General features: G+C 42.2%; 2 protein-coding genes across 2 annotated transcripts; both read right to left on the bottom strand.

Annotated features, from left to right (window-relative positions):
- Nucleotides 1-51892: 51892 nt before the first annotated feature.
- Nucleotides 51893-241885, bottom strand: LOC120942505. The gene is made up of 25 exons (XM_040355531.1): nt 241733-241885; nt 238200-238298; nt 237886-238046; nt 235797-235921; nt 234378-234507; nt 234095-234243; nt 233830-234014; nt 230206-230316; nt 228970-229071; nt 136853-136928; nt 131677-131804; nt 131195-131376; nt 121630-121801; nt 105222-105392; nt 99329-99427; nt 99007-99167; nt 89249-89373; nt 83619-83748; nt 77365-77513; nt 73942-74129; nt 62355-62465; nt 56815-56916; nt 54705-54780; nt 53313-53440; nt 51893-52134 (listed from the first exon to the last, which is right to left on the bottom strand). Exons 1-25 carry the CDS (start codon nt 241751-241753, stop codon nt 51931-51933), a joined length of 3285 nt encoding a protein of 1094 aa, XP_040211465.1. The 5' UTR covers nt 241754-241885; the 3' UTR covers nt 51893-51930.
- Nucleotides 147151-205841, bottom strand: LOC120936620 (solute carrier family 2, facilitated glucose transporter member 11-like). Its single transcript, XM_040349107.1, has 6 exons — nt 204887-205841; nt 201627-201725; nt 163247-163407; nt 161317-161441; nt 151567-151696; nt 147151-147244 (listed from the first exon to the last, which is right to left on the bottom strand). Exons 1-6 carry the CDS (start codon nt 204908-204910, stop codon nt 147235-147237), a joined length of 549 nt encoding a protein of 182 aa, XP_040205041.1. The 5' UTR covers nt 204911-205841; the 3' UTR covers nt 147151-147234.
- Nucleotides 241886-247859: the final 5974 nt, after the last annotated feature.

The raw sequence follows: 247859 nt of genomic DNA, 5'->3' as shown, positions 1-247859 counted from the left end.
CAATGTAGCCGCAGGGAACAGGGTATAAAAACATTAGCGCTGCTGAAATCACGTAGTACCTCTGCAAAGTTCAACATTAATAAATACTTATCTTCTGTTGAAAATGGCAAACTATGTTTTCTGTTCTGGCGTATTACTTCCTGTAACTGCCATTATAAAATATTAACATGCTTATTATTTCCAGCAAAGAAGAATCTTGTTTTATAGCTTATTTAAAGATTGTGCTTTGCCATCATTAATTATGTTGTAGATTTGGATGCCAGGCAAACCGCTAAAGGCATGTTTAAAATACATATTTGTTTACCTGCCATTTGATGCTATAACGCTGTCTCCGATTCACATGCTTCTGTCACACTCTACAGTTGGGAAGATCTCTCTGCTATTTTTTTCTTCAGCTCTACCCCATCCTGGGTCATCTTCCTGCTAATTGGATAGACAGTGATGAAATGCCCAATGAGCAGGCTAGAAATGGAGAGATGACATAGGAGGCTGCAAAGCTGAACACGCATATAAGGATGTCACCTGACTTACTGCAGTGTGGCAAAGGTTTGTAAATCACAAGACTTGCTGAACAGAATTGCAAATTATTTGTCACATACTGTACATCTCCTATGTGTTGGGATGGACAAAATAACATGTAAGATAGATGAGGATTTTATTTTTAATGTTGACCTGTGGCTTTTAAAGCCCAGCCTACTACATTTTTTTTTTTTTTTTAAAGGGTGAGGGGAATTTTTAGAAATGCAACATTGTTTGGAATAGAAAAAAAGAGACACAGGCCCAGACTCTTGTACAATTGCGCAAAACTGGGTGGGCGTAACGTATCTGATTTACGTTACGCCGCCGCAGGTTTTACGGTCAAGTGCTTTTTTCTCAAAGAACTTGCCTGTAAAGTTGCCACGGCGTAGCGTAAATCACCCGGCGCAAGCCCGCCTAATTCAAATTAGCCGGGTAGGGGGCGTGGAGCATTTAAATTAAGCGCGTTCCCGCGCCGAACGTACTGCGCATGAGCCGTCTGTAAAATATCCCAGGGTGCATTGCTCCAAATGACGTCGCTTGGTTTCGACGTGAACGTAAATGGCGTCCAGCCCCATTCACGGACGACTTACGCAAACAACGTAAATTTTTTAATTTTGTCGTGGGAACGACGGCCATACTTAACATTGGTTGCGCCACCATATAGCAGGGGCAACTTTACGCCGGGACAAGCCTAACCTAAACGTCGTAACTTCACTGCGTCGGCCGCGTGTACGTTCGGGAATTCGCGTATCTAGCTAATTTGCATACTCGACGGGGAAAACGACAGAGTCGACACCTAGCGGCCAAAAAAAAAATTGCATTTAAGATCCGACGGCGTAAGAGCCTTACGCCTGTCGGATCTAATGGTTATCTATGCGTAACTGATTCTAAGAATCAGTCGCATAGATACGACGGCCCAGATTAGGACTTACAACGGCGTACATGGCGTTGCGTCATCGTAAGCCCTTTGAGAATCTGGGCCACAGGCTTTATTATCCCCCAGGTAGTGGGCTCCTAAATAGTCCATGTAGAAGTCCAAGCCCTGCTTATGAAATGTAAAAAGGAATGTGGCAAACACCATAGCCAAGGTGAATAAGGATCTCTGCCAAACACTGTATGTTACACATGTATGTCTCCTGTGGCTCTCTGTTCACATATTAATCAGCCCTGAGGAAGAGCACACTAATCCATTAAACGTGTCGGGTTATGTTTAGATCTTTATTAAAATAGTCTATGTGATTAAAGAGACATGCGCTTATTCCAATCTCCTTGTTTATCTTGGCTGTGGGCCTCCTTTTAATATCCACATTTCTTATTACCAACTGTTTATTGTTGTCTCTGTCCCTATTCGGGCAAAAGTCAAATTTCCTTTATATTTGATGGGTGTATGGTTAATCAGGTATGGAAGGAAAACCTCTCCAATGGGAACACAGACAGCAATAAAAAGATTTTTTCTAGTAGCATGGTGAAGAGTTAAAATCTTTGTAAAATGTTTAATAATGTTTGTGTCTCCACTTGGGAGGTTCCTCCACATTCCTGTGCAGGTGACTGGTGTCAGAACAAGAAGCAGGCAAAATGGGGGCACAGACAGCAATACCCCCTGTGATAGAAAAAAGGTAAGTGAAAAAAAAAATGTAAAATAATGTAAATACAAATAATAACAAAAAACCGCAAAAGCAATGCTGTTCCCTTGTGCTTGCACACAAATGCAAGCACACGCCTAGGTCCAGCATGCCTATGTAAACAGTGACACCATGGGCCATATTCACAGAAGAGATACGACGGCGTATCTCCTGATACGCCGTCGTATCTCTGAGAGTATCTATGCGGCTGATTCATAGAATCAGGTACACATAGATAGCCCTAAGATCCGACAGGTGTAATTGACTTACACCGTCGGATCTTAGGATGCAATACTTCGGCCGCCGCTGGGTGGAGTTCGCGTCGTTTTCCAGCGTCGAGTATGCAAATTAGCTTTTACGGCGATCCACGAAGGTACGCCCGTTCGTTACGTCGTCGCTAGTCGGTTTTTCCCATCGCAAAGTTAGGCCTGCTTTTTCATGGCTTAACTTTAGACGAGCCATGTTAAAGTATGGCCGTCGTTCCCGGGTCGAATTTCTAATTTTTTTTGCGGAAGACGTCCGGGAATACGAAAGTACGTTACGCACGTCGCCATTCAAAACATTACGACGGGCGATGTCATTTTGCGCAAAGCACGGTGGGAAATTTCAAAACGGAGCATGTGCAGTACATCGGAGCGGGGACGCGCCTAATTTAAATGGTCCCCGCCCCATTTGAATTAGGCGGGCTTGCGCCGGACGTCTTTATGTTACTCCGCTGCAAGTTTACACTCAAGTGCTTTGTGAATCAAGCACTTACGAGGAAAACTTGCGGCGGTGTAACTTAAAGACGATATGTTACGCCGCCGCAGTTCTCTATGAATCTGGCCCCATGTATGTGATGTATTGCTGCAAACATCATAGTGAGAGCAATAATTCTAGTGACGGGGGTCCACAGTACCAGGCATATGGACTACCATGCCTAGATTTTTTTTCTACATAACAGTTCAAGTGTGGTGCCTTGTATATGGACTATTATACATTGAACTCTTCCTGTGTGTGGTTTCCTACATGGCACAGGGACATGTCATATTGAAAGGGGTGGAGTGTTGGCAGGTGCAGTTAACTTGTCTGCCACTAAGTGGCTCTGTTACCAGATATAGTATGGTAAAGGGAAAGTTGTAATTAGGTGTTAGCTAGTCTATTAGAGAAAAACCCCATCTAGTGGTGTATTGGGTGAGGTTAGTGCCCATATAAATGACAGTTGTGGGTGGAGCACTTGATAGGCAGAGCATGGGAGTCAGATACCCCAGAACTGTGACAGTAGCGAATAATTATTCGCTAATGTCTTCCTGCATCTCCTCCCGGCCAATCAGGAAGTGGGTCCTGGGACCCATTGGCCAAGGAGTCTTAGGACTTCAAGCCAATCGGGTCTCAGGACTCGCTTCCTGTTCGACTGGGAGGAGAAGCAACAGCCCGACTCTTTCCTCGGCAAACTGCAGCAGGTGGAGGGGTGGAAGGGCAGCAACAGCCTCTTCCAGGTTCCAGGAGCCCTTCCCCCGAATCCTGCACCACCTCGTCATTGTTCTCGTAAGGTAAGGCCATGGATCGTTGCCTTCCCGTCGAAGGAGTAGTGCGAGTGAGGGGGCCAGGTTTGTTTCCCGCCCACCCCCCCAAAAAAAAATATTGAGCACCAGCTCTCACTGGGTTACATTAAACTTTTAATTGGGTGGCTGGGGGTGGGGAGGTGGGTGTGCAGTATTTAGAAAATGAAAAAGTATTTTTACAAATGAATACTTTTCTCTCACAGCACTGTAGTGTGTTAGGGCCTCTCAAAGAATATGTCATTGACATGCTTAGGTAAGCCACATGTTAGCATGCAAGGACTCAAGCTCAGCCTCTTTGTATTATAAAGCTGGTTGACAATCCTAGAACTTGGCGCTTATTCTTGGCTGTCATGGCCATTTTCGTTCTGCTCTGGAGTCTGTTAAGCCTGTTCTGAGGCTTCTGCGTCAAGTAATCCGGATATACAGTATAAGTGGAGAAGGCAGGGCATGTGTGGTGTTGAATTTATTGTGTAGTGCAGAATTTTGTGTTCATATCGGAACACAGATCAAGAAGTAATCCCTTTGTAGCTTCTTTGGTTTCAGCAGTTTAGAGTCTCACATGGATATGAAGCTGATAATCTAAAACACAGCCAAGAGTTACTAAAGCTAAGCATCCCAATAAGGTTTGGGATTTAACTGCTATTTATTTAAATATTTATTTATTTATTGGTTTAACTATTTATCTATGTATTTCGGTTTACCTTATTAGTAACTCATTTCTTTTTTTACTACTACATTAATTATACTTATTCAATTAACATTATTGCACTTACGATAAACGTAATTGCTGAAGTATAGATCTGTGTCCTGTTTGTCATGCCGCGTACACACGATCATTTTTCGGCATGAAAAAAACAACGGGGTAGATTCAGGTAGCTACGCTATAAGTTACGGCGGCGCAGCGTAGTGTATTTACTCTACGCCTCCGCAACTTACAGGAGCAAGTGCAGTATTCACAAAGCACTTGCTCCGTAAGTCATGGCGGCGTAGCGTTAATGGGGCCGGCGTAAGCGCGCGTAATTCAAATGGGGAAGGGTCGGCGTGTTTTATGGTAATATGTAATGACCTGACGTGATTGACGTGATTTACGAACGGCGCATGCGCCGTCCGTGTACATATCCCAGTGTGCATTGCTTCCAAGTACGGCGTAACGACGTACTGGTTTCGACATGAACGTAAATTTCGTCCAGCCCTATTCGCGAACGACTTACGCAAACAACGTAAATAATTCAAATTTCGAAGCGGGAACGACATCCATACTTAACTTTGGCTGCGCCTCCTAATAGCAAGAGCAGCCTTACGCCGAAAAAGCCTTAACGCAAACGGCGTAAAAAACGAACGCCGGGCGTACGTACGTTTGTGAATCGGCGTATCTAGGAAATTAGCATATTCTACGCCGACAACAACAGAAGCGCCCCTAGCGGCCAAAGTTATATTGCACACAATTCTACGCCGCCGCAATCAAGTTACGTCGGTGGAGGAAGCCTATTTTTTCAGCGAAACTGCCTTTGTGAATGGGTGTAACGCTACGCGGGTGCGGGATTCAAATTACGGCGGCGTATCTGGAGATACGCCGCCCCAAAAGGTATGTGAATCTACCCCAACGTTTTTAAAAAATGTCATTTAAAATGATGGTGTGTGAGCTTCACGTCATTTTTCAGGTTCTGAAAAACGTAATTTTTTTTTTTTTCGAACATACTGCATTTTTTAACAACGTTTTAAACAATGTCGTTTTTCGGGTTGTAAAAAATGATCGTGTGTGGGCTAAAACGACGTGAAAAACCTCCGCATGCTCAGAGGCAAGTTATGAGACGGGAGCGCTTGTTCTGGTGAAACTACCGTTCATAATGGAGTAAGCACATTCATCACGCTGTAACAGACAGAAAAGCGCGAATCGTCTTTTATTAACACGGAATCAGCTAAAGCAGCCCCATGGGTGGCGTCATCCGCATGGAACTTCCCCTTTATAGTGCCGACGTACGTGTTGTACATCACCGCGTTTTGCTAGAGAATTTTTTTAAAACGATTGTGTGTGGGCAACGTCGTTTTAATGATGAAGTTGGAAAAAACAACGTTTTTTCTACATGCCGAAAATCTTTGTTTTTTTCATGCCGAAAATCGATCGTGTGTACGCGGCATAACAGTTAAATAGCGCACCCGGAAACAACCAAATACCCAAATGTAAAATGTTGGCAACAATTTTGGCCCCTAATTTTATTTGCAAAGTAATCATTTCCAAACAACACACCAAAATATTAGTTTCAAATATCTCCTATCCTTAAACCATTGGAAGATGTGGAGGATATTGTATCAAAGGGCAATAAATAATTAAAGAAATTGGATAAATATAGTTGTAACGGCTACCCACTGGTAGTGAGGGGTATCGGCCGTTGGAGACGTCCTTTTTGCTGACAAGTTATGATATGCAGGTACCGCCGGTATATCCCATCGAACGCCCTTCCAAGAAACGAGACGGGCTACGTTTGAAGGGTCAAGCAGACTGACTTTATTTGGCATATTTCACCTGCTTATATCTGCTTACAACTGTTACAAGAACAATGACAGTTTCCGCCCCCCCCCTTCACCCAGTAGGGGGCTTCAACACAGACCCCCTGAAACAATGACATCTCCTTGAATTAATCACTTGACCAGTCTCTAGACGCTTCGGCACCGCAAACCACTTAACATTTTCTGGCCAGGCACATTCCTTTCTCAATAGAATTCAATTAACCTTTAAAACAATTATCACTCACACATAATCCCCATCAGCATACACCTCACAGGGGGGCTGTTACCTACACAAGAGAGAGTTCATTAGCTATGCGAAGGGAACATTAGCATTCAGCAATGAAAGAGACTTGTCCAATTAACCCTTTGAGCTCAGAATACAATGTGGTACATCCAATTGTGACAAGCCATGCAGTTCCTTGTAGTCCTCCCTGCATGAAGATTATAACTGTCCCGGCAGCATGCATATGTCCGTTACACTACTCCCCTTTTGTGGAACACTCCGGCAGACCCGGATTGATCTTTTTCGGATCAACTTGGGGATGTCCGGTCTGCTGTTAGGGTAAAAGTTCAGTTTGCCTGGACAGTCCGTCGGCCTTCCCATTGGCTTACCAGGTCGGTAGCTGATGGTGACGGTGAATAATAGAATTCAATTCTGGAACAGTCACTTGCTTTGCTCTCTCAATGGCTCCCAAAACCTGTTGCTGATGCTCTTGGGACAGATACGGCACCACCTGGATGCAAATCCCATTTAATCTTTTGACAATTTCCGCCTGTTTGTGCATTTCAATGTTCAAGCCACGGGACATCTCATAATACATGACATAGTGTCGTTGCATCTCTGATTTCTCACTGGCCAACTTGTCACATTCCCATTTTAGACTGTGATATTGTGCCGGATCTACAGTACATGTCGGGGAAGGTAGTCTTACCCGGTTCTCAGCAGCAAGCGGGTTGATTCCAGCAACGCGGGTGGTCACGGGACAAGCAGCAGCAGGTGTAGGTAAATAAGCTGAAGTCAGAGGGCCAATGTCGTTGCCCAGCACCACCTCGGCAGGTAGGTTGTTCATGATACCAACTGTGGTCTTTCCTGACCCGGCTCCCCAGTCTAAGTGCACCCGGGCGGTGGGTACGCGAAATACAGCACCCCCTGCGACCCGGACGGCAACTGTGCGAGTGGACACGTTCTCTGGCTTTACCAGATGTTTTTGAATCAGAGTGATAGTAGTCCCGGAATCTCTTAGGCCTTGTGCTACTTGTCCATTCACTCGTACCTCCTGACGGTGATGCTGACGGTTATCCGGAGAGGCCGCTTGTATTGGGTCTGCCTCATACCAAATTCCCAGACATTCCTCAGGGCCCCCCTCGGTCTCCAGGCAGTGGGCCGCAGAGGGACGTGATGGAGTGACCTCTGTGTTGGGTGTTGTGCGTCTCCAATTGTTATTTGTCGCTCTCAAAGGGCAATAACGAGCAATATGTCCCGTGTCGCTGCAGTGATGGCACGTCACCCTAGGCGAATCCCGGGGGTAGTTGCTAGGCCCCTGAGGACGTGGTGGGACTGGAGCCCGAAACTCTGGGTGTGGGGTGACGGTTGGAGTACGCGGTTCTACCTTCTGAGCCAGCCGCATAGTACCCTGGCTTACTTTCCTTGTCTCCGCGTACTCATCTGCTAGCCGAGCCGCCTCGTTTAAGTTAGCGGGACGGCGATCTCGTACCCAGTCTTGTATGTCTGCGGCCAGGTCTTGGAAGAAATGTTCCATTAGGAACAGCTGCAATACTTCCTCCCCGGTGTTGGCCTTGCACCCTTGGACCCAAAGGGATGCCACCCTTTGTAACTGGTTGGCCCATTCCATGTGGGAGTCCACAGCCATCTTCTTGGACTCCCGGAAGCGCCGGCGGTAGGCTTCTGGCGTTACGGCATATCAGGTTAGCAGCGCCTTTTTAACTTGCTGATATTGTAAAATATCCTCTGGAGCGAGAGCCCGAAAGGCTTCATTGGCTTTGCCCGACAATTTCCCCGACAAAATAGTGACCCATTGGTCTGGTGGTACCTGGTGTAGTGAGCACTGCCTCTCAAAGTCCGCCAAATATCCATCTATTTCCTCCTCACTTTCTACAAAAGCTTTAAATGCAATGAACGGTATTTTCTTTCCTGTAGCAGCAGGTGGGGGGGTAGGAACTGCAGGTGTAATGGGCTGTCTAGCTCTTACCAGTTCCAGTTCTTGTCCCCTCTTCGTTTGTATCTCTTCCCTTGCTTCCCGGAACAGCTGGTTGATTAGTTCCACGGACGTTTCTGGATACAAGGATAATCTCCGCTGTACAATCCCAGTAATTACATCTTCTTCGCTGACCGATGCAAGGGGCTCAGTTCCTTCCATGGATCCATCCATTTCGTCCAGCTCCAGCAGTTCAGCTATCAGCTCCCTCCGTGGTCTGTTGCTGGCGCTCCTACCACGACTCTCTAATAAATCTTTCAGTGTGGATCTTTTCAGCCTGGCGTACTGCGACTCCATTCAGAACTTGCTCTTTGGATAAAAGGACCATCCCACCGCTGCCAACCAATGTAACGGCTACCCACTGGTAGTGAGGGGTATCGGCCGTTGGAGACGTCCTTTTTGCTGACAAGTTATGATATGCAGGTACCGCCGGTATATCCCATCGAACGCCCTTCCAAGAAACGAGACGGGCTACGTTTGAAGGGTCAAGCAGACTGACTTTATTTGGCATATTTCACCTGCTTATATCTGCTTACAACTGTTACAAGAACAATGACAGTTTCCGCCCCCCCCTTCACCCAGTAGGGGGCTTCAACACAGACCCCCTGAAACAATGACATCTCCTTGAATTAATCACTTGACCAGTCTCTAGACGCTTCGGCACCGCAAACCACTTAACATTTTCTGGCCAGGCACATTCCTTTCTCAATAGAATTCAATTAACCTTTAAAACAATTATCACTCACACATAATCCCCATCAGCATACACCTCACAGGGGGGCTGTTACCTACACAAGAGAGAGTTCATTAGCTATGCGAAGGGAACATTAGCATTCAGCAATGAAAGAGACTTGTCCAATTAACCCTTTGAGCTCAGAATACAATGTGGTACATCCAATTGTGACAAGCCATGCAGTTCCTTGTAGTCCTCCCTGCATGAAGATTATAACTGTCCCGGCAGCATGCATATGTCCGTTACAATAGTTATATAATATAATAATGTTATAATAATGTTATATATGAAAATTGTGTTTCCTACAATGTTTGGTTACACAGTGCAAAAAAAGTCATGAATCCACAGCTACCCTAGGGTCACATCTATGCAGTTGCAGTTGATGCAGTTTAAAACACACGATTTTGATGTGTTTTTGCATGCAGTTTTCTTGCGTTTTGCATTTTTTTTCTCTTTAACAAACTGTGAATAGCTGGTTGTTAAGGAGTGGGCCAGGAAACCGGCCCTCATGTCTTTAACAACTGACAAAACAAGAGTTCCTGGCAATAAAAAAAAATTGGGGAAAAAAAACGTCGTGGGAATCCCTCCCCCCAATCCATACTAGGCCCTTTGGTTCTGGTATGGATTTTGAGGGGAACCCCACGCCAAAATTAGAAAAAAATGGTGTGCCCCCCAAAATCCATACCAGACCCTTATTTTAGCATGCAGCCTGGCAGGTCAGGAAAGGGAGGGGACGAGCAAGCGCCCCCTCCTCCTCCTGAACCATACTAGGCCACACGCCCACAACATGGGGTAGGGTGCTTTGTGGCAGGGGGCTCATCCCCCTCCAAAGCACCATGTTGATATTTTGTTTTCTTTCAGATTTTTTGTCGGATACTTCCACGGACAAATACGGGATAGCATGCTTTAAAATTGTCCGCCAACAAATGTGTGTTTAGGATACAAAGAAAGGAAATGGATAGTCACACTCCAATAACCAAAAAGGTTGTCTTTTATTCAAACGAACAGCAAGTACATCACTTCACAAGGTCACAGCAAAGGAACAGCCGACGCGTTTCGCACTGAACTAGTGCTTAATCATGGCCATGATTGGAGTGCGGCTATCCATTTCCTTTCTTCGTATCCTATGCATGGTCAGTGCATTGCCAGCACCCACGGTATCCTGAGTCAGTCTAATTCCACATAGTGACCCACCTGGAGCGGTGATCCTCTTTCTTCTCTATTTGTTTTGAACAAATGTGTGTTGTCGGATTATCCAAGCGTGTGTATACAAGTCTGTCGGACAAAACTCCAAAGTACAAACACACATGCTCTGAAGCAATGCTCACCATGCAGCTCAAAAAAAGTAATGATCTACTTTCAGAAGTAGCAAAATAAAGTTTTTAGGGCATTTAGTCCGCTAAATGGCCCTGGTTGTTGTATTGACAATCTCATTTTTCGTTTCAATATTTTTTTTAATGACTTTTACAAAGAGTAAAGAAATGCCAATAAAGGTTTCATAACACAACATTAGCAGAAGTTTTCTCTCTTTCTTTCTTCTTCTTCTTATCTTTCTATATCTATGTTCTACATTTTAATTTCTATGATACTTTTTCTTCTTTTATTGGGGGATAACCAGGGTGGGGAACAGGGTAATGAAAATAGAACACAGATATGGGACTATAGTAGATCTATATAAAAGTGTGATTAAAATGATGAGATAGTTGAAGTAGTTGAAGTAGAACTGAAAAACTGTTATGCCGTGTACACACGACCATTTTTCATGACGAGAAAAATGCAATTTTTTTAATTGGTTGTTAAAAACGGTCGTGTGTAGGCTCCAGAGCATTTTTCTCTACAAATTGTTTTCTCATCGTCGTTTTTCTCATCGTGAAAAACGGTCGTGTGTACGCCTTAAGGACGGGGATAAAAACGCGCATGCTCAGAAGCAAGTTATGAGAAGGGAGATTTGCATAATCAGCCCAAAGGGTGGCGCCATTCGAATGGAACTTCCCCTTTATAGTGCCGTCGTACGTGTTGTACGTCACCGCGCTTTGCTAGAGCATTTGTCACGATCGTGTGTATGCAAGGCAGGCCTGACAAGAATCACGTCAAGAAAAACCTTGACATGAAAAATGGTCGTGTGTACGCGGCTTTATTGTTAGTGAAAGAGTAACTAATGTTAAGGAAAAGAAGATGTTTTACTTAAAATAACAGAACTGTTGTATAGATTTGTCTTATGAATGGTGTATTAATATCTTTGTAAAAGAAAAACTAAAATAAAGAATTTATAAAAAAAAAGATAAAAAAATGTAATTGCCAATAAAACAATGTAAGGTAAGTATGAATAACTTAAAGCGGTGGTTCACCCTTAGAGGGCACTTTTTTCCCTTAGCTTCCTGCTCGTTTTTACTAGGGGAATCGGCTATTTGTATTAAAATATGAGCTGTACTTACCCGTTTACGAGATGCATCCTCTCCGTCGCTTCCGGGTATGGGCTGCGGGAATGGGCGTTCCTTCTTGATTGACAGTCTTCCGAGACGCTTCCGACGGTCGCATCCATCGCGTCACGATTTTCCGAAAGAAGCCGAACGTCGGTGCGCAGGCGCAGTATAGAGCCGCACCGACGTTCGGCTTCTTTCGGCTACGAGTGACGCGATGGATGTGACCGTCGGAAGCCTCTCGGAAGACTGTCAATCAAGAAGGAACGCCCGCTCCCGAAGACCCATACCCGGAAGCGACGGAAGAAGATGCATCTCGAAAACGGGTAAGTACGGATCATATTTTAATACAAATAGCCGATTCCCCTTGAACGAACGAGCAGGAATCTAAGGGGAAAAATTTTATAAATGGGTGAACTCCCGCTTTAAGAAAAAAAACTCTATAAGGCCCCTTTCACACTGGGGCGTTTTTCGAGCGTTATTCAAGCGTTTTTCGAGCGTTATTCGAGCGTTTTTCGAGCGTTATTACGTCGTTATTCGAGTGTTTTTTGAGCGAAGCCTCATCTGCAATCCCAATGTGCTGGTAAAGCACCACTAAGACCCTAACATTTTAGGGTGTTTTTGCAGTGCCTTGGTGTGAAAGGGTAAGGCGTTTTTACAGCGCTTTTCAATTCATTTCAATGGAGAGGGGCGTTTTTGGAGCGTTTTTTTCAGCGCCCAAAAGCTGCTCCAAAGATTCTGCTTGCAGGACTTTTCTTAACGCCCCGCCAGTTCAACGCCTCAGTATGAAAGGGTAAGGCGTTTTTAAAACGCTTTTAATTAATTTCAACGGAGAGGGGCATTTTTGGAGCGTTTTTTTCAGCGCTCAAATGCTGCTCCAAACATGCTGCTTGCAGGACTCAGGCCCCTTTCACATTGGACCGGGAGCCGCGGTGGCGGTATATCGCCGCTAAAAATAGCGGAGCTAAAATTACTGACAATGTACAACATGTGGCAGTCCTTAGGAAATGAGGATTACGTGTAATGTTCCTTATGCACTGTGCATATGACTCTGAATTATAACAAAGGTTATGTCTTAAAGCGGTCCTCCACCCTAAAGTGGAGTCCCGCTGATCGGAACCCTCCCCCCCTCCGGTGTCACATTTGACACCTTTCAGGGGGGAGGGGGGTGCAGACACCTGTCTAAAGACAGGTATTTGCACCCACTTCCGGCCACACGCTACGGGCGAAAGACGGGCATTCCGTCACATCCCGTCTGTCGCCCGTTGTGTGCTGGGAACACTCGGCTCCCAGCACACAGCGTGTGAGCCAATCGGCGGGCGCAGCGCGACTCGCGCATGCGCCGTAGGGAACCGGGCAGTGAAGCCGCAGCGCTTCACTTCCTGGTTCCCTCACCGTGGATGGAGGGGGGAGCAGCAGGGTGACGAGCGATCGGCTCATCCTCTGCTGCGATCACCGCTGGACTCCAGGACAGGTAAGTGTCCTTATATTAAAAGTCAGCAGCTGCAGTATTTGTAGCTGCTAGCTTTTAATATATTGTTTTAGTGGCACATCCGCTTTAAGAACTTTCCTAACCTCTATGAATGTAAATGAATGTCTGTATTTAATATTTTACAGCCTTCTGCATAGTATTAGAAAATAACCAGGAACCAGTGCACAAAGGAACAGCAGTCCATATGTTGAAGTACAGTGTTACTTTCACTAAATAAATCCAAAAGCAAAATCACATCTCAGTATATTAACATATCACTAAAACCTAGTAATTTAGGTTTGAAGGTTGTGAGATAGCAGCTATTAGACAGTGTTATGAGAACTGTGGTAATGCAAGAAGTAACACGGTTTATTAAACATACACCATTGTATTTTAAAACATAACTAATACCCTCTTCACCACGTGCTGCCCTCTGAGGTTGTTCCTCATGTAACTAAGCACCCCTTTATTACCAGCTGCTTCCAAAAGTCATTTTAGTCTGGACCTCCAAAATCCATGTGCTGCAAAGTGTATAAAGCAACCCCACCGATTTCCAAGCAATCCTCTCTGCCAATATCCCTGCAATACAACTCAATTTTGTTCCTCTGTATCTCCAAAGTGATCAGCTAGAAATACAAACTACGAGCAGTGACAGAAAGCAGATGCAATGAAATGGATATTAAAACTCAATTTATTATACTTACAAAAGGGATTAGCTCAAGCAGCATGCCTAAAACAAAATCCCCACCTGGGCTCTGTTTCTTCAGCTTTTTCCAGGGGAATCCTTTTATCCGAAGAGATATTCTGTTCTTCTTATAATCCGTTAAGCACTTCCCCGATACACACCCTTGATTAACCACTTGCAAATCATACTACTGCAAAATGTCTTTCAGGAATTTTCTTTAGCCATAGTGAAAATGACACACACTTTTGGGATCATAAAAAAAAAACTAAAAAGTTAGATCTTCTTTCAAATAAATAGCAAAATCTTGCACACTATCCTCTGTGCACTTTAGAAGGCAATTGCTCATGTACATTTTCCAAATTGACAACTTCCCCTCAAATCTATGTTGTTTAAAAACATTCACTCACTCATCTGCAAATAAATTTGCAAAGCTGGATAGATACTTGGTACCCATTACTAATCCTGTGTTTTACCTGTAGTAGAAATGATCAAATCAAAAGTAATTTACAGATAATGCAAATTTTAAAAATTGTTAAAAAACACCATATGTGAAACATATAAATCTATATCCCAAACACTTTGCTCCTACATGTAAAAAACATAATTTTTCTTCTAGAAAATTACTCAGGACCTTTTAGCAAAGACCCTAGAGAATAACATGGCAGTCATTGCAACATTTTATGTCACACAGTATTTGCGCAGCAATTTTTCGAACGTGTTTTTTAGTATCCGATGCATACTAGCTCATTATGCTTTTGTATTACAGGATTTTTTTGACAAGGATTTACAACCTCTTTAATATATTGTCAACTGATATAGTTGGCAACAAAGTAAGCATAGAAATGGATTACCAATGGTTATAACACAATTTAGCATTCATGGTGATTATTAATAAGGACTAGGCATAAAATGACACTTGGCGTCCATATTAGCATAAACAGTAACAAGGTCACCTAAAGTGCAGCAGTGGGTAGTAATAAAGCTTGAACACAGGAACTATATTGCCAAAGTACAGTAATGGTGATTATTCAAGGCCTAGACTGACTGGATGTCCACTGTCCATAGAAATGAAGGAAAGGGGAGAAGGATTGATTTACGAGAGGTGCAGTGCTTATATTTTTCTTCTGCAGGCTATCGTTGGGGCCCTTTAAGAAGCGCTGGTGCACTTAACATCGGTTTTAGTAAACCAGCATGCAATAAAGGTGCGGTATAGGTGCGGTACATGTGTGGTGATGATGCAGTAAAGGTGCGGTATATAACTAATGTCTTTCCTTCAGTAACTCAGTCCCTGCTAGCAGTGTGAACAATAGGCAGTGAGCTCTCTCACCAGTCCCTGTGATGCTGTTGTGAACACTCACTGTAGAAAGAGGATCCCCTTTGTCTCACCACAGATTGCATCTAGAGATTCAGTGGGAAGTAAAAAGTGAGAGAATGCTCTTTTTTTCTATGTGGCAATGGAGCAGATGGGATCGCTGCAATCTGTGCTTTGCTGCCTCTCTATTGGTCTGGCCTCCCAGCAGTCTGGAACAGATGGGCTCTTAAAGGGAAGTTCCAGCCTTTTTTAAGTTTATTAAAAGTCAGCAAAAAGTAATAAAGTGATTCAGCGCTGGAAAAAAATATAATATAAGACTAAACTAAAATAGATTGCAAGCCAGCACTGCAGATATAATCCAAAAAATATCTCAAAGTGAATAAATAAATAAATAGTGCAGCGCAAGTGAATATGCCTAAAAATTCAAATAATCAAAAATAGATACATAATAAAAAATAAATACATAAAGTCCATAGAGTGCAAAGTGATAAAGGTGCTCCAAAAAATATACAGTGGTGATATATAGTACAGAAATCTTCATCAGATCTGTGACCCATAGGACAGGATAATCCTCCACCAAGGCTAATGGATGGCCTCTCACCTCAGCGATTCGACCTGTGGCTAGGTCAAAAAGCAAATATCATATCCTCCACACAGTAAATGGCAAGCAGCTTTCAGGGTTCAACTCCAAAAACGTCCACCAGATGGAACCAGCAAGCAATAAACAAATAATCTCCCATAGATCATTCAATGGACCGAGAAAGAGTAAAACAAACACACTCTAAGTGTTCACTGCTTAAAAGGTTTAATAATCACAACAAAAGTTTAAAAACCACTCACATTGTAAAGCACTCTGGTCCGAGTGCAAAGATAGCAGCTTGTACCGCAGCTCAGAGGCCCGGATCAATGTGTACAGCGTGTGTAGGTCTCTGTGAGGCAAACGTGGATGACGTCGTCGTAGCTCCTCCCCCTCGTACGCGTTACATCCCAATGTAGGCGGGACTTCATCAGCATGGGGCCGCCCCATGCTGATGAAGTCCCGCCTACATTGGGATGTAACGCGTACGAGGGGGAGGAGCTACGACGACGTCATCCACGTTTGCCTCACAGAGACCTACACACGCTGTACACATTGATCCGGGCCTCTGAGCTGCGGTACAAGCTGCTATCTTTGCACTCGGACCAGAGTGCTTTACAATGTGAGTGGTTTTTAAACTTTTGTTGTGATTATTAAACCTTTTAAGCAGTGAACACTTAGAGTGTGTTTGTTTTACTCTTTCTCGGTCCATTGAATGATCTATGGGAGATTATTTGTTTATTGCTTGCTGGTTCCATCTGTTGGACGTTTTTGGAGTTGAACCCTGAAAGCTGCTTGCCATTTACTGTGTGGAGGATATGATATTTGCTTTTTGACCTAGCCACAGGTCGAATCGCTGAGGTGAGAGGCCATCCATTAGCCTTGGTGGAGGATTATCCTGTCCTATGGGTCACAGATCTGATGAAGATTTCTGCACTATATATCACCACTGTATATTTTTTGGAGCACCTTTATCACTTTGCACTCTATGGACTTTATGTATTTATTTTTTATTATGTATCTATTTTTGATTATTTGAATTTTTAGGCATATTCACTTGCGCTGCACTATTTATTTATTTATTAAAAGTCAGCAGCTACAAAAAGTGTAGCTGCTGGCTTTTAATAAACAGACACTTACCTGCTCCACGGCTCCAGCGACGTGCCGGCCGGGGCTCTGCTCTTCGCCCCCCCTCGCCGGCCGGCGTCTTCATTCCTAGTGTGGGCACCTGGCAGTGACAGCTTTCGGCTTCACGGTCGGGCACCCACTGCGCATGCGCGAGCGGCACTGCGCATGCGCGAGTGGTGCGGCGCAGTCCGATTGGACAGGCGCTCGCCTACAGGGAGGGGCTGCAATAAGGCGATTAAGCTAATCGCCTTAGCAGCCCCTCGGCGGAAGGAGGAAGTGGGACAGGAAGTCCCCTTCTCCTGAAGCCCCCACTCCCCCCCCAAAAAAATTACATGCCAAATGTGGCATGTAAGGGGGCGAGGAGTGGGTTAAGCGGAAGTTCCATTTTTAGGTGGAACTCCGCTTTAACAGTTCCCTTGGCACCAAGAGAAATAACCTAATAAGAAAGTCTCAGAAAAGCAGCTCCACTGTTTCTCTTTGCCTCAATGTCTCTTGGGAATTATAGTGCAAAAGGTCCATAGCTCCACAATAAGTCTTACTTCATTGACTTCAAATCCCATGATCCTCAGCATTATGCAAAGGAATCCTTTGATTTTTTTGGCTATAGTTCTCCCTCTGTTAACTGGAGGGGGTAGTGCAACACAACATTCAGAATAACAGCAGAAAGTGAAAGTAAACTGATTGTAAAGGAGAAAATGTCTCCTTCCATGCTTCTGTAGTCCAGCACCAGGCTTCAGGTGTATGAACTCACAGGCATAGAAGTTCCACTCAGGCAATCTCAGCAGGAGAGATAACTAATTTACTTGTAGCTCCCTCCTTGGTAGGTGCTACAGCGAGTGTATATCGTTTTTGATTTTTCTGCTTATCAGGGAGACAGCTAGGCAAATCTATGTGCTATCTGCTTAGCAGAGAGCTGTGATTGATTGATTGATAGTCTGCTCAGGGTGTTCTGGTTCTGCTCATGCTGTCTTGAAAGTTTCACACTGGTCTGGTAGATATAGGATGTACTGGACAGTGGGAGGAAAGCTTGCAGATGAGAGCATAGATGTCTATATAGCCTTGGCCAGTTAGAAGGGGAAGTGCCCAAATGCATGCTGAGTGACTATATTTATATCTGAAGAGCACATAAGCTCTGGGTCTTCCTCTACAGAGAGAGGTCTAGATGGGGAAGGGGCTGCGGCCTCTCCTCAGGCACAGGCTGCCATGCAGCCTCAGGTTGGCGCCCCGAGGGCCTGAAACACTGAAGCTGAAACCCATGATTCTCCTAAAAGCTGACTGAGGGAGGATGTCCACGGATCCTGTCCGGTATCACGGAGGAAGGTGACATGCGGCCAGGGCCTTGTGAGTACAGACCCCCTACAGGGATCCAAGAGACTGTTGTTGATAAAAATCACCCTCTTTGTGCTAGAAGTCAGCATACTGGGAGTAAGCTAAAGGGGGACACTGGCTAGTTTATTGAAGAAGCAAAGTCCACTAAATTCCACCTGCTAAAAATGAACTTGCTCTATTCTGTACAGCCTGCTGCATAGTTCTACTGACAGTCTTCTGCTACACAGTTCTATTGAGAAAGCTGCCCTTACTTGTGAATAATTAATTTGGAGTATCCTATTAAATCTCTTCTCCTATCCAAGTTCTCAAAAAATAAAAAATAAAAACACATCCCCTAGACCAGGGGTGTAAAACTCAATTTCATTGTGGACCACACCAGCATTATGATTGCCCTCAAATGACCGGTTGCATCTGTAAGATTAGATGTCCAGCGCATCCCTTCCCCTTACGTTAGATGTTTAGAGCCAATCCATCACCAGAAGTTGAGTCTCCCACTCTCCCTTACATCACAGTGCACCCCCCTTTCCTTATGCTGCTGCTGGGAAGAAGCTGGATGCATTGCTTAAAAGCAGAAAGGAGGACCAGAGGAGGACTGGAGCTCTCTTGCAGCTGCAGGAGAGGTGCGATGACCGGATTCGGCCCACGGGCCTTGTGTTTGACACCTGTGCCCTAGACCAGTGTTTCCCAACTCCAGTCCTCAAGGCACACCAACAGGTCATGTTTTCAGGCTTTCCATTATTTTGCACAGGTGATTTGATCAGTTTCACTGCCTTAGTAATTACCACAGCCGTTTCATCTGAGGGAAATCCTGAAAACATGACCTGTTGGTGCGCCTTGAGGACTGGAGTTGGGAAACACTGCCCTAGACTAATTATTAAAAACAACGAGCGGAAGAGCGTGTGCACCTGCCTGTGTCAAAAATACCCTGTTACTAGCTGTGGATTATTCAGAGGGATACCTGGGCACAAATTTTCACGCAACTCCTCCAGAGGTAGCGCTACATACCAATGGAGTCAACACTACAATTTCTACATAACTTTACATTTTTTTCAAGAGGTAGAAATGGGAAGGAGGGGACTTTTAAGGTGCCAGAAACAAAGAGCTATATCATGTATAATAAAAAATTTTTTTTTTTTATTTAATACATCAGATTAAAAAATACCTCCAATTTTAAAATTGCATATTTGTGGAAGTATAACTATTGTACATAAACATCATTCTCGACATGTTTCGCCAGACTGTATAGCCTTCAGGACATTTGTAGTTATCTGTACAGCGTCTTTACTGCAATGTAAAAAAAAAAATTTAAGACAAGAATACAATAGTGACAAATAAGGACAGATGTCATCAATTAAACAACTTTATATAAGAGAAGGCTCTTATCCCAAAAGAAGAGATTTGCTCTTGGGTTAGCATGCAAACATAGCTGATCAATGGGCCACCATTTTAAAGGATATCAGCAGGTCATAGAAGGACCATAGTGCCCATACAATAGGGTTGCCACCTGTCCAGGATTTACCCATACAGTCCGGATTTTGAATCATGTGTCCGGGTTTCAGGTAGACTGAAACCCGGACACATTATTCAGATTGGGCTGTGGCTCCCCAGGTAACCAAGATTGTCACACACAAATCTGTTGCCGCTCGGGAGCTGTGGGCGGACGTCTGGGGGGCAGGGCAATGATGTCAGCAAGTGCAATTTGGCCACACCCATTATTCACTATGCTATGCGAACCACAATATTACTTTTGGCACCCAAAGGTGTACCAGGCTGCTAAAATGTTGGGGTTTGCCTTGAATAAAACGTGGCAATCTTACCATACAAAGTTCTGTGAAATATTGAAAAATATGCTGTAACCTATACATATCTATAGCTGTCCCTTTATTAAAGAGAAAGAAAAAAAAACACTGGGTGAGCCACACTTCTAAATACTGTTTAATAATTATAGGCATTACCTAATGTATAGGAAATCAATTTCCCAAATTTTGGAAAGCTGCAATTTCGTTTTTCAACCACTGGAGGGAGCCCAAAGGAAAGGCTAAAAATATAGCAAGAAAATGGATCTGTATTGAACCTTCAGTGCTTCATAATGAGGGACTGAGTTAGAAAGTGAATGCAGCCACAAGAAACTCTTACCTCGCTAGTAATCAAAGTAAGGAAAGAACAGAGACATCCAAGGTTCAGGTGCACAATAGCATAAACTTCCACAGATCACATACACAACAGAAAGCTCACTCCGACCATAGTGGGATACCACCGATAATATCCCTAATTGGCCAGTAACATTTTATTCACATAAAGAAATTGCAAATCTATGATCTGAACGACCTTATATTAAGTGGTCAATTGCTGAACATCATGCCTTCTTGTTCAGTACTATTTCAAGATGGAGAAATTGGTAGACGGGAATTGGGACATCTGAGGAATTGGGAACCTTTATTGATAAAATTGGGGTCAATGACTTCAATCTCAAATTCACTATGACCAAAAGAGCATCAGCTTTTTGGACATACAAATATATATCAATCAAGATGGGATCAAGATGGGAGTCTGGTCTGGGTTCCACTCTATAGAGAAAACCATCTACGAGAAAAACAATTCTACATGCAACCGGCTCGCACCCCAATGCATTGATATCCAGTATTCCATACAGTCAATATCTCTGTTTGAGGAGGAACCGTTCCAAACAAGAAGATTTTGAAACAGGAAGCTAGGGCATTGCAGTTAGGGAATGAGGATATAGTAATACCACTTTGAAAAAGGCTTTTTTTTTTAATTACGCCCCCAAATTATTATTTTTTATAGGCCATGATGACATATGGGCTAGACTATACATTATCCTGGTTGGCTAATACCATCCATGATGATGGTCCAAATCTAATTAGTGAAACTTGATATAATTATGACCATCTACCTGCTTGCAATATGATCTACCGTATTTGCCGGTGTATAAGGCGACCGGGCGTATAAGACCCCCTAATTTTACAGTTTTTTAAAGATTTTTTTGCCTGTACTCACCGTATAAGACGACCCCCCTTCTAAAGCTTCCGACGCTTCATATTTCTTCCTTCTGGAGCCATATTCTTCTTCATTCTTGCTGGAGCTGGAGCTGGAGCCAATCACGGCGAGCAATGTATTCTATTAATGAATACAAAGCCTGCTTGGATTGGCAGAGGCTGTAACATCATCAGCCCACGCTCTGACTCTCAAAGCCAATCCAAGCAGGCTACTCTATGTAGCCTGCTCGGATTGGCAGAGGTTGTTACTCCAATCCGAGCAGGCTCTGTGTTCATTTGAATACATTGCTCACCAGGATTGGCTAAGCGGTATATACTGTATGTAGCCGAAGCTACATACAGTATTACTGCATATCTAGCAGGCATCCGAGCAGCTGACCCAGCGTATAAGACGACCCCTGCTTTTTGGCCAGTTTTCTTTAAGTGTAAAAGGTAGTCTTATACGCCAGCAAATACAGTAATATTATGTTTTGGTTTTGTTACATATAATCTTTTGATCTATAGATTGCACAGATCTCCTGATTATTTCTTATAGCTATGCAAGCTGTCAGGCTACACTGGATGGGTGGTCATACAGATGCCCAGGGCGTCGTGTTGGAGGGGTTATCTTTTGGTCCTACCGGGCTGTACCATTTTTGAATGTCAATCTATTCCCGTCTACCAATTTCTCCATCTTGAAATAGTCCTGAACAAGAAGGCATGATGTTCAGACATTGGCCCCTTAATATAAGGTAGGTTGGATCATAGCTTTTGAATTTCTTTGTTTATGTGAATAAAACGTTACTGGCCCTTTTGGGATATTATCTGTGGTATCCTACTATGGTCGGAGTCAGCTTTCTGTTGTGTATGTAATCTGTGGAAGTTTATGCTATTGTGCACCTGAACCTTGGATTACTTTGGTCTTTCCTTGCTTTGATTACTAGCGAGGTAAGAGTTTCCTGTGGCTGCATTCACTTTCTAACTCAGTCCCTCATTATGAACCACTTAAAGTGGTTGTAAACCCTTACAGACCACTTTAACCTACAGGTAAGCCTAGATTAAGGCTTACCTGTAGGTGCAACAAATATCTCCTAAACCTACACGGTTTAGGAGATATTTGCAATTGAAAGGCACCGATGTCTACGGCGCATTCGCCGTAGACAATAGCACGCAGGAGCACTGAGCGTGCCGTTACTAACGGTGATTAAGCCGTTAGTGGCGGCAACCGCGTGCATGCGCGGGAGTGGCAGGAGTGACGTCATCGCGGCTCCGGCCAGTAACAGCGCCGGAGCCGCGATATGCAGAAGTGAATCGTGGAGGAGGGGGCTTCAATCTCAGGTAAGTACTTCATAATGAGCTAATATGTTATGCATACTAGCTCATTATGCCTTTGCCTTGCAGGGCGTTTAAAAAAAAAAGAGGGTTTACTTTATCTTGAAGGTTCAATACAGATCGCTTTTCTTGCTATATTTTCAACCTTTCCTTCGGGTTCCCTCCAGTGGTTGAAAAACGAAATTGCAACTTCCCAACATTTTGCAAATTGGTTTCCTATACATTAGGTAATGCCCATAAGCGTGCGCACAGGGTGTGCCAGGTGTGCCTGAGCACACCCTAATCACCCTGTGCTGCACAGATTACCCCTGCTGTTTGGCTGCAAAGAAAGGGACTAGGGAATCTCTGTTCTCAGTCCCTTTCTCTGTCCCAAAGGTGAGACATCCTGATATTTTACCAAAGCTCCCCAAAAGTAAACAACAAATACAAATAATACATTATTGTAAAGAAATATTGTAACATTTAAAAAAAATGATTGCAAAAAAGTTATAATAAAAATATAAATAAAAATAAACTACTAACTAACTACTAACACCAATCTACGCACTACTGACACTGTCCACTGCTCTACTGATACCAACCTCTGCCCTACTGCTATATATATATATATATATATATATATATATATATATATATATGCATGGGGTGCACACCCTAATGCAATAGGCTGTGCACACCTATGGTAATGCCCATTATTATTAAACAGTGTTTAGTCGTGTGGCTTACCCAGTGGGTTTATTATTTCTCTTTAATAAAAGGACAGCTATATATATGTATATGTTACAGCATAAATTTCGATATTTCACAGATCTTTGTATGGGCACTATGGTCCTTCTATGACCTGCTAATATCCTTTGAAATGGCGGCCCATTGACCCTTGATATGTTTGCATGCTAACCCAAGAGCAAATCTCTTTTGGGTTAAGAGCTTTTCAGCTGATTCCGCGCCTTCTCTTATATAAAGATATTTAATTGATGACATCTGTCTTTATTTGTCACTATTGTATTCTTGTCTTATATTTTCTTTCATACATTGCAGCAAAGACGCTGTACAGATAACTACAAAGCTCCTGAAGAAGCTATACAGTCCAGCGAAACATGTTGAGAATGATGTTTATGTACAGTAGTTTTTTATACAAATATGCATTTTTAAAATTGGAGTTTTGTATTTTTTAATTCTGAGATATTAAATTTTTATTATTTATTATTATTATTATTATTATTATTATTATTATATATGATATATCTCTTTGATTTGGGCACCTTAAAAGTCCCCTCCTTCCCATTTCTACCTCTTTCTAACAATTTGGGATTTGGTGCCTAGCTCTACCTATCCTTGGCTGATTCAAATATATTGTTTAAATCTGTATTGATAGCATGAATTTTGCTTAAAGTAGAACTATATGCAAAACCTTTTTCTCATTTTGGATAGAGCACAGGAGGGTTTATGACACCTGTCAGATTCTTTTTCATCATCTGTGTCCCATTGTGGAGATTTGGCTTCACTTCATGTCCTATAGTCAAACGGGAAGTGGGAGGAAATCCCTGCAAAATATGGGAATCCATTGGGGCCCCCTAGGTCACTTGAACTAGTGTCCCCATTGGAAGAATTCCCCTCTATTACTTTTCTGAGGACAACCCAAAATGTGGGATTTTATTTTACTTTCACTATCAAGGCGAATAGTAATCAGGATAAATAGAGAGGGCAAATCCTCCTAACGAGGACACAGACAGCAATAATAACTTAATAGGTGTTCGAAAGGAGCTGCGGTGGCTCAACGCGATTGGCACTGCGCTGACAAGCCATTCACCTCTGCAGCTAGGGGTTCGGATCCCGGTCTCGGCTACATGTGAATTGAGTTTGGTGGTCTCAGCCCAGCTCCCGGTGGGTGTGCTATGCGAGGTAAGCCTGCGCTTAGTACGCCCACCCCCCCTCCCACAAAAACCACCACACTTACACGCACTCGAAATTGGGTTAACATGCACGCACTTTGACCATGCGGTCTCTAAAAAGAGAGGCGAAGGACTAACGGGGCTGGTTGAGCGGGCTAGATCCTCTCACTCCCTTATAGGGAGTCCCTCTGCCCCATTGGGCTTCAAAGCGGAGCAGGTAGGGCGGGCTGTGTGGGAGGACCCCCTCACACACCCACCATTGCCACCCGGGGCATGGAGAAAGGTGGCAGATTGCCTCTGGGGGAGGCCTGCCTACTCCCAACTCCTGCAGTCCGGCTCCTCTCTCGAGTACACGCACAAAATACACTTTAAAAAAAAAAAAATAGGTGTTCTAATCCATCTCCACTCTGTCCAAAATTAAAAAAGTTTTGCCTTTAGTTATACTTTAAAAGTATTGTACAAACACCTTAGGAAGTTGCACATACAGTATGTTCAAGCCTGGTTTCCACTTGATATCTATAATTTATCCAATTTGTATTGTTTAGTGTAGGAAGGCAATGGAAATAATAATGTGGAAAACTGCTAATACAGTATATTTAAAAGTTAATAGTAAGTTAACCTTTCAGATACACAGAAAGGTTAAAGAACAACAAGAACAACAAACATCATATTAAGTTAATATTTTCTGCTGATCTGGGCAGAAGGTATTTGCCAGTCTAATTTCCATCACAGATCCCCAAAAAACAAAAAATTGAATTAGTATCTCTATATCTGTACTCTAAACCAGCAGTTGTGTTTTTTTTTTTTTTTTTTTTTTACTGTTCCCTGATGGATGATGATGGTGTTGGAGGAAACTTTACAATGCCCAGACCATACAAAAATAAGAACATGCAAAAAATTTAATTTTAAAGCTATAGGCCAAAGGTTGGACTATATACAGTACATTAGTGAATGTATGGACCATCCTTGGGACCAGTTTCTACTCTAAAAATGTATGGTGTTCGTGCGTAGGCATTTTCTTTTTAAAGAAGGATGGGGAAAGAAGGGGGGGGGGCTGTTTGGATGGTTCTGGCATCATCTTATTGTTTAGTAGAAAACAGCTGTCAGGCAAGGTTTTCTAGTCTACTTGATTGTTTGTCCCCCATGAACAGTTATTCATGTGTAACAACCCTCTGACACCCCTCGGGCCTTGAGGCGGAATAGTATCCCCAGGAGCAGGGCGGGCTAGAATTACACCCCAGGGCTGAGTCCATGGCTAAAATGGGGGCACCCAGAAAGGTTATTGGGCACCAGTTGCTTTTGTCTGTTAAAAGTTTAATTGCAGAATGGTTAAGGAGGTGAGGGTTAGCGGGCACAGATACCGTAGCAGATCAAAACCTTTAAGCCGACCTGTCAACACTGTAAACAGGTTTCCAAATTTCATTGAGTCCTCCAAGTGAGTCACCGGGTCCTTCTGAGAGATCAGCCTTCTTCCTGGCTCTCTCCAGCAAGGGTCCTCCCCCTTGGCACAGATTCCTCCAGACCAGGCAGGCCAGCTTCAGGACCACTTCAGCACATGTTCGGCCCCAAACCAGGCTACTGGACATAACAAGAGAGCTCCATCCAGCAGCAACTCCCTACACCTCAACACAGGAAAAGAGAGTGAACACATGGTCTGTCCCAGATATTTATATCCTCCCCCAGCATGCACCAGAGTAATTTTTTGTACTGGATTGTCTGAAAGAAATATAAATATTCATAACTTTGTTTTTGTTTGTGAAATCTCAGTGAGAAATCACAAGCCAATTTAAGCTTCCAGAAAAACCAGGTGAAAAGCAATAAAATCAGTTTTAGCTAACTATAGCACAGCCAAAAACTAAATTGACATAGTAGCCCCTGTTTAAGACAAAGAGGCCACACATGGCTGCAATACACTTTCCCATATACATTAGATAATTTCCTAATGCATCCAAAAATTTACAGATCAGGAGCTTTAATTATCTGTTGGAATATTTAGCCCCAGGTTTATAAGACTCATATAAATGTAATTTGTTTTAAACATGTTACATTATGCACTGTCATCAGGCAGTCCTCTGCATAACTAATGTATGTGAGTGATGGAAAAAGTTTGACAAACATTATAAGTCATAATTATGGGTGTACCTTGCAGATAACTGTTTATGGTGTGTCACATCTATATCAACCATAAACATCTATGAGACATTACTAAGTTGTTAAAGCAGAACTTAAGTCAATTTTTTTTTTTTAAGATGTTTAATTTATGCCCTACATATATGCCCTTTCTTATTCTCATAACACAAGCATCCTTGAAATCACAGGTTACTTGTACCCATAGATGGCTCCGGGCACTAACCAAAGGTGGGGGCGTTGCAACTTTATTCGATGGACACCCTTTTTTGAAAGACAAAATGGAAATAATATATAGTGTACTGTGTGGGAAGCACCTTATTTAAAAAAATGTATGGGGGACAATGAAAGCATAAGTATGGTTGATCATATTTGGTGGGGGCTGTAGATAGAGTTTTCAGCAATACGTATGATCCTGATTAACTAATGGAGCTGAGTATTTTCACTTTCATATTTAATTTGAACTTATCTTGAGGAATAAGGTGAAACAAAGTAAAAATTTTAATTTGCAATGGATACCCACTCATGTGCAAGAATTGTTTAAAAAAAAAAAAAAAAAGGATTTTTGCTCACACATGGCTTGATGATTGAAATCAGCATAACTACAACTTATTCACTAAGCTAAGTGCACCAAGTTTAATGCATGAGGCAAAGCTGTGCTGACTTCAATCCCCCAATTGAGTGTAAAATCCTGTTTTTTTTATTTTCAGTGCAGATGATTGCATGGTCTTTACAAAGTAAATTTTCACTTTGTTTCATATCATTCTCTTTGATACGTGTAAATTCACTTTACTTTGAAAATATGGTCTACTTCTTTAGTAAATCAGCCGAACCATAACTAATGGCTTCCTGTCCTGATAGATTTTTCTAGCCTATTCTAAGTCAGCATGGAAAATTGGGACCATTTATTTTTTCATTTTTTTTTGTAATTAAAGCTTGGGCATTAAAGGCTGATATAAGAGTTGACTGGATGGAGGGCCCAGGTTAAGGTTAGTCTAGACTGGGTTTCTCCCAAGGAAGTACAAATGGCGTGACATCTGAATAGTTCCACCCTGTCTGTGGAAGGAATTATAGGAAGCCCATGCTAAGGAGCCTCTGTCTGCCCATGTACTGCCTGAGCGGGCAAGGAAAAAGTTAATATACCCTGTAATCTTGTTACCTTACAATAGGGTTTCTCAACTCCAGTCCTCAAGGCGCCCCAACAGGTCATGTTTTCAGGCTTTCCATTATTTTGCATAGGTGATTTGATCAGTTTCACTGCCTTGTAATTACCACAGCTGTTTCATCTGAGGGAAATCCTGAAAACATGACCTGTTGGGGCGCCTTGAGGACTGGAGTTGAGAAACACTGCCTTACAATGTCATCTTATGTCTTTCTCAGGGCATCTGCAGGTATTATTAACCACTTCCCGCCCGGCCTATAGCCAATTTACGTCCGGGAAGTGGTTATGAAATCCTGACAGGACGTTCGAGAACGTCCTGCAGGATTTCATGCCGCGCGTGCCCGTTGGGGCGCGCATCGCGGCGATCGGTGATGCGGGGTGTCAGTCTGACACCCTGCATCTCAGATCTCGGTAAAGAGCCTCCGGCGGAGACTCTTTACCACGTGATCAGCCGTGTCCAATCACGGCTGATCACGATGTAAACAGGAAGAGCCGTCGATGGCTCTTCCTCACTCGCGTCTGACAGACGCGAGTAGAGGAGAGCCGATCGGCGGCTCTCCTGACAGGGGGGGTTCGCGCTGATTGTTTATCAGCGCAGCCCCCCCTCGGATCGCCACACAGGACCACCAGGGATGCCCACCCTGGACCACCAGGGTGAAAAAAAAAAAAAAAAAGCCTGCAAAAAAAAAAAGCCCGCAAAAAAAAAGCCCGGAAAAAAAAAAGCATTAAAAAAAAGATGCCAATCAGTGCCCACAAATGGGCACTGACTGGCAACCTGGCAAAATCAGTGCTGCCCCACAGTGTCCATCAGTGCCACCCCAGTGTCCATCAGTGCCACCCCACAGTGTCCATCAGTGCCACCCCACAGTGCCCATCCATGCCCAGTGCCCACCTATCAGTGCCCATCTGTGCCACCCATAGGTATCCATCAGTGCCACCCATAAGTGTGCCCATCAGTGCTGCCTATGTGTGCCCATCAGTGCCGCCTATGAGTGCCCATCAGTGTCGCATACCAGCGCCGCCAATCAGTGCCACCTCATCTGTGCCCGTCAGTACTACCTCATCGATGTCCATCAGTGCCATCTCATCGGTGCCCATTAGTGCCGCCATATCAGTGCCCGTAATTGAAAGAGAAAGCTTATTAAAAAAAAAATTAACAGAAAAAAATAAAAATGGAATTTTTTTTCCAAATTTTTAGTCTTTTTTTAGTTGTTGCGCAACAAAAAAAAATGCAGAGGTGATCAAATACCACCAAAAGAAAGCTCTATTTGTGGGGAAAAAAGGACGCCAATTTTGTTTGGGTACAGTGTAGCATGACCGCACAATTGCCATTCAAAGTGCGACAGTGCTGAAAGCTGAAAATTGGCTTGGGCGGGAAGCTGCGTAAGTGCCCTGTATGGAAGTGGTTAAGCTACTTACTGCTTTTGCATGTACTGTGACAGAATCTTGGGAAAGAAAGGGAAAAGGATGGTGGATGGGAGATAGTTGTTGCCAAATATGTGGATTGGGACAGTAGTGGGCTTCAGTTAAGCCTGGTGAAGAATATTTGTCATTTGTAAAATATTTGTAAAATTCCTGTGTTGGACCTTGCGTTTGGGCTGTGGTAGAGATTGGGTGGGTCTGCAGATTGGCCCCCATGGTCCACAAGTCCGCCTGCTAGAATTATTGACTTATTTTAGAAGGACTGATAAGCCTCGCAGGAAGAGGCTGTGCTATGGGACTTTGAAAAACCATATATATAGTGACCTGGCAGACTGCTGTCTGAGAGCACTTGGAGAGTTCGCCAATCAATCTGTAAGGCTGCATTCACACCTGAGAGTTTTCAGTTTTTGTAAAACGCCAGAAAAAAACACCCGAAAAATGCCCAACAAGCAGCATCCCATTAATTTGAATGGCACCTGTTCATATCTGAGCATTTTGTCACCTGAAACAAAACGCCTGAAGCTAGAAAAAGTACACAAGCTTCCTTTTAGACAGATTACAGGCATTTTTCTGCTTTTTACATTGATGACCTTTTGACTTGTACAAAATTGCGGCAAAAAAAACGCTGCAAAAATCACAGTAAAAACTTTCTGAAATAAGCAGAACTTTCTTTTAGTCTTTAACTGCTAAAGTGAAGCATTCTTTTCTGTTAACTGGATACATGAAAATAAATGTAAGACTAATGTAAATGTAATCCCTCAAAGAGACCGTATTGTACAGTGTCTTTTTGCCACATAGCTAACATTTGAGCACAACCTCTGTCACAAATTACACACATCTGTTTTAACTGTCATATATCAAATAATGACAACATTTGTAAAACAAAACTGTTTTAATTATTACTGCTTTGTACACTTTTCTCACTTTAAATAATATATTTCAAATCACAGTTTCATTTAATAACAATTGTATACATATAAAACAGTTTAGTGCTTGTCTAAAAATACACTTGTTTTAATAGTATTTTTGTTTTTGTCTTCTGTCATCTGTTTGGTCCTCTGTAGTAATGGCAGATGGCTTTTCATACCTATCTCTCTAGGGCAGGGGTGTCAAACTCAATTTCATTGCGGGCTGCATCAGCAGTATGTTTGCCCTCAAAGTGTTGGTTGTATTAGGGGCGTGCTATGTACAGAGTGCAGAGTTCAGGAGTGCGTGACATACAGAGTGAAAAGTTCAGGATTGCGCTACATACAGGGTGCAATGTTCAAGAGTGCGTGACGTACAGAGTGCAGAGTTCAGGATTGCGCTACATACAGAGTGCAATGTTCAGGAATGCATTTTGTACAGAGTGCAGGGTTCAGGAATGTGCTATATACAGAATGCAGGGTTTAGGGGTAGACTTCGTGCAGCATTCAGGGGTGAATTGTATACAGAGTGCAGGGTTTAGGGGTGTGCTACGTACAGAGTGCAGAGTTCAGGGGTGCGCTGCATACAGAGTGCAGGGTTTGGAGGTGCACTAAGTACATTATGTAACATCTGATTTCCACCCCTCCTCCTGTGCCTCTGCACACATCTTCCTCCATACCTCCACAGCTCTCATCTTGTGTATACAGTGACAGTGGATGCAGGAAGCGGTGGGTGAGTGTCGGGGCTGGTGCTAGATGAAAAGTTGTGAGGGCCACATGACATGGCCCAGTGGGCCGATGTTCCATCAGAATCGGCGACACCTCAGATTAGGAAATGGAAGTGACGTTCCGTCAGCTGCGCATGCATTCCACCTCTACCAGGTTTTCCAATCTGACAGAACACCTGCACTCAGAAGAAGGCAGCGGACATCTTTCTACACCCAGCTACGTATTGAATTTAACATTAATTTTAGCAATAAAGTGAGCGAATGTAAATACATAGAGTATAATGATATCTGTGATGCTGTTTGCATGTTTAATTTCTAAAGCTTAAAGCAGGGCTCGACAAAATCCGGGTACCCAGTCGCAATTGCGACAAGAAATTGTGACCTGGCGCCCTGGGAAGCTTAGGCCATCTTGTGGTGGCCATTGGCATTACAAGTAAAACAGCAGTTCTAATGTGTTTTTCACTATTTTCACTGCCATATCCTTCCCTCTAATTAGAAAGATAATGTTACGCCGAGTAAATTGATACCCAACATGTCACGCTTCAAAATTGCGTCCGCTCGTGGAAAGGTGACAAACTTTTACCCTTTAAAATCTCCATAGGCGACGTTTAAAAAATTCTACAGGTTGCATGTTTTGAGTTATAGAGGAGGTCTAGGCTAGAATTATTGCTCTCGCTCTACCAATTGCGGCGATACCTCACATGTGTGGTTTGAATACCGTTTACATATACGGGCTCTACTCACGTATGCGTTCGCTTCTGCACGCGAGCGTTTTCTGGCTCCTAACTTTTTTAGCTGGCTCCTGGATTTCAAGAAAATTTATCAAACCCTGGCTTAAAGGTTTAGCGCTTAACAGTGCGGGGTGTACCAACACGGCCACCTTTCTACTGCTGGCGGCCAGCTTCTTTCAAAATGTAACATCAAACAGCATCACAGATGTCAATATACTATATTTATTTATAAAGGCTCACTTTATTGCTAAAATTAATGTTAAATTCAAGACGTAGCTCGGTGTAGTAAGATGTCAGCTGCCGCCTTATTCTGACTGCAGGTGTTCTGACAGATGAGCAAACCTGGACACATGCGCAGCTGACAGAACGTCACTTCCGTTATCTAATCTGACGGGTCACCGATTCTGACGAAACACTGGATTCGGCCCACAGAACCTGTGTTTACCATATGTGCTCTATGGTTATTTGTGAATACAATGTATATAACTGTTTACACAGCAGTTCTTTCTAGCACACATTTTCATTTTAATATAAAATGCTGTGAGGATAGTAATGCCACTGATCTTGTGGATGATGTGTGGGATTCAACATATGGTATATTCCATACGTTCAATTTGGTAGTTAAAGGGACAGACAAAAATACAAAATGTATTCATAACTTATTTTTGTGCGATTTTACCCTTGGCACTTGGACAAGCTTAGTGCTACACCTGAAGTTTAGTTAAAGTAGAAACAGCAGCAAAACTTTTTTTTTCCATTTTTGCTAATGTAAGGGAGGATTATAACCCCTCTTTGTTTTTTGTTTTTTTGCCATCTGTGTCCCTTTGGTGAGATTTCCTGTAACTTCCTGTCCTATAACCAAAACAGGGAGTGAGAGTGAATCCCTCTGAAGTAAGGAAAAGGGAAAATTTATTATCAATACTTACCGTAATTTTCCTTTCCTGATTGACTCCATGGCAGCCTACGTGTGGGTTAATCCCGCCTCCTCTCCAATGCTATAGGACCCCATACCCATAAAAGTCAGCTCACCTATCAGTACTGTGTTCCGTAACTAGCCGACTCTTGGACCCCTTATTAACCTTTAGGGTGGGAACTCCGTCTGCCATGGAGTCAATCAGGAAAGGAAAATTACGGTAAGTATTGATAATAAATTTTCCCTTTTCCTGACTGACTCCATGGCAGCCTACGTGTGGGAAATAACTAGCCAAACCACACGGGTGGGTATGATGAACAGAAAAAAATTCAATTTGATCCGTCAACCAACAGGATTTACAAATACAAAATCACAGAAGATAGCGAAGCAGGCTCACTACAAAAGTGACATAAGGTCTTAATGGAGGCCATAGGGCCGTTTCACAGATAACATCTGGAGCAATGTGCTGGACTGCTGCCCATTAAACCACCATACTCCTGGTGGAAAGTGCCTTCACTGGCTCCGGAGGAGCCAAGCCCTCGACTCTACAAGCTTGTTGGATGGACTGAACGATTCAGGCCGCAATCATTCTTGACAGAGGCTCAGCCTCCCTAAATACCTAATTCATGCCCATTTCCTTAGAGCTTATGAGAATGAAAAAACAGACTTAAAGCGCACCCAAACCGGACAGGGGTGCAGAACTGACCCTCGAGGAAAAAAGAATCCAGCCTGAGAGGATGAGGCACCTGATCCCAAAAGCTGAGCTAGCTCAGGAGGGAAAATAAAATCAAAGCTTGTGCGGCCAATAAGGAGCTACTACCATCACTTAGATCGCTTCCGCATGAGGTCTTTTTAGGAACGTGAGGATGACATCCATACCGGAGGCCTTAACTGTACGGCCCTGAGTGAAATCCCTCTTAAGCTTGAAGTTGCCAGTGAAGAGAATAGATCCACTTCGGAATTGACTTCCCAGGAACAGGATCCACTTGAATGTCTGCACATGAATAGACCACTTGTTGGTGTTTAACCGAATACGCGTCAGGAAGTCCGCTTGGACAATCTGGGCTCCGGGGATGCAAGCCGCTGAAATGCTGGACAGGTTCTTCTGGTCCCAAGACAGAATGGGCTTGACCTCCCCCCGAGTGCTCCCTCAAACTCTTCATATAGGAGATCGCCGTGGTGTCGACTATTCTTAATGAAACTGACTCCCCCTTATGGAGACGGGAGAAGGACTGAAGGGCACCCTATGCTGCCTGAGGCTCCAGAACGATCTAGCCCGGGATGAGAAGAAGCATAGCCAATTTGTCTTGGAGCAGGATCCATTCTGCAGAGGGCTCTCAAACCGGAACTGCTGGCATCAGTCGTGACCATGACCCATGAGATGGGGCAATTACGCCGGTTTAGAACTGAAGCCACCAGAAGAGGTTGTCCCTCATCCTCGATACGTGAAATAGGTTGACTGTTGCCCCTTGGTTTCCGTTGCTGTCGACAACCTAGCTGAAAAGAAGGGCGTACGTCTGCAGGGACCACTTGACCATAGGGATCGTGGAGCCCATTGGGCCGATAATCTTTGATACCATGAGGTCTTCAGCCATGAAGAGAAATTTAATTCTCCTCTGGAAAAAACGAGATCTTCCCCACTGGGAGTGGGATGGTGCCTTCCACTATAGAAAAAACAAAGCTGGGCTCCAAAGTACAGCGGGCGCTGGACTAGTTCTAGGTGGCTCTTTCACTGATCTAGGAGCCATCCACAGCTGGCCAAGGTGGAGACTACCTTCTCCCTGTGAACCAGCAGCTACCCTTTGTCTTGGGACAGCAACAAGAGGTTGAAGTAGTGAAAGGACGTACGTTCTGATGAGAGCCACTATGGCCAGATTAATTCTAGAGAAGACTTGGGTGGGGTTGACAGCCCAAAAGGAAGGAAGATGAAATGTAGATGTTATCGTCCAACTTGCAACCGGAGGTATTTGAGAAACTCCTTCGCCACCAGAACATGGAGGTAAGTATTTTAAGTCGATTAAGAATAGCCAGACGGAGTCTACATTTGACCCTTCATACTACTGTACATATACTTGTTTAGGTAAGCTAAGACTGTCACTGGTCGCCATAAACCTTTTCTCTTGTGCTACGAGAGAGGGGGGGGGTATACCCCCTGGGAATTTCCGTCCCTTGGGACATGTACCGCTGCTCCCTGCGACTTCAACGATTTAAGTCCACACAGATGTGCCAGAAGTTCCAGCCAGGCCTTTAAGGGTGAGCTTCTCCCGAGCGTTCAGAACCTTCCATACTAGAAACTCTTCCGATCAAACAGACGCCTAACCTTGGGGAAGACGTAAGTATAAGGCCCACTAGCCGTGACCGAGGCTTGAGTATGGAGACATATGTTCTCTTTCCAGGTTTCCAAAGCCTTAGCCATAGCTGTTAGCGCCAGGTCAGGTCAACAGCCATCCCATAGATTTTCTTGGGTCTAGGCTTATTCTTCTCTCCAGCCCGTCCTGAAGGACGCAGGATCTTCTAAAAGAATGGTAACCCATTTAGCCAACCGTATTAATGCTGCAACTATGGGGGGAGTGTTCCCAGAGACTTCACTTCTGTCATGAAGGGGTATACTCTGGAATTTTTTTTTTTTTTTTGATGAAGCAGTTTTCATGTCCACCATAGTCCACTCCGATGATATCCTTTAACTCCGTAAGAATCTTAAAGAACCTCTTCGCTTAGCCGGGGGTGGAAGGGTCTCCTTAACCATCCTGACTAGTGGGGGAGCCAAAGAGCCATCAAGGCCGCTGACACTTTACATCACCTTCCAGCTCGCTGACCGAAGAATCCGGAGAAGCAGCGTAGGGCTGTAAGGATCCAAATGCTTTGGGCCGCATCAGCCAAGGAGACATGTAGAATGGTGGACTGGCTCCGTGTGTGGGATGTATCCCATTTCTTTAGGGATTGATCTACCACATATTTCACCAGAGACTTTTCATACTTCATAGTTTCCAGTCTCTATTTCCCTCAACCGCCTGGGCATCACATTGGTCACATAATGACTTGCCCTCCGGGACTCGTGTCCCATATCCCCAGCAGGCTCTGCGTTCAGAGCGGCTGTCACGGCAGTGGGTAAGGTGAATGGAGGAGGAATGGAGCGTCTCCTCTATTTGGAGGAGGAATGCAACGTCTCCTCTAGTTGGAGGAGGAATGCAACGTCTCCTCTAGTTGGAGGAGGAATGCAACGTCTCCTCTAGTTGGAGGAGGAATGCAACGTCTCCTCTAGTTGGAGGAGGAATGCAACGTCTCCTCTAGTTGGAGGAGGAATGCCACGTCTCCTCTAGTTGGAGGAGGAATGCCACGTCTCCTTCCAGTTGCAGGAGGAATGCCACGTCTCCTTCCAGTTGCAGGAGGAATGCCACGTCTCCTTCCAGTTGCAGGAGGAATGCCGCGTCTCCTTCCAGTTGCAGGAGGAATGCCGCGTCTCCTTCCAGTTGCAGGAGGAATGCCGCGTCTCCTTCCAGTTGCAGGAGGAATGCTGCGTCTCCTTCCAGTTGCAGGAGGAATGCTGCGTCTCCTTCCAGTTGCAGGAGGAATGCGACTTCTCCTCTCGTCGGAGGAGGAATGCGACTTCTCCTCTCGTCGGAGGAGGAATGCGACTTCTCCTCTCGTCGGAGGAGGAATGCGACGTCTCCTCTCGTCGGAGGAGGAATGCGACGTCTCCTCTAGTTGCAGGAGGAATGCGACGTCTCCTCTAGTTGCAGGAGGAATGCGACTTCTCCAGTTGCAGGAGGAATGCGACTTCTCCAGTTGCAGGAGGAATGCGACTTCTCCAGTTGCAGGAGGAATGCGACTTCTCCAGCCGCAGGAGGAATGCGACTTCTCCAGCCGCAGGAGGAATGCCACTTCTCCAGCCGCAGGAGGAATGCGACTTCTCCAGCCGCAGGAGGAATGCGACTTCTCCAGCCGCAGGAGGAATGCGACTTCTCCAGCTGCAGGAGGAATGCGACTTCACCTCCAGTTGCAGGAGGAATGTGACTTCTCCTCTTCTGTCTAGACGGCGAATCTCATCTAGATCTAGACAATAAATGGAGAAAGTTGTGGTCTGGCAAGGTCTCGGACATCCTGGACCACAAATTGCTGGTCCGATCTTTTGAAAGAGCTGCAAAAGAAAGATTGGGGGGTGAGGACACCAAACGCAATCTCAAACCCTTGAGAATGCAACCTCAGCCCCCTCCCCTTGCCTGCACCTACCCAGTGCGCAAGGGCCGGCTGCAAAAAGGCAGTGACCTGTCCATAACCTCTGGACAGGACGTCAGCAAAAAATACATACAGTCTGCGGATGACCCATAAATGCTACCCAGACCAGGGAAGCCAACCAGAAGAAAAAAAAACATCTATTTATTATTATTTTTTGTTTTTATATTATCAAAAATATACATATTTTTTTTATTTATTTTTTTACATATAGTGCATCCTGGTGCAGACTCAGCTTGGGGGAAGCCACCGCTCACTGTCTGAGGAAAATTCCCGCACTGACAGGAGGCAGACCTTTGAATCCCCGGCCTGGTGACGTCACCGCCCCCTCCACCTCGCGCCTGCGCCGTGAAGACAGCCTAACGGCACCTGCGCGGTCGCCGTACCACCTGCCACTGCGTGAACACAAGAGCCAGGCCTCACTATCACAGAGGCCCCGCACATGCGCAGAGCGGTGGCAGCGTCCGTGACTCGGAAGTACCGTGGCACCCTGGAACGCAAATGCATTCCATGCGCCGTGAGGGGACACAGAGGTACCGGAGAGTACCAGAAAATAAAGGGAAACAAACAAACAAATAGACACAGAGGCGACTGCCATGGAGGAAGTGAAAAAGGTTCAGACCTTGCCAGCCGTTGATGCGTCCACCTTCAGGCATACCGGGACAACCTCCATTCCATCACTGGGGTATATATTTTTGGAAGTGCAGTTGTTCACCTTTTTCCTTTCAAGCTTTGTTTCCATGCATTGCCTGCACCCAGGCTTCTGAGAGGACACTGATTGCTTAGTACACTCAGCTGAATCGGCAGATCCCTTCTTCTCTATGGAGTGTATACTGCCAAAGAAATGCACAGGCTCACTCGTAGCTCAGCCCTGAGCTGTACCGCATGGATGATATGCCAAAAATTCAGGAAATATTCCAAACGGACGCCAGCAGGAACAAACGTGATGTAGGTCCATGAGGAGGACAAAAAAGGAACACAGTACTGATAGGTGAACAAAAAGAATGTAAGATGATGAAACTCTCTAAGGAGTGTCAACAAATTAAAACAGCGCTATCAAATAACTGTGCATATTTGACTATATAAAATACATTACTACAACCCATATGTAATGATATACAGTGATAATAAACAAAATATATCCAGTTTAAGAAATAAACACTAAACTGTGACTGTAATAATAAACACCCGTGATTGACTTAAACGTGAAGTGAACGCACTGATAGTGCAAGAGACAGTCTTTAAAAATAATTTAGAACGTGGCCAAACAAAGCAAAGTTCATGTGTATAAGGATCCTGCGATCTTCAAAATTTTTTCAAAAACTTCCACCACACCCGACAGTGCTCAGTGACTCCTCCCCCATCAAATGGACACTCACCGGATAGGTATGCCTCACACTCTCGTGTTTTGGCACAAAAAACCTTATCAGATGTAGTTGTTCCCGTCAATAAAGATGTAATCCAAATATGACATCCAATCAGTTCCACATATATGTCAGAGAGAGACAAAAGAAGTGCAAATAGTGTGATACCATCAAAGGTTTAATAGCACACCAAAATAAAACTTCAAACAGTGCACTCACAAACAAAATCTTGTAAAACAGCAGAATATCACATCAAGAAACTCCTTCAAACGTCAAAATGGTGAGAAGCAGTCACGGGAGACCCACGATCAGCGAGAAAAAGTGAAACCAATTCTCCTACTCACGGTGCCATGGACTTCTGTCAGATGCAGCTGCACATCCACTTAAATAAAAAACTTCAAACGCACTCTGCATCCAAAAACGCAGCACTCACTAGTAAAATTAGACTGTATGGCAATACCCCGACATGTTTCGTTATAAAAACTTATTCATGGGACTAACCACACAGTCATAAATGGTTACCTTATATCTGATGTAGTCAGATCAATCAGCCTATCAGTCCTGGGCGTTTTCCCACTTCCTCCAAAACTGTGGGCGGAAGTAAACGATAATCCCAAACTACTGTGGGCTGACAGCATCATCCACCACCACTGGCTGGTGTATGAATCAATCAGCCAGTGCGATAGGCGTGGCGCCAGTCCCCAGATTCCAATAGGTGAGAGAGTATGTTAATCACATCCCCCAACAGCAGCAGTCTGAGCCAATCACGTGCTGCACAGCGCATCCCGCTCCGCCTACAACGATGGGCGGGCCTAGAGCGCTTATGCAGCCAAAGCTAGGAGGAAGTCAGCGCCTCCTCCATTGGCTGGCTGTCTTACCCAGCAGCCACAGCGGTAAGCCGACCTGATAGGTCGAGCAGACGCTGCTCATGATAGGCTCGCCGCGGGGAATGGCTTCTAACAACACAACAGGGGCAAATCAGCTGTTGTATAGGCAGACGTGGGCGGCGGAAATGAGAGGAAAAAAAAAAAGAAAAAAGCCGATTTCCGGGTGTCCCCGTGACCACGAATCACATCTACAGCACAATCATTACACTGTGTTTATATTGAATAGCCATACAACAGTTCCTAATTAAGTCATCAGCTGATATATATCAATCATGCGCTGGAGTATATCAACAAATACATATAAAAACATTTGTCACTGGATGAAGGCAATAGTCAGTTAAAATAAATTAATAACATTTTGCATTAGTACATATTAGTATCAAACGCTAATTGCAAATTCATATAAATGATTAAATATATATAATTAAAATATATCTAAAATATGTAAGAAATGCATTAAAAATGAAACTCGATAAAATCAATCTAAAACTGGAACTAAATACAAGTGGTGAATTAGTGATCGCTGAGCTGATCGCAAATGGTCACCGATAACACCACCACTGGAGAAGGGATTAATTAATAGCAAAATATCAGATAAATGAATAAAATAGTACATATACTGAAAAGATGCCAGAAAGGGTAATACTAAACCCACGGAGGGAAAGGTGTGGGTATGATAAATGTCTAAGAATTATTGATGAAGCAATTCAAGTCTACCTCTATATTCAACCCCCGCGGAAAAAGACATTTTAGCAAGAATATCCAGTGAGTTTCGCGCTGTGAAAGGTCACGGACTCTGTGTGACCCCCTCCAAGATGGGTAAACCACATCTATGCCACAAAATTGAGCAAGCGTGGGGTCCTGGTTATGTACCTTTTTAAAATGCATGGAAACGCTATGTTCCTCAAAGCCTTTTTTAATATTTGCTAGGTGTTCTGATATGCGGATTCTTAGAAGTCTTTTAGTCCTCCCAACATATAATAACCCGCATGGGCACCATAGCAAATATACAACATATGACGAGTTGCATGTACTGAATTCTTTAATGTCAAACATTGTGCCATCGGAGCTGGTAACTTTGTTAATTCCTTTGTTGTGTTCTTTCACCGTGCGGCAGCAAATACACCTTCTGCAAGGAAAGAATCCTTTCAGATCTATTTTCAATTGGCGATCAGGTGGATCCAATATTTTGCGGACCACTCTATCGCCAAAATTGGGCGCACGTCTATATATAAAACGTGGCTGCTGAGGAATCACTCCACCCAGATGTCTATCTCTGCTGAGGATGTGCCAGTGTTTCTTATATATGGTTTCAATTTCCTTATATTGGATGTGGAAGCCCGTCAGGAAGCTCCACTGGTGTTCATTTGTGGATAGTTCTTCTATTTTCTTCTTAAAACAGTCTTCTCTCGGCTTCTCTGCGATCTCTTGAATCATTGACACCAGGTTGATCTCATCATATCCCTTTTGGGCAAATCTCTTCTTCAGTACATTCGCCTGCTCAAAATAATCTGAGTCATCAGTGCAGTTTCGGCGCACTCGGAGAAATTGCCCTTTAGGGATATTCTTTATCCAAGCAGGGTGGTGTCCACTTCTGATCGATAGATAACTGTTTCGATCAGTGCTTTTAAAGTACACCTTTGTTTTCAACCTGTCATTACATCTTTCTATAGTTACATCCAAGAAGTTAACTGAACACGCACTGATCACATATTCCAGTTTAATGTTGTTCACATTGTTGTTCAATACTTCAAGGAAAACTTTGAGATCTGTTTCCGATCCCTGCCAGATCAAAAAGATGTCGTCAATGTATCTCCGATAGAAGATAAGTTGAGATCTTTGATCTCTGAAGATACTTTTGTCCTCCCACTCCGCCATAAACAGGTTGGCGAGGCTAGGGGCATATTTAGCTCCCATAGCCACGCCAACCTGTTGTGAAAAAAAGAAACCATCGAACCAAAAATAATTATGCGACATACAGAAATCGAGGGCTTGACCCAAAAATCTTTTTTGTGTAAACGGGATCTCCTCCCTCTTACTCAATGCCCAATTGAGTGCCAGAGCAGCGTCCTCATGCTGTATTATAGTATATAGTGAGGCGACATCCGCCGTCACAAGGAAGGTTTCAGTACCTGGATTTATTCTTATATCCTCCAGGGATATGAGCAGATCAGCTGTATCCTTTAAGTATGCTTTGGTTTCCCGCACACTTGGCTGGAGGAATTTGTCCAAGTATTCACCTAACCTTGCCGTGACGGACCCAATGCCGTTCACTATTGGACGGGCCGGTGGCATGGTTGCATGTTTGTGTATCTTCGGTAAGGTGTAGATAACCGGAACTCTACACACAGAAGGAGCCAAATATGCTTTCTCTTTAATATTCAGGGCATTGATCTGGAAACCCCATTGTATTAAGGAATCCAGTTGTGTTTTGTATGCTTCTGTAGGGTCAGAATTCAACCTCTTATAGGTGGTTCGATCTTCCAACAGTGTGGACAATTGCTGATGATAATGGTCTTTGTCCATCACTACTACTCCGCCCCCCTTATCAGCAGGGCGGATAATGATGTTCTTTTTGTCTTCCAGTAGCTTGATACCTTCCCTGATATACTCAGGATTGATATCTTTTTTCTGTGGCAGATCTTCTATATCTTTTAGCACAAGCTGTTTAAAGACTTCAATGTAGTGATTGTTGGAATTTTGGGGGTTGAAGAGCGATTTATTCTTCAACCCACTGTCTATGTTCCTATTGGCTGTAGTGCTCCTCATTGATGCTTCGACTGGGTGGCTCAGAAAATATTTTTTCAAATTTAATGTTCTGATAAATTTGTGGGTATCAATATAGATGTTAAACTTATTCATGGCCTTTCTAGGGGCACATTTTAGGCCTGTATCTAATACGTTGAGTTCTTTTGCACTCAAAGTAACCCGACTTAAATTGTAGATACCAGCTCCTATGTTCTCCTTGCTCTTTTTTTCGGATTGCTTGCGTCTTCCAGCCCTGCACCCCCTTCTTCTCTTTGCAGGTATTCCCCAGCTCTGTTCATCAGATAAGGTGGACCAGTCTTCTCCCCCCCTCTGTTCATTGGTTGTAAATTCCTCTTCGGAGTCCCCCCTCTTCCCCCCCTCCCTCTCTGTCCTAAAAAAGAAGCAGACTGGGGTTGGTGATGATATTGATCAGATGGAGGGTATTGATACCATTGATGGTAATCCTGCTGGGGATAGTAGTGGGATTGATCTGGAACACCATAATGTTGTTGTGGCCGAGGGGACTGGTAATAGCCACTATACTGACCATTCTCCCTATTATGGCGTGGTGGTCCGGGTGATTCATAATATGATTCGGGATGCCCACCCTTAGCACCTTGCGGTAAGTTATTACGTGGGTGGTTTCCTCCCGTATGGTCAGCTTTTTTCAAAGGACCCTTAGGTTTTCCTGAATCCTTCTTTAGAGCAGCAACACTCGTTTTAGACTGCTGTTGTTCTGTTGTGTCATTCACTGGATCTCCTTCAGAGCCTGTATTACTCTGCCATGCGTAGATTTTGCTGTTTTTAAAATCCTCAGAATCTCGGTTGTACTTTTTTACTTTCCTTTTCTGAGTGTCCCTATCTACCTTCTCCAGTTTCTTTTTCATACTATTGTTGAACTCTTTGATCATTTCTGATTCCTTGATTGGCTCTAATTGTTTTTGTATGATTTTAATTTTTTCATTAATTAGACTTAGTTTAATTTGTTTCCTCTTCAGAACCAGAACCTGTAGTTCTTTCCCGACTTTATTAAAAAAATTAAGCCATTCATCCATATACTTTACATCAGTAAGACCGTCTTGAGGGGTGACTTCCCACCTCAGACTCCTAAAAATTAGACCCTCTTTGTTGTAGTGTTCGAATGTGAAGACATCCCACCAGGCCTTTACCTGTTTCTCTAACAGGTTATCTAATGCCTTCAGGATGCTGGGATAATCTTCCTCACAGTCTGTCATTTCTTGACTGGAGGAAAAAATAGAGTCAGCACTTATTTGTCTGTTGGACAAAGAGTCGATAGCGTCCATGGCTGCACACGGTTAAAAAATAAAGATGATAGTAACAATGGGTGATCTATAGAATGCACCCTAAAAAGTCGCCCACCGTTGCGCCTATGGAGGAGTGGATGATGCCTAGCTGCTGTTTAGAAGATAATAAGTGAACAAAAAGAATGTAAGATGATGAAACTCTCTAAGGAGTGTCAACAAATTAAAACAGCGCTATCAAATAACTGTGCATATTTGACTATATAAAATACATTACTACAACCCATATGTAATGATATACAGTGATAATAAACAAAATATATCCAGTTTAAGAAATAAACACTAAACTGTGACTGTAATAATAAACACCCGTGATTGACTTAAACGTGAAGTGAACGCACTGATAGTGCAAGAGACAGTCTTTAAAAATAATTTAGAACGTGGCCAAACAAAGCAAAGTTCATGTGTATAAGGATCCTGCGATCTTCAAAATTTTTTCAAAAACTTCCACCACACCCGACAGTGCTCAGTGACTCCTCCCCCATCAAATGGACACTCACCGGATAGGTATGCCTCACACCAGGGCCGGACTGGGAATAAAATCCAGCCCTGGAAAAATGTCATACCAGCCCCATAGTTTTAAACTTTTTCGGCCACTAGCGGGGGTTAAAAGTGCCCCACTGCCCCCCGAAAAGCACTGCAAAAAAGTTAGTAAAGCACCGCTAAAAATTGCATCGCTTTACTGCCGACGCCCCCAACGCCTCAATGTGAAAGCAGCCTAAGGTAAGGGGGGGGGGGGTTACTGATATAAGGGGGAAATCTTTATATCAGTGTCCCTTTACATTATTGTATTAACTCCCCCTTACATCAATGACCCCCCCCCCTTAGGCTGGCCTTGCAGCGCTGTCACTGACCTCCTTTTAGGTGCACCTTGCAGGGATCAGTCAGGCGGCTCCAGCTTGGTGGCTCTGGTTTTCCTATAGTCTCCTTTCCACAGTCCACTCACCTCTGACTTCTCCCATGACCCCCATCCCAGCGACACTCCCACTCTTGACGCCTCTCCAAACTCCCTCAGAGACTGCAGACTTCACATGATACAGGAGATGGTCAGAGCCTGCAGACATGATATAAGAGATGGTCGGAGACTGCAGACATGATACAAGAGATGGTCAGAGACTGCAGACATGATACAAGAGATGGTCAGAGACTGCAGACATGATACAGGAGATGGTCAGAGACTGCAGACATGATACAAGAGATGGTCAGAGGCTGCAGACATGATACAGGAGATGGTCAGAGACTGCAGACATGATACAGGAGATGGTCAGAGATTGCAGACATAATACAGGAGATGGTCAGAGACTGCAGACATGATACAAGAGATGGTCAGAGACTGCAGACATGATACAGGAGATGGTCAGAGACTGCAGACATGATACAGGAGATGGTCAGAGACTGCAGACATGATACAGGAGATGGTCAGAGACTGCAGACATAGTACAGGAGATGGTCAGAGACTGCAGACATAGTACAGGAGATGGTCAGAGACTGCAGACATGATACAAGAGATGGTCAGAGACTGCAGACATGATACAAGAGACAAATGCAGAGAGAACAGGCAAAAAAATATATATATAAATGCACATTTTTTTACCTGAAAAATGTTTTTATTTATTATTATAATAAATACATTCACATTTTATTATTATTTACAGTATATTATTTTATTATAATACATAAGTTAACTCCATGAGAGAGGGGCTACAATGGCGAGAAAGAGAGAGAGAGAGAAAGGGGCTGCAGTGGTGAGACAGAGAGAAAGGGGCTGCAATAGTGAGAGAGAGAGGGGGGCTGCAATAGAGAGAGAGAGAGAGGGGCTGCAATAGAGAGAGAGAGAGGGGCTGCAATAGAGAGAGAGAGAGGGGGGCTGCAATAGAGAAATAGAGAGACGCTGCAATAGAGAGAGGGGCTGCAATAGAGAGAGAGGGGGGCTGCAATAGAGAGAGAGAGAGAGAGAGAGAGAGGGGGGGGGCTGCAATAGAGAGAGAGAGGGGGGCTGCAAAAGAGAGAGAGAGGGGCTGCAAAAGAGAGAGAGAGAGAGAGAGGGGGGCTGCAATAGAGAGAGGCTGCAATGGTGAGCGAGAGAGAAAGGGACTGCAATGATGAGATATATTGGGGCTGCAGTGGTGAGAGAGAGAGAAAGGGGCTGCAATAGTGAGAGAGAGAGGGGCTGCAATAGTGAGAGAGGAGCTGCAATAGAAAGAGAGAGGGGCTGCAATGGTTGGAGGGAGAGAGGAGCTGCAATAGAGAGAGAGACAAAGAGGCTGCAATGGTGGGAGAGAGAGAGGGGCTGCAATGGTGGGAGATAGGAGCTGCAATAGAGAGAGAGAGAGAGAGAGAGAGAGAGAGACAAAGAGGCTGCAATGGTGGGAGAGAGAGATGGGCTGCAATGGTGGGAGATAGGAGCTGCAATAGAGAGAGAGAGAGAGAGAGGCTGCAATGGTGTGAGAGAGAAAGGGGCTGCAATGATGAGAGATAGAGGGGCTGCAGTGGTGAGAGAGGGGCTGCAGTGGTGAGACAGAGAAAGGGGCTGCAATAGTGTGAGAGAGAGAGAGAGAGAGACTGCAATAGTGAGAGACAGGAGCTGCAGTAGAAAGAGAGGGGGCTGCAATAGTGAGAGAGAAGTGCTGCTATAGTGTGTGAGAGAGAGGGGGCTTTAATGGTGGGAGAGAGGGGGGATGCATTGGTAGGCGAGAGAGAGAGGGGGCTGCAATGGTGGGAGGGAGAGAGGGGGGCTGCAATGATGAGAGGGGGCCTGCAATGGTGGGAGAGAGAGGGGGCTGCAATGGTGGGGGGGAGAGAGAGGGGCTGCAATGGTGGGGGGGAGAGAGAGGGGGCTGCAATGGTGGGGGAGAGAGAGAGGGGGGGCTGCGATGGTGGGGGAGAGAGAGAGGGGGGGCTGCAATGGTGGGGGAGAGAGAGAGGGGGGGCTGCAATGGTGGGGGGAGAGAGAGAGGGGGGCTGCAATGGTGGTGGGAGAGAGAGAGGGGGGGCTGCAATGGTCGGGGGAGAGAGAGCGGGAGCTGCAATGGTGGGAGGGAGAGAGAGAGGGGGCTGCAATGGTGGGAGAGAGAGAGGGGACTGCAATGGTGGGAGAGAGAGGGGGGACTGCAATGGTGGGAGGGAGAGAGGGGGGCTGCAATGGTGGGAGAGAGAGAGAGGGGACTGCAATGGTGGGAGGGAGAGAGGGGGGCTGCAATGGTGGGAGGGAGAGAGGGGGGCTGCAATTGTGGGAGGGAGAGAGGGGGGCTGCAATGATGAGAGGGGGCCTGCAATGGTGGGAGAGAGAGGGGGGCTGCAATGGTGGGGGGAGAGATAGAGAGAGAGAGAGAGAGAGAGAGGGGGGGGCTGCAATGGTGGGGGGAGAGAGAGGGGGGCTGCAATGGTGGGGGAGAGAGGGGAGCTGCAATGGTGGGGGAGAGAGGGGGCTGCAATGGTGGGGGAGAGAGGGGGCTGCAATAGTGGGGAGAGAGGGGGCTGCAGTGGTGGGGGGAGAGAGAGGGGGCTGCAATGGTGGGGGAGAGAGAGAAAGGGGGCCTGAAATGGTGGGAGAGGGGGGCTGCAATGGTGGGAGAGAGAGAGAGGGGACTGCAATGGTGGGAGGGAGAGAGGGGGGCTGCAATGGTGGGAGGGAGAGAGGGGGGCTGCAATGGTGGGAGGGAGAGAGGGGGGGCTGCAATGGTGGGAGGGAGAGAGGGGGGCTGCAATGGTGAGAGGGGGCCTGCAATGGTGGGAGAGAGAGAGAGGGGACTGCAATGGTGGGAGGGAGAGAGGGGGGCTGCAATGGTGGGAGGGAGAGAGGGGGGCTGCAATGGTGGGAGGGAGAGAGGGGGGCTGCAATGGTGGGAGGGAGAGAGGGGGGCTGCAATGGTGAGAGGGGGCCTGCAATGGTGGGAGAGAGAGGGAGGGGGTGCTGCAATGGTGGGGAGAGAGAGAGAGGGGGGGCTGCAATGGTGGTGAGAGAGGGGGGGCTGCAATGGTCGGGGGAGAGAGGGAGGGGGTGCTGCAATGGTGGGGAGAGAGAGGGGGGGCTGCAATGGTGGTGAGAGAGAGAGGGGGGGCTGCAATGGTCGGGGGGGAGAGAGAGGGGGTGCTGCAATGGTGGTGAGAGAGAGAGAGAGGGGGGGGCTGCAATGGTCGGGGGAGAGAGGGAGGGGGTGCTGCAATGGTGGGAGAGAGAGAGGGCTGCAATGGTGGGAGAGAGAGGGGGGGCTGCAATGGTGGGAGGGAGAGAGGGGAGCTGCAATGGTGAGAGGGGGCTGCAATGGTGAGAGGGGGCCTGCAATGGTGGGAGAGAGAGGGGGCTGCAATGGTGGGGAGAGAGAGGGAGGGGGGGCTGCAATGGTGGTGAGAGAGGGGGGGGCTGCAATGGTGGTGAGAGAGGGGGGCTGCAATGGTGGTGAGAGAGGGAGGGGGTGCTGCAATGGTGGGGAGAGAGCGAGAGGGGGGCTGCAATGGTGGTGAGAGAGAGAGGGGGGGCTGCAATGGTCGGGGGAGAGAGGGAGGGGGTGCTGCAATGGTGGGGAGAGAGAGAGAGAGGGGGGCTACAATGGTGGTGAGAGAGAGGGGGGGCTGCAATGGTCGGGGAGAGAGGGAGGGGGTGCTGCAATGGTGGGGAGAGAGAGAGAGGGGGGGCTGCAATGGTGGTGGGGGAGAGAGGGGGGCTGCAATGGTCGGGGGAGAGAGGGGGGCTGCAATGGTTGGGGGAGAGAGGGGGGCTGCAATGGTGGGGGGAGAGAGAGAGGGGGGGCTGCAATGGTCGGGGGGGCTGCAATGGTGGGGAGAGAGAGAGAGGGGGGGCTGCAATTGTGGGGAGAGAGAGAGAGAGGGGGGCTGCAATGGTGGGGGGAGAGAGAGAGATTATACAGTCCAGATTACAATTTGCAGGGGCAGCAAAGGTGACAGAGAAAGGGTGGTGCACCATGCAACCCCCCCCCCCCTCTCTGCACCTACCTTTTCTGCAAATTGTAAACTGTATAATCTCTCGCTCTCTCACACCACCATTGCACGGTGCACTCCCCCCCCCCTCCTCTCTCCTCTCTCTGAGATTATTATACAGACAGTTTACAATTTCCAGGGGCAGCAAAGGTAGGTGACAGAGAGAGGAGGGGGGGGCCCGGGGGGGTGCACCGTTATATGGTGAGAGAGAGTAGACTAGAGACAGTCAGTATACAGGATTTGAAATGTTCTTTACCTCCAAGGGTGGACGGGCGTTCACTTCTTCTCCTCTGCCTTCACATGTGACTCTGCACTGGGCGGTGCTGGCGCCGCACGGGACGATGGAGCAAGATCTGACGTTCGGTTCTCCTGCTCGGCTCCTCCCCTCCCTCGTGACACGTGACATGATCGCACCAGTCAGCGCGGGAAGGAAAGTGCAGCGGCGAGCATGGCGGCCGCAACCCGCCGGCGGCCGGCCCGCCGCTGCTTTTTATACCATACATGATGTGAGGAATTAACATGACAGTGACACTGGAGAGGGCACAGGGCAGGCATATAATTGAAAAGTGCGGCCGCGGCCGCAATGGCGGCCACCGCCGTGGCCCACAGGCAGCTGAACTGAAAATGTTTTGATTGACAGCAGGCGGCCTACCGGGAATTTTCCCGGTCTCCCGGTTGGCCAGTCCGGCCCTGCCTCACACTCTCGTGTTTTGGCACAAAAAACCTTATCAGATGTAGTTGTTCCCGTCAATAAAGATGTAATCCAAATATGACATCCAATCAGTTCCACATATATGTCAGAGAGAGACAAAAGAAGTGCAAATAGTGTGATACCATCAAAGGTTTAATAGCACACCAAAATAAAACTTCAAACAGTGCACTCACAAACAAAATCTTGTAAAACAGCAGAATATCACATCAAGAAACTCCTTCAAACGTCAAAATGGTGAGAAGCGGTCACGGCGGACCCCCGATCAGCGAGAAAAAGTGAAACCAATTATCCTACTCACGGTGCCATGGACTTCTGTCAGATGCAGCTGCACATCCACTTAAATAAAAAACTTCAAACGCACTCTGCATCCAAAAACGCAGCACTCACTAGTAAAATTAGACTGTATGGCAATACCCCGACATGTTTCGTTATAAAAACTTATTCATGGGACTAACCACACAGTCATAAATGGTTACCTTATATCTGATGTAGTCAGATCAATCAGCCTATCAGTCCTGGGCGTTTTCCCACTTCCTCCAAAACTGTGGGCGGAAGTAAACGATAATCCCAAACTACTGTGGGCTGACAGCATCATCCACCACCACTGGCTGGTGTATGAATCAATCAGCCAGTGCGATAGGCGTGGCGCCAGTCCCCAGATTCCAATAGGTGAGAGAGTATGTTAATCACATCCCCCAACAGCAGCAGTCTGAGCCAATCACGTGCTGCACAGCGCATCCCGCTCCGCCTACAACGATGGGCGGGCCTAGAGCGCTTATGCAGCCAAAGCTAGGAGGAAGTCAGCGCCTCCTCCATTGGCTGGCTGTCTTACCCAGCAGCCACAGCGGTAAGCCGACCTGATAGGTCGAGCAGACGCTGCTCATGATAGGCTCGCCGCGGGGAATGGCTTCTAACAACACAACAGGGGCAAATCAGCTGTTGTATAGGCAGACGTGGGCGGCGGAAATGAGAGGAAAAAAAAAAGAAAAAAGCCGATTTCCGGGTGTCCCCGTGACCACGAATCACATCTACAGCACAATCATTACACTGTGTTTATATTGAATAGCCATACAACAGTTCCTAATTAAGTCATCAGCTGATATATATCAATCATGCGCTGGAGTATATCAACAAATACATATAAAAACATTTGTCACTGGATGAAGGCAATAGTCAGTTAAAATAAATTAATAACATTTTGCATTAGTACATATTAGTATCAAACGCTAATTGCAAATTCATATAAATGATTAAATATATATAATTAAAATATATCTAAAATATGTAAGAAATGCATTAAAAATGAAACTCGATAAAAAAAGTACTGATAGGTGAGCTGACTTTTATGGGTATGGGGTCCTATAGCATTGGAGAGGAGGCGGGATTAACCCACACGTAGGCTGCCATGGAGTCAGTCAGGAAATCCCTTGTTTTCACCAGGGCCTTCATTGGAAGATGTCCTCTCCATTCCTATTCCGGTGACAGCTCAATTTTTTTTTCACTTTTGGTGATAAAGGTATATGGGACTTAGGCCTCGTACACACGACCGAGAAACTCGACGGGCGAAACACATCGTTTTCCTCATCGAGTTCCTTGTGAAGCCGTCGAGAAACTCGACAAGCCAATTTTCTCCATTCCCATCAAGGAAATAGAGAACATGCTCTCTTTTTGGCTCGTCGAGTTTCTTGACAGTTTCCTCAACAAAAATGTACACACGACCGGTTTCCTCTGCAAAAAAATATCTCCCAGCAAGTTTCTTGCTGGTTTTTGCCGAGAAACTTGGTCGTGTGTACGAGGCCTTAATAGTTAGTGTGAGTCTCTCTAATGCCGCGTACACATGATCGTAAACTCCGACAAGAAAACTGTGGATTTTTTTCCGATGGAATTTTGCCTCAAACTTGTGTTGCATACACATGGTCACACAAATGTTGCCTGAAATTCTGACCGTCAAGAACGCAGTGACGTACAACACTACAACTAGCTGAGAAAAATGAAGTTCAATGGGGCCTACACACGGTCAGAATTTCCGACCAAAAGCTCACATCGAACTTTTCTTGTCGGAAATTCCGACCGTGTGTACGCGGCATAACAAAGGCTCAGACAGCAATAAAAACCTGTCTAGGTGTTCTGTCTAGGTTAGGTGTTCTAACCTCCCTCATTTATCCAAGAAGTAAGAAAAAAAGTTTTGCCTTTAGCTATACTTTATACACAACCTTTGCCTCTTTTTCAGGATGCGTCTGATTATTAGACTGTATATAGTCCTGCATGAAATGCACAAAAAAAATATAATGCTTTCTCCGAGATCACACTTTGGATAAATTATGTATTAGGCTTCCAGTCATAATCAAAATTAAGACGTGATCAGACTGAACACAAACCCAGCTGTTTTGGCTTGAGGTTTGTCACTTAATAAAGACAATAATTTTTTTTTTTTTAAAGGAGTTTTATAGTGATGTTATATTTCATCATATGCTTGATTTCTTAAACCCAGGTTTTTTTCACTTTTTTTTTTTTTTTAAAGAACATTAGCACAGTTATCTGTAATGTTATGTTACAATTTGTGCAAAACTTTTACATTTCAACACACATATCCTTGTTTTTTTTAAAGCCAATCCAGAGGATAGACAAGATCAACAGGTGGGCCCTAAAAAACTACAAATAAAACAGATTTTTAAAATTTGAAAGTGACTCCAAAAAAACAGCAAAATGCGGTTTACAAAATCTGGTCAAGCAGTAAAGCCATCTCACTGTCTGGATTTGTAAATAAGCACAATGGCTATAGTTAGAATATTACTACTTACTTCAATTTTGTTTTGCTTTGTAAGAAAGTAGGTGAAATATACTGTGGTGTACCCATGGTGGCATTATAACAGTTCAATGCATTTGTGTTGTCTAAAGCCTCGTACACACGACCGAGGAACTCGATGGGCGAAACACATCTGTTTCCTCGTCGAGTTCCTTGTTAGGCTGTCGAGGAACTCGACAAGCCAAGTTTCTCCATTCCCGTCAAGGAAATAGAGAACATGTTCTCTTTTTGGCTCGTCGAGTTTCTCGACAGTTTCCTCGACAAAAATGTACACACGACCGATTTCCTCGGCAAAAACATATCTCCCAGCAAGTTTCTTGTTGTTTTTTGCCGAGAAACTCGGTCGTGTGTACGAGGCCTTACATTTATGTTATAATTTTTTTAGGATGTAACAAAAATCGTCTTAGATCTGCTAAAATTGAATATACAGTTTGATACAACAAACATGCATCTTATGTCCTCTCCAGATGTCAAGCACATATAATAACACGGTAGAATATTAAACATTCTCAAGTTCTTTAACCTGTACCATGCCTATATCTTCTGCCTGTCCTAAGCTCTGGCTCTTTGCTCTATATTTTCCTTACATATACTTCAGTGTTGCTTCTGCTATGTGTTTAGCACCCATCTTGCTGAATTTTTTTTTGGTCACAGTCTGGTACATTGGACAATCTCGAGACTTGTGCTTGCCTTGTCCTCTTTGTGTTGCCTTCTGAAATTCAGCTTGTTAAACTCCTGTGAAATTTCAATAATTGTTTTTCCTTTGGTTTCAGGAATGACAAAGAATATTAGAGTTCCAAAAAGAAAGATAACGACTATGAAGAGGATGAAGCAGAAATGTTGGAGACTCTCCTGAAAAACATAAATTAAGGTCCAAATGGGCATGACAAAGCAAATACTGTGAGTTCTCCACCCAGTTCATGTGTTAGTATTGTAAGGGATGTTTAGAAAACTAGGAGGGAAAGGAAGGTTAGAACATAAAAAAGAATAGAAAAAAAGTGGAAACCAAAAAAAGACGAGAAACGGGAGGTAAATAAATTAGATCCAAAAATTGTGTTAGGATGGCTGCACGCAGATAGACATTTCATTGACAATGACAGGTTAGCAGAAATCTTCCTGCCTTTGCTTATGCTGAGCACCAACCAGACTTGTTGTGAATGTTCTGCTGGCTTTAACAAAAAAACATATGTGGTGCACGTGAAAGGAAAGCACGTTCCCTTTTAGTCCAAAGAGAAGGGAAAGATTGCTGATTGCTCATATAGAGATTCTGCAGTGTGTCATAGAACTTCTATGTATGATCAGGGCTTTCAGGATTCAAAAGTAGGCATCTTTCCATTTTTAGAGCGGTTGTTAAGGCAAGACTTAATGCATTTCCTGCATTAAGATAAAAAAATGTCCCAGTATTATTATTATGCCTTCTCACCCCCAAATACTTGATCCAGAGCATTGTCCCTATCTGCAGTGGCTTTCTCTTCTCTCTCCCTGTATTCAGTGGACAGAGGCAGCAGCAGGAGTCAGTAACTCCTGCTGATGTCAATCAAATCCTGTTGAAAGTAATCAGGGCAGGAAACACACAGCCCCTATGGACACACAGCGTGGCTTTTGGAGCGAGCCCATAAGTGCACCCCCATAGAAAAAGGCGCACCTGGTGGTGCACAGACAGGAATAGGAGCCGAGGGCACCGGTGGGAAACCCCTGAAGAGGAGGTTCAGGGCCACTCTGTGCAATACCATCACAGGTTAGTATAACGTTTATAATTAAAAAATAAAATTACAGCCACTTTAGCCTATACATGGGTCAACTGTAAAAACTGACACTCAAACATAATAAATGATTTATTTAGCAAGTCCTCTCCGGCCATGTATTGACACCCTGTTCATCTTAAAATCCAAGGAAAATGCTGATTTGTCATTAATGACCACCCTATCAGAAACCTAAAGTAAGAGATTCTATGATGCATATATAAAAGTGCAACGAATGTAACTACTTTTTCAAAAGGAAACTCAAACTAACTCAGCATCGACACTTACCACAATATATGGGAAAATCATCCCTAGGATGTAGAGCCCAACCCAACTAAAAACTCCTGAGACAACAAAGGCCGGAACCCGGGGAGCCGGTCCGAAGATTTCTACACAGGTAGATATGGTAGCTCCAGCTGTGAATGAAAATCGAATTGTAAAAAACATGTATTATACACAATTTATCTCTATGTCCTGTCTATTCTTTGTCTCCTCCTGTAGACATCTGCCTTCAAGCTAAGCAAAAGGTGGCAAGACTAGCTTAGGTGGAAAGGTTTAAAAGGGAAGTCAGCCTGGCATTTATTGACTCAGCACATGATGGGAAGCTAAGACACTATTCAAGTACCACCACCAAAATTGCGTACATAATTTGTCAGAATTGAGGGTCCTCTGGGGCCCCATACATCCTACAGTAATATGGTAACAAATAAAAGCTTAGATTATAGTTGAAGCAACACATATTTCTCTAGAGAATTTGGATTCCGTTATACAGAAGTCTGAAATAGTGAACTAAGGCCAGGTGAATTGACAAATATTTCCAGTTGCAAAATGAACAATATAACAGTGTTGCAACTCATGGTTTAGTTTAGCACACTCCTCCACTTCTCCCTTCCTTGCCCATGCTAACCACATATTTGACAGCATAAGAGCACGGCGGAAGCATTTTCCAGTCAGGGGCAGGCTTTGTAATTACAAAATGTAGATAGAATAGGGGGGCTGAGGTACACCATGAGTTGGTGTTCGTTCTGGTAAATGGCCAGCAGCTCTCAGTGCTGATTTGTTGGGCAACTGGACAGAAGTCAAGCATAGTGCTATGCATTTATCAAGGTACATGTGTTTGATAAATGTTTAATGTTCACAGAGTAATTTTAGGTTGAACTTCCACTTAAAGGGGTTGTAAAGGTTTGTTTTTTATCTAGGTTTCTTTAGGCTAGTGCATTGTTGGTTAACTTACCTTTTTCTTCGATTTCCCTTCTAAATGTTTTTTTTCCTTATCTGAATTTCTCACTTCCTGTTTCTCCTCAGTAAGCTTGCCCCCATCATCCGAGCCGTTCTGGCTGGGGGTTATTCAGCCAGAACAGCTTACTGAGGAGGAACAGGAATTGAGAAATTCAGACAAAGAAAACAAAGAAAAATTTTTTTAGAAGGGAAATCAAAGGAAACCAACAATGCACTAGCTTAAAGGAACCTTTTTAAAAAATAAAAAACAAACCTTTACAACCCCTTTAATAATTACACTACCAACATTTAGGTTAAAAATATTACAAAAATGTTATAGCAGTCGCAAAATTAAAAATAAATCAGCTCATCCAAACTGCATTAGCTTATGTACGTTACATTGAAGATTTAGATGAAAAAACATTTTGATAAAAAATGATAAAGAATGTAGTGTGCACTAACCTGGTCCAGCTCCATAGAGGAAAATAAATGTAAAGGTTAGTCCAACACTGCAGTATGGCATCCAAAAATATGCTTTCTAAAAGTCACAGTGGAAATATAGAAATATAGAGTGAGGTACAGTGAGACACAGGCTTGAATGGAACAAATCGTTTTTTCTTTCACATATTTTCTTTTGGTGCTAAATGAGAATAAAGAAGATTCTTTTAAAATGTCTTTTTAGTCAAATACATATCAAATATTGCATATAAATGTTCAACCAACTAAAGCCCAACTCTGGGCCCAACTCCTTGCAGTGGGGCCTATTCTAGGAGGTTGAAGAAGATTCTGTGTTACTAACCTGACACCCCACCCCAGCAGGCTTTGGAGTTCTCTCCCCCCCCCCCCCCCCCAAGGCTTGGTCTAGTACAGGACTCTTAACTCTGTTTTGTACAATGTGGGGGTGAGTATGTTACCATTAGTGAAAGCCTGCTGGGGGGGGGGGGGGGGGGCACTTCAGAGATTTTATTTGTGTTATACTTGGGGTTGGGCTTTAAATTCTCACACCTAAACGTCCATGTACCTTTTTTGGGCCATAGAAAACATATGAGACAAACAATGCTTTCTTTTGGTAATAATGTCTTGCATAAATAATGTTATCACTTATCTTCTGGTGTGCCATCTGGGTGAGGACAACTTATTGAGTGCTCACTTAGGGGTGACTTTGTGGGTAAGCACCTTATCTATCTCATCCATCCCATGCTCCACTCATTTAGACCCTTTTATGTTTTCTTCCCCTTCCTCCCCCCCCCCTTTTTTTTCTTCTTCTTCTTTTATCTTTTCTTGGTCTTCTTCATTTTCTTCTCCTTCCTTGTGTTTCCTTGAATTTTTCCGCTATACTGATATACTTATTTGATACTGCAAACCATCTTTTACAAAGTACTCTGTGCCATTTCGCATTTCAACTTTTGTATACCTGGATGTACTTTTGTTTATTATACTATTGTTTATAACGTTGTTAAAGATATTTAATAAAAACTGAGATGGGAAAAAAATAAGCATGGTAAAGAAATAAAAAAACATAATGGCAACTTATATTCTTTTAAGAAAATTTAAATATGATTAACCAAAACCTCTTTATTTTGCTTTAAAATAATTAATCAGAATACAACAGAGTATTGCTGTTGCCAGCTAACAAATTCTCTTCAATGTCACTCTATCAGGGAAAATATGGCATCCTGCAGGATCATTCATAGTTGTTGGGAAAATCTAATACAGTAGATTGGTTGGATAAATGCCCTAATATTAGTTACTTAAAGCAGGGTTCCGGTCATAATTATTATTATAATTTTTTTGGCCAGTCAAATTGAAATACACTTAACATAACATTAAATATACTAATATATCGCCAAACGATCTGTGAATATATTTAACACTTGCCTTGTTTGCTGCTCGTTATTCTGTGGCCGTTGCCATTCTATGTGTGGGCATCCGAAGCCCAGAACATTTTTTTCTTTGTGGCGTGCGCAGTAGAGCGCTGCTCGTGTCGCAGGTTGTTAATGCCATTGTCATGACAACGGGGGGCGTTGAAGGAACGTCCCGCCCCTGTTATGCGTACATAGATAACAGAGGCACAGAGGAGCGCACAGTCTCCTGGGAAATTATGACACTCCTTTCCCAGGAGTCTGCGCGGCTTAGGGTGGAGCTCCACTTTAATGATAGTCTTAAAAAATATTTTTTGGCTTTCGGCTATTATGGAGGTCATGGAATTTAGGAAAGATCTTTTTTTGAGGGGAAGTAAATTATATGTAAAAAAAAAAAAAAATGTCACACACTGATCGAAATTCGACTAGTTCCTGCAGAACCAGGGGGAATGTTGATTGGTGTATGGCCAGCTTAAGTCTACCTTTGCTTTAACTGTGGCAATTACGAAATATCCAAGACACAAATCATAATAATTTTACTAGCTCAGAAAAGTGGGAATAAATGGATTCCTCTGCAAAACAACCTGTTAATAAAATAAATAAAATGCGCATTAATTAGCATGAAGTCACAATGAGAATAAACATTCCTCAAAATCTACATATAAAAAGAAAGATTTAACTTTTTTTTCTTTCCTCCCTGATACTCTTACCTGCATAGAGAGAGTCACTGTTAGGAGTGCCAAGGTCAAAGCCATAAGGCTATAGCCTCCAAGTATTAAAATTTTCCTTCCAAAGCGATCAATAAGTAGGCTCTGGGGAATAAAGTTATTAAATAGGAATTATTACACATTACACATGACACAATGAATTTGCTATGCATTTTTAAACTATACATAAATAGCAAGCCCCACTTCCGAGCTATAGCGATACCATTTTGTGGCAGCTAGTCCTGAAATGACTTCCTTAAAACAGAAAAGGTCTGACATCCCTGAGTTAGATAAGGAGGACTGTTCTGAGATTTGGAACTTTCCCTTCTCCCATTTAGTATCTGCACCGTGCTTATATCACCCCTGATAAGCATCACAACATCAACCCCCTTACTTTCCCAGCCTGTTGGCACTTCACACATCAGAAAGGTGACTTTTTTCCATATTTTCTGGACTTGCACTGCTATAGCTGTGTACTGGAAAAGTTGTTTTTCTGGCCAGGCACGATCTTAGGCTCATCCGATGGTAAGAATGAAAAAGGTGCACCATAGCATAATTCTGTATAAAAAATGGCATTTATTAAAAACGTAAGCGTACTTACAAACATCGATTTAAAAACGCTCCTAAAGTTTGCCGGCCGGCACTTTCGTTTGTATGCTGTTTTTAAATCGATGTTTGTAAGTACGCTTACATTTTTAATAAATGCCAATTTTTTATACGGAATAATGCTATGGTGCACCTTCTTTTTCATTCTTACCATCGGATGAGTCTGAGATCGTGCCTGGCGTTTTCCTTGGGACCTGTCTCCCCCTGTATCTCCTGTGAGTCCACAAAGGGCGCGGCTGGGCTATAGCCGACTGCATAGAAAGCTTGCCCTCTGGTAAGCGGCCTTACATTTTTGGTGAAGGGATCACTCTAGTATTACAATACCTGTCACTTTGGGCGGTGTGAGCTTCCAGGACCCTGTATTTGCATGAATGTTATCATTGGAGACATATACTGATTATTGCATTCTATGGACTTGATTTACACCATACCCTGAATGTAATTTTACCTGTTTAGAATCTCTTTGGCGCGGCTTTGTTTTGTATGTATGTTTTTGCTCTGTGTATCGCACGCCAGCTGCTGCCTGTTTTTAGTGTAACTTTCTCTACTAATTTTTGAGCCTATTAGCGCAGTTTTTTGTTTTTCTAATGCTCATTGTATTGTAAATTGCATTTAAGTAATTTTAGTATGTAACCAGATTTAGGACTCATGTATACAAACATCAAAATCATAGAAGTAAAAAAAAACTCTGCGCTATGAGTGAAAAGTGAAATTGAATTAAAGCTGCTCCCCTCAAAGTGCTTAACAAGCAAGCTTTGAGCTATGGGGGGTGTATAATGATAAGGGGGCACTAATGATAAATATGTGTACCAATAAGGTGCTAGCGCTCAATATTTCATGATCATAAATAAGCAGTGTGAACAATTGATTAGAAATGCATAATTTCATAATCATAAATAAACAATGAAAACAAAAAACAAAGTGCAATGTGCATCAATAAACAGCCAGCAGATATATGAAAAAAAACGTCCATGAAAACATCAGAATCACAATCAAATCAAATTTGCTTTTGCATTCACATTGACCCCAATTTACTAGGAGTACAGAGTTGTCTTAGTAAATGAGATTAAACAAAGTGAAAATTCTCCTTGTAAAAAAAATAGAAAAACAGGATTTTTCTTTGCACGTGATTGAATGAATAAAGTCAGCACAACGTCACCTTATTCAGTATGCTAAGTAAAAATTGTCTGTGCAAAAAGAACATTTCCTTATGAGAATGAGATGAAGTTTTGTTAACTTCAATCATAAGCAACTAAAAATCTTATCTTTTCTTTTTTTTACTTTCTTTCACATGATTGTGTATTATTTTCAAAGGGAAAATTCAGGTTTCAGTTTGTTTCATCTTATTCACTAAAACTGACCAGTGTGTTTTCTTTCAGCCAGCAGTTCAACAAAAGTTTTCCAACATGTCCCTTTAACAGAAGCCGATCAAACGATTGACTTCTGTCGAACGGGGACAGCCAAACATTGATCAACATTCGGCCAGTCACTGCAGGATGGGCTGAATTATTGATATATTGAAAGTACACAGAGATTCTTGCATGCATGCATACTCACATCCCAATGCCCCAGGAGTACCTAGACCCAGGCTGCTTTTGACATATCTTAACCAGCTCCTGTACTCCAGGCCAACGACCTGTGCCCTTCGACCACTGTGGTGGACTCATTGCCCATTTGTGAGGAGCTGGAGATGGGCTGTGATGGGTGCAAACTCTCAGCCACAGGAACTGGTTGATATTGCATAATAGAGAATTAGTGTCCCTTCAAGGGTTGCCAACATTCAGGTAACTGTTCCTGTACATTAACAAAGAGTTTTCATTTTAAGTGAAAAACTCCAAAACAAAAATGTAATATTGCAGCTTACCAATCCTTAAATGTGGATGTGAATGTGTATTTTCACCTGCTGATCAGACCAGTAACACACTGCCTGTATTGGGGTGTCTCCACTCTGTATGGAAGAGCAAAATAGACACCCTTGGACAGCAGTATTGTCAATCTGGGGCCAGGGCATTGTTAGATGGACTAGCAGATATACCTACTGTAGACTTGTTTAAGAAATTATTGCTAACAGCTAACAATTCTTAAGCAGTTGCAGGAATTTTTTTTTTCTTTTAGGATAAAAACTTTAACCACTTCAGCTCCAGAAGGTTTTACCCCCTTCATGACCACTGCCAGGCCATTTTTTGCTGTTCATCACCTGCGCTACTTTAACTGATAGTTGTGTGGTCAGGCAACACTGTACACAAACAAAATGTATATAATTTTCTTCACACAAATATAGCTGTCTTTGGTGGCATTTAATTACCACTGTGTTTTTTTTTATTTTTATTATTATGTACTAGCTAAATACCCGGCGTTGCCCGGTCTTCCTATCTTAACCTTTTGGGGAGGAAAATCATAGTAATATAAATATACCCATCTTTTATATAAGAGTGTAGGTAAGGGTTAATTTAACTGTCATATATTTTTATTTGGCATATAAGTAATATGTGTACCAGGTATTATTGAAATATCTCCAGGCGTACAGAAGTTATGTGGGAACATACATTTCCCATTGATTTGCATGGGACTTTAAACAAAAACCCCGACCCTCACAAATGGGGGTAGTTAAGGGATAAATTAACTATCGTATAGTTAAAGTGGACATATAAGTAACATGTGACCAAGTGTTATCGAAATATCTACAGCCGTTTGGAAGTTATGAAGTAACATGTATTTCCCATAGAGTTGAATGGGACTTTAAAGGAAAACCCCGACCATGGCAAATGGGGGTGGGTAAGGGTTAAACCACCTATCCTATGTTTGTTGCTGACATATAAGTAACATCTGTGCCAAGTTTCATGTTAATATCTTTAGCCGTTTGGACGTGATGCTGGAACATGAAGTAACATGTATTTCCCATAGAGTTGAATGGGACTTTAAAGAAAAACCCCGACCATGGCAAATGGGGGTGGGTAAGGGTTAAACCACCTATCCTATGTTTGTTGCTGACATATAAGTAACATGTGTGCCAAGTTTCATGTTAATATCTTTAGCCGTTTGGACGTGATGCTGGAACATACATACACACACACGTTGAGTTTTATATATATAGATTGTAAACAAATACAAAGACACATTTTTCTTACTTTCTACTATAAAACATATCCAATTAAAAAAACAAAAGAAAATTTCTTTATAAATTATGGGCAAAATGTATTCTGCTACATGTCTTTGGTAAAAAAAAAATCCCAATAATTGTATATTGAATGGTTTGCACGAAAGCTGACCAGAACCACCTCTGGAGGAAGTCTATTCCACATTTTCACAGCTCTTACTGTGAAGAAACCTTTCCATATTTGGAGATTGTGGGGCAGATCCACATACATCTGCGTGGGCGCAGCGTATGTGAGATATGCTACGCCGCTGTAACTTGCTTTTCTTTTCTTTGAATCCTGAAAGAATTTGCGCCGTAAGTTACGGTGGTGTAGTGTATCTCTCGCGGCGTAAGGGCGCGGAATTCAAATTGGGCGGGTAGGGGGCGTGTTTCATTTAAATGAAGCGCGTCCCCGCGCCGAACGAACTGCGCATGCCCCGTCCATCAAAACTGATTGTTTTTGACCTGAACGTAAATGATGTCCTGCCCCATTCACAGATGACTTACGCAAACGATGTAAAATTTTCAAAATTATACGCGGGAACGACAGCCATACTTAACATTGAGTATGCCAGCAGCTAGCAGCTTTGACTATACGCCGCTCGTACGTTCGTGGATCGTCGGAAATAGGTAATTTGCATACTCGACGCGGATTACGCCGGGAACGCCACCTAGCGGACGTCGAAAAATATCATCTAAGATCCGAAGGCGTACGAAGACGTACGCCTGTCGGATCTAACCCAGATGCCGTCGTATCTTGTTTTGAGGATTCAAAACAAAGATACGACGCGGGAATTTTGAAATTACGCCGGCGTATCAATAGATACGCCGGCGTACTTTCTTTGTGGATCTACCCCTGTATCTCTTTTCCTCTAGACGTAAAGAGTGACCCGTGTCCTCTGTGTTGACCGTAAAGTGAATAACTCAACACAAAGTTCACTATATGGACCCCTTATATATTTCTACATGTTGATCATATAACCCCTTTATCTCCTCTTCTCGAGTAAATCAATTCAGTTTCTCTAATCTTTCCTCATAGCTGAGCTCCTCTATGCCTCTTATCAGTTTGGTTGCTCTTCTCTGCACTTTCTCCAGTTCCCCAATATCCTTTTTGAGAACTGGTGCCCAAAACTGAACTGCATATTCCAAATGAGGTCTTACTAATGATTTGAACATGGGGCAGATCAAAGGGTTAAATGTGTACCTAACAATGTGTAATGTATTTATTATGTGCTGCTTTTTACTAAAGATCTCTTTGTTTCTTATCCCTGCACCCTAAATCCAGAAGCAGGCACTGGGGTACATCACTGTGTCTGCAGGGACCACCCGTCTGAAGTACATTGCAGGCGGGTGGTCTGCAAGTGTATACATAAATTAATACAAGCTGACCATTGTAAGCAACCCTGTCAGTGTTAAATGGTTTGTCTGAACCTTATAACGTTTGCCTTTAAGGGCTCTTTTACATCAGCTGCAGTAGAATGCATTTTTAAAAGGAGTACAAATGCACACACAAGAAAAAAATAACATGTTTCAATGAGGGGAGTTTAGTCCATTATGTTGCTTTCATGTGACTTTTAAAAGAGAACAGCATACTGCATTTTTTTTTTTACATGGAAACGCACATGAACAAACTGCAAATGAATGTAACTGCACTCGCGTCACAAAAGCACCTCAAAGCATTACAAATGAATGGAAACGTGCATGCGGAACTGCACACTGAACACAGGGATTGGGGTGTACAGTAAATGAGCCCTAAAGGTTTTTCTTTATGATTGAGTCTACAGATGAGCAAAAAACTTACACAGATCATGGCTGAGACAAACTCAAAGCTACCAACTCCCAAAGAGACATAAGCAATCCGGTCTTCAGGAAAACCAGCGTTAAGAAATACATCATATGAGTAGAAATAAATCTGTTGGATAGATGGATAATGAGTATAAGTAATAATGAGTATAAATAATAAGTAATAACATATTACAGGCTTTGTTAAGCAGTATCAATTTATAGATTCTCCAAAAACACCTGTATTATTTTCTTTCTACATGAGATTAAAGTAAATTTGCCTTTATGTCCATGATTTTACAGGTGATAGTAAAATGTAAAAAACTACGTTGCCATAACGTTAGGGCTTGTTATCACCAGATTCCTTGTCTGTAATAATGTACAGGGGGTCCCCGACTTACGAACGCCCGACTTACGAACAACTCCTACTTACGAACGGGACGTATCTGCCATTCTGTGCATGCATGGCCATTTTCGGCCATTTTCGACAGCGGGCACATTGGACGGAACATCGGAAAACAACGTATATCCCGTTCTGCGCATGCATGGCCATTAGACGGAACATCGGAAAACATCGGAAAATTACGTAATTGCCGTTCTGCGCATGCGGTTTCCGACTTATGAACATTTTCGACTTAAGAACAAACCTAAAGTCCCTAACAATGTTGTATGTTCCAGTGATAACTGTCTAAGAGGGAAATCATTAGAAAGGTACAGAATGTTTTTTTTTTATAAACATCATTTAAAAGTCACATATTGTTAAAACCAACGCAAACAAATTCATACGGTCATTGTACAAACGTTTCTGCTCTACATGTTTCGCCAAAACTGTCGCTTCTTCAGGTGATGTATAAGGCTTTGTATACAACATTACTATAAGTGAATAAGAAAACATTATAAGTTTATAATATAGATAGAGACCTTAAAACTTCAATATACATATACATGCATATACATACAAAATATAATTTTATATATATATTTTATATATATATATATATATATATGATCTGATAAAGAGGATCTCACCCCAGGTGCGAACATGTGTCATAGAGAAAATAGGCTTGTGGGTTCCTATCAGTTCTTCGGAGTCATGTCCGCATCTGGGATGAGATCCTCTTCGTCAGATTACCTATATATATGACTATATTTTGTTTGTATATGTATATATATATGTAAATTGAAGTTTTGTGATTTATAGATCATTAAGGTCTCTATCTATAGTATGAACTTATGTTTTCTTATTCACTTATAGTGATGTTGTATACATAGTCTTATAAGACTCCTGAAGAAGCCACAGTTCTGGTGAAACATGTAGAGCGGAAACGTGTGTACAACTGTATGAATTTGTTCGTGTTGGTTTTAACAATATATGACTTTTAAACCACGTTTATATAAAATAAAATAAAATTTTATATATTTTTTTTTGTTTCAAATCTGATCAATACGCAGCTAAAAACTCAGATTCTGTACCTTAATAATGATTTCTTTCTAAATTCTGAGAGGTGGTGCATTTAGAAAAAAACTTGTATTCTTGGTAAACTTATTTACAATATGTCTGAGGCCTTGTACTCACGACCGGATCTGTGCGCTGGAAACTGTCTGCCCGACAGTTTCCGGCGTACAAGGCTGATTTGTGTTTTGTTCCGCTGGCGTGTACACACCAGCGGACCAAATTCCCGTCGTACCGGAACGCGTGCACGTAAACTACGTACGACGTCACTATAAAGGGGAAGACCAAAGTTAATGGCGCCGCCCTCTGTTCCTCTTTTGCTAGTTACGTGTTTGCTCGTGTTAGTGAAGGTTTGGTTAGAGCTGATTCGCGCTTCTCGGTCTCCAGGCTTTGACAGCGTGTATTCACGGGTTCAGTGCGTGTGCTTGCGGTAACGTAGTTGTCATTCGGCTATAGGCAAGCAGGTTGTTTCTGCTTTAGCAGTTGCATCCTGTGCGCTCGTATCTGTTTGTCGCGCGTTTGTCGCAGGTAGTGCTGGATTTGCGAGTGCTTTCTGTTTCAGTGTGTTCTTGACTGACCAGCCGGCCGGTTTGAAGCCATGATGGAGCAGCAGCGTCAATTTTCGCGAGTTGGTGCTGTTTATGGGATGGCTGCTGGATATGTTCATTTGTCCAGTACTTTGGCCAGAAACAGGGGGCGGAGGCGTTTCTGGACCAAGAATTGGTTGCGCCAGCGTGACCAGTTCTCACATATGCCTCTGCTTAGGGAACTCCAGGAGAATAATCCTAATGACTTTAGGAATTTTCTCCGCATGACGGACCCCGTATTCAACCGTCTGCTGGATCTTCTGTCCCCCTATATCACGAGGCAGGACACTGTGATGCGCCAAGCCATCACGGCCGAGCAGAGGCTTATTGCCACGTTGCGGTACCTGGCGACTGGGAGGAGCCTGCAGGACCTCAAGTTCTCGACAGGCATCTCTCCGCAGGCGCTTGGGGTCATCATACCGGACACGTGTGCTGCCATCATCAAAGTTATGCATGAGGAGTATATTAAGGTAAGTTTCCTGGCTCTAATAATGTGGCCAACTAACTTTATTTTTATTTTCCCAGATATGCTGTGTGTTTAACTAACGTTAGCTTTTCTCCCTATGCATGTTGATATCAGCTTTACATGTTTTATTCTTGGCCTACCTGCATATTTGTCCCTTACCCAATATTAACCTGTCCAGCATGCTATCCTAGGGACAAACCCACCTTGCCATTTTTTCAAACAGGACTTTTTGGGGTTTTTCCCCCCCCCCCCCCCCCCCCCCCCCCCCCCCCCTTCAAACTTTTATTGTCCCCATCAGAGGGCTGTGGAGTCTCTTAATGAAGTGGCCCTATATATTTCATTTTCCAAATTCTCCATGCACATTTTTCTAATGCAATTTTAATACTGTGAACTGTCACAAGGATGCTTGTAGGATGTATTTGTTACAAAGTACTAAATCTCTAATTTTGTTTGTCCCCACAGCTACCCTCCACACCACAGGAATGGCAGTCTGTGGCTTCCCAATTTGCCCAGCGGTGTGATTTTCCAAACTGCGGTGGAGCAATAGATGGGAAACACGTCCGCATTGTGCCCCCACCCCGCTCGGGGTCCTACTATTATAATTACAAGGGTTATCATAGTATTGTGTTGATGGCGGTGGTGTCGGCACAGTATGAGTTTCTATATGTGGACGTGGGGAAGAATGGCCGGATGTCTGATGGGGGAGTGTTCGCACGGACTGATTTCTATGATCGTCTCCAAGCTGGTGGTCTGGCATTGCCACCAGATGAAGATAATGTGGAAGGACTTCCGTTTGTGTTCCTAGCGGACGAGGCTTTCGGGCTTGGTCCTCACCTCATGCGGCCTTTTCCCCAGAGGACCCTCACCTCAGAGAGGAGTGTGTTTAATTTTCGGTTGGCCAGGGCTCGGAGGGTAGTCGAGAATGCCTTTGGGATACTCACCAACCGGTTCCGCCTGTTCAGGACATCGATACATCTGGCGGAATATAAATTGGACACCGTTGTATTTGCCTGCTGCATTTTGCACAACTTTTTACGCAGGCACTCCCAGACGTACCTACCCGACATCGGTTCTGAGGCAAGACTACCCTCAGATCCCCTTCCCGGGCTGGACACTGGTCGCGCTGGCTTGGCCCCCCAATCAGCTCGTGAGGTACGCGACAAATATGTTGAGTACTTCATGGGTCGGGGGGCCATTGCTATGCCAGATCATATTTCTTTCTAATTCGGCCCCCAAAGAAAGGAATATTCTAAAAAATAATAAATAATTAGACCATTGGACTTTATACAGTTGTTTGTCATTAATGCTTTTTCTCTTTTTCTGTCTTCCTGGTTCTCTAACTAACTTCTTCAATTGTAATGCATAATTGATTTCTCCACTTTTAGTAACTAACCACATTTTGCACAGTATTCACTCATCTACAAACAGGGTATTGAGTCTAGAAATAAGAAGCAACTCCATTTGTAAATGTTGAGGTCAATTTTTTTTTATTTTTGCTTGTTCATGACCCCAAAAAAATTTTTTGATTTTTTTCATTACTCCCTGCTTTTGTACTTAGGAGTCTTCAAAATTTTTTAAAAAATTTTTTTTTTTTTCAGGTAATTCAACCAAAAATATTATGCAGATTATACATTTATTAACAAGTTCACTTTTTTTTTCCTCAAATATAGTTAGATTTATTGTTTACATATATATATATATATATAGATTATATTTGGTGGGGTGTTTACCGCCTTAAATTTATTTTTGGCCATATTTTTTAGGCACAAAAAACAATAATTTTGTAACCATTTTTCTTGTTTTTGGTGTGTTTTTCTAAAACAAAATTTTTGGGTGAGAATTTGGAGTCAAATCTCTACTTCACTAAATTCAGTGATTAGAGAGATTTATAATTCTATATATATATTGAAAATAATTTTTGGCGTTGTTTATTCTTTATGGTCTAAACTTTATAGTATCCCAAAATGTTCAACATGGTCAAAAAGTAACAAAATCAAATTCAAAAAATATAAAAACTCACAACAGCAGTCAGTCATGGTGTGCTTTCACACTGGAACACGCCAAAATTGGAAGATACACACATTCAGTGCAAACTCGCCAAATGTCATTGGTTCAACAGACAAATGGCCACATGTGCTATCTGACATCATGGGTGATCAATGTCTGTGTTTTGTGGGAGCAAACCCTTCCTCTCAACTACTTGAGGATGGAGGAGGGGGTTGGACCCACAAAGCACAGACATTAGATATTCTGTGATGGCAGATAGCACATGTTGGCACACTGTGTGTGTATCTTCAAATTTTGGCGTATTCATTATTCAAACTGTTAAAATGTTTGTGGGGGCGGGGGATGGGCGGGGGGTGTTTCAGTCTTTGACACGGCCCATCATGTCAATAATGTTCTTAAAATTTGCTTCGATTACCATCATTCTTTGCCGCATATTGTCCATTTCCGTGCTGCATTCCAAAAGGACATTTGTTACATTCTGTTCCATGAGAAACATCCTTTCACGCATATTGTGCATTTCAGTGCTGCACTCCATTACCTGCTGAATAATTATAGCAGCACTTGCACGTGAAAATCTTGGCACACCATCCTCCTCCCCTAAACCAACAAAAAAAAAATGGCATTTACAATATTATTTTTCAATGAGGCCTATCTACATATGTTTTTTGGAATCAAGCTAGGGTGACACTGACCTGATGGGCTTCTCCTTTCCACCTCTTCGACATCTTCTATCACTCCTCCTTCTTCCACCACCTCCCCATCATCTTCAATCACTCCTCCTTCTTCCACCACTTCCCCATCATCTTGGACTCCTCCTTCATCCATCAATCCACCTTCTTTCAATTCGCCAAATTGTTCTTCCGCCACTTGCCCTTCATCTGCTATGACTTCTAAGTCCAAAATTACTTCTTCCTCCTCTCTTCCTTCCTCCTTTCTTCCTTCCTCCTCTCCTTCCACATCCTCCTCTCCTTCCACATCCTCCTCTCCTTCCACATCCTCCTCTCCTTCCACATCCTCTTCTCCTTCCACATCCTCCTCCTCCTCCACATGTTGAGATGGCAGATTTTGGCCTTGTCTGGCCCTCTCTGCCTCCTCCAAATGCTGGCGACTTCTTTCCCCTGAAATAAACCAAAAAAAATGTAGACTCATCAGCACACAGATATTGGAGAGCATAAATCGCACACATTGCTTAGAAGATGCTTTCATTTAGTTACTTTTATCTTTCACCAAACCTACATTTTGCAATTACTTCTATATGGCAAGCTCTGATCCTGCCCCTTTTTAGCAAAGTGACACACATGGATGTCCCCCCTAAACTGTATTTCTGGGATACCCTACCAAAACCCATTTTTGATTTGGGGAGACACAGGTGCTCTGCATTGCAGATGTGAAAACATCTGCTTTATTACCACTGTTTTTAGAATGAATCCTGTTTGCCTTTCCCATTCTCCTTTTTTTTTATAGAACTAGCTTTTACACAATGTTTACAAACAAAGTTTTTGGCCAGTGAGCCATGTCCAGGTGTGTTGTTCCTGGAATAACCGAGCCTTTCTGATAAACTATGTGATGTTACGTTGTTTACTAAGAACACTGTTTGTAAATATGTAGTTATTTATGTTCTAAAAAATAAATAACAACATGTCTTTAAAATTACAAGCAGGCCAAGGAGGCAGATGGTGAAATATACATGGCAACACATTATTGCAGACAATCACCACCCCCCCCCCCCCCAAACCCAATATATATTTACTTACTTTTACGCAGAATTTTAAGTATTTTCTTCATCTGATGTGGCTCCCTCAATTTTAAGTCTGACCATCGTTTCCTCAGCTGTTCCTTGGACCTGGTGATCCCAAACATCCTCTGCATTCTCCTCGCCACCTTGTCCATAATATGTGCCTTTCGGCGGTTAGGGGTCTTGTATGGCCCTAATTCACCATCATAGTCCTTTTTTCGCATGATGTAAACTAACTCCACCATTTCCTGGAACCGCATATTAGTGGCTTTATATCTTCTTTTCCTTGATCGGGACGTCCCTGCCTCTGTCCCTTCACTTGTGGCATGAGAGCATCGTGCCCGCTCGTGTGACATCGCCATCTTTCCTTTCCCACAGAGATTATGGGCGTGGAAAAGATGAATTCTTACGCCATGGGCGGAGAAGAGGGCGGCGTTTAATACATACGCGGAGTGTAGAGAATGCAAACAACGTGTTTACGTCCGTTACGCGGAGAATCTTCGAGCGCATCCAGAACATACACAGTTAACGCCATATTTCCTAAAATCATTGATTAGGGGCCTCGCAAAGGTGACGAGGGCGGGGTTTCATAAATACGCGGAGTGTTAAAAAGGTTTACGCCGTGATTACGCATCTTACGCGGTAATTAGGCGAGCGTGAGAAACGAGGAGCGAGAGACAGGAAGGTAAGGAATTTAAAAATGTGATCAGCAGAGGCCTTGAAAATGTAGACACATGGGATGGGGGTTTGGGCTGTTGGTTGCACCCTTTTTAAGCTATTCTGTCTATGGGGTACCACAATGTTATTTTGGTATCCAAATGCTTTTGGACACCTCACAAAATAGAGATGTGAACAATGCTGTACCTCATTGACAAGTTTTTGAATGGTGTATTCAGATCAGGCAAAGTATTGTTCAAGTGTTGGTTGTACAGAGGTCATTAGGAAGTGTCTTTTATGTCATCCATTGTCAGGGGTATGAGATTTACACATGAAAGAGTGCCTAGATGAAAACTGTCATTTGTAAGCATTGTTTAATTTAATATATTTAAAATATTTACTGCAATGTGAACAATGGCTCTGCATCTAGCAAATCAATGTTTGGTACAAGCAATGCGGCCGAGCTGCCAATCATTGTTTAAACAAGAGAGACTGTGTTTGGAATTAGATATAGGTAATAAATTTGAAGACACATATTAGATCAAGGTCAACGCTGATCCTTTGGAATATTTATTTTTCTGTGGTTTATGTTTTTGTAATCTAGACTCAAAAAGAAATATAATTTTTCAAAAATTGCAATGGACCTCCTACAAAGCAAGGAATCTATAGAGGCCTTACTTCAAAAATACCAGGACACGCCCATCCTGTGGAATTCAAAACACTCGTTATATTGCAATAAAGAGGTACGAGCGGCAGCACTAGAAGAGCTAGCAAATTATATGCAAACTTGGGTGCCAGGATGCACTGCCAACATGGTGAAGGATAAACTTGCCAACCTCAGAAGCACATACAGGAGAGCATACAAAGCTAATAAAATCAAAAAATCGGGAGCAGCAGCAAGACAAGCAAAGGAACCCAAACTGTGGTATTATAAACAGATGGCTTTTTTGCGGGACGAAATGGAAGGCAGGAAAACGATGTCCAGTCTTTCTTCCAACCTTTCCTCCATGCTACCTTCCAGCGGACATTCCCCAGATGACCACAGCCCTGCAGAGTCGGAGGAAGAGGGCCTGGCTGACAGAGATGCAGATCTGCCACCCTTCGATGAGGAGGTATAGTAGTTTCCTCTATATTTATGGCCTAAATAATTCTTGGTGGATTAATGATTAGATATTGAAAAAAAAAAACCAAGCTGGAAAAAAACAAACAAAAAGGTGTACAGACAAATAGGTGTCAGGGATGACAACTGCAGGGGTCAGAAGTAGAGTGTATTCAAGTAATAATGAACAGAAAATACTGAACGAAAAACATGAAAATGAGTGTGGTTTTATTTAGCGAAATTGTAAAAAAATTCCTTTTTTTTACACACAGGAAGAAGAGATCAGCCAGGAGGTGGCAGATCCTCAGGTGTCTGTCAGCCAGGAGGAGGCCGGGGTCAGTGGCAGCCAGGAGGAGGCCGGGGTCAGTGGCAGCCAGGAGGAGGCCGGGGTCAGTGGCAGCCAGGAGGAGGCCGGGGTCAGTGGCAGCCAGGAGGAGGCTGGGCCCAGTGGCCTGCAGCAGGTCCACCCGGCCAGGAGAACCACCACCAGCCAGTCTTCTCCCCCCCAGGTGAGGCCATCAGGCCGAAGGAGGCAGTTGAGGCCTGTGGAGGAGGCAAGCCTCCGCATGATCCAGGAGGCAAGCGCCATCATGAGGGCCCCCCTCAACCCCACAGAGGCCTTCAGTGCCTCATTGGCCCATGATTTAAATGAAGGGGAGGAGGACCAGAGAAGACTGGCAAAGGCCCTGATGAACCAGGTACTTTGGTGGATGCAGAGGGGCCTGCTGACCCCAGACACTGGGCTATGTGACCCGGCCCGGCTTGCGGAACACCATCCTCCTGCTGCCACATCAACCCCACCTGCAAGACCCCGTGTTCGATCCGCTGGAAGGCTGCCTGGAGGGAAGGCTGGAAAGAGGAGGAAACGTTGATTTTCTGCCTTCCATTTCCTTCCACATAAAGGACATCTTGTTTGTACTACCACAGTTTGGGTTCCTTTGTTTGTGTGCTGCTGCTTAATATTTTTGTGTTTGGCTCCTGAGGCTTGGAAGTTTATCCTTCACCATGTTGGAAATGCAAGTTTGCATATAGTTTGCTATCTATTCTAGTGCTGCCGTTCTTTTTATTTTTTGTGATGACATTTGCCAGAATAAAAGGCCTTTTGCTTTCATTTGAAAACATGTCTATTGTTTGATATACTGTGGGGATTATTAGGCAGCAAACCTTTAATAAATATACAATGGGTAATTTACAAAGGACACACTCCTTGGGGGGGGGGGGGGGACATTTGGTGTGCCAACATGGTTTAATATTCTCTAATGAAACACCAAAAAAAAAAAAAAAAAATTAAAAATACATGTAAAAAAAAAATAGTTTAAATGGTGACATAACTAGAAACAAAAAAAGAAATTAAAAAAATGCACATTCCTTTACAAAAATGAATACTCTAAATTATGGAGGACCACCAACCAAAACACACGTCTGGCATAGAAAACATTATTAAAGGATTACATCACAAGCAAGAAATGTGACATTTCAGTATGGGACAACTCTATTGAAATTGCATCAGCAAGAGAACGGGGTTATTCTAGCAAGAGAAGAATTAATCAAACGAGGCTTTAAAATGTGGTTTAGTGCGCCTTTTTAAGACATTGTTCTCTTGCTAGAATAAAAGGTTTCTAATGACGAATGTGCCATATCCCAAAGAAACGCGAGTTTTACCTGAACGAGCGCTCCCGTCTCCTCATTTGGACTGAGCATGCGCGGGGTTTTTGTACGCTGCTTTTGTGTACAGACGACCGAACATGTCTGACGGACACGATTCCAGCAGACTGTTTTAAAGCAAGACCAGGAAACAGTTGTTCGTTGGAAAACGGTCTGGCCGACGATTGTTTGCTGGAATTCTGTACGTTACTGCCTACACACGAACGAACATGTCCGCTGAAACTGGTCCGCGGACCAGTTTCAGCAGACATGTTTGGTCGTGAGTACGAGGCCTAAGAGGGAATTCCATTCACTTTGTAAAGAGAAAGTGAAAGTATATCTCCCTTATTGATGATAAATGAAATAAAAATAACCGACAATCTAAACCGAAAATAAAGATTTGGCTTTAGACGAGGCTGCAATAAAACAAAACTTTAGCGAAAACATTTCATTTTAGGTTTGGGTAGCATTGGGAGGTTTAAACTCCAAGTCAGGTTTTCATTGATGTCTGTGTTCTCCTTTAAATAGATATACCCTCACTTCATATGAGGTCAAGAACAGGAAGTGAGCAGAATTTTTGCAGCTTTTTTGGTAGAGCTGGGAAAAGTTAGAATCTCTGTCCACTGGGTCAATCTGTGGTCCAGGGATGCAATGTCATCCCTGGCCAGCAGTTGGCGCCAGAGGGGTTCTGGCAGAGTAAGTTTCTCCAGCAGCCAATAAGAGGAGTTTTTCCCTCGCAGGGCGTGCTGGAGAGGAGTATATCTGTGGCAGGTGTCATGTGTTCTAAAATCTTTGCGGGTCCCCGTTCCAGGTGCGGCATCCACCTTCAGGGTGCGCGCATCTATGGACCCCGCCGGCGCGGCCCACCTGGCCATAGTTGCAGACCACTTGGAATCTCATCCAGAGGTACAGGGGGACCCCAGTCAATTTTGTCTGGGTTCCCGATTCTATTGAAAGGATCCCAGGCTGGGTGCCGTTCGATTGGGGAGTCGGTTTGAGGGGGACCCGGAGGCAGGTCGTCCAACAGAGCCTGAACAAACCAATTGGGGATCCGGTGACCAGATTACTGACAGGTATGTTTGCTGTCATCTGGTGACCAACGCAGAAATCTACTGGGAGGATTCGCTCCATCTATCTATCTGGCTCAGTTATTGTAATTGGCCTGTGGCAGAGGCCTGAGCCGGGTTTGTGAGAGAGGCCTGTTCCTCCCAGAAATCCTAAGTGACATCTCGGCTGTCAGGCCTGTAAAAAAGGGTCTGTCCGGGGGCACTTTGCCCACTCAGTTGGAGTGGCGACGAGTTACAAATCGGTACTATGCAGAGCATTACTGACTGCTCCATTTAATATCCAGGCCTGATACTGCAAGGTTCTTCCTCTCTCTCTATTCATCAACTTTGCCCTTCCCAATTGATGTTGATGTTGACCGTGTTGGCCTGGAAAATAAGGCATTGGAGAAAAACCTTTATTCACTGTCTGGACCTTCGCTCACTGTTTGTCTCTACAATTACACCCCTGGACAACGCCAGGGTAACTTAATAGGCCGATCCCAAATCAAATAGCGGCTCCTTCGGGGTAGCGCTACACAGGGTATAAAAGATAAGTGTAGCAATAAGTTGCTAAATGTTGTACCTTCATTAAATGTAACCATATTGCTACACTTAGAGGCTCCTCTCTTCTTTTTTATACTCAGTTGTGACATGACGCTACTCTTATATCAAGACATCACTTGTATATCAAGGCAAAATTGATTAAAACATTTTGCTTGTCTTGCAAAATGCTCTCAAACCAAGTTACTCTCAAACCAAGGTTTTACTGTAAATGGTACAGATATTGCTGGGAGATTGTTCTCCACTCTATCCAAAACTTTAAAAAAGTTTTGGTAGGATTTCCAATGTATTAGTTAAAATATATTTCTTCTACTGAAATTGTAATCCCAAGGTATCATATCAATACTCAACTGCACTGGCTCCACTAAGTTGCAAGCTAAGAATCATGCCAATCATAGCACACAGTTGCCAGCGATGAGATGGGTCACGTAACAGCTCCAGGACACCCATCCTTCCACCTTTCCCTTTGGTAGTTTTTTCCTTTAACATTTCTTCAATGGCTGCTTGATGATCTCTGTCTCCCCACAGCTGTTTAAGTGCTAATTAAACAAGAAAAAAATAAGACATACAGTATGTTGGGGACTAAACAGATTAAACGCTAATATACCGAATAAATTAGTCTAATAAAACAAAATGGGAATTTGCTACCTCCAAATGACCAGTGGTGCTAATTGGAGAGGTCCGAGAAGAGCCATATGAGGGGCAAAAAAGCCAGAAATTCCAATAGGTAAGACTCTCTAAAAGTACAGAATGTTTCAGATGTGTATCAGTCCAACCAATACAATATTCAGTGGTTACCACTGGTAACAAGGCCTTTGAATTAATTAATTAACGGTATCTTATGTAAAAGTATTTCCTTCAAGCTGACCTATTTGGGAACTGAATGTGGTAAGCAATGCTATGACCTTCCCCTACCTGTTCCCTATCACTACACAATTGATGTAAAAGGGAAGAGGAACATATTGGAGTTGATGTAGCAAGTCATATAGGCTGTCCACTTTGCAAGAGAATTTATAATTTGCAAGAAATTAATCCATTTGCTTAGTAAACGTGATGAAAATACATTTTGCAAAGAATACTCAGTCATGGGAAAGGAAAAAAATAATTTGGATGTATGATGGAAGTCAGCAGGGATTCACCTCACTCACTAGGCTAGGCTAATGATAAATTCCCTTGCAAAGCATAGAGGATGCAGAGCAGCAGAAGACCAATGCTATATGCTTATCCTTTCCTATACAGTAACCCTAAAGGCTCATGCACACTACAGCTTCTAAACTTGAGTTTAGGAGCTGATGGTGTTTTTTGCCAAAGCTCCTGAACTCAACTCCATAAAAGCCTATTTGTCCATGTACACATAGGCCCAGATTCACAATGCACTTACGCCGACATATAACAAGTTACGCCGACGTAAGTGCAAATGTGCGCCGTCGTATCTGTGCGCCACACCCACAAACAGATACAGTGATGAAAATAAGTATTTGAACACCCTGCTATTTTGCAAGTTCTCCCACTTGGAAATCATGGAGGGGTCTGAAATTGTTATCGTAGGTGCATGTCCACTGTGAGAGACATAATCAAAAAAAAAAATCCAGAAATCACAATGTATGATTTTTTTAACTATTTATTTGTATGATACAGCTGCAAATAAGTATTTGAACACCTGAGAAAATCAATGTTAATATTTGGTACAGTAGCCTTTGTTTGCAATTACGAGGTCAAACGTTTCTTGTAGTTTTTCACCAGGTTTGCACACACTGAAGGAGGGATTTTGGCCCACTCCTCCACACAGATCTTCTCTAGATCAGTCAGGTTTCTGGGCTGTCGCTGAGAAACACGGAGTTTGAGCTCCCTCCAAAGATTCTCTATTGGGTTTAGGTCTGGAGACTGGCTAGTCCATGCCAGAACCTTGATATGCTTCTTACAGAGCCACTCGTTGGTTATCCTGGCTGTGTGCTTCGGGTCATTGTCATGTTGGAAGACCCAGCCTCGACCCATCTTCAAAGTAGGGATGGTGTTCTTGGGATGGTACTCATCATTCTTCTTCCTCCAAACACGGTTAGTGGAATTATGACCAAAAAGTTATATTTTGGTCTCATCTGACCACATGACTTTCTCCCATGACTCCTCTGGATCATCCAAATGGTCATTGGCAAACTTAAGACGGGCCTTGACATGTGCTGGTTTAAGCAGGGGAACCTTCCGTGCCATGCATGATTTCAAACCATGACGTCTTAGTGTATTACCAACAGTAACCTTGGAAACGGTGGTCCCAGCTCTTTTCAGGTCATTGACCAGCTCCTCCCGTGTAGTCCTGGGCTGATTTCTCACCTTTCTTAGGATCATTGAGACCCCACGAGGTGAGATTTTGCATGGAGCCCCAGTCCGAGGGAGATTGACAGTCATGTTCAGCTTCTTCCATTTTCTAATGATTGCTCCAACAGTGGACCTTTTTTCACCAAGCTGCTTGGCAATTTCCCCGTAGCCCTTTCCAGCCTTGTGGAGGTGTACAATTTTGTCTCTAGTGTCTTTGGACAGCTCTTTGGTCTTGGCCATGTTAGTAGTTGGATTCTTACTGATTGTATGGGTGTCTTTATGCAGCTAATGACCTCAAACAGGTGCATCTAATTTAGGATAATAAATGGAGTGGAGGTGGACATTTTAAAGGCAGACTAACAGGTCTTTGAGGGTCAGAATTCTAGCTGATAGACAGGTGTTCAAATACTTATTTGCAGCTGTATCATAGAAATAAATAGTTAAAAAATCATAAATTGTGATTTCTGGATTTTTTTTTTGATTATGTCTCTCACAGTGGACATGCACCTACGATGACAATTTCAGACCCCTCCATGATTTCCAAGTGGGAGAACTTGCAAAATAGCAGGGTGTTCAAATACTAATTTTCCTCACTGTATGCGCCTAAAACCAGGCTACACCCCGCCGACGTATCTTGCTTACGCCGGCGTAGGGTGGGCATACATTTAGGCTGGGAGCATGGTGCCGCTCCCATTGATTAGCCATTCAAATATGCAAATGAGGGAAATACGGCGATTCACGAACCTGCGTGCGCCCGACGCAGGCTACGCGAGGTGCGCGTAAGTTGTACCCCATAAAGGAGGTGCAACCCAGCAGTAGACATGTAAAGGTCTGCACCAGGGAACACAAGCCGGCGTATTGGACGTTGGACGTGTGTCTGGCTGGGCGTAGGTTACGTTCACGCCGTACGCAGTGATCCTCTGTAGTTTAGGCAGTTTTTCCGACGTGGTTGTGAGCAGGCGCAGGGGGATGCGTCCATGTCACGGCGCATGCGCAGTTCGTGATATGAATCTGTCTGGCGCTCGGCCCATCATTTGCATGGGGTCACGCCTCATTTGCATGGGGTCACGCCCACTTGCCACTACGCCGGCCTGCGCCCTCGAAACCTACGCCACGCTGACGCAGCGTTGGGAGCAATAGCTTGCTGAATGCATTGCTTGCCTCTCTGCGCTGCGTTGGTGTAGCGTACATTGGTTACTCTACGTCGTTGTAATGTGCGCCTGCTCTCTGTGAATATGGGCCATAGTTTTTTTACAAGAGTTTAGAAGCTGCTGCGGTTAAGGGAGGTTCGATCTCCCTCAACCTCCCGCATTCAGGAAAATAACGTTTTGACTGCTGGCTGCATTACACGGTAAAATTATGGCGCGATTTTATTGTGTTTTGCTGTAACATAGACACACTTTGTGCTTGTTTTCCTATAGTTCTACCATTGAACTAGTACCTAAAGCTGGATGTTATTACCTTTCTGACAGGCTTCCTTGTCATCCTTCTCAAATAGTAGGTAGATTGGGGATTCTGGAAAGAAGGGCAGGGTAACCAGCTGAACAAAGGATATAATGCCACTCAACAGCAGAACCTGAGGCCACAGGAATTCTGTCCCAAATATCTCTCTGCATGAAATATAGTAAAATGTGGATTTAAAATGTATTATTAACAGAAGTGTACTATACATAAAAATTACATACAAATGCTACTTTTCAGAACATCTGTATTTGTAAAGATAGACCCTTGCAGCAGGCCTGGCTATAAGTTGCTCAGACACTGAGCACAAGTATATGGAGGGAGCGTATTACTTAGCCCACACTCTGGAAGATGGTACACAGTACAGGTTTATTTTAACGTTTTGTATTCGTAAAGATTTACATTGAAAAATAAATAACACAATAGGTAATGCAACTGGGTAGACTACCATTTATGATATTTTCACCTTCCAGTCTTTCTTATGTGGTCTCTCCACAACCTCTTATATATGTATTGGTTTTATTCAGCTTCTTTTTTTAAAACCTCATAATAAATAATTTTGAGGCATAAACAGGCAGTTTTTTAAAGCTGAAGGAAAGAAAAATGACTGTGTTTCCTATTCCAACTGACTGCTGTAACCAGTAGGCGGCGGTACCTGGTCACGTTTTAACCTGACGTCCTCTCCGACGTTGAGGAGCTAGCAGCACCCGGCGACCTGTACGTCTACCACGGAGGTGGGTGCAGACATAGCCGAACAAAGTGAAATCGCTACGAGCGGTGACATACCTGCAGCCCCAGTCTTTTCAAAGTAAGAGGCCACTTGGCTCCTTTTTTCTTATGCTTTTAAAAATAAAACAGTATTACGCTATTGGCTTTTCTCCGGTCTCTTATATATCCTACTTGGGACGCTGAGAACGAGGTTCACAAAAGCAATTTTCCTGTCAGCATGTGTGCAGGCACAATCCTGCTAAAGCCTTATCTGACTCTCTTTTTCATTAAAGAAGTCAGGTATTTCTGGTAAGCGCATCCAAATGTTTGAGCACTTTTTTGGTGAAAGAGGATTTTAATGTTTGGTGGCGGAAAGATATCACCTAAGCAAGAATGCAGTTGATAAGAAGATTACAATATCAGATTCACTGTAATGCACAATTGGGACTATTTATCTACTTGCTGACCAGCCGCCGTCATTTTACGGGGGCAGATCGGCTCCCCTGCAAAAGAGCCCGTAGCTATACGTCGGCTCGCGCAGGCCACTAGGGGCGCCGCCGGGCACACGCGATCGCTCGTTACAGAGCGGGGACCGGGAGCTGTGTGTGTAAACACATCCTTTAAGGGAGAGAAATGCTGATCTTCTGTTCATACAATGTATGAACGGAAGATCAGTCATTTCCCCTAGTGAGGCAACCCCCCCATACAGTTAGAACACACCCAGGGAACATACTTAACCCCTTCCTCGCCCCCTAGTGTTAACCCCTTCACTGCCAGTGGCATTTTTATAGTAATCAATGAATTTTTATAGCACTGATCGCTATAAAAATGCAAATGGTCCCAAAAATGTGTCAAAAGTGTCCGAAGTGTCCGCCATAATGTCGCAGTACCGAAAAAAAATCGCTGATCGCCTCCCATTACTAGTAAAAAAAAATATTAATAAAAATGCCATAAAAATACCCCCTATTTTTATAAACGCTCTAACTTTTGCGCAAACCAATCAATAAACGCTTATTGCGTTTTTTTTTTTAACGAAAAATATGTAGAAGAATACGTATCAGCCTAAACTGAGGAAAAAAAACGTTTTTTTTATATATTTTTGGGGGATATTTATTATAGCAAAAAGTTAAAAATATACATTTTTTTCAAAATGTAGCTCTATTTTTGTTTATAGCGCAAAAACTAAAAACCGCAGAGGTGATCAAATACCACCAAATGAAAGCTCTATTTGTGGGGAAAAAAGGACGCCAATTTTGTTTGGGAGCCACGTCGCACGACCGCGCAATTGTCAGTTAAAGCGACGCAGTGCCGAATCGCAAAAAGTGCTCTGGTCTTTGACCAGCAATATGGTCTGGGGGTTAAGTGGTTAAGAAGAGACACTAATTAAGCACTGTATTTGTGTTGATGCACTGTTGTCATCTATTTTTGTCTATATACAATCTAATATTGTTGATGTTTTCAATTATATATAATTTGTACAACCATAGGGGGTAGTTGTGAGATATCATCCTATAGTTGAGCGCCCTCTATATACACTTTCACATATTGCAAATAACATTTTGTCACTGAGGAGCAGCTTTAAAATGTATTTTATTTATCTATACTAATTAATTATTTGACGCTGAATATTTTTTCACATATTCTGTAACCAGCACAACAATTTTATCTGGAACCTTTTTTTGATACTGGCAATGCAGAAACTTTTATTTAATGTGACTATAATTAATACATAGAAGGGGATATATTTAAACAACTAAGGTACAATAGGATACAATAAAAAAAAGGGAAAAAAAACATACTCAGCATTTCAACCCCAGCACCCCTTGGCAGAAGGGAGGTTACCAGTCCTTTTAGGCGAGTTCCCTCGTTAGGCTTTTACCTGGTTGCATAAGGAGGTTGGCCTTTGTGCTTCCCCCTTCTCCTTCCATCATTTCAAACTTCCCCTACGTGTGTCCTGATGAAGCGAACCAGCGAAACGCTTTGACCCACAGGGGCTCTTTCATCTGATATGGTGTAACAATTCACTTCTATAGTTTTTTGCCTATGTAGCCTATATTTTACACATATGTAAACACATGTTTTTAGCTTCATGTTTTTGCTCTTGGCAAATAATTTTTGTTGTATCATACAAATAAAGTTGATACTTTTTATATATTTCACGTGGTCCAAATTGCCTTTGAAGTCCGATTCTTCAATGCTCTCCCTTTTCTTCACATTCCCCTTTAACTTACATGTGCGTGTTACACCTTATTTAAAAATCAATATAAAATAAGGTGTAGCATGCACATGTAAGTTAAAGGGGAATGTGAAGAAAAGGGAATCAGACTTTAAAGGCAATTTGGACCACGTGAAATATATAAAAAGTATCAACTTTATTTGCATGATACAATAAAAATGATTTGCCAAGAGCAAAAACATGAAGCTAAAAACATGTGTTTACATATGTGTAAAATATAGGCTACATAGGCAAAAAACGATAGAAGTGAATTGTTACACCATATCAGATAAAGGAGCCCCTGTGGGTCAACGCGTTTCGCTGGTTCGCTTCATCAGGACACACGTAGGGGAAGTTTGAAATGATGGAAGGAGAAGGGGGAAGCACAAAGGCCAACCTCCTTATGCAACCAGGTAAAAGCCTAATGAGGGAACTCGCCTAAAGGGACTGGTAACCTCCCCTCTGCCAATGGGTGCTGGGGTTGAAATGCTGAGTATGTTTTTTTTTTCTTTTTTTATTGTATCCTATTGTACCTTAGTTATTTAAATATATCCCCTTCTGTGTATTAATTATAGTCACATGTTTCTATTACTCTAGCCTCTTGCTTACATTAATATACGTGGGGACCAGAACCTCTGGATTGTAGTTTTGCCCCGGTGCCCACCCAGGGAGATACTTTTCTATGTGTGTGTGTTTTGACCCAGACAAGGTGAATACAAACCCAGCTGATTATACTGCCTATGAGTTTTGAGTGAGTGAGTGAGAAACTTATATAGCGCAACGCCTGCGAACTGAATCACCTCTGGGCGCTTAGTATCCTTTCCCTAACTGAACTTTTGCCCTCAGAAAAGATGGGTTTTGATTCTTTTTCTGAAGGCCAGGTAATTCACCTCCGAGCGGATGCTGGTTGGTAGAGCGTTCCATAGTCTAGGTCCTTGGACTGCAAATCTTTGTTCTCCTTTGGACTTGTATCTGGCTTTGGGTATCTGGAGTAGATTTCGATTGGTGGATCGCAGAATGCGATTGGGGTTGTGAGCTTTTAGTTTTTCACATTGATATTGGGGGGCATTTCCTTGGACACACTTATGCATCAGACAGAGTGCCTTGAAAGTGATTCTGTCTTTTACTGGCCACCATTAAAGGGATCTCAGTGAAGGTGAGATTGATTCCCATGTTTTTTTCCCAGTCACAAGTCGAGCGGCTGTATTTTGAACGACTTGCAGACGAGTGATTTGGGTACTTTGGGAGTCCGAGATAAAGGGCATTTGCATAGTCAAGTCTGGAGTTGATAATTGTTCCCACCACGACTGCTATGTCTTCTTTCGGGATAAAGGGAATGAGTCTGCGTACTAGGCGCAGCAGATGGTGCGATCCGCTGACTACTGACCCTATTTGTGCATCCATTGTCATGTGGGTGTCAAAAATGACTCCGAGACTTTTGACTTTGGTGCTAGGGGTGATGGTTTGTCCCAGAATGGGCGGCGGTGTCCATATTCTTGCGGGACATCGCTTTCGGTTGGCAGTTTTATAGCTTATACTTTACATATGTGATGAGAAGATGTATGGAAGACCTGTTTTCCTCAAACTACCCCTACGTGTGTCCTGATGAAGTGATCCAGCGAAACGCATTGAAACACAGGGGCTCACTCATCTGATATGGTGTAACGATTCACTTCTATAGTGTTTTGCCTATGTAGCCTATATTTTACACGTATGTAAACACATGTTAATAGCTTCATGTTTTTGCTTTTATTGTATTGTACAAATAAAGGCCCAGATTCTCAAAGGACTTACGACGGCGCAGCGCCATGTACGCCGCCGTAAGTCCTAATCTGGCCCGTCGTATCTATGCGACTGATTCTTGGAATCAGTTACGCATAGATATCCATTAGATCCGACAGACGTAAGTCTCTTACGCCGTCGGATCTAAACTGGAATAATTTTTTTGCCAGCTAGGTGGCGCTTCCGTCGATTTCCGCGTTGAGTATGCAAATTAGCTAGATACGCGAATTCCCGGATGGTACGCGCGGTCGACGCAGTAAATTTATGACGTTTACGTTAGGCTTTTCCCGGCGTAAAGTTGCCCCTGCTATATGAGGTGCAGCCAATGTTAAGTATGTCTGTCATTCCTGCGTCGAAATTTTAAAAAGTTACGTCGTTTGCGTAAGTCGTCCGTGAATGGGGCTGGACGTCATTTACGTTCACGTAAAAACCAATGACGTCCTTGCGACGTCATTTGGAGCAATGCACACTGGGATATTTTACGGACGGCGCATGCGCAGTTCGTTCGGCGCAGGGACGCGCTTCATTTAAATGTTACACGCCACCCCTACCCGCCGAATTTGAATTCTGCCGGGTGATTTACGCTACGCCGCCGCAACTTTACAGGCAAGTGCTTTGTGAATAAAGCACTTGCCTGAAAAACTTGCGGCGGCGTAACGTAAATCGGATACGTTACGCTGCCGCAGAGATACACCCAGTGGACAAGAATCTGGGCCAAAGTTTATACTTTTTATATATTTCATGTGGTCCAAATTGCCTTTAAAGTCCTATTATTCAATGCTCTACTTTTCTTATTATCCTCAAATATTATGGATGTGGCAATGATATGAGTGATTGATTTCAATACTTTTAAACGAGAATATGATGTTGTGTATCTGCTAAGGTACTAAGGGATTTTTTACATATACGGTATTTGACTACAGAAAAATGCATATAATATATTGAATTAAGGCACTTGTCTCAAAACTTCACATTCCTGATTTTTTTACAATGTATGTTTTAGCTACATTATTAGATAAACTTAAAGTGGTTGAAAAGCAGTTTTTTTATCTTAATGCATTCTATGCATTAAGATAAAAATCCTTCTGTGTGCAGCATTCCCAGCCCCCCTAATACTTACCTGAGCCCCATCTCTAACCAGCAATGTCCACTAGTACCTCGTCCGTCCGAGACTCTCCCCCCTAATTGGTTGAGGCACAGCAGCGACACCATGGTCTCCTGCTGCTGTCAATCAAACTCAGTGAGCCAATCGGGAGAGAAAGACTGGGGCCGAACCGCAGCTCCATGTCTGAATGAATACACAGGGCTGCAGCTGGGCTTGGGTACCACCATAGCAAGCTGCTTGCTGTGTGGGGCAATCAACAGGAGGGAGAGGCCAGGAGCACAGAAGAGGGACCCGAGAAACGGATGCTATGGATGATATGAGCTGCCATATGCAAAACCATTACACAGAGCAGGTAAGTATAATATGTTTGTTATTTTAATAGAGAAAAAAAAACAAGACTTTACAATCACTTTAACTATACCAGTCACTATAATAAAGCATTACCTGATTCCAACAATCTGGCCACACAATTTTCCCAAAGTTACGAACATGGGCCCAGAGGCATTGATGAAACCACGCAGTTTCCGGGGGGCAGTCTCTCCCGCGTACTGAGCATGAATATTAATTCCCAGACCTAAGTGGGACATACAAGAGACTGCAAGTGAAATTTTAGCAGACATTATTGCTATGTAAGAAATTCTAAAGTTAATTTAAAGGATCACTAAAGGAATTTTTTTTTAGCTAAATAGCTTCCTTTACCTTACTGCAGTACTGGTTTCATGTCCTTATTGTTCGTTTTTGCTTTGAAGTTGCTGTAATTCTGCTCTGATCTCCACACTTCCTGCTTGTCTGGCTCCTTATGAAAAATCTCATGGCAGCTTTTCACTGTGGTCCAAGCTGTGTGTCTAAAACTCCTCAGATTCATTTTAAAAACAAAACACTGCCCTGGATTTGTTTGTTTTTGTTCTGTGGGTCTCTTTACTTCACAGAAACATGAAACCAGTTTAAAAACGAAAGTGAAACTAGAGGCACATTATATGATTGAATTTAATCTATTTTTAATCATTTTTAAAAGGATTCAGTTAACTTTTATGCCTCTATACCCTGTAAACAGTCATTTCAGCAAAAAAATGTTTTCCTTTAGTGACCCTTTAAGACATTCTCAGAAGACACAGGACAGGTTCATCTTATGTTATATTATTTTCAAATACTACAAAAGTGGAAGATCAGTTCTACTGATGAAGGCCAATGAGTGACCGACACGCATTGAGGAATTATTACCATTGGTAAAGTGGATTGATCATGGTGGACACTATGGGCTAGATTTTTAGATCCGCGTAACCTATCTCATTTACGATCCGCCGGCGCAAGTTTTTGAGGCAAGTGCTTTATTCAAAAAGCACTTGCCTCTAAAGATGCGCCGGCGGATCGTAAATCCCCCGGCGGAATTCAAATTCAGCGTCTAGGGGGTGTGTAACATTTAAATCAGGTGCGTCCCCCCGCCGAACGAACTGTGCATGCGCCGTCCGCTAAATTTCCCAGCGTGCATTGCTCCAAATGACGTCGCTAGGACGTCATCGGTTTCGACGTGAACGTAAATTACGTCCATCCGTATTCGCGAACGACTTACGCAAACGACATAAAAAATTCAAAATTCAACCTGGGAAACGACGGCCATACTTAACAAAGGATACGCCGCATATAGCAGGGGTAACTATACTCTGGAAAAAGCCGAATGCAAACGACGTAAAAAAAATGCGCCGGGCGGTCGTTCGTTTCTGAATCGGCGGAAATCCTCATTTGCATATTCGTCGCATAAAAAAAACGAAACGCCACCTAGCGGCCGGCCTGGAATTGCAGCCTAAGATCCGACGGTGTAAGTCACTGACACCTGTCGGATCTTAGGGAGATCTATGCGGAACCTGATTCTATGAATCAGGCGCATAGATACGACGGCGTATCAGGAGATACGGATTTGTAGAAAAAGACATGATGTCTTGAACTGGGAGAAATTGGACTTTATAGGCACAACCCGATAAAATTATTAATATTTTAATCAGAAAAATACAAAAATACAAAATACATAGCAATTGCACTTGATACAAAAGGAAAAAACAAATAATCATAACAGAACCCAAATCCTATCACTCTCTGAACAGACCGCTTGATAGCCACAGGGCTGGATGTAATTGATACACTGAAAGCGCTGGGTGGCGTTATAGTTTCAAAGGATGATATTGGATGAGTTCTTGGGTATTAAAAAAGATTCAGCTGGACATGTTTCGCGACTTCGTCGCTTCTTCGGGAGCTTCGATAGACGGTGCTCAATTAGTTTGAAGAGAGGAAAAAAGTTGCCAAAATGCGTCCAAGTGCACACGTGGTCAAACAGACCCACCACTTGGGTGGAGTCTGATACTAATGGCCTCAGACACAATCACCATACACCATAGAGCAATGTTGTAACTAGTTTGGGGTATTTTGGTATTCTTGTAGAGGATATATCGCAGCCTAGACGGACAAAAAACGGCTCAAAAAAGGGCATACGCGTGGAAGAAAAGAAGTGTCCATCACATGTTCCCCCATTATATGAAAGGCAAGGACAGCCACAATCTTAATTAGTTTCTATCAGTTAAAGACTGGAATTGTTGGTGTGAATTTCTTCTCAAAAAAAGCCACTAGATGGCGCTGCAAGGGCATCCAGCCCAGTAGTAAACTGCAGAAGTTTGCACTGGATAGATCCTATATGGGTGAAGGCGAGATGTCCAAAAAACGGACGGCCGCGCTGGAACTCCGTCCTCTCAACGTCCCACAGGAGATACGCCGTCGTATCTCTATCTGAATCCGGGCCTATGAGTTTTATACTCATCCTTGAGGTGAGCAGGCATTTTAGCAGGTGGTGGTGTGCTTTGAATATTGGATCCATTTAAATACACAAGAGTGACAGCTTTGGAAACCTACATATGAACAGTTATTTTATTTTTCATAAATTGTTTTATGGAATGTATAATTATTTGTTTATATAAGACCTATAGATACGCAGCGTTGCAATATTTTCACAATATTAACATTTCAGGACCAGCGGACCACTGTTTGGGACTTTGTTAAAGCGGTAGTTCACCCGCAAATTTTTTTTTAAGATTAGATTCATGCTCATTTTGTCTAGCGGAATCGGCTATTTTTTTTTAAAAACGAAGCAGTACTTACCGTTTTAGAGAGCGATCTTCTCCGCCGCTTCCGGGTATGGTCTTCGGGTCTGGGCGTTCCTTCTTGATTGACAGGCTTCCAACAGGCTTCCGACGGTCGCATCTATCGCGTCACAATTTTCCGAACGTAGCCGAACGTCGTTGCGCAGGCCCTGTATAGAGCCGCACCGATGTTCGGCTTCTTTCGGCTACTCGTGACGCGATAGATGCGACCGTCGGAAGCCTGTCGGAAGCCTGTCAATCAAGAAGGAACGCCCAGACCCGAAGACCATACCCGGAAGCGGCGGAGAAGATCGCTCTCTAAAACGGTAAGTACTGCTTCGTTTTTAAAAAAACTAGCCGATTCCCCTAGACAAAATGAGCATGAATCTAATCTTAAATTTTTTTTTGCGGGTGAACCTCCACTTTAAATCATCCCCTAGAAAAACTGTGGGAGTGGACAATTTTAAAAATGTTATTACTGTCCGGAGATAGACTTTAAATACCTTTGACCTTCTCCTATGTTTTAAAGCTATTTTTAGGTAACCTGTAAAGGTAACCTCAGAAATCACCTTTTATTGGTCTGACCAGGGCTGCCGTTAGAAATCATGGGGCCCCAAACAGCCTACCTGACAGGGCCAGGGCCAGGGCCTGAGCCTGACCATGCCTCCACCTAACCTGCAGCCAGTGTGCATAGTAGAGAAATTTGGGTGTGGAAAAATTGTGTTAAAAGTGAGAGGGGTTTATAATAAAACTTACAAAATAAAAAATACACAGAACAGGGGTCAAAATGTTATGACATACAGAGTGCAGGTGCCCAGAGTATGTTACATACAGGTAATGTATCGGGTGTATATAATGTACAAAATGCATGTGTCAGGAGTATGTAATGTACAAAGGGTCATAACCAACTTATGCATGGGTCATAAGTTGGTAATATATGTAGTTCAGAAGTGGGTAAAAAATAGAGTGCAGGGGTCATTCATTCCTCCCTCCCTCTCTCCCTCCCTCAAACTTAATGGATCCAAACTTCTAATTCTCCATGCAAACCGAAAGAAAAACTCGAAGGCCTTGTACACACGGTCGGTCCAAACCAATGAGAATGGTCCGACGGACCGTTTTCATCGGTTCACCGCTGAAGTGGCCTGATGGTCTGATGTGTGTACACACCATCAGTTCAAAAACCGATCGGGTCAGAACGCGGCAACATAAAACACACGACGTGCTGAAAAAAACTAAGTTCAATGCTTCCAAGCATGCGTCGACTTGATTCTGAGCATGCGCAGGTTCTGAACCAATGCTTACTAACCATCGGTTTGGACTGATCGGGAAGCGGTCCATCGGTTCGGTTTTGAAGCATGTTTTAAAATTTTGGACCGAAGCAAAACAGACCGATGGGCTATACACACGGTCGTTTTGGACCGATGAAACTGAACCTCGGTCCATTCTCATCGGTTTTGTCCGACCGTGTGTACGGGGCCTCAGACAACAAGCACACCACCCACCATCCTTAGACAAACCATTACCCCAAGGACCAAAGTCAAAAGCCTCGGAATCATCTTTGACTTAGACAGGACGATCGACACACAAATAGGACCAGTAGTCAGCGGATCTCACTACCTTCTCCGCCTGCTGTGTAGACTCATCCCCTTCATCCAGGAAGGGAACACAGCAGTAGTAGTTGGAACAATCATCAATTCCCGACTCGACTACGCAAACGCCCTCTACCTCAGACTTCCTAAATACCAAATTTCATGTCTACAAGTCGACCAGAACACAGCAGCCAGACTGGTAACGGGGAATTAATCACCCCGTCCCTGAGGACCCTCCATTGGCTAGCCGTGAAGTATCGGTTACATTCAAGACCCTTTGCCTCACTCACAAATGCATATATGGAAAGGCTCCGCAATACCTATGCGAGAAAATAAAACACTACACCCCTAGTCACGCCCTTCGGTCAACTAACCAAAACCTCCTCCACATCCCGAAGACCCGATTCAAATCAAAAGGAGAACGAAGTTTTGCAGGCCAAGGACCACGGCTATGGAACGCTCTACCCACGGACATCCACATGGAAGAAAACCACCTGGCCTTCAGGAAAAAACTTAAGACCTACCTCTTCTAAAGACACAGGCCGACACTGGCTGCAAAAAGCGCCTTGAGGTGATTTATTTCGCATTTGTAGCGCTATACAAGTTACTCACTCATTATACCTTGGTGGCCAAATGCCACCCATTCCACTTAACAAAGCCTCCCAAAATGTCTTACAGTACACGCAGTTACAGCACGGTAGTGCAGGTTTTTATGGGTTAAATCCAGTGGGGAGGAAGCAATATAACGCTTCTTCACCGCCTGTCAAAGACCTTCTGAAAAGCACTTTGCTGTGGATCGCTCATCAGAGGGTGAAACAAATGTGTAATAATTTCAAAGGTTCTGGGCACTTCAGGCTTTTTTTTAGATGAGCAGCCAGGGGGTGGTAAATATGGTGTCTGAGATGCAGTGTTCCCCAGTTGCCCACCAGAACTGTTACAATACAACCAGACAGGGCTGTATACATACACTCTTTAGAGGGCACCAAAAGAGCCAAGTCTGCAGCAATTTAAAAAAATACAACCCAATGTTTAGGTGGGGGCAAGAAGCAGAAAGTGGACCATTTAATGACTTTCAAATGCAGGTGCAGCAATCTACCCCAATGCAGTTCCTATTAAATTATAGCCTCAGCCTGTTGGGACAGATTGATATAAAAGAGGCAGAAACGTTATTTTAATTACTGCATAGCGGGATGCCCAGAAGTTCCGAGATCTTTTTTGCCTCCCGGCCCTCTGCTGAATTAACAGGGCTGGGCGTAGTACTGGAGGGTTGGAGACTTAAGAATTAAGAACTCTATTTAATCAGAACATTTGGTTATTATATCTTTACTCCGTTACAGCATGTGACGTGTTTTATACAGACCTGAACAAAAGCCACAAAGGAAACGACCAACCAAAACCATTTCAAAGTAACCAGTTACTTGGCTAAGGCCTACAAGCAGAGCACTGGCAATGGGCAGTATTGAATTGACCAGCTGACACTTCTTCCTGTAAAACACATTGTCGTGGGTTATGATGCAAATAATAATAATACATTTAATATTTACTGGCAGAAATATAAAAAAAATCCAGTAGGCCTCAAAATTGAAGTGAACCATTGCAAATAAAAATCTTACAGAAAAAAAAAAAAAAAAAACACCTTAACATATGTTTTCTTAGTGTCCAAGACATTAAAGCGGATCTCCACTCTAAAGTGGAGTCCCGCTGATCGGCACCCTCCCCCCCTCCGGTGTCACATTTGACACCTTTCAGGGGGGAGGGGGGTGCAGATACCTGTCTACAGACAGGTATCTGCACCCACTTCCGGCCCTACGATACGGGCAAAGGACGGGTTTTTTCCTTACCTTCCGTCCGTCCCCCGTTGTATGCTGGGAACACTCGGCTCCCAGCACACAGCGGGAGCCAATCGGCGGGCGCAGCGTGACTCGCGCATGCGCCGTAGGGAACCGGGCAGTGAAGCCGGAGCACTTCACTTCCTGGTTCCCTCACCGTGGATGGAGGGGGGAGCAGCAGGGTGACGAGCGATCGGCTCGTCATCTGCTGCGATCACCGCTGGACTCCAGGACAGGTAAGTGTCCTTATATTAAAAGTCAGCAGCTGCAGTATTTGTAGCTGCTGGCTTTTAATATATTTTTTTAGTGGCACATCCGCTTTAACAATTGGATTAGCTATCTATAACGTTTACAAGCTTGGGTTGAAAGTTTAGAACAATTATAGTAGCTTTCTCACCAAACAAGAAGTTTGAACTGGTTTCAAGTGAAGAGATATGCCCATTGTGGGGTATTTTTTAGTAGACACTGATGTTGACTCTAGCTGTCCTAAAAACAATGGATGATGTTGACCAAGAAGAGTCCCTAAGGCCCCATACTCACGAGCAAACATGTCTGCTGAAACTGGCCCGCAGGCCAGTTTCAGCAGACATGTTTGGTCGTGTGTGGGCGCGAGCGGGCCGAATTCCAGCAAACATTTGCCCGCCGGGCCTTTTCCCAGCAGACAAATATTCCTGGACTTGTTTTAAAACAGTCCGCTGGAATTCAGCCCGCTCGGACATGTACGGTCGTCAGTACAGACCTACCGTACATGTCCAGGCGCCCGCCGTCCCTCGCATGCGTCGAATGACTTCGACGCATGCGTGGAAGCATTTTAAAGGCGGGCCGCGCACGTCGCCGCGTCATTGTCGCGGCGACACCGCGTCATCGACGCGGCGACACCGCGGACACGCCCCGCGTATTGTTTACGCGCGGACTTCTGTACGATGGTGTGTACAACCATCGTACTGAAGCCCTCTGGCAGACATGTATGGTGAAAACGGTCCGACGGACCGCTTTCACCATACATGTTTGTCCGTGTGTACCCGGCCTAAGAATAATTTGTTTACACAGCTGGTCTATTATGTATGATTATTTCAGAAAAAAGGTGCTGAAAGCGGTACCATTATTTGCAAGGAAATTTGGCGTTTTATACTGTAGGCCTGTAATTCTAAGGCCCCGTACACACGAGAGGATCGATCCGCTGAAATTTATCCGCGGACCGGTTTCAGCGGATAGATCCCCTGGTGTGTACAACCCAGCGGATATTTATCCGCGGATTTTTTTCCCCGGGGATGAATTTCCAGCGGATCAAAATTTCTTAGCATGCTAAGAAATCTATCCGCTGGAATCCAGTCCAGCGGATTGATCCGCTGGTCTGTACAGACACAGCGGATCAATCAGTCCGATTACATCCCTCGCATGCGTCGTAATGATTCGACGCATGCGTGGAATTCCTTATATTACAGCGTCGCGCACGTCGCCGCGTCATCATCGCGGCGACGGCGCGACACGTCACCGCGGAGGGAATTCCGCTGGGATTTTGATCTCATGGTTAGTACAACCATGAGATCAAAATCCGCCAGAGGATCAATCCTCTCGTGTGTACTAGGCCTTAGGAATAACTTACTTACATTTTTTTATGACGAATTTCCACACAAATCGCTATCGAACAATTCTGCAAGTGATTATAATTTATTATCGCTGTTTTTTAGCTGCTCTAAAACCATTTTTGACATAAAGGGACACTTTTGGACAATCTACAGTTTGCAGGCAGAAAGAACAGTTTTTATTATATAAAAGTACATGTAGGACACTGGGCAGACCACTAGGGATAAGGGGGGGTGTGTATTTTGTACATACAGTACTGTAATCTATAAGATTACAGTATACTGTATGTAAGGTGTTTGTTTACCTTTTTGAATTTGGAGCCGTTCTCCGCTCCCGTGTGTCGTAACATCACAGGGAACGGAGATCGGCGGCACACAGAGGCACTGTGTGAATTGAGCGAGGTCCCGCTCGCTCACACATCGCGGTGGCATTGCTGGATCCAGGGACAAGGTAAGTAAACCAAGCCTGTGGCTGCAGCGAGGCGAGCCCGAGTCTGATTCGGGGTTACCGATCGTAGTCAAAAATCTCACCCCGAGTCAGACCCGGGAACACCGCCAGGGGGGTTAAGAGGCAGTCTAAAGTCCGATCTTCACAAACCAAGTCATGTATAAATATGACTTGCATTATAAATACACATGATATTAAAAGTAAGAATATATGTTGATACGGAATAAATGAAAAATAATGTTTAGATTATCAATGACATCTTAGGTCAGAGGGAAAAATATGACTATAGCATCTGTTGATTTAGAGACTTTGTTAGAAGAAAGAAATATATAAATATATATATGAATATGAGTTTAACCACTTAAGGACCCGCTCATGTACATATACGTCGGTACTTTAAAGATGGATATCTCTGTAACTGCAGCAGCTGCTGCCACAACCGAGATATCCATCTTTTGTTTGAGCGGTCCTGTAAACGATAACGGTGGTCTCCGCGGTGGATTCGCCACGAGATTACTGTTATCGGCGGCGGGAGAGGGGCCCCCCCTCTCGCCGCTCTCCCGCGCCCTCTGCCGCTTACCGGAGCCGTCCGCAGCGGCGGAGGCGATCGGGTCCTTTCCTCTCCTCGGCTGGGATACGAGTGAGGGCAAGATGGCCCCCACCCGTCCCCATAGCATAGCAGGGTGGAAGTGACGTCAAAACGTCACTTCCGCCCATGCTTCTTAAAGCAATATTTTCTAGTTGTCATTTTTTCAAATGACAACATTTTTTTTTTTTTTTTTGCATTTAAGTCTAAATATGGGATCTGAGGTCTTTGTGACCCCAGATCTCATATTTAAGAGGACCTGTCATGCTTTTTTCTATTACAAGAGATGTTTACATTCCTTGTAATAGGAATAAAAGTGACCAATTTTTTTTTGGGTAAAAATTAATAAAGTAAATAAAAATAAATAAGAAAACAACATTTTTTTTTAAATCGCCCCGTCCCGACGAGCCCGCGCGCAGAAGTAAACACATACGTGAGTAGCGCCCGCATATGAAAACGGTGTTCAAACCACACAAGTGAGAGCGAGAGCAATAATTCTAGCCCTAGACCTCCTCTGTAACTCAAAAGATGCAACCTATAGAATTTTTTAAACGTCGCATATGGAGATTTTTAAGGTTAAATGTTTGACGCCATTCCACGAGCAGGAGCAATGTTGAAGCATTACATGTTGGGTATCATTTTACTTGGCGTAACAGTATCTTTCACAATATAAAAAAAATTGGGCTAACTTTACTGTTGTCTTATTTTTTAATAAAAAAAATGTGCGCTTGTAAGACCGCTGTGCAAATACAGTGTAACAAAAAGTATTGCAATGACCACCATTTAATTCTCTAGGGTGTTAGAATATATATATATATATATATATATATATATATATATATATATATATATATATATATATATATATATATATTGTTTGGGGGTTTTAAGTAATTTTCTAGCACACAAAAAAATATTTTAATCTTGTAAACACCAAATCTGAAAAACAGCCAAGGTCCTTAAGTGGTTAAATAGAAGTATTTTATAGAAGCTAACCAACATTATGAAAGACATCAAATTGTGATTATAAAAGGATATGAATTAACCTGTACTTAGAGTAACACATATTCATCGAACCCATATCAAAATGATTCATGTATCCACATTAATAATTATGTGTAATATAATAATATATATAATTTTGTGTAGATTGAGAGATATAATCTGTGCATGTTTAGAAAAATTTTTTTTCAAAGATATACATTTATACAGGAATATAGAAGCATGTTATGTAGGAATCAAAAGTATACTAATTGTATTTTATGTAATATAAAGTTACCAGAATGTTCAATATACGTATATATATATACGTATATATATAACTCAAAAGGTGAGACACCTGGTGGTTGAAAGTAATATTACTTGAGGATCTCAAAGTCCAGAGAACAGTTAATCATTAAGGGTCAGCCAATAGAAACCAGACACTTCTTCACAGTAACTCCCAGATGTGCAACAAACCTATGAGATAAGGACACATACCGGTTGGGCAGAACTTAGTATAACTTTATAATCTTATTGTCCGGAGGGGTACATAAATGGAGGAAAACTAGATGAGAAGGATCAAGGACTGAAGATCACTCAAGAAAAAGGATCCATGGAGGGATGACTCAGGACTGACTCCGACGGGGAGGGGCACACTAGCACCATGCATGAGGACATATTCTTATCCCATGAAGATCCATAGAAAGCCACTGCAGTCATTTAACTCTGGTCACTTGCAAGTAGGAAATAGCCATTTTGGAATGGGTAATTATGTAATTTTTGATCTCATCTTGAATCTTTTGTTGTTCTCTAAAATATTGAAGTATTGATGTTGTTCTCTAAAATATTGAAGTATTGAATATCTTGCATTATTACATATCTTCTCATTAATCAATAACTGGTAGATTTTTCTCTAAAGAGTACATTTTTCATTATATTTTCCTTTTTACATAGTTCCAATGTTATTGACAAAACAAACGTCCAATGTATTTCACATTGTTAACCACTTACTTACCTGCAGTATAGTAACGGTTGAGCGTGTGAAATAGACATTCTGTTTCATTGTCATTTACACAAAGTTATTGAAACCACATTGAGAATTTATCATGGCACAAATGTCAAGCGTACTGCATGCCCATTTTTGGGGTATTTTTATTGATTTTCAAGTCGTTCATGTAACGCAATTGGTATTTTAATTTCATGTAAATATTCATATTTTTGTCAACCAATAAATGTAGCTATTTTGTATGATCATATGTCTCAGTGAATAAGTTTCATATTATAGACTATGTCATATAGATTGACTTGTATTCAAAAATATCTTCATTAAAAAAGAATTCAAAACAAATACTGTGCGGGTAAAAATGATCTTAAAAAAGCACAACATGGGCAATATAAAACAACCACAGATTCACATCAATGGCTAAAACATGTTTCAAACATTAACTGCCAAATGTCGGAATGGAAAAGGGTTAGAACAACTATCACGTTCTTATTGTCTGTGCACCTGTTGGGTAGATTTCCTATTTTAGTGGCAGTGACAGCAGAACAATTCTATTACTACTACTACTGAAATTATTACTCTCTACCACTATACTTGTTTAAATGTTTAAATTCTGTACATACCCCTATGCCCTGTTATATTGCTTTTGGCGCCGCTCAAAATACAGGTGAAAGCATATCCATGTGCCCCAGAGCATGGGGTGCAGGCGTATCCTAATCTATCCAGAGGGCTAGTAAATGTAAAGAGGAAAGAATCGCCACTATCCATGACCAGCCCAGGTGAGCAAATGATAAGAAGCAGCCTCAGTCTACATGTCTCCACCACACACTCTGCTTAGACTAAGGCCGGCCACAGAGTTCGAAACTTGGCTGGTTCTGCCACATTCAGTTGTGATTGTCGCTAGCAGCTGTTATAGCTACAACAATACAGGCATACCCCACTTTTAAGTACACAATGGGACCAGAGCATGTATGTAAAACGAAAATGTACTTAAAGTGAAACTATACCTTTTTTCACTTCCAGGGTATAGTGGGGGGTCATGGGCTGTAGTGGGGGTGTTAGGAGCTGTAGTTGATGTCTCAGGGGCTGTAGTGGGGGTGTCAGGGGCACACTTGAACAGGGCGTGCTATGCTCTCAGAGCTTCATCTCCTTCTACTGCGGCTGCAAAATGTCTGTACAGTACTTGTAAGGCACTTTACATACACTTGCGGGTATGTCCTTACTCGCGAGTGTATGTAAAGTGAGTGTACTTAAAGCGGGGTATGCCTGTATTCACTGTCTTCCCCTGACGGGGACGGCTTCCCCCGCCCCCCTGCTGGGATCAGACCATTGCTTGGCAGGAGGGATTCCCCTGTCAGCACTGTCTGTCTTGATGGGGAAGTCATGTTAATTTCTTTCCTGCAACCCATGGCTGGAGGAAAGAAATTTTCACCATCTATGGGCTGCTTAAGCCCTGGTGGGCGGGACGAAATGCATCAGGGTGTGGTGTGGTGGAGCCATGTAGGCTGATTCTTATCGTTTATTTACCTGGGCTGGCCAGGAGTAGCAGCAATTCTTTCCTCTGTATGTACCTCTGTTGGAGAGATTTTGGTCACTTCCTTGAACCTTCTATGGCCTGCCTAAGCTCTGGTGGGGGAGGCGAAATGCATCCCGCTGAACCGGTCGAGATTCAAACCATGTGTGGGCAGGCTGAATGTACCAATTTGACTTGGGTACAACCACCCTGCCAAATTCAGATGCATTTATCCGTAGGGGCTACTATAACGGCTAGCAATGATCACTGTCTTCTCCTGAATGGGGCGGCTTCCCCTGCCCCCTGCCGGGAGCAGACAATTGTTTGGCAGGACGGATTCCCCTGTCAGCACTGTCTGTGTTGATTGGATAATCGTGTGAATTTCTTTCCTGCAACCCAAGAATTTGCACAATCTATGGGCTGCCTAAGCCCCGTGGTCGAGGTAAAATGCATCAGGGTGTGGTGGAGCCATGTAGGCTGAGGCTGCTTCTTATCGTTTATTTACCTGGGCTGGTCAGAAGCAGCGGCGATCCTTTCCTCTGTATGTACCCCTGTTGGAGAGATTTTGCTCACTTCCTTGGTGTCTTGGTGACCACACAGGAAGAGGGGGAAAATGTCTCCAGCGACTACAGAAACACCAATATAAGCCAGATAGAGAATCTAACCATCCTCACTTTGTCCAATACTAAAAAATGCATTTAAAAAAGGGTAATTTTCTAATTGTTGTTGAAACAGTATTAAAGTGGTTGTAAACTCCCCCCAGGAAGTTACACCTACAGGTAAGCCTAGATTAAGGCTTACCTGTAGGTGTTTGTAACATCTCCTAAACCTATATGGTTTAGGAGATATTTTCGAAAAGGTGTACAAGGTTGTCTACGGCACATGCACACTGTAGACAACGGCGCAGCCACAGTGAGAAACCCATTCATAAAAATGACAATGCCATATTTGCAGACTCCCGTTCGGGCATGCGCGGAGTGACATCTTTGCCGCTCCGGCCAATCACAGCGCTGGAGCTGTGATACCCGGAAGTAACCTTCGGCCCCGTACAGACGACCGAACATGTCTGCTGAAACTGGTCCGCGGACCAGTTTCAGCAGACATGTTCGGTCGTGTGTAGGCACGAGCGGGCAGGATTCCAGCAAACATTTGCCCGTCGGGCCTTTTCCCAGCGGGCAAATATTTCTGGACTTGTTTTAAAACAGCCTGCTGAAATCCTGCCCGCTCGGACATGTTCGGGCGTCTGTACAGACCTACCGTACATGTCCGAGCGCCCGCCATCCCTCGCATGCGTCGAATGACTTCGACGCATGCGTGGAAGCATTTAACTGGCAGGGCCGCCCCACATATTGTTTACGCGCGGATTTCTGTATGATGGTGAGTACAGCCACCATACAGAAATCCCCGGGCATACATGTACGGTGAAAACGGTCCGGCGGACCGGTTTCATCGTACATGTATGCTCGTCTGTACGCGGCCTTCCGGGTATCTGTGGAGAGATGTCTGCGGCCGGAGGGGGACACGAGGACGGCTTCGGGGGCTTCGATCTAAGGTAAGTAATGCATAATGAGCTAGTATGCTAGTCATACTAGCTCATTATGGCTTTGTCTTAGAGATGATTTATTTTTATTTAGGATTTACAACCGTTTTAAACCTAAAATCAAACATTTATTTTATTGTTACAAGTTCTTAGATTGCTGCATTTGTTTTCTTTTTAAAGGCTTTTTTCTTCTATATCCATCTGGTGATCCGGCCAGTAAGTCTTTTGCTTTGCAACAGAAAAGCTCTCTTGCAGTTATAGGGATGAGCCAGAGCATTTAACACTGACAGGGGTGCTTACAATAATCAGCTTCAATTTATATATGTAAAACCTTTATCCCTAAAGGACAAAAAAAAAAAAACAGTTTGTTGTAACTGATTATAAAGCAGGGTTTGACAAATTTGCTTGGAATCTAGGAGCCAGCTAAAAAAGTTAGGAGCCAGAAAACGCACCCCGTCCCGACGAGCTTGCGCGCAGAAGCAAACACATACGCCCGCATATGTAAACGGTGTTCAAACGACACATGTGAGGTATCACCGCGATTGGTAGAGCGAGAGCAAGAATTCTAGCCCTAGACCTCCTCTGTAACTCAAAACATGCAACCTGTAGATTTTTTTAAACGTCGCCTATGAAGATTTTAAAGGGTAAAAGTTTGTCGGCATTCCACGAGCGGACGCAATTTTGAAGCGGGACATGTTGGGTGTGAATTTACTCGGCGTAACATTATCTTTCATAATATTAAAAAAATGGGGATAACTTTACTGTTGTCTTATTTTTTAATTAAAAAAAGTGTAATTTTTTCACAAAAAAGTGCGCTTGTAAGACCGCTGCGCAAATACGGCGTGACAGAAAGTATTGCAACAATCGCCATTTTATTCTTTAGAGTGTAAGGATAAAAAATATATATAATGTTTGGGGGTTCTAATTAGAGGGAAGAAGATGGCAGTGAAAAATAGTGAAAAATTACATTAGAATTGCTGTTTAACTTGTAATGCTTGTAATGGCGCCAGCTCACATCTGGTGGTGATAACTTGTAATACCAACGGCTCACCACCAGATGGCGTCAGCTCACAGTATTAGCTGGAATTTGGGTTCAATTTGTTAGTGTATTTAAATCTGCTAGTACAACTAACACTCCCCTCCCCCAGACTGATAATGCTGCAGTCCAAATCTACCCACTGTACTACTTTATCCAGAGTGATGTCCGTATAATACAAGAGGTGTGTTCCTGGCTAGATCCCTGGGTTAAGCAGATGGATAAAAGCCTAAAAAAGAAAACCAATGCAGACACCAAATCTAATGATTGATAAACAGAAATTTATAACATTTTTGGTTTAAAGAATTTGGGCTTTTTAGTATACTTTAGGGTCTGTGTCAGCGTGATTTAGACTTGTGTTGATTGCATCAGTTGACATGAGTTTGAGACACTTCTGATATTATTCTGAATTCTTTGACAGATACATTTGACCTACACTTGGCCACTTACAGATCTCCATTTGACCTGCTTTTGCATTTATTTAGACTTGTGTGGGTAATGCAAAACCTGTTTGAAGCGAACACAAGCTGTGGGCACAGACCCTTGGTGAGTCCCTTCTAGCTAAAACAGTGCATTTTTCTTCTTCTAATACTTACTTTCCAAACCTTCCGGTCAGGTATGCAGATGCAGTTGAACCTATGAGACCCCCAATACTGAATATGGATACCACCCAAGACCAAATGAATGTAAGTGTCCCATCACTGATCTCAGTCTTGAATCTTCTCGACCATGTGTCATTGATGTATTGCTTGATGAACTGGAGACATTGAAAATATATAATGTTAGAAGTATGTTGCTCTTAGAACGACTGGATGTAAATCATGTAAGTGTCTTAAAATTCATTTTTAAATTCAGGTAAATACCAGTATAAAGTATCTAAAATTTGTTTTAATCTGTAGTGGTTGGCATCATACTTACTGGCGATGGAGAATTCAGCACAGACATGTGGTAGCCATACTGAAATGTACTTCCAATTCCTAGAACAAACACCATCAGGAACAGGCCCTTGTAGTGTACCTGTCATAGTAAAAAGACTGAAATGATGACTCTAAACTGGTATACTTTAGCACAGTTTAATTGATCCATATAAACATTTTGTTGACTAAAAATTAAATGAATGGTCAATTTTCCCCAAACTAATATTTTAGTGTTCAATAGATTTCATTGTGTTAATGAGGTTGTAAACTTTTGTAACCCGCCCCCCACCCCCCAAAAAAAACTGTGAGACAAAGGCATAATGAGCTAGTATGGAACAAAGCCCTTCACCGGTGCCCAGCACACCGCTGAGATGGCTGACATCTTCCCCAGAGTTTCTTCCGGGTTCGTGGGCTCTGGCGCTGTGAGTGGCCGGAGCCTCGATGAAGTCACTCCTGCGCATACACGCAGGAGACCAGCCAGTACGGGCGCGGGCAGCCACTCCTTCAGAGTGCATGCGCCTGTGATTTCACTGCCTGCATTTACAGTAAATATCTCCTAAACAGTGCATGTATTATAAGCTTACCTATAGGTAAAAGGCAGTACCGTATTTGCCAGCGTATAAGACGACTGGGCGTATAAGACGACCCCCTAATTTTCCAGCCAAAATGTTGGTTTTGGGATATACTCGCCGTATAAGACTACCCCCCTTCCTACTAGTCATGCCTCGCCTCACGGTGCCACCATTACATGCCAGACTGTGCCCCATTACATGCCAGACTGTGCCCCATTACATGCCAGACTGTGCCCCATTACATGCCAGACTATGCCCCTCTACATGCCAGACTGTGCCCCATTACATGCCAGACTGTGCCCCATTACATGCCAGACTGTGCCCCATTACATGCCAGACTGTGCCCTTACCTTATCCTAAGACATGCAGAATTGCGGCCGTACGTTTTTTCAAAAGCCGCGCCTCCTACATCTTCTGTTCCGTGATAGGCGGAACACTCAGCTTCCCAGGAGGCACTGTGTTCAGTGTTCGCCTATCACGGAGGCCCTCTCGTCCGAGGGCGAGAGGGCCTCCGTGATAGGCGGACACTAAACACAGGACGAGAGGGCCTCTGTGATAGGCGGACACTGAACACAGTGCCTCCTGGGAAGCTGAGTGTTTCGCCTATCACGGAACAGAAGACCTAGGAAGCGCGGCTTTTGAAAAAATATGACACTGCACTGCGATTCTGCATGTCTTAGGATAAGGTAAGGATGTTAGGATACCGGCGTATAAGACGACCCCCGACTTTTAAGAAGATTTTAAGGGGTTAGAAAGTCGTCTTATACGCCGGAAAATACGGTAGTAGAGTTTACATTCTCTTTAAGTTAACCAGTAGTTCTATAGTTATTAAATAACCAGAATGTTCTTTTCTGTGTGGCTTTAAGGCCTGGTTCACACCTATGCATTTTTTTTAGTGCGTTTTCAGTTATGCAGAAACACACTACAGTCCATGTTACATGATTTCCTATGGGTCACGTTCATATATGTGTATTTTATGGAAAAGGGCCATGGACAAGCAGGTTGTGTTTTTGGTTCCATGGACTTCAATAGATCAAAAATGTGTTTTGAAATAAGCAAAATGCACCAGGAATATGCATCAACTGCAACCTGCATAGGTGTAAACCAGGCCTCAAACCTCATCAGTACCTGGCAGGATGAAAGCCACGAGAAAACATTTGGGATTTCAGAGCCAGGAAAGGAGGTGACGACGCTTTACTGACCATTAGACATGTGCAATTTTTTAAGTTACGAATACGTTTTCCGTCATATTTCGTTATTTTAGTTGATTAGTTAACATACGAATGAACGAACGGTTTAGAGCAATTAATAACGAATAACGGTATTTTCAAAATAACGAATATGGAAAACGAAGATACGAAAGAAGAAAGAAACGAAAACATAGAACCAACGAAAATACTGAACCCAAAAAAAAAACAATTACGAAAAACAAAATGAACGAAAATGCAAACTTACTAATATTCGAAGAACGAAAAGAAAACAACCGAAATGCCGAACAAAGAATAAAAAACGAAAATCAAAACTAACGAAAAATAAATTACGAATCTTCGAAAAACGGAAATGAAAACAACGAAAATACGAAATAATGTAAATTAGCTTTCGTTAGTACTGAAATATTTCTGGACATTGACCAATAGCCACTGAGCGCTGTCCCTTTCCTCTGAAGAGGTTTGTTCCTTCCCCCAATTAGCTTCTTTCTCATTACCTCCTGGCTCCTTGTGTCTTTTTCTGTGTGAGGCCCCATACACACGAGAGGATTTATCCGCAGATACAGTCCAGCGGACCGTATCCGCGGATAAATCCTCTCGAGGATTTCAGAAGATTTCTATGCGATGGCGTGTACACACCATCGCATTGAAATCCGCGCTGAAATCCTCTGCCGATGACGTGTCGCGCCGTCGCCGCTATTATGACGCGGCGACGGGCGCGACGCTGTCATATAAGGAATTCCACGCATGCGTCAAATCATTACGACGCGTGCGGGGAATCCCTTTGGACGAATGGATCCGGTAAGTCTGTACAGACGAGCGGATCCATCCGTTGGAATGGATTCCAGCAGATGGATTTGTTGAGCATGTCAGCAAATATCCATCTGCTGGAAATCCATCCCAGGGGAGATTTATCCGCGGATAAATATCCGACGGAGTGTACACACCATAGAATCTATCCGCAGAAACCCATTTGATGGGATTTATCTGCGGATAGATTCTATGGTGTGTATGGGGCCTTAGACTGCAGTGCATCTAATTTCTAGATTTGTATTTGCAATATCTGACATATTTTAGTTTTCTTCTACGTCAGACTTCATTCTAGACAGGGTGTGTGTGCTAACTAAGACAGTCAAGTCAATCACAATAAAGTCCGAATTACAAAATTACGACGAGTAGTGTGTCGAATAAACGTAAAATGTATTCTAACAGAATTACGAATGCAATAAAATCTACAAAAGCACGTTTTTACAATCAAAGGAAATTAGACACGAAAATACGAATGATCATAAAGCAACGAAGATATATTTCTTACGAAAATACGAACGCGGCATGATGGAAAATATAATGTAAATACGAATAGCAAAACAACGAAAATTAAACCAACGTAAAAACGAAGGAACGAATAAAATCATTTTAAAAATACGAATGCGGCAGAATACAAAATATAACGAAAATACTAATCTCGATTCAACGAAAAATAAACTAACAGAAAAAAACGGAAACGGAAAAAAAAGTGTTACGAAAATACTAAAGAGTACGAATACAATAACTAACGTCTTACGAAATTACGACTCGTTACGAATCACGATAAACGAACAGAAACGAAACAGAAATAAACGAAAATTTTTGCAGTGCACATGTCTACTGACCATATTTCTACATTGGTTCTGAAAGACAATCCATGGCTGCCCAAGAACAGATGTTTCTCTTCAATTCTGTGGATCTTTTTTTTATCTTCCCTCTATGTGATTGTGCTACACCTTGATTGTACCTATTGGAGAGTGGTGTATTGAGGTTTTTAGCCCTATATGGGTAACTGAGTGAGCGAGTGTGAGGCAACTACCTTTGGTGAGTTCATTACTGATGGGGAGAGGTACTTATGACACTCACGTTGTTGTGTGAAGACTTCATCACTCTTTGAAGGATCACTTACACTACTCTAGCTTCTTTTGTACTGTTTATGTGACTGTTCCATGGATTTTCCATTCCATACACCTTATGACCTTTTTTTGGTATTTTATTCAATTATTTTACATTGAGCGCTGCTGCCGACTTTGACGTTTTCAATTGATTATGCATATAATTTATTTTATGTCACAAGCAGTGGCTGTTATGTTGTTCTATTTATTTTTTTAGGTTTTTGTATTTTTTCACGTGTTCTTTGGCGCAATGAGGTATAAGTGTTTTTTGCACATATAAAAACTTGTTTTGTTGTTCACAGGTAAAAGTTAACGCTGCCCCAAGCGGGAAGCTGACAGTTACTGTATTTATTAGCGTATAACACTCACTTTTTTACCCCGAAAATAGAGGGTAAACTTTGCCTGCATGTTATACGCAGGGGGCTGTGGAATTTTTTTTCCCCTGAAACTTCCCTCTTGAAGTTAGGGTGCGTGTTATACGCCGATAAATACGGTAATTGCATTGCGTTGCTTTTCCCAGGTCTTTTTTTGGTAGGTTTTTCCTGGGTCCGACACCCCAGTCCTGTGTGCTAAACAAGGGATACCCAGATCCTGGGGAGCGGTTTGGAGGGCTTAGGCCCTGTACACACGAGAGGATATCCGTTGGAAACGGTCCGCCGGACCGTTTCCAGCGGACATTTCTGCTCCCGATTTTGATCTGATGGCTGTACACACCATCAGATCAAAATCCCTGCGGAAAACATACGCGGTGACGTGGCCGAGCGGTCGCAGCGACGATGACGCGGCGACGTGCGCGACCCTGGAAGGTAAATACTTCCACGCATGCGTCGAATCACTTCGACGCATGCGAGGGATGAGGATCGCTTGGACTTATCCGGTGAGTCTGTACAGACGACCGGATCAGTCCAACGGATAGGTTTCCAGCGGATAGATTTCATGGCATGCTAAGAAATTTTTATCCGCTTGAAAACCGTCGGCTGGAGAAATCTCCGCTGAAAAATGTCCGCTAGGCCGTACACACGACCAGATTTGTCTGCTGGAACTGATCCGCGGATAAATCCCAACGGACAGATCCGGTCGTGTGTACGAGGCCTCAGGGGTTTCTTGCTGCTGTTCTGCCAGAGTTTGGAAATCTGAGTTCCCACTGCCCAGGAAAATTGCTGGGGCTTGTAGTCCCCCTTGAACACAGCAACTTGGCCAAGAGTGGACTCTTTGCTACGCAGGTACACTAGGGCAGTCATGTTGAACTGTGATCTATGAATGTCATCATGTTAAGTTAAGTAAAGCTTTTGAAACGTTGCTTTTACCAGGTCTGAAGTTACTAAAGGGGTGTAATGCAAGTAAATGGCACATATAGTCTACAGCTTGGGTCACTAGACACATTGGGGTATGAAAATAGTGGTATAATTCCGCATACACACGATCGGACATTCCAACAACAAAACCATGGATTTTTTTCCAACAGATGTTGGCTCAAACTTGTCTTGCATACACACGGTCACACAAATGTTGTCGGAAATTCTGAACATCAAGAACGCGGTCACATACAACACTACGACGAGCTGAGAAAAATGACATTCAATGATTTCGAGCATGCGCCAAATTGATTCCGAGCATGCGTAGGATTTTTTGTGCATCGGAATTGGCTACAGACGATCGGAATTTCTGACAAGAACTTGACAACAAGCTCACATCGAACATTTGTTGTCGGAAACTCCGACCGTGTGTATGCGGCATTCGAGTTCATACAGTGTGAAGATAAAGTGACTGCCAGGTAATGTTGATGTTTCCATGCATGGCATGTACCTTTGTGCTCACTTTACAGTGTTGTTCAAAAAAGCATAACAATCGCAAATTTTTCATTACTAAATTTAATAGTAAATTTTTTGGTATTTAAAAAAAAAAGTTTTTTTTTATCTGCAAATACAAATGTACAAATACTTTTTAGCTAGTATAAAGGGAAGTTTCTATGAGGGGTGTATTAAGGAAAGCAGGAAAAGGAGCATGTTTCATGCGATGATAAAGAAATAAATCACAAATTAAAATACAGAGGAATAAAAGCTTTCAGTTGGCAGAAAAATTTGGATTTCTCACCCATATTATATCTATATTTGTAAATTGTTCTAGTGCATATTTTTATAATGATGAGAATATGGATTTAATGATATTTCATATGAAAAGAAAGAACTCACCAGCTCTGAAGATAAGGACATCATGGAATCTGTGCTTCTAGGAATTTTTCTTCTATGAGAAAGCCGGCAGTTTATTTCCCCCTTGTTACAGCCCAAATTTTCTATCAACCAATGGCAAAGAGATAAAAGGTCCTGCTTGTTACCTGAATAAATCGCAGTGTTAAAGACACTCTAAAGACAAATATTTATGCAGCTAATGACCACAATGAGGGTGGAGATACAGAGAAAGGCTTGTTGTAAGACAAAATATTAACGGCGCTTACATAGACAACGTCACAAGATCAGTGAACCTGAAAGTTTGCAGAGTAAGTACAGTGATGCAGAAACGCAAATCCACTATGCTTAAGTGGGAGGCAACTGTATTTATTACTTGCAAGGTGTGGGGTAAAGCACTGTTTATTCATACTAGGACAGCCTTTTCTCAACCCTTTTAATCCAGAGGTACCCTTGAAATAACTTCCAGGTGTTGGGGAGACTCCCACAAACAATATTTATAAGATCACTAAGTTATAGATATAATAAATAGATGAATAAAGAGTGAGGTATACTGTCACACTAACCTGTGCCTAGTTCCAACTCCAGGTCTTTACTTCAGAGCAAGGCCACTGGTGTTCAGCCATTCAGACACCACACACCATCCTAAAGGCAGCATGCTTGTGGGGGTTTACTGTCCGCCGGAATATCCTTGCCGACCACTTCAAGTTGTATGCCCCCAGGAGTGCTTGGCCTGCGCCAGGTGATAAACAATGAACACCACCCCTGAATCTGAGCTCACCAATGCCCAAGGGACGCGTTCATGTGAAGAATCAAATATTAAGGCAGTCCCTTGACGGAGTTACATAGTAGGTGAGGTTGAAAAAAGACACGTTCATCAAGTCCAACCTATGTGTGTGATTATATGTCAGTATTACATTGTATATCCCTGTATGTTGTGGTCGTTCAGGGGCTTATCTAATAGTTTTTTTATACTATCATCACTCCCCGCTGAAACCACCGCCTGTGGAAGGGATTTCCAAATCCTTGTCGCTCTTACAGTAAAGACTCTATGCAGTTTAAGGTTAAACCTCCTTTCTTCTAATTTTAATGAGTGGCCACGTGTCATATTAAACTCCCTTACATGGAACCGTTTTATCCCTGATATGGGGCCACCACCAGTATAGTATTTGTAAATTTAAATCATATCCCCTCTCAAGCGTCTCTTCTCCAGCGAGTATAAGTTCAGTGCTCGCAGTCTTTCTTCATAACTAATATCCTCCAGACCCTTTATTAGCTTTGTTGCTCTTCTCTGTACTCGCTCCATTTCCAGTACATCCTTCCTGAGGACTGGTGCCCAGATCCGGACAGCATACTCTAGGTATGGCCAGACCAGAGTCTTGTAGAGCGGGAGAATTATTGTTTTATCTCTGGAGTCAATCTCCTTTTTAATGCATGCCAATATTCTGTTTGCTTTGTTAGCATCAGCTTGGTATTGCAAGCCATTGCTGAGCCTATCATTTACTAGGACCCCCAGGTTCTTTTCCATCCTTGATTCCCCCAGAGGTTCTCCCCCCCTTTAGGTAGATTGCATTCATATTTTTGCTACCCAAATGCATTAATTTAAATTTTTACACATTAAACCTCATTTGCCATGTAGTTGCCCACCCCATTAATTTGTTCAGATTTTCTTTCAAGGTTTCCACATCCTTCCTTAAGATGTTCTGTCCCATGTCGCTACACACTTGTACTGGTGTATGTATTGCAGAGCCATTGCCGGCTCCACTAGTAAAGCGTACCTCTATTACCTGACTCTGAGGCACAGAATGGAGTCCTGCCGAGCACATAGCAGGCCCCATGCATGTTGATTAACTCTCTCCTTCCCATGCCTAGCTTATCACGCTAATCGGCTCCCAGTGACCAGAGAAGCACCGACCCCCTCACTACCAAAGGACCTCTTACCTAACTAGATACCATGCCAATGACTGGTTGCTTGCATCTTTGTATTCCTGTGTCCATAGTATCTCGGGCTCTTAGTGACTTCTGCACTCCAATATTTCCAGGGATTCCGGCACCCCTGTACACCATATGACCCTATTGAATCCAAATGGCCCTCTTTTCTGAGTACATGCAATCCCCTGCTCAGCTACTGCCTGTTTGGGAGAGTCGAAGGGCCACAACCTGGGACGTATCCAGCAGTAAAGCCAATCACCTTTGCAGGATGCTCTGCTGAATACCAACTGCCTCCTTAGACTCTGTAGCTTGGCCCTTCTCAGGGCTCTCACCTCCACTGAATGTGCAGGCCGGTTCCTTCCATGTCCCTGGAGATTCATTTGTCTTCAATTTTTGTCTCCACGTGTTTCCCGTGTCTTATCTGGTTTCCAGGTTGTCATCTGCCACTCCATGGCTCAAGCTCCAGTGTCCCTTGGTGACCCTCTGATGTTCTTCTAAACCTTGCACCTCAATGCAGTCCCTATTACTACCATCAAAGCGCTGGTCAGCACTGTTCCTAGCAAATACAGATCCCTGTCAATGACAGTGTGTGCAAACCATCATTAATGAATCTATTCAACCTGTGGATCTCAAGAAGGATCTCGTCCAAAAGCACAAGGCCCAGGAAGCCAATTAGATTCAGGTCATTCGTCACCTTTGTGCCCTTTCCATTCAGCTAGAACAACTTTCAGCTTCTCTTCCAATGGCTCCTGAACTTATGGGGCTCATCACAACTTTCTCAGCAAAGTCTGTTATGTCCGCAAAGTCAATATCAGTCTGTTATATCAGTAGCTTCCATGTAAAAAAAAACATTTCCAGCAAAATTCCCAAAAAAAAAGGCATGGGGGTCCCCCCAGGTCCATACCAGACACTTTGGGTCTAGTGTGGATTCGGAGGGGATACCCCACGCCAATTGTTTTTTTTTAATGGCGTGGGGTCCCCCCAAAATCCACATCAGACCCTTATCCGAGCAAGCCGTTCGGTAGGTCAGGAAAGGGAGGAGACGAGCAAGCGCTCCCCCCAACCATACCAGGCCATATTCCCTCAAAATATACCCTGGCCAGTGGTTGTTGGGTCCCCAGATCCTGCCTCCCCTATGTGAATGGGTATCGGGTACCCCTACTCATTCACCCACAAAATTGTGGAATGTTAAAAAAATGCAAGAGCCGGTTTTTGACAAGTCCTTTATTAAATAAGAAGCCTTGAGCCATCTTCTCCCAGTTAGCCGTGATTTCATTTGTGCTTTCTTCTCCCACGGATCTGTCTTCTTCCTCGCCGCCTCTTTCTTCTTCCTTGCTGCAGGTTACCGGCTAGAAAATAAAAAAAGCCGGTCTTGTCCTGAAGCTGTCTTCCTTCGTTGTGATGTCCCCGCTGTCTGGCACCTATTATATAGCAATGTGGCATGGCCATCCAATGATGTCGCCCAGGGGAGCCCCTCCCTTGTGATGTCACATGACGTCATGCTACACTGTACCCAAATTTTTTTTTAGCATTTTGTTCACACAAATAGAGCTTTATTTGTGGGTTATTTAATCACCACTGGGTTTTTTATTTTTTACAATATAAGTAAAAAAAGAATGAAAATTAGGAAAAAAATACTTTTTTTTAGTTTCTATTATAGAATTTTGCAAATAAGTAATTTTTGTTCATAAATTTGGGCCAAAATGTATACAGCTACATATCTTTGGTAAAAAATAACCCAGATTAGTGGATATTATTTTCAATAAAAACTATAAAAAAAAAAAAAAGACCTGATCAGGGATGGGCTGTGTCAGAACGACACGCCCCATCCCCAATCGCTGCTCTGCCATCCCCTGGGCGGCGTGCACAAGGACAATGTGACCAGCTGTGATTGTACACATGGTAAAGAGAAATTTTTATTGGCTCTTTCCACTGATCGGGAATGGGCTGTGTCCCGAGGGATGCGCCTCATCCCCGATCGCCACGCTGCATGCCCCTGGTGAAGCGAGAGAGCGGCGGGAAGTGGAAGACGTCACATATGACGGCCGTCCCCGGGGGGAAGAGATGTTCCTGCCAGTGTCATTTTATTATGGCCCGGTATGGAAGTGGTTAACTTCTTCAATGGTCCCTGGAAAAAGAACACAAAGACAGTTATTGCACACAATTGCCATATCAATTGTCATTTTAAATCCCCCAAGCCTTTTCCAAATATTAACCTTACTAGGGAAGATATGCCATATTTTCCTATACTAAGCAGGCAGTATTTGCAAACTTCACCATAATACTCAGGAAAAATGGTAATGCAATTTGTGTCCAACTACATACAAGCCAGAATGGGAGATTAGCACAGGGGGCAAATATTGGAATGTGCATCCAGTCTTGTTGCTGGCTGTGTTTAGGGTGTGGGCTGTCATTTATTATCTCTTCTTCATAACTGCATGATTCCTCCTGGCTGTTATCTTTGGCATCAGGCCTGTGTGCTATTCTGTCCCTGTCCTGGGTGGGGGTTTTCATCTCAGATACCTGTATTTCTGTTTTCCTTTTCCACGCTAGCAATGTTAGGAGCTCTACAAAATCTCTGTATGTGTCCACACATATATTGCATTTAAACATTTGAATTCTTTCTGCATTTTTGAACCTCTACCTACTACTGATACATCTGCTTTTGATCCGTACTACCTACCACTGAACTCTCGACGATAGTCTTGGAGGATGTTGGAAACATTTTGGTATGACCTAGCAATTCTCAGAGCCATTTTAGTAGGATAATTTACATAACACCATTGGCCCAGATTCAAGAAGCACTTGCGCCCGCGCAACCATAGGTTGCGCGGCGCAAGTGCTTACTTGCTCCGGTGTAACGAGTGCTCCTGATTCAGGAACCTCGTTACACCGAATGCAGCCTAGGATCTGACAGACATAAGCCTCCTTATGCCTTCACATCCCAGGCTGCATTCTTGCGTTGGCCGCTAGGGGGCGCGGCCATTGTGATCGGCGTATAGTATGCAAATTGCATACTACCACCGATTCACAAAAGTTGCACGGGTCCTGCGCACGCAAGGTACGGAGTTTCCGTACGGCGACTTTAGCGCAAGGTTGCTCCTGCTATAGCAGGGGCAACCTATGCTAAAGTAAAGCTGCGCTTCCCGCTCGTGAAATTTGAATTTCACGTTGTTTACGTAAGTGATTCGTGAATGGCGCTGGACGCCATTCACGTTCACTTAGAAGCAAATGACGTCCTTGCGATGTCATTTGCCGCAATGCACGTCGGGAAAGTTTCCCGACGGAGCATGCGCTGTTCGCTCGGCGCGGGAGCGCGCCTAATTTAAATGATTCCCGCCCACGGCGGGATCATTTACATTAGGCAGCCTTACGCCCGGCTGTTTAGCATATCGCCCGCGCAATTTACGGAGCAACTGCTCCGTGAATCGCGGGCAAAATGCAATATTTGCGTGGGCGCAGAGAAAAATATTTGCTCTTTGCCCACGCAAATATTGCTCGGATCTACCTGAATCTGGGCCATTGAGTATATGAAACCTGCATCATCCTCCAATAAGTCAGGACAGTTGAACACTCTCTTATACAAAGCAAGAATCTGGCACAAAGTAAGTCTATCTTGGATTGTAATCAAACTGTTAGTCTGTTTTGAACTTTCCTCCTGAACATTCCTCTAATTGACTGTGCAGATATTAGCCAATTGACATGTTCTTTTGTGCTCATTGAGCGATTAATATACATTGCTCTTTAGTAAGAAGCTGGGAGTTTGTATTTTCTAATTTTCTTTCTAAAGACATAACAAACTCTTCCATCTCAGACAGCTCTATTCGCAATGACTCTAAAGGTTTGCTCTTTATTTCACAGTCCATGCTGCATCTCTGAAGCTGTTCTTGTAGTTCACTCTCTGTTTCTGTTTCAGGATTTACTATTACTGATCTTTAGGCAGCTGTGTATATGGTCCCATAGACAACAATCCATTTATATTCAGATAAAAAAAAATTGCGTTTTTTATTCCCATGTTCAAGAGGCCTTAACAAAATGTTAACAATGATTAATTAATTAATTAGACTCCCTACTTCATTATTGACCAATAAATAAATAAATATAATTCTGTATATGCAATCTGAGGTTACTTTAGCCTGCTGGATATCTACAGTATATAATTTTTTCATGCTGTTGTATTTTTGTAAGATTATTCTTTGTTACAACATCCTTAATATTTATGATGAACAATGAACTCATTATAGTCTATTATGAAGGGAATGCTCTAAAAAGTCTAAACTGTAACATTAACTTTTGCAAGGAATTTACTGAAACTGATTAGTAAAAAAAGAAAAAGAAAAACAAATATTTTTTTTTAATCTGTGCTATACAAAAATAACTTTTATTTTTAGAGGAAGTACTTATATGTACAGTAAACTAGACTAGGGATGAGTGTGTCTGCCTGGATTCAATTTATTTTCTTTGGTTGCTTTCGGATTTAAAAATATTACATATATTATTGATGCCTTGCTGGATCTTGTGGCAAGATCACACAGTGGTAGCAGGTAGGTTGCAGATATAGCAGTAGTATCATAGGAGATATAATTTATATTTTGTGTACAGATTTAGCATTAGAGTGGCAGCAGCATTAGATGATAAAATATCAAAAAGAAATACAGATATTTTTTAAATGAATTGCTGATATGATGAACCCCATGTATAATGACAATTATTGATAAACCTATTTAGTGGCATTAGAGACATATGGTTAAAATTATGTTGTTACTAAGACCATATTCATTTCATGAATGCTGATAGTCTGGTGTGTTTTGTTAGTGATGTTGTCATCGCCCTCAGAGAACACACTAAAGATAGAGGACCTGTATTGCAAAACTGGCTAGTTTGAGATATGGCACACCCTGCATATCCAATGATCAGTTGATCAGTTTACTCAACAGGGACCATGGGACAGTCCAAAAAGTAGTCCCCATTTTGTTCACCCCCTGCCCACCGTCCTGGTCTGCATCCACCACCTGTACCCATTTTGGAGTGAGGTTATACAGCCTGCAGTGGTCAGATCTGCTGCTTATGGTGCTGCTGATTTTGATGGTACTGAGGGAAGGGTAACAATGAACTTAAGGAAGAAGAAGGACAAATATATACACACATCGATCGGCCATAACTTTCTGACCACTGACAGGTTAGGTGAATAACATTGATTACCTTGCTATAATGCATTTGAAAGTTGGTGGGATATATTTATTAGGCAGCAATTAAACCTGTTATCTATGCAGTTGATGTGTTAAAAGCACAAAAAAATTGTCATTGCAGTTTGTTGTGCATGTGGCTGTGTAACCACAGACCGGTCAGGGTGCCCATACTGACCCATGCCCACAGCCAAAAGTGCCTACAATGGGCACGTAAGCATCAGAACTGGAACACAGAGCAACGGAAGAAGGTGGCCTGGTCTGACGAATCACATTTTCTTTTACATTATGTGGATGGCTGGGTGTGTGTGTGTCACTTACCGGGGGAAGAGATGGCACCAGGATTCAGTATGGGAAAATGGTAAGCCAGCAGGGGAGTGTGATGCTTTGGGCAATGTTCTGCTAGGAAACCTTAGTGCTGCCATTCATGTGGATATTACTTTGACCTGTACCACCTGCCTAAACATTGTTGGTGACCAAGTTCACCCGTTCATGAAAACAGTATCCTGATGGCAGTGGCCTGTTTCAGCATGATATTGCTCCCTGCCACACTGCAAAAATGGTTCTATGGTTTGATGGTTGTTGTTGACTTTGTTTCCAAATTTTCCAGCTCTCAGCCCAATTAAGCATCTGTGAGATGTGCTAGAAAAACAAGACTGATCCATGGAAGACCCATCTCGCAACTTATAGAACTTAAAGCGGGGGTTCACCCTTAGAGGGCACTTTTCCCCCTTAGATTCCTGCTCGTTATTACTAGGGGAATCGGCTATTTATTTAAAAATAGGTGCAGTACTTACCCGTTTACGAGACGCATCCTCTCCGTCGCTTCCGGGTATGGGCTTCGGGAATGGGCGTTCCTTCTTGATTGACAGGTTTCCGAGAGGCTTCCGACGGTCGCATCCATCGCGTCACGATTTTCCGAAAGAAGCCGAACGTCGGTGCGCAGGCGCAGTATAGAGCCGCACCGACGTTCGGCTTCTTTCGGCTACGAGTGACGCGATGGATGCGACCGTCGGAAGCCTCTCGGAAGAATGTCAATCAAGAAGGAACGCCCGCTCCCGAAGACCATACCCGGAAGCGACGGAAGAAGATGCAGCTCGAAAACGGGTAAGTACTGCACCTATTTTAATACAAATAGCCGATTCCCCTAGACCGAACGAGCAGGAATCTAGGGGAAGAAAAAAAAAAATTTTAGAAATGGGTGAACTCCCGCTTTAAAGGAACTGCTACTGCTGGCTATGTGCCAGATACCACAGCATAACTTCATAGGTATAGTGGCATTCATGCTTTGATGAGTCAAGGTTGTTTTGGCAGCAAGAGGAGATGTTTGGGGGGCACTAGGGGACCTACTAAATTTTAGGTGGGTGGTCAGAAAGTAATGGCTGATATATATATATTCCAATCAACATGTTGTATGATAAGAAAACTGTTCACTTGACCCAGAGTATACAGAAAAATGGGAAGAGAATATAAAAATGGTACGGTGCACTTTTTTTTCTACTGTAACATTTAGATATGTAACGTTTATGTATGTATGTATGGTAAACAGTATATATAGTATGCACAAGTGAAGTTGATACAGTCCTCTAAACAACATATTTGGAATAAACATAATTTCTACTACAAAGGCTATGACACAAAATGCAATTTTACTAAAACATAATTTGGGGGAATATTGTGAGGTGATATACCTTTGTTGGAAGATGTTTTCCCTGTATATTTATTGCTGTAAATATTTTATAGAGATCTTATTGTATGTGATGTAACTGGAGGAAAGGTACTCAAAACAGAGCAGCAATTGTAATCAGTAACCAACTTGATTTTTCTTCATCAATGTGACTCAGCAAAACCAATAATAAAGTTCATCTACCTGCTATAACAAAACTGTCTTGTGTGACAGTTCTGGGCAATACTAATCCTCTAGCCGTAGATGAACTCTGACTCTTAGCATGATTCATTTACTATACATCCATAAATTATTAGTTCACCCCAAACTCCACTATTTTCCTTTTTTTCCTCTATGTGCAGTAGAGCCATTCAGAAGGAAATCCAGCATGTTGAAATACATATAAGTTCAATGCAGGTTTTCTCCACAAGAGCCTTTAAGCAGACAACATGTGGGACCCATTTTGTAGTAGGGCCCTTTTACACCAGCGGACCGTATGTCCGTTTTCATCCATTTGTTTACGGATGAAAAAAGTACATACACGTATCCCTATGGGATAGTGGTTGTCAGTGGATGAACCTCCGCTAACACCTGATCTCATCGGTCCCCACTATGCTCCGATTCTGCAAATCCTATTTTTCCATCCGTCTGCAGAGCGGATCGGGTGAACACGGACAGACAGACAGTCCGTGTTCATCCGATCCCCCCATAGGGGAGAGCGGAGATCTGACAGGGCAGTCCCTGCACAGTGTGCAGGGACCGCCCTGTCATCTGCCGTCTCAGCGGGGATCAACGGAGCGATCCCCGCTGAGCAAGCGCATATATAAGGAAAAGATTCTCACGGGATCCGATAGTGTGAAAGGGCCCATACATGACATGTCTGTCTAGGGTACAGTTGTCTCTTTGACTCTGGTGCCTACAAGCACGCACTTAGCATGCCTATTGGGCATTCTGGCTCTAAAATCATAGTTTTATAGTTGGTAAGATTAAATAAAGACCATCCATCTAGTCCAACCTGTGTAGTTAAAGCAGAACTCTGGGAAAAAACTTTTTCCCATGCCATTGTTGCTGATCTCTTACCTTCACTGACTATGCCATCCATGTTCTTCTGAGCTCTGTTGTTCTTCTGTAATAGCCTTGTGAGTTTGAAGAAAAATTGTTACTGCCCAGTGATATCCGGTTTGTAAGTTCGCTGGATGCTATTCCTCCTGTACTCCCAGCCAGCGGTCTTGTCACTGCCTACTTGTAGTTCTTCACAGTGAGCAGGGACTTGTACTTCCGTCCCCGCATGCTGTAGTGGGCGGAGGGGTCTGTACCGCCCCCCGATCTGTACCGCCCGCCCATGGAAGTGGTTTCCCCACTCCTCCTCTGCTCCCACCTGCCCGCCTGTCATCTCTCACTGGGAGAGGCATTGGACCAGTGTGCTGTCAATCACAATGCCAGCCCTGGAGGTGGGACGTTACGGTGATCAGAGTTTAATATACTAGATACAACATCTGTCACAGCCCGGGATCTCCGCTCTATCACCCAACCAGTGTCTTGTATTAATCCCTGCTCTGCATATATGGGCATAGATAGGACCGCACTTATGGGCACAGATGAGACCGCACATATGGGCATAGATAGGACCACACTTATGGGCACAGATGAGACCGCACCTATGGGCACAGATGAGACCGCACATATAGGCACAGATGAGACCGCACATATAGGCACAGATGAGACCGCACACATGGGCCCTGATGAGTCCGCAAATATGGGCTCTGATGAGTCCACACATATGGGCACAGATGAGACCGCACATAAAGGCACAAATGAGACCTCACATATGGGCACTAGGGATGAGCTTTGTGTTCGAATCGAACTCATGTTCGACTCGAACATCGTATGTTCGCTCGTTCGTCGAATTACGAACGCTATGGGTCGTTTGCGCCAAATTCGAGTGGCGCGTCACGGCCCATAATTCACTGCAGCAGTGCATTGCTGTCTGATGATTGGCCAAGCATGCACTATGACCTGCATGCTTTGGCCAATCACAGTGTGCAAAAAACGAAACGGGGTGGCTTTGGCCAATTATGTCTCAGAGGGTTTAGTACACGCCCCACACTATATGAGGCCGCCTCCGTGGCGGCCTTGTCTAGGGTGTTTCGGTGGTTAAAGACAGACAGAGAGAAAGAGACAGTGTCATTTATTTTGAGTTAGATAGAGCAGGCAGGCGAGTCAGTTACAGTGTGTAGAGGATATATATGCATCCCAGGTGTTGTATATATATTTATACACTGTATTGAGTTTAGCTAGATCCGTTCCTGTATGCTTTTCCTAATATACTGATAGGCAGGCAGGTGATTGTGCTAGCTGCAGTATTTTCACTTGGTGTACGGTGTCCTCTGCACAGTGTGCACCTAAAGCTACGTGAATACAATTGCTGGTGTTCTCATATTAATACCACAGGCAGAGATCAGCAAGTATTTTCACTTGGTGAAACAAAAAACAAATAAAATCAAGCGCTCACTAAAATGAAATGAAGGGGATGAGAATATACGTTTAAGAAATGGAATAATGAAATGGTGAAACTCATGAAAAAAGCTGAAGGATTAAGAAGTAATAAAAAAAAGGGGGAGAGGATTTTTGGAATGGGGCAATGGTCCAATTCAGCTATCCATGAGAATGTTAGTAAAAATGAAGAATTAAAACATTATTAAAACATTATTAAAAAAATAAATAATACATTTAAAAAAGGTTTTAGAGTTTTTTGTGATAAAAGTTCAGTCCATTGAGGAATTCATGGAACAGTAGCACAAATGTTAATAGATTAGGTATATACTCTCTTGCTTGGAGGGCTGCCAGCTGTCAAGAAGAAGCAATTCTGGAAAAACAATAAGAAAAACAAAAAGCGGCGCCCTCTAAGCGTAGTATGAAGTTTAATAAGGCGGACAAACGACAACGAATCATATGAGGGGTTACTCACAAAGATAGACGGAATACAGGTATTTAAATACTGGTGTCATCTGAGGCTGACGTCTGGAAAGCGTAGACTCTGCTGAAAAGGTCTTTATTGCAGGCTTCAGGCAGCGTAATGGTAGATCCACACAATAATGGCCGTGGGGGGTGTCTCTGGGGGTCCCCGGATGATATCACAGCGCTGGTACTGGGGGAGACAGAGACGCCACATTCGGCGCGGTGGAACGCAGCCGTGGAGCGCAAACAGTCGTGCGTCACTTCCGGGTACAGTCTCAGGGTGATGCGCGCGTTCGAGACATGCGTGTCTCTTCGTCAGGCTCTATGGGGGCCATCTTTGGTGAGGGACAGAAGAACAGCTCTGACGGAGCTGATTGGTTGATGTTACCATACCCGGAAATCAACTTAACATAGCGGGGAATCGAAAAGCAGGCAATCGAAAAGCAATAAGGAGATTAATTATAGGAAATCTCACAAAGGACTAATATAAAAGGGCATGAACATACAAAATTTATGATGTTATAACATACACTATGTGTTATTCTTAATGTGTTGTAACATCATAAATTTTGTATGTTCATGCCCTTTTATATTAGTCCTTTGTGAGATTTCCTATAATTAATCTCCTTATTGCTTTTCGATTGCCTGCTTTTCGATTCCCCGCTATGTTAAGTTGATTTCCGGGTATGGTAACATCAACCAATCAGCTCTGTCAGAGCTGTTCTTCTGTCCCTCACCAAAGATGGCCCACATAGAGCCTGACGAAGAGACACGCATGTCTCGAACGCGCGCATCACCCTGAGACTGTACCCAGAAGTGACGCACGACTGTTTGCGCTCCACGGCTGCGTTCCACCGCGCCGAATGTGGCGTCTCTGTCTCCCCCAGTACCAGCGCTGTGATATCATCCGGGGACCCCCAGAGACACCCCCCACGGCCATTATTGTGTGGATCTACCATCACGCTGCCTGAAGCCTGCAATAAAGACCTTTTCAGCAGAGTCTACGCTTTCCAGACGTCAGCCTCAGATGACACCAGTATTTAAATACCTGTATTCCGTCTATCTTTGTGAGTAACCCCTCATATGATTCGTTGTCGTTTGTCCGCCTTATTAAACTTCATACTACGCTTAGAGGGCGCCGCTTTTTGTTTTTCTTATTATTTTCACTTGGTGTAGTGTCTCAGCTGCAGTGTGCACCTAAAGCCACGTGAATAAAATTGCTGGTGTTCTCATATTAATACCACAGGCAGTGATCAGAAAGTTTTTCACAGGCCATTAGTATGTCTGAAAGGACAACAAGGAGAGGCAGAGAGTCACAAGCCGATAAGGGCAAGCAGGCTCTGCGTCTAGAGGCAACAGTGCTGGTCATGGACACGGTGCATCCCCATCAGCTGCCAAAGCCGCCTCTTCCCTCTGCTCAATGGCATCAGTCACTCCTTCCCTAGCCCCATCATGTCCTGAGGAGTCCCCCGAACTGTTTGATCACAGTGTTGGGTACATGCTGCAGGAGGATGTGCAGCGTTTTGAAGGCTCCGATGATGGTACCCAGCTAGAGAAAGGCAGTAATGTGAGCCCAGAGAGAGGGGGTGGCCAAGAAGGACAGCAATCTGGCAGTCATGTTCCCCCAGCCGCAGCATACTGCCAGGTTTGCTACAGTGATGAGGAGTGAGGGGATGATGAGGTCACTGACTCCATGAGGGTGCCTGATAAGAGAGAGGAGGAGGAGAAGGCACATCTCCAATGAGGCAGGATGCCCTCCAGGGGCCAGCTTAAGGGCAGCACACCGACTGCATCACACCGCAGAGCTCTGCATGTGCAGGGCGCTGCTGTCTCTCCGCATTAATCCAAAAGTTCTTTGGTGTGGGCATTTTTTGAAACGAGTGCATCAGATCGCACTGCTCAGATCGCACTGCTGCTATTTGCAACATATGTCGCAAGCATATCTCGCGTGGCCAAAACATCTCCCGATTGGGCACCACATGCTTGACCAGACATATGTCGACCTGCCATGCAGTTCATTGGCAGGCGTGCCTCAAAGACCAACACCAAAAAACAAAGCGGATCTCTCCTTGCTCCTCATCAGCTGGGATCTCCAACCCCAGTATACCTTCAGTCCTCTCTGAAGCCTGAACTGATAGGACTGAAGGTGTAGAATTAGGTGTGTCACAGCCAAGTACTTGCGGGCAATCTATTATCGGTACACCGGCTCTCTACCGGCATGTGGAAGGCAATGTCCATACCTCGCTGGATAGGGCGGTCTGTGGTAAGGTGCATATTACCTCTGACTCATGGTCCAGCAGGCGTGGACAGGGACGTTACCTATCTTTCACGGCGCATTGGGTGACTCTGCTGGCCGCTGGGAAGGATGCAGGACAAGGTACAGTAGTGTTGGAGGTTGTTCCGCCACCACGCCTCCAAAATGCTACTTTTTTTTTCTTTTTCTTTCCACTTCAGATTCCGCTCACACTTGACGGCGAGACTTGCTCACGGTTAGACCGCCCTTAACGTCTCTCTAGTGGCTTCGCATCATGCGTGGATTTTTTTTTTTTCCCCTTTTTTTAACAGTTGCAAATTTGTCATTTTTGAACCTTTAGTTATACTTTTTACGTTTAACAAGTCTAACTACTTACTTAATACGCTGACTTGACTAGCCCCTTTTTTTTTTTTTTCCCCCCTTCTTTCTTCCTTCCCCCTTTTTTCCCCCACCCCCCCGCCCCGGATCTGTGTGCCTTGCAATCTTCTTTTTGTTTTCTCACCTATCCACTTCTGTCATTCCTTGAACAAATTTTTCCGAAAATTTAAAAACTTTCCATTTTTCCCACACCTCTTTATATCTATCCACTCCTCCTGTCTCTCCACAGGCCAGGTACTCCATCTCTTCTATTTATTCCACCCTTTCTATCAATTCTTTAATTGATGGCCTTTTTGGGTGTAGCCAGTTTTTTGGGATCAGGGCCTTTGCTGCATTTAGCAGCACTGGAACCAAAGTTATTGCGTATTGTTTTTTTTGCTTTTTCAGTTCCATGAAATAGACAGGTCAGCGGGCTACACGGGATCCTCTCCCCTGTTATTTTTTCGATATATTCCAGGACTTCTTTCCAATATTCCTGTATTCTCGGGCAGTCCCACCATATGTGCATAGTTGTTCCTTTTTGCTTACAATTCCTCCAACAGAGCTCTGAGTTTTTTTGGATGGATTTTATTCATTCTTGATGGGGTCAGGTGCCATCGAACCATACACTTATAATTTGCTTCTATGGAAGTTATATCTGAGGCATAATTATAAACTGCACCTATCATTTGTGATTTGTCAATCCTTTTACCCAAATCGCTTTCCCATTTTTCTAGACAGGGCAGTGTTTCCTGGGTCTCGAGCTCCGTTAATATTCCATATGCTTTTGATATACCATGTGTCAGTGGCCCATCTATATTGCATATTTTTTCTATTGGGTTTAATGTTTTTTCTTCCCGAATCGGTTGTGGTAGTGTGCTCACAAAGTGATTTAACTGTAAATACTCCCATTCACTCATCCGTTGATCCCCTTCTCCCACTATTATATCCTGTCTTGCTTTTATTTTTCCCCGTGTGACAATATCTTTTAATTTTTTCTCACCCAATTGCTTTCCGAAACGTGTTCCATTGCCTGGTGGGAAGAAATTTGTGCCTGCTAATGGGATTAATGGAGAGTTATACTCCCATTTTTCCCGTCTAAATAAAGTGTCCCATATTTTAAAAACATTCTTTGTTATACTATGTGTGTTTGTGCCAAATTTCCTCATCTTTGGTGGTATCCAAATGTTTCTGTTTAATTGTGCATTACTTATTTTATCTTCCAAACGTGCCCATTTTTTTTGGTATGTGTGTTTGTCCATTCTACTAACCTGGCTAAATTAACGGCAAAATAATATCTTTTTATGTCGGGGAGCCCCAACCCGCCTCCTTTTTTTTTCAAGCTCAGCTGTGTATAGCTTATTCTGGCCTTTTTACCTGCCCATATATATTTCAAGATTATTGTTTTAATTACCTTAAAGAAGCTTTGCGGTATCTTTATTGGGAGCATTTGAAGTTTATATGTTATCTTCGGTAGTATCATCATTTTAAACGCATTTATCTTACCTATCCAGGAGATGTGTTTTCTTGCGAGATTTTTCAAGTCTTGGTTAATGTCATTAATTAAGGGGACAAAGTTGGCTATGTAGAGTTTTTCAACTGTTGGTGTGATCTTTATTCCTAAATATGTAATAGCTTGTATTTCATAAGGCCGTCTTGGTTTTTTATTTTTTCTATGTAATTTTTTATTTTTTTTTCCCTTGATATTCTGGCTAGATATTTCCCTGGTTTGTTCCCCCATTTATACCTCTCTTTTCTGACATTTTTGAATATATTCCTTGTTTCTACCTTCATCAAGTCTCTGAGCTGGGCCCTCTTTATCACTATTTCTTGATATACCTCGTTTTCTCCTCGCTCTTTATGCGTTTGTTCCAGTTCAAATAATTCAGATGTTAATTTTTTCATGTTTAATTTTCTTGTCTTTTTTTTCCCTGCTCCAATTGAGATTAATTTCCCTCTAATGTATGCCTTATGGGCCTCCCAAACAGTTGCCACCCTTACTTCAGGTGTATTATTAAGAGTGAAATATTGTTTCAAATCGATTTTTACTGTATTGTTTACCTCTGTGTCCTCTATGAGTTCTTTGTTTAAATTCCACGTTCCTTTTCTTTGCTCTATCTCTTTGAATCTTATTTTCACTATTACCGGAGCGTGATCTGAGATTGTGGTTACCCCTATTGATGTTTTAACTACATCTTCCAACGACTCATGGTCTACCATTATATAATCCAATCTTGAATATGTTCCATGCACAGAAGAGTAATATGTATAGTCCTTTTTGTTTGGATATGTAATCCTCCAAGGATCTATTAAACAGTGACTGTGCATTTTTTTTCCTAATATTCTTAGCTGTTTAATATTTCGTCTCTGTGCTCCGGACATATTATCCAGGTGATAGTCCATTGAAAGATTGAGGTCTCCTGCTAAAATTACTTGACCTTGCTTGAAATCCATTAAAACGTTCAAGAGCCCCCTCAGATATTTATGAGGTTGTCTGTTTGGACAGTATATGTTTGCGAGCGTATATTTTTTCCCTTGGAGTACCCCTCTCAGAAACAAATAACGTCCATCTGGGTCAACTTTCCTATCTTCTACTGTAAAAGTGATGTTCTTCCCTATTCCTATAGCAACCCCCTTAGATCTCTTCTTTGGAGAGTCCCCGTAGTACCAAGTGGGGACTGCCCGAGAATACAGTCTAACATTAGAGTCCAAAGTTATATGTGTCTCTTGCAGAAAAACTATTTCAGCGGAGTACCTTTCAACCTCTCTTAATACCATATGCCTTTTTTCCGGGCAACTGAGACCTCTTACATTGTATGTTATAAAATTTATATTTGTCATTTCTTTCTCTTTTTTTTTTTATCTTTCTCTGATAAGTATATTTTTTTCCGTTGCAAGACACACAGATCTAAGTCCCCTTTCCCCCCCCTCCTAATCTTCCCCTCCCCCCTCTCCCCCCTCCTCCCTTCTCCTCCCTCCCACCCTCCCCTCCAATCGTACTTTGCCCCATTGGTCTTCATGTAGGGCTTTCTCCCCCCCTCCCCTTCTTTCTCCTGGTCGATCCTTGACCCTATGGTTGATTAGAGCTTTTTTCCCCCCTTTGGCGCTATTGGCGCTCTTTTGCTCCTCTGGCTAAGGTGGAGTTCTATTTTAGCCCGGTCTCTTATCCCCCAATAATGGGGGACTGGTGTAAGAGCGCTCTCCGGGTCCCCCCTCTCCCCTATCCCTTGCTGATTGCTTACTGTATTGACCCCTCCCATCCCCGTCCCCCCCCCCCCCCCCCCCCCCCCCCCCTCAAAAAAAAAAAAAAAAAAAAAGATTTATCGAGCGGCCCAGATCATCAATGATTTTTTGGTATTGGGATGCCCAAACCATTGCAAAATTCTGGTATTTCCTCAATAAACCTCAGTCTTGCCGAACTCCCGTTTTTCCTCCCTATTAAACACGCTGGGAATCCCCAATTATACTGAATATTGTTTTCCTGCAGGATCCCCAACAGTGGTTTTAAGCTTCTTCTTCTTTTTAACGTCTCTTGGGACAGATCTTGGTAGATTTGAATATTATGTTGATCGTATTCTAATGGCGACTTCCCTCTCAGATTTCTCCAAAGTTGATTTTTCTCCTCCCAGCTTTCAAATCGAACAATAATGTCTCTTGGATATTCCTGTGGTCTTTCTCTGGCTCGCCTTATCCTGTGCGCTCGTTCTATTCTTAAAGGGGCAGTTGTTTCTCTTTCTAATATTGGATTACAAATTTTCCTTATTATTTCTGGCAAGTCCTCAGCCTGTGTTGTTTCTGGAACTCCACGTATTCTAATATTCTTCCTTCTATCTCTATTTTCCTGATCTTCTAATTTGTACGCCTGTTCTCGTTGATTCATTTTTAGTGCTTTTATTTCCTCTTCTAGTTTTTTAACTGAGGTTACATTATAATCGACTTTTTTTTCCACTTCTTCAACTCTTTCCAATATGTGCCCCATATTTCTCTCCATTCTTTCCATTTGCGATTTGAGTGATCTTTCTAAGGCGGCGAACATTCCTTCCATTTCCATTTTTGTTGGTAGAAGTGTCATATCCTGCGTTTCCTCCTTATTGCCCAGATCTAGTTCAATTTCTCCATCCTGGTCAGTTCTAGTCTCTGCAAATGTTTCTGAGAGTGTTTCTAAATCTGCCGGTGTATTAGTAGCCCCCTTTTTCTTGTCCTTCTTCTTATCTTTTTCTGCTTGGCCACCTCTACCAGTTAGTAGTTTTTCAACGGGCTGGCTATCTCCATTTGCCCCATGTGTCACAAATTTACACATCGGGCCTGGGCTTTGGCTTAACCTGGGGACCTTTGGGGTTGCCCCACCTTTCGCTACCTTTCCCCTTGTAGTCATCTTTCGCCCCTCTTGGTCTTATTTTCCCGTGCTTCTTAACGTGCCCAGGCTGTGATTACTAAAAATGTACAACCTTTTTATAGTAATTCCGCTTTAAGCCTGCGGGGGCTTGTCTATCTCTATTTGCTTCCTTTCTCTCTCTCTTTTTTTCCCCTTTCCCTCCTTCCCTCTCTCCTCTCCTCCATACACCCAAAAGAAACAAGGGGGGAGAGAAAAGGACAAGCAAAAGAGAACTCCAAGTGGCCTTTCCTTGTGTAAAGTTACCGACCGGCTGGGGAAATTCTGGGAATAATGACCCAACAAAGTCCCGCCGGGTCTGCAACTCAAATGAGCCACCTACCGGCAAAGCACTTTTGCAGTTTAGTTGAGCTGTATCTTTTTACCAAGGCTTATCAGGGTATTCTCCTTATCTGAGTACTATTCACTGCCAGAGCCTGGGTACATCTCCTACGAGGGGGTATGACTGTGAGCCGTATGGCTTTTCTTCCCGCTGGCAGGCTTTCGGGCTTGTTCTCACCAAACCTTGAATACCGCACTCATACACTTCCAATGTGCGATTCAGCTGATAAAGTTGCCCATAGCATCCATGTGCAAATATTCACTGCTGCCTGTTTATGTACAGCCTGTTTGTAGCTCTCTTTATGGCTTTTGTCAAGTTTCTCTTTGATTTTACTCTTTAGGCACTTTTATTCAGCATGCTCTCCTTTTATTGCAGTTTTCTTATGACCCAGGTAAAAGTTGCTGTGATATTTCTGTCCTTACCATTATGTTGGAAATATTTGGGGAAATTAGATGCTGATCCCTTTTATCCTATACCAAAGCATAATTTAAACCAAGAAAAGCATCACAAGTCTTCCCGTCGGATTCCACGAATGTTCACCATATACCAAAATAAAAAAAAAAAAAATGCGAGAAAAAAAAAAAAAAAAAAGTCTCACTGTGTCTTAATTAATTAATTGTCCTAATAGAGAAAGAACGAAGGCAAGAGAGGGGGCCGCCAATAATCAAAACAATATAGTTATGCAAACTGGGAGCACACTGGGAGCACATATCCCTTATGTCACTTATTACTTGTATTCTTTTCAGTCCCATAAGGGTTGTTAACTCCTATATTACAAATGTCCCATTGATATTTTTCTATTAGTTCTTGAAAAAGCGTTTTACTCACCACTCTGTTGAATGCAATGTGCTCACCTCTTTGTTAGCTTTCAGGAGACACAATAGACACAGTTGAAACTGCTACAATTCATCTCTGATCTTACCCTCCTGTTGGTAGTACTCGTGGGGCCAGTAACAGACAAAAATCTTCTCATTCATTAGTTAACCTAAGCTGCTTAGGCTACAAAGCTGTGAGGTGCCGAATCTCCCTCTCATCAGCCTCTGCTCCCCATATGGGGACGGTGCTGGCACCCTCGCGCCACGGTCCGGCGTAACACAGCGCAGCTGCCTCCGCTCTCCGCAGAACGAGGGGGGCTACAGAGCAACAGACTAGTCTGCTATCTCGGGGGGCACGAGCCCCAACTCGCCTCGCTGCAGCCCCTCCCGCTCTGTACTCCAAGCGCCGTCCTCGCCACGCTGCACGCCACCTCCGCTGCTCCGCTGGGAGCGCCGCACGCGCTGTAGGTAATGGGGATCTCATACGGACTTGACCTGGAAGAGGAGGGTGAGGTTTCAGAACGGGAACAGCATCTCCAGGCCGGGGGGGGGGATCAAGCGGGGGGAGTAAGAGGCCGTTCACTTCGCCTCACATCTCCGTGGGTCAGCGCAGGGTTGGAGAGCAAGGGCTCCCGTCTAGCTGCTCCTCCACTCCGACCGCGCCATTCCAAGACTCCTCCCTCACTGACCGGCAAAAGCCTCCAAAATGCTACTGCTGGTGATTGTGACATACCTCTCTCCTCCACCCCCTCCTCTTCTTCCTCTGTGACCTCTTCCTGTGCTGATTTGTCCTCTGAACCAGCGGTGCTCCGTAGGCATTCAAGGGGCTAAGCAGGTACACAGGCAAAAAGATGCCATGCAGTGCTTGAGCTGGTGTGCTTGGGGGACAGGAGCTACACTGGGGCAGAGGTTCTGTCAGCTCTGCAGGGGCAGGCTCAGAGGTGGTTGACGCCACGCCAGCTTAAGCCAGGAATGGTGGTTTGCGACAATGGCACCAACCTCCTCTCCGCCCTCCGACAGGGACAACTGACCCATGTGCCCTGTTTTGCTCATGTCCTTAACTTGGTGGTGCAGCGGTTCTTGGGCAGGTACCCAGACTTACAGGATGTCCTGAAGCAGGCCAGGAAACTCTGTGTGCATTTCCAACGGTCATATAATCCCAGTGCTAGGCTGGCTGACGTCCAAAAGGAATACAACCTGACCAAGAACTGCCTAATCTGTGACATGCCCACCAGGAGGAACTCTACGTTGGCCATGCTGCAAAGGCTGCACACTCAGCAGAGAGCCATCAATGAGTATCTGTGCCAATATGGCACCAGGACAGGGTCAGGGGAGCCTGTTTTTTTTCCCCCACGCCAGTGGGCCATGATCAGGGATGCATGCACTGTCCTGTCATCATTTGAGGAGGCCACGAGGATGGTGAGAAGTGACAGTGCATGCATCAGTAAAACTGTCCCTCTTGTCCACCTGTTGGAGCACATGCTGCATGGAATAATAGACAGGGCACTTGAGGCAGAACAGAGGGAGGAAGAGGAGGACTTCCTTACCTCTCAAGGCCCCCTTTATCCAGACAGTGTTCCTGCTTGCCCACCTATCACACAGGAAGAGGACGAGGAGGAGGAGGAATGTGTCAGCATAGAGGTGGAGCCTAGCACTCAGCATCAGCAACAGTCTTTTCCTCCTCAATGATCATGCTGATAGCTTGTAAGAACATTTTTGGTTCTGGGCACTGCCACCAGTGGCTAAGGCCCAATTTTTCTGCCCCTGTTTAACAAGGGCGTGTAATTACAATTTTTGATGCAATACTTTGCAGCAGGGCACATTCCTGCGCTCCAACTAGCCCATCTGTGAGGGGTTGCAGTGTTGTGGCACCAACACCAGTGCCTAAGGCCCAATTTTTCTGCCCCTGTTTAACAGGGGCGTGTAATTAAAATTTTTGATGCAATACTTTGCAGCAGGGCTCATTAGTGCGCTCCAACTAGAGTATCTGTGAGGGGTTGCTGTGTTGTGGAACCAGTGCCTAAGGCCCAATTGTTCTGCCCCTGTTCAAACAGGGTTGAACAGGGGCATGTAATTACAATTCTTGATCTAATATTTCACAGCAGGGCCCATTCCTGCGCCCACCAAGAGTAACTGTGAGGGCTTACAGTGTTGTGGCACCAGCACCACCACCAACAAAGGCCCAATTGTTCTGCCCCTGTTCAACAGGGGCATGTAATTACAATTCTTGATCTAATATGTCACACCAGGGCCCATTCCTGCGCCCACCAAGTGTAACTGTGAGGGCTTACAGTTTTGTGGCACCAGCACCACCACCACCACCAACAAAGGCCCAATTTTTCTGCCCCTGTTCAACCAGGGCATGTAATTACAATTCTTGATCTAATATTTCAAAGCAGGGCCCATTCTTGCGCCCAGCAAGAGTAACTGTGAGGACTTACAGTGTTGTGGCACCAGCACCAAAGGCCCAATTTTTCTACCACTGTTCAACAATGGCATGTAATTACAATTCTTGATATAATAGTTCACAGCAGGGCGTTCCAGTGCCCACCAAGACTAACTGTGAGGGCTTACAGTGTTGTGGCAACACCAACACCTAGGGCCAAAATTTCTGCAGAGTATATACGGCAGGCCCCAACTTTCAAACATCCAACTTACAAACGACTCCTACTTGCAAACGGAAGGAGACAACAGGAAGTGAGAGGAAATGTACCCCATGGAAGGGAAATTCTGTAAAGCCCTGTACACACGATCTGTTTGTCTGATGAAAACGGACTGATGGACTGTTTTCATCGGACAAACCGATCGTGTGTGGGCCCCATCGGTTTGTTTTTCATTGGTGAAAAAAAATAGAACATGTTTTAAATTTTTCCTATGGATAAAAAAAAACGATAGAAAAAAACGATCGTCTGTGTGGAAGTCCATCGGTCAAAAATCCAAGCATGCTCAGAATCAAGTCGACGCATGCTCGAAAGCATTGAACTTCATTTTTCTCAGCACGTCGTAGTGTTTTACCTCACCTCGTTTGGACACGGTCGGATTTTTGACCGATGGTGTGTAGGCAAAACTGATGAAAGTCAGCTTCATCGGATATCCGACGAAAAAATACATCCGATTAGATTCCATCAGATATCCGATCGTGTGTACAGGGCTTTAGAGGTGTCTCCTGTTCACTGATGCTTTGTCCTTGTTTCACAATTTTTTTTTTTTTTTTAAAACATTTTTTATTGGGACAGAAAGTGAGGTGAAATCTTCTGAACAGATGCACACAGACAGCAAAACAAATGTTACAGGGGTGATAACCCTTCTCCATGTTTTCCAAAAAGCTTAAAAATAGATTTTTTGGCTGGAGCTACACTTTAAAAATGTACCAGTTCAAAATTACAAACAGATTCTACTTAACAACAAACCGACAGTAACTGTCTTGTTTGCACGGAATGTATACTGCTGTTCAAAGTATATAGGGCCAAAGGGGCTGGTAATGACCTGGGGGGAGGGGGGGGGGAACCCATGCTATTTTTGTCAATGATTTTCGTCCATATTGCAGGGACCAGACATTACATTAAAGCCACAACCAGCTTTAAATTACTTTTTTCCTATAGAAATGTCATTTTGTGCAGGGACTGTTCTAAACGCGGAAAACACAGGCATACTATAGACACCCAGCAGGTACAACATTTTTTTTTTACTTTAAGCATCATTAAAATCACTGCACCCAAATAAACGGGCGTTTTTAAAACTTTTTTTTCATTGATACATGTTCCCTGGGGCAAGACCTGGGTCCCCAAACCCGTTTTAGGTCAAAAACTTGCATATTAGCCTTTAAAATTAGCACTTTTGATTTTGAACGTTCGAGTCACATAGACTTCAATGGGGTTCTAAAGTTCGCGCAAACGTTCGTTCCGTTCGAAGGTTCTGATGCGAACCGAACTGGGGGGTGTTCGGCTCATCCCTAATGGGCACAGATGAGATCGCACATATGGGAACATATGAGACTGCACATATGGGCACAGATGAGACCGCATCTATGGACACAGATGAGACTGCACCTATGGGCACAGATGGGCTAGGGATGTTCTCACATACACCATACAAGCACTGATTGCGGTTAAAAAGATCTCAAAGCTGCAGCAGGAGGAGGAATATTTCTAATACTAAATTACAGCAGAGTACAGTGTGTATAATATGTAACTATGGGATGTGTCTACAGTTCAGTAATGATTACATAAAGCAAGTAGGGGAAATATGTTTATGCCCTGTTGTGGCTGGAGGGGGAGAGCACAGACATGCTTTGCATTTATAAGACTGTGTAACCTATCTATCCTGCTGTGTGATACTGAGTAGTGTGGCTCGCTGGCTGCAGAATGAGGGGCGTGATTTTTGTTGAAGTGGGCTTGTTCACATATACATGTACAGGCCTATGTACCCTCCCACATTCAGTGCAATTCTCGAAGCATGATGGGAAATGTAGTTAGAGAGAGAGAATAGAGGATATGATGTCATCACTGTTCTAACAGCTCCTCCTTGGCAGAATACACGATGCATCTTTTGAACTACAGAGAGGACTTCCTGAAAATTCAATTAGACTTTTCTCTTCACTGGTAAGGAATTTTACAAATGTATTAACTGTTTAGTGTTTTGTGTAGGGGGGTGTACTAATAGGGGCATTTTTGCCGATCCCAGAGTTCTGCTTTAAATTCAAATTAATTCAGAAATGGTGATGGGGAAAAAATATAACTGACAGTCTGATTATTAACAATGATGAACCTTACATCTATAGCAATAATACAGAGAGGTCAGCCATTTTCAAAGGAATTGGGGAACCCCTTTTTTAGTCCGCCTAGGTCCAAATAAAACATCTTTATACCTGAATGGACAAGAGTTAGTCATCTCAGCTAGTGTGGACAGCTTCCAGTAGTGGGAAAATTCTAATTTTGCATGTGGCTGGGCTTTCTTTGTGTAGAAACAGAATCATCATGTAGTATGTTCTTGTTACTGGTAAATCAGGCATTGAAAAGGCATACACCAGCTCTTACCAAAAATCTGAATCTCCAGAGATATATTAATGGGCTCCTCCTGTTAGCCTCTGTCTAAAAATGCTATGTTGCCCAACCATCACCACTGTTGTTTTTTTGAGTCACGTACTCACTCACTCAGCTCAGGTATGTAGCTCAGAACTCTGACTTCATTGTTGCAAGCCTATCCTTGATCAGTGACACAACACAAACACAAAATTCAGGCTGGTTTTATCTCATGTGTTGGAGCACTTGTCAGAAGTTATCATGCAGATAACAGAAGAATGGAGCAGGAGAACGCCACGGAACCTAATGCTTTGAAGAGAGATAAGAAAACACTACAGATAGATGTGCCCAGCTCAAATTTCATGAATCGGGTTTACATCCACTTTAAGGGCTCATCGAATTCTGGTGAGTGCACATTTTGGGTGCGAGCACTTAAAAGCATGAAGCAGTTTGGAGAAGGTGTTTTGTAGTTCACGGTTGGTATAGATATGATTTGGTTCATTGGCACTGGAGATTACATTTTTTTTTGGTTTTTTTTTATTACTCGCAGTATTTATTGATGAAGGAAAACACTGATCTGAGTATAAAACAGAAAGTAGAAAATATATAATTATATATATATAATATGTTGTATTATTTTGTATTTTTTTGCTTATATAATAAAAAACTGACACCAAAAGAAAGCTCTAAATGTCAGACAAAAATAAAATAAAACGTCATTAGCGTACAGTGTAGCATGACCGCGCAATCACCAGTGAAGCACTGTTCTGCACAGTGCTGAATAGCAAAAAATGGCCTGGTCATGAAGGGGGTAAACCCTTCCAGAGCTCAAGTTGTAAATACATTCTATTCATTAAGGAAAAAAACCTTCTGCACGAACAGCTCTTATTTTCTCTTTGAATCTTTACTTTATGAGGAAAAAAAAATCTATCAATACAATCATTTTTAGGATATTATACTTTTTTGCAAGTTTGTTGTTTATAGAAGTCAACAAGGTCACATATACATCAGTAAAATGTAGTCTAGTAAATATTAGGACATTATCACATTATGTGGACAGTTCACATTGGCTCACAAACTGGTGGAACGCTCTATTAATTTGTGTGTTTTTTGGCCTCTGAAGTTCAGTCTGTTGAATTCCAAATTGATTTGCTGGGAAGTTTTTCCCTTTGTCTCAGGAAGGACAAAGAAGAGGAAGGTTCCAGCGGTCACAATAGTGAAAAGGAAGATGAGAAAACAGAAATTGCCCAGAGCATCCTGGAAAATAGGGAACAGATTAAAAACAAAGTGGGATATGGTATCATGTGCTCAACCACTTACTGTATAGCCTAAAAGACATACATTTGTACACAGGATAAATTGTACATACAGTATAAAAGTAGTATAGTCGACTGCTCCAGTCATCTAAACATTTTTCAAAACTTGGTTTAAAATTTGATATGAGGAGCATTGGAGTTGTCTTAATTATTCCTTGCATTGCAATATTTGTTTTCATTACACTACATAAACGTGAAAAGGCCATTATTCGGAGGCATTGCTGCCATGTTATATACTTACCTGTATGTAGGGAAAGGCCATCCCAATTAAATAGAAATTAATCCAGTTCAAACAGAAAATGATCACAAACAGTGCAGCTCGAGTGAAGTGATTACTCATTTCAATAACTATTACCATCGTCAGCGTTCCTGTGAAGACAGTACTATGTTATGTGGTGACAGATTATTGGACCAACTGATCACCAGGTTACCATAACACATATTACTAAACTGGTTCTAAAAGCAAAAAGTTTTCTATTTTACCTTAAAGTATATGTAAACCCTCACCAATTAAAAGCAAAACATTTGTGTATAGATAGAAAAAACATTATACAAGTTTTTCCTAATTTTTAAGTGATCACATTCCCTCTGTTCTCAGATGCATAGGAGCTGGAGGGAGAAGCAAAATCAGCACACTGAACTCCTCAGTAAAAGGCAGGGGGGAGGGGGGTTCAGCATAAGTCTAATCATTGGAGGAGAGCACACTGAGTTTCCAGCACAGCTAGAGAACTGATCACGTTGTGCTTTCAAGCTTAGTGTGGTCAGTTTGTAATAGGGACTGACAAGAACACCAGGGATTAAAAAAAAGAAAGAAAGCAACACAAGGAGAATGGGATACGTTCTCATACAAGTACATGGTACAGCAGGCACATATCAGGAATATGAAATGTTGGGTTTACATACTCTTTACATACTCTTTAAGGGGGAGGGGGGAGGGGGCACTGCTATGTAAAAGGCTTTTATAGTTTAATGCAGAGAATGTACTTACCAGAGTCCATTCTTGATCCAGCGCTGTCTTGTCTGCAGCAGCTCTTCTCACCTTTCCCTGCTCTCACAGCTTGGCTTAGATCAGTGGGAGTCATTGGCTATTGCTGTGAGTCAAATCCTGTGACAGAGAGCAGGGGTGGAGCCAAGCTGTACTTTATGGCCCGGATTCACGTAGAGTGGCGTATATTTGTGCGGGCGTAGCGCATCTCATATGCGCTACGCCGACATAACACAGAGAGGCAAGAACAGAATTCACAAAGCACCTGCCCCCTTTGTTGCGCCGGTGTAACGTAAATTGGCCGGCGTAAGCCCGCCTAATTCAAAGTAGGAAGGTAGTGGGCGTGAACTATTAAAACGAAGCGTGACCCCATGTAAATGAAGGGCTGAACGAACGGCGCATGCGCGCAAATGCTCAAAATTAGCATTAGATGGCTCAATGCCTACGACGTGAACGTAACCTACGCCCAGCCCCATTCACGTACGACTTACGTAAACAACGTAAAATACGACGGCTGTTCCCTTGTCCATACCCTAACATGACTTACACCTGCTTTATGTGGAATAACTTTACGCCGGACGTACAACTTAAACCGTAAACGGTGTAGATTACAGCGACGGGCGCAAGTACGTTCGTGAATCGGCTTATCTCGGTCATTTGCATATTCGACGCGTAAATCAATGGAAGCGCCCCTTGCGGCCAGCGTAAATATGCGCCCAGGCTCAGACGGCGTAGGAAACTTACGTCGGTCGGATGAAGCCACAATTCAGGCGTATCTAGCTTTAAGAATCAGGTGCATAGATACGACGGCGCATCTGTGCACTTACGTGGCGTATATAAAGATACGTTGGCGTAAGTGCTTTAAGAATCCGGGCCTATGTGTTTATAGATGCACACAGCCCAGTTTGGGATTGAGACCGCACATCTGCCCCAATAGCAAGTGGATTGCTATGGGGCAGACAGGGCTGGCAGGGGATCTCAGAAGAGGAGGTTCGGGGGCACTCTGTGCAAAACCATTGCACGAATCAATGGTTTCGGACAGAGTGGCCATGAACCTCCTCTAATAACGTCTTGTAAGTATGACACTATTTAAAAAAAAATGTAACCTTCACAATCACTTTAATATCAATTATGGAACAAACCACTTCTAGATGATTGCCACTCACACCCACTACCAACTCACTTGCTCACTTGCTTTTCTTGCTACTAGGGATGGGCTGAACACCCCCCAGTTCGTTCTGCACCAGAACATCTTGAACAGGCAAAAAGTTCTACCGAACATGTAAACTCTATTAAAGTCTATAGAACACGAACATGAAAAATCATAAATCATGAAAAGTCCTAATTCTAAAGGCTTATATGCAAGTTATTGCTATAAAAAGTGTATCGGGACCTAGGTACTGCCCTAGGGGGTATGTATCAATGCATTTTTTTTCAAAACCAATTGTTTTTAAAGGAGCAGTGATTTTACTGATGCTAAAAGTGAAACAATAAAAATTAAATATTTCTTTAACCACTTAACGCCCGCCGCACGACTATTTACGTCCACAGAATGGCACGTACAGGCAGATGGGCGTATATATACGTTCCTGCCTTCTAGCGGGTCGGGGGTCCGATCGGGACCCCCTCCGCTGCGTGCGGCGGGCGGCTTACCTCCGGGAGCGATCCGTCTCGAGGGGACGGCCTTTCCGTTTCTGTCCGCCCCCTCGTGATCGCTTCCAGCCAACCCTGTGAGCCGCCGCCGTGTCACTTCCTCTGCCTGTAAAATGTAAACATAGGCAGAGAAAGTGATGCAGCTCTCATCTCGGCGGTATTTTCAAACCGCCGAGATGAGAGAGGAGTCACAGTAAGTCGCACCTAACACTACACTGACACCAGTACACATAGGCACATTTAACCCCTTCCGATCACCCCCCTGTCACACTGTCACTGAATGCAGTGATCATATATGTACTGATCACTGCATTTAGTGTCAGTGTGACAGCCAGTTAGTGTTAGGTCCAGGGTAGCCCCGTACCCCCCCTAATAAAGTTTTAACCCCTTGATCACCGCCCTAGTTAACCCTTTCACTCCCTATTGCCAGTGTCACTAAGCGATCATTTTTCTGATCGCTGTATTAGTGTCACTGTTGCCGCTAGGAAGCTAATTTTTTTTATTGCGATTTTTCAGACCTGTGGCTGAATACATTTTGGCCTAAATGTTTGACTAAAATTTTGTTTATTCAATTTTTCTTATAACAAAAAGTAAAAAATATAGATTTTTTTTTCAAAAATGTCGCTCTATTTTTGTTTATAGCGCAAAAAATAAAAATCGCAGAGGCAATCAAATACCACCAAAAGAAAGTTCTATTTGTGGAAAGAAAAGGACGCAAATTTTGTTTGGGAGCCATGTCGCACGACCACGCAATTGTCTGTTAAAGCGACGTAGTGCCGAATTGTAAAAACGCCTCTGGGCATTTAGCAGCATATTGGTCCGGGGCTTAAGTGGTTAAATATCATACCTGGGGGGTCTCCTTAGGCCCCATACACACCATAGAATCTATCCGCAGATAAATCCCATCGAATGGGTTTCAGCGGATAGATTCTATGGTGTGTACACTCCGGCGGATATTTATCCGCGGATATTTCCGAATTCCAGCAGATAAATATTTGTCGACATGCACAGAATATCTATCCGCTGGAATCGGATCCCACGGATGGATCCGCTGGTCTGTACAGACTCACCGGATCCATCCGTCCAAAGGGATTCCCCGCACGCGTCGTAATGATTCAACGCATGCGTGGAATTCCTTATATGACAGCGTCGCGCACGTCGCCGCGTCATAATCGCGGAGACGGCGCGACACGTCATCGCCAGAGGATTTCCGCGCGGATTTTAATGTGATGGTGAGTACACTCCATCGCATAGAAATCTGCGGAAATCTTTGAGAGGATTTATCCGCGGAAACGGTCCGCTGGACCGTATCCGCGGATAAATCCTCCCGTGTGTATGGGGCCTAAGTCTGGCTGTAATTGGCACATTTGTACAATATATAGAACATGCCGCAGCAATAATGACATTTCGAAAGGAAAAAAATGTGATTTAAAATTGCTTGCGGCTGTAATGTTTTGCCGGCTCCCAGCAATACAGATAAAAAAAACAAACAAAAAAAAAACAGCATGGTCTGGTATGGATTTTGAGAGGAACCCCATGCCAAAATAAAAGCCCCAAAATCCATACCAGACCCTTATTCGAGCATGTAGCCTGGCAGATCAGGAAAAAGTAGGGGGACGAACGAGCGCCCGCCCTCTCCTAAACCATACCAGGCCACATGCCCTCAACATGGGGGATGGGGGTGGGTGCTGTGGGGCAGGGGGGCTCTCACATGACATCAGAAGGGGGCAGGGTCGCCTAGTTATGTCACCGGGTGGCCCTGCCCTTGCCTATATAAGAACTGTCAAAACGAAGAGACATCAGTCGATAGGAGGCGAAGCGTTTTCAATTTTTTGGGTCAGTTAGATGGCATTATTGACAGTGGATTTACATCGCGGGACACTTTTTAATTTTATTTTATAAAGGATTTGTCATTTTGACATTTTATGGGGGAATGGGTAGGGGTACAATGTACCTGATACCCATTCACATAGAGGTAGTGAGATCTGGGGGCCCCCTTGGTAAAGGGGGCTTTCAGATTCCGACAAACCCTTACCCACAGACCCCAACAATCACAGCCCAGGGTTGTCGGGAAGAGGCCCTTGTCCCCATCAACATGGGGACAAGGTGCTTTGTGGGGCACCCCAAAGCACGCTCCCCATGTTTAGAGATAGCAGCCTAGTGTGGTTCAGGAGGGGGGGCACTCTCTCGCCCCCCTTTTCCTAGCCTGCCAGGCTGCATGCTCATATAAGGGTCTAGTATGGATTTTGGGGGGGAGACGTGCCATTTTTAAGGAGAATGCACAAGTATCAAGCCTAGGCCCCAAGACCATGAAATAAAAAAAAAGTGCTACTACCCTGGAATGTGAGAAAATCCTCCATCCTCTATCTTCAAATGTATTAATATTCCATAAAAGACACTTGTGGTACAGCAGATGTTAATGCTTTTCAGCCATGGCGGGCTTGTTCACATGGCTGAAATGTGTTAACATCTACTGTATCACAAGTGTCTTTTACGGAATATGAATAAATTTGAAGATATTTAAGAGCACGTATATTAGTTTTCTACTAATAGCCCTTTAGACCCCCAGGACCACAATCCAAATATCACTCCAGGCTTGTTCTGTCAGTTGTACTGACATGAATTCCAGCAAAAACTGGGGAACCATTTCCAGACCTGTTAGTCGAGTAAACATGCCAAATGTCCTGTCACCTCCTTAGATTCTACAAACAAGCATGTCACTATCAAGAAGCTGCACCCATTATGTAGTTATAATTAAGATAAACCATACATACAATACCTGGACCAACACCAAAGAAAAAGATGAACAAGAAAATGAACAATGCGCTGCAATATGGCATCCAGTAAGTCCAATCCTGGAAGTATATAAATAAAAAGTTGTATAAATGAGTTACCCTTTGTAATTTCCTGTAAATTCGAATGAAGGGGAGATATCTTGCCTAGTGAAATTTACATCTCTTTACCTGAAAGGACAGGGTGACTGTAAGAAGGGCTAACATGGTTGCCATGAAGCCATAGCTTCCCAGCAAAATTGTTTTTCTTCCACAATGCTCTATCAGTACACTCTAATAGGAAAAGAGAGATGATCACGTCAAGTAAAAAAGACACATCAAGTATAACTGGCCAGATTATGGTGAACAAAACTGAGTGTAGATTATCCATGTATTGCAATGTGATTATAAATAAAAATAGGCTGGACTGGGTACACTTGTTACAATGTGAATAAAGCATCTAATTTCTATCTCCAATTTTTGACGATCTGCCCTAGTTGATATCACAGATCTGTGATAATTTATTCTTAAAAAGGCCTGCATTAAAATTTGCTCATGGAAATGGTTATAAATCTGCCTGTAAATCAGTTTTTCTTCTTTATCCTCACAGGTTTAGACACTGGTTTAATATATATTTTTTTTGTCTATTTGATTTTAGTAGAGTAAAGTGGAATATTGCTCATGAATATTTTATATTCTTCACCAAATATTGCCAGCGGGTGGCAGGCTCTGTGTAAACCCTGTTTTCTCTGTAGGCTCTTTCTTACAGCAGTTGTGCTCTAAAAAGCTGAAAGCGTCCATGGGGAGGGTGCAGGAGAAGGTGGGGTGTCACAGCACCCTACTCTCTCCAAGGTTTGTGAAAATCATGCTAGGTTTTCTTGCAAAAAAAAGCCAGAATGCTTTGTAAACTGAATATGCATCTGAAATAAATAATTTTTATATGAATATTTAAAATAATATGAATATGAACATATAAAAAAACAATTACATAAACATCCGTTTATTAAATTAAGTACAAAAATGATCTGTGCATGGATTTAAAAGAAAAGAAAAACTAATGGAAAAACTGGAACATTTCTGTGGGTTTATAGCATCTTTGCTATATAAACCCATCTTTTCGTACACTCAAAAAAGAAAAAATGGATGGAAATAAATCTACTGTAACTAAATGTGATTACAATCATGATAATGAGAGCCAATTAGACAAAGATTCATGGCAACACCAAAAAATATGGTCAAAAACTCAGAAGGAGTTAAAAAAAGTTCTGTGCACTTATATAATCTACCGTGTACTCAATATAACTATCACTTTGGATCATTCTGGAGAAGCATTGCACTTTAGAATGATATTTCTTGTAACTATTCACATGGGTCACTTGATTTTACCATCTACATTAGGCGTGTGCAGGGGGGTGTGCCAGGTATGCCTGCGCACACTCTAATCAGTATGTGCCTTGCACATCCCCCCTACTTTCCTCCTCTCCTCTCCCCTAGGCTAATGTTTCAGGATGGGGAGCAGGGGAAGGGGCTAGTAAATAGTTCCTTTTCTAAATAAACACAGTGTATACACTTACTCACTGTGTCCATTCATAACTAAAGCATAGTAAACTGTGTTTGCTATGCTTCAGTTTGTGAATGAACAGGAAGCCACTCAGCACATAGCACTTCCCAGCTGAGGCTGCTGAGAAAGGCATATGTGTTTGAGCTTTTGGGTGCACACCCTAATGCAATAGGCTGCACACACCTATGCCATTAACAGTATGCATTTAATGTGCATAGTCTTAGTGTAAATCTTACACAGGTATGTTACACAGTGGCTCTAAGATATCACTCTTATATATACTAAGTTACTACAAAATATAAAGGGAAAGGCACAGATGGAATACATTTTTTGGGAGGTGACATTTATTTGTTTTGTGATTTTTTTTTTCACAATAAAGTTTATTGTATAAGTAAAGAAAAGGAAATGAATTACAGAGTATGGTGGGCATTGAAAATACCCAATATGCAAACATTTAACAAGAAATACAATTTATTTTGTTTGTTAGCAATATTTTTTTTATTTTAATAAAATAAATAAAGTGCATCCGTTTGTTTGGATCAAAAATCAGAATGGGTCACAATAGGTAACAAATTGCATATTGTTGGCATCAGTGTGTCATACACATACAATTTAGAGGGGAAAAAAACGATATAGTGGGAAGACATCAGATGTCCTTGACCACGGACTAGGTGTTAAAGCAATAAATCCCCTCCTGTAAGAAAAGAAATGGCTGCACATCCAGGAATTTCCGATTGCCTTTTTTTTGTCCAAAGTGATAACACCAACACGAGGTCACGTAGACGCGTTTCACACAAACATCTTGTGCTTAATCATGGGTAATGATTAGGCATAAGATGTTTGTGTGAAAAGCGTTTACGTGACCTCGTGTTGGTGTCTTTGGTCTTATCACTTTGAACAATAAAAGACAATCGGAATGTGCAGCCATTTTGTTTTCTTACAAGTTTCCCACTGAGGTGGAAGTTTCCTACGAGACATTCCACCTCAGGTTATCATCATACACCTGGAGCAGTGGCTCTTTTTCTTTGTATAATAAATCCCCTCCTGCAACCAAAGAGGACAGATGCACTAAAAGGCATCTTTAGGTAACAGAAACCAACATATGGGACATTAGAAAGAGGATGATCTATAATCCAAACATCATAAAAAATGAAGTGCATGATAAGCAGAGGGAAATGGAAAGAGAAAAAGCAGAATAACAAGATAAATGAGAACAAATGGAAAGAAGATATTGACGACCGTTCCTCCCATTGCGGGACAGAGTCTGAACCTTTATTTTTTTAATAAAACTACTCACACATAACATGACGGCCAGCAGTTCAAAGCTTCCCATTCCCAGGGAAATATAGGGGATCTTTTCCTCAGGCAGCCCAGCACTGAGAAATATACTTCTTGCATAAAAAAGAATCTGAAAAGTGTCGAAATTAATTAGAACATTGCATCCATAATAAAACAAGATTGTTGTTATGTTAATCAGTGTGGGAGACACAAGAGCATTAAATGTACAAGGTGGTACACATATGAAATCTCCTGGAAACTCAACATCAATGTACAGAAGCTGAAGAACATAAGCATTTCACTTTGGTCACCATGCCAGGTTCACTGATGTTTTCAATCGTTGCAATACTTTAGCACCTCTTATCTGTATACTATATAGGATAATACAGTTACATGGTCTGGTGTTGTAACACTACAACAGGGGTGTCCAAATTGCAGCCAAAGTCTGCATGTTGCCCAAGGGGGCTATGAATGCAGCCCAACACAAAATCGTAAACTTACTTTAAAATGTTGATTTCTCTTTTCGTCCATGGACGGACACAGCCTCCTTAAATCTTGACTTGTGGGTTAAGTTCCGTCTATTAGGAGAGGACTAGGCAGACATGTTAGATATTTAAATACATGTAACTTTAACAGAGTTGAACAGCCACGCCCAGGGGGCGATCCCTCCGGTCATAACCCCTCACCCAGCAGCCAGCAGCTCAGTTTTTTTCTGCCTAGTAGAGGAGTAGGACCTGGTTTCCTTTGGGCCCAGAGTCCTGAAGAAATTTTTTTTTTATTTTTTTTTATTTTTGTGATTCTTCTATCAACTGTCGGCTGGGTGACAGGCTGGATATTATAGATCCTTGTAGTCCCCCCAGTCCAGCCATCGAGCGTGAGCAGACCTTAGCTACACGCTGGGTCGGCCGCGACATACCCCGTGGCTCCAGGGATGGCCGGTGAGCATATGCTCCGGGGTCCACATATGACTGGGCTGCTGCTGTCTCACTCACAGTGGACCGGGCTGACAGCTACTCCGTACCACTCGGTTGTAGGCCTGTCAGGGACGCACCAGCAGGTCCTCGCAAGGACGGGTAAGTACAGTTCCTCCTGCCTTGGCAGGATGGAACAGCTGGGCATTCCCGGGGTTAAGGGGTTCTCCTGTCCTCCCTTTCCCTGCTCTCTGTCACCCGTTCCCATCCTGCCCGGAGGGTTCGCTACGACCGGGGTGTACCTGTGGGGGGATCTTGGGTCCCAGTTGGGGACTGTGGGGTGTCGGGGCCTGTTTTCTGTGGGGGGTGGTCTGTCTCCTGGGAAGTCTCTGCCACGGCCTTCTTGTCCTCATCGTGGTGCTGAGGCGCCATTTTTGCAGCGCCAACGCCATTTTTAGTGTGCCTGCTTTCCTCTATTGAATTTTCCATTGGCGCCCATTTTGCCGTGGCCGCGCTGTGATGGTCGGCATTGCGTGCGCCCATTTTCTTGTGGTACTTTTCTCGGAGGTGTCTGGTGGCCATTTTGGAGTGTGTTTTGTCCTCTAGCACTGGCTTCCTGAATGGCGCGTAGCACAATCACCTCACAGTTTTCCTCAGACACAAGCTGTGTACAGACGGAAGGCGGGAGTGGCGCTGAGTGGTGGGTCAGTGGGTGATTATGGATTATTATGTCAGATGATTATGTCAGTGGGTGATTATGGAGTCAGTATCTGGCCTTTCTTCCCAAAACATGCCAGAGGCAGCAACCGGTGCCCCTGCACCTGCGGTTCCCATGGATACTTTGTCGGCAGTCCTGGAGTCCTTTGTTGCCAGGGTGGAAGCGGCGTGCAGGCGTAAGGGGGTAAAAAGCGCCCCTCCCCCTGCCATCTTCTGGGGAATGCTCTCACTCAGACTAGGGCCTGGCTGCGGCTCAGGGCCCCGGGTTCTGGTATGTCAGAGGATGCGGACCAGGACCTTCCTGGTGAGGAGGATCCTTCGTCCGGGTCAGCGCAAGACAGGGCACTTGTGAGTGCACTTATCAATGCTGTAAGGGACTCTCTCAAGCTGGGAGATGCAGCTGAGTCGTCCACGAAGGTGTCAGTCTTCTTTGGGTTGCACAAATCTAACCGCTCTGTTAAGGTTTTTCCTTATGTGTCTTTCTTTGATAAGTTCATAGATAAGGAATGGGAATGGCCACAGAAGTCCTTTGTGGTCCTTCAGCGCATGGCGGTCCGTTATCCTTTTGAGGAGAGCCTTTTGAAAACATGGGCGTCTCATCCGGTCCTGGACCCCCCAGTCTCTCGGCTAAATAAGGTAACCACTCTCCCGGTAGAGGAGACCCCTGCCTTTAAGGACCCTACTGATAGGAGGTCCGAAGCGGTGAGCCGTTCCATGTTCACGATGCTGGGGTCAGCGTTGTGGCTTATCTTGGCTGCGACTTTGGTGTCTCAGACACTTACTGAATGGACATCAGCTCCCTCCAGAGTGCATAAGGCTGGCTGACCAGTTGGTACAGGGCCTTGTGTATGTCTGTGATGCCACTCGGGCCCCCTTGATCTCCAGAACCTCTGTTTCTGCGGTGGTATTACGCCATCTGATTTGGCTGCAAATGCTGGTCCGCTGACCAAGCTTCCAAGAAAGCTTTGGCTAATTTGCCCTTCAAAGATGGGAGGCTTTTTGGTACCTCGCTGGACAACATTATTAAGGATGTCACTGGAGGTAAGAGCACTCTTCTCCCTCAGTCCACTAAGGGGAAGGAGCAGCGCTGTAAGCCGGGGCCTTCCTTTCCCACGCAGAAGCAGTATTTTCATCAGTCAGGGCCCACGGCAGATCCCCACAAGCTGACAAAGGGCATGAAGTTTTGCCCCCGCCCGACTCATGGGTGGGGGGACCAGTGGTTCTGCGAGGTGATCACTTGGGGGTACAAGATCGGGTTTCTTTCCTGTTCACCAAACAGATTCTTTCCCTCAAACCTTCCTCTTCTTCCGGCTCGTCAGACTGCCTTATTAGGGGCAGTACAAGACTTGCTGAGGTGCGAGGTAATTTTACCTGTGCCACTGAACGAAAGGTTTCAGGGATTCTATTCGAATCTGTTTGTGGTTCCAAAGAAGGACGGAGTCCGTCCAATCTTGGACCTCAAGGCCCTCAATGCCTTTGTGAGGATTCGAAAGTTCCACATGGAATCGATTCGCTCCGTAGTTGCTGCGCTCCAACCGGGGGATTTTCTGATGTCCTTGGACATCAAGGATGCATACTTACATGTCCCAATCTGCGCCAAGCACCAGAGATTTCTGCGCTTTGCGATCGGCGAAGACTACTATCAATTTGTGGCTCCTCCCTTTGGCCTAGCGTCAGCACCAAGGAGTTTTCACCAATTCAGTCTTTGCTGAGACAGCGAGGAATTGCTATCGTGGGCTACTTAGACGATCTCCTTCTGATAGCTGCTTCTGGCTCAGAATTAGAGGACGATGTGTCTATAGCCAGTCAGACCCTCCGGGAATTTGGTTGGGTGTTCATTCAGAAGTCGGTCCTGGTACCGACTCAGCGTCTGGAGTACCTATGATTGATTCTGGACTCCTCGGCGGCAAGAGTCTTCCTTCCTTTGGAAAAATTGCAGACTCTCCAGACGGCGGTGAAATTGTTGACGTCCCGCAAATGGTCGTCTCTCCGTTTTTGCATGCGAGTCCTGGGCCTCATGGTAGCCTCCTTTGAGGCAGTACCGTATGCCCAATTCCACACTCGAGTCTTGCAGACGGAGATCCTGTCCAAATGAAATAAATCTTCATTGTCTCTGGATTGTCAGATTCAGGTAAGTCACCTGGTCAGGGCCTCTCTGAGTTGGTGTCTGAGATCCCAGTCCGGGAAGTTGTTCCTCCCATTCCATTGGACTGTGATCACGACGGACACCAGCCTGACCGGTTGGTCATCCGTTCACACTTTCTACAAATTATACAAGGTTGATGTGAATGCATCTTCGGATGTTTCCTTCGGCCGTAAGGTTTTGCAGGCGGCTGTTTGAGGTTGCACCCACCCCTCGTTTTTTTGACACTGCTTAGGGACGTCCCAAAAGTCAAGATTTAAGGAGGCTGTGTCCGTCCATGGAAGAAAAGAGAAAATAGGATTTTTTGTACTCACCGTAAAATCCTTTTCTCTGTTGTCCATGGACGGACACAGCACCCACCCCTCCTTTTAAAGTTTGTACTGCTTTTTGACGAACTGAGATGCTGACTGCAGGGTGAGGGGTTATGACCGGAGGGACCGCTCCCTGGGTGGGGCTGTTCAACTCTGTTAAAGTTACATGAACATCTGCCTAGTCCTCTCCCAATAGACGGAACATAACCCACAATTCAAGATTTAAGGAGGCTGTGTCCGTCCATGGACGACAGAGAAAAGGATTTTACGGTGAGTACAAAAAAATCCTATTTTTTTGGGGAGAATTTTTTTGTAAAAATGCGTTCACACTTAGCAAACACATGCAGCTGAGCACTGGTTCCCACGGCTGCGTTTTGACATGCAATTTGACATTTCAAATCAACGGCATTTGCTGGCAATGGCACCGTCCTAATCGGTGCACCGCTGCATCTGCGGCGCTGCACCGATTTTAAAAAGTCGTTTCTGTACTACTTTTTGCAATTTTGGCCCACAATTTACATTGACATCTGTGCCGAAACCTCTCAGATGTCTCTGTAATTGCCGCCAAAATCGAGACTGCCAGCGTGAGTGAAATCGTGCGAGTTCAGCTGAACTCACAAGGCTTCACTCCAGCAGCCCAGTGTGAACCTGGGCTAAAGAAAAATTGACAGAATCTCTTTAACTACTTGCTTACTGGGCATATATACCCCCTTCCTGCCCAGGTGAAATTTCAGCTTTCAGCACTGTCACGCTGTGTGACGTGGCTCCCAAACAAAATTGACGTCCTTTTTTTCCCACAAATGGTGCTTTCTTTTGGTGGTATTTGATCACCTCTGCGGTTTTTATTTTTTGTGCTATAAATAAAAATAGAGCGACAATTTTGAAAAAAAACAACATTTTTTACTTTTTGCTATAATAAATATCCAATAAAAGAAAAAATAATAATAATTTTTTCTCAGTTTAGTCCGATACGTATTCTACATATTTTTGGTAAAAATAAAAAATCGCAATAAGAGTATAGTGATTGGTTTGCGCAAACGTTATAACGTCTACAAAATAGGGAAAAGAATGACATTTTTTTTTTTTTATTATTATTATTTTTTTTACTAGTAATGGCGGCGATCTGCGATTTTTGTCAGGACTGCGATATTGCAACGGACACATCGGACACTTTTGACACATTTTTGGGACCATTCACATTTATACAGCGAACAATGATATAAATATGCACTGATTACTGTATAAATGTGACTGGCAGGGAAGGGGTTAACACTAGGGGGCGAGGAAGGGGTTAATGTATTCCCTAATTAGTGATTCTTACTGTGGGGGGAGGGAAGTGACTGGGGGAGGTGACCGATGGTTGTCCCTATGTACAAGGGACACACCATCAGTCTCCTCTTCCTGACAGGACGTGGAGCTCTGTGTTTACACACAGAGCTCCACGTCCCTGTCTCTGTGACCGCCGATCGCGCATCAGCACCTGACTGAAGCTGTGGGCATGCGTGCGCGCCCCCCAGTGGCCTGGAGGCCGTATATAGACGGCCTCCAGGCAATTAAGAGCCACAATGTGGCCGGGCGGGAAGAGGTTAATGGACTTCTATAAGTTTTATCTTCCCAAAGAAAAATATCCCACACTTCCCAATCACGTCTTATTCATGTCATCAGTTTTAGGCAGCACCTATATTTGTGAGCAACAATTTTTTAGGATTTTAGGATTTGCACAAAAGGGCAAAATTAGAACCAAAATATCTGATGAGTACCGTGAGAATTCCTTGAGAATTTTTACTACATCCATCGAACCAGATATTGATGTGCTAGTTTATCAAAAACAGTGTCAAATATCCCACTAGTTTTATGTTGCTCTCTTACTTTTATAATAAAAAATTTAAAAAAAATAGAATGTCACTATCAAGTGGTACATTATCTATATCAGTGATCTGACCAAATTTTTCTGCTCATCAGCTATGCTTATTATTAGTATATTTTATGTGTGGCCCAAGACAATTCCTCTTCCAAATTAGCAAAGGTTGGACACCCCTGTAAGTATGTCAAAAATGCGCTCTACCTAATGAATGGTTCTTTTGAAAATCAATATATCTTAACACCTTGCCAATCAGCCGCCGTCATTATACGCCGACAGGTTGGCTCCCCTGTGCGAATCTCTGTAGCTGTACAGCAGCCACTGTGTGTGTCCGGCGACCACAATTGCTCCATAGAGAGGCAGAAGGGGGATCTGTCAATGCAAACAGACAGATACCCGTTCTGTCAGGGAAGTAGAGAGAGATCTGCTGTTAGTGATCAGGAACCGCAATCTTTCTCTCTACTCCCTGTCAGTACACTCCCCCCCCCACAGTTAGAAACACCTCCCTAGGGAACACTTAAACTATTGATCGCTCCCTAGTATTAACCCCCTTCCCTGCCAGTGACATTTCTACAGTAATCAGTGGTCATTCTTACCTCTGATCGCTGTATAAATGTCAATAGTCCCGAAAAAAATTCAAAGGTGTCCGATCTGTCCATCGCAAAGTGGCAGTCCTGCTAAAAATCACTGATCACTGCCATTACTATATAAAAAAAATTATAATAAAAATGTCATAAATATATCTCCTATTTTGTAGACGCTACTTTGCGCAAACCAATCAATATACACTTATTGTGATTTTTTTTTTACCAAAAATATGTAGAAGAATACATAGTGGCCTAAAATGATATTTATTAGAAAAATCAGAAATCTCGATGTGGAACTCCGACGGAGAAAAAAACACGCATGCTCAGAATCAAGTCGACGCATGCTCGGAAGCATTGAACTTAATATTTCTCAGCTCGTCGTAGTATTTTATGTCACCGTATTTTGGACGGTCGGAATTTGGTCTGACAGTTTGTATGCAAGAATTCCAACGAAAAATTCCATCGGATTTTATCCCATCGGAAATTCCGATTGTGTGTACAAGGCATTAGGCTCCTTTTAAATTAGAGTGTCTCCATAGTCCATAGTCACAATTTCAAGATTTTTTCCAAATTTTGGTGCGACTTTGATTTGACTTTACATTCTGTGGACCAAAGTCACATCAAAAGTCGAACCATGTGACTAACTACAACTAGCATAAGAGGTTTGTAAAAGTCAATCTCAATTATGAGAATCGCTTGAACACAATGACATCTTGAGCCTTAGATAAAAAAAATATTTGTTAAATTATTTTTGAAACTTAGTTCTATTATGTGTTATCATAGGAAACGATTCCCATTTATTTAGTGCATGTATCTGCTTAACATTTAAAGTAATCACTCAACTGCATTGATGCCCGACAACTGAACGGTAATTGTGATGGTGACCACAGTATAGAGCTGCCAGCGCATAGATGGCTCCTTTATAACTTCTAGCACAGTCATATTCTTGGTGTTCTTTCGCATCTCCCCCTCTGCCAGTATGTTGTCTAGTTCTAATTGGTAGTCTCCATGTCCCCATATCCTATGCATAGCTAAGAAAAAGAAGATTGACAAAAAATGAGTAACATATTTTTATAATTTTGGTCTCTGTTTCCACATCCTGTGCATAACTGAGAAAATAAAGGCAGAAAACCAATGAGTAACACATTTTTATAAAAATCAATGGCAGGCTGATTTACTAGCCTTTCGTTATATCTATTCTCCCAGCCTTTACTGACTAATAGGTAGATTCAGGTACGTTCGCGTAACTTTGCGGAATTTAAGCTACGCCGCTGTAAGTTAGCGAGGCAAGTACATGATTCACAATGTACTTGCCTGCTAAGTTACGTCGGCGTAGCCTGAATCGGCGGGCGTAAGGGCGCCTAATTCAAATGTGTTTGAAGGGGGCGTGTTTTATGCTAATGGCGCTTGACCTCACGTTTTTTATGCTTTTTGGCGAGAGGGTGTGTTCCTTTCCTCCAATCAGCTCTCGCACAGTGTATACGAGCTGTAACTGCAGCTCGCCACCCCCTGTTCTGTACTTCTCACAGATACAGAAGGATTTTATCACAATTGTGCACTTTGGAAGCGGTGTAGACAATAAAGACTGTAGATAAATATGTAAAACTTATGTAGGAGGATTTGCTTCATCTGTGTATCATCTGAGGCTGTTCATCTCACTGGGTACATGTCGAGAGCTGTACTTGAGCCCCCCTATATTCCGCAAGTTTATAACCCCTGCTCTAGGGAGATGAAGGAATGGGGTTTACATGAATTCATCATTGCTACAGTACTATATTTTTTTTTCTTTGATGTTGCAGATCATATAACTATTGTATGTCCACAAATGTCCAGTAGAAGTAGAGGTTCATATTTCCAGGGAAGAATTGGATTTCAGGTTTCATCTATCTCTGTATGAATCAGAACTTCTAGTGACAACGTGAAGAGGGAAACCACAAGGGAATGGTGTTTTCTTCATCTCAGGGATTATTAGAACTGTGTGGATCTACCCACAAAAAAAGTTGCAGTGGGATTTATAGATATAAACACTGCTTCCTATAGCTTTGAATGCAAAGCTTGCACCACAAGGAAGTGGCTTGTATACAATTTAAAGTTTAATTTCTATTTTGGATTTTGTTGCCATTGACAGATGGGAGAGACAAAGGGGGTTATTTACTAAAGGTAAAGTGCAAAGTTCACTTGAAATTGCACTGAAAGGGCACTTGGAAGTGCAGTCGCTGTAGATCCGAGGGAGACACGCAAGGAAAATAAAAAACAGCATTTTAGCTTGCACATGATTTGATGATAGAATCAGCAGAGCTTCCCCTCATTTCAGATCTACCCCTCAGATTTACAGCGACTGCACGTCCAAGTGCACTTTCAGTGCAATTTCAAGTGCACTTTGCAAAGTGGATTTGCCTTTTCGTAAATAAACCCCAGTGTGTGGTCAGGATGCACTGGACTGTTCAAAATGATAAAGATTATGATTGCAGACCTCTATATGTTCCTGTGTAATATCACAATTTATTTTCTTTTAGATAAATATATAAGTTTTAAAGATCTGTTTTAACAATGCACTGCCATTCACACATTTCAATAATTCTTGTGCTAATCAAAACAAATACTTTATGTTTGGAATAAGATGGCAAAAAGGCATATGCAGCAGTTCTTTACTTAGAATTCTCACTACTTTTCATTTTCATTGCTCAACATGTAATATTGTTGACTTTTTTCAACTTTTTTCTACTTACTATAATTTTGTCTTTGCAATTGTTGATATGTTGCAATTTCTAACAGATTCTTATCATGCTATAGATTTTATCTTGCAGTTGGTTCGTTTTATTAGTGGACTTTACCTCTCTTACAGCCCTCCGGGTCTTTCTTCACTAACAACAGGTGTGCAGGGGTCTCTGGATAAAAACGCATAACTATCAACTGCAGGAGATCAGTGAAACCACACATTGACATCATCAGGGGCCACAGTAGCTCTGTTCCCAGAACCTCACTAGAGAATATGAGGATTTTATAGGTGAAAAGAAAATAGACATTTATGACCTTCAGACTGTTTTCAATAGCATAGGCAATGGCATACTCTCTTGATAAATATCAAATAAGTAATCTTTCTTTAACTTCCAGGATCAGTGTGACAGCAAAGTCAAGTTTGTATATTTCTGCAATATAAAGTAAATAAAAGCTAACCAACCTAAAAAGGGAACTTTGAGATGCAGCCTATGGAAGCCAATATTAAAAAAAAGGCTGTCATATTGCTAATGCCACAAACACAGTAAATAGTATTACAGGTGTATACAAATTAATTCTCCAAACCAAGTTAGCCAAACGCTTAAAGAAAATCTGTTACTACAGAAACAGAGAGTCTGCCCTTGCTGATCTCTCCAGAAGTGCTGGATGCCTGGTTGTCAATCTGGCCCTCTTGATTCAATATTTTTACCTGGAAGAACTATGGAGATAGACTTTTGTGGCTTCTCTATTTTTCCTGATTTGCATATTGGTGCCAGGTCATTGATTTAGAAAGTAGCAAATGGATCAGCATGGCAGCCAGGGAACTAATATTTAAGAAAGAGATCAACAATGTCAGTCCCCCTTTTTCTTTATTTACAGATTTACGTTCCTGCATTGGAAGTCCAAATTTCTGCCTTCCTCAAGCTATCACACAAAGCCAACATCTAGTACTTACCACTACTCCACAGATCAGAACAGTTTTTCTCAACCAGGGTTCCTCAAAATGTTGCCAATGGTCCCAGATTTATCATTTACCTGATAGTAGCATGGGATTAGTAGAGCATTTCACCCCTGATATCAATGATCTTTTTTTAACTTTATGCATGGAGATATTCTTCCCACTGACCACCTCTGCAAGGGACTTTTATCCCAATGACCACCACTGTAAGGGGCATTGTTCCCACTGACTACCATTGTAAGGGGAATTTTTCCCACTGACAACCATTGTAAAGGGCATTCTTTTCACTGATCACCAATTATATTATAGGCCTATTCTCCTACTGACCACCAATGAAATGAAATTTCTCTACAGACCATCATTGTAAGGTACCCTTTTTCTACCCACCACCAATGTAAAGGGACCTTTCCAATCTGACCCCCAATGCAAGGGGTCCATATACACCTCCCCCAATCTGAGGGGAAACTTTTACACCGACCACAAATATGACAGGACACACCTACACTGACCACAAATGTACAGGGGCACTTCTACACTCATAACTAATGTAAGGTAGCACTTTTTCAATTGACTTCCATGTAGAGGGGTCCTTCTACCCGGGGGTTGGCAACCTGTGATTTGCAATCTACCCATTGACCACAGGCAGGTGACGGGTAGATCGCGAACACTTCCCAGTTTTGCTGACCCAGTCGTTTCCCCAGAGCTGCAGAGTGGCACAGGCACATGCTTACTCAATCCTAGGCTGAAGAGGCAGCCCCCGCCCCTTGCATCCGTGTGGCTGCAGGTCGAGGAAAGCTGCCGGAATAGCTTGGGTGTGTTTGAGCTCTTATCTGAACATGCAACTCCATGTGCATTACCACCATAAACTGTATGAAATAACTAACGCACCACCACCTTACAAAGAAAGCATGTGATCTCTACAACACATGACTTTCCTTTGTGGAAGTTATTTAATCCGATACACAAAACTTCAATTCTTTATAGTATGCTCATTTACTACCCATGATATTGAAGCTATGACAGTGCAGCTACATGTTTGATGATGTTTTCCCTCCATTTTACTTCTTGGTTGTGTTTAAAACCATACGCTAAGACTAACGCAAACCTTATGAAACCATGCTTTTTCTGTATAACACATATCTGATAACAATGATGTTACTGTGTATACCTGTTTAAGCAGTCTTTCAATAAAATTTATTAAATACCAAATAACAAATGGATACTTACAAACATCAAAGATCAACATGTTTATGACTCACAAGCTTCTGCCTTGGGCAGTAGGTCTCAACACAAAATCCTCAGATGGAAGAGCTGGGTCATGCCTCCTTCCTAGCTCTGAGGAAGGGAGCATGACCACTGAAACGTGTTAGCTCTTCTATCTGAGGATTTCTTCAATCTCCCCATCCTTTTTCTTTTTCTGATCACTTTACCTAGACATCTTTTTCTCTTAAAATACTATAAGTCAAACTCTCAGCTTCCCCTTTCTTTTTTCATTCTTTTCCTGATTATTGAATTTAAATAAATTGGCCTAAAGTATCAATACCACTCATGTATACTAAGCAATGTGTACACAAGTTAACATTTTCAACTATACCTATGCATGAAGCGAATCACATCCATATTTCTTTATAAATATTTTACTTTGTGGTGGTTGTGATCCTTTGATCTAAAGCTTACCTGAGCCCAACAACTTGTCCAAACAGCTTCCCTGTAGTTACAAAGATGGGGCATGTGGTATTGGTGAATCCCCGAAGATTCCTTGGAGCAGTTTCTCCAAGATACTGTCCATAAATGTTAATGCCCAAACCTGACAACACAGAAATTCGGTTTACATCTGATAATAAACACATCTCTCTCAGTCAGGAAAAAAAACCTTAGAAAGGATTAACTGTGCATAAAGCTAAAGTTTTGTTTGCGCAAGGTGTAAGTAATTAGTGAAGTAATCTGTGTAGAAAGATGAAATTGTTACATTTACTTCTCAATTGGTAATGATCATACTAAATATTTAGCATGAATGGTAATTAGCAGAGATGATCGAATCAGGAAAATCACCAATTTCACCAATTTGTATTCTTTGGATCATGCCTATGTAGCTCTTTCTGTGTGACAGTCGTCCAATACAGAGATCCAAGCCAAGTTGCATAGTTCTGGGTGGATTTAACAAACCACTAGGTGTATATTCAAAAGAAGCCAAAGACAAAAATACAAGGACAATTGTTTACAATTACTTTGGAAATATACATTTACATAATTAGCTATATTTTGACCCATTTATAAAGAACAGTGGTTTCCACTTTCCCACATGGCAGGACATCGCTGCAAATAATCCACACAATGCCACCATTTTTATTTATTTATTTAATCTTTACTTTATTGATGAATTTCTCACATTACAATACAAAATCCAAATACTTATTAAAATATTACATACATCCTCTTTTTATATACCATCCCCTATCTACTCCCCCCCCCCCCCACCGATCTGTTGTTTTCTTGTCTTATATTCCAATCCTTTTGTTTCTATCATAGCTAGTGAATACTTCTCTGACAGTTTAAAAACATCCTTTCTACCCATCCCTGTTCCCTGCTGCAAAGGTACTCCATTTTACTGAAGTGATCTACTCTCTGTAACCATTCTTTTATGGTTGGTTTCTCTACGTGTAACCATTTTTTTTTAATCAATCCCTTTGCAGCATTGAGCAGGGGTGGGATTAGAGTTTCCTTATATTGTTTTTTTTGTCATGTTCGTCCCATGGAAAAGAACATTGCAAGAGTTTGGATTAATCTTTTCACCAGTTATTGCCTCTATATATTCTAATACTGATTTCCAATAATCTTTTATTTTGGGACACTCCCACCATATATGTATTGTTGTTTCCTTTTGTTTACATCCTTTCCAACACTGCAGGGACTTATTTGGTTAAAATGTATTAATTCTCTCCGGAGTCAGATGCCATCATAACAAATATTTATAGTTTGCTTCTATCGTGGTAATGTCCAAAGCACAATTATGTACTGCTTCAATCATTTGTTTTTCCTCTAAGTTTATTTCTAGATCTTGTTCCCATTTAACTATATAAGGGAGTGCCCCAGTTCTTTCTAATTCTGTTAATATGTCATATATTCGAGATATTCCACGATATATAGGCGTGCTAATATTACAGAGCTTTTCAATTGAATTCAATGTTTTCTCATCTTTAAGTGGTTGAGGAGTTGTGCTGACTAATGCCGCGTACACACGATCGGTTTGTCTGATGAAAACCGTCTGATGGACCGTTTTCATCAGACAAACCGATCGTGTGTGGGCCCCATCGTTTTTTTTATCCATCGGTTAACAAACTTTAAAATTATCTGATGGTTAGAAAACTGATAGAAAAAAACGATCGTCTGTGGGCATGTCCATCGGTTAAAAATCCATGCATACTCAGAATCAAGTCGACGCATGCTTGGAAGCATTGCATTTTATTTTTCTCAGCAAGTCGTTGTGTTTTACGTCACCGCGTTCTGACACAATCGTTTTTTAGCCGATGGTGTGTAGGCACGACTGATGAAAGCCAGCTTCATCGGATATCTGATGAAAAAAATCCATCAGTCCGTTTTCATCGGATGAACCGATCGGGTGTACAGGGCATAGGTGTTTAAGATGTAGATACTCCCAATCACTAAACTGACGCCACCCGTGTATTCTTAGTAGCTCTTCTCTTGTCCTTACTTTACCTTGTATCACTATATCCTTTAGTTGTGCATTTCCCATTTGTGTTCCCAACCGTGTCCCATTTCCTGGGAGGAAAAAACTTGTGCCTGTTAATGGAATTAATGGAGAATTATACTCCCATTTTTCTTTTCGGTGTAGTGAATCCCATACCTTAAAGACCGTTTTAGGTAATTCATGTGTATCAGTGCTAAGTGTTCTAAATTTCAGTGGTATCCAAATATTTTTTTGTAACAGTGACATGTTAAGTGCTGCCAACCCTCCCTTCTTTTTTTCTTAGGTAGAAGCAAGTAATTTACATTAGCGTTTTTATTCTGCCATATATATTTCAAAATTATAGTTTTTATTACTCTAAAGAAGCATTGAGGTATCTCTATTGGAAGCATTTGAAATTTATAAAATATTTTTGGTAAAATCACAATTTTTATCATATTTATTCTTCCTATCCAGAAGATGGGTCTCCTTGATAGGTTTTTTATATCTGATTTAACTTCAGTAATTAGAGGAATATAGTTGGCATGGTACAGTTTTTCTAGAGTCCTTTTTAATTTAATTCCCAAGTATGTCAGGGCTTCTGTCTCCCAGGAAAATGTGAATTCCTGTTGTAATGCTATAGCCTCTTTCTTCTCTATTCCTAAATTTTATATTACTGTTTTTGTTGGATTTATTTAAAAATTTGTAAGTTCATCGTATTGTTTCAGTTCTCTTATTACATTAGGTAATGATATCCTTGGCCTGATTATATATAAAAGTATGTCGTCCGCATATGCTGCCACCTTATGTTCTTCTCCTCCCACTCTGACTCCTCCTATATCGGATTTTTCCTTATTTTTTCCAGCAATGGCTCTAATGCAATTACATACAGTGGTGTGAGCGGGCATCCTTGTCTTGTTCCATTGAACATCTCAAAGGCGGACGACATACTTCCATTAACCTTAACCCTTGCCGTGGGGTGTCTATATAGATTATTGATCCATCTCATGAATCTTGGGCTTAGGCCATTGCTTCGTAATGTGTCCATCATAAATCCCCAATCTACTCGGTCAAATGCTTTCTCAGCATCTATTGACACGAGCAAGACTGGGGATTTCTTGTTTTGACCCATACTCATTAATAACATTGTTCTTATACTGTTATCCCTGCCCTCTCTTCCTGGGAACACAGCTTGCTTGATCTACCTTTATCAACTCTGACATCAGGTTTTTTAATCTAGCTGCTAAGATTTTTGCATATAGTTTTATATCTGCATTTAGTAGCGCAATAGCGTGGTAGTTTGTACAAATAGATCGATCTTTACCTACTTTTGGAATTATTGTAATATCTGCCAATAGAGATTCCCTTCTTATTTCTTCCTCTTCCCCTATTTTATTTAAATAATTACATAAAACTGGTACTAATTGTTCCTTAAATCTTTTATAATATTTTATCGTGAAACCGTCCGGGCCTGGACTTTTCCCCCCTGGTATTTCTTTTAGTGCATTAATAATTTCTTCTTGTGTAATTGTTTTCTCTAGGATCTCTGTGCTTTCTAGTGTTATCTTAGGTAAATTTACTTCTAGTAAATATTTTTGTATTTTGTTTTTCCTATCTTCCCCTCTTGCCATGTTTCTTTGGGCCAAATTCTCAAAAAACCTGCCTAACTTAACTTTCAGCAGTAAAGTTACACAGGCGTTAAATTTCTACCTAAGTGCCCGATCCACAAAGCACTTACCTAGAAATTACATGCCGTGTAACCTAAGTACCTCCGTCGCAAGGCGGTCGTCTGATCGAGGGGGGGATTCCTATTTAAATGAGGCGCGCTCCCGCGCCGGAAGTTTGGCGCATGCGTGTGACGTCATTTTTCCCGACGTGCATCGCGCGAACGTACTTTACGCTGGGCTTTGTGGATCGCGACGGGACAATAAAGTTGCGTCGGGTAAAAAAAAAATACGCACCGGAAAAAAAATTTGAAATTAAAAAAAAAACGCGGCGATCGAAAAAAAGGTTTGTTTTTACAAGGTCTAAACAGTTTAGGCCTTGTAAAAGCATCCCTAATTTTACGCATGCAAAACGTAACTTACGCAGAAAACACAAAGCTAAAAAGCTTTGTGGATCTGCCTAAGTACTCATTTGCATACGCAAAGCGGCATTTCGACTCGAAATGCCCCCAGCGGCGGATGCGGTACTGCATCCTAAGATCCGACAGTGTAAGTCTCTTACAGATGTCGGATCTTATGCCTATCTTTGGAAAAATCCTTCAGAGGATCGTTTCCAAAGATAGCCACAAGGATACGCAGGCTGAACAGCAGTTCCGCCTGCGTATCTCCTTTGAAGATTTGGCCCCTTATTTCTAAATGCATATAATGAACTATAGTACCTTTTGAAAATCTCTGCAATATCAGTTGTTTTATATTTAATTTCTCCTTTTTAATTTTATCTTTTCTATATAATTTAACATATTTTTTTCCCTTGAGTATTTCCTGGGCTTATTTTCCCATCTATCTTACTTTTGCGATATTACTTAAAACTTTTCTAGTATCCTGTTCCATCAGATCCCTTAATTGTCCCGTTTTAATAACTACCCTCTGATGTGTTTCCCTATCTGAGTGTGTTTTATGTATTTGTTCCAAATCGTATAGTTCACTTATTACTCTTTTCATCATTGCTTCCCTTGCTTTATTTTCCCTGCTCTTATTGAAATTAATTTACCCCTAATATACGCCTTATGGGATTTCAAAATTGTGGCCATCGTTACATCAGGTGTGTCATTAAAGGGGTTGTAAAAGTAATTTTTTTTCCCCTAAATAGCTTCCTTTACCTTAGTGCAGTCCTCCTTCACTTACCTCATCCTTTGATTTTGCTTTTAAATGTCTTTATTTCTTCTGAGAAATTCTCACTTTCTGTTCTTCTGTGTGTAACTCCACACAGTGATGCAAGGCTTTCTCCCTGGTGTGGAGTGTCGTGCTTGACCCCTCCCTTGGACTACAGGAGAGTCAGGATGCTCTCTACGTTGCAGATGGAGAAAAGAGGCTGTGTGTTAGTGGGCGTCCTGACTCTCTTGTAGTCCAAGGGAAGGGCGCAAGCACGACACTCCACACCAGGGAGAAAGCCTTGCATTACTGTGTGGAGTTACAGACAGAAGAACAGGAAGTGAGGATTTCTCAGAAGAAATAAGGACATTTAAAAGCAAAATCGAAGGATGCGGTAAGTGAAAGAGGACTGCACTAGGGTAAAGTAAGCTATTTAGGAAAAAAAATTGTACCTTTACAACCCCTTTAATGCTAAAAAATTGTTCAATTTCAGTAGTTATGTTTTTACCTACTTCTACATCGTCTATAAGATCATCGTTTAACCTCCATGTCCCTTTTCTTTGTTCCTTATCCTTGAATCTAATTTTTACTGTTACCGGGGCATGGTCCGAGATTGTTGTTATCTCGATTGTAGCCTCAACTACATACTCTAAAGCACAATGATCCACTAAGATATAATCCAGTCTTGAAAATGTGTCGTGCACCGATGAATGAAATGTGTAATCCTTTTTACTTGGATGTGTTACTCTCCCTATACATCAACCATCTGCTGGATGTGCATTGTTTTTGATCAGTTTCAATTGTTTATTTTCTCTAATCGGTGCACCAGATGTACTATCAAGACCGTGGTCCATTGAACAGTTGAAATCTCCTGCCAACACTAAATGTCTAAAATCCACCAAGGTGTCCAGGATCTCCTTTAAGTATTTGTTAGGGCATTTATTAGGGCAGTACACGTTTTCTAACGTATATTGTATTCTTTTAAGGACCCTTTCAGAAACAAAAAAACTACCCTCTGGATCTGCTTTCCTATCTTCCAAGATAAAACTTATATTTTTCCCCATACCTATGGCTACTCCTTTTGACCTTTTATTTGGTGAATCTCCATAATACCAAGTTGGGATAGCCCGTGAATATAATTTTGTATTTGAACTAAGAGATATATGTGTCTCCTATAAGAAAATGATCTCTGCCGAGTACTTTTTTAGCTCTCTTAGCACCATGTGTCTTTTTTCGGGGGTATTCAGTCCTCTTACATTGTATGTCATAAACTTAACATCAATCATTGGTTTTCTTTTCTTTTCTTTTCCGCTTACTAACTCCAACTAATTGAATAATCTTATAGGATGTACTGACCTTATTCTTCCTATTTCTTGTACCAGCAGATAGATTTTTATACAAGGATACATAGATCTTACGTCCCTCCCCTCCCCCCTCCCATTCCCCCCTTTCAATGGTGGTATTTTGACCTCATGGTCTGGAGCAATTTATTTCCCCCCTTAGGGACCCCCTTGTCCCTTTTCTCTCTCAGGCCTGAGGTGGAGTTCTGTATGGTGCGTCCGGACTCTTCTCCCTTACTACTAGGGAGGTGTTTCCAGAACCTGCCAAGAGTCCAAGTCTCCAATTCCCCATTTTTATGTCCTTCATCTTTTCAGACCATCTCCCACCACCCTCCAAAAACCTCCTTCCTCCCTCCCCTCCCCTCACCCCCCGTCCATCCTGCCAGTCTTCTGAGTATCGGAGAGAAAAAAAAAGGAAGAGAGAGAGAAAAAAAAGAGGAGAAAAAAAGGGGAAAGTTCCAGTCTATACTTTTGGAACATCTTTCTCATTCTTCTTATTTATTCTCTTTCGGTGATTTCTTCTTGTCTTGACCCTGTCGCCGGACAATTCTCTGGTGTTGTTATCTCCAGCTTTTGGCAGAATTCAGGCATCTCTTCTATGAATCTTAATCTGGCGGTCCAACCGTTTTTCCTACCTATCAGGCAGGCGGGGAAGCCCCAATTATATTGAGCTCCGTGTTCCTGTAAAGTAGCCATCAACGCCTTTAAAGTTTTCCTTCTGTTTAAGGTTTCCTGTGACAGATCTTGGAAGATTTGAATGTTGTTTCCTTCAAACTCTATTGGCGGCTTCCCCCTCAGGTTTCTCAACAGCAGATTTTTTTCCTCCCAGTTTTCAAATCGCACTATTAAAGTCTCTCGATTTCTCTCTATGTGCTCTCTCAATTTTTATTGGGTTTGTTATTTCTTTATCCATCACTGGGTTAAAAATCTTCCTTATTATTTCTGTAAGGTCTTCATGCTGGGGGGAATCTGGAACACCACAGATTCTTAAATTCTTTCTTCGATCTCCGTTTTCTTGGTCCTCTAATTTATATGCCTGTTCCTGTCTTTTTATAGTTATAATTTTAACTTCTAGTTTTTTTTAATCTAGCTATGTTGAAATTCATTTTTTCCACTTCTTCCACCAGTTCAAGCATATGGCCCAAATTTCTATGGACTTTCTCCATTTCCGCCTTTAGCGATTTTTCCAGGGGCGCAAACATAAATTCCATTTCAGTTTTAGTTGATAATAGATCTTTATTTTGATGTTCCTCTTCTCTCCTTTGTTCATATTCTGCCTCCAACTCTTGTCCTATTCTTGAGTCTGATATTATGTCAGTCTAAATAATGGTTTTATTCTCACCCTTTTTCTTTCTTCTTCTCCTTCTCCTTCCCCTCCATCTGACTACTTTTAATCATTTGCTGTTTTTCCACTAGTTGCTTATCTCCATTTCCTGAATGGGTAACGTATTTATTCATTGGGCCTGGGCTTAGACAAGGTGATTTTGGGGTTACTCCTCCTCTTGCCGCCCTGCCCCTCGTATTTTACCCCTGCTGCATTTCTTCCTCTAACTTTTAATTTGTGAACCGCTGTTTCACAATTAGGTTTAGGGATGTTACCAACTTCTTATATGCTTTGGTGGTGTAGTGAGTATGTCTATTTAATTTTTCCTGCGTGGTTGTATGTGAGTGGAATCCCTTCAAAAACGTAATATAAGTTCTACCGCCAAGTCTATTCACACTTTTACTGTTGTAGCACACTATGCAGGTATTTCATATAATTTTAGAGTTGTTAGCAAATACGGTAGATCCCAGCATACATTCAGATCAAAGAATCTCTCCTGTGATACAGTACTTTAAATACTTTGTATTTCAGTAGCACATTTGTCTCTTTATCATATATACATATAGGGCCAGATTCACGTACCTGGGCGTATCTTTAGTTGGGCGTAGCGTATCTTATTTACGCTACGCCGCTGCAACTTAGACAGGCAAGTGCAGTATTAACAAAGCACTTGCTCTGTAAGTTGCGGCGACGTAGCGTAAATGGGCCGGCGTAAGCCCGCGTAATTCAAAGTAGGCTGGTAGGGGGCATGTTGTATGGAAATGAATCGTGACCCCACGTAAATGACGCGCCTAACGAACGGCGCATGCGCGCGCATGCTCAGTATCACGTCGAATTTACTCCATAATATACGCCGGCTCAATGCCTGTGATGTGAACGTAACCTACGCACAGCCCCATTCACGTACGACTTACGTAAACGACGTAAAAAGATACGCTTGTTCCGACGTCCATACTTTGCATTACCTACGCCTCATATAGCAGGGGTAACTTTACGCCGGACGTAAGCCTTATGTAAACAGTGTAGCGGGCGCAAGTACGTTCGTGAATCGGCGTATCTAGCTCATTTACATATTGAACGTGTAAATCTATGAAAGCGCCCCTAGCGGCCAGCGTAAATATGCACTCTAGATACGATGGCGTACTTAGACTTACGTTGGTCGGCTGAAGCCATATTTCAGGCGTATCTTGTTCCCAGAATACCACGCATAGATATGACGGCGCAACTTTTAAATTACGTGGCGTATCAATAGATACGCCAGCGTAACTCGTTCGTGAATCTGGCCCCTACCTTTTCAAGTACTCACCACCTCCACACTCTCCAATGTCTTATTTCAAGTGTCTTTTCCAATTATATTGTGTTGCGGTATCTTCTGTTGTCCCACTTCCCACTTCTGCCTGATGTTTTCTGTAGCTGAGAGTCAGGGGGCCCAACGGCCAGGCAGACGTGGGGGTTCTCCGGGGTTTCCTATTATCTCTCCTTCCACCAGGCGCCGATTGTCTCACACCCGCTCGGCTCTCCTTGATACCTCCCCGTATGTCGGTGGATCCTCCTCTGATTGGTCAGTGGTCAGTAGCTGACAAACTGCCCGGCGCCCTGATTGGATGTTAGTCCGCAGGGGGGCAGAGGGGGAAAGAGGTACGCCACCCTCGTTACAGCAGCGACACCCTCCGCTTACCCACCTCGATCCCCTCAGAGACCCAGCGGAGGCTCTGGAAAGACGCCACCTCTATCTGGGTCCTGACACTGCCCGCTCTCCCTCTTTCAGTGCGGGAAAGAGAAGCTCACGCTCCGAGCCATCCTTAGGTATGTTAGGGGCGAGGGTTCACAAAGAGGGGATCGGGCGGATGGTCAGACAGGCGAGTCGGGTCAGGCGGTCTCTGATCATTTCCCTGAGCGGGGTAGGAGACCAGGTGTTCCTGCTCACGCTACATGCTCCGGAAGGAACCCAGCGCCATTACGAGACTCCTCCTTCCACAATGCCACCTTTTATTGTCTTTTTTTATTTTTTATTGTGGTATGAAGCTTCCCAAACCCTGCAATGTATTCTTTACATAACACTGTGGATAACACTTGTCAATAGTACTGTCATATAACCTTAAACAGGTCATATGACAGGTATCCTCCTCCCAGAGCATCTGTTTTTTTTACCCTTTTTTATTAGAATAAATGGGGCTTTGCTGCTAACTATACTGAGTTCATACCACTGTATTATAAATGGCCCCATAAGTGTAAATGCTGTAGAGGTGTATACGGATATACCTATAGCTATGCCATAAAGCAACCTGCCAACCACAATCATTTCATAGGATCCCACCATCTTGCTGAACCCAAGACATAGCGATGCTGTTATTCCCATCAAGCCACTTATCACGTGACATGTTCTTCTGAAAAGAAAGGGAAAAAAAAAACATTCATTAGTGGTCAATATATGGCAAAATAAAGGTGTTTCTTGTTCAAATCTGAAGGTCAAATTCGTTTAGATAACAGTTTGAGGGGCCAAATGAGACCTTCTGAGGGCCACATTTTCCTTATTCCTAAAATACTGCAAAACCCAGGGGATCAGCATGTACATTTATAAAATAACAGAAACAGCTTCAAATATTTAGTAATTTAATCTGTGTATTAGATTAGTGCAGTTTACAATAAAATGGAGAGGGCAAACTATCCAGTAAACCTGTTACTTTACCCTGGATAGGCATAGTGCATTCTTGCTGCTATTGTTCATTCTTCTATTGCACCTTTCCTGTGAAAACACCCAAATTCTAGACACAGGTAGCAGTTGTTGCATTTACTTTAAAGTGGAACTAAAGGCAAATCTTTATTTTCATTTTTGACAGAGTAATGGAGGGATATAACCCTGTCAACTTTTTTTTGCCATCCCATTATCCCATTGTGGAGGTTTCTCTTCACTTTTTTGTCCCATAGCCAAAACAAGAAATGAGGACAAATCCTTGGTTGTTACCAGGGTAACAAAAACTCGTATCCCCATTGGAAGATTTCCCCTCTATTCCTGTTCTGGGGACAACCCAAAATTGTGAATTTTCTTTTTTGTTTACTTTCCCTTTCGATGATAATGGCAAACAAGACTGATGCCTTGTACACACGATCGGAATTTGGACTTTTTTCCATCGGAGTTTAGAAATAGAACATGTTTTATTTTTTTCCGATGGAAATAAATCCTATTGGAAATTCTGATCGTCTGTGTTGAACTCCGACGGAGAAAAAAACATGCATGCTCAGAATCAAGTCGATGCATGCTCTGAAGCATTGAAGCTAACTTTTCTCGACTCGTCGTAGTCTTTTACGTTATCGCGTTTTGGACAGTCGGAATTTGGTCTGACAGTTTGTATGCTAGACAGCTTGAACAGAATTCTGACGGAAAATTCCATCAGATTTTATCCCATTGGAAATTCCGATCATGTGTACATGGCATAAGAGAGAGGCTTAATCTCCCAAATGGGCACAGACCACAGTAAAAAAAAACTGACAGGTAATCTAATCTCTCCCCTTGCCATCCAAGACTAAAAATAAATGTTTTGCCTTAATTATACTCTAAACTTAAACCTGAACTTGAAGCAGGTGAAAAATAAATACAAATAAATGCAACTATATTGTAATTAAAAATCAAATGTTATGTATTCCTAAATCTAGCTATGATAAATACCTGATTATATGTTGATATCAAGTCTCTGAAATCCCCTGTTCAGCAACACTCAGACTGAGGACAGAGGGGCAACATTAGGAACCAGTTGGATCATGCTGCAGTGTATGTGTGTTAACAGGAGGCTGAAGTAGAGTAGATAAAGGGGATGACCTCAGAAGCATCCTGCCACCCTCTCTTTGCTCAATGAGAAGGAAATTTGTGTATTTAAAATGTGTGTATTGAACTGTGTAATAAACTGCTTATGAAGGTGATAAAAAAACATGCATCCTAACACCCTTTAATACACTTGTGTTGAGGCACGCCAGCAATTATTATAATACATAAACCTAAAATCTCTAGAACACTGTGTTTTTGTAATTTTTGTAATTTATAATTACTGTTTCTTCTTATTCCCACTGTTATAGTGAGCATTGCATTGAAAATCTAAACAGACTGCAGCAAATCACTACCTTATCTGGAAGAAGATCCTTATCTGGAAGAATATCCCATCACCATGTATGACAGCACATCCATGAAAATACTCACTTTCCAAACCTTCGTGTCATGTACCCAGATGATAGAGATCCCAGAAGGCCTCCAAGACTGAGCACTGAAGCTGTTGTAGACCAGAGCAGAGTAAGTGTTTCTGTAGGGACAGGAGATCCATACCTTCCTATCCAGGTCTGGTTGATAAAGCTTCTGACAAACTGCAGAGGATATGAATTGAGGTGTTGTGGAAATACACTGGCCAGAGAAAAAAGATCAACCAATGACTTTATTATTCTAACTACCATGTTTCCTGGAAAATAAGACCTACCCCGAAAATAAGACCTAGCATTATTTTCCAGGAGGGCTGCAATATAAGCCCTACCCTGAAAATAAGCCCTAGTTTAAAATGCTTGTAAAATCCTATAATCCACTCAGTAGTATATAATGTACAATGTGTGTGTGCTCAGCTGACCTCCCGCTGCTCTCCTCCTCTTCTCTTAGCTGTTAGCGGGGGGATCTCGCCCCGCTCTGCAGTGCTTGGAGTGGGGAAGTGAGCTCCAGCAGGTCAAGAAAGCTCAGAACGTTGCTATAATGAAGGTATTTGGCACAAGTATATTACAGAAACAGACACATAGGGCCAGATTCACGTAGATCTGCGGCAGCGTAACGTATCGCATTTACATTACACCGCCGCAAGTTTTACGGGCAAGTGCTTGATTCACAAAGCACTTGCCTGTAAACTTGCGACGGCGTAGCGTAAATCCATCTGGCACAAGCCCGCCTAATTCAAATGGGGCGTGTATCATTTAAATTAGGCGCGTTCCCGCGCCGAACGAACTGCGCATGCTCCGTTTTGAAATTTCCCGCCGTGCTTTGCGCGAAATGACGTCGCACCAACGTAATTTTTTGAACGGCGACGTGTGTTACGTCCTTTCCTATTCCTGGATGACTTACGCAAAAAAATAATAATTTTAAATTCGACGCGGGAACGACGGCCATACTTTAACATGGCAAGTCTAAATATAAGCCATGAAATAGCAGCTTTAACTTTACGCAGGGAAAAGCCAACTAGCGACGACGTAAGAGAATGCGACGAACGCGCGTACCTTTGTGGATCGCCGTAAACAGCTAATTGGCATACCCGACGCGGAAAACTACGCAAACTCCACCCAGCGGACGCCGAAGTATTACACCTACGATCCGAAGGCGTACGAAGCCATACGCCTGTCGGATCGAAGCCAGAAGCCATCGTATCTTGGTTTGAGGATTCAAACTAAAGATACGACGTGGCAAATTTGAAAGTACGCCGGAGTATCAGCAGATACTCCGGTGTACTTCTTCTGTGAATCTGGCCCATTGTACGTTATATACTACTGTAATAGGGTGGATTACAGCATTTTACAAGCATTTTAACTCGATTAACACTAGGGATTCCTGACAGGCAGGGAGGGAAAGGGGGAGAGAAGACAGCACATTACATAGTAAGACCTACCCCAAAAATAAGCCCTACTGTGGTTGCCAAAATTAATATAAGACCCAGGCTTATTTTTGGGGAAACACGGTAGTTTAATGTTTTGATACAAAGGGACCTACATAGAAATAAATGTATTATATTAATGAGGTATAACCCTACAGGTCAATCAACCTAAAGCTAGTTACAGACATTAGATTGAAGTTTATTAACCTCCCTGGCGGTATGATTATTTCAGATTTTAGGTGCGGAAAGCGGTACCATTATTTCAAAGGAAATTTGGCGTTTTATACTGTAGGCCTGTAATTCTTTGGAATAACTCACTTAAATCTGACCAAACAAGAGTCTAGTAGGCATCCCAGGTATGAAATTTTTTAAAAAACAAAATTATAAATTGTAATATAATAAATAATTATAAATTGTAATATAATAAATAATTATAAATAATTATAACAAATAATAATATAATTATAATAAAAATTATTCAATAATGTAATCAAATCAAAATCACTGAAATTTGCTCAGTTGCAGAATTGTCGCTGTCATTACTTTTATTTTTTTCTGACGAATTTCCCCACAAATCACTATCGCTCAATTCTGCAAGTGATTAAAATTTATTATCGCTGTTTTCTAGCTGCTCTAAAACCATTTTTGACATAAAAGGGACAGTTTTTGGTTGCTTTGGACAATCTACAGTTTGCAGGCAGAAAGAACAGTTTTTATTATACAAAACATGTAGGACACTGGGAAGACCACTAGGGACAAGGAGGGTGTGTATTTTTTACATACAGTACTGTAATCTATAAGATTACATTATACTGTATGTAATGTGTTTGTTTAGTTTTTTGAATTTGGCGCCGTTCTCCGCCCCTGTGCGCCGTAACGTCGCAGGTAACGGAGATTGGCAGCACACAGGCACTGTGAATCGAGCGAGGAGGACACCGCTCGCTCACACAGCGCGGCAGCGTCGCAGGATCCAGGGACAAGGTAAGTAAAGGCGAGGTGAGCCCGAGTCTGACTCGGGGTTACCGATTGCAGCACAAAAATTTAACCCCGAGTCAGACTCGGGAATACCGCCCAGAGGGTTAAAGGCAAAGAGCTAGAACTAAATGTTCTCAACATGTTGAATGACTACAAACTACTTCTTCTTAAAGGGCAGAGTTGCTAGTTAGGCTTATTGATCTTTAGATTGCATAATTAAATGTACTATAGATATTGTATTTAGAATTTGCAACCAACTAAATTGATGTGGATAACTCATCAAAATGAATAGCTGATCGAGGTGATAAGATTGAACCCTTACTCCTGTATAGAATGTGACTTTCTATCTGTCAAGTAGAATGTCTATTGCTATTATAGTTATTTCCTAGCTGTTTGACTGCGTCCTGGGATGGAAACCCTTATTGTTGGTTTTTGAATTGGGAAATGCTTTCTTTTATTTATTTTGCTTTTTTTTTCATATTCTACCGATGAGCACATACAGTTGCGTTTACAAAATCTTTTTGTGACTGTTTGGATTGCATCCCACTTGTCTACCCCCTGTACTAGCTAGAGAGCTCTTCTAGTCCTGTTATGTTGAGAGTTGCTATGGGGGTTGCTGATTAGACACCTTCATGTGTGGCAATAATGTGTACCTATGCATTTATTAGGGCCATTGTAGCTTTCCCTTGATGGATGTGTGTCCCTAGCTTCACTGGTTATGTGCTACTTTGACCTTTTCTGTGCTGAGCATATCACTTGTACCAGTGGCAGCTGGTGATGTTTGACCCCTCCCACTTCTCATAAGCCCCATCCCTTATAGAATCCACCCACTCCGTCCCCTGTATTCCACTTGTTTTTATCCATAGTGTCAGGAGTATACAGTTCAGCATCACAGGACAGAGTATACAGCCCCATCATCACAGGAAAGAGTATACAGCTCCACAGGACAGAGTATATAGCTTAGCCTCAAAGATCAGGGTATATAGCTCAGCCTCACAGATCAGGGTATATAGCTCAGCCTCACAGATCAGGGTATATAGCTCAACATCACAGATCAGGGTATATAGCTCAACATTATAGATCAGGGTAAATAGCTCAACATCACAGATCAGGAGTATACAGCCCCAGCAACACAGGAAAGCGTATACAGCTCAGCATCACAGAACAGAGAATTTATCTCAGCCTCACAGATCAGGATATAGAGCTCAGCCTCACAGACCAGGGTATATAGCTCAGCCTTACAGATCAGAATATATAGCTCAGCCTAACAGATCAGGAGTATACAGCCCCAGCATCACAGGAAAGAGTATACAGCTCAGCATCACAGAACAGAGTATTTAGCATAGCCTCACAGATCAGGGTATAGAGCTAAGCCTCACAGATCAGGGTATAGAGCTCAGCCTCACAGATCTGGGTATAGAGCTCAGCCTCACAGATCAGGGTATATAGCTTAGCCTCACAGATCAGGGTATATAGCTCAGAATTACAGATCACGGTATATAGTTCAACATCACAGATCAGGGTATATAGCTCAGCATTACAGATTAGGGCATATAGCTTAACCTCATAGATCAGGGTATACAGCTCAGCCTCACAGATCAGGGTATATAGCTCAGCCTCACAGATCAGAGTATATAGCTCAGCCTCACAGATTAGGGTATATAGCTCAGAATTACAGATCAGGGTATATAGCTCAACATCACAGATCAGGGTATAAAGCTCAGCCTCACAGATTAGGTTATATAGCTAAGCATTACAGATCAGGGTATATAGCTCAGTATTACAGATCAGGGTATATAGCTCAGTATTACAGATCAGGGTATATAGCTTAACATCACAGCTCAGAATATATAGCGCAACATCACAGATAAGGGTATATAGCTTAACATCATAGATTAGGGTATACAGCTCAGCCTCACAGATCAGGATATATAGTTCAGCCTCATACATCAGAGTATATAGCTCAGCCTCACAAATTAGAGTATATAGCTCAGCATTACAGATCAGGGTATATAGCTCAGCATTACAGATCAGAGTATATAGCTTAGCTTCACATATCAGGATATATAGAGCAACATCACAGATCAGGGTATATAGCTCATCATTACAGGTCACGGTATATAGCTCAGCATTTGAGATCAGGTCATATATGAGGATGATGATAATCATCATCATCCCCATCATTGTATAATACACCCATCATCGCTATCCTCATCATTGTAAAATAAACCCATTAACAGCCCATTGTATAATACACATGGCATCATTGCTATCCTCATCCAGTGACCACTGCCAAGACATCTGCCCTGGCCTGGCCCAGTCTGCACTCATGGAGTGGGGAGACCTCATCAAGCAGAGAAGCGCAGGGAAATGACTGAGGGAAGTGTGCGTGGAGTCAGCTAGGACTTGGAGGAGAGGGAGACTGAGCCTGAAGACCGTGGCACTGTTAGCTTAACCTACCGTTACTGCGCTGCTCAGCTCAGGCCGGCTTCCACCACACATTGGTCGTTCTCAGAGTCCACTCCACAGCACAGTGAGGCAGCTGGGAAACCGGAAGTGACGATGTGGTTCCGCAAAAAGCATCGCCCCGTCATCCTCCGTTCCCCGCCAGTAAAGAAAAAGTCAGGAGCCAGAGACAAATCATTGTAGAGTGGGAGGGCGCATCGCTTGCTCCCCAAACACTGCCTAAACATGGGCAAATAAGCTTCCCAATTGCAATCAGCTGATTGCAAGATGGGAAAGCTTCCCATAGACTGCTGTGTGTCGGGCACCTGGACACTCTTAAAGTGACCACTTTAAGAGTGTTACCCCCTATTGACAGGCCACCATTGGTTTATACTCTGTGGAAAGCTTTTTATAAATAAAGATTATATATAAAAAAACTAGAAAATGCATTTCCTGAGGAAAATGCGAGTGGGAATGCTGAATTGCTGAGCCCGCACCAAAGCCATTCACCATAACCACTACAGTATCTTTAGGACATACAAGCAGTGTTCCTTCAGTACTTATAAAGCCTAATATCACACAGCTCCTTTCTCTATCTGCAATATAGAGAGTGTCCTGACTTGCCTGGTCGCCCCTCCCCCCTCAAGAGGCTTTCTCCACATGAGGTGGGGGAGGAGGACTGCACTGAGGTAAGGAAAGCTGTTTAGGGAATCAAAATACCATTAGAAACGCTTTCATCCACACACAAAATCAGTTATCGAAGCCTTCAAACAAAACGTAATAAATCCACAACCGTACATGCGATCGATACAGCGACTTCCCCGTTTGAAAGACACGGCCCTTGTGAACGCATCGATATGAAATTTATGTTGATAAACTTAAAAATGTGGCCATGTCAGCGATTTAGAAAAGAGCGTCTTTGTGTGTTTTGCAGAAACATTTTTTAGACTTTTTAACATGACGGTCAATGGGAGGGAGATTGAGGCACTTGTCCTTTAGAAGCTCCTGGAACTAAAAGTCAAATGCCTATAGCAAAACTGATCACATTGCCCGAAACCAGACAAGCATAGCTACGTTTTGATATATAAATTGTGTATGACAAGTAGATCTTGTGGGCGTGAGAGCAATTTGTTCCCCCTTTTTTAAAGATAATTTTTTTGGTGGATGATCTGCACTCTAAAGGTCACATGACACACTCTAAAGCTGCTCCATAGAAACACATTATAACCGATTACATTTTCTGAAAAATTCACCAAACGTAAATTGCGTTTTCACAAAAACCGTAAAAGATATCAATCTAAAAAGTCATGTTTGGATAGCTGAATATTTTGTGACCGCTTTAAAGTTTGTTTGGTGTCTGTAAGTGAAAGTATGAAGGAGCTGAAACTTTTGGCAGAACGTGTGTTTTGAAGCAGGAAAAAGGATGTTCTCATTGACTTCAATGTTAAAAAAAAGTGTCTAAAAGCTTAATATTTTAAAAAGTATAAATAGTACAAAAAAACTTGAAGAAGTCCCATCGTTAGCTGAACGAGATGAACATTTTAAAAGTTGAATGGTCTCAATAGCTGAAAGTATGCAGGAGTTACGCAGAGCCAAAAAACGTACGGAATAAAATTAAAATTAAAACTAGACAATGCATTTCCTGAGGAAAATGCGAGTGGGAATGCTGAATTGCTGAGCCCGCACCAAAGCCATTCACCATAACCACTACAGTATATTTAGGACATACAAGCAGTGTTCCTTCAGTACTTATAAAGCCTAATATCACACAGCTCCTTTCTCTATCTGCAATATAGAGAGTGTCCTGACTTGCCTGGTCGCCCCTCCCCCCTCCCCCCTCAAGAGGCTTTCTCCACATGAGGTGGGGGAGGAGGACTGCACTGAGGTAAGGAAAGCTATTTAGGGAATCAAAATACCATTAGAAACGCTTTCATCCACACGCAAAATCAGTTATCGTAGCCTTCAAACAAAACGTAATAAATCCACAACCGTACATGCGATCGATACAGCGACTACACCATTTGAAACACAAGGCTTTTGTGAACGCATCGATATGAAATTTATGTTGATAAACTTAAAAATGTGACCATGTCAGCGATTTAGAAAAGAGCGTCTTTGTGTGTTTTGCAGGAATTTTTTTTAGACTTTTTAACATGACGGTCAATGGGAGGGCGTTTGAGGCACTTGTCCTTTAGAAGCTCCTGGAACTAAAAGTCAAATGCCTATCGCAAAACTGATCACATTGCCTGAAACCAGACAAGCATACCTACGTTTTGATATATAAATTGTGTATGACAAGTAGATCTTGTGGGCGTGAGAGCAATTTGTTCGCCCTTTTTTTAAAGATAATTTTTGTTTTCAAAGATCTCCACTCTAAAGGTCACATGACACACTCTAAACCTGCTCCATAGGATTACATTATAACCGATAAAAAAATCACTAAACGTAAATTGCGTTTTCACAAAAACCGTATAAGATATCAATCTAAAAAGTCATGTTTGGATAGCTGAATATTTTGTGACCGCTTTAAAGTTTGTTTGGTGTCTGTAAGTGAAAGTATGAAGGAGCTGAAACTTTTGGCAGAACGTGTGTTTTGAAGCAGGAAAAAGGATGTTCTCATTGACTTCAATGTTAAAAAAAAGTGTCTAAAAGCTTAATATTTTAAAAAGTATAAATAGTACAAAAAAACTTGAAGAAGTCCCATCGTTAGCTGAACGAGATGAACATTTTAAAAGTTGAATGGTCTCAATAGCTGAAATTATGCAGAAGTTACGCAGAGCCAAAAAACGTACGGAATAATAAAATTAAAATTAAGAACTAGAAAATGCATTCCCTGAGGAAAATGCGAGTGGGAATGCTGAATTGCTGAGCCCGCACCAAAGCCATTCACCATAACCACTACACTATCTTTAGGACACACAGCTCCTTTCTCTATCTGCAAAGTAGAGAGTATCCTGACTTCCTGGTCGCCCCTCCCCCCTCAAGAGGTTTCTCCTCCCCCCAGGTCAGTGAGGAGGAATATTGCACTGAGGTAGAAAGCTATTTATGGAAAGAAATTCCATTACAAACGCCTTTTAATTCACAGACCAATACATTAATTACGCCTCCAAACAAAACGTAATAAATCCACAACCGTACATGCGATCGATACAGCGACTTCACCGTTTGAAAGACACGGCCCTTGTGAACGCATCGATATGAAATTTATGTTGATAAACTTAAAATTGTGGCCATGCCAGCGATTTAGAAAAGAGCGTCTTTGTGTGTTTGCAGGATTTTTTTTTAGACTTTTTAACATGACGGTCAATGGGAGGGCGTTTGAGGCACTTGTCCTTTAGAAGCTCCTGGAACTAAAAGTCAAATGCCTATCGCAAAACTGATCACATTGCCTGAAACCAGACAAGCATACCTACGTTTTGATATATAAATTGTGTATGACAAGTAGATCTTGTGGGCGTGAGAGCAATTTGTTCGCCCTTTTTTTAAAGATAATTTTTGTTTTCAAAGATCTCCACTCTAAAGGTCACATGACACACTCTAAACCTGCTCCATAGGATTACATTATAACCGATAAAAAAATCACTAAACGTAAATTGCGTTTTCACAAAAACCGTATAAGATATCAATCTAAAAAGTCATGTTTGGATAGCTGAATATTTTGTGACCGCTTTAAAGTTTGTTTGGTGTCTGTAAGTGAAAGTATGAAGGAGCTGAAACTTTTGGCAGAACGTGTGTTTTGAAGCGGTAAAAAGCATGTTCTCATTGACTTCAATGTTAAAAAAAAGTGTCTAAAAGCTTAATATTTTAAAAAGTATAAATAGTACAAAAAAACTTGAAGAAGTCCCATCGTTAGCTGAACGAGACGAACATTTTAATAGTTGAATGGTCTCAATAGCTCAAAGTATGCAGAAGTTACGCAGAGCCAAAAAACGTACGGAATAATAAAATTAAAATTAAAATTAAGAAGAAGAACTAGAAAATGCATTCCCTGAGGAAAATGCGATGCGTGGGAATGCTGAATTGCTGAGCCCGCACCAAAGCCATTCACCATAACCACTACACTATCTTTAGGACACACAGCTCCTTTCTCTATCTGCAAAGTAGAGAGTATGCTGACTTCCTGGTCGCCCCTCCCCCCTCAAGAGGTTTCCCCTCCCCCCAGGTCAGTGAGGAGGAATATTGCACTGAGGTAGAAAGCTATTTATGGAAAGAAATTCCATTACAAACGCCTTTTAATTCACAGACCAATACATTAATTACGCCTCCAAACAAAACGTAATAAATCCACAACCGTACATGCGATCGATACAGCGACTTCACCGTTTGAAAGACACGGCCCTTGTGAACGCATCGATATAAAATTTATGTTGATAAACTTAAAATTGTGGCCATGCCAGCGATTTAGAAAAGAGCGTCTTTGTGTGTTTTGCAGGAAAATTTTTAAAATTTTTAACATGGACGGTCAATGAGAGTGGTTTTGTCGCTCTTGTCCTTTAGAAGCTCCTGGAACTAAAACTAAAATACGTATCACAAAACTGATCACATTGCCTGAAACCAGACAAGCATACCTACGTTTTGATATATAAATTGTGTATGACAAGTAGATCTTGTGGGCGTGAGAGCAATTTGTTCGCCCTTTTTTTAAAGATAATTTTTGTTTTCAAAGATCTCCACTGTAAAGGTCACATGACACACTCTAAATCCCTTCCATAGGGTTACATTATAACCGATTCCATTTTCTGAAAAAATCGCTAAACGTAAATTGCGTTTTCACAAAAACCGTAAAAGATATCAATCTGAAAAGTCATGTTTGGATAGCTGAATATTTTGTGACCGCTTTAAAGTTTGTTTGGTGTCTGTAAGTGAAAGTATGAAGGAGCTGAAACTTTTGGCAGAACGTGTGTTTTGAAGCAGGAAAAAGGATGTTCTCATTGACTTCAATGTTAAAAAAAAGTGTCTAAAAGCTTAATATTTTAAAAAGTATAAATAGTACAAAAAAACTTGAAGAAGTCCCATCGTTAGCTGAATGAGACGAACATTTTAAAAGTTAAATGGTCTCAATAGCTGAAAGTATGCAGAAGTTACGCAGAGCCAAAAAACGTACGGAATAAAATTAAGAAGAAGAATAATAAAAAACGAATATCAATACTGGGAATGCTTATTAAAGCATTCCCACTAATAATAAAAAACGAATATCAATACTGGGAATGCTTATTAAAGCATTCCCACTAACTAGAAAATGCATTCCCTGAGGAAAATGCGAGTGGGAATGCTGAATTGCTGAGCCCGCGCCAAAGCCATTCACCATAACCACTACACTATCTTTAGGACACACAGCTCCTTTCTCTATCTGCAAATTAGAGAGTATGCTGACTTCCTGGTCGCCCCTCCCCCCTCAAGAGGTTTCCCCTCCCCCCAGGTCAGTGAGGAGGAATATTGCACTGAGGTAAGGAAAGCTATTTATGGAAAGAAATTCCATTACAAACGCCTTTTAATTCACAGACCAATACATGAATTACGCCTTCAAACAAAACGTAATAAATCCACAACCGTACATGCGATCGATACAGCGACTTCACCGTTTGAAAGACACGGCCCTTGTGAACGCATCGATATGAAATTTATGTTGATAAACTTAAAAATGTGGCCATGTCAGCGATTTAGAAAAGAGCGTGTTTGTGTGTTTTGCAGGAACATTTTTTAGACTTTTTAACATGACTCTTGTCCTTTAGAAGCTCCTGGAACTAAAACTAAAATATGTATCACAAAACTGATCACATTGCCTGAAACCAGACAAGCATACCTACGTTTTGATATATAAATTGTGTATGACAAGTAGATCTTGTGGGCGTGAGAGCAATTTGTTCCCCCTTTTTTTAAAGATAATATTTTTTGTGGATGATCTGCACTCTAAAGGTCACATGACACACTCTAAACCTGCTCCATAGGATTACATTATAACCGATAAAATATCACTAAACGTAAATTGCGTTTTCACAAAAACCGTAAAAGATATCAATCTAAAAAGTCATGTTTGGATAGCTGAATATTTTGTGACCGCTTTAAAGTTTGTTTGGTGTCTGTAAGTGAAAGTATGAAGGAGCTGAAACTTTTGGCAGAACGTGTGTTTTGAAGCGGTAAAAAGCATGTTCTCATTGACTTCAATGTTAAAAAAAAGTGTCTAAAAGCTTAATATTTTAAAAAGTATAAATAGTACAAAAAAACTTGAAGAAGTCCCATCGTTAGCTGAACGAGACGAACATTTTAATAGTTGAATGGTCTCAATAGCTCAAAGTATGCAGAAGTTACGCAGAGCCAAAAAACGTACGGAATAATAAAATTAAAATTAAAATTAAGAAGAAGAAGAACTAGAAAATGCATTCCCTGAGGAAAATGCGAGTGGGAATGCTGAATTGCTGAGCCCGCACCAAAGCCATTCACCATAACCACTACACTATCTTTAGGACACACAGCTCCTTTCTCTATCTGCAAAGTAGAGAGTATGCTGACTTCCTGGTCGCCCCTCCCCCCTCAAGAGGTTTCCCCTCCCCCCAGGTCAGTGAGGAGGAATATTGCACTGAGGTAGAAAGCTATTTATGGAAAGAAATTCCATTACAAACGCCTTTTAATTCACAGACCAATACATTAATTACGCCTCCAAACAAAACGTAATAAATCCACAACCGTACATGCGATCGATACAGCGACTTCACCGTTTGAAAGACACGGCCCTTGTGAACGCATCGATATGAAATTTATGTTGATAAACTTAAAATTGTGGCCATGCCAGCGATTTAGAAAAGAGCGTCTTTGTGTGTTTTGCAGGAAAATTTTTAAAATTTTTAACATGGACGGTCAATGAGAGTGGTTTTGTCACTCTTGTCCTTTAGAAGCTCCTGGAACTAAAACTAAAATACGTATCACAAAACTGATCACATTGCCTGAAACCAGACAAGCATACCTACGTTTTGATATATAAATTGTGTATGACAAGTAGATCTTGTGGGCGTGAGAGCAATTTGTTCGCCCTTTTTTTAAAGATAATTTTTGTTTTCAAAGATCTCCACTGTAAAGGTCACATGACACACTCTAAATCCCTTCCATAGGGTTACATTATAACCGATTCCATTTTCTGAAAAAATCGCTAAACGTAAATTGCGTTTTCACAAAAACCGTAAAAGATATCAATCTGAAAAGTCATGTTTGGATAGCTGAATATTTTGTGACCGCTTTAAAGTTTGTTTGGTGTCTGTAAGTGAAAGTATGAAGGAGCTGAAACTTTTGGCAGAATGTGTGTTTTGAAGCAGGAAAAAGGATGTTCTCATTGACTTCAATGTTAAAAAAAAGTGTCTAAAAGCTTAATATTTTAAAAAGTATAAATAGTACAAAAAAACTTGAAGAAGTCCCATCGTTAGCTGAATGAGACGAACATTTTAAAAGTTAAATGGTCTCAATAGCTGAAAGTATGCAGAAGTTACGCAGAGCCAAAAAACGTACGGAATAAAATTAAAATTAAAACTAGAAAATGCATTCCCTGAGGAAAATGCGAGTGGGAATGCTGAATTGCTGAGCCCGCACCAAAGCCATTCACCATAACCACTACACTATCTTTAGGACACACAGCTCCTTTCTCTATCTGCAAAGTAGAGAGTATCCTGACTTCCTGGTCGCCCCTCCCCCCTCAAGAGGTTTCCCCTCCCCCAGGTCAGTGAGGAGGAATATTGCACTGAGGTAGAAAGCTATTTATGGAAAGAAATTCCATTACAAACGCCTTTTAATTCACAGACCAATACATTAATTATGCCTCCAAACAAAACGTAATAAATCCACAACCGTACATGCGATCGATACAGCGACTTCACCGTTTGAAAGACACGGCCCTTGTGAACGCATCGATATGAAATTTATGTTGATAAACTTAAAATTGTGGCCATGCCAGCGATTTAGAAAAGAGCGTCTGTGTGTTTTGCAGGAAAATTTTAAATTTTTTTAACATGGACGGTCAATGAGAGTGGTTTTGTCGCTCTTGTCCTTTAGAAGCTCCTGGAACTAAAACTAAAATACGTATCACAAAACTGATCACATTGCCTGAAACCAGACAAGCATACCTACGTTTTGATATATAAATTGTGTATGACAAGTAGATCTTGTGGGCGTGAGAGCAATTTGTTCGCCCTTTTTTTAAAGATAATTTTTGTTTTCAAAGATCTCCACTCTAAAGGTCACATGACACACTCTAAATCCCTTCCATAGGGTTACATTATAACCGATTCCATTTTCTGAAAAAATCGCTAAACGTAAATTGCGTTTTCACAAAAACCGTAAAAGATATCAATCTGAAAAGTCATGTTTGGATAGCTGAATATTTTGTGACCGCTTTAAAGTTTGTTTGGTGTCTGTAAGTGAAAGTATGAAGGAGCTGAAACTTTTGGCAGAACGTGTGTTTTGAAGCAGGAAAAAGGATGTTCTCATTGACTTCAATGTTAAAAAAAAGTGTCTAAAAGCTTAATATTTTAAAAAGTATAAATAGTACAAAAAAACTTGAAGAAGTCCCATCGTTAGCTGAATGAGACGAACATTTTAAAAGTTAAATGGTCTCAATAGCTGAAAGTATGCAGAAGTTACGCAGAGCCAAAAAACGTACGGAATAAAATTAAGAAGAAGAATAATAAAAAACGAATATCAATACTGGGAATGCTTATTAAAGCATTCCCACTAATTAAGAATAATAAAAAACGAATATCAATACTGGGAATGCTTATTAAAGCATTCCCACTAATAACTAGAAAATGCATTCCCTGAGGAAAATGCGAGTGGGAATGCTGAATTGCTGAGCCTGCACCAAAGCCATTCACCATAACCACTACACTATCTTTAGGACACACAGCTCCTTTCTCTATCTGCAAAGTAGAGAGTATGCTGACTTCCTGGTCGCCCCTCCCCCCTCAAGAGGTTTCCCCTCCCCCCAGGTCAGTGAGGAGGAATATTGCACTGAGGTAAGGAAAGCTATTTATGGAAAGAAATTCCATTACAAACGCCTTTTAATTCACAGACCAATACATTAATTACGCCTCCAAACAAAACGTAATAAATCCACAACCATACATGCGATCGATACAGCGACTTCACCGTTTGAAAGACACGGCCCTTGTGAACGCATCGATATGAAATTTATGTTGATAAACTTAAAATTGTGGCCATGCCAGCGATTTAGAAAAGAGCGTCTTTGTGTGTTTTGCAGGAAAATTTTAAAATTTTTTAACATGGACGGTCAATGAGAGTGGTTTTGTCGCTCTTGTCCTTTAGAAGCTCCTGGAACTAAAACTAAAATACGTATCACAAAACTGATCACATTGCCTGAAACCAGACAAGCATACCTACGTTTTGATATATAAATTGTGTATGACAAGTAGATCTTGTGGGCGTGAGAGCAATTTGTTCGCCCTTTTTTTAAAGATAATTTTTGTTTTCAAAGATCTCCACTCTAAAGGTCACATGACACACTCTAAATCCCTTCCATAGGGTTACATTATAACCGATTCCATTTTCTGAAAAAATCGCTAAACGTAAATTGCGTTTTCACAAAAACCGTAAAAGATATCAATCTGAAAAGTCATGTTTGGATAGCTGAATATTTTGTGACCGCTTTAAAGTTTGTTTGGTGTCTGTAAGTGAAAGTATGAAGGAGCTGAAACTTTTGGCAGAACGTGTGTTTTGAAGCAGGAAAAAGGATGTTCTCATTGACTTCAATGTTAAAAAAAAGTGTCTAAAAGCTTAATATTTTAAAAAGTATAAATAGTACAAAAAAACTTGAAGAAGTCCCATCGTTAGCTGAATGAGACGAACATTTTAAAAGTTAAATGGTCTCAATAGCTGAAAGTATGCAGAAGTTACGCAGAGCCAAAAAACGTACGGAATAAAATTAAAATTAAGAAGAAGAACTAGAAAATGCATTCCCTGAGGAAAATGCGAGTGGGAATGCTGAATTGCTGAGCCTGCACCAAAGCCATTCACCATAACCACTACACTATCTTTAGGACACACAGCTCCTTTCTCTATCTGCAAAGTAGAGAGTATGCTGACTTCCTGGTCGCCCCTCCCCCCTCAAGAGGTTTCCCCTCCCCCCAGGTCAGTGAGGAGGAATATTGCACTGAGGTAAGGAAAGCTATTTATGGAAAGAAATTCCATTACAAACGCCTTTTAATTCACAGACCAATACATTAATTACGCCTCCAAACAAAACGTAATAAATCCACAACCGTACATGCGATCGATACAGCGACTTCACCGTTTGAAAGACACGGCCCTTGTGAACGCATCGATATGAAATTTATGTTGATAAACTTAAAATTGTGGCCATGCCAGCGATTTAGAAAAGAGCGTCTTTGTGTGTTTTGCAGGAAAATTTTAAATTTTTTTAACATGGACGGTCAATGAGAGTGGTTTTGTCGCTCTTGTCCTTTAGAAGCTCCTGGAACTAAAACTAAAATACGTATCACAAAACTGATCACATTGCCTGAAACCAGACAAGCATACCTACGTTTTGATATATAAATTGTGTATGACAAGTAGATCTTGTGGGCGTGAGAGCAATTTGTTCGCCCTTTTTTTAAAGATAATTTTTGTTTTCAAAGATCTCCACTCTAAAGGTCACATGACACACTCTAAATCCCTTCCATAGGGTTACATTATAACCGATTCCATTTTCTGAAAAAATCGCTAAACGTAAATTGCGTTTTCACAAAAACCGTAAAAGATATCAATCTGAAAAGTCATGTTTGGATAGCTGAATATTTTGTGACCGCTTTAAAGTTTGTTTGGTGTCTGTAAGTGAAAGTATGAAGGAGCTGAAACTTTTGGCAGAACGTGTGTTTTGAAGCAGGAAAAAGGATGTTCTCATTGACTTCAATGTTAAAAAAAAGTGTCTAAAAGCTTAATATTTTAAAAAGTATAAATAGTACAAAAAAACTTGAAGAAGTCCCATCGTTAGCTGAATGAGACGAACATTTTAAAAGTTAAATGGTCTCAATAGCTGAAAGTATGCAGAAGTTACGCAGAGCCAAAAAACGTACGGAATAAAATTAAAATTAAGAAGAAGAACTAGAAAATGCATTCCCTGAGGAAAATGCGAGTGGGAATGCTGAATTGCTGAGCCCGCACCAAAGCCATTCACCATAACCACTACACTATCTTTAGGACACACAGCTCCTTTCTCTATCTGCAAAGTAGAGAATATGCTGACTTCCTGGTCGCCCCTCCCCCCTCAAGAGGTTTCCCCTCCCCCCAGGTCAGTGAGGAGGAATATTGCACTGAGGTAAGGAAAGCTATTTATGGAAAGACATTCCATTACAAACGCCTTTTAATTCACAGACCAATACATTAATTATGCCTCCAAACAAAACGTAATAAATCCACAACCGTACATGCGATCGATACAGCGACTTCACCGTTTGAAAGACACGGCCCTTGTGAACGCATCGATATGAAATTTATGTTGATAAACTTAAAATTGTGGCCATGCCAGCGATTTAGAAAAGAGCGTCTTTGTGTGTTTTGCAGGAAAATTTTAAAATTTTTTAACATGGACGGTCAATGAGAGTGGTTTTGTCGCTCTTGTCCTTTAGAAGCTCCTGGAACTAAAACTAAAATACGTATCACAAAACTGATCACATTGCCTGAAACCAGACAAGCATACCTACGTTTTGATATATAAATTGTGTATGACAAGTAGATCTTGTGGGCGTGAGAGCAATTTGTTCGCCCTTTTTTTAAAGATAATTTTTGTTTTCAAAGATCTCCACTCTAAAGGTCACATGACACACTCTAAATCCCTTCCATAGGGTTACATTATAACCGATTCCATTTTCTGAAAAAATCGCTAAACGTAAATTGCGTTTTCACAAAAACCGTAAAAGATATCAATCTGAAAAGTCATGTTTGGATAGCTGAATATTTTGTGACCGCTTTAAAGTTTGTTTGGTGTCTGTAAGTGAAAGTATGAAGGAGCTGAAACTTTTGGCAGAACGTGTGTTTTGAAGCAGGAAAAAGGATGTTCTCATTGACTTCAATGTTAAAAAAAAGTGTCTAAAAGCTTAATATTTTAAAAAGTATAAATAGTACAAAAAAACTTGAAGAAGTCCCATCGTTAGCTGAATGAGACGAACATTTTAAAAGTTAAATGGTCTCAATAGCTGAAAGTATGCAGAAGTTACGCAGAGCCAAAAAACGTACGGAATAAAATTAAAATTAAGAAGAAGAACTAGAAAATGCATTCCCTGAGGAAAATGCGAGTGGGAATGCTGAATTGCTGAGCCCGCACCAAAGTCATTCACCATAACCACTACACTATCTTTAGGACACACAGCTCCTTTCTCTATCTGCAAAGTAGAGAGTATGCTGACTTCCTGGTCGCCCCTCCCCCCTCAAGAGGTTTCCCCTCCCCCCAGGTCAGTGAGGAGGAATATTGCACTGAGGTAGAAAGCTATTTATGGAAAGAAATTCCATTACAAACGCCTTTTAATTCACAGACCAATACATTAATTACGCCTCCAAACAAAACGTAATAAATCCACAACCGTACATGCGATCGATACAGCGACTTCACCGTTTGAAAGACACGGCCCTTGTGAACGCATCGATATGAAATTTATGTTGATAAACTTAAAATTGTGGCCATGCCAGCGATTTAGAAAAGAGCGTCTTTGTGTGTTTTGCAGGAAAATTTTTAAAATTTTTTAACATGGACGGTCAATGAGAGTGGTTTTGTCGCTCTTGTCCTTTAGAAGCTCCTGGAACTAAAACTAAAATACGTATCACAAAACTGATCACATTGCCTGAAACCAGACAAGCATACCTACGTTTTGATATATAAATTGTGTATGACAAGTAGATCTTGTGGGCGTGAGAGCAATTTGTTCGCCCTTTTTTTAAAGATAATTTTTGTTTTCAAAGATCTCCACTGTAAAGGTCACATGACACACTCTAAATCCCTTCCATAGGGTTACATTATAACCGATTCCATTTTCTGAAAAAATCGCTAAACGTAAATTGCGTTTTCACAAAAACCGTAAAAGATATCAATCTGAAAAGTCATGTTTGGATAGCTGAATATTTTGTGACCGCTTTAAAGTTTGTTTGGTGTCTGTAAGTGAAAGTATGAAGGAGCTGAAACTTTTGGCAGAACGTGTGTTTTGAAGCAGGAAAAAGGATGTTCTCATTGACTTCAATGTTAAAAAAAAGTGTCTAAAAGCTTAATATTTTAAAAAGTATAAATAGTACAAAAAAACTTGAAGAAGTCCCATCGTTAGCTGAACAAGATGAACATTTTAAAAGTTGAATGGTCTCAATAGCTGAAAGTATGCAGAAGTTACGCAGAGCCAAAAAACGTACGGAATAAAATTAAAATTAAGAAGAAGAACTAGAAAATGCATTCCCTGAGGAAAATGCGAGTGGGAATGCTGAATTGCTGAGCCCGCACCAAAGCCATTCACCATAACCACTACACTATCTTTAGGACACACAGCTCCTTTCTCTATCTGCAAAGTAGAGAGTATGCTGACTTCCTGGTCGCCCCTCCCCCCTCAAGAGGTTTCCCCTCCCCCCAGGTCAGTGAGGAGAAATATTGCACTGAGGTAAGGAAAGCTATTTATGGAAAGAATTACCATTACAAACGCCTTTTAATTCACAGACCAATACATTAATTCCGCCTCCAAACAAAACGTAATAAATCCACAACCGTACATGCGATCGATACAGCGACTTCACCGTTTGAAAGACACGGCCCTTGTGAACGCATCGATATGAAATTTATGTTGATAAACTTAAAATTGTGGCCATGCCAGCGATTTAGAAAAGAGCGTCTTTGTGTGTTTTGCAGGAAAATTTTAAATTTTTTTAACATGGACGGTCAATGAGAGTGGTTTTGTCGCTCTTGTCCTTTAGAAGCTCCTGGAACTAAAACTAAAATACGTATCACAAAACTGATCACATTGCCTGAAACCAGACAAGCATACCTACGTTTTGATATATAAATTGTGTATGACAAGTAGATCTTGTGGGCGTGAGAGCAATTTGTTCGCCCTTTTTTTAAAGATAATTTTTGTTTTCAAAGATCTCCACTCTAAAGGTCACATGACACACTCTAAATCCCTTCCATAGGGTTACATTATAACCGATTCCATTTTCTGAAAAAATCGCTAAACGTAAATTGCGTTTTCACAAAAACCGTAAAAGATATCAATCTGAAAAGTCATGTTTGGATAGCTGAATATTTTGTGACCGCTTTAAAGTTTGTTTGGTGTCTGTAAGTGAAAGTATGAAGGAGCTGAAACTTTTGGCAGAACGTGTGTTTTGAAGCAGGAAAAAGGATGTTCTCATTGACTTCAATGTTAAAAAAAAGTGTCTAAAAGCTTAATATTTTAAAAAGTATAAATAGTACAAAAAAACTTGAAGAAGTCCCATCGTTAGCTGAACGAGATGAACATTTTAAAAGTTGAATGGTCTCAATAGCTGAAAGTATGCAGAAGTTACGCAGAGCCAAAAAACGTACGGAATAATAAAATTAAAATTAAAATTAAAACTAGAAAATGCATTCCCTGAGGAAAATGCGAGTGGGAATGCTGAATTGCTGAGCCCGCACCAAAGCCATTCACCATAACCACTACACTATCTTTAGGACACACAGCTCCTTTCTCTATCTGCAAAGTAGAGAGTATCCTGACTTCCTGGTCGCCCCTCCCCCCTCAAGAGGTTTCCCCTCCCCCCAGGTCAGTGAGGAGGAATATTGCCCTGAGGTAAGGAAAGCTATTTATGGAAAGAAATTCCATTACAAACGCCTTTTAATTCACAGACCAATACATTAATTACGCCTCCAAACAAAACGTAATAAATCCACAACCGTACATGCGATCGATACAGCGACTTCACCGTTTGAAAGACACGGCCCTTGTGAACGCATCGATATGAAATTTATGTTGATAAACTTAAAATTGTGGCCATGCCAGCGATTTAGAAAAGAGCGTCTTTGTGTGTTTTGCAGGAAAATTTTTAAAATTTTTAACATGGACGGTCAATGAGAGTGGTTTTGTCACTCTTGTCCTTTAGAAGCTCCTGGAACTAAAACTAAAATACGTATCACAAAACTGATCACATTGCCTGAAACCAGACAAGCATACCTACGTTTTGATATATAAATTGTGTATGACAAGTAGATCTTGTGGGCGTGAGAGCAATTTGTTCGCCCTTTTTTTAAAGATAATTTTTGTTTTCAAAGATCTCCACTCTAAAGGTCACATGACACACTCTAAACCTGCTCCATAGGATTACATTATAACCGATAAAAAAATCACTAAACGTAAATTGCGTTTTCACAAAAACCGTATAAGATATCAATCTAAAAAGTCATGTTTGGATAGCTGAATATTTTGTGACCGCTTTAAAGTTTGTTTGGTGTCTGTAAGTGAAAGTATGAAGGAGCTGAAACTTTTGGCAGAACGTGTGTTTTGAAGCAGGAAAAAGGATGTTCTCATTGACTTCAATGTTAAAAAAAAGTGTCTAAAAGCTTAATATTTTAAAAAGTATAAATAGTACAAAAAAACTTGAAGAAGTCCCATCGTTAGCTGAATGAGACGAACATTTTAAAAGTTAAATGGTCTCAATAGCTGAAAGTATGCAGAAGTTACGCAGAGCCAAAAAACGTACGGAATAAAATTAAGAAGAAGAATAATAAAAAACGAATATCAATACTGGGAATGCTTATTAAAGCATTCCCACTAATAATAAAAAACGAATATCAATACTGGGAATGCTTATTAAAGCATTCCCACTAATTAAAATTAAGAAGAAGAATAATAAAAAACGAATATCAATACTGGGAATGCTTATTAAAGCATTCCCACTAATAATAAAAAACGAATATCAATACTGGGAATGCTTATTAAAGCATTCCCACTAATAATAAAAAACGAATATCAATACTGGGAATGCTTATTAAAGCATTCCCACTAATAATAAAAAACGAATATCAATACTGGGAATGCTTATTAAAGCATTCCCACTAATAAAAAAACGAATATCAATACTGGGAATGCTTATTAAAGCATTCCCACTAATAATAAAAAACGAATATCAATACTGGGAATGCTTATTAAAGCATTCCCACTAATAATGAAAAACGAATATCAATACTGGGAATGCTTATTAAAGCATTCCCACTAATAATAAAAAACGAATATCAATACTGGGAATGCTTATTAAAGCATTCCCACTAACTAGACAATGCATTTCCTGAGGAAAATGCGAGTGGGAATGCTGAATTGCTGAGCCCGCACAAAAGCCATTCACCATAACCACTACAGTATCTTTAGGACATACAAGCAGTGTTCCTTCAGTACTTATAAAGCCTAATATCACACAGCTCCTTTCTCTATCTGCAATATAGAGAGTGTCCTGACTTGCCTGGTCGCCCCTCCCCTCAAGAGGCTTTCTCCACATGAGGTGGGGGAGGAGGACTGCACTGAGGTAAGGAAAGCTGTTTGGGGAATCAAAATACCACTAGAAAATGCATTTCCTGAGGAAAATGCGAGTGGGAATGCTGAATTGCTGAGCCCGCACCAAAGCCATTCACCATAACCACTACACTATCTTTAGGACACACAGCTCCTTTCTCTATCTGCAAAGTAGAGAGCATCCTGACTTCCTGGTCGCCCCTCCCCCCTCAAGAGGTTTCCCCCCCTCCCCCAGGTCAGTGAGGAGGAATATTGCCCTGAGGTAAGGAAAGCTATTTATGGAAAGAAATACCATTACAAACGCCTTTTATTCACAGACCAAATACATGAATTACGCCTTCAAACAAAAGTTAATAAATCCACAACCGTATATGCGATCGATACAGCGACTTCACCGTTTGAAAGACACGGCCCTTGTGAACGCATCGATATGAAATTTATGTTGATAAACTTAAAAATGTGGCCATGTCAGCGATTTAGAAAAGAGCGTCGTTGTGTGTTTTGCAGAAACATTTTTTAGACTTTTTAACATGAGAGTCTATGAGAGAAGATTTCAGGCTGTTGTCCTTTAGAAGCTCCAGGAACTAAAACTAAAATACGTATCACAAAACTGATCACATTGCCTGAAACCAGACAAGCATACCTACGTTTTGATATATAAATTGTGTATGACAAGTAGATCTTGTGGGCGTGAGAGCAATTTGTTCCCCCTTTTTTTAAAGATAATATTTTTTGTGGATGATCTCCACTCTAAAGGTCACATGACACACTCTAAACCTGCTCCATAGGATTACATTATAACCGATAAAAAAATCACTAAACGTAAATTGCGTTTTCACAAAAACCGTAAAAGATATCAATCTAGAAAGTCATGTTTGGATAGCTGAATATTTTGTGACCGCTTTAAAGTTTGTTTGGTGTCTGTAAGTGAAAGTATGAAGGAGCTGAAACTTTTGGCAGAACGTGTGTTTTGAAGCAGGAAAAAGGATGTTCTCATTGACTTCAATGTTAAAAAAAGTGTCTAAAAGCTTAATATTTTAAAAAGTATAAATAGTACAAAAAAACTTGAAGAAGTCCCATCGTTAGCTGAACGAGGCGAACATTTTAAAAGTTGAATGGTCTCAATAGCTGAAAGTATGCAGAAGTTACGCAGAGCCAAAAAACGTACGGAATAAAGGATAAAATTAAAATTAAGAATAATAAAAAACGAATATCAATACTGGGAATGCTTATGAAAGCATTCCCACTAACTAGACAATGCATTTCCTGAGGAAAATGCGAGTGGGAATGCTGAATAGCTGAATTGCTGAGCCCTTTCACCATAACCACTACAGTATCTTTAGGACATACAAGCAGTGTTCCTTCAGTACTTATAAAGCCTAATATCACACAGCTCCTTTCTCTATCTGCAATATAGAGAGTGTCCTGACTTGCCTGGTCGCCCCTCCCCCCTCAAGAGGCTTTCTCCACATGAGGTGGGGGAGGAGGACTGCACTGAGGTAAGGAAAGCTATTTAGGGAATCAAAATACCATTAGAAACGCTTTCATCCACACACAAAATCAGTTATCGAAGCCTTCAAACAAAACGTAATAAATCCACAACCGTACATGCGATCGATACAGCGACTTCACCGTTTGAAAGACACGGCCCTTGTGAACGCATCGATATGAAATTTATGTTGATAAACTTAAAAATGTGGGCATGTCAGCGATTTAGAAAAGAGCGTCTTTGTGTGTTTTGCAGAAACATTTTAAAGTCTTTTTAACATGAGTGTCAATGAGAGTTTATTTGTCCCTCTTGTCCTTTAGAAGCTCCTGGATCTAAAAATAAAATACGTATCACAAAACTGATAACATTGCCTGAAACCAGACAACCATACCTATGTTTTGATATATAAATTGTGTATGACAAGTAGATCTTGTGGGCGTGAGAGCAATTTGTTCCCCCTTTTTTTAAAGATAACTTTTTTTTCAATCATCTCCACTCTAAAGGTCACATGACACACTCTAAATCCCTTCCATAGGGTTACATTATAACCGATTCCATTTTCTGAAAAAATCGCTAAACATAAATTGCGTTTTCACAAAAACCGTAAAAGATATCAATCTGAAAAGTCATAGCCGGATACCTGAATATTTTGTGACCGCTTTAAAGTTTGTTTGGTGTCTGTAAGTGAAAGTATGAAGGAGCTGAAACTTTTGGCAGGGCATGTGATTTCAAAGGGAAAAAGGATGTTCTCATTGACTTCAATGTTAAAAAAAAGTGTCTAAAAGCTTAATATTTTAAAAAGTATAAATAGTACAAAAAAACTTGAAGAAGTCCCATCGTTAGCTGAACGAGACGAACATTTTAATAGTTGAATGGTCTCAATAGCTGAAAGTATGCCGAAGTTACGCAGAGCCAAAAAACGTACGGAATAATAATAATAAAAAACGAATATCAATACTGGGAATGCTTATTAAGCATTCCCACTAATTAAAATTAAGAAGAATAATAAAAAACGAATATCAATACTGGGAATGCTTATTAAAGCATTCCCACTAATAATAGCTGGACTCCTCCCTTTTTTAAATACTACTCCTATAGCACACATATCTGTGTAATCTGTGGAAATCCAAAGCACCGCTCTTACCAATGGGAAACAATGAATTAGATTGACATTCAGGCAACTCTGGTAGATGCTGAAAGGGTTAAAATGGCAAAAAAAAAAGAAAAAACTAAAACACAAATGTACTACATTGCAGCTTACAATCCTTAAATCTAGTGGCTTCTTTTATTATTTTTTTAGGCTTTTTTCCTTTATTTTCACCTAGTGATTCGGCTAGTAACACACTTCTTGTCTTTTGATGTCTCTAGTCTAGAGGAGCAAATGTCACTACTTTGGACAGCAGCATTTTCATGCTGGGAAGAGGGTAGTCTTAAATGAACTAGCAGATTTAGATGGACTTGACAAACAAATTAAAGTTGAACTCCTGCTATTGCATTTTAAAAAGTTGTTTTTTTCTTTTAGTTTTCCTCTAACTGCCACATTTGCTGGACAGCTTGGCCAATTAAAACAAATTAAAAAATATCAGACTTGCTGGCCTGATCATTGGGTGAAAATAAATGAAAAAAGGTTAAACTAATGCAGTCACCACAATAAAAGAATTGGTAAGATACAATATATATAAAAAATGATGTTTCTGGGTTTAATACTGCGTGAAGTCTACAAATAAACATTGAGCCAATGAACCAACCTGCAATTTTGTTTGATTAAAATATAAGGGTTTGATCATATTATAAGGATTTCATATTGTTCTACCACCCTTTCTAACAACTTTATGCTACAAGTAAGCCTATATTAAGGATTACCTGTAGCTACCCAGGATATCTCTGCACGGTTTAGGAGATATACCTCTGTGTCTGGATGTGCTGAAGTCATCGGCACAGGCGCACTGGAGCAAACTGAAGCAATGGCACCTATGTGCCGTTGCTCCAGTCTTTGTGCTGTTATCGGCGGCTCCCGTGGGCATGCGCGGGAGTGACGTCATCGCGGCTCCGGCCAATCACAGCGCCGGAGATGTGATACCTGGAAGTAACTCCGGGATGACATGTCAGCAGCCGGAGGGGGAGACATGGACTGCTGCGGGGGCTTCGATCTGAGGTAAGTAATACATAATGAGCTAGTATGCTATGCATGCTAGCTCTTTATGCCTTTGTCTTGCAGTTTTTTTTTGGGGGGGGGGGGGTTTTGGACGAGGGTTTACATAGGGGCAGATCCACAAAGATCTGCCCCGGCGCATCGTATATGAGATACGCTACGCCGCCGTACCTTACCTGCCTTTATTTTGAATCCAGGAAGATTTCACGTCGTAAGTTACGGCGGCGTAGTGTATCTCAAGCGGCGTAACGGCGCGGAATTCAAATGCGGCGAGTAGGGGGCGTGTTTCATTTAAATGAAGCGCGTCCCCACGCCGAACGAACTGCGCATGCTCCGTTCCTAAATTTCCCGCCGTGCATTGCGCTAAATTACGTCGCAAGGACGTCATTGTTTTGATGTGGACGTAAATTACGTCCATCCCGATTCATGGACGACTTATGCAACCGAAAAAAAATAATCAAATTAAACGCGGGAACGATGGCCATACTTAACATAGCAGGTGTAACTATAGTCAACCAAATAGCAGCTTTAAATATACGCCGGAAAAAGCCGAACGGAAACGACGTAAAAGAATGCGGGCGCTCGTACGTTCGTGGATCGTCAGAAATAGCTAATTTGCATACTCAACGCGGAAAACGTCGGGAACGCCACCCAGCGGACGCCGAAGAATTGCATCTTAGATCCGAAGGCGTACGAAGATGTAAGCCTGTCGGATCTAACCCAGATGCCATCGTATCTTGTTTTGAGGATTCAAAACAGAGATACGACGCAGGAAATTTGAAAGTACGCCGGCGTATCAGTAGATACGCTGGCGTACTCGCTTTGTGAATCTGCCCCTTAATCTTTAATCAAATGACCATAATGTCATGTCTACCCAATGTGGGACTTTAGCTCCAGATTTTATTACTCACCAATTTCAAGCTAAAAGCAAACCAAACAGTGAGCTACTAATGCTATCTTGCTACACTTCAGCTATAAAGTTCATTCAATTTACTTTAATTGAAACTGTATGTAATTCAGCATGGGTAGGTCTAATGCAACTCAATAATTGTACATTCTAATAAAGTGTATCCATTTAATGAACGGTGGAAATGAAGAAAGGGAGTGGTAAATAAATTCCGTGTAGCTCTTCAAATGTTTTCAAGGATTAAATATACATATTACAAATATGCAATTTAAGTAACAAGACTCTATTTACAAAGATTTCTTGTTGAATGCATTCAATGGAATGGTAGGTAGACGGTTGATCTGTGTAATCTGAGTTGAGTTGTACTGTACCAATAGGACAGTGGTTCATGCTAAGTAATTGCACATTATAAATACAAAGAACAATATTATAATAACTTTAATGTACACATTAAGGGGTGGTTGAAAAGAGATATTGTTGTTAAGAGATTATAAGGGTGTATTTTTATATATATATATATATATATATATATATATATATATATACGTATATATATATATATTGTAAGATTGGGGTGAAAAGACTTCAGCGGTAGGTGTGTTTTTAGTGAGTACGCCAGTCCAGAACTGAATAAGGGCCTGGTAGCCCACTTTTATTTAAAAGCACAAAAAGTTAAGCTCTCTCCTAGCTTACTCCTGATCAGTGCCTTGCTGCTCTATCACCAATGACATCTGCCTCCTGCAGACATACATGCTCTGGCTGCACCCATGCAGCGTCTAATGCTGCGTACACACGACAGTTTCTCATGATGTGAAAAATGTTTTATGTCATTAAAAACGATCGTGTATGGGTTCCAGAGCATTTTTCGCGACGTGAAAAATGTGCATTAAAAATGGTCGTGTTTACGCGGCATAACTCCTCTCAGAGGGATGGGAATCCACCTGACTCCCAGGCACAGACTTCCTGTCTGTGGGGTGGGGCCCCGAGCCATAGTCAGGTCCCAACTAAATAGCCCAACACACAGCTGTGCAATGAGCGTGTCTTTCTCTACAAAATATGGCGTAAACCAGCAATCTTTAAGGTAGCACAGGGTCCCACCGCCACAATATATATAATATATATATTTAGAATATATACTATTAAGGGAATTGCCTCATTAGTTCAAAAAGGATAGGGGTGTGTACCATCATCCTATAATAATTGAAGAGGTAAGACGGAAATGTACCAGGGACTACTCCTAAAAGGACCCTAATCGCCAGTGGTGGTAGGACTGTTGCGGTACCCAGAAACAAACGCTTAATTATAAAAAAAAATACCGTTTATTACAAAAAATATAATTACAAAAGTACAAAATTAGAAAGTCACAACAGTGACTAGACACACAAAATGAAAACCATTTACAAACTCCTCTACTATAGAAATGATAGGAGAATTCCATTTGTGTCACAGTATCACAGTATCATCCGTATTCACTTCATATCCATAATATCCTTAAGAAACATTGGGATTTATTAAGAGAGAATTCTCAGAATATTAGTGAATTTCAAGCTCCCCCTTATCTCTTATATAGAAAAGGAAGAACACTAAGGGGCTGATTTACTATGAACAATGCGCTGCGCTGGTTCAAGCCTTAATTGGTGCGCCGGATAAATCATTAATTGAGCATGTGAACTGGCGCAGCAGACGGGCGCAATGCAATAACAAATGTGGCAACGGTAGAAGCCGCGGAACACCATTTAGAAGTCTATGGGAGAAATCAAAAGTGTTCATTTTAACCACATAATGACCCGCCCATAGACAAAAGATGTCTACAGGGCGGTTCGTTAACTCTGGGAGGACGTCCATGCAATACTGTACAATACCCCTGCCAATACTCTGCAATACCCCTGCCAATTCTCTGCAATACCCCTGCAAATACTCTGCAATACCCCTGCCAGTACTCTGCAATACCCCTGCCAGTACTCTGCAATACCCCGGGCCTATACTCTGCAATATCCCAGCCAATACTCTGCAATACCCCGTGCAATACTCTGCAATACCCCGGGCAATACTCTGCAATACCCCGGGCAATACTCTGCAATACCCCGGCCAATACTCTGCAATACCCCAACCAATACTCTGCAATACCCCAACCAATACTCTGAAATACCCGACCAATACTCTGAAATACCCGACCAATACTCTGAAATACCCGACCAATACTCTGAAATACCCGACCAATACTCTGAAATACCCGGCCAATACTCTGAAATACCCAGCCAATACTCTGCAATAGCCGGCCAATACTCTGCAATACCTGGCCAATACTCTGCAATACCCGGCCAATACTCTGCAATCCCCGGAAAATACTCTGCAATACCTGGAAAATACTCTGGAAAAAAAATGCGTTTTAACTACTTCCCCCCCACCGGCCGTCATATGACGTTCTTGACTTTATGAACAAAATTGGAGTATAGCCTCATATAAGAAGTGAGTAATTGTATTAAAAACGTACCATCATCCAAGTTAATGTGGAAAAGAGGAAGGGTAGGGGCAAAATAATAGTTGCTGAAGCTAGACTTGAGGACATGCCCACCCAAATGTTTGTGGACTATCTCGGTACTGATAAAGAACAATAGAAGTTGTTGAATTAAAAAGATTTATTACAGATAAAAAATGCAAAACAATCATACAGATCAAAGATTGGGCGAAGTCTCTACTAGTTTTGCGGGTGTACTGCTTCTTCAGGAGAGCCAATCTATAAAATACATAACAGTGTAAAATAATAAAATACAATTCAGCCAAAATAGATAATAGATAGACAGAAGTATTGGTAGCTTACCCGATGAGTAGTAAAAACAAGTGCGGAGGCGGGCCGCCCAAATGGTTCCCCCCACGGCAGACATGGGGGATAATGCGCCATTCTCTGAGTGAAGGATATATAATTGATTGAAGAAACCCATATATATGGAACTAGGGTCAGGTAAGAAAGGGGTGGTGGAGAGGAAGGGGAGGGAGAAAAGGGGGAGGTGGAAGGGAAAGGAAGGAAGGGAAGATGAGGGGGAAGGGGGGTATGATTAGCGGTAAAAACTTACCACAGCAGTGAAATCTGTGGATGCATTGGGGGCTAAGGAAAAATAAGAAAATAATTCCTAATGTAGTGCAGGCAGGTAGACAAGGTGGAATACAAGACGCTGGTTGGTGCAGACGCCTACGGGGTCATAAGGAGTGCGGTGTCCGGTGTCACTGGTAATAACCAGTGTGATGTCAGCCATGGAGGTATCCATATTGGTGACAGAGAAGGCAGGGTAATGCATGGACTAAAATTGATAAAGGCATCCATAAAAGTCCCCAAGGCACTGCAAACCATGTCAGTGCCGTCACTGCCTCACTCATCACCAGGATGAGATCCACACTGCTCATCCATGGGCAGCAGCCCTCTAAATGAGCTCCCCAACCAGGAGACGTCCAAACGCTGCCAGGATAGCGGCGTCCAACGTCACCGGTTCAGCTTCCCCGCACAACATGCCCATTTGGGTGGGCATGTCCTCAAGTCTAGCTTCAGCAACTATTCTTTTGCCCCTACCCTTCCTCTTTTCCACGTCCTTAATTTGGTGCAGGGATATCTGAATGATGCCTGCAGCTACAGGCATCATTCAGATATCATCTTTTTCAGCCGGCGATTCTCTACACCATAAGAACAATCATGGCGGCTGTTCTGCCTCTTGATCGTTCTTACGGGAGGCGAAAGGGGACGTCCCCCCCTCCCGTAGCCCTCCGGTGCTTCTTCCGACTCACCGCTACGATCGAAGCCAGGATCGTTTTATTTTTTATTTTTTCAGGCTAGAGGTGAGATGTGGGGTCTTATTGATCCCATATCTCACTGTAAAGAGGACCTGTCATGCTATATTCCTATTACAAGGGATGTTTACATTCCTTGTAATAGGAATAAAAGTGATCAAAACATTTATTTTTGGGGAAAAACATGTCAAACTAAAATAAATAAAGTAAAATAAACAATACATATTTTTTTTTTAAAGCGCCCCTGTTCCCGTGTGCTCGTATACAGAAGCGAACGCACACGTAAGTCCCGCCCACATATGAAAACGGTGTTCAAACCACACATGTGAGGTATCGCTGCGAACGTTAGAGTGAGAGCAATAATTTTGGCCCTAGACCTCTTCTCCAACTAAAAATATGTAACCAGTAAAAATATTTAAAGCGTCACCTATGGGGATTTTTAAGTAGCGAAGTTTGGCACCATTCGACAAGCGTGTGTAATTTTGAAGGGTGACATGTTGGGTATCTATTTACTCGGCGTAACTTCATCTCGCTGTGTAAAAGTCTCACACATGTGGTATCGCCATACTCGGGAGGAATAGCAGAATGTGTTTTGGGGTATAATTTGTGGAATGCATATGCTGTGTGTGAGAAATAACCTGCTAATATGACAATTTTGTTAAAAAAAAATCTTGATTTTGCAAAGAATTGTGGGAAAAAGTGACAACTTAAAAAAACTCACCATGTCTATTTCTAAATATCTTGGAATGTCTTATTTCCAAAAAGGGGTAATTTGGGGGGTATTTGTACTTTTCTGGCATGTTAGGGTCTCAAGAAATGAGATAGGACGTCAGTACTTCAGGTGTGATCAATTTTCTGATATTGGCACCATAGCTTGTGGGCTCTATAACTTTCACAAAGACCAAATAATATGCACCAATTTGTACTTATTTTTACCAAAGATATGTAGCAGTATAAATTTTGGCAAAAATGTATGAAGAAAAATTACAAATTTGCTAAATTTTATAACAGAACGAAGAAAAATTCAATTTTTTACAGAATTTTCAGTATTCTTTCTTTTATAGCGCAAAAAATAAAAAAAACCAACGGTGATTAAATACCACCAAAAGAAAGCTCCATTTGTGGGGAAAAAAGCACAACAATTTCATTTGGGTACAGTGTTGTATGACTGAGTAATTGTCATTCAAAATGTGAGAGCACCGAAAGCTGAAAATTGGTCTGGTTATTAAGGGGGTTCAAGTGCCCAGTGGTCAAGTGGTTAAAGGGTAATATGCAAGTTTTTGTCATAAAAAGTGTTTGGGGACCTGGGTCCTGTCCCAGGGGACATGTATCAATTCAATTTTTTTTTAAAACTTAAGTTTTTTCGGGAGCAGTGAATTTAATAATGCTTAAAGTGAAACAATAAAAGTGAAATATTCCTTTAAATTTCATACCTAGGGGGTGTATAGTATGCCTGTAAATTAGCGCTTGTTTCCCGTGCTTAGAACTGTCCCTGCACAAAATGACATTCTGAAGGAAAAAAAGTAATTTAAAATCACTCGTGGCTATAATGAATTGTCAGCTCCTGGCAATACAGAGAAGTCATTGCTAAAAAAAAAAAAAAAAAAGTGTGGGGGTCCCCCCAAATTCAATTACAAGGCCCTTCAGGTCTGGTATGGATATTAAGGGGAACCCTGCGTCAAATAAAAAAAAAAATTATGTGGGGTTCCCCCCAAATATCCATACCAGGCCCTTCAGGTCTGGTATGGATTTTAAGGGCAACTCTACCCCAAATTAAAAAAAGAAATGGCATGGAGTTCCCCCCAAAAATCCACACCAGAACCCTTATCCGAGCATGCAACCTGGTAGGCCGCAGGAAAAGAGGGGGGACGAGAGAGCGCCCCCCCTCCTGAACCGTACCAGGCCACATGTCCTCAACATGGGGAGGATGCTTTGGGGGTTTGCGGGCAGGGGGCTTATCGGAATCTGGAAGACCCCTTTAACAAAGGGGGCCACCAGATCCCGCCCCCCCCCGTGTGAAATGGTAATGGGGTACTTTGTACCTCTACCATTTCACACAAAAAAGTGTCAAAAATGTAAAAAAAGACAATAGCCGGTTTTTGACAATTCCTTTATTAATGTCTTCTTTCCGCGCTTCTTATCCTATCTTCTTCTTTTCTGCATTCGGGTTTCTTCCTCCATCTTGTTCTTCCTCTGCTTCTTCCTTCGGTGTTCTCGTCCACATCTTGCTCCGGCTTCTTCTTTTCTCCATTCGGGTTTCTTCTTCCATCTTGTTCTTCCTGTGCTTCTTCCTTCGGTGTTCTCGTCCGCATCTTGCTCTGGCTTCGGGGTCGGGGTCAACGGGTGGTCCTGTCCTCAGTTAGAGAAGAACTGTCAGAAGAACAGAAGCGTCACACAGCGGAAACTTCCCATGGAAGCGCATCGTCCAGAGAACGAAGCGGGGAAGAAGAAGCCAGAGCAAGATGTGGACGAGAACACAGAAGAAAGAAGCACAGGAAGAACAAGATGGAGGAAGAAACCCAAATGGAGAAAAGAAGAAGCCCGGAGCAAGATGCGGATGAGAACACCGAAGGAGAAGGCAGAGGAAGAACAAGATGAAGGAAGAAACCCGAATGCAGAAAAGAAGAAGATGGAAGAAGAAGCGGGGAAAGGAGAAGACATTAATAAAGGAATTGTCAAAAACCGGCCATTGTCTTTTTTTAAATTTTTGACACTTTTTTTGTGAAATGGTAGGGGTACATTTGTACCCCATTACCATTTCACACGGGGTGGGGCAGGATCTGGGGGTCCCCTTTGTTAAAGGGGTCTGCCAGATTCCGATAAGCCCCCCGCCCGCAGACCCCCACAACCACCGGGTAAGGGTTGTGGGGATGAGGCCCTTGTCCCCATCAACATGGGAACATGGGGCCAGATTCACAAAAAATTGCGGCCGTGTAACGTAACCTGTTTATGTTACACCGTCGCACGTTTTCAGTGTAAGTGCCCGATCCTTAAAGCACTTACCTGGAAACTTGCGGCGGTGTATCGTAAATTAGTCTGGCGCAAGCCCGCCCAATTCCGGCTCCCGCGCCGGACGTACTGCGCATGCTCCGTCTTGAAATTCCCGCTGTGATTTGCACGCAGTGACGTCATTTTTTCGAACGGCGACGTGCGTAGCGTCCATTCGTATTCCCGGACGTCTTACGCGAAAACAAAAAAAAATTGATATTCGACCCGGGAACGACGGCCATACTTTAACATTGCTCGACTAAAGTAAAGCCATGTTAAAGCAGGTGTAAATTTGCGACGGGAAAAAATTACTAGCGACGACGTAACGACGGGAAAAAACTTAGTGGATCGCCGTAAATCCTCATTTGCATACCCGACGCTGCATACCCGACGCTGAAAAAAAAAATTGCAATAAGCGTATAGTGATTGGTTTGCGCAAAAGTTATAGGGCCAGATTCAGGTACATTTGCGGTGGCGCAGCGTAACCCATTTACGTTACACCGCCGCAAGTTTTCAGTGTAAGTGCCTGATCCTCAAAGCACTTACCTGTAAACTTGCGGCGGTGTAACGTAAACCCGTCTGGCGCAAGCCCGCCCAATTCAAATGGGGCGTGTACAATTTAAATTAGGCACGCTCCCGCGCCGGACGTTCTGCGCATGCTCCGTTCGCAATTTTCCCGACGTGCTTTGCGCGAAATTACAGCGACCCGACGTGTTTTTGAATCGCGACGTGCGTAACGTACTTACGCCGAAAAAAATAAATTCAAAATCGATGCGGGAACGACGGCCATACTTTAACATGGCGGAGTAATTTTACACCATGTTAATAGCACACTTAAGTTTGCGACGGGAAAAAAAGACTTGCGCCGAGATAACGAATGCGAAAACCTTTGTGGATTGCCGTAAAACCTCATTTGCATACCCGACGCTGGAATACGACGCAAACTCCCCCCAGCGGCGGCCGAAGTATTGCATCCTAAGATCCGACGGTGTAAGTCAATTACACCTGTCGGATCTTAGGGCTATCTATGCGGAACTGATTCTATGAATCAGCCGCATAGATACGACAGGAGATACGACGGTGTATCAGGAGATACGACGGTGTATCAGGAGATACGCCGTCGTATCTCCTCTGTGAATCTGGCCCATGGTGCTTTGAGAGGTCACAGACCCCCAAAGCATTCTTCCCATGTTGAGGGCATGTGGCCTGGTACGGTTCAGGAGGGGGGTGCTCTCTCATCCCCCCTCTTTTCCTGCGGCCTGCCAGGTTGCATGCTCGGATAAAGGGGTCTTGTGTGCATTTTTGGGGGGAACTCCACGCCATTTTTTTTTATTTGGGGTGGAGTTCCCCTTAAAATACATACCAGACCCAAAGGGCCTGGTATGGATATTTGGGGGGAACACCACATCATTATTTTTTATTTGATGCAGGGTTCCCCGTAATATCCATTCCAAATCTGGTAATTGAATTTGGGTGGACCCCCACGCATTTTTAATTTTAATCAATTACTTCTCTCTGTATTGCCGGGAGCCGACAATTCATTATAATTGCGAGTGATTTTAAATTACTTTTTTTCCTTCAGAAATGTCATTTTGTGCAGGGACAGTTCTAAGCACGGGAAACACGCGCTAATTTACAGGCATACTATACATCCCCCCTAGGTACAAAATTTTAAGGAATATTTCACTTTTATTGTTTCACTTTAAGCATTATTAAATTCACTGCTCCCTAAAAAACTTCAATTTTTTTTGCATTGATACATGTACCCTGGGGCAGGACCCAGGTCCCCAAACACTTTTTATGACAAAAACTTGCATATTAACCTTTAAAATTAACACTTTTGATTTCTCCCATAGACTTCTAAATGGTGTTCCGCGGATTCTACCGTTTACATATTTATTATTGCATTGCGGCCGTCTGCTGCGCCAGTTCACACGCTCAATTAATTATTTATCTGGCGCACCAATTAAGGCATGAACCGGCGCAGCGCATTGTTCATAGTAAATCAGACCCATTGTGTACATGTTTCTTATTGACAGACTAAACATGTTGAAAGCTTCTGTTGAAATATGGGAGTGTAGGGCGCCTGCGCGGAGTCTAACAGAACGGTCATGCACTGTTAGAGCTCCGCACCACTGAGGAGAAAAGCAGCAGCTATAACGGAGACCGTGAGGCACAATGATACCTACCTTCCCCCCGCTAGCCCCTGGGAACCTGCTGATCCATTTTTAGCCACAAAGATGTGCTGGGAAACGGCTGTGCCAAAATGAAAAATCTCCTCACAAAAGACCCACGGGTGAGAGCCGGAACTAAGATGGCGCCGGCCCCTGCCTCATTCACGGCCTCAGTGCGCTCACACAGGCAAAAACGATTGCAGCCTGTCTCCCCAGAAGAGTTTGAAAATTTGCGAAATCTCTCACAGAATTCCTCTCAGGTCTCTACTGCTCCCCCAGCTCTTTTACAACAATTTGAGCGTATGCTTGAATCTGAATTTAATGCAGCTTTTATAGCCTTTCAAGAAAACCCCTCTCTGAAAACAAAAAATTTATTGGAAAAAACTTGTTTGGAATATGACTTGTTCCTCATGGAATCAGTTGACAAATCCCTCAACTGTTCTAGACATAGCTTTCATATGAAATCCAACAAACCAGGTACATACCTAGCACACGCACAGAAATCAGTAAACAAATGATTCAAACCAATCCGTTTAAAATGATCAAAAAATATATACACTAGTAACCCAGCCAAAATTGTACATAAATTTCATTCCCATCTTTCCTCCGTGTACGCGACCACTAATGAATTCAATCCTATGGAGGCTGACAACTTATTTTCCCAAATTTTTTTGCATATACAGTGACGCAGGTTGTGACCTCTTGTAGACCTGGGAGTGGCCCTCTTTTTGTTCCCCATTTTTGGTCTGTTTCCAACTGACCTCATCCTCCTTTTTCCGCCTGTACCCCAACCACGGGATGGCTCCCGGTGGCGTGGCTCGTTGGTTGGCCTCGGTTCCCGATTTCCGACATCTGCCTTGGTAAGTAGCATACATCTCAGATTAATGATGTAATTAATGGGTAATTGTTGGGGCGCTCAATTACTGTTTAAGTGTGTGAACACCTTTTAGTTGTGGCTGCTGCTGTAGATCATTTTGATTTCATTTTAATTTATTATCCATTAGTGTGGTTTGCGCATATAGTTACCCCCTATTTTCATTATCAGATTATTAATGACTATACATGTGCCACATCCATGCTCGTTGGTCGGCGTGTCCCCCTCTGTGTTTGATTGGTTTACAGTCTCCACTGATATGCATGCTTTCTTTGTAGAATCTATGGTCGGGCAAAAAACTATTGCTCCCTGAGGAAGACCGCTACTGTTAAGGTCGAAACGCGTAGGGGATTTTTACGCCTATAGTGGAATATGTTTACAGTACAGTACTGTTCATGTCCATTCTTGGTTGTTTTTGATATGTAATTTGTATTTTTTCGATTGATCTTTTGTCAAGCTCATGTCCTGAGTTCTGCATATGGTGCTTGTCTGATAAATGTATTTATTCTAATAAAATTTATACTTTTTTACAAATCTTTTTATATTATTCACGTATTGCAACAACATAAAGCCCCTAGGGGTAATCTTCTTTTTTCTTTTAAGTCTTATCAGGAGTGTGCAGCATCCTTTATCCATGGGTTGTAATACCTTTATTTTCCACTATAACCTTGCCAGAATTGACTCACACCCAAAAGAGTTTTCTAGAAGAATCAATCACTACAGAAGAGGTAGCGAATGCAATCAAAGAATTAAAAATGAATAGAAGACCAGGTCCAGATGGATATTCGGCCTTATACTATTGATCGTTCTCAGTAACTCTTTCACCTATCTTAGCTTAAGCCTTTAATGTATTATTGGAAGGACATTCCTTTAGACAGGAATCTTTAATGGCTATTGTATGCATGATACCTAAAACCCAGTCGGATGATACTTCTTGTACAAATTATCGCCCCATCTCCCTCCTAAACTTAGATATTAAACTCCTAACAAAAATTTTAGCAAAGCGCCTTAATAGAATCATAGGCAATCTAATTTGCGGGGACCAGGTGGGCTTTATGTCGACTAGACAAGCGGGTGACAATGTGCGCAGAGCAGTACTTCTAACACATATCGCTAAAACGCGACAAATCCCTTCATGCTTCCTTTCCCTTGATATCAAGAAGGCCTTTGATTCTGTTGCCTGCCAATATTTGCATTATTCTTTACAGAAATGGGGCTTTGGCCCACATTTTATAAAATGGATTGCAGCACTTTATAATAAACCTAAGGCTTATAACAAATATGCAGGATACAATTCAGACTCCTTCAATACAATTCCGGCCTCATAATTAACCCAAAGAAATGCCTCTCCAATATGGAATTGATTGCAGTGAAGAATGCTCTCCCCTTTACCTGGACAGAGAAATCGATTCCATATCTTGGAATACACTTTACAGCTTCTCACACAGAACTATTCACAGCTAACTATCCTCCACTGCTAAAACAGATCACAAGCCTATTGAAAAAATGGTCACGCCTCCCGTTATCATGGATAGGAAAGATTAATGCAACAAAAATGACGATTCTGCCCAAACTATTATACCTGTTCAGTCCTACCGATCCCTATTCCCTCCTATTATCTGAGATTAGCACAGAAAAGTGTACCGACATTTATTTGGGGATAAACTCAAATTTAAACATCAGTTACAATCAAAGATATTTTATTTTATAGCCAATATGTGTATAACATTGTATAACAAAGAGCTTTATTACCTTTATTTCTATAAGTGTAATAGACAAACCTGTTAATTGCTGTGTATTCAATAAAAAAAATTGACAAGAAAATATGGGAGTGCTCTACACCAGTGTTTCTCAACTCCAGTCCTCGGGGCGCACCAACAGGTCATGTTTTCAGGCTTTCCATTATTGTGCACAGGTGATTTTATCAGTTTCACTGCCTTAGTAATTACCACAGCAGTTTGATCTGAGGGAAATCCTGAAAACATGACCTGTTGGTGCGCCCCGAGGACTGGAGTTGAGAAACACTGCTCTACACTTTGCTAACAATTTCCCCACCTGTGATATAAGGATGTATAAGAAAAGGATCTAATTTGTATTTGTATTACTAATCAGATAATTGATAATTCCAAAAATTTGTAAAATTTATGGCATTTAAGCCATATGTGTAACTTTGATGTGTTTGATCTGAAGAAGGGCGTAAGCTTGTGAGCCCTAAACTTAATTTGAAGTTACACATCATCTAATGTTTGTGTGAAATTTGGTTCAATAAAGAAACTTTAGGTGCAGCGATCTTCTAGACTTTTTATATGTATATATATATATATATATATACACACACGATGTGCATGAGCATCATGGGAAATGTAGTTCCAAAACATCTGGAGTGCCAAGATTTGCCATCACTGATATATACAGTGTATTTTTTGGTGTTGTCTGTTCACAAATGTTTTAAGCCATTAGGACAACTGTATCATTTATTTCAAAAAACATTTTTAAATATCTTTCTATTTTTTAAAATCTGATTACTTGTGTTAGTGATTTAGTTGTCCTCCCATATATTTTCTAGCTATTCACCATCATATATCATTGGCAGTTTGAGTCTCTGGAGTCTATTAAATTGCTAACCGTTGTATAGTCTTCTTTACACTATAAAAGGAGAGCTCCTGCTTACCACTGATGAAGAGCTGATCACTGACACATGATAGCCAAATGGCAAGCCATTACTAAGGCCCAGCACAGTGATTAATGGAAGCAGTTTCCAGTGACGGACCTGGAAGAATAGAGACAAAAATACTTAATGGTACAACATATATATTTTGAACAGGTGAGCAAGTTATGTGCTGACCTTACTCTTTAAATATATACAATATTTGTCTAATGCAGGGGTAGGCAACCTTAGAGAGATGGAGATCTACCTGAACAACATGTGAGAAATCAAAGATCACCGGTCACAGTGCCGCCTCCTCACATCTGATTTAAACATCCAATTGCAGGACTACCATAGGCAATCACGGGTTTAAATCAGATGTTGAGAAGGCAACATATGGCCTCCTCACCACTTATCAACACACACACTGAAGATTTCTTCTTTCCTGCTGCTGGCACCACTCTGAAGACCGCTACCCCGCATAAGAGTTAGAGTGCAGATAGTATCACTGGGCATGGAACAGGAGTCAGCAGTACATAGGAGGCATCGGCTTATGCGGCTCCTGCTCCCTTCTACAGCTCTAACTTACAAGTAGTTTCTCAGCATTACACTCCATTTGATGCTCTGGAATGGCAGGTCAGCAAACCCAAACCAGCCACCTGTCTGCAATCTAGCCAAAAGGAGAGGCGCCTCTGGGTGTAGAAGTATAACAAGTAAGAAAATAACAAGTTTAATAGCACATAAGGTAAGCAATTCACATTTTAGAGGTAAAAACAGGCATGTAAATTGTCCCAGCACAGTGGGGGGGGGGGGGGGGGGAGAAGGTGTCATCAGTAGACGGTCCAGTCCTGGATGGGAAGCGCTGTTTCTTCTTGTTCACTGCTGCTCAGCTGTAGTGTGGGCCGGTGTCTCGTCACATTCGGCTCCCCATCACAGATTGCTCCGGAAGTGACATTCTGTCTCCGCCATCTTGCTACACCCCACACTCATGCACAGTAATGATAGAGTATGATAGAGTATGAAGGGGCAAGCGGACATCTTGTTACACCCACCGGAGTTTTAGATTTCACAGTTATTTTCAACACAAAACAAAGCTTATATACTTAAATACAGTATTTGGAAATCCGACGGACTGTTTAGATGTTAAATTTTAAAAGCAGCAGCAAACATGCTGACCTTACATGGTTGCTAATGTGACAGAACACCTCTGATTTTCACATTTAAGTCGGATTTACAAATACTGTATTTAAGCATATAAGCTCCGTTTTGTGTTGAAAAGAACTGTGAAATCTAAAACTCCTGTGGGTATAACAAGGTGTCCTCTTGCCCCTTCACACATTATCATTACTGTGCAGGAGTGTGGGGTGTAGCAAGATGGCGATGACGGAGCGTCACTTTCGGAGCAATCTGCGATTGGGGAGCCGAATGTGACAAGACACCGGCCGCGGTAAAGAGTGCGCATGCTCAGCAAACATGGCGCATACCAGTGACGTCATCCATCCTCGTCCTGCATTCCATCAGCATCACAGGCCTCTTTCTGAGCTCCTCTCCACCGCGGCTGGCCCACACTACAGTGGAGCAGCAGTAAGCGGCAAACGAGAACATACAGGGCTTCCCATCCAGTACTGGTCCGTCCACTGATGAAACCTTCTCCCCCCCACTGTGCTGGGACAAACTACATGCCTGTTTTTACCTCTCAAATGTGAGTTGCTTTCCTTATGTGCTATTAAACTTGTTATACTTCTACACCCAGAGGCGCCTCTCCCTTTGTCTATTTACAGTGTACTGGAACATGGTTTCTGTTCCCATATGACGGCTGCCCTGAGTGGTGGATCCCTACACCTTCCTTATGGTCTGTGGAAATTTCTTTCATACCTGTTGGACATCTATATATACCATTGCATCCCCCCTTTCTTTTTTTCTTTATAACCTGTGGGATGATTTGTATTCAGTTCCTTGAGCATATACTTGTCTTACCTGTCTACGATCTACTGGGAGATAGCGATCTACAGATTGCTGACCCCTGGTCTAATGCATATATATATATTTAACATATTGGTGGTATGTATGTATTTGGCTGTACTAGGCAATCATAACAGGTATTGCCTGTAATGTTTGCCTAAATGCTGACAAAAACTAAATTGGCATAGATGTTAAAAACTGATGTCTGCTCCAGTCTGCTCCAATTCAGCCGGGGATCTGCTCTTGGAACTCCTGCTGAACATAGAATCCACATGCATCCATGCATGAAAGGACCCTAAAATTGTTATGGTCTGTGTAACTGAGTTGTATAACTGCAATAGGGGTGGGCAGTAGGGAAGAGAGAGAGACTGGGTCAGAGTCTGGATAAGAACCAGGAGGTCAAGTTTAAGGAAGCTCCACTATTCTGGGACTGAGTATTCGATCCTGCTACACAGTGGAGGAGTGACTGTGAGGCGATTCACATTACAAGTCAGTGCTTGGTGCAGTCAGGAGTTGTGCAAGACAACCAGGAGTGTGCCATACACAGATAGTAATTAGTACAGCCAGGAGCTATGAAAGTACATTACAGCCTACAGTTGTGCAATACAGCTTGCAACTTGTACAAAGCAGCCAGAAACCCAGCAGTCCTCAAGTTCTACAGTTTCACAGTTCAGGGTACCCAGTGTTCACCAATAAAAACCTTGAAAAATAAAATGTCCTGAATTTTTTTTGGGTATAGTTACTGAGCTTTCCTTGCTGTAATGTTTGCATTAATGCACACAATTTAATGATCCATGATGGCTAGAAATGTCACATTACATGAAATATGGTTTTGTCAGTAAATACTAGTATCTATGGACAACTTTAACACTTCCTCCTTTAGTTTTATGCAATTGCAGCTCTAATAACTGTGTAGTGCATATATATCTATTTATCTATCTTCAATTTTTCAACTCGCTCAATATATTCCAGAGCATTAGTAGAAAAATATCACTGCAAAAACGTTTTATTAGTGAAAATGGAAAATGTCATAGAAGCTCAGTATCCTGCAGAGTGTAGGTAATGTGAATATAGTAACATTTTACAATATAGAAATATAAAGAAATCAAATTATACAAAAACAAACCATCATTCACAAAACTGATACAATACATATTATTAAATAATGAACTGTACAGGATTGTCTATAGTATGCCTCTGGAAAGGTTTTTATTAGAACCAGCCCACATTGGTTGGCCATAGAATAGAAAAAAGTTTTTTTGCCTGCAGTTTTCCTGTTATATCCATTACATTGTATATTTTATAGGTATGCATGTACTCACCAGTTCAGAGAAAAACCCACCCATATCAGATAGTTCTGTGAAACAGGGGTTGTGAATGAGTACTAAGAGCTTCAGCGTAGGACACCACAGAGAGCAAAGGCTACATTTGTTTAATTTGGATCAATCACTGGTCATATCCGGCCAACAATATGAGCCAATCATGAAGCTGTACCGCACAATAGGCAATTAGGCAATTATTGTCACATGAACCTGAACATAACACTAAATCACAAAAAAATGTCTAAATTTCAAACTCGGAATGCACATGCTTGAAGAATGTTTTTAAAGCTAAGCACATCTAAAAGGATAAGCTGGTCTTGCTTCACCTGCAAAATGGGTTAAAAATGTTAAGATGACACACATTGGAGTAGAGAGAAGTGAAGAGGCTAATCTCTGCATGATATATAAAGCCATTGATTAAAATTTCTAGAACCAACAAAAAAAATCTAAATATCAGTTTTGGAAGACCTGACTATTTCAACCCAATTCAAACCTTTTCTGTATTTTTTTTTTTAAGGTGCAGGGCCAAACTGCCTCTGATGGCACAAGGCAAGTTATGGACAGTGTATATGTTGTGTACAATCATGCTACAGAAGCAAAGCTTGATATGCTGTTCCTTTCAAATGGTTTGTGAGTATAATTTATTGCGGATTATCAAAAAATGGTATAGGTGATAATGTACCACACGTTTCTCAATCACTTTTTTAATAAATTAAATAAACTTTTTGCATACTATACTGCCTGGTTAACTAATGTAGACTACTTTATTATAGTCTGTACTATACAACTGTCATTTTTCATTTTTCTATAGGGGATAATGAACTAGGATGGTGCGCCCTTCCTTGTTTGTGTTTGAATATGTTTTGCCCAGACTGTGGTTCTTCCTAAGGAAAGGAATCAGGCTGAGAGTCCACAGGTACCTGATAAAAGGTAGGACCTACCATAGCATGAGTAAGAGAGAGCCAGACCAGCATGGCACTCTAACCTGAATGCATGTGTGAGGCCCCGTACACACGGCCGAGGAACTCGACGTGCCAAACACATCGAGTTCCTCGGCCAGTTCAGTCCTGGAGCCGCCGAGGACCTCGGCGGGCCGAGTTCTCCCATAGAACAACGAGGAAATAGAGAACATGTTCTCTATTTCCTCGCCGAGGTCCTCGTCTGCTTCCTCGGCCGAAAGTGTACACACGGCCGGGTTTCTCGGCAGAATTCAGCCAGAAACTCGGAAGCTGAATTCTGCCGAGGAAACTGGTCGTGTGTACGGGGCCTGAGAAAACAGAAGGCTTAAACTTTTCTGTTCTGTTTGATGTACTCCTGCAAATTTTTTTTTTTTTTTTTACAAAATAAACATGGACAGGCGTTTTTAAGCTGTAAAAAAGCCTAACAACAGTGGCTGTAAAAACGCCAGTGGAAATGAAGCCTTAATGTGAATCTAACAATTATATTACCTTATTGTGACACAGTGGGGTTGATTTACTAAAGGCAAACAGACTGATCACTTTGCAAAGTGCAGTTGCTCCAAAGTTTAGTAAATGAGGTAAAGCATCACTTTGCAAAGAATACCCAATCATGTGCAAGAAAAATAAAAAATAAATGTATTTTTGCTTGCACATGATTGGATGATGAAAGTCAGCAGAGCTTCTGCTCATTTACTATGTTTCAGGGCAACTGAAATGTGCACAGTGAAAACTTTGCAAAGTGCACAGTCAATTTGCCTTTAGTAAATCAACCCCAGTGTGTCTGTCCAGATATTTGCCTCATGGGCAATGCTTATGCCGCGTACACACGATCATTTTTCGGGTTGTAAAAAACAACGTTTTTCGGCCTCTATAAAAAACAATGTTTTTTTCAACTTCATCATTAAAACGGCGTTGCCTACACACGATAGTGAAAAAAAAATGCTCTAGCAAAGCACGGTGACGTACAAGACATACGACGGCACTATAAAGGGGAAGATCCATGCGGATGACGCCACCCTTGGGGCTGCTTTTGCTGATTTCGTGTTAGTAAAATACGATTCACGCTTTTCTGTCTGTTACAGCGTGATGAATGTGCTTACTCCATTATGAACGGTAGTTTTACCAGAACGAGCGCTCCCGTCTCATAGCTTGCTTCTGAGCATGCACGGGTTTTTCACGTCGTTAAAGCCCACACACGATCATTTTTTACAACCCGAAAAACGACATTGTTTAAAACGTCGTGAAAAAATAGAGCATGTTCGAATTTTTTTTTTGTCGTTTTTCAGAGCCCGAAAAATGCTCTGAAGCCCACACACGATCGTTTTAAATGACATTTTTAAAAAAACTTATTTTTTTACAACCCGAAAAATGATTTTGTGGATAACGGTCACTGTCAAGGTTGCTTTAAGACATTTATGGATTCATGGTACAGATTTCACTAGTAACTTCCCTATGATGTTTTATTAGAGGAGTGAAGCCTTCCCATTTCTATATGGAGCCCAAGTTAGGAAAATGTCAGTGTTAAAAACTATAACTTTTTAGTAAATTCTGTTTATCTCAAGTACATGACATGTTTTTCTTTCTAGAAGAACCATTTGTAATATTGTTACCTGACCTGAGATACTGCATATCTTAACATTTTTTTTTACTATTACTATTATATGATAGTGGGACCACTTGTCTTGAAATTCTTGATGAAGATTATGTTCTTAGCCTTTAATTCATAAAATTCTGGTAGTCATGTTATGCATCTATGGGTAGGTGCAGCGTGATGCAGGGGCACAAAACACTCAAAGTTTAGGTGCAGAGAACAGAAATGTATTGTAGTTGAAATTTGGCAAAATACAACAAGCCCTGCGGGAAGGCAACCCGACCAGGAGCACTCACAGAATGTAACAGCTAAGAGTAGTAGCAGAAGGTCCCAGGTGTGCCAACAGTGTCTGTCTCGAGGGGCAGAATGGGGCCTGGGCAGTTCGTACCCAAGTGGGGAAGCTTTCAAGTAGGATGGCGTGTCCCTGAACTTTCTCTACTCCTCAGGAACCTCTCCCTGATGCTAAGCACTGTCCCTGACAGATGGGTGACCTGTCCCTACTCTATGCGTGCCAAGCCCTGGAGCCAGGTACTTAAATAGGCTTTGCTTGATCCAAGATGGCAACCAGAGTTGCATGGGGTGCCAGCATCCAATCGGAGAGCTGCTCCTTTGTGATCCAGGAAACCATGTAGGAACCAGGCTCCTACTGACTTCCTCGCCCTCTGCAGTGCCGCTGTGGTTGAGCACCACCTGTAGTGGAGAAAGTAGACTGCACCTGCTTACACATCTGTAGGTACATTTCTTGAGCATGTTGTTATTCAGCACTCTCACTTCACACTGTCGCGTGTGCTAGAAGAATGTCAAGCACTTTTGTGGAGAAATCTGTCGGTTGAAGAGTCGCTGGAGAGCTTGGGGTGTAGGCTTTATAGATCACTGGATTATGGACCACAGGACAATGTGTCAGATTTACAATGGTAACACTACTGACCCCTGTCAGGATAGGAGGAGGTCTTCTTTATGAGTGATCTAAACTTCTCGGCAATTACTTCATCTATTTAAACAGATGAATTGGAAAAGAACCAAAAGAAAGAATAGCTGAGCCATACACTTGAACGGGCTGCACAAAAGAAATGCGCATTCCACTATCCAAACACAGATGAAGGAATTTCCACTATTGGTTATTGTATTCTGACAGATATCCCCAGCCATTCTCAATGGACGCAGACAGGGGCGGACTGACCATTGAGTCACTCGGGCACTGCCCGAGGGCCCCATGCCACTAGGGGGCCCCATCCGGGTTGCCAGGCTCAGTAAAACCAGGGACAGCATGTAAAAATCTGTGTTTTTTTTAGATCTGTCCCTGATATGTCCGAAACTGACATGCTTTTAATGTGAATATCCCGAGATTTTAGCTGCCCCGCCTCTGCACTACCTCCTGGCGTGGTGGCCATCTGTAAGCCAGAGGGGCCCCATACTCTTCTATTGCCCGGGGGCCCCATGAGTTGTCAGTCCGCCCCTGGACGCAGACACTATTCGCCTGACAATATTCCATGCAGCTTCTATTGTTCAATCACCTTTTGTTGAGCCAAGTGGTGTCAGTAGGGGCAATTCAGCAGGATTCGCCATGTGTGCAGTTCTGAAAGTAACACAGAAAGGAGATACTGCTCCGAAAAGAGACATCTGGAGGCAATATTACCTGTTCTGATCATATACACAGGGTTTGATTTCATGGAGGGGACAACATAGACTTTTATAAAGAATGGTCTTTACTGATTTTAAATGTTAATCAAATACATTTGTTTTGCAATAAAACCTCAATGTCAGTGTCTGTTTGGCACCTTTGTAGGCTCAGTGAGGCCTTTGTACCTTTACTTTATACATTCCTGGGTTGCACAATTTTTCCAGGATAAGTACGATCACGATGTGACAGTTTTTTAACATTATTTTAAAAGACAATTTATTTTAAAATGACATTCAACTTTCATTATTTGTATCCATTTCAGATTTTACCATACTTGAAAATCTAAGGGCTCATTCACATGGGTGCTGAGCCCTGTACAGCATGAAGAACTGTTTGTTTATCTTGTTCTACTAGTGTGTAGCTATGTGCAGGCGGCCTATATTAGTGAACTGATGTGCCCTGTAATGGCTTAGGTCATTGGTTCTCTAGCTTTTTATGGCATACTGTACCTTTTTTTGGAAGAAGTTCAACTTTCATATCCCCACCCTACTTTTTCCATGGCGCCGCATGGGTGTAAATCCATATTCTAAAGACTGTTCTGCACAACCAGAAACATTTCTGCAAACACAATCAAAAACTTGCCCACAGACACAATTAGTACCATACTGACAAAACTAGAAACATGTCTGCAGAAGCAATCTGTATCGTAGTGACATAAGCAGAAATTTGTTAACAGACACAGTCAATACCATACTGAGGTTAGCAGAAATAAGTCAACTGACACAAACAGTACTGTATTGACATTGCCAGAAACACAGAAACGGTCCCTGTGCTAATTTTACTGTTTCATATACATACATTTAAATAAACGAATGGCCCGTACACACGACCTGAATATCGGACGAAAACGATCGTCCGAGGAAGAATCGCACGATTTTCGGATCGTGTGTACACTACTTTCGAGAGCCGATCACGACAGTTCATCCGATATTATTCGATCGGACAAGCACGAAAATTTTCCTCGTACGATGTCAGATCGTACGATTTTCATTTAGTCAGTATAGTTGTCGTCCGAAAATACAATACAAATACATTACAACACATGACATCACTTCCGATTTATTTTTTCTGTCGTACGAGAATTTTCGTGACTTTAATAACCCATTTCATATTACTTGCGACTATTAAGCGCAAAAAGTCGTGCGATCCGTTGTACGATATTCGGATCGTATGTATAGGCCATAAGTGTACCTTTTTTAAATTCCAGAATTCAGCCCCAATAGTGAAGTGTAGGGAACCCACAAGAAAACAGACACTTTTTCTGTGACTAGAAGATGCTGCCTTGCTGCAATGCAGCCTTGCCCCCACAACCCAGTGGCATAATTTGTTTCATTGCACGCTAAGGCCCCGTACACACGACCGGATCTGTCCGCTGGGATTTATCCGCAGATCATTTCCAGCCGATAGATCCGGTCGTGTGTAGGGCCTAGCGGACATTTTCAAGCGGACATTTGTCCAGCCGATAAAAATTTCTTAGCATGCTGGAAACCTCTCCTTCGGACTTATCCGGTCGTCTGTACAGACTCACCGGATAAGTCCGTCCGATCCCCATCCCTCGCATGCGTCGAAATGATTCGACGCATGCGTGGAAGTATTTACCTTCCAGGGTCGTGCACGTCGCCGCGTCATCGTCGCGGCGCGGCCACGTCACCGCGGATGTTTTCCACAGGGATTTTGATCTGATGGTGTGTACAGCCATCAGATCAAAATCCGCCAGTGGACATATCCGATGGAAACGGTCCGGCGGACCGTTTTCATCGGATATCCGCCCGTGTGTACAGGGCCTTAGTGTCAGGGTGTAATGAGGAAAAGACGGTGGGCTACTGCGGTAGGTGGTTGAGAAATATTGGGGGGGGGGCAGCCGCACATCAATCCTGTTAAAATAAACACACAAGGTAGCAGCAGGATAGTGGTGCGTGCTCCTCTGCAGTATTATGGCGAACTGCAGGAAAGTGCACCATAGTTTGAGAACACTGGGGGAGATCATCTTCCAGCTTTATTCTCAAAGCTTAATCGAACAGGCTGAAGTTAGAAGATGATTGGCTACCATGCACAGTTGCACCAGATAATAAGTGCTCCAGTTTTAGTAAGCCCACGTTCACACTGAGCACAGCTTTGAAATTGTTGAGTTCATCTGAACTCGCACGATTTCAAAGCTACCTTTCAGTCCGACTTCTGGGGGTTGTGTGGGTTCATGCACAGATGTCTTATGAAATCGACCCCGAAGTCGCCAAAAGTAGTGCAGGAACTACTCTTGAAAAATCAGTGCGGCGCTGCCTTTGCAGCGTTGCATTGATTGGGGCTATCCTTTTGCCGGCAATAGGCTCCAATTTGACATGCGATTTGACGTCAAATTGCGCCAATGTGAACGGGGGCTAAATCTCCCCCACTGTCTTAGGTAACTAAGGTGCCACCAAGGATTTAGTAATTTGGTAAATTATGTACTAATTTACCGTGTATCAATCTGCACAGCTGAAAGTGACAGTCTGTTGGAGGAATCAACAATTTTTTTTTAACTAACATTATTCCCACTCATCATGGTATAGCTTTTTTGCTAGCAAAAAGCCGACATTGGACAGTGTTGATAGATTTCTGGTACCAGGGCAGGGACAAGGGGTGGGCAAGAGGGCCGGCTGTCTTGGGCACTGTGGTATCATGTGAGGTTTGGGGGCACCACAAGGAGATTGGGGGGAGGGAATTTGTGTTGGGAGGGGAAATTGGGGGAGGTGTGCTAGGAGTGGTGATTTGAGGAGATTTGTGTTGGGAGGAGAGATGGGGGGAGAGGATTTGTGCTAGAATGGGGGATTTGTGCTAGGATGGCAATTTGGCATGTTCGCCCTGGGCTCTAGATAACCTTGTCCCGACACTGGCTGGTACCTATACATGCAGTATCTATTCATGAATGGTAATAAAATCTGCTTCAAATACCTACATTGTAATTTCTTTCTTGTCTATTGAGGGACAAAGGAAGTCTTCATCTTCATGTTATACTGCTAGCAAACACAACACCTGTAGACCATCCCAGGATAACCCCTTCTACTACCAGCTAGTCCTAGGAACATGGTCACCATTTCTTATGGACCTACTATGGGATAAGGTGATCTAATGTCTTATTATTATTATTTAGGGCAGCTATGATCTCCTCCTATCAGGACATATTACTTAGATCCCTCTTTCTGGGACCAGCTCTCCAAGAGGAGCTTATTTCCCTTGTTAACCATGGTTCAGGCTGTGAATTTTTTCCTCAGACAGAGTCCTGGTGTATCTCTCTGAATGAAGTGTGGGGACTTTGGGCCAGATTCACAAAAGAGATACGACGGCGTATCTCCTGATAGGCCGCCGTATCTCTGTGATCCGCCCGTCCTAACTATGCGACTGATTCATAGAATCAGTTACGCATAGCTAGCCCTAAGGTCCAACAGGTGTAATTGAATTACACTGTCGGATCTTAAGGATACAATTCTAGGCCGGCCGCTAGGTGGCGAGGTTTCTAGCTTTGAAACCATTAGTGACATTTTACCCACATTAGTAGTAAGAAAGTCTGACATGGGTGGGAAAAACCCAAACCAGAGACCATAAGCTTGGAAATTGGTCAACCCGATCCTAATAATTATATTTATTAATTATTATTACTAGTCAACCAACATTAGAATTCTTCTATAGCCTATGGGCAGAGCATTTCACCATAAATGTCCGCTTGCTGCGATCGTATGTTTTTAGCTACTTCGTCGAATCTTCATGTCTCTCTATGTCGAATCTTTTCTCTCTATGTCGACTCTTCTTCATGTCTCTATAATGTCGAATCTTTTCTCTCAATGTCGAATCTTTTCTATTTATGTAGAATAATATTGGACTAATAGAGTTAAGGTTAGGCACATTTGAACGCAACGAAAACGAAAATAAAGCATTTGTTTATGTCAGATCTTTCGGTTTTCGTGTTCTGTGCTTTCGTTATTGTTTGTTAAAACGATAACGAAAATACCTGAAATTCGGACGAAAAAGCATTCGGACGAAAACGAATGCACATGTCTAATAATTTATCACTGCTTAACAAACTGACATCTCCATGTTTCTGTGAATTTCTTGTACTGTAATCTCGTAAAGTCTCATGAGATTCCAGTATTAGTAACCATTCTCCAGTGTTATGCCGCGTACACACGATCATTTTTCAGCATGGAAAAAGTTTTTCAAAAACGTCATTTAAAATGATCGTGTGTGGGCTACACATCATTTTTCAGGTTCTGAAAAACGACCAAAAAAAAATCCGAACATGCTGCATTTTTTAACGCCATTTTAAACAATGTCGTTTTTTGGGTTGTAAAAAATTATCATGTGTGGGCTAAAACGACGAAAAAAACCTGCGCATGCTCAGAAGCAAGTTATGAGACGAGAGCGCTCGTTCTGGTTCTCGTTCTACCGTTCATAATGGAGTAAGCACATTCATCACGCTGTAACAGACAAAAAAGCGTGAAACGTCTTTTACTAACACGGAATCAGCTAAAGCAGCCCGAAGGCGAATGGAACTTCCCCTTTAAAGTGCCATCGTACGTGTTGTACGTCACCGCGCTCTGCTAGATCATTTTTTTAAAACGATGGTGTGTAGGCAACATCGTTTTAATGATGAAGTTGGGAAAACTTCGTTTTTTAGACATGCTGAAAAACAAAGTTTTTTTCACCTTAATGCAATCTATGCTTTAAGGTATAAAAAACATCTGATGATGCCAGCCCGTAGCCCCCACCCCACCCCCCCGCGACCCCGGTTTACTTCCAAACATTTTTTTTTAAAAGGAAAAACACTGCGCTAGATAAGAATGTGAATATTGCACACCAAATATTAGTGATAAATTAGCTGCCAGTACCAAAAATTTGTGATACAACATTTCTAAAACATGTGTAATATACAGTACAGCGCTCCAAAAAAATGAAGAAGATCTAAAATAAATTGATCTTAAATATAACTGTGATGACAGGTGAATGCTGAGAATATATTCTCACAATAACAAATTAAAGTGAAAAACAATATAAGTGACACAAAGATGTGTGAAAAAAAGGAAAAATCCCACTGCGTTGAATGAATGAAGGAACATGAGAAAAAAAATCAGAAAAATCAGTCCTTATGGAGTTAATCAGTCCTTATGGGGTTAATCCAAGTGGGCACCCAAATGAGAGGTTAAAAGATAGAGCAAACTTCATCCACCAGGAAGGCACCCAGAAGTGGTAATGTAGCCTCCTTACCCTATCTATGTGACCACCGTTACAGTGGTCTCAGCAAACATGGGGATTTTTGTTCTCCCTCCGGACCCTCTATGGAATGTCTGAGGTGGTATCTGTTATCTGTGCGGGTCAGATCCTCCTCCGGGCCCGATGAGCCTGACCCCTTGAAAGTCCCGCGCTCGGTCCCGAGATCCTCTTCGCCGCTCAGCCTGGCCGCTGATTGGCTAGAGCGGATGGATTGAGAGCAGCGCATCCATTGGCTGGCACTGCTGTCAATCACATCCAGTGACGCGCCGCGCCGAGGGGCGGGGCCGAGTGATACAGTGAGCGGCTATGGTCGCTTGCTGTATTATGGGAGAGCGCCCGCAAGGACTCATCACCATGCAAGCTCTCTCGCATGAATGTGATGAGTTCTTGCTGGGAGGACCAGAGACAGCCGCCGAGGGACCCCAGAAGACGTGGATCGGGGCCACTGTGTGCAAAACGAACTGCACAGTGGAGGTAAGTATAACATGTTTGTTATTTTAAAGAAAAAATAATTTTTCCTTTATTAACCCTTTAATGGCAATGATCCCAAGTCTGCAAAAGTGAAACTAATTGTCAATCAATATTAACTTTGCCTTGCCCACAAAGTAGATTTTTAGAGGAATCAAATTTATGTTTTTACAACATAGATATGCTTTGTGTACTGTCTTCCAAGTTTCCATTGCGTTTACAGATCATTTTAATTTGTTTTTTCATGTTGATTTTTTTATTACAGTCATGTGACCGGCACAGCCACAGGGTGGAAGATCACAGATTCCTCTTCTGATGTATCTTTCATACGTCAGAAGGAATCTGGGTCACTCCTACTCGACTCCCTCCGCTCTGCACAGCAAGGAAGAGGGGACACGTGAACGAGTTTATAACACCAGATTACAAGGTATTTGAAAAAAAAAAAAAAAAAAACAATGACACGCGCTGCAATGCTTAGGGAAGCATGTAATGTGTGTCAGATCAATAAATGGCAATTGGGTTAACAACCACTTTAATAAAGATGTATTTATAGATAAAAAACGAAATCAACAGTTTAAAAGCATAAAAATAAAATTGACCAAAAATCATTATGATTTCTTTTTACTAAAATCCTACAAGCAGTTTTAACTCATTAAATTGTGACTACCTTACACACAACCATGCATTCTTTTTTCATCCATATTCCTGAAGGTAAACCATAAATAGAAGTATACATAGCATACATTTCCTAGACCAGTACTCAGATCTAAAGCTTAGTACAGACATGTTTGCTCTCTTTCTCTCCTTTGAAGTTGAGTTTATGGAAAGACTCCAGAATCTCCACCATACTTTGGTCTTTGGTTTCTGGAAAAATCCAGAAGGAATATACAGCCAGAAACATGCAATAAACAAGGAAGAAGATGAAGCAAAAAGGCCCCAATGCTTCCTGTGAAAAAAGATAAAATATATAAAGTATAAAATTAATTATGACATATTACATTATAATAAAAAATAGTCTCAGCCTAATTAGAACTGATGGTATGGCTTGGATGAGCTATGAAGCACCTCCAACAATGAATCCAGTTGAATGTGACTACACACAAAATAACAAATTCTTGATTGAGCAGGTAAAACGGTAAACATATTAACTGTGATTTTAGCGGTTTGACTGGAGTTCAATTTGAATGGACCACAAGATTACATATAATAGGGATACGTTTTAATGTTAATACACAGCCACAGCTCAACTACTTTATGTCTTGTACCTTTATACCTCTTATAGAACAATTTTTACATTTTTGCTTTGGTCCTGTTTATGTGATAATAGTACATTTGTCATTACAGAAAAGTATTATTATTCAGGATTTATATAGCACCAACAGTTTAAAGCGGAGGTTCACCCTAAAAAACAACTATGTACCATCCCATCCAGCATACTAGCGTCAGCACTGTACTTACAGTTTAATCCTTCCGTTTCAGACTCCTGCGGGGAGTAGGCGTTCCTATGAAGAGGGGAACATGATTGACGTCCGGCTATGGCGCCTCACGCGTTCCGAAAATAGCCAGAGTAGGACTCGGCTCTTCACGGCGCTATACGGCGCCTGCGCACAGACTAGGAGCTGACTGCGCAGGCGCTGTATATATCCGAGTCCTATTTCGGGTATTTTCGGAACACGTGACGCTCCATAGCTGGACGTCAATCATGTTCCCCTCTTCATAGGAACGCCTATTTCCCCGCCGGAGTCTGAAACGAAACTGGACAATTAAACGGTAAGTACAGCGCAAAAAAAAAAAAGACATACTGTAGCTGACGCTAGTATGCTGGATGGGATGGTATATAAAGAAATTTTTTTTTTTAGGGTGAACCCCCACTTTAAGTGGGTTAGGAGGGTCCTACTCATGAAAGCTTACAATCTTATATTGAGGGGCAAGTGGTACAAAAGGTAATAACTGTGACACATGAGCTGATGAAAGAATTAAAAGTTAATTTGTTTGGTAGAGTTGAGACGGGCTTCTCTGAAGAGATGAGTTTCCAGTGATAGGAGATAGCTGGACAGAGTTAGAGATACCTGGACAGATTGAGGTAGAGAGTTCCAGAGAAAGTGAGAGGCTCTGCAGAAGTTCTGGCGGCGTGCCTGGGAGAAGGAGGCAAGGGAGCTAGAGAGCAGGAGGTTTTGGAAGGAGCAGAGAGGATGGTTTGGGTGGTATATTGAGACAAGATAGGTACTGTAGCTTGGGGCACAGTGGTAAACGGCTTTGTAGTTGTTAGTGTTTTGAATTTTATTCGTTGGGGGGATCAGAAGCCAGTAGAGAGGTTGGCAGAGAGGGGTGGACACTGAGCAGTTGGTAAGGTAGATGAGTCTGGCAGCAACATTCATGGCACACTGAAAGGGAGAGGTAGGTCTATGAAAAGTGAGTTACAATAGTCAAGGCAAATGATACCAAAGGAATGAACTAGTATCTTGTTTCATTGATTAAGGCCGCGTACAAACGGTCGATCCATCTGAGAATGGTCCGATGGACCGTTTTCATCGGTTCACCGCTGAAGCAGACCGATGGTCTGATGTGCGTACACACCATCAGTTCAAAAACCGACCGGGTCAGAACGCGGTGACGTAAAACACACGACAAGTTGAAAAAACAAAGTTCAATGCTTCCAAGCATGCGTCGACTTGATTCTGAGCATGCGCGGGTTTTGAACCGATTCTTTTGTGTACTAACCATCGGTTTTGACCGATGGTCAGCCGTCCATCGGTTCGATTTTAAAGCAAGTTCTCTAATTTTTTTCCGAAGGACAACAGACCGATGGGCTGTACACACGGTCGGTTTGGACCGATAAAACTGGACTTCAGGCCGTTTTCCTCGGTTTGGACCGACCGTGTGTACGCGGCCTTAGAAGGGCATATTTGGGAGATGTTACGGAGGTGAAGATTTAGACAGTTATTGGATTTGGGGCTTAAAGAACAAGTCAGAGTCCAGGATTACACCTAGTACCCTAGCATGAGGGGAGGGAATAATAGTTGTACTATTGATCTTTATTAGAAGGCAAAGGCGGGGAGTAATATTAGAAAGATTTAGCAAGAAGAAGTGTTGTGACATCCATACTGATATGTCAGTTAGTAGGAACCAGGAAAGAGCAGGGTCTTGGAGGTGAAGGGAGTGTTTTTTTATTTTTTTAAAGGAGTGGGTGGTTCACAGTATCATAGGTAGCAGAAAGGTCTAGAAGTATAGGTATGGGGTAATGGCCCATTTGTTTTAGCATTTAATAAATCATTAGCGTGTTGTAGTAGAACAGTTACTGTGGAGTGTTGAAAGCGAAAGTCAGACTGTAAGGTGTCAAGAAGGCTGTTGTCAGGGAGGTAGGAGTTAAGATGGTTGTTGAATCTGTTGTAGACTAGGCATTCTAGAAATGTTGAAGTTAATGGGAACAAGGAGATGGTTCTTAGATTGTTAAGTCTGGTGGGGTCCAGTGAGGGTTTTTTTAAGTATGGGGGTGACCAGTGCATTCTTTAGTGGTGAAAGGAATGTGCCAGTAGGGGGAGAGAGATTGACGATGTGACTGAGAGAGCATAGAATATAGCAAGAGGGTAACCTAGTAGTTGTGTGGGAACAGGGTCAAGGGGACAAGTGGCAAGGTGGGTGTCTGAGAAGAGTTTAGTAACAAGATCAAAAGAGGAAAGTATTGAATGTGGGTTTAGACAGGGTATGGTAAATGGGGAAGATATCTGTACAGTGAATATGTCCCCACGAATTGCATCAATTTTGTTTTGAAGTGACTGGCTACCTCCTGGGCATTAGTGAGTTATGCCGCATACACACGGTCGTTTTTTGTGATGGAAAAAAACAACATTTTTTAAAACGTCATTTAAAATGTGTGGGGAAAACGTAGTTTTATGTCTTCTGAAAAACGACAAAAAAAAATCGAACATGCTTCAATTTTTATGTCGTTTTTCAAAACGTCGTTTTTTGTGTCATTTAAAATGATAGTGTGTGGGTAAAACAACATTTAAAACAACGTTTTTAAACCCGCGCATGCTCAGAAGCAAGTTAAGACGCGAGCTTGAATGGAACAGAGTGCCGCCGTACGTGCTGAACGTAACAACCCTATGCTAGAGCATTTTGAAAAAAACGATGGTGTGTAGGCAACGTCGTTTTTTAAAATGAAGTTTGAAAAACGTCGTTTTGTTTTATGATAAAAAACGTTGTTTTATTTCATCACAAAAAACGACCGTGTGTACGCGGCATTAGTGGATGGAGGTGGTGTGGGGGGGGCAAAGTGGAGAGTTAAAAGTAGAGAAGAGCCAAGGAGGACTAGATGAGGGAGTATTAGTGAAGTAGATTTGTTTAGAAGCACGGAGGCAGGAAGTTTAGGAGGGCAGCTTTGTATAGGGTGAACTCTTGTAGGGATTTTACGCCACAGTTGCTCAACAGCACAGTTTCTGGTGTTGTCAGTTTGCCATGTTTTAATAGTTAGGGCCTGATTCTGTATGTAGTGAGAGGAGCAAAGGAGTCTAGTGAGGATCAAAGTGAGCTGTTGTAGACAGATATGGTCAGGTCAGGGCTAGACAGGGCCAAGGTTTTATCAGGTGGTTAGCAGCAGCAGACAGGGGTACTATGAAACTGATGAGAGGAAGAGAGGAAAGGGAGTGTTGGAGAGGCTGCAAGCAGTGCAGAGGTGGGAGAACACAATTTTAAGGGTGTGTGAACCAATTTCTAAGGTCAAAAGATGGGGTCAAGTTAAGAAGTTGAGATGTGGCTGGGCTGTTAACAAAGTCACCAAAAATGATAAATGGTATTTCAGTGGAGAGAAATTAGGTTATCCAGGCACAGAAGTCTTGAAGGAGGCATGATACTGGACCAGGAGACTGATAAATCACTGAAATACTCAGAGAAATTGGATGAATACAGTAAATCTCAAAAGAAGAGAGGGATAGAGAGGGAGGTGTAGGAAGGACTTGAACTGTGCTTAGTGGGGATAGAAGTTATCCAATTCCAATGGGTCCAACTGAGCGAGTCAACAGAGGCCATCATGGGAGAGGGCAGCCGGAGAGGTAAATTCAGATTCTTGTAGCCAATTTGTAAAGTGGTTGTAAACCCTTACAGACCACTTTATGCTACATGTAAGCCTATAATAAGGCTTACCTGTAGCTACCCAGGATATCTTCCAAACCAGTACGGTTTAGGAAATATCCTCTATCCCCTGCAGGTGTCGATGTCATCGGCACATGCGCACTGGGGCAAACTAAAGCAAGGGCTTTCTTTTTCTTGTTAAAAAAAAAAAAAATGAAGCAACGGCACGTATAGACACGTGCCTGCAACAGTTCCGGAATGCTAGCTTCCCTCGCTACTTTCTCTCCTACATACAACAGGGCATGGTGGTTTGGACGGCACTAAGGTAAGACTTATTTTGCTTTTCAGGGATGCTACCTTTAACCACTTGCCGACCTCCTCATGTACATATACGTCAGCAGAATGGCATGGACAGGCACATGTACGTACCGGTACGTGCTTTGCTTGACGTGGGTTCGTTTATTCGTTTATAGCCGCCCCATCGCGATCGCTCCCCGGAGCTGAAGAACGGGGAGAGCCGTATGTAAACACGGCTTCCCCGTGCTTCACTGTGGCGGCGCATCGATCGAGTGATCCCTTTTATTAGGGAGACTCGATCGATGATGTCAGTCCTACAGCCACACCCCCCTACAGTTGTAAACACACACTAGGTGAACCCTAAATGTTACAGCGCCCCCTGTGTTTAACTCCCAAACTGCAACTGTCATTTTCACAATAAACAATGCAATTTAAATGCATTTTTTGCTGTGAAAATGACAATGGTCCCAAAAATGTGTCAAAATTGTCCGAAGTGTCCGCCATAATGTCGCAGTCACGAAAAAAATCGCTGATCGCCGCCATTAGTAGCAAAAAAATAAATTAAAAAAAATGCAATAAAACTATCCCCTATTTTGTAAACGCTATAAATTTTGCGCGAACCAACCGATAAACGATTATTGCGATTTTTTTTACCAAAAATAGGTAGAAGAATACGTATCGGCCTAAACTGAGGAAAAAAAAAATTATATATGTTTTTGGGGGATATTTATTATAGCAAAAAGTAAAAAATATTGCATTTTTTTCAAAATTGTCGCTCTATTTTTGTTTATAGCGCAAAAACTAAAAACCGCAGATGTGATCAAATACCACCAAAAGAAAGCTCTATTTGTGGGGAAAAAAGGACGCCAATTTTGTTTGGGAGCCATTTCGCACGACCGCGCAATTGTCTGTTAAAGCGACACAGTCCCGAACTGTAAAAACACCTTGGGTCTTTAGGCAGCATATTGGTCCGGTCCTTAAGTGGTTAATTTTTTTAAATAACAACAAATTTGCTTTAAGGGAATTGTATCGTAAAAAATTGTAATAAAGATCATACCTCAATGAAGGGGAATGCCAGGCCTATCACAAACAGTCCCACCCAAAGTATTCCTCCAGCTAAGGCATAGGCAGCTGGCCTGTATGACTGGATAAAAAGTTCTGTGGGCAGCACACAACTCACTCCACCTATAAAGAGAAAGAGGAAAAGCATGGTCATAAGTAATTCAGCAACATAATAAAGAGATCATTCACAAAAACAAACTGAGAAGTCTTCCTGAAGGCAAAGATTATTTTGCAACACTTCAGTTAATTCTTTACATATGCTGCTTCAACTTCTGAAGTATTTTGGCATGTTCAGATTACTGCACGAACCAAACAATCTGAACAAATCCTGATGCCCTGTACAGCTTTGCGCGTCGGAATTTGTATACACGATAGGAAATTCTGATCAGATTTTTTCCTGACGGCAAAATAGAGAACCTGCTCTCTATCTTTTTCCAGCTGTTTTTCCATTGGAAAAAGTCTGATGGTGCATAAACACGGTCGGGATTCCCGACCAAAAGCTCTCATCTGACTTTTTCCAACGTGAAAAACGATCGTGTGTACAGGGCATAAGGCTATGGTCACATCTATGTGGTTTTCAGGCACGTTTTGTTTTTTTTATACTGGAGAAGCCATCCGCTGTTAGGGTGACCACATTTCCAAACTACAATTCAGGGACACCTCCCTTCCCAAAAATCAGCTTGTGCTGTAACGAATCACAGCACAGTGATTGGACACAAGAGGCGGGATTTATGTTTCTCCAATCACAAGCAGGGGGCGGGGATTGTGCTCCTCCAGGCATTCCCGGCCAGGACAAGTACTGTCAGTGAGTAAAGCAGTGATGTGGCAGCCTTTTTTGGGGGCATCAGATTGGCCCGTGGGGTGGCTGTGTCAGTTTCATTCCGGGACACTGTATTGTCCTGGAATGAATGTGCCCGAGACAGACCTGCAAAATGCGGGACTGTCCCGGGCAATCCGGGACACGTGGTCACCTTATCTGCTGTGTCCTTAACAACAGATGACTCATCAGCTGTCAGTGGGCTTCCCTGCTGACAGCTGAATGTAAAAAAATAAACATTGCCGGCAATAAATAAAATCATCAAAAAAAGTAAAAAAAAAAAAAAAGACGTGCAGTCCCCCATCAAATCTATACCAGACCCTTATCCGATCATGCAGCCTGGAAGGTCAGGAAAGGGATAGGAAAAGTGAATCATACCAGGCAACATGCCCTCAACATGGAGAGGCTTTGGGACAGGGGGGGCTCAACCCCCCACCCCACAACACCCTTTCACACGTTAATGGGGACAGGGGGCCCCAGATCCCGCCTCCCCATATGTGAATGGGTATGGGGTACATACTACCCCTACCCATTCACCAAAAAAGTGTGAAAGTGAATAAAGCCAGTACAAGTTGCAAAACTATTTCAGGGACAGTGTATTCTGCAAGACAACTGTATTCTGCCAACTTCCTATATATCAATAGAGCAACGTAGTGCAACAAATACCCCTCAAGGACTATGGAGGCAGAACTACAGTGGGTTTATAGTATTAAACCAATATTTGTATTAAACATACACAGTAAATACATGGACTGAAGACCTTGTACAATGACATTACAACAAAGTGGCATAAAAGTGTGAACATCGTGGTTTTATAATGCTTAAATACCCCTTGACACCATCAGATACATCCAAGAGGCTGCAGATGCTATAGACCTGGCTCAGCCCTTGTAAGTAGGGTTGATAAATCCCGACATGTTTCAGACATTGTAGTCCTTCCTCAGGGGTAGTAGATCTATGCCATCACTAATTATATCAAAAAAGACTATAATTTTACAGATACAGTGAGGGAAAAAGTATTTGATCCCCTACTGAGTTTGTACATTTGCCCACTGACAAAGAAATGACCAGTCTTTAATGGTAGGTTTATTTTAAGAGACAGAATAACAACAAAAATATCCAGAAAAACACATTTTAAAAAAGTTATAAATTGATTTGCATTTTAATGAGTGAAATAAGTATTTGATCCCCTATCAATCAGCAAGATTTCTGTCTCCCAGGTGTCTTCTATACAGGTAATGGAGAAAATGAAGTCACCGCTCCAGGTGGGAGTATGGAACGAACCGTGTCTTCTCAGAAAAGCCCAGGTGCCGGCAATGCACGAAGCAAAGTAAAAAATAATGTTTGGACAGCCGCACTCTGAAAAAAACTCTTGGTTGCCATTTATTGGTAAAAAACTTTTAAAACACCACACATCACAGCAGAAAATTGGGGGATGCAGCTGACGCATTTCACACTGTTGGTCAGTGCTTAGTCATAGCTAAAAGTTAAAAGTTTTTTACCAATAAAAGCAACCGAGAGGTTTTTTCAGAGTGCGGCTGTCCAAACATTCTTTTCTACTTTTATACAGGTAATGAGCTGAGATTAGGAGCACTCTCTTAAAGGGACTGCTCCTAATCTCAGTTTATTACCTGTATAAAAGACACCTGTTCACAGAAACAATTAATCGATCAGATTCCAATCTCTCCACCATGGCCAAGGCCAGAGAGCTGTCCAAGGATGTCAGGGACAAGATTGTAGACCTACACAACCAGGAATGGGCTACAAGACTATCGCTAAACATCTTAGTAAGAGGGTGACAACAGTGCGATTATTCCCAAATGGAAGAAACACAAAATAATCTCGATCTGGAGCTCCAAGCAAGGTCTCACCTCGTAGAGTTTCAATTATCATGAGAATGATGAGGAATCGGCCCAGAACTACACGGGAGAATCTTGTCAGTGATCTCAAGCCAGCTGGGACCATAGTCACCAAGAAAACAATTGGTAACACACTATGCTGTGAAAGAGAGAAATCCTGCAGCGCCCGCAAGGTCCCCCTGCTCAAAAAAGCACATGTACAGGCCGTCTGAAGTTTTCTAATGAACATCTGAATGATTCAGAGGAGAACTGGGTGAAAGTGTTGTGGTCAGAAGAGACCAAAATCAAGCTCTTTGACATCAACTCAACTCACCGTGTTTGGAGGAGGAGGAATGTTTCATATGACCCCCAAGAACACCATCCCCACCGTCAAACATGGAGGTGCTTTTGGGGTGTTTTCTGCTAAGGGGACAGGACAACTTCACCGCATCAAATGGACCCTCAAATCTTGGGTGAGAAGGGTCCCTCAGCCAGGGCCTTGAAAATGGTTCATGAATGGGTATTCCAGCATGACAATGACCCAAAACACAAGGCCAGGGCAACAAAGGGGTGGCTCAAGAAGAAGCACATTAAGGCCCTAGTGGCCTAGCCAGTCTCCAGACCTTAATCCCATAGAAAATATGTGGAGGGAGCTGAAGGTTGGAGCTACCAAACATCAGCCTCAAAACCTTAATGACTTGGAGAGGATCTGGAAAGGGGAGTGGGACAAAATTATTGAGATGTGTGCAAACCTGGTGGCCAACTACAAGAAATATATGACCTCTGTGATTGTCAACAAGGGTTTTGCCACCAAGTCATGTTTTTGGGACAAATACTTATTTCACTCATTATGCAAATCAATGTATAACAATTTTGAAAATGCATCTGGATATTTTCGTTGTTATTCTGTCTCTCACTGTTAAAATAAGCCTACCATTAAAATAATAGACTAATCATTTGTCAGTGGGCAAACATACAAAATCAGCAGGGGATCAAATACCTTTTCCCTTACTGTATAAGATAGTAGTAAAAACCACTGTTGATACTTGCAAAATTCAACCAGAGAAACACAAAAGAAATACATAAAATCAAGTTGTATCCTGCTGAGATGGCTGTGCAATATCTTGAAGGGGGGCAGGGGGCAGTGCGTAGATGAGCAGCAAAAAGTATGTTCACAAGGACCCTATTGGGGCATAGATGCCCTAGTAGCACCAGCTTAGTGAAGCAGTATCTGTAACCCAAAGGTTTTAAAACGCCAATATAGAATATTAGAAAAAGAGCCCACATATTTGTGGGGCAGGATAATGGAGATGTGTTATCTTGTATGCAGCCTTGAAACCAAATCTTCTATATGGGTGCTTTAAACCCTATGGGTTTCCTTTTCCCGTTGTTTTGCTGATTTTTTTCATTGCTGGCAATTCTTGTTTTTACATTTAGCTGTCAGTGGGGAAGCCCAATGACAGCTGATAACTCATTAGTTGTTAAGGATGCGGCAGCCTGCTTCCCGGCCTGCTCCTTAGCAACCAGCTATGTACTGTTTGTTAAAGAGAAGAAGAAAAAACACAACATGCAAAATCCATGTAAAAACCCATAAAAATGCAAAACACTTGCGTTTTTGATGTGAGTCTATTGAAGTCTATCACACACAAAAGGCAATCTGCTGTGGGAAAAATTCCCTTACCGGCTTAAAAACGCTTAAATGTGTACCATAGGAAACCATGTTAAATGGATAATTTTAGTGCATTTCTGCAAACTGCAAAATGCACTAAAAAAACGCCTAAGGCCCCGTACACACGGTCGGACAAAACCGATGAGAATGAACCGAAGTTTAGTTTCATCGGACCAAACCGACCGTGTGTATAGGCCATCGGTCTGTTTTCTTTCGGTCCAAAATTTTAAAACATACTTCAAAACCGAACCGATGGACCAAACCGATGGTTAGTACAGAAAAGCATCGGTTCAAAACCCGCGCATGCTCAGAATCAAGTCGACGCATGCTTGGAAGCATTGAACTTTGTTTTTTTCAGCACGTCGTGTTTTACGTCACCGTGTTCTGACCCGATCGGGTTTTGAACCGATGGTGTGTACACACATCAGACCATCAGGCCACTTCAGTGGTCAACCGATGAAAACAGTCCGACGGGCCAGTCTCATCGGTTTGGTCCGACCGTGTGTACAAGGCCTAATGCCGCGTACACACCATCACTTTATGTGATGAAAAAAAACGACGTTTTTAAAAACGTCACTTTAAATGACCGTGTGTGGGGGAAAACGTTGTTTTATGTCTTGTGAAAAACAACAAAAAAAAATTGAAGCATGCTTCAATTTTATGTGCCGTTTTTCAAAACGTCGTTTTTTACTTCACAGAAATTGACCGTGTGTAGCAAAAAACGCCGTTAAAAACAACGTTTTTACACCTGCGCATGCCCAGAAGCTAGTTATGAAGCGAGCTTCAATGGAAAAACGTGGTGAACGTAACCTCGCTTTGCTAGAGCATTGTGTAAAAACGATGGTGTGTAGGCAACTTCGTCTTTGAAAATTGAAGTTTCAAAAGCGTCGTTTTTTACTTCACAGAAAATGTCGTTTTTTTTCATCACATAAAGTGATGGTGTGTATGCGGCATAAGAATTATCATCATAAAAAAAAAAAAAAAAAGAATTATCATCATTTGCTTTTTTTTAACAAAATGCAACAAAACCAAAATATCCAATATAGCAAAATGTTAAAGACTCATGCCAAAACACATTTCTGTAATGCTGTAGTTGAAATGCAGACTCTTAAGCCGTGTACACACGATCGGTTTGTCCGATGAAAACAGACCGATTTACTGTTTTCATCGGCCAACCCAATCGTGTGTGGGCCCCATCGATCTTTTTTCCATTAGTGTTAAAAAACAGAACAGGTTTTAAATTTTTCCTATGGATAAAAAAACGGTAGAAAAATCAGATTGTCTGTGTGGAACTCCATCGGATAAAAATCCATGCATGCTCAGAATCAAGTCGATGCATGCTCGGAAGCATTGAACTTAATTTTTTTCGGCTCGTCGTAGTGTTTTACGTCACCGCGTTTTGGCACGGTCAGATTTTTGACTGATGGTGTGTAGGCAAGACTGATGAAAGTCAGCTTTATCGGATATCCGATGAAAAAATCCATCGGATTACATTCCATCAGATATCCGATCGTGTGTACAGGGCTTTACAGAACAATGCTTCATAGGTTCAGACACTTCCCTGATGTTGGCATGTACTACTTGTAGTCTTAGTTACATCTTTAGAATTATAGGTCTCTTAAGGGGAATAAAATAATAAGGTAAATAAATACGAGGCATGAGGTCATATGATTATTTTCTGCTGTATTAGTCTATTTGGAAAACACCTTCCTGTCGAGTACAAGACTAATATTAAATTTGACAAATTTTGAGTCCTTTATTTGAGCATAGTCATCACTGAAGAAAAAATGGCAAGGAAAACATGAAAGCAGTATTTGCAGTGCATTGATAAATTCCAAAGGTTACTGACCGGGTCCCATGCCATAGCTCAAGGTGAAGATAAAGATGAGTACACAAGATGCGTATGGAATCCAAGTATGTAAGTCCTATGGGAAAACACAATGTGAGTCCAGTGTGTAAATATGTCTTCTGTTTAATTTACACGTAAATTGGTTTGTTGGCTTGATTATATCAAGTTCTTGAATTAGAGTTCAAGTTCAACTAAGAATTGAATTGATTTATAAATACTTAAAAAATGATTATTGACACTGGTGACCTATAAAGATGTATATATTCAACATTACAAGAATCTAGATCAGTGGTCTCAAAGTACCGGCCCGCGGTGAGCTGGCGCCATCTGGTGGTGAGCCGTTGGTATTACAAGTTATTACCACCAGATGTGAGCTGGTGCCATCTGGTGGTGGCCGTTGGTATTACAAGTTAAGCATTACAAGTTAAACAGCAATTCTAATGTCATTTTACACTATTTTCACTGCCATCTTCTTCCCTCTAATTAGAACCCCCAAACATTATATATATTTTTTATCCTAACACCCTAGAGAATAAAATGGCGATCGTTGCAATACTTTCTGTTACGCCGTATTTGCGCAGCGGTCTTACAAGCGCACTTTTTTGGAAAAAAATTACACTTTTTTTAATTAAAAAATAAAACAGGAAAGTTATCCCCATTTTTTGTAATATTATGAAAGATAATGTTACGCCGAGTAAATTCATACCCAACATGTCACGCTTCAAAATTGCGTCCGCTCGTGGAATGCCGACAAACTTTTTTACCCTTTAAAATCTTCATAGGCGACGTTTAAAAAAATCTATAGGTTGCATGTTTTAAGTTACAGAGGAGGTCTAGTGCTAGAATTATTGCTCTCGCTCTACCAATCGCGGCGATACCTCACATGTGTGGTTTGAACACCGTTTACATATGCGGGCACTGCTCGCGTATGTGTTCGCTTCTGCGTGCAAGCTCGTCGGGACGGGGTGCGTTTTCTGGCTCCTAACTTTTTTAGCTGGCTCCTAGATTCCAAGCAAATTTGTCAAACCCTGACTTACACCAGTGCTGGTGGTAATAATACGCTCGCTGACACTAGTGCTGGGGGTTAATAATGTGTTCGCTGACACCAGTACTGTTGTTTTTGAAGTTTGAAAGTTTGCATGCCATGGCATATGAAAACTTGTCTTGTGGCCTTTAGGTAATTTGAGTTTGAGACCCCTGATCTAGATAAACCCAGATAAATAATGTTTTTATTTTGCTTGGCACTGCACAGTACATCAATATCTACTTGACAAGCAGTAGCTGGAATAGAGTTTAGCCATGTAGTCTGGTAGTGAGATATGAGAGAAAAATTATTCTGGGCTCTCTGTGATTCTGTGTGATTCAGGCAAAAAGAAGCATGAGGTCAGCTTCAATTTCAACAAAGCCATAGATACTACTAAAACTATTCAAAGCATTGCAGGTTATATTTCATTTCAACGTATTATTAAGTGTATCAATAGTTTTTTTTTAGAGGCATTACAGAAAAAGTAGAATTGCTGTGGCAGCCGCAAGGTCCTTACCTGGAGAAATAGAGTGACAGTAAGCAAGGTTAGAGTCAGAGCCAGAATAGAATAGTTCACCCACAGAAGGGATTTCCTGCCCAGACGATCAATGAGAAAACCCTGTATATAACCAGCAAGGAAAAGTAAAAAGGAAAAGTCATTCACATTTTACCTTATAGTTCTATGAGATACAAAAAGTGGAAGAAGTTCCGCAGAGCATGTTGTCAGGAGAATATGAAGATACTGTTGGGTGAAGGGTCTGTTGTTTTGTGTGCCAATACCATATTGTTAAATATTTTATGAACCGCCAATATATCACTGTTTTCTTGATTAAACATTGTTTTTTTTTTTTTTTTTTAAAAGCCTATGGCGTGTGAACACACCCAAAAACTCCACCCGGTGCAGAAAAAATGTGCACACACATAAAGAGTGTTCACAAAAATGTGCAGACGGGTGCAACGTCAAGTGGTCCTCCTGTGAAGAGGGACCCAAACCCTGATCCCCCGGGGCGTTAGCCTCCAGACGGGGACTGAGGTACTGTGGTCTGAGCAACCGAAGCCGACACGGACCCAACTTCCTCGGAGGGACTGCCGAAACAGAACCCTCCCACTACTAGGTGGGGCTAAAATAATACTGATTATATCAGTTTTTGGGAGATGCAGTTAAACTAACCATTTTTTAACCCGTATGTAAACCCATTTAAATCACTTATGGCATATGAGCATTAAATAAGGCTGTAACAGTAACTGTCCATTGATTGCATTATTTCACTAAGATAAGACATTTATTTATTGCGATCAACTGTTGGATAGTTGAAAAATTTGTGAAATTACTGTGCTTACCATGCAACAGTGAAAATACAGCAGCTAACACTACAATGTGACAAAATTGAAAACATGAATAAATAAAAGTGCAGAGCTATAAAGCCAAAATGTGTATATACCATATACATTTGGGTCTGGTATGAATATTAAGGGGAACCCTAAACCAAAAAAAAAAAAAAAACGTGGGGGTCCGCGGCTTTTCGAATTTGCCACGAACACCCCAAATTGTTCGCTGTTCGGCGAACGGGCAAACAGACAATGTTCGAGTCGAACTCATGTTCGACTCGAACAGATAGCCCATCCCTAATTATATATAGTATATATAGGGTAAAAAAAATCGCCATCATTTTACTGATATCTTATGCATTAATTACAACATTGCCTTTTGAAAAAGAGGTACAGTAAATTAAAACCAAACAGACTGACTTACACAGAGCACAGTTGTAAGAATCTCTATAATTCCAATCCCAAGTGACACATATGGTACTTCCTTAGCTGGAATTCCTGCATTTTGGAAGACATTATATGCATAAAAGTACACCTGTAATGAGGAAAACAAGTATTATCCACTGGCAAACAATTTGCGTTGCCTTGTAGCAAATGTTATTCATGCGATTTAGAAAAATAATGTACAAAATGAGTCTTCCCCTAAATCACTCTGCTGACCTCCACTAGACAGCTGGGGATTATTAACAATCCCCAGCTGGCTAGTGGAGGTCAGGATCCAGATGACTGCATGAGCTACCATTGCTGACACCAGGAATATTCCTGCATGCTGAGCCCATTTGATCTCCGTGATAGAGATCCAACTAATCTGAATACACACCCCTGGTGGATGCTGCTTGACGGTGGATCGCCCAACCGCTGGAGGACATCAATCTGAATGGAAAACTGTTCAAATGTGATGCAAAATCTAAAATAGGGACGCAACGTTCGGTGGGGAAAGGCGTGACGTCACCCGCAGCCATCCACACTTTGTATACATCGCTGTTTCGCCTGGCACTGGCCCAGTGCCTTTGTTTGTGAGTTTTACTCTTTTATATCAATATATAAAATATATCTAAATATATATATATAAAAAATATAAAATATAAGATATATCAATATATCTGTTTCTGCGGAGAGCACTATGGTTTGTCCCCCCTTCTTTTACATGAATATATCCTTGATTGCATCCATTCAATATTGGGTATCATCTGCTGATCTGATTGCCTGGTTCCTGTTTGAGCATTGCCTAGGATTATACCCTCATGGGAAAGCGTGTTTGACCCTTTCTTACGAAGGGTCCACCCTGTGAGGTTAGCGGCCAGTTCAGCTATTGGTGGAGGTGTCACACAATACCCACGCTCATCACCTGCATGATATTGTATACAGTCACTTATAAGATCACGTGGATGACCTTTTATGGACTTGTTATTAGCGCTGCACTACCTCTTGTACATTCACCTTAGGAACTTTTTGATTTTGACTCCTAGTGTCCAGCTGCTTGATATTTTGTGTTTATTGTGTTTATTGCGCTGATTTGTTTTTCAGGTTAAACGGGATGTAAACCCTCAAATACCCAGTGAACAGCCTCAGATGATACACAGGGATGAAACAAATCTCCCTACATAAGTTTTACATGTATATCTGCTGCCTTCAGCTTTATATATTATTTAGAAAGTGCACATCGTGTTAGGAATCTTCTCTTCCTGTTCAGCACTGGGAGTGGATTCTTGGCATACATTCTTGGTTTTTATTGTAAACCAATATGTTAGTATGCCATTATGCTATAATATTACTACGTATTATGTCATGGAAAAAGTTTTCCTATTTTACTATGTTAGTTATTATGTTATTATGTCAAGATATATGGTCATAATCTATAGTATATCTACCAGACACTATTATGCTGTGATGCCTCCCTGGCTGCATGTTTCATATAAAGTCCCAAATCTCAACTTTATAGTCACAAACATAAACAATATGTTTGGAGAGGAGTTAACCCAAAAAAAAAGTTGTCAGAATGACAATCTGCTGTTTTTTTTTTTTCATACCGTATTTTCACCGCCGCTTCCGGGTATGTAATCTGCGGGACTGGGCGTTCCTAAGTGATTGACATCCTTCCGACCGGCGCATACAGCGCGTCACTAGTTGCCGAACGTCGGTGCGCAGGCGCCGTATAGAGCCGACTCGCAGTCCGGCTTCTTTCGGCAACTAGTGATGCGCTGTATGCGCTGGTCGGAAGGATGTCAATCACTTAGGAACGCCCAGTCCCGCAGATTACATACCCAGAAGTGGCGGTGAAAATACGGTATGTGCTGCACTGAAAAAAAAAAAAACAGCCGATTGTCATTCTGACAACTCGGCTGAATGTCATGTTAAATTTTTTTTGTTGGGTGAACCCCCGCTTTAACAAGGTCTCTTTAGGTTTAGGGGTGTGCTACAGTCCCACAGGCAGTCAATAACAAGAAAAGTTTGCATTCATCAATGTGGGAACTACACATGGAGTGCACTTGGACTTTCCAACATGATACAAAACAAAGTAGAAGCAACAGGGAAAAATGAAAAAGTTCTGGAGTGGTCATCACAATCTCCTGACCTTAACATTTTTGAGCCACTAAGGCCTCGTACACACGATCGGATTTTCCGCGGACAAAGCATAGGACTTTTGTCTGAAAGGCGCTGGCCGTGAACTTGTCTTACATACAAATGGCAAAGAATTGTTGTCCAACAAACACGAAACTCTGTGGTTTTTCAGCTCTTTAGCGCCACCCTTTGGGCAACTTCTGCTAATGTTGTCCTATGGTTAGCATTGCATCTAAGCATTCCGACAACAATTGTCTGATGGAGCATACAAACGGTCAAATTTTCCGACAAAAGACTGCCATCACACAATTCCCGTCGGAAAATCCGATCGTGTGTACGAGGCTTTAGGCCTGGTTAACAATATTGCAGATGGTTGTGTGTGCAGGAGTCGCAACAATTCCTCCACCTGCAGTAAGAACTTACTGCTGTTTAAAGGGGCAGGGGGCTGCCATTCATTCTTAATAGCAGCCTCACGTATTTAAAAACGCAGGGCATTTGCGGGTACCACAGGGAAATGGAGAAAGTAAAATAAATAATAAATATAAGTGGAAATACAAGATAGTAATAACTACACATATATAAGTCTTTTTTTGTTCAACCAGCAGGATGAATGAAAAAAATAAATAACTTGATTCCCCCATCCACAGATTTGAGGTGGATGGGGGAATCCTCCCTGCTGAGCTATTGTTTTCTGAGAGTGGGAGACTTCTCCCCGTCAGGATATATTGATCACTTCTGCTCAACTGGATGAATTCAGTTTCAAGTATGGCCGGCTTAAGAGTAAAACATTTTTTTGAACAGGCCCATTTTTTTATTTTACTTTTCTAATATGGTTTGTTGATGTGCTATTCTGTGATTCCTAATAGCCTAATTGTTATCACATTAAAAATAAAATGTGTTTGGTCTAATTACTCATGTCTTCTTAAAAATATAAACTTGGAGAACAATTGTATAGCTACATCATTAAGACCTGCAATCATAGCGTCTGGCAGGTGGAAGTCTTCCAGAACCAACTTTCTTTGTGACTCTGAGATGTCATGCGACCAAGTGTCAAAATCAATAAATGAAACTAATGGTGGTAAATGTAATAGATTTGTTACAATAAATAATTTCCTTTAGGAGCACTAACATTTTACCATGCCTAAAACCCAATGACGCATTGTGGTAAATTTTTGTTAGTCCATAGAAATCTGTCTCTACCATAAAAAGAAAAAATTTGTTTTTGACCTATGCCAAAGCTTTCCAGTCCTTCCCTGATTGGCATTCCATATCACACTAATCTACTGCTAAATAACTGCAGGGAAAAATACCCCAAACAGTTTCTAAAAAATTAAGGCGAACGACAAATTTGTGTGTGGGGTGTTTTGTCATTTCTTATGTATTATACAGTACAAGACATATTGTAGATATATCATTGCAAAACATCAATAACAGGGTTTTTAGACAGCTATAGAATTCCAAATAATAAGTAAAAAAAGTACGTTACCGCATTAATGCCGATAAGCTGCATAGCTCCACAGATTAGAATAAGAGAGATCATCTGCCAGCGCACCGATCTATCTGTAAGGAGATCCTTCACACCTTTGATCTGCTCTCCAAATGCTTTCTTCTCAGCCAGCATGCCTTCCATCTCTGCACTGTGTTCTCCTGGACCCCACAGCTGTTGCATAGCTAGGAATACATATTCATAATAATATCAATGGGGTGCGCAAGGGTGTTATAGGCAACAGCTAAGCCACTAATCGCCTTACCTTTAATGCAACCATCTTTGTCACCTTTCTCAATAAGAAGGTATCTGGGCGACTCTGGGAAAAATGGCAATGTCACCAACTGAATGAAGGCAGGAACAGCACTGATTGATAGAAGATAGGGCCACAACTCCTCTGTACCCATAATTTCTCTACAATAGGATAACATTTTACTGATTATGCACAGATTAAATACGTCAGTGTTTATAATCTAGAAAGAACTATACAGGTGACAGTTTCATAATAAATATCTTAGGATCAAGCAAAAAAGTAATGTAGAAAGTACCTGAGCCCTAGCACGAAACCCATTAATCTTCCAGTGGCAATGGCAAAAGACACAGACACTGTGATCATTCCACGCTTACTCTGAGGGGCGCATTCCCCAATGTACATCGTATGAAGATTTAAACTCACACCTGAAAAGACAATAAGAAAAATATCAAAAACTTGCCCATAAACAGAACTAGCAAATTATAGACCTCTTAATGCACACAAATGTGCAGCAAAAGCCTAGCACAATGAATCACACTTAAGAATTCCATCGGAGTAAAAGAGAACATGTTCTCTATCTAAACTCTGATGGAATTCATTGGAATTTCCGATGGAATTACTCCGATGGGGCATATACAAGGTCTGCATTTCCGATGGAAAAAGTCTGTCTGACCTTTTCCATCGGAAATTCCGATCGTGTGTATGGGGCTTTAGGTGTCTAATTGAAAATAGATATAAGAAAGAAAGCAGCTCTGTCACTGGCTGCTAGCAGTAGCTGAAATTTTAGCAAAATTGAAAGGATGTTTTGTGCTCATGGACTTTTACTAGCAGCACCTTCTAGACACATTAAAATGTTCAGAAAGCAGTGCAGAGAGCAAAGTGCAGTAAACTTTAGTATCCAATAAGATTTCTCTTCGGTGAGGACAGAGCAGTTGAACATGGACTATAACTGATTGCTGTTGATAATGTGTTTTGCACTTTGATCAATGCACAGTTTGAATGAGCCTCAGAACATTTCCATAAATTCTCCAGAATGACAAATTTTCTTTACCATCTCTTTAGGTGTGCATTTACATATTGCCAGCAAGCAAACCATAGAGGTGCTCAGGTAGCCCCAGACACAAGCTAATTATTGATAGGTCACAACCAGCTTTTATAATGTGTCAAGCCGTAATTTTCTTTCTAGTTTTGAATAGAGTGCGGAAGAATTAGGTCTTCTGTCAGATTTTTAACGCTATCCAAGTCTCTATTAAGGTAAATATTTTTAACGATGTCCTGGATAGCAGTAAAAACATGACAGAAGTTCTAAAATTCACATTCTTCATGTTTCAACAGGATCATTTGGTGTAGGACAGCATCCATTCATTCAATCTGTAAATATATGTGTGATCTGCCAAAGGGCCATTTTTGGTGGTCTTTGGTAGAACTTGCCTTGCAAGATTGATGTGTAGTTCAGATCTACCTAATGTTTTCTATTTAAGAGCCGGTTCACATGTGTTTTACATGCATTTTAGGTGCATTACTATTGGAATAATGTGTATTTTTATATTGCACCACACCTAAAACGCACAGGTGTGAATAGAACTCAAAGAAGTTACATATCGTGATGGTGTTCAGATCCATTTAATATAAACCACAACACAAGAGCTTGATACTACAGCAATGATGCAGATATTTGGGTGGTATTGGCAATGTATAGATTTACTTTTACTACCTGCATTTATTCCATAAATAAATCTTCCCAGTATAATCATCTCAAATGACTGGAATCTTCGGCTTGTACACATGAAGGCAGCACCCACCAATGCAACTACATTATTATATAGTTGTGTTTTCTTTCTACAACAGATAAAAAACATTCAAAATATTCAGCAAAACTTTTATATAACAATACCAACCAGACAAGGGAAACTATTTAAAATTAATAATTTTAATGATAAAATTAAATGTTGATGCAAACTATGAATGTTATTTTTTTTTATTTAGGGGGTCGCTATATTTGATTATATTACAGTATGCTGCACACTGGTGTCCCAATGTTATTCTCTCTTAAAGATTAACTAGCCCAACTTTTATATATAGTATATTGTTTAATAATAATATTTAATAAAATAATATAACATATTTTATTGATGAGCCTGTTAATTTATAACACAAAGTAATCCCAGTGCATTATTATTTAATGAAAGACATCACTGCTCTAATGGACTTCTTTTAAGCAGGCTGGGTCTCATTAAAACATTTGATAGAGAAATCTAATAAAGCAGCCCATAGACCAGCAGCAGGTTGAATGAAAAAAAACTAACCCAATTGCCCCATAAACACACATAGTTTGGATAGGGGAATCCTCCCCACTGAATTAATGTATTTAGACAGCGGGGAAACTTCCTGGCAGGGCGGTTGTACAGACGTCAGTTGGTAGATTGACTCTTGTATAACCTCAGTGCCCATACATGGATCGAATTTTGGCCAGTACCTGCTGTACTAGCTAAATGTTGATCCATGTATGACTGGCTTTAGAGTTAAAGCTTTTGTTACCCCCCCCCAAAAAAAAAGATGTTGATTCTGGTCCCTTAAAACAGATTACACAGCACAGTGCTTGTGCTTTGTAATCTGCACCCCTCTAAACTGTAACCCCCCCCCCTAAACCTACCACTTCCTGTATGCCCTCTCTAATCAGACCACAATAGCCAGCTGTCTGTCTGTCTCCAGGCTGGTGCTGCCCCCTGCCCCTAGAATTTTAATACTAAAATATAAGTTTTGTCACTGCCAGCCTCTCTTAAAGGTTGGCATTGCACACTGTGTAATTTTTTTTAAAAAGCAGTGTAAATACTGTATAGCAGCTGTCTTCAGGCCGGTCACGTGACTTGCGGCTGCTTTACAGCTCTGATCGGTGTCTTCTGTAAAGGAGACGAGCGGCCAGGTGATCTCCCTCTGACATCAGAGGGAGATCATGGCCCCTCCCACAGAAGACATCTATCAGAGCTGGAAAGCAGCTGCGAGTGATGAGACCGGCCTGAAGACAGCTGATATACAGTATTCATAAGGCCCCTTTCACATGTGCGGACCGTATGTCCGCTTTTTCATCCATCCGTTTGCGGATGAAAAAGGGGCATACATTGGTCCCTATGTGATTGCGGGTGTCAGCGGATAAACATCCGCTGACAGCCGTAATCACCCGCCTCCGCAAAGATCCAATTTTGCGGAGGGAAGAAAATCCTATTTTTTCTTCCATCTGCGGATCGGATGAACACGGACACACAGTCCGTGTTCATCCGATCCCCCCCATAGGGGAGACCGCCCTGTCAGCCGCCAGCTCAGCTGGGATATACGGAGCGATCCCCGCTGAGCTTACGGACACACGGAGGAGGATCATAACTGATCCGCCCCGTGTGAAAGGGCCCTTACTCGTTTTTAAATAAAACAAACATACACAGTGTGCTATGCCAGCCTCTAATAGAGGGGCTGGCATAGACTTAGATATATGCCTTAACAAACACTTTAATTACTTCTCTGACTAATTCCACGTTTAGCTGTCTAGAACACAATGTACAAAAGCACCATGCATTGCCTTTAATGTATTTCCTTCAAGCAGGTTTGACTGACTTAAAACAAAATAATCTTAGGGAAATATTTTCTTTTTTTAATTTTGAGACACAGCAAAGCAGTGCACAACAGGAGTTAGATTAGGGGACAGGTCGACTATGATATTACATCTTTAAACAGTTTCATATAGAAGGGCATTTCAGGACAGACAGTAAAATCATAGTGAGTCTTAGCCACAAAATGGTAATAGAAAGTACCTTCCAAATGTCACTGCGAGTTGTCCAACTATAAGAGACCCCAGTAGTCCACCAATACTGTATACAGCCACAATGAGGGACCAGAGCAGCATGACAGTGTCTGGATGGAGAACCGACCCATGTCTCTGCTCCCATGTGCTGTTGATGAATCTCTGAATATACTAAAGAGAATTAAACAAATAAAGTTAATGAATTGCATGGAATAATATAAAGTTATAATACAATAATTAGAAAACCATTACTATTGATGCTGGAAAACTTTTTATAGTTTAGATATAGCAGAGAACGTAATGTATTTAATCAAGGCAACTTACATTAGAGGGCGAGTTGATAATGGAGATGTGCAGACCATACTGGAAGGTGCCACCAGTGCCCAAAACGAGAGTTAGCAATGGTAAATTAAGAGGGATCACCTGAAAGCATGACAAGTCATTTTAATTAGATTGATGTAAAAATACATTTTGAAAGCAGAAACGTGTATTACGCTGATGGTTTTTCTGCATAGTGCATAGTGGTAACATGAACCTGACATTGTGTAAATAAAAGCTGTTCTTTGTAATATTTCTGCTAGTGACAAGTATAAGAACTCTCACTAACCTGTAATATTCAAATGTTAAGCTACTCTCATGGCTGTAGGACATGTAATTCTGATGTCAAAACACAAGACAAAATGGTGAGCTGGATTCAGATTTTCTAAGGGTCACTGAGGTTGTCACTGGCTCAAATTTTGCAACACTCCACAAAATGTGGACATCCCTCAGGAACAGGGAAAGGACCCAGAGTTAGGGATGAACATACATAAAACCCAACGAGAGCTCCAAACAAGTGACCAAGAGTCCAAGGTTTTTTAATGATAAAATTGATTCATACCATTCTTTTGTGAATCAATCTCATGTGACTGAATAAGTATAGTAAAACCAGTCATTTCAAAATGTAAAATCACAGTATTCAGATGCAATTAGCAACAGTTGGATTTTAACAAGACTGCTACATCCATTGTGTACTAAAAGGTCCCATTTACACCAGAGTGTTTTGTAGCATGTAGCTCGAAGCTACAAAACCATCAACAAACAAAATTTCATGTATTTCAATGGTGGCTGTTTACATATACATTTTTGGCCCCATAGACTTGAATAGGAAGCCAGTAAATGCACAAATTGAGCAATTTGCACTTTTTTAAATGGTGTAAATTTTAGGTGTTGTTCTATCCTGTAAGAACTGACCTTCTCCTCCCAATGCTTTTGGTTCACCAAAACAAAAATGCCTGAAGCTTGAACATATAAAAGCACATTTAAAATGCTTATATATGCATGCAAAAAATGGTCAAATGACAAATGAAAAAAACTGAAAATCACTTTGCTCAGGTTGGAATGCAAGTGAAAGGTCCTTTTCCTACTATATACTGTATAGGGGAGCGCTGTTCCAAAGGATGGTATACAGTCAATATTGATAAAAATGTATCATTATTGACTGTATACCATCCTTTGGAACAGCGCTCCCCTATAGTTGTTTCTTTTGTTCCGCCTCACTTGGGCTTCTGAGTTTGGGAGCAGCGGCCTCAGTTTGGTATTATCTCCTTTACATGGTTCCTTTGGTTATCCAATTTTGTGCCTGGCTTTTATTGATTTTTCCTACTATATGTGACTTGGCTGTGAAAAAAAAGGGGTTCTCAAACTTTTTAAATTGAGGGCCCAAATAAAATTGTTACCAACTGAATTTTTTCCCCAAAATGTCAACAAAGCTATACAAAGGCAAATAACAATGGCCATATAATTTAAAAAGACACACACATAGGGGGTTATTTACGAAAGGCAAATCCACTTTGCACTACAAGTGCAAACTACAAGGACAAAGTGCACTTGAAATTGCATTGAAAGTGCACTTGGAAGTTCGGTCACTGTAGATCTGAGGGGGACATGCAATGAAAATAAAAAACAGCATTTTTAGCTCATGTTTGGATAATAAAATCAGCAGAGCTTCCGCTTATTTCAGATCTATCCCTCAGATTTACAGCGACTGCACTTCCAAGTGCAATTTCAAGTGAACTTTGCACTTGTAGTGCAAAGTGGATTTGCCTTTAGTAAATAACCCCCATAGAGTAATTAATGCAACTCTATATTCATTATACATCATAGTTCAGCACAACTGCAAACGCAGGAGAAAACATACCAGTGTGGACAGAGGACATAAATGTAAGTGTACCAAAAGTGCAGTTACAGATTACGGGGTTAATTTACTAAAGGCAATTGACTGTTCACTTTGCAAAGGAATTTTAAGTTCAGCTGACTTCCATAATCCAGCCATGTGCAAGCAAAGATTTTTTTTGTTGTTTGTTTCTTCCTGCATGGAACTGAGTATTGTTTGCACAATAAATTTTCACCACATGCACTAAGCTGAGGGATTTTCCCTTGCAAATAGAACAACCTATTTTCTTTTCGTAAATCAACCCTTTAGTAAAAGAAAAGAGGAAAGGGTTATCAAAGCACAGCCTGTATTACTTCAGAACACCTTCAAGAAAACAATGGTAACATTTTCTGACTATGTGACAAAACAGACTACTGGTGCTTGAGAGGCTCCTAGTAGAGTGCCTGTATGGTCAATTGATGCACTTACACTTACATCAAGATTGTCCCAATTTTTAACTGCATGTTATTTAAATAATCCCAATACATTATCATGGAGACCTTCTCTACAGACCTTTAAAAAAAACTTAAAGGGGTTGTAAAGGTAAAAAAAAAAAAATCCCTAAATAGCTTCCTTTACTTTAGTGCAGTCCTCCTTCACTTACCTCATCCTTCGATTTTGCCTTTAAATGTCCTTATTTCTTTTGAGAAATCCTCACTTCCTGTTCTTCTGTCTGTAACTCCACACAGTAATGCGAGGCTCTCTCCCTGGTGTGGAGAAAGCCTCTTGGGGAGGGAGGGGGAGAGCAGGAGTGTCAAGACACTCTCTACTTTGCAGATAGAGAAAGGAGCTGTCTGTTAGTGGGCGTCCTGACACTCAAGAGGCTTTCTCCACACCAGGGACGGTGTGTACAGGTAGTTACAGACAGAAGAACAGGAAGTGAGGATTTCTCAGAAGAAATAAGGACATTTAAAAGCAAAATCGAAGGATGAGGTAAGTGAAGGAGGACTGCACTAAGGTAAAGGAAGCTATTTAGGGAATTTTTTTTTACCTTTACAAACCCTTTAAACCTCTTTTGGTTGCTGTGGTCTGCCCATGGCCTGGTAGTTTTACAACAAACTGTGTTCAGGTGACTGTGAGACATAAAGGTTGATGGACAATGATGCACATAGCCATTATTCTTCATGGCTAGGCCAATTAATGAATTATCAAAGAGCTGGGTACCAAAACGATGCAAGCTTTTGGCTGGCCACAGCAATGGGAAAAAGGTCAAGGTCTGTAGTGATGTTGCACAACATGATAAGGTGTAGGGTAAGGGGTTATTTTTTCTTTTTTAAACATACAATTACCCTACAACTGATTTTGTAGAATGACTAAAATATATTTAGCAGTTTTAACACTGCACTGTATATACAGGCATTTGTCTAGTTATAACTGGATGTTACTAGAGGTTTGGATGGTAATTACGATTGTATAAATAATATATTTTCAAGGCGCCCCATAGGCTCAATACACTAAGTTTTAGATTTGCTCTAATTTCAGCAAGAATTGTACGAGTTAGAAATAACAGTCATGTGGCTGAAATATACAAATGTTACTGCAAACATACATTATAGCTTTTAAAAAGTATACCATTTTGTTATAATTAACACACACAGATATTGTATTGACAATTAGTATGACTTCAATGTAGCTAAAACATAATGAGTAGAAGGAAACATACCCGAGTAGCAGTCACAGCCATGTATTAAAAGAGGTGATTAATGTAGGAGATTTTCTTGATTTAGTAATCTTTTAAGATCATTTATTCCCTCCCAAGTTCACTGAGTAACTTCTGGCTTCTCATTAGCTTCTGAGTAATGTTTATTTTTTTCAAAGAATTACAAAAAATAAATTTCTTCAACCAAAAAAGAATCTTCCCAGCCGTATCTGTAGGAAATTGAAACACGATTGCAATATTAGCAGTACGTTATAATACACACTTGTGACAGACACCGACTATAGTTATAGTGAAGAGATAGTTTAACCACTTCCTCAACTTTTTACCCAAAATGAACCAGAACAATTTTTACATTTCAACTATATTTACATTTTGGCTTAATGATTCAGCATTTACATTATTTGTTATACTAAAGGGATACATATTTTTTTTGTAAATCAGGCAGGTAGAGGAAACGAGGAAATTAGGTGGTATATTCTTTAAAAAATTATTACATTTTCAGTTTATACCTCAGGTATGAACAGTGTTTGTTATAAAACAACTAATGTTACTATAGTAAAAAGCACAGTACATTTCTTTGATTTGTCTCACTTAAACAACACTTAAATAATGCAATTTATTCACTTTTCTGCACTTTACAGTTATCTTTGCCTTTTTGCACTTTGAGCACCAGAGTAATAGTTGTAGTTTCTCCAGTTGCAACAAGATGTTGCCACCTGGTAGTGTGACTTAGCTACAGTTTTGGCAACAATTAGTATAGCAGCTCTGTAATATGCTCCCTCCAACTTAGGTTTCTTTGCAGCTATTGCTTGCCATTCAGGGAGATCACTGAAAGGTACCGTATATACTCGAGTATAAGCCGAGTTTTTCAGCAAATTTTTTGGTGTTGAAAATGCCCCCTTTGGCTTATACTCAAGTCTCTCCTGGCGCTGTACCCATCTGCAGCCTAATCCCCCGGCGCTGTGATACATCTTCAGTCTTGTATCTCCCAGCACTGTGCCCATCTTCAGTCTTATTATCTCCCGGTGCTGTGCCCATCTTTAATCTCATTATGTCCCGGCGCTGTGATACATTCAGTGTAAGCCGTGTAGTGTAACCAAGCGCCACCTCCTCCTCCTCGTTCGTGATAGGCTGACTCACTGCTGGGAAACCGAGTCAGGCCTCGTACACACGACCGAGAAACTCGGCGGCGAAACACATCGTTTTGCTCGTCGAGTTCCTTGTGAAGCCGTCGAGAAACTCGACAAGCCAATTTTCTCCATTCCCATCAAGGAAATAGAGAACATGCTTTCTTTTTGGCTCGTCGAGTTTCTCGACAGTTTCCTCGACGAAAATGTACACACGACCGGTTTCCTCTGCAAAAAAATATCTCCCAGCAAGTTTCTTGCTGGTTTTTGCTGAGAAACTCGGTCGTGTGTACTCGACCTCAGTGTTCCCTCATGGAGGAGGAAGAAGAGGAGGTGGCGCTTGGTTACACTACACGGCTTACACTGAATGTATCACAGCGCCGGGACATAATAAGATTAAAGATGGGCACAGCGCCGGGAGATAATAAGACTGAAGATGGGCACAGTGCCAGGAGATAATGCCAATCAAGCTACCGTACTTGAGGCACAGTGAGGCATGGACACAGTGAGGCATGGGCAGAGTGAGGCATTGGCACATTAAGGCATTGGCACAGTGAGGCATGGGCACAGTGAGGAATGGACACAGTGAGGCAAAGTGAGGCATGCACATGGACACAGTGAGGCAAAGTGAGGCACGGTGAGACATGCAGATTGACACCCTAGGCTTATACTCGAGTGAATACATTTTTCCATTATTTTGTGGTAAAATTAGGTGCCTCGGCTTATATTCGGGTCGGCTTATACTCGAGTATACACGGTATATTAGGAGTTTTAGCAGGAGAGAAACAGTCCAGTCTGTGTGAAGGACATAGAGACAATCTAGACTGGAAGCTTGTATACACATGGGCTTCCTCTTTGGGGGTGAGCATGGGGACTCCTACCAAAAGAGGTAAGACTAGTGTCATTCCTCATAGGGAAGGATACCAGATTATTATCCTACCTGCAGCCATGGTGCAGGTTTCTCCTGTCATCAAATATATCACTCTGAGTTGTTCTCTTGATACCAAGTTCTACTGTAAATCATTTAAGAAATGTACCATCTACTTGGACAATGGTGTTTTGCTGAATTAAACATTGACACTGTTAAGAAGAAATTGTGTGGACTCTGGGTATTCCGGACCCATTGTCTGAGCCAAAACAAAATCTGGGTTAACCACTTCAGCCCTGGAAGAATTTACCCCCTTTTTTTCCCACAAATAGAGCTTCCTTTCGGTCGTATTTAATCACCTCTGCGGTTTTAATTTTTTGCGCTATAAACAAAATTTAAAAAAAAACAATATTTTTTACTTTTTGCTATACCTTACCTCCCTGGCGGTATTATGATTAATTCAGATTTTAGGTGCTGAAAGCGGTACCATTATTTTGCATGGAAATTTGGCGTTTTATATTGTAGGCCTTGTAATTCTTAGAAATAACTCACTTAAATCTGTCCAAACAAGAGTCTAGTAGACATACCGGGTATAATAAAATTTGAAACACAAATTCATAAATTATAATATAATAAATAAATATAAATAATTATAACAAATAATATAATAATAATAAAAATTATTACTTTTAATTTTTTGATGACGAATTTCCCCACAAATCACTATCGCTCAATTCTGCAAGTGATTCTAATTTATTATCGCTGTTTTTTAGCTGGTCTAAAACCACTTGACATAAAGGGACACTTTTTGGTTGCTATGGACAATCTCCAGTTTCCAGGCAGAAAGAACAGTTTTTATTATATAAAAGTGCATGTAGGACACTGGGTAGACCCAGGGATGGACTGGCCATTGGGACTACAGGGAGTTTCCCGGTGGGCCGATGGCTCAGTGGGCCGGCTTCAGTGACAGTGGACCGCCTCCCCTCTCCGCTCCTCTGTCTCTCCCTTCCTGCAGCGCTCACCTCCTCTCCCTCCCCGCAGCGCTCACCTGGGGGGGTACAGAGAAGCAAGGGGAGGACCGGAGGAGCATGGGGGAGGGGACAGACAGCTGACTCAACAGCTATGGCCTGGGAGTTTCTCACTTCTGCCTAATCTTGTCCCATAAGGGGGGGCACTGAACTGATTCTTTGCCCCGAGTGAAATAATGTCTAGCTTCCCCACTGCCTATAAGAGTACCCGTACCAGCCGTTCTACTCTAATAAAGTAGAATGGCTAGTGGCTAGTGAAGGGGGAGAGGGGGCTTGGGTGGCCCGGGGGGGGGGGGGGGGCCTGACCTGAGAGAGACCTGTCAAAGTGGGCCAGTCTGGATAAAGTCCAGGGCCAAATTGTTGTCCCAGTCCAGCCCTGGGTAGACCACTGGGGACAAAGGGGGTGTGTATTTTTTTCATACAGTACTGTAATCTATAAGATTACAGTATACTGTATGTATTGTGTTTATTTACTTTTTTAAATTTGGCGCCGATCTCCGCTCCCGTGCGTCGTAACATCGCAGGGAACGGAGCTCAGCGGCACTCGGCACTGTGAATCGAGCGAGGAGGACACCGCTCGATCACACAGCGGGAAGGCATCGCAGGATCCAGGGACAAGGTAAGTAAACCCTGCCTGTGGACACTGTGAGGCGATCCCGAGTCTGGCTTGGGGTTACCGCTTTTGGTCCAGAAATTCCACCCCGAGCCAGACTCGGGAATACCACCAGGGGGGTTAATAACCCCAAAAAAAAAAAAAAAAAAAAAATTCCCTCAGTTTAGGCCGATATATATTCTTCTACATGTTTTTGGTAAAAAAAATCTCAATAAGCATATATTTATTGGTTTGCGTAAAAGTTATAGTGTCTACAAAATAGGGGATAGATTTACAACCTTTTTTTTTATTAGTAATGGCGGAGATCTGCAATTATTATCGTGACTGCGACATTATGGTGGACAGATCAGACACTTTTGACACTATTTTGGGACCATTGTCATTTATACAGCGATCAGTGCTATAAAAATTTACTGATTACTGTGTAAATGACACTGGCAGGGAAGGGGTTAAACACTAAGGGGCGATCAAGGGGTTAAGTGTGTCCTAGGGAGTGATTCTAACCGTGGGGGGGGGGTGTGGACATTCTTAAAGAGGAAGTAAACCCGCAAGAGAAAGGCATAATGAGCTAGCTCATTATGAATGACTTGCCTGAGATCAAAGCCCCCGAAGCACTCCTCGTTCCCCTCCTCGGGCGCCGTCATGTCTCCTCCGAGTGCCTTCCCGGTATCGCCGCTCCGGCACTGTGACTGGCCAAAGAAGCGATGATGTCACTCCTGCGCATGCAGGCAGATTCCCAGCAGATCCCATTCAAGACCCGGCACGCTCAGTGCCCCTGCGTCGTTGTCTACGGTGAGCATGTGCTGTAGACAGCGGTGCATTCTTTTTGGCAAATATCTCCTAAACCGTGTAGGTTTAGGAGATATTGCAAACACCTACAGGTAAGCCTTAATCTAGGCTTACCAGTAGGTAAAAGTAGTCAGAGGGTTTACAACCACTTTAAGCCTACTAACATTAAACTAATCCCATTAAATAATATGTAAAAAAAAAGTAAAAACATTATAGATGCCTTTTAATTAAGCATATAAAAAAGTACAATCAAAATAAATCAGAAGCACAGCAGCTTAATTGCACAATAATCCAGCCTGATCTAGAACAGACCAGATCACACCTCTGGCTCAAGTTTTTTTTATTCTGTTAATCTTGCTAAACTTGTGCCATAGCTTTCATATGCTTGACTGCCTTGAAACAGCTCAAATACATTTTCGGGAAATAGTAGGTTAATAAGAAACTGAAAGGGCTGATGAAATGATGAGGAATATTAATGCAATCTGTCACTGAACTACATTATCACATGCACTTGCATACTCTCTGTATTTATTATTTTTCTTAAAAGAAATGTATGATCTTTTTAACTTTAATAAGATATGCATGCAAAGGAGATTATCCTATTACAAACAATCTCATGAATATGTCACAGTTTTAAAAACGTTGTTTCTCTATATACAGGCATACCCCACTTTTAAGTACACAATGGGGTTTATTTACTAAAGCTGGAAAGTGCAAAATCAGGCTCACTTCTGCATAGAAACCAATGAGCCTCCAGGTTTTATTACCTGGCTTAAAGCGGAGGTTCACCCTATTAGGTACAGCGGGGGGAGTATTATATTAAACAAAGTGACCTGACGATTTGGCGGTTCAAAAAAAATATAAAAATCTACATACCCCCTTTGCAGCATCTCGAGCAGGCACATCCGGGTTGTAGGGGTTCGGGAATGGGCGTGTCGGTTAGCTCCGCAAAGGATTTTGGGAGCTAACACGTGTGTCTCTGGACGGTGACGAGACACAGCAGCCAGAGAAGCAATCTCGCGATATTTCGAACGTCACCTGACTGCACCCGGTCATGTGACGGTCATTTATATGCTAGGCACAGCGGGGAGTGTCCTTTTCAGGACGCTGCCGGCCGTTGTCCTAGCAACTCTGCAGTGTTGACGGCGCGCCTCGCCGTCACACTGCGCATGCGCGGGATAGAGCGGTGAATGCTGGGACAGCATTCACCGCATCCCGGAAGATACTGCAGGAGGGCTTCAGAGTGCCCTGACTAAAGATGGCAATGTCCATGAGAATATTTTATAACTCATCTTTCGGAGGGATATCGCCATGCCTGCGGCTATGAGGATTAGACTGGTGAGTACTAATTACTTTGTACCACCAGCGTTTCAAAATGCTCTTTAAAAAAAACTGTTTTGCCGCGGAACTCCCGCTTTAATTGAACAAGCTGGGCTTAGAAGCTCATTGGTTTCTATGCAGAAGCGAGCCTGACTTTGCATGTGTATATATATGAGAGAAGCCATAGTTGTTAATTTCATACACTGAGGCCCTTTTCACATGGGTCAGGTCCGGTTTTGTTCAGCAGGGGGTCTGTCCACTGATCTTTTGCTGTGCTGATCGGAGCAGCCAGATGACAGTTCCCTGTCCGCTTCGCTTATGAAGAACAGACACGAACACAGCCCACTCTGCTCTATGGGCAGCTGGATGTAAATGTTTCTGTTTA

This window comes from Rana temporaria, chromosome 1, assembly GCF_905171775.1.
Source record: "Rana temporaria chromosome 1, aRanTem1.1, whole genome shotgun sequence".
Taxonomy (NCBI): domain Eukaryota; kingdom Metazoa; phylum Chordata; class Amphibia; order Anura; family Ranidae; genus Rana; species Rana temporaria.
The sequence above is the reverse complement of the archived record's forward strand: the minus strand, read 5'-3'. Positions and strand labels throughout refer to the sequence as shown.

Coding starts and splice junctions, on each gene's coding strand:
- LOC120936620 (XM_040349107.1), bottom strand. CDS start 204,910: ATGGGTGGGTTTTTCTCTGAACTG. Junction 161,442..163,246: donor ATGACACGAAGGTTTGGAAA/GTGAGTATTTTC, acceptor CTTTCTTTTCAG/AAGAACATGTCACGTGATAA. Junction 151,697..161,316: donor GCTTTATGGCATAGCTATAG/GTATATCCGTAT, acceptor CTGTGTTGTCAG/GTTTGGGCATTAACATTTAT.
- LOC120942505 (XM_040355531.1), bottom strand. CDS start 241,753: ATGGCTGTGACTGCTACTCGG. Junction 83,749..89,248: donor CCTTTGTGGCTTTTGTTCAG/GTCTGTATAAAA, acceptor TGTCCCACTTAG/GTCTGGGAATTAATATTCAT. Junction 54,781..56,814: donor CAGTGACTCTCTCTATGCAG/GTAAGAGTATCA, acceptor TGTGACTTTTAG/AAAGCATATTTTTGGATGCC.